The sequence below is a fragment of the Microtus pennsylvanicus genome, chromosome X (assembly GCF_037038515.1).
Source record: "Microtus pennsylvanicus isolate mMicPen1 chromosome X, mMicPen1.hap1, whole genome shotgun sequence".
Classification (NCBI taxonomy): Eukaryota; Metazoa; Chordata; class Mammalia; order Rodentia; family Cricetidae; genus Microtus; species Microtus pennsylvanicus.
Genome location: NC_134601.1, coordinates 7,586,177 through 7,818,385, shown reverse-complemented (window position 1 = coordinate 7,818,385; position 232,209 = coordinate 7,586,177). Strand labels below are relative to the sequence as shown.

Genomic DNA, 232,209 nt, shown 5'->3' with positions numbered 1-232,209 from the left:
TAAAAAAATGACAAAGGAGTTACTCCATGGGGTGTATGTGAGAGCAACTATAATTTCAGCTTGAGATACAAAAAAAATTGCTTTTATATAAATCTCATATTTTGGTAAGCACAGTTTGGTTAGTATGAAATTTCATTTTTATATTGAAGTAAATTAGTCCGAACTCATGAGAATAGGTGTTGTGCTGAAATAAATTGTGACAATAAGGAGACAGTGTAGTGCTATTTCATTTATATTTTAATAAATAAACTTGCCTGAAGTTCAGAAAGAAAAACAGTCACACTGGCCAGCCTTACAGACCAGGCTGCAATAACACACACCTTTAATCCCAGTAGCCACACTACTTTGCTATAAAAACTGGAAGGTGCATGACTTTCATCCCAGTGGTTTATGCCTTTAATCTCAGCCCTGGAGAGGATTATAAAACAGAAGGAGGGCTGGAGAGATGGTTCGATGGTTAAGAGCACTGGCTGTTCTTCCAGAGTTTCTGAGTTCAATTCCCAGCAACCACATGGTGGCTCACTATATCTACCATGGGATCTGATGTCCTCTTCTGGCATAAAGTTGATAGAGCTGCCATATACATAAAATAAATAAATGAATCTAAAAAAAACAAAAACAGAAAGAGACAGCTCTCAGACACTGTCTGAGATTCCTGGAGGCAGGATCGCTATTTTGGACTGAGGTTAAAGTAAGAGCCAGTGGCTGGCTGCTTTGCTTTTTAAATCTTCAGGTTGAACCCCAATTTCTCTCTCTGAGTTTTTATTAATCGTGCTTCATTTAGTGGAATTCTAATAACAAATGATATGTGAGCAACAATTCTTACTGTGTCCTGAGGGATCTTAAAGTCATTGCTTTTAAAGCTCGGTAATATATTAAAAAAAGAAACAAGTGGGAGAAAACACTGACAATTTTGAGTGTCCATTTTTTACAGTTTATCTGTACACATCTATAAAAAGAGTACTTTTTCTTCCATCTGCTTAACAAAACTAGATGTAGACAAAATATTTACTAGTAAGAACTTCCATATCAAACTGAATTAGTTTTCGACTACTTATTTTGTCAAAAAGTTTGTATTTCATTGATAAAGATTCTATACTCGTGCCTGGATTGTTATCAGACTTAGGAGTAACAACCTGTAGCATGAATAATAAGAACCCCCAGAGACATATATTCGGGCTCAACATGAAGATCAGAGGAGCAAATCAGCCAAGTCACTAGAGAGACCTTTTACCTCTACTAAATCTTCAAACTGAAAGGGCGAGTTACTGTCTCCACGAATTCTCAGACTCCACACTCCACTGAGTTCCTGTCTCTTCCCCTTTATATTCCTCTCTCTACCCAGCCATATCACTCCTGTCTCCATCTCCCTAGTGTGTGACTCCCAAACACTGGGATTAAAGATATGAACCACCACCACCTGGATCTGTTCCTGGACTGATCTTGAACTCACAGAGATCCATCTGTCTCTGCCTCCCAAGTGCTGGGATAAAGTTGTATGCCACCACTCCCTGGCCTGTATGGCTGACTAGTGTTGCTGTTTTGCCTTCTAATCTCTAGGCAAGTTTTATTTATTAAAACAGAAATAATATACCACTATAACAACCTGTGATTCAAGGCAGATCTGGCCACCCATCTTCAATGAGCCAATTAGATGAGACATATTAAAAGTGGAAAGCAGAAAAAGGAGATTTATTCAATGTGGTCACACTGATAAAGGACAAAGAAGTCCAGTGGCAGCTGCCTCCAATACCTTTCCGCAAAGAACATACATGTCAAAGCAGTCTCAGTCAAGTGTGGTCCCACCTGCCACTGACCCATCCAATCACTGTCTGGACTTCAGTCTCAAATTGGAAGGCATAGCAATTTTTAGAACTGTGGAAAATCTCTTCTCTGAACAAGTTCACTTTCTGCCAGGGGGATTTTTCTTCACTAGGTGTAAGGACCCTGGGTAAACTCCAATTTCCTTGTGATAAGTCAGACATAGAGACACACATTTCTACAGAATATCTTCATTTCTGTCCAAGCACATTTCAGAATGAGTAGCAATAACTTCCTTCAACATTCAACATCCCCCTCAAGTATTCAGAATAGGAGTTATTCACATAGTAGCTACCCAACAAATAATTAGTAAGTGAAATTAAAAGTTTCTGTGTTCAATAAAAGTAAAGTCAGGAAAAACAACTCTATTTAAAACCAATTCTTTGGAGTAGTAGAGAGCACGATCTCAGATCTTAATATCTAATTGGTACATTTAAGATTTCTTCAAGATTATTAGACATATCCTTAAGCGTGGGGAAATAGAGGAGCCATAGTAGGAAAGGTAGAAATGGTTGACTTTACCTCTAGACAGGTAGGACCATTTAGGAACGAATTTAAATCTGAATTTGCACTTTATTGTGTGGGGGCTTCTCCTTGATCATGGAAACAAGGTCAAAGTTCATAGTTTGTTTCTAAGGATGCTTTGGGGCTTTGGCTTTTATTTGTAATGTCCCGCCCACATGTGTCCCCGTTCCTGCCTTGACAGAGTGGCTGTGTTCTTTTTCTTAGGTTGCCCTGTACTTTCCAACTGACCTCTCCCTCTCTTCCCAGGACTTTGTTCCCTGGGCTCCTCCAAAGCCTTCCCACATTCCAAGGCCTGGGTTAATCTCCAGCAGCTCTGTTTTATAGGCTTGGCCCAGTGAAAATTTCATGGTTTTCAGGAAAGCTTCCCGGTTCCTTTTTAAAGGCATTATCCTCTCCTGTTTTCCTTTGCCATTAGAAAGCATCACAAAATGGGTAATTTTCACGCGTTTGTACCTTGTAACTTCACTGTGGCCAGCCTGCTGGGGAGGTCTTTTAATACATCACTGTATCCAGCTTCTAGAAAGACAGCACCAAGTAAATGTTTGTTGAAATCTAACCTTCGGGGGCGTGGAGTGTAAAATGGGAAGTACCCTAGCCTCACAGTAAAAACCTTTCAAGACTTGACACCGGGTCAGCTAGGGAGCTAAGCCCAGTCCTTCTAGGCTGGAGGGAGAATTTGCCTGTCTCTACAGAACTCCCTTTACCCACTTCTTTAAAGAATTTATAGAATTCAAAAGTTCTTAGCTAAGAACAGCCTAGCGCCCCGCCTCAGAGGGCGGTGGAAAAATGGGTGGGAGCGGGGAGAGCTATTCAGGCTCAACAGAATTCTTGACCAAGCTTTCACTTTTTAAGTTTTAAACTTTTGTACACTGCAGTTTTAAGACAGCAAGTTGAGGGTGTGCAGGATTAACGCTGAGGAAAGGTCGAGTTCTGGGTAAGGTTATCAGCATTCAGAGCTGAATTTATCCTCCTCATCACAGTTCCCACAGCTAAGAACGTACCCAGTGTTTCTGATTTCCACACGCACTGGTAAGGAGAAGAACCTTGATTCAGCCCTATGGTCTCCGCAGCTTCCTTCTGCAACTCTGTGAGCAAACCCTAGTCGGGCGTGTGGGGGAGCTCCCAGCCCGCAGTAGCGGGCAGAGAGAACCATTGGACTACAACTCCCATGATGCACTGGGAACAGCGAAAAGGGCGGGTGACCGAGGCGAGGGCGGCAGGGAAATCCCGCCCCGCTGCGCAGTGGCAGCGACACAAAGCCCTACTTTACAACCTCCCAGAGAAAGTGGAAGTAAGAGAGCTAAGGTGGAGTAGCTGGACGGAAGAAAACCACAACCCAGGCAAAGACCAGAAAGCCCCAAAATACGAGAAAGGGAGGGCGGCGGCGGCGGGAACCGAGAGGCAAGACTCTCCCGTTTGTAGCCTAGGAGGGGGCGGCTTTTGTAACTACTCCCGCCGCCCGCGCCGCGCCCCGCCCGCGCTAGGGTCTCCTCAGCCGCCCGTTAGTCCCGAGTGTTTCCTTAGAGAGCTGCCCCTCCCGGTGAGGAAGCGGGGCGCCTGGCGGCCTCCAAGTGGGCCGCAGCGAGGTTCCCCCTCAGCCCGAAGTGCCGGGCGAAAGCGCGGGGCCGACGAAAGGCTGCGAGGGAAGCGGAGAAGCGGACGAGTTAGGGCCGGGGTGAGGGAGACCGGGGCTCCTCAGACACCCGGGAGTCGTGTCAGGCGAGCGAGGCGCGGGGACGCCCCCCGCTGAAGCTAGCGGGGAGTCGGGCGGGGGGCTCCGCAGCAGGACGAGTGGAAGGCGCGGGGTGCCCTGCCCGGCGCTGACGGGGGAGCCCTGAGCACCCCCCCCCCCCACACACACACACTCCTCCTCGTGCAGGGCGAGCATCACGCTCGGCCCCCATCCCTCCCCGCCCGCGCGCCGGCTCGCTTCTAGGCGGGCTGCCGAGGGAGCGCCTGGCGGTGCTGGGGCCAGATAAGGGGAGCGACGGGGTCGCCGCCCCCGGGCCGGGCGGGCGGGCCGGGGTTGGTTGGGGGCGGGCCCCCGGGAGGGCGGGGCGGCGAGCGCGCGGGCGGGGGCGGGGGCGCGCAGAGGCGAGGAGGGCAGGCGGCGGGCTGGCGGCAGGGCAGCCGAGCTAGCTGGCCGCTTGGCGCCGCGGGCCCACGCCGCAGTGTGTTTTGTGGACGGCGCCTTCGCAGACAGCCCCCCGTGGACGGAGCCCGGCTCGGCAGCCCGCAGCCCTGGACGCGATGTTCCGCCGGACCTTGAATCGCCTGGTGAGTCCACTTGCGGAGGTTCCCGGCGGTACAGGGGGCAAGCCGGCTCTCTGGCCCCTCCGCTCTTCTGGAGTCGAAGTGCGAAGGGGACCAGTGGGACGCGCCACCCCCCCCTTCCATTTTAACGGAAGCATGCTGCTTCGGGTGGCCTGGGTGGGGAGGCAGGTGGGGCTCTCCGGTGTCCCACCCCAGCCTCCTGGACCTTTCAGCCCGGGTTTACCCGGGCTCCGAGGAACTCTGCCTCTGGACCAGGGATTGCCTTGGAGAGGCAGACTCGGGGACCTCGGGGTGGGATGGGGGCTCCCCGGGGCTCCCTCAGTTTCCCAATTAGTGGAAGATGGCGTTTGATTATCTGGGAGGAAGCTTTCTTTTGTTTCCTCTGGCATGAGCACATGGAGGTAAAACCTAGATCTGTCACCGTGGCCCAAAAGAAGAGCTGGGGGGGGGGGGCGAGAGCCCGGGGCTACAGCAGGACCCAGCCTCGCCCCAGCTCCGGAGGGCGGGCGGCTGCTGCCCAGAAGCCCGGCAAACTTTGAGGACTCAGCCTCCAGGCTCACCTTGAGGGCGAGATAAAGAGCCGGGGCCGCCGGCGGGGTGGGCTGGGACCGGGCGACGGCGGGGAGGCTGCGCCAGCGCTGCGGAGCCTGGAGCCTGAGGCTCGCGGAGTACTGGCTGGCTGCTCCGGACTTGGGATCTAACATGCAGTTCGGCTCCTCTGGCCACCTTGCCCCCCTTTCTAGCCACCCCACCCCCAGAAAAGAAAGGGAATTGTCCTTCTTTGAGGAGTTTGGCACAGGGTCGGGGGGAGGGGGAGGGAAACCGATTTCTGGCTGCTACTGACTTTTTGGATCAACCTGAGTGTTCCCAGGGTTCCTTAAGGACTGAGTAAAGTGGAGCAGTTTACTTACACGCTGCTGTTTGTAGCAACTTCCCTAATTTCCAGAGGAGGTGGTGGGAATAGGATTTTATTTCTGCCAGGGATAGGAAAGAAAGAGGTCAGCCTCAAATTTTTATGTTTCTGTAGTTAGGGGGGAAATGCTGAGTGCATCCCCTGCACTCTTAGGATAGACTTAAGAACTTGACAGTTTGGTACCCTTTGTGAAGTCATTTCGAATGAAGTCATTGCTGGTATGTTTTTCGTAGGTCAGATGAACTTGCCCTTAATTTTCTTTCCTTCATTTGGAACTTTCGCAAATGTCCCCTGCTTAATAATCACGCTTAATACGTCCCTTTTTAGGACACCACCATCGGCACAATAATACTCAGTTTTGCTAAATGTTTCTTTCGCTCAGAAACACGCAAACGAAGGTGGAGCTGATTAGTACCTGTGGCACTGAGCAGCAAAGGTTGTGCGAACCAAGGATCTCAAGTGTCCTGGGAAATGCATTGTGCTGGATGCTTTGCTGAAGCAAGTGACTAAAATTTGTTCTCACATTTAGACTGAGACTGTAAAAGAGCATTGTACCTCCTAGTTCTGTTTCACATAGGTTCTTGTGATTCTGAAGTGTTGTTTTTGGGTGATAAAAAGAGAAAGGTGAGAAGAAAGCTAATTGTAATGCGTAGGGAAAAGGGTAATTTTTTCACATGGCACTCATATGTTGCAAAATAACTGGTCTCTGAGTCATGTTAAATTCATTAGCTCAAAATTAAGATGCTGACATCCCCATCCCCATTTTTTAAGGCTTTGGGCATTTGAAATTACACAACCAGTGCTGATCCAAAAGCCGTTTTCTTTTGCTGCGAGTGATCTGCATTGTAGCTGTAAAAATTAAGCATTGCTGGCCCACAAAGCTAGGGCATGCAGTAGAATTTGCAGCAGTTGTTGAGTGCCAGCCTGCTGGTACCTTGCATTCTTCCCAATATTTCTGCATAGACTCACTTTTACTAATATGAAAGGGAGCTTTGACCTCATTGTTTCAACTAAGATGTCCAGCTGCACACATTTACTGCACAGTCCTGACTATGATAAGTCCTAGGAATTTGTTCCAGTGTCATAAGCTGGAAGGTTCTTAGGAGTTCTGTCTGAGCCCTAGGCCTAGAGCAAGGAATTAAACTGCAAATCATTGCACTGAATATACCATCAAATTTTCACTGCTAAAAGTGGCTTTAAATTTGGGGTGTGGAGTGGCCAAATTTTTAAATTCCTTAGATATTAAATCATGCTCTATTGTCATCTACACAGAGCACATTCTTTTACTAATATATACATTTAAATCACCAGATCAGTAAATTAAAGATTGAATTGGAACTTACACAGCCCAGTAGATGTAGTCCAAGTATTGTGTTTTCCTTACAATTGTTTTTAAGATTTTAGAGATAGGGCTATGGATTCTTTAAAAACCAATTACGCTTTTTTGGCAGTCATTCTTCTGAAGTTAACTTCAAATGTTATGTATAGTATTGTTGGTCATTGAACGTTAGAGGATTATATGCTAAACTAGAACTTTTTTTGTATCTTAAACCTGTGATGGAAGGTAAGACTCACTTAGGAATCACTTCATCTTCATAAAGCTAGTTGTGTTTGTTGAGTCATTTTTAAAATGTCATTTTCTTCCCCAGTTCCTCTATTCTTCAGCTAAGAGAAATGGTGATTAATTGTACTTTTAAAAGACAGGGACATGACATGATATCTCTGCCACTAATAATTGTCCTTCCTGACAAATTACAACTTTTGAAAAAAATTCTGAGACAGAGTCTCACGTCGTGCAGATGGCCTTAAAATCAATGACCTTGAATTCCTGATCCTTGCTTCCACCTCCCAAGTCTTAGGATTGCAGGTGGTTTCTACAGCCGCCAGCATCAGTTTCCTTTAGGCAGCCTTTTGTGGGGTTTTGCTTGTTTCTTTGTTGATTTGAGACAGGATCTCTTATCTAGCTCCGGCTGTCCTGGAACTCACTCTGCCTATGGAGTGTTGGGATCAAAAGCAATTGCCACAGCATCTAGCTTCTTATTTCTTTTTGCAAATAGTGTTACTCCATAGTCTAGGCTGGCTTTGAACTCTGTCCATCCACTCCTTTAGCCTTCTTAGTGCTGACATTACAGACTTGCACCATAATGCCCAGGTTTTGACAGCTTGTGGTGGAAGATTAGTGGAGAATAGTGTACAGCATTTTGGGAGTTAGACCTGTGGGGTGTCTTAAGAGCACTACGTGTTTGTTCCTAGTCAACATCTCTATAAAAACAACAAATATGTAATAATAGCTTTGCCTGTCCAATTAATTTGCTTCAAAGGCATATTTAATTGGAAGTCTGGACTAGTTAAAATTTAGGATGTAAGTTAGGTCGTGGACTTCGATGTTATCCCATCTTTTAATAAAATTTGTAGTTGTTATAGGAATTTTATACTTTTGTCTAAAGTTTCATAAGCCATAGGCTTAATGGCTTATTGACAATCTGTCACAAAGTTTTCTCTTTTAGCTTATTAAGTTAATTCTTGCTAAAGGTTCAAATAAAGTATCTTGATAAAGTAAATTAGGTGATTTTGTTGAGTGGGTACTGTCAATTTAATTTGTTGAAGGGATATTGGACAGTACAGGTCATTGATAATAAAAGCTTATTAGTACTGTGGAAAACTAGAGTAAACTTGTATCACTGATTCTAAAAGTATTTAAACCGTATTGATTCTATAAAGAAAATATCTTATCATAGAGACTGGGTAAAATTAGTCTGCATTAAGAATGAAAATTTTAAATAAAGCTACAAATGCAAAATAAAAATTAATGAATTGGGTAGCTGGTTTATTACCTTGAGTCCAGAGTAAGGCCACTTTAATAAAACAAGATGTATAAAGGTAGTTAGCAAAATAATTCAAGTAACTGCTTTTTGTCTCAGAAGCAAGAAAGTTTTTGGCTTCCTTATGAAATTATAAGGGTAATTATGAGTTTTTTTTCTATTTCATTTCTCTAATAAACTTGTCCTGATATTGTTGAATGTCAAATACACTTATTTTAATTTGTTGTGTTTTGAAATATATCTGCATATATGTATTGCAATATTTTTGCATTTATATAACTGGTAATGTACATCTATACTTTTTGACATTTACCAGATAGTTCTGATAGTTGAACTTGCCCCTACCTAGAAGCAACCTTTTTACCTTATTGCATTCTTTATAATTGCCTTTTAATTTGTATGGCTTTCTAGACTTGCTTTTCTCAAGTGGGAAAGAAGCCCTAATCCCTAGGGCATATATTGTATATAATAAATTAACTTTTCCTAGATAGTTGGAGGAGAAAATGCAGTGTGAGAAAGGAGGGTGTTCTAAACCGAAAGCAATTGGGGGTGGCTTTTAACACTATACTTGGTACTTAGAAGATGTTTAATGACTAACTGTTGAAAATATAGCTTTTAAATGTTTCACGTAGACAATAATCTTTACATATGATCAGTGGTTTATAGTGAGCCCTGCTTTTATTCAAAGTGATTTAAGAATAAAGAGTTTGGGCTGGAGAGATGGCTCAGCAGTTAAGAGCACTGTCTGCTCTTCCAGAGGCCCTGAGTTCAATTCTCAGCAACCACATGGAGGTTCACAACCATCTGTAATCAGATCTGGTGCCCTCTTTTGGCATGTAGGCAGAACATTGTATACATAAACAAATATTTTAAAAAAAATAATGAGTTCTAGTTCCTGGGCATGGGTAAACCATGCACCAATTAGTTGTGTTCTAGGAATTACAGTATATACATCGATTCCTGAAGCTATACTGACTATAATATATTCTTTTGTAGGTGATTTAGTCACTTTATGGTATAGGGAGCACTGTTTCACTCAACAAATACTAAGCAGCTACTTCTCACTGGACATTGTGATAGGGAATATATCATGAGTAATGCTGACAAGATGCCTATCCTGAGATTCTTTATTATATTCATAACTATAGCTAAAGAAGGCAAGATGACTACATTTGTATTATTTGTGGTATCCCACACAATTTGATGTCTGTGAATAAGTTAATGTTATATATTTACTAATCATTTGTCTTAATACCCCAAATAGATCGTATAATTTATTATTTTCTAGTGGCTTTGATGCTAGATAAAATTTAATTGTAACTGACTGACATATTTGATATACTTGGGAAACTGTTCTTTTGAGAATAGTTGTTAAGCTGACCCTTTTGCAAATTGAGAAACCTATTTAGAAGTGATCCACTGCAACTTGGGGGAAAAAGATGAATCAATAAGTTTCATTTCTCCATTCCACTCCTCTCTCCTCTCTTTGAAAGAGTCTTGCCACGTAACCCTGATTAGCCTATTCACTTTGTACTCCTAAGCTATTCTCAAACTTCTGAAATCTTCCTTCCTGGGCCTCCCCCCAAGTGCTGAGATTACAGGCATTTATTACCATGTCTGACTTGAAATATATCTTTACACAGGTTAAGGCAGATTTCTCTACCCAAGTATTTCTGTGTTAATTAAACAATCCAAAACTGAGAGTGTTTGCTGAATGCCTTCAGTAAGAGTTTCTTATTTGTTGATTTTGTTTGTATTGCTAATATTTCAACCTTCATTTTAAAATTTATTTATATTTTTCAGTATATGAATGTTTTGTCTCTGTTTGGATACTGAGCCTGGGTCCTCTGGCAGAGCAGGCAGAGTAGTGGGGGGGCGGTTAGCAATTTATTTTAATTTTTATGGCGGTAAAACAGTCTTATTGTGAATCTTCTATCTTCTATTCCAGAGCTTTTATAAGCTGTTTGTAACAAAGATACCTGTTAGGCACATTTCCAGATGAAGTAGTACTCTTAATGCAGAGCCTCTGGTCTCTTCCTCCTCCTCTTCCTCCTCCTCCTCCTCTTCTTTCCTCCTCCTCCATTTTCTTCCTCTTTTTTTTTTTTGAGAAAGGGTTTTACTTTGTAGCCCTGGGTAGCCTAAAACTTACTATGTAGAACAGGCTGGTTTCTAAGTCATAGAGATCCACCTGCTTCCTGAGTGTTGGCATTAAAGGTGTATGCAAGACTATTTTCCAATAATTCTTTAATTTTATGGGTAAGGGTGTTTTGCATGCATGTATGTCTGTGTACCATGTGTTTGCCTAGTGCCTATGGAAGCCAGAAGGGGTGTAAGATCACCTTATGGGGCAGTATGACCAGTGGCCCCTAGAAGAAACCCTTTTTCTTCATGTTGTTCAAAGAATTAGCTTGTTTGGCAAATTTAAATACTGTTTTGTTGAGTGGACAAAGTCACAACTGGTTGCTTATCAGCCATGGTTGATCAGTTCTTTCAAAGAGGGCAGACACATAGGATGGAAAATAAAAACATGCTTTCTTCTTTTTCCTGGTGTTGTTGAGTTTCCTGTATATCTGCATTGCTTAACCTCTGAGATATCTGAAATCCTTGAGATTGTATGCTTTTTCTGGTTGGATGGAAGAATGTTCTGACATTCCAGGCAAATTAGGTGTGCTTCGCTAGTTATTTATATTCACTCAAAGTTTGTTTTCTGACCTGGTATAAGTAAAGATCAGTAATGACCATAAGGCAAACATACTAGCACAGCTGCAGCATATGTTCATACTACTGCAGATTAATGATGAATGAGTGTTCAGCACTGCAGATATGTGCACAGGATGCCCATCCACATTGGCAGGCAGCCCCTCAATTACTGCAGTGTATGGATGGATTGCCAGATTGGTTCATTTCTTGGTTATAAAAGATGCATTTTTTAAAAATAGTGTTGGATTGACAATATCTGGTTTAGGAAGTTGACTGTATTTGTAATGTACAAACTACCATTGATTTCATGCCCAAAATATTTAATAGAATGTGAGAGGGTTGAAGAAGACTACTTGGTTCAAGCAGGTTATCACTGTTTCTTAGACCTCTCTAGTCCTTATTATCTTGAAGTATTAATATTACAGTATGTTCTTAGTGCAGTCCTCTTCATTGATATATTCTTAGAAAATTCAAAACAGTGCATTGGACAATGATTTTATACTAGTACAGGTAAGCCATAGATATTTAGTAAGTACTTGTGAGTTGTGTTGAACTGAATTAACAACACAAAATGAATCATTAATCATTTGAAAAAACAGCTACTAAGAAACCTCTGTTTTTTTTAAAGCTAAGAAACATATAGCAGAGGAAAATAATATTCTTTTCACTGGATAGTGTTCTATGTTATTATTTTGAATGAGAAAAATAACAATTATATGTCCCACTTAGTAGCCAGAAGAAGTTTGCCCTTTACTGAAACTATTTTTCTCTATGCAACAGAAAGACAACCTTTAAATCATACCCTTTTCTTGACATTTCATAAAACTGTAATTAATATTAATATATTATCTTCAGCTTTTAAAATTAAAAGTACATTTGTATGCTTTGTTAAGTACAGTTAATAACACATTTTCTATTGTCACTAACAAATCAAATCTAGTTTGAAAGCCAAAGATGCAGAATTAACTCTAGAAGAGCTTTGTATTACTTTTTGTTTGTTTTTGAGATAGAGTTGTCTCTATAGCTCAGAGTGACCTGTTGTCATTATTTAGCCCAAGTTGACCTTGAACACTGAATCCTCCTGCTTTAGCTTCCCAAGTGATGGCGTTGTAGGTATGTGTCACTGTGCCCATTTGATTTATGTCATTTTACTCACTGTGGTAAGTGTGGTTTATCTGAATTCAGAGTAACCCTTTCTTAATATTTAGTACTAAGACTATAAAATAGTATAAAGGCAGAACAAGCCAGGCATGGTGGTGCATTCCTGCAAACCCAATGATGGAAGTTATGATGACCTCAGAGCCCAACTTCAGCTATACGTTGCATTCTAGGATAGTCTGAGCAACAAGAGACCCTGTCTCACATATCCAAAAATAGGAGCACAGGGCAGAGGAATTGCAGATCATGAAGGATTTGCAGTTGTGTTGTGAAATAAATCTCAACCCTGTTTGAAGGCTGTTATGAAATATTGATATTGAAAGAAAATTACTTCCAAGATCAGTAAGCTGATTAGCATTGGGGTTGAGTCTGTATCTGATACTAATAGAAATCATACCTTTTCAGTGCTACCTCAACTATGCTTCCCAATAATGAGTCATTTCTTTTCATATTGTTGACAGTATTCCCTCTTTGTCATTTGCCGCAGAAGAGCAACCTGCCGCTAGCAAATTGATGCACCCAGTGGGGGAGCCAGGAAGTATTGATGTTTCTGCCAGTTTAGCGTCAACACTTGCTGGTTTCCTCTCTGGAGCATCACCAAGTTCGTGGATTTCTATTTGGGTTTTCATAACTGTCCAGATCTCTCCTTGTTCCATATATTTGTTCATGTTCCCAACATTCGTTTGCATCTTTCTCACATCTCGTTCTACACATGCCGTAGTTCATAGGCAGTAAATATAAAGATCCTTTTAGGTAATATAATTCCATATAGCAAACACACTGATGAGTATTTTATTGTAATACCTCCCATACATATATATATATATATATATATATATATATATATATATATATATATGTACACAGACAGACACACATATGGGGAGGGGGGAGAGAAATTATTGAATTATTGGGCTAATAAATTTAAGGCAATACTTATAAGTATTACTTTATTTCAGGATGAATTTTGAGTTGAATAATCAGGAAAATCTACAGAAATATATTTCTGGTTGGTCTCAAGTTTCAGACTATTTACTGTTGTAAAGGAAAAGTAACAATTCTGCAGCAGTATAGTAGATCACCAGGGAGCAGAAGCCAATAGGGAACTGTCACAAATAACAGCTGGGTAGGGAATATTATGTAAGCTATACCTGCCGTGAGAGCAGTGGGGATGTCCTTTAAGCTTCACAATCTACTTTGTGGCAATGTGGATTAAGGAGTCCATAGTATAGTACACAACTTAATTTATTTCAGTCCCTTTCCCTTTTCATTTTATTTTAAAGAAAACATAAGCTGGGAAGATAGCTCAGTGTGTAAAATCATTTGATTGATGACCTGAATTCAGATTCTCAGAACCCACATAAAAACCAGATGCAGTGGTTCAAGTGTCAAAAATCCCAGTGCCAACCCTACTGGGAGATTGGAGGCTGAGACAGGAGAATCTTCAGAAGCCCACTTAACAAAGCAGAAGTATTCTCTGTATTAAAGCATGGTAGTTTGAAAGAAAATAGCCCCCAAAGGGTGTAGCACTATTAGGAGATAGGGCCTTGTTGGAGTAGGTGTGGTCTTGATGGAGGAAGTGTTCCACTGTGGATGTGGTCTTTGGGGTCTCCTATATGTTCAAGATACTGCCCAGTGTGAAAGTCCACTTTATGTTGCCTTCTGATCAAGTTGTATCCAGCACCATGTTTGCCTGCATGCCACCATGCTCCCCACCATAATGATAATTGACTGAACCTCTGAAACTGTAAGCTGGTCACAATGAAATGTTTTCCTTTATAAGATTTGCCATAGCTATGTTGTCTCTTCACAGTGACAGAAACCCTAACTAAGACAGAAGTTGATATTAGGGACTGGGGTATTGTTGTGAAAGGCCTGTCTATGGTTTTTTTTTTTTTTACATTTTTGGAGGAATTTGGCTTTTGGTACTTTGGTTATGAAATTATTGGAATACTTTAAGCACTGTTTAATGGGCCATACTAGTAGAAACATGGAAGACAATGATGCTGATAATGATTTGAACTCTTTAAGACACTGGCTCAAGAGGTTTCAGAGGAGAAGACTTTTAGTATGTGGTATTTTGGTATAGAATGTGGCTGCTTTTGCTGTAGTCTGAAAAGTTTGCCTGAGGATAAAGGGAAGTTTTGGTTAATTCCCTTGGCAAGGAAAATCTCAAAAAAGCTTAGTAGAATCTGGTATGTGGTTATTAGTGTTCACTCTGATGAAGGTTTATAATGAAAAAGAGCAAGCTGAGCAAATAATACACAAAATGTACACATTGAGAAAAAGGACACTCAGAAGTGGAATAGAGTGCTAAATTCTGTAGTCAAGGAGGCAGATTAAGAAATGGAATAAAGGGAATAGTGGTGGCAAGATCCACAAAGCTAAGTTTCCAACTTGTGAAAAGGAAGTAAAGAAAAGCTTAGAACTGGTTGTGATTGTGCAAGCCTTTAATCCTGGCACTGGGAAGAGAGAGGCTAACAGATCTCAGAGTTTGAGGGTGGCCTAGTCTATAAAGCAAGTTTCAGGACAGCCAAGCTTAGGCAGTGAAAAACAGAAAGCTAGTGAAGATGTAATTGAACAAGGGGTCAGCAAGCAGCAAAACTTGGTAGCTTTGGCCACGTGTTTCTGGTTTTAGAGTTAAGGATAGAAGAAATGGGTTGTGGAATTTGCCTTCCCATCTAAAGGAAGCTGCTGAGGCCAGGCTGTCGCGTTCAGCCTCGACCCACAAGGATGACACGACACTGGAGCTCTTCCTGCTAGCAGTTTATTCAGGACCTTTTTTAACAATTGTATCTCTCTCTCTTTCTCTCTCCTTCTCTCTCTCTCTCTCCCTCACAAACTTCTCCCAGCCCTTAAGTAGGCACGGGCCGCCAATCCCGGATTGCCAGGTAGGCACTGCCCATAGGTTCACGCATATGCAAGCAGCTGACAATCATTGCGTGATAATAGCATATTATCACGCAATGATTGTCAGCTGATAATAGCATATAATAGCCAATATTAGGAGATGATTATCAGGTGTGGCTCCACGCAGCTCTCTACACCAGGCATGTATCAGGGGTGTCCGTGAATGGAGGCCTAGTAGAGAGGCCATTGCATGAAGCTGTGAATTTGAAGCCTGGATTGCCTTGTAGACCCCAAGATGTTAGAGATGCCAGATTCGTGAGGATACTTGCTGAAGGGAGCTGCTAACAGGGAGTGGAATCAGATCAAGAGAAAGTGTTCTAGTCAACAAAGCTGAAAGGAGTTGGAGGTCTGAAGATCATTATGACATCAGACATGGAGATGCAGTTTGGAGTTTTCCAGCTGGTTTTAAGTCTTGCTTTGGTCCTATATTTCCTCACTGTGCTCCCTTCCCTATATTTTGGAATAGTAATGTTTATCCTGTGCCATTATATGTTGGAAGTATGTAATCTTTTTTTAATTTTTGTTTTATAGGGGAATAAAGTTAACAGATTGCTTGAGTCTCAGAAGAGACTGTGAACTTTGGACTTTTAAACATTGTTGAGATTGTAAAAAACTATGGGGATCTTTGAAGTTGGACTAAATGCATTTTTGCATTATGATATAGCTATAAGCCTTTGGGGGCCAGAGAGTGAAATGTGCTGGTTTAAATGAAAATGGCCCACAAAGGAGTGGTACTGTTAAGAGGTATGGCCTTGTTGGAGTGGTCTTGTTGTGTGTGTGGTCTTGTTGAAGGAAGCGTGTCACTGTGGGTGCGGGTTTTGAGGGCTCATATATGCTCAAGATACTACCCAGTGTGACAGTCCGCTTCCTGTTGCCTTCTGGTCAAGTTGTAGCCAGCACCATGTCTACCCACATGCTACCATACTCCCTGTCATGATGATAGTGTACTAGACCTCTGAACTGTAAGTAAGCCAGCTCCAATTAAATGTTTTCCTTTATAATTGGAGCCGGCTTACTTACAGTTCAAAACCAGACTCGCTGAACATAGCGGACAATGAGGACTACTGAGAACTCAAGAACAATTGCAATGGGTTTTTGATCCTACTGCACGTACTGGCTTTGTGGGAGCCTAGGCAGTTTGGATGCTCACCTTACTAGACCTGGATGGAGGTGGGTGGTCCTTGGTTCCCTGACCTGTGGGAAGTCCCTGATTGCTCTTTGGGCTGACGAGGGAAGGGGACTTGGTTGGGGAGGGGGAGGGAAATGGGAGGTGGTGGCGGGGAAGAGACAGAAATCTTAAATAATAAATAAATAAATAAGTTGCCATGTCATGGTGTCTCTTTACAGCAATAGAAACCCTAAAATGTATGGTGAGGGCTGACATCTGACATTTATCCACATGCACAGGCACACACTCACACACGCATGCACATATTTATGGACACATGCATGCACATGAAGAAGGGTAGGTCTCTACCCTCTCAAGTAACTGGGACTATAGGTATTTTCCACTATGCCTAGCTTTAGGCTTCTTTTCTGAAAATGTTATATGAGTCATAAGCTTTTATTGGAATGCTCAGTGTCTTATTAAGGACTATAAAGGGTTATAAGATACAAGCTTTCTTCTTGGGACGGAAGATATACATATAAGGTCAGTTTTCATGTGAAGCCAATAAGTCATTAGTATCTGATTGATTAATTGATTTGACTTAATTAGCTCGCCAGCAAGCCTCAATGTAGCCTAGGCTGGTCTCAAACTCCTGATTCCCCTGTCTCATCATCATTCCTGCCTTTGCCCTCTTGAATGGCATATGAAGTAGACATTTGGAAGGAGGTACTGGCTTTTGTTTTAGATGAAGAATACTAATCATTTCTCATAGTTCTATCTACATTACCTAATTAATCTCCTCAAAGTCTCGCTATAATATCACAATGAGAGTTAGGACTTCAATATATAAATTTGGGAGGAAAGGAACGCCAGCATTTAGCCCACACATCGCGAGAAGAGTACAGCCTTGCCTTTCAGTGCTTTGTTTTCTATGCTAAAATTTAAAGAGTTTATAAAGGTGATGCTAAAACTGGCTATCAGACAGCTTTAGGTCTCTGCAGCGGCTGTACAACTTTTTCCATAAACTTGCTTCTGAAATCATTATTCCAATGTTCTACCCTTCTGATTTCGAACAGTAAAATGGGAACAGAAATTAAATTAACAATTGAGGTAATAAATTACTACATCATACAAAATTATGTGATTGGGTACTTCAGTTGTGTGGCTTGAGTAATGGATAGATACCTTCAAAGATACCTTCAGAAACTTCGTAGCTCTAGGGTAGTGATTTATAATCTTGAGTACTGGCTTTGTGGGAGCCTAGGCAGTTTGGATGCTCAACTTACTAGACCTGGATGGAGGTGGGGGTTCCTTGGACCTCCCACAGGACAGGGAACCCTGATTGCTTTTCGGGCTGGGGGGGGACTTAATTGGGGGAGGGGGAGGGAAATGGGAGGCGGTGGCGGGGAAGAGACAGAAATCTTTAATAAATAAATAAATTTATAAAAAAAGATTATGCAAATAAAAAAATAATCTTGAGTACTTAAGTCATTTATTTTAATTTTTTAAAGGTTTATTTATTTTTATTTTATGTGCATGGGTGTTTTGCCTGTATGTACACGTGCATGCATGCCTGGTGCCCTTGGAGGACAAAAGAGGATGTTGGATTCAGTGGGTTATAGATGGTTATGGGCCACCATGTGGGTACTGGAAATCGAACTCAGGTCCTCTGAAAGAAGAACAAGCTATCATCTCTTTAGCCCTAGTGGTCATTTATTTTAAAAACTGGGAGTCAGACCTTTGTTTAAGAGCATTTTTTTTTTTTTGTTTATCAAGACAGGGTTTCTCTGTGTAGCTCTGATTGTCCTGAAACTTGCTCTGTAGACAGGTTGGTCTCGAATTCTCAGAGATTTGCCTGCTTCTGTCTCCTGAGTGTTGGAATTTAAAGCATGCACCACCACCACCTGGCTAAGAGCACATTCTTTAACGCTTCATAACATGGCTATAGAATAGTTATTCAGGACTATACCCTTCTAAGAGTAGAGCATGAATTGTGATTTTTTTTATGACTAGTGTATCACTACACCGAGCTGATGCCCACTGGCATTATAGTCCAGTTCATATTTGCCTTTTTTACATTTGTTGCCCTTTTAGTTTTCTGTGATTTAATAAATAGCACTATTTCTGATCTAGTGGTACTAGCAATAAATAGAGTAGCCGTCTTTTTTATTGTTTTTATTGAGCTATATATTTTTCTCCCGTCTCATTCCTTTCTATCCCCTCCTCTTCAAACCTCTACCATGGTCCCCATGCTCTCAATTTACTCAGGAGATCTTGTCTTTTTCCACTTTCATGTAGTTTAGATCCATGTATGTCTTTCCTAGAGTCCTCTTTGTTTTCTAGGTTCTCTGGGATTATGAATTGTAGGCTGGTTATTATTTTTTTTGCTTTATGTCTAAAAGCCACTTATGAGTGAGGACATATGATATTTTTCTTTCTGGGTCTGGGTTACCTCACTCAATATATTTTCTAGATCCGTCCATTTGCCTACAAATTTCAAGATGTCATTTTTTCTGCTGTGTAGTATTCCATTGTGTAAACGCACCATATTTTTCCTTATCCATTCTTCAGTCGAGGGGCATATAGGTTGTTTCCAGGTTCTGGTTATCATGAATAATGCTGCTATGAACATAGTTGAGCACATGTCCTTATGGTGGCTGGCTAGTGAGCTACAGAGATCCACCCCAGCTCTCTCATACAAAAATGTGCTACTGCATCTGGTTTTACACACGGGTGCTGGGAATCAGATTGAAGGTATAGTGCTTGGATTATAAGTGCTTTACTGACCGAGTTATTTTTGCAGCTATCTCCTCCTTTTAATCCTCTGTCAGCAAATCTAGTAATTTCTATATCTGAAGATGCTGTTCATACCTGCCCATTTCCTTTGCATGATCAGCACCATCCAAGTCTGAGTTAGGGCTCTCATTTATCTGAACCATTGCAATAGCCGATCTTACCCATTTCTGTACTCTTTAGTTACCCTCTGTACAGCACCAGAGGAATACTTTACAAAGTATTAGAATATCTCAAAGCCTTCAGGGACTTTCCTCTGTTTTCTGGATTTGCTGCTGTTGCTCTTATTGTTTTTCAGTATTTGTCATTTCCTTGTAAAAATTGAGATAGTTATAATTCATATAAATTTCAACATTGTGGGAGTATACATTTAAGTGGTTTATAGTATTGTCACAGTCTTGTACAACCATCTACTTCCAGTGCATTTACACCATTTTAAAACTGAACCCTCTGGTTATCAGCTGTTACTCCCAATTCTCTTCCCACACCCACCTCCGATAATTCTCCAATTACCTTTCTGTACCAAATTTGCCAAATTCAGACATTTCACATAACTGAAATAGTATGAGTTTTGTGCCATGCTTATAACCCAGCACTCAGGAGGCTAAGGCAGGAGGTTAGATTAGCAAGTTTGAACAAGCCCAGCCTCTTTAGTGAGACCCCAATATATGCTCTGCTGTTTTCTTTAGTATATCTTTAATGCTTTATTACATAGTGTATCATATATCAGTACTTTATTCTTTTAAGGCAGAATAAAATTGCCTGTGGGGACACAACATTTTATGTATCAATTACTCAGGTAATGGTTATTTAACTTACTTTTACTTTTTCTATTATAAAAAATGCTTCTGAAAGTCTTTGTATTTGTGTTGACATGTTTTTAATTCTCATGAATGTATAGGGATAGGATTTCTAGGCCATGCAATAACTCTGTGTTTTATTTTTTTTTAGAAATTGCCAAATTACCTCTCTCAGTGCTTTTCAAATAACTTTGTGTGTGTGTGTGTGTGTGTGTGTGTGTGTGTGAGAGAGAGAGAGAGAGAGAGAGAGAGAGAGAGAGAGACAGAGAGACAGAGAGACAGAGACAGAGAGAGAGACACAGAGAGAGAGACAGATAGACAGAGAGACAAGGTGTCAGTCCATCTGTAACTGACCTGGAACTCACTATGTAGAAAAAGCTCACCTAGAGCTGTGGTGTGTAGCATGAATAATAAAAACCCAGAGACAGATATTAGGGTTCAAGCTGACGATCAGAAAAACAAAGCAGTCAAGCCACTAGAGAGATCTTACCTCTACCAAGATTCAGTAAAAGGGGCGATCATGCAATGCTCTCCTCCAACCTCAGGCTCCACACTCCACTGAGTTCCTGTCTCTTTCCATTTATATTCCTCTCTCTGCCTTTCTGTATCACTCCTGTCTCCATCTCCCTAGTGCTGGGATTAAAGGTTTGTGATCCCTAGTGCTGGGATCACCTTTATGTGAGCTCTGTTTCTCTTTTAGACTGATTCAGTCTTGTGTAGCCCAGGGTGGCCTTGAACACACAGAGGTCCATCTGCCTCTGTCTCCAGACTCCTGGAATTAAAGTGTGTGCTACCACTCCTTGGTTTGTATGGCTGACTGGTATGGCTGCTTTGTCCTCTAATCTTCAGGCAAGCTTTATTTATTAAAAAACAAACAATATATCACTATAGGGGTGATCACCTTTCCTCTGCTCCTAGAATGCTGGAATTATAGGTGTGTGTCAGCACAATTGTTTTACATTTATTTTATTTTATGTTTTGAGATGGTTTCTTTTGTAGCTCAGGCTGGCCTTGAATTTCTGATCTTGTTGCTTCTGCCTCCCGAGTGCTCATGCCACCACAACCAACTTACGATGCTTATTTTTAATAGCATTTAAAAACAGAACATAAAGTTTACCAAAACAAACCTTAAGTAGAACATTGACTGATATAATAGATCTACAAAGTGAAACCATTTTCTCTTTATAATTTTTTATTAGCAAGTACTTGATTTATATATTTTTTCATATATCTATGTATCTATGGTGAGGCAAAAGTTTTTCAAGCAAAAGTAGTCACAAATGGAAAGAGTTTAAGAAGCCCTAGTGTAAGCACTTAGGACATTTACTTTCTCAAGCAGTTTGTCACTAATACATTAAAGGTATTTAGTAAAAAATAAAATCAATAGAACTTTTTTTCAGTTTGCAGGTCGAGTTGATAATTTTCTTGTTTTTATTTTTTAAGAGAGGGTATCATATAGCTCAAACTGGCCTCATACTCACTGGATAGTTGGGGATGACCTTGAACTCTTCATGTTTCAACCTTCTAAGTGCTGGAATTACAGGCGTACTTTTAATTTTTATGTAAATATTTTTCAGATTGTTTAAAATTGCAAACACCTTATTGAAGTGTTCATATTTTGCTATTTTGTAAATGTAGTCTAATTTTAATGAGGGTTAGATTTTCAGTAATGATAATATTGCCTTATTTTAGCCCTTGTTACATAAAGATGGAAATAATCTTAGTTCATAGTTCATATGTCAAAATTTAACGGGATGTTTTTGCTTTTGGTGCTGGGTATTGGACTCAGACCCTCATCACGTGTTTTGTCATTCCTATACTACTGAGTTATGCCCCAAATCCTCAAACAGGTGTTCCTCACCCCTCATTTTACCATCATTTGGAAAGTTGTCTTCTGTTAGAATGTCAGTGCTTAGAACTAATTATTTTAGACAACCTTCAATTGCTGGTTCATGATTTTATCAGTAAGTTGAAGGTTTATAGGGTGGTTTCAGTTGCAGGTGGCTCTTATTACCTTCTTATGACTATTACAGCAGGAAGAACTAGAGTAGTACCAGGACCTGCTTTATGTGCTCTAGAAGCATTAGTTCCCTATATACATTTGCATAATGTATTAGGATTCTCCAGAGAAATAAAAAGCCAATAGATATATACATATATGGGAAAATGGGTTATAGAAAATCTGTTCCCAGAATTGCATTCTCTGACAAGTCCTAAGGTTACAGTTGGTAAGATGGCAACACACAGTTCCCAGTGTTGATGGGAACATTAACAATTTTTAGAAAATGCTGTTCCTGAGCTTTTGATAATCAAGTTATACTTTTTCAGCTTTCCACTGACCTGAATGATTGGAAATCAAATGTAAACCCATGTGTTTGTTAGTCTCTGTTCTAGTATTAAACTCATACCAATTATAGTACTTGCTTGGCAAACAATACTAATGGAAAGAACTGTTTTGGTGTTAGAATATTCTGAGCAGACTTTCTAGAGAAAAAGACTACTGTTTTTACCAGTGACTACCTGCAATTATTTCCAAAGAGATCCTCATTTTTCTGTTCATGGTTAGGTAGCTACAAAATGGTGGTTACAGAGAGGCGGTCCTTGTGTTATAGGAGCTGCTAGGAAATAGTCACTATAAATAGGTAGTAGGAAGCAAATGAATGGTTGATGTATGTGTGTACTTGGGAACCAAAATTATTGGATTTCTTGATTATTATAGTCTAATTGATCCAAAAGATGACAACTGTAAGTAAGCAAAGGACTCACTTCATAAAATAGATTCTAGAATACATTTTGTTTAAAAAGTTATTGGGGCTGGAGTGAAGAGCACCCAGAACCCACATGACCGCTCACAACTGTCTGTAACTTTAGCTCCAGGGAAATCTGACACCCTCACACAGGCACAAACATACAGACCAATGCACCAATGCACATAAAAGTAAATAACTTGTTTTTTAAAAAGTCATTTTTATTTGTGAAATTAGGTTAGATTTTTGACCTTGATGAAAAATAAGAGAATAGCTGTAAAGGAGTGTAATTAAATATTCTTGTATAAATTTAGATGTATTACTTTTCAAAGATACTAATGAAGCAATGTAATCAAAATAAAATCAAATGTAATCAAATCAGAAGACATGATTGATTTTTAAAATTCATGTTTGGAATTAATAATTCGAAGTAATTATGAAATTTTCATTGCATTAACAAGTACTTAGTTTCTAATATATATAGCTAGCATTATGCAAGTTTTTTTCAGGTAAGAGACAGGAATTTTTTTATTTACAACACAGGGTTTCTCTGTGTAACAGCCTTAGCTGTCCTGGAACTCGCTTTGTAGACCAGGTTGGCTTGGAACTCACAGAGATCCACCTGCCTCTGTCTCCCAAGTTCTGGGATTAAAGACGTGCACCACCGGGGACTTTTTTTTTTAAATGGTGCACAAACTACCAGTGTAAAATCACTTATATTTTTTAACCTATATTTTTAATTTATGTGTATGAGTGTTTTACCTGCGTGTATGCCTGTATACCATGTATATGCAATACCCACAGATGCCAGAAGAGGATGTTGGATCCTCTGGTACTGGAGTTACAGGTTTTTTAGAGCTACCATATGGATGTTGGGAATTGAACCCAGGTCTTCTTCTGAAATATTTCTTCAGCCCCATATATTTAAATTTAAGGTTTTTTTTAAAATCAAGTTTTTAATATTTGGTACATATATAACAGATAAAAATACAGTGCATAATAAACATTTAGATGTCACCTGCCTAACTTGAGAAATTATAATGTTATTTACCTATAATGCTACTGACCCATTTCATCTATCTCCCTACTGTTGTGAACCTTTCAGCTTTTATTTTTGCTTTGTTTTGTTTTTGGAGACAGTATTTCTCTCTGTGTAGCCTTGGCTTTCCTGGAACTTGCTCTGTAGATCAAGCTGGCCTCAACCTTAGAGATTGCCTGCCTCTTGGCCTCCTTAGTGCTGGGGTTAAACGTGTACATCACCACTCCCAGTGAAACTTTCAGCTTTTATAATTAATACATTATTTACAAACAACTATTTATTTTAAGCCAGGTGTGATAATGTACACTCATAATCCCAGCACTCACGATGAAGTAGGAGAATTTTGAATGTTAGCCTTTTGAGGTCATTTGGGGCTACATACTGAGACACTATCTAAAAAAGTGCTTAAAATATTTTTGTGCAAACCTACATAATACAGTGTATCGTTTTCTTATTTAGAGCTTTATTAAAATGCCTAATAACTTTTTAATTTAGTATTATATTTTTACAATGTTTTATTTATGTGTGTGTGTGCACTTGTGTCTATGTGTCTATTAGTGTATGTGCATATGTGTCCACGGAGGCCAGAAGGAGGGCATTGGAACATTTTGGAACTGGTGATACAGGTGTGTTTGAGCTCCTTAATGTGGGTGGGTGTTGTAATCTGAACTCTGGTCCTCATAATTGAGTAACAGATTCTTTTAACTCTTGCACTATATTTCAAACCTCTATAAAGTTCTGTGGGTTTTGGTTTGTTCAAATATGTATATAGTTTACTTATGCTGAGTAATCACTTTAGGAAGTGAACTAGTTAACTTATCTTACTGCTGCAAAAAAAAAAAAATACCCGACAATAGCAGCTTAAGGGTTGATTTTGGCTTCCAGTTCTAGAAGATAGTATATCTTGGCAGGGGAGCCATGACTGAAGGAGCAGGAAGAGGCTGACCACATATCCACAGTTAGAAATCACAAAGCTTGTATTCAGTTTGCCTTCTCTTTTGTATACTGTTTGGGACCCCAGTCTATAGAATGGGATAACCTGTAGTCAGAATGGGTCTTCCTACCCCAACCTAATCTAGAAAAATCTTTCATAGACATACCCAAAGATTTGTTTTCATAGTGATTCTAAATCCCATTAAGTAGATAGTCAAGATTAGCCATCATACGAATATACTTGAATTTGTCTCTCTTCCTGATTTTGATTGTTGTTTTGAATATCTATTCGCTTTTTGTGTGTATGGGTGCATGTGCATTGTGTGTGCACATGCATGTCTAGGCCAGAAGTTAGTGCTGGGTCATCTTCTTCAACTGTCTTCTATATTAGTTTTAAGACAGGGTTTCACTGAACTTGGAACTAGTTGATTTGACTTAATTAGCTGGCCAGCAAGCCTCAATGATTCTTTTGTCTATGCTTTTTTCAACACTGGGGTTATAGGTACACCATGGCTTTTTACACTCTGTTAGCAATCAAATTCAGGTCCTTGTACTTGTGTGTCAGGTATTCTACTAGCTGAGCCAACTCTCCAGACTATTTTGGTGGACCAGTGTTCTCCAGGGTTTTTGTTGTTCATATAAACAGTATGTTTTTATGTGTGTGCATGTATATCTATCTATAGGATTTATGCTTATATACATACACATTCAGGCTTACGTGTAGAAAATTTCATACATGCCAGTAACGAAATATCTTGAACTTCTTAAATTGTTCAATAGTTACATCAACATGTTATCAGAGTAGGTTGAGTTTCCATTATTACATATTTGGGGGGTGGTTTAAGACAGGATCTGTCTACATAGCCCTGGTTGTCCTAGATGGAATTCACTATGTAGACCAATTTGGCCTCATACTCACAGAGGTCCACCTGCCTCTGTCTCCTGAGCACTGGGATTAAAGGTATGTACCTCCATGTCTGGCTGTTTTATATTTTTTCAACATTTATTTGATATTTTTCCTTTGGCAGATCTGTTTTATGGACTTTTACTTCCCTCTGCCTCTTATCACTGAGAAGCAGAGGTGGGTAGATCACTTGGAATTTGATGGTAACCTGGTCTATATGTGTTTCAGGAGAGCCAGAGGTATATAGTGAGACCCGGGTCTCAACGGGATTTTATTTCTCATCTTAACTCATGCTTCTCTGGTTACTATTTGAATTCATCATCTCTGTTTATATTTGTGGGCCATGTGGGTTTTCAGTCTGTGATAATGCTTTTGTGTTTCTTCACTTTTTAAAAAAATGTATTTGTGTGTGTGCGTATATGATAGATTGAGTTTTATGTGCATCATAGTGTACTGATGCTCACAGTTTAAGAAGAGGGTGCCAGATTTTCTGGAATTATAGTTATACGGATTATGAGTTGCTCACCAATGTGAGGTGGTTGGGGGTGTTTGGAATCAAATCCAGGTCCTAAGCAGGAACAGTAAGCACCGTTAAATATCTTAACTGTATCTCTATCCTCTATTTTTTTCAGACATATAGTCTGTGCTGGTCTTGAACTTGCTATATAGCCAAGGTTGCCCTTTGACTTATGATTCTCTTGCCTCTACCTCTTGATTGTTTGGAATTAAAGGCATGCACCCCCCACCCCCACACGGCTCATTTTCATTGTTCCACGTATTTTTTTTTTCTGATAATGATTTATAAGAGATTGTATTCCTGTATTCCTGGTAGTTTCTTTCTTTTTTTGAGACAGACTTTCTTTACGTATCCTTGGTTATTTTGGAACTTACTCCGTAGACCAGTGTGGCCTCAAACTCATAATCCCTAGTGTTGGGATTACAGGTGTACACCAGTACCCCCGGCCCTTTTTGTTTTTATGTATTACCAATATCTCATTTAAGTTTGTGGCTTTTCTGTTTTTCCCTCTCCCCTTCCTTCCTTTTTTCCTTTTGATGATGCTGAGGCGAGCACATTCCACCAATGAGTTACACGTACCATAGCTTAAAGTTTTTTCAAAACAATGTATTAGTTACATGTCTTGGTACCTGGCAAAAGCATCTTAAGGAGAAATATGCTGTGACAAGGGAAATATTAGCGACAGATTGCATTCGCAGTCAGCAATCAGGAAGAGAAATGATTTCTCCTTTTCTTCAGTGAGATGGGGAAAGTTCATGGACTGCTGTCTATTTTCAGGGTGGGTTTTTCCTTAGTTAAACACTTCTGAAAACACTCTCCTAAGCACATTTAGAATTGTAGTTTCTTCAAGTTGACAATGAAAACTAACTGTCATAGCAAGTTTCTATTTTTTTACATGTGTTTACTTTTTCATGAGTGAATATGGGTGAAGGATTGCCACAGACCAGGTGTGGAGGTCAGAGGACAACTTCTGGGAATCAGTCATTTCACCATGTGAGTTCTGAGGCTCCGACTCAACTCAGATTCTGAGGTTTGATGGTAAACACTTTTTGCTGAGTCAGCTTGCCCCCCCCATAATCTTTTGTAAACTTTTTATTCTTTTTTTGTCTCTGTTTTTAAGGGGGGGCTGGCTAAAGTATCTTGCTTATTTTACCCAAGTTTATATCAAATCCTGAATGATCTTCCTGCCTCAGACTCTCTAGTACTGATTGCAGATATGTACTACTATGAGTTTCTCCTGTGTGTGACCACCTCTGCACATGTGTAGAGACAGATGATCTCCATTCCTAGAATGCTGGGATTATAGATACGTATAATAACCACATTTGTCTTACATTTATTTTATTTTATGGTTTTAGATGCTATCATGTAGCTCAGACTGACATTAAACTCCTGATCCTGCTGTTCTCCCTGAACCTGAAGCTAGACTGGCTGCCAGAAGGCCCTAGCAATCCTCCTGTCTCCTCCCCCAACTGTGTTTCAGTTACAGGTGTGTATGGTCTCACTTAGCTTTTTTGTGTAGATGCTGGGATTTCAGTTTAGTTCCTTTTGCTTGCTGACCAAGTAAATGCTCTTACCCACTGAGCCATCTCCCCAGCCTGAGTTTCTAATTTTAATGTAAAAATTTGGGGTCTCTTTTCTTATTAAAAGAAAAACATTTATTTTTTTATTTGTTGCTTTTTTGAGAACTGGTAATGGAGAAATTTATAGATTTGATCTCTTTTCTAACCCTGTAGGAAGATCTGAAACAAGTATAATGGATAAGAACAATAGCATAGGTTGTATTACTTTTAGGTTGTATTGTATCTTAACATAAATCTCATTTTTGTGACTACACCATATAGATATTTTCTTTTGCATTAATATGTTGCAGTAGATACATGCTGAGTAGTTGATATCCATTAAGTCTCTTGTACCAGTATCAAATCTTTCCTGAGAGTTTTTTTTTTCTCTCTGAAAATAGCAAATTATCTCTGGTTTATTCTCATGGCTAAGATTTTCTGTGATGTTGGGCCAGTTTGCCACCACTGTCAAAACTCTCATGAGGATTCCAACCTCCTGGTCTGGGGAAGGGGAAAGGATTATTTCACATAGTTAAACAACTGTCCTCAAGTTTAAGAAAATTTTTTGATGAAGTCAATCACTCTTTGGATGTTTACACCCCATTCCTATATTTTTATATAAGGATATCCTCACAGCCTTTAGCGGGATGTCATTATTTCCCCCTTGGTATGGCTAGAAGGTTCTTTGGCCCCAGCAAGGCTGCAACTGAAGACAGGACTGTTGGATGGGGAATGGAGGTCTAGAGTGGCTGTTTTCTCTGAAAGGTCTTTACTACCAACCACAGCTGCTGAAAAGGGGAGCTGCAGCATTTCTCTCTCCGTGTGTGTGTGTCTATCTATCTATCTATCTGTCTGTCTGTGTGTATTCATGTCCATGTTTGTGGTTGCCGTCAGAGACCAGAGAAGGTCTTTGGATCACCTGGAGTTAGAATTACAGGTGATTGTCGGCTGCCTGTTGTAGACACACTCCTGTCCTCTACAAGAAGAGAACGTGCTATTAACTGATGAGCCATCTCTCTCTAGCTCCGGGTTTTCTTTATGGTTAGTGCTATATGTATTTTGTTCAAGCAGTTTCTCCCTGTACCAAAGTTAGAAAATTAGTGTACTTGTGTGTGCATGGGGGTGGAGGCTAGAAGTTGATGTCGTTGCTCTCTACCTTATTTTCTGAGACAGGGTCTCTCACTGAACTTGGAACTCACCATTTTGGCTGGATTGGCTTTCCAGTAAGTTCCACGGACTCAGCCCCTCTAGTGCTGGGATTACACTAATGGGCTGCTGCACCTGTTTTCTTACTTTTATGCTAAGAATCTGAATTCCGGTCCTCATGTTTGCATGTCAAGTACTTTACTGACTGAAACATCTCTCCAGTCCTCATTTCTCTTTCATATAAAGTTTGAAGTTTGGCAAGTTATTTTACATTTCATTATCTCGTCTGTAGTGGATACAACAACCAACATGTGGAATAAACTGCCCTTTATGCGTATAAGCATACACACAAATGAATACAAACAGAAATCTTATTTTTCAGGTCTTTAAAATGCACAGATTAAACTTGTTTCCTAATAACTCATTACTCTTGCATATTGTGAAGTAAATTTAGAATATTTTTACAAAGATTTAAGTGCTTTAAATTTTATTTCATTGTTTGTATGTGCACCCAACACTTTACACCTATTAATATCAGAGGACAACTTGCTAAATTTGGTTCACTCTCCTTGCCCTATGTGGGTTCGGTATGAAACTCAGTAAGTTGTGATGGCAAGTGACTTTATCCACTAAGCCATCTCACCACCTATGCAATGTTGTTTTTGATTTGGTAGTTTGTTTTCCTATTTCTGTATTCTTTCCTCTATAAAGATTCCAGTGTAATACTGCTTTTCTTTCTTTAATTGATTTCCATTCTCTTCCTCTTCAGGAAAATAAGCAACTGAATTCTGAAACATTATAAAATTTCTTATTTGAAACAGTAAATATAAATTTATATCAAAATAACTATACACATGAAATTATAAGAATAAGTATACAGATGCTATGCACCTTTTGTGTAGTTTTTCTCAGTATTAGTTTGCAAAACTAGTATAATATCATAGCTAAGATTCTGACATTATCTCCCAGTCAAGCTCAGATTTCTGTTTCATTTGTGTTTGTGCTTGTACATGTAATGGGCAGTTTTATCCCACATGTGCATTGTTGTATCCACTACTAAAGACAAGATACAGAAGGAAACACCATAATCTAAAAATTTTATCAACTATCAGGTATGGTAGCATGTCTTTAATCCTAGTACTCACAGAAGCAGACAGATAGCTATGAGTCATAGGCAAGCCTTGTCTGCATAACAAGCTTCAGGCCAGCCAAGGCTACATAATGAGAGAAAAAATCCATTTAAGTCTGTATCAATGTGTGCTCCCTGACTGTTCCAGAATGTTCAATTTGGCTGATGTCCAGTTCTAGAAGATCACATCAGATTATATAATCTACAAGCAAGGTGATAAGATAAAACCTTATTATTTAAAAAAAAACACAGGAACATTAGTCCTGTGTTTGAGATTGATGGAGGTCAGTTGCCTAAGTATATTATACATGCCCGTATGATCCTGTGTTTGACCTTAGTGAATGCTGTCAATCATATCAATAAGAATCATGAAAAAGCTGGGCACGGTGGGGTATGACTTTAATCCTAGCACCTATGATGCAGAAAACAACAAACAGAAACAATCACAAAAATCCTGTGCACCTAAAAATAGTGGTGGAAATGAGTAAATAATTCAAAAATGCTCACATGTGCATGCACATGAGCATGCACACACGCATGCACACATGCATGTTGACAGGCCTGAGTTTGACATCAGATGTGTTCCTTGATTATTCTTCTACTTTTGTATATTGATGCAGTGTAGTCTGAGGTTTTCTGTCCTGCCTGGTTTTCATAATCGTTAAGTCCCAAAGAAATCACAGAGAGGTCTATATAAGTTATATACTGATTGGCCCATTAGCTCAGGCTTTGTATTAGCTCTTATATTAGCCAATTATTCTTATCTATGTTAGCCACGTGGCTTGTTACTTTTTTCAGTAAGGCAGTCACATCTTGCTTCTGTGGCTGAGTCAGGACTGCAGAGGAATGAGCTTCCTTCTTCCCAGAATTCTCCTGTTCTCATTGACCCACCTCTACTTCCTGTCTGGTTGTCCCACCTATACTTCCTGCCTGGCTACTGGCCAATCAGCATTTATTTAAAATATAATTGACAGAATACAGACCATTGTCCCACACCAATGCAGTCTCTCACTTGACTCCATAGCTTGCCTGTTCAGTTAGTTTAGCTAACCAGCTTGCTTCAGGGATTCCCTGTATCTGTCTCTACCATCCTTGGATTCCTATGTCCACACAGCTTTCATGTGGTATCCAGCTGATCTCAGATCCTCAAACTTAAATGGCAAGTTCTTTGCTTGTTGTGCCATCTCCTAAGCTCGTAGGATCTGAGTTTCTTGGGTTTTTTTTTTGTTATTGTTTTGTTTTGTTTTTTGATAACAAGATCTCTACATAGCCCTGGCTGTCCTGGAACTCACGATGTAGACCAGGCTGCCCTCAACTCAAATCTGCCTTTACCCTCCAATTGCTGGGATTAAAGGTATATACCACCATGCCTGTCTCTAGGATTTGTTTGTGATATTCTAAAGAGAAGATATTGAATTAGGGCAGTGAATGAGATAAACCAATTTTTGTAGCATTATCTTGGGAGCAGTCAGGATCTGTTTGTTTTTGACAGGGTCTCACTATATAGCTCAAGTTTGCCTCCAATTTACACTCCATCTTAGTCTCCCACATGCTGGGATTACAGGTGTGTGCCACCTCACCTGTATAGTTTGGATTTTTTTGAACTCAACTTCTTGATGTAATGAATGTGATTTCTTGGTGTAGTTATGATAAAAAGGTATATGTTTAATCAGTCACACATTTGTGGAGTTCCCTGTCATATGCCATATATTGTCTTCTACCTGCTAGACAGACATCTACCCTCATTTAACTTCTAATGTGAGAGAAAATAACACTTTTAAAAAGGTTAAACTGATGTGGCAAAGAATTCTAGACTAGTGGCCTGAAAAAAGTGTTCATTTCTCTGTTATATAAGAGTATAGGACAAGATGGCATGAGGTCATCTCGGGTTCTAAACTAAGTAGGTTATTTCTGCTTTCTTTATCATTTGGTTTTCATGTTCTAGACAGCAGGAACTATAACATCATATGATATGACAGTGATATATAATACCATGTGAAGTCATTAGTGATGAATGATAAAGGAAAACTAAAACAGAGAGTAAAGAAAGAGTTACCTGAGTGGAGTTAATCCTAGACTGGCAAAAGAAGAACTCTTGAGAAAGTATCATTTGAGCTCGTATGGTAGCATCTCCCTTTAATCCTAGCCATTGATCGGCCAAAGCTGGAGAAACTCTATGAGTTTTAAGCCAGCTTGGGTTTTGTAATGTGTTTCTGGCCTGCTGAGCCATAGTGAGACCCTATCTTAAAAAAAAAAGTGTCATTTGACAAAATTGTAATCTTGTGAGCAAGCAGCTATTCTGGTTTGTTATACCATAAAGCAGGATTAGTTTTAACAGTCCAGAATCTTAGATCTCATGAGAAAGTGTTTAGTTAGTACAAAGGTATGACAATGCCACAGGTTCACTCGCAGCAAGCAGTACAAAAGAACTTTAAATAATGAATGCTATATCAGTGAGTTATAATGTAAGGATCAAAGCTGAGGTTATTTATATAAGGTTTTGGACTGAGTTTCTTTTTCCCCCTGGTGCTTTAATGGATGATAAGATTATCCCCCTAAAAGGGAATAACTAAGATCTTGGCCTAGCACACAGTTCAGACTGTTGAAGTGTAGGTTTTCTTTTAAGTGTAGAAATTATTTATGATGAGAATCTTCTACAGAATTCTGGTTGATGTTAATCTGTCATTGCCAGTGCACTTTTAAGGATTTGGTGACAATAAAGCAATGAAAATATTTGCATCCTGGCTCTTTTTCTCTAACTTTTTCTTGCTCAATAGATCTTCCAGTTATAGAAGGCAGTATTTTTCAAGCATTTGTTAAAATTTATTTTTTTAATAATTATTTATTGTGTATACAATATTCTGTCTGTGTGTATGTCTGCAGGCCAGAAGAGGGCACCAGACCTCATTACAGATGGTTGTGAGCTATCATGTGGTTGCTGGGAATTGAACTCAGGACCTTTGGAAGAGCAGGCAATGCTCTTAACCACTGAGCCATCTCTCCAGCCCTTATTTTTGTTTTTAATTATGTCTTGGCAATGTGCATATGTGAGTGCAGGTGCTTCAAGAGTTCAGAAGAGGGCATCTGACCCCACTGAGCTCAGGTCCTCTGCAAGAACAGTGTATACACTTAACCTCTGAGCCATCTCTCCAGTTCCTACAGTTTTCTTTAGTTATGTTTGAATGCACCTTTAAATCTGAATAACAAGCACTTTATTCCTTCTGTACTACTTTTTTGAAGGACAAAGCGTTTGTTTAATGAGATATAATTTTCTGCCTGTTCTTTTAAATGCCATTTCTAGCTCCAACACATCTCTGTTGAGTACGCAGATTTAGGTTTTCTTATTTTTGTTGAGCCATAACATTTCATTACAGAACTTAAGAGTTTAGAGAGAAGAGATATAGTTGTATAATGAAAATACCTGAGAGAAAGTAATAAATGCCATTTGAAATCTAAAAATAAGGTGCTTCAGAGACAGCGGAATGAGATGAATTACTGTCAGATTTTGCTTTCATGGCTGTGAAGAGACAATAGGTTAACTTTGAGCTTAAATATAATTTTGTCAAAAAAAATTTCCATTCTTAGAAAGAAGGGGCATTTGATCCGGCATCCTACTGTTTTAAGATTTTTATAAACCCTGTCTTTTTCTAAGCACAAATAAAATCCATTTTTTGTCCTCATGCTGTTTGTTTCATAGAGAAAAGGTCAAGTCAGTCTGGAAAAGGCTAATGATCAATTCTCAGCATTTTATAGCAGCATGGAAGTTATTCTGGAAGCTTTTTTTATTCTGTCTTACCCTGTCCATCACTTAATTCTGCCTATAATCTGTCTTTGCAAAGCAACTAGGTTAATGCATCTTAAAACACACATTAAGTTAATTCTAAGAATATTTAGTGATTTGTGCTGTGGGAAGGTGTATAGCTAGGAACTACCCGCCTACTGGGGCGTGGCCTCATAGACTGTTTACCTGGATGCAGAAGCGCCTCTGGCCCCTTTTCCTCTTTGCTTCCTCTTGGGCCCCATTTGCTGTTCAGTTTGCTTTAGATCTGATCTACATCCATCGTTCAAGCAGAGAATCCTGACTTTGTAAGTTTTATCTTTTAATAAACATCGGTCTATTTCTTAGTTCTGAGCTAGTGTGGGATTCCTTTTTTTTTTTTTAATAAAAGCATCCAATCTCTCCACCTTTAGATTTCCTTTAGGCTTACAATGTGCCTGTCAGGCCCTGCCTACCTGTGTGCCATCTACCTTTTCTGTACTGTATTCATACCATCATTCCCTTGGGCTGTACTTCCTTATTGCATTCCATTTTCATTGTACCTGCAACTGATGCTGTATGGAATACTTGCCTCCAGACCCTATTTCTATTCTTTCAGAACTAAACTCAGTCAATACTTCCTTAAGGAAGTCATCTTTGACCATGTATGAGGTCAGACTACCCAGTCTCACAGGCTCTTAAAGTACCTTGTAATTCTCTCATGTAGTTGTTCTGGCAGTTATAATTAATAATGAATAACATAGAACTAGTTGTTAGCTGTCTCCCACCCTACAGCAAAATTTAAAAGGATACATACTTTTGTTTATTCACTACACTCCTATTTAAGTCTTTACATTTGATCATATTTGTTTAAAAATGTTGGAATGTTTACAAAAGCCAAAAGGTGTATTATCATCTAGAGGCACTGGAAGTTTGATCTCAGGCATCTGATTTAGACTTACTGTATCAGAAACTGGGAATTAGGCCCGGCAAATATATTTTCCAACAAACTTTCCAAGTTATAAAATGTCAGATTAGGTGACTCAAATGACAGTAGTTTACTTCTTTCTTTTTTAGAGTTTGGAAAGTTCAAGATCAATCTGGTGGGTCTGGCATCTAATAAGAGCAAATGCTGTGTTCACAAGACAACAAAAAGAGGGAGATGCTGAACTCTTTGGCCTCTGGTCTCATTGACAAAGGATCCACTTTCTTCAGTGTGGGACAATAGACCTTTCCTCCACTTTTATTGAAAATACCCCCCCCCAAATAATATACCCTGATTATGGTTTCCCCTCCCTCTACTCCTCCCTGTTTCTCTCCATCTCCCCTCATATCCACATCCACCCCATTTCTGTCTCTCATTAGAAAACAAACAGGATTCTAAGTGGTAATAATAAAATATATTAACTTAACATATCAGAATAGGATAAAAGAAACAGAACTAACAGATATTGACATAGAGACCCACTTGTTCACACACTTGGTAATCCCAGAAAAACACAGAACTGCAAGATATAATGTATACTATGGTAGTCTGAATGTAACTGACCCCCTAATCTCATAGGGAGAGGCATTACTAGAAGTTGTGGCTCTGTTGGAGTGGGTATGGCCTTGCTGGAAGAAATGTTACTGTGGGGGCAGGTTTTGAGGTTTACTATACTTAGGTTGCTGCCCAGTATCTCAGTTGACTTCTTGTTACCTGTAAGATGTAGTATGCTCAGCTATTCCTTCAGTACCACATATGCCTTCCTGTCACCATGCTCCCTGCCATGATGATAATGGACTGAACCTCTGAATCTGTAAGCAAGCCACCTCAATTAAATGTTTTCCTTGTAAGAGTTGCCATAGTCTTGGTGTCTCTTCACAGCGGTAAAAACTCTAAGACAGAAATTGGTATTAGGGAATGTGGTATTGCTGTGATAGGCTAGACCATGTTTTTGTTTGGAAGAATTTAGACTTTGGTACTTTGGGGTATAAAAGCAGTGGAATGCTTTAATCACTGCTCAATGGGCCATATGAGTAGGAGCATGGAAGACAGCAGTATTAAGAGTTATTTGAACTGTGGGGGCTTGCTCAAGAGGTTTCAGAGGAGAAGAACTTTAGTGTGTTGACTAGAGATCATTTTTGTGATATTTTGGTAAATAAAGAAAGTTCAAAGAATCTGCCTGAAGCTAAAGTGAAGAGTTTGGATTAATTCAATTGGCAGAAGAAATCTCAAAACAGCCTAATTTAAACTCTGTTTTGTGATTACTAGTGTTCATGCTTAAAATTTATAATGAAAAGGAGCAAGCTGAGCAGGATAGATTACAAAACTTAAATTTTGAGAAAGAAAAGAGTGCCAGGAAGTGGAATGGAGCTAAGTCCTGTGTTCAAGGAGATAAATGGAATAAATGGGAGTGGTGACCTAAGGGTATGATCCCACCCAGCTAAATTTCCAACTTGTGAAAATGGGGTAAAGAAAAGCTTAGAACTGGTTGTGATTGTGCAAGCCTTTAATCCTGGCACTGGGAAGAGAGAGGCTAACAGATCTCAGAGTTTGAGGGTGGCCTAGTCTATAAAGCAAGTTTCAGGACAGCCAAGCTTAGGCAGTGAAAAACAGAAAGCTAGTGAAGATGTAATTGAACAAGGGGTCAGCAAGCAGCAAAACTTGGTAGCTTTGGCCACGTGTTTCTGGTTTTAGAGTTAAGGATAGAAGAAATGGGTTGTGGAATTTGCCTTCCCATCTAAAGGAAGCTGCTGAGGCCAGGCTGTCGCGTTCAGCCTCGACCCACAAGGATGACACGACACTGGAGCTCTTCCTGCTAGCAGTTTATTCAGGACCTTTTTTAACAATTGTATCTCTCTCTCTTTCTCTCTCCTTCTCTCTCTCTCTCTCCCTCACAAACTTCTCCCAGCCCTTAAGTAGGCACGGGCCGCCAATCCCGGATTGCCAGGTAGGCACTGCCCATAGGTTCACGCATATGCAAGCAGCTGACAATCATTGCGTGATAATAGCATATTATCACGCAATGATTGTCAGCTGATAATAGCATATAATAGCCAATATTAGGAGATGATTATCAGGTGTGGCTCCACGCAGCTCTCTACACCAGGCATGTATCAGGGGTGTCCGTGAATGGAGGCCTAGTAGAGAGGCCATTGCATGAAGCTGTGAATTTGAAGCCTGGATTGCCTTGTAGACCCCAAGATGTTAGAGATGCCAGATTCGTGAGGATACTTGCTGAAGGGAGCTGCTAACAGGGAGTGGAATCAGATCAAGAGAAAGTGTTCTAGTCAACAAAGCTGAAAGGAGTTGGAGGTCTGAAGATCATTATGACATCAGACATGGAGATGCAGTTTGGAGTTTTCCAGCTGGTTTTAAGTCTTGTTTTGGTCCTATATTTCCTCACTGTGCTCCCTTCCCTATGTTTTGGAATAGTAATATATATATGATCTGCTTTTTGACTTTTATTTTGCAGGGGATTATAGTTAAAAGATTGCATGAATCTCAGAACAGACTTTGGACTTTTAAACATTGTTGTGACTGTGATAGACTATAGGGTCTTTTGAAGTTGGACTAAATTTTATAAGGTTTTTAAAAGTGCTGCAAGATCTCTGGCGGCAGTAGGCAGCAGAAATGCTGTAGGTCCCAAATGGTGGTAGCAGGCCATGTGGCGGCAGACAGTGTGCCCTGCGAGCAGCCAGTTTCAGGCAGAGATGGCTGCCAGTCCCCGAGAGGGAGTCACATGGCGGGTGGGCAGAAGACAGAGACATGGATAGACACAACTTGCAGAGTGAGGCTGAATATTTATTCAGGTGGTTCTGAGGGGGAAGGGGGGCAGAGAGCGAGAGAGCGAGTGAGAGAGAAGAGGAGAAAGAGACAGAGAAGGGGGAAGCGGAGAAGTGGTGAGAGGGGCGAAAGCGAAGCTGCCTCTCTGAGAGGAAGATGGAAAAGAGAGCAAGTTTGGCTGGAAGCTGAAGAGGGAGGGAGTGGTTGTGGCTTGTCTCTTAAAGGGACCAGGGACCAAAACCATAACACTAAATGCATTCTGCATTGTGATATTGTTTCAAGCTTATAGGGGTCAGGAACTGGAATGCAGTAATTTGAATGTAATTGGCTCCCATAATCTCATAGGGAGTGGTACTATTGGGAGACATGACTTTTTTCATTGTTAATCCTCTAACAATAGTGTGTGTGTGTGTGTGTGTATAATTTTTTTAAAAGAAAACAAGCTATCCTTTTTCACTATACATACCAATCCAAGTTCTCACTCACTCCCCTCCCCGCACTCCCTCCACATACCCTCCCACTCCACCCCCATCCAATCCTCAGGGCAAGGTACACTGCCCTGTGGAAGATCCAAGGCCCTCCCCACTATATCCAGGCTGAGCAAGGTATCCATTCACAGAGAATGGGTTCCCAAAAAGCCAGTACATGCAGTAGGGATAAGTCTTGGTGCCACTGCCAGTGGCCCCTCAGTCTGCCCCAGCCATGCAACTGTCACATACACTCAGAGGAATCAGCCTTTCCAACTTTGGCTGGAGCTCCTATTAGCTCAGGTAGACTGTTTCAGTGGGTGAACCCATCATGGTCCTGACTTCCTTGCTCATATTCTCACTCCTCCCACTCTTCAACTGGATCTTGGGAGCTCAGTCCAGTGCTCCAGTGTGGGTCTCTGCCTCTGTTTCCATCAGTTGCTGGATGAAGGTTCTGTGGTGATATTTAAGATATTCATCATCAGTCTGACTACAAGGCAAGTTAATATTGGGTTCCCTCTCTTCTATTGCTTAGGATCCTAGCTGGGGTCATCCTTGTGGATTCCTAGGAGTTTCTCTATAGAGTCAAGGGCACAATTTTGACAAAGCCATTCTACCTGAATGCTGCTAGGTAACCCAATAGAATATTAATTATAGGGTTTTTTTTTCTTTCAGGCTTCTAGTCCTCACTGATCATCATTATGATTAGAATGTTTGGGAAAAGATAACTAAGAAAAGATTTTGAGTATTTGCTTATTTAATTTATTTTAAGTATATAAGTGTTTTGCTTGAATGTTTGTCTGTACCATGTACATGCTTGGTGCTCTTGGATTTCAGATCCCCTAGAACTGGAGTTACTGGTTGTGAGCTTCCATGTTGGTGCTGGGAATTGAAGTCAGGTCCTCTGCAAGGCTAAGTGCTTTTAATTGATGAGCCACCCCAACATTATAGCTATAAGGTACATTCTGGAGTTGAAGAGATGAAAAGTTAGGAATAGTTTAGAGGATTTCCAAATGCCCTACAACCAGTTTACACATTTTGTTAAATGAACCAAACTTAATGGATTACTCTAAAGACCGTATTGATGTGTATTTCCTCAGTTTTCCTTTAATGTTATTTTTTGTCTTTACATCCCAGAATAATTAGTCATCATGTCTCTTTAGTCTTATGTTGTTGTTGGCAGTTCTTCATTGTGATGAAGTTGACAGTTCTATGAAGTATGTAGTAGGAGCTGTGGGTCGCTTCCCACCTTCCAGCTCCCAGCCACTGGCTAGCTTTACCCAAAATAATTACACGGAAACTGTATTGTTTTAAACACTGCTTGGGCCATTAGCTCTAGCCTCTTACTGGCTAATTCTCACATCTTGATTAACCCATTTCTAATAATCTGTGTAGCACCATGAGGTGGTGGCTTGCCGGGAAGGATCTTAACCTGCATCCATCTTGGAGAGGAGAGCTATAGCATCTGCCTCATTGCCTTCTTCTCAGCATTCTCTTCTGTCTACTCCGCCTACCTAATTTTCTGTCCTATCAAAAGGCCAAGACAGTTTCTTTATTAACCAATAAAAGTAACACATAGACAGATGACCCTCCTCCATCAGAAGTACATTGACATTTTGTATAATGTTTCTTTATCATAATCTGTTTTTTTATGAGACAGGATTTCTCTTTGTAACAGTATTGGCTGTCCTGGAACTAGCTCTGTAGACCAGACTGGCCACAAACTTACAGAGGTCTGCCTGCACCTGCTTTTGCCTCCCAAGCATTAGAATTAAAGGAATGTGTCACCACCACCCAGGCTGATTTTTTTAAAATCATAATTAAATATGTCTTATTGAGCTTGGGAAGGCAGTAAAGTGCCATTTGTATAACATCATATCAAGGGTATACACATCACCAGCATGACTTATCACTGTTGTTGTTTGTCCCAGTTTCTTTTCTGGTGCCATGATAAAACACTGAACAAACCAGTTTGGGGTTGGAAAGTTTATTTGGTTCACACTTCCACATCACAGTCCAACATTGAGATGAAACCATAGTAGGAATTTAGCAGAAGCTGGAAGGCAAGAAACTAAGCAGAGACTAGGGAAGAATGTTCCTGGTTTGTTCCTCTTGGTTTCTTAAACAACTATAGCTTGCCCAAGGGTGGCACAGCCCTCAGTGGGCTGGGCCCTCCCACCTCAATCAGCAATTAAGAAGATGTCCCAAAGACATGCCTACAGGCCAATCTGGGGGAGGCAGTTCCTCAATTGAACTTCATTACTGCCTCTATTTCATGTCAGGTTAACATAAGTAAACCACAATGTTGCCTTTAAGTCACTTATCTAGAATAGTATTTGTGAGATTTATCTACTGAAAATATACTCTTTTTTTCTATTTCCTTACCATGTTCTGTAGAATCAAGTCACTAAGCATATCCTAAGAACCTGTCATATGAAGAGGTTCCAAGCAATATCTGTTTTGCTGAGAATTTATACATTGCTTTTTACTATCTCCTTTAATTAGGAAATGGTTATGTGTACTTAGTATATTTAAAATGCTTATTTAAATTATAAAGTATAGAGGCTGGAGAGATGGCTCAGCAGTTAAGAGCTGTTGTTCTAGAGATCCCAGGTTCAATATCCAGTGCCCACATGGTGACTCAGAACCATCTGTAACCCAGTTCCAGGCCCCTGTAGACACCAAGCACATATATAGGCAGGCAAAACACCTATACACATTATAACCAAGTTTTTTCTAATTATGAACATATTCTGCTGATGAATGATTTTGAAATGGAAATTAGTATTTTAGTGACTATTCTGGGACTCTTATGTGGGAACTTTATGTAGTTTTGCATTTGTACTTGTCAACTGGCAGTTGTCCCCATCACTTTCCAAGCCTTTCTGTTTGCCTGTGTTATTGGAATTTAGCTGACTGGTAATATGTTTCTGTGAAACAATTTGTGTAGATAACATTGAGTCTTTTTGATTGAGAAGAACTCATTAAAATGGTTGTAATGTTTGTGCCTTTCTACTGTGCTTTTGTTGAAATAGATACAGCACAAAAGGTTTGCTCATTTTGCTAATTAATACCTTTGGTAGAAGAAGGAGATACTTCCAATCTGAAAATGTACATTTTTCAGAATTTCATGTTTTTGAGACAGGGTTTCTCTGTGTAGTCCTGGCTGTCCTGTAACTCTCTTTGTAGACCAGCCTGGCCTCAAACCTGTCTCTCCCTCCCGAGACCTGAGATTAAAGGAGTACGCCACCACTACCAGGCTAGCATTAGATATATTAACCAGACTAACAGGATTTGAAAAATAAAGTTACTTCACATAAACTTGAGGCTGTTATAAACAAAGCAATTTATGGCATGTGCCATAAAGAAGGTTCATTCCTAGTAACTATCAGATTTACAGGGAACAAAGAATGAGGGTGGGTGGTATTCATATTTGCTTAAGGATTGTTAAGGTCAGATGTGTCATAGGAACATTGTCTCTTTCAGCTTATCCTTCCTTCCTATTCATAATTCATGCTTTGATTCCTAATGTTCACGTAAAGTGCTTCCCAGAAAGACTGTTGTGGAAGGAAAAGCTAACATTGAAGGTAACCTTTAGTTTTTTTATTAGTAATTTTAGATTCCTGTTTAATTCATTAAATAGGGAGTAATAAACCTCACTGTGTTTAGATGTATTTCAAACAATGGAAGCTAGTATATCTGTCATTTAAAAAGCAAATATATAAAATTTTATTTTAACTTTTATGGGTATACTTACTTTATATAATCGTTAATTTGCAAAGGTGTTAGTTTCCAATACATATACCACACCTAGTTTCCCTTGTTATTAATATCTTACTATATTAATATATGATTTGCAATTAACGAGCCAATATTCTTTTTTGCTTTTTAACAAGTTTTTATGTGTGTATGGTGTACATGCTTGTGTGCATGTATGCATGCACGCACACTTGTGAACATGCACATGTGTACAACGGATGTGTGAAGGTCTGAGGTTGATGCCAACAGTTTATTCAGTTGCTAAGATAGGGTCTCTCAGTTGAACCTAGAGCTCCATGTTGTGACTAGTATGGCTAGCCTGCTTGCTTGAGGATCCTTTTTTCCCACCTTCTGAGCTCTGGTATTACAGGTGAGCTGCAATGATCACATAGCATTTTTGTAGGATCTGGGAGATCTGAACTCACTTCTGCCTGGCGTTCCATCCACTGAGCAATCTCTTTTTCCTTTAATTTTTTTTTTAAAAATCAAGGTCTTATTATGTAGCTCTGACTAGGCAAAAACTCACTGATTAGGCCTGTTAGTCCATGGACTTCTAGCAATCTTCCCTCCTCTTTCACAGATGATCTGGGATTACTGTCATGCACTAGCATGCCTACCTAAAACTTATTTAACTAAACTTCATAATTTATTCAGAATTTTTTGGTCCTTAATATTCCTTTTCTGTTAATAATCCTATTTAAGATACTTAACCATCATGGATTCTTTTTGTTTTGATTAGTTTTTCAAGACAGTTTTTCTCTGTGTAGCCATAGCCACCCTAGCACTTGCTTTGTAGACCAGGCTGTCCTCGAACTCAGATATCCACCTGCCCCTACCTCCCTAGTTCTGGGATTAAAGTCTTGTACCACCACCTAGCAATGGATTCTCTTTTTTTATGCATTATTTTTAAAAATTTATCTTATGTGTATTGGTGTTTTGCCTGCAATTTGCCTGTGCACCACATGGGTGCCTGGTGCTCACAGAAGCCAGTAGAGTGAGTCACATTTGTAGAGACTGGAGTTATAGATGGTTATGGGTGCTGGGAATTGAACCTACATATTCTAGAAGAGTAGCCAGGGCTCTTAACCACTGAGCAACCTCACCATCCCCATGACTCCTCTTGATTATAGTAGTTTTTCTTGACTTAAATGATACTGATAGTTTTTAGGATTCCTGGTAAGATGTTTTGTAGAATATCCTATAATTAGAATTTGTCTATTTTTTAATGATTAAATATTGGAAGGGTTTTTTTTAAAACAATACCATTGCACTTGATTAAGTGACCCAAAGAGTTTAGTTAGTTGCTTACATGAGTATGGATGAGGGATTATTTACAGGAGTGTGGTCAGTTTACCACTGGTTATACCAACCAAAAAAAACCAAAACAAACAAACAAAAAAAACAAACAAAAACAAAACCTTCTTTTCCCCAGCAACAGTAAACTGCCAATAGTTCCTCAGGGAGGTGAGAACCTTCTAAGCTGCCCTCTAGCAACTGTTAACTGTTTATAAATCCTCTGGGATAGAGTGTGTTGGGGTGGAGCCTTTCAAACTGTTCCATCATGCAAGATGGAATATTGACAGGACCTTATTTTGTGCAGGTAATCAAGTAGTATTTTTCTGAAAGGAAAACCAGAAAGACAGAGGGCCATGCTCATCACATCATATCCATGGGGCATAGTATCAGTTTGACTTGTCACTAATAAACTTTACCTTCATTGCCTGTATGAAATAGTGTCTGTTGCATTACTCCCTTGATTTACCGATTTCTTAGAATACAAATTTGTGATGATTTTATCTCTGATTGTGGAGAGAAAGAGGATTCATTTTCTTATTCAACAGAATTTATTGCAAGATAAAGAAAATGTGGACTTCTTAGGTAAATTTTATTTTTTCCTTCAAGGTTTATGGCTACTAGTTAGGGTAATAAGTCATATTTAATGAATAATCTATACATTTTAGGAAACAAAAGTTAACAAGTATCTGGTATGATGTACAATACATATTTGTTTAGCTGTTATGAATATACTGAACTTTTCAAGAAAATACTTTTTGTAAGAAAATATCAATAAGTAATTGAAATGCATTTGCATATTTCACCAATTCAATTCTTCATGGATTTTTAGTTACCAGATTTTCAGTTACTTCTAAATATAAATTACTTCCCTAAATAAGAGCATTTCTGTCTTCGTATCTTTAATATACTATAAGTACAAAAGATTGTATAAACAATAAGTTGAGCAACCTCCTGCTTATTACATACCCTCAAATGCTAGTCATAGTAACAGATCAGAAGAATGCTGGGAGTAAGCCTCACAAGTACATCTTGTGTTGAAATTTCTTAGGGAATTTTTAACATCGAGGAATGAGTATGTCACACCACAGATGAGCCTGAAGGATGAATTTGATTAATTTTATTCAGCAACAAAATCTCATAATCAGATGATGTTTCTTGATGCCTTCTCTTGCTTTGGAGTTGGATAATCTTAATTGTGTAACTTCCGTTGGGTTTCCATTCTGTCAAGAATGAAAGACTGTCTGTGATGATGGAAAAGAATATTTTCCATTGAACTATGCATAAGCTCAGTGGGAAGAGTTACGAATTACAAATTAATGCGTTTAACTGAATTTTGTTTCTTAATGATAGGCATCTCTACCAGATTTAGCAACACTGCAAACATGGAAAGAACAGAGGCCATCTGGGTTTCTTTGCTGGGTCTGTTGCTAGTTTGTTGTGTAATATTTTGGTAGTTTATCTCTTCAATGATCTTTTATATTTTACTATGCACAGGAAGAATACGCATAGAACTGAGCATTGTTTAGCTCCTTTAAAAATGTGTAGGTCTAGGCTGGGCGATGGTGGCACACGCCTTTAATCCCAGCACTCGGGAGGCAGAGGCAGGTGGATCTCTGTGAGTTCGAGACCAGCGTGGTCTACAGAGCTAGTTCCAGGACAGGCTCCAAAGCCACAGAGAAACCCTGTCTCGAAAAACCAAAAGAAAAAAAAATGTGTAGGTCTATGGTTCACAGTGAGAACTAAAAGTACCAGAGTGGACTGTTATCGTGATTTCATGTTATATTCATAATGAGATACATAAAGCAAAATTGTTGAAGGTATCTGACTTTTCCACAAGACAGTTTGCATATAGTTGGAGGCATAGTATTTTATAATATGAGCTATAAATACGAAGAGGAATTAATTTGGGGGTAATACCTGTGGACTGTAGAACGTTTTATGATGAATATTCTAGATTAGTGAAGTAGTGGTAGATAGAAAACATGTAGGGAGAGCCCTGGGCCTAATTATTTTTTTTCTATTCTTCCCATATGTTATCCCCCTCTTTATGCTTTTTTTTGAGTTTTAATTTGTTTTGTTGTTTTGATGTAGAGTTTCACTATGTTGCCCCTGCTGACCTGGAATTAATTTATGTTGAGCCTCTGACCTCAGCCTCATAGAGTACTACAATTAATTACAAATGTGAACCACCACACCTGGCTGCATTCTCTCTTCCATTATGTCTTAGTGACTGCGTGGGCTTGCTTCATACTGTCTTTCCACAGCTTTCCTGTGGATGGAGCTGAGGCAGGTCAGCTTTGAACAAGGCTTTGGGCTCTGTCCCATCCAAAGTTGAAAATTGTTTTGGAAACCTGAGGCTGCTAGCTTAGCAGTTCAGTATCTTTGCTAGTCTCATTCTGACTTCGTGTGTTTTGCTAGGACTGCTTTTGACTATTTCCTTATTGTTATGACTAACGTATTTTTGTGCTAATAACCAGGGCTTAGTTTGATCCAGCCTTGTAAAATCTTGATCTGTATAAAGTTATTGTATCTGTTCTTTCAAGGGTGAAAATATGCTTTCTTTCTGCTAGTTCTCTCAGAATTTGAGTTCTACCTAGATCATGCCTGTGATTGGATTTTCCACTGTTCAGTTTCCTTACTGTTGATACTCCCCAACTAATTGACTGTCACAACTTTTCGTTTAAGTTCTGTCTGCATTCTCTTTGCTCGGTATCTTCATGCATGCTGCTTACCTATCTGTGCCTCTAATTCTTGCTGCCTCATCTTTTTCTAATTATGTACATTTTGCCTATTTGGGATTTCTTCCTAGGCAAAATACTCTTGAGTTTACCTCTAAGCACCTCATGTGCTCCATCCATCTAAAGTCTTACCTGTAATCCAAACTTTGTGCAGCTTTTTTCGCTATGCTATGCTGCCTACATTTCTAGTACTGCCTAGAGTGAATGTCACACTTCTCTGTCTCATGAGCTCTTGGACACTGAAAACCTGATGGAAAGTGATATGCAATGAGGAATTAAATCACAGCTGTAGATTCTTGTTCTATTAGGTACTCTGGCCTGCTGCCTGATACTCCCATCGTTCATTTCCCACCATTACCTGCCAGACAATTGCAGACGACTCTAAACCTGGTTATCAGTATGTTTTCACCTTAACATAGAGCCTGGCTCATAGTGAGTCATCAGTAAAGAGTTATTGAATGAATAAATGAATATAAGACTCAGTAGTGTATTTTTCAGTTTAGATTTTCCTCTGCAAGTGCAAATTAAAAGACTCTTACTAATTTGTCACAGAACTCTGCAAACCCAAGATCATACACACTGGCTTACCCATTTTACACCTGCTTGTAACTGTCACTGAATGCCTTGATAGTCAAAAATGCCTATCAGGGATTTTGGACAACCGCTCATGTTTTCCCATCTTATAGTATCTATTGACAAGGTGAGTGAGTGTTTGCTCAGGCTCTTCAGCACTTCAGTCAAGAAAAAGAAGTTACACAGAACAAAGTATTCTTCCCTTGCCCTTCTAAATCAGAACACTTGTAAAGTAAGGTGAATTAGTGCTTGCATAGATTCCTGTGTCTTTGGCATGGCTTTGAATGAGTTATGTATAAGCTCAAGCAATTGCTAACGACAGTGGTTATCTGTTATCTTCAGTTGGCCTGTTTTGATTACATACTAAATGAGGGTGTTTGAGTTTTAAATTATGTATGTATTGACTTCTTACCAGAGACCCATTTTGCATAATCATATCAATTAGTAATCAGAGATCTGTCTGCTGTCCATATCTTATTCTTGGCTCAAATTCATGATCAGACATCAACATTTTTAGTTCTGATTGGTTGCAGATATCTCTTAGGTCATGCTCATTTTTTTTCAGGATTATTAATAAATATAGTTTACATGTGCTGAAGTGTTTTTAGGTATATGCAATTGTATGACTTTGGGCAAATTATAAATTATATAATTTGCTAACAGATGAAATAAAATGATAAAAATTTCTGTCACCTTGTGCTCCTTTGTAGTTAGTTCCCTTCCTATTTTGCCAAGCCCTACTAGTTTTTTAATCTGATTTTATGTCTTTTGCAAACAGTGCACAAATTGAGTGTCATTTCTACTATCAAAGCATAAAAAATTCTCCTATTCCCTATACCCTTTCCTTAATTGCATGTATTTGTTCTTTGTTTTCTTGATAATATTTATACTGAGTGGACAATCACTAATTTTATTTGTGTCATTAATTCACATTTCTGGAGTTTCATATTAATGGAATCAAAGTACAACCTTTTGAGTCTAGTGCAATGCTTCTGAGAATCATGCTTGTCCCATTTTTCCAGTTTTCTTTCATTAGCTAGTAGATTTTACCCATGTGGTGTACATCTGGAATGTTTTTATGTATTAGTGGTTATGCATAAAGTTGCTTAAATATCTGTGCTTAGCTTTTTTAGGCATTTACCTTTTCTTAGGTGAAAACACAGAAATATGTTTTCTATGGCTGAGGTTTTTTTGTTATGTATGGGTTTAACTTTATAGAAAGTTACCAAACTGTTCTCAATATCCATAACCTTTTTGGTACTTAATAGCGATATATAAGGTTCTAATTGCTCCATGTCCTTTTATTGTCTGTGTTTTAAGAATGTATTGATATTTGTATTTTTTTATTTTTATTTTATGTGTATGGGTATTTTGTCTGCCTGTATGCATGTTACCATCAACATGCCTGGTGATGCCTGCACAAAGGCCATTGGATCCCTTGGAACTGAAGTTTTAGATGACTATGATCTGTAGAGTAGGTGCTAGGAACTAAACCCAAGTCTTCCAGAAGAGCAGCCAGTGCTTTGAACCACTGTGCCATCTCTCCAGCCCTGCTGAGAAAGAAAATTTTATAGGTGGAAAGTGATTTCTCATTTTCATTTTATTCTACATTTTTCACAATAACTAATATTAATTTTACTTTATTTATTGTATGTTTGCATGTGCACACATGTATAAATCAGAGGAACACATATGGGACTTGGTTCTCTTCTTCCTGTATGTGGGTCCTAGGGATGGAACTAGGGCAGTCAACCTTGATGGCAGGCACCACCTTTACTGGCTGGGTCATTTTGAGCAAGTGTTTGCTAGCATTTTCTTTAACCTTGTGGATGTTTTTAATAATACAGTTTTAGGTTTCTAGATATACCTGCCTTTCACGTATGCATTTGTGTTTTTTCTAATTTTCCCAGTTTGTGGCTTGTTTCATATTATTTTACTTTATTTGTTACATTTATTTATTTACTTACTTTATGTTTATGCATACAGATGTAGGTTCCAGGGATGAAATTCAGGTAGTCATGCTGCCATTACCCACTGAACGAACCATTTTGCTAGCTCTTGCCTTTTTATTTTTAAAAAACAATTTTTCAAAAAGTAGAAGTTTTATATTTTGCATTTCTTTCTATTTTTTCAGTTTTTTAATGTTTATGACATTTCTGTACTAAGAATTTTCCCCAACCCAAGTTCTTATATAAATATTTAGATTCTTTGCATAAATTTTATAGCTCTTGTGTTCATATTTCAGTGTATTGTCCACTTGAAGTTGATTTTTATGCATGGGTTAAGGTTTTGTTCCTTTTTTTAAAAATTGTTGTTTGTTTTGTTCAGATGTTGAATCATTATTTGTTGGGGAAAATTACTTTTTGTCTCTTGAATTAACTTGGCATTTTTGTGAAGAAGAAATTGTCTGTGTATGTTTCAGTTTCCAGACACTAGTCTTTTTATTGAGCTGTATTTTTGTCTTATTAATACCAGACTACTTGGAATGTTATAAAGTATTTTTAGTCAATTGATAGGAGTAGCTCAACTTTTCTTTTTTGTAATTGTTTAAGTTGGACTGGGAATATTCTTAATAGTGAGGTTTTTGGTTAGTACCACACAGACTATTGTTTGGGCTTTCTTATATACATATTGCCCATATTACTTTTAAAATCACCCTACACATTCTGAGAGGAGGAAGGGAGAGCAAACACTTTTCATTGTGATCTATAAATTTGGATTTTGGGTATATGTTATCTGAGTTCTCAGCACTGCCATTTACTTAAAAATTTATGACACACTCATCTCTCCATTCTAGGTTTAAATAATGCGTTATAGACTAGTAACTTCTTTTTTTCTTTTATAAAAACAGAGTTTTTGCTGGGCAGTGTTGGCACATGCCTTTAATCTCAGTACTCGGTGATGGAGGAAGGTCATTGGCTAATAAAGGAACTGCCTTGGCCCATTTTATTGGTTAGAACATAGGTAGGTGGAGTAAACAGAACAGAGTGCTGGGAGGAAGAGGAAGTGAGCTCAGACTCCACGGCTCTCCTCTCGGGAGCAGACGCCTCAGAGAGACGCCATGCTCCCCGCTCCCGGGAAGATGCAAGCTATGAAGCTCCAACCCAGGATGGACATAGGCTACAATCTTCCTGGTAAGCGCACCTAGGGGCGCTACACAGATGATTAGAAATGGGCTAAATTAATATGTGAGAATTAGCCTAGAAGAGGCTAGATAGAAATGGGCCAAGCAGAGATGAAATGAATACAGTTTGTGTGTTGTTATTTCGGGCACAAGCTAGCCGAGCAGGCGGCTGGGGTGTTGGGGATGCAGCCCCGCCGCTCTTATTACTACAACTCGGAAGACAGAGGCATGCAGATCTCTGAGTTAGAGGTCAGTCTGGTCTACAAAGTAAGTTGCAGGACAGCCAGGGCTACACAAAGAAATCCTGTCTCAAAAAAAAAAAACCAAAACAACAAGAAGTAGTAGAACAAAAAAATGGAGTCTTTTATCACTGGCCTGACTGGCCTGGAACTAACTATGGAGCCCAGGCTGGCCTGGAACTCGTGACAGTTTTACACTACTTCCAACATCATGGAGTTTTTATGAGGAATATAGATAATACATGTAAATAATTTCACACGTAGAATGTGTTCAATATAGTGATATTCAGTAATCACATTGTTTTTTCCTTCAATGAAATGTATTTCACAACTGAAAGTAATTAAGTTTTAAAGATTGCCAAATGAAACTCTTAGAATGATTTTGCTGTTATTTATTTTGCCAAAATAGCCTTGAGCAAATTGAACATGGTTTCCTTTATCTCTCTCAAAATAATGTCAGTTTTATATAATGATCAATTTGGAAGGTTGTTTGTTTTTTGAGACTGGGTTTCTCTTTGTAGCCATGACTGTCCTGGATCTCACTACTATGCAGAGCAGGCTGGCCTTGAACTTGAACTCACAGAAATATGCCTGACTCTGTATGCTGAATGCTAGGATTAAAGACATGATAAAGCCATGTTCAGCCCAGTTTGGAAACTTTTTAAAAGTACAGTTGAATGCTTTGGGTTTTTCTACTGGTTTTGAAGTGGTTATTTCAACCCAGAAGTCTGGAGATGACATTTATTTCCTGAGTCATGTAGGTCTGATTGTTTATGACTTGTGAGACTCTCTGCTTTAATGAACACAAACCACTTAGGCTGGCTGGAGATAATGATCACTTTTCCAGTAAAGTTATTTTGGTTATCACAAGTAGAGCCCAAGAACTTTGTGTTTCCCCAATCAGTTCACAGGAGGTAGGAATCAAAAGAAAAATTGAGCTCAAGAAAGTTTGTAAAACCGAGAGGACCAGGACATTAGGGAACAGTTGTCTCTAAGCCTACACCAATCTATGGCCTTCTGGAAGTTGATTACCACCATCATTATTTGATTTCATAGTAGTAGTTTTCCAATCAAATGTATGCTGCTTGATACTTGAAAATATGGAAAATCTATAGTATTTGGAGATTTTTAAAAAGTAATGTTACACTATCCCTTGATGTTGCTGAAGATCAGTTTAGCATTAGTAGTCTGTTTTGAGTGCAGTCCTTCTATTACCATAGCGCCTTAGTAAATACATTAAGCTTGTAGCTCAAACTGTGGTTCAAGCAAGCTATTGTCATGGTGAATACAATTATCGTTTTGAATATCACATTTGTTCATAATCCAGATTTGTGTCTTTGTTTTAGTGTAGTATTTACCTTTTGATGCTTTTGATTCCCTTTGTTCCTAAGTGGTAAATTTATTTCATAAAAAGTTCATTTTACACTGTTTTTATTTTTTTGGAGTATGATTTCGCATATCTCGGACTGGCCTCAAACTCATTTTGTAGCTGTGGATGGCCCTGAACTTCTGATTCTATTGCTTCTACGTATGAAATATTTGAATTACAAGTGTATGCCATCTTGCTTTGTTCAAGGAATGCTAGATTTCAAATTCAGGGCTTTATGCAGGTTCAATAAATATTCTACCAATTGAACTTTAATCCAAGACCTAAAATTTATTTTTACGGAATTGAAAGTACATGGTTCACCCCTTTTCATTTAATTATTTCCATTTTATATTCATTGAGACTAGATGTTGCTTCTGTTTCTTGTTTTTGTTTTGAAATATGTTTTTATGTGTTTCAAACTGACCTGTAGACAAGATTGGCCTTGAACTTTCAATACTCCTGACTCTTCTTCCCAGATATTTGGTTCCACTTTAATTAAGAGAAAAGTAGCTTCTAAAGATATATTTTTTTCTTCCACCAATTATCATTGACTATTTAGTTGTTACCTAGGGCCTGGTTGAAGTTTTGTTCTGGTTCATTAGAAAAGTTCTTTGAGCCTTGAAAATGTTCCGACTCTTTTAATCTCATTGATGTTGTAGATATTCAAAAACAGATGTCTGTTGTCTACCTTTATCCTCACAATTATGATAAATAAAAGTAATTATCTGTTCATCTTTCAAGGAATTCACAAAATAATGAGTTAGTAAGAGAGATGAAGTATTTGTGAATAACTTCTTCTAACCCATCAAACATGTAAATACCCCTTCTCAATTGACTGAACAATGGTTCCAGTGTCCCAGCAAGAATTTGCAAATACTGGTAACTAAACTTTCGAGTAATTTTAACTAAAATAATAATCAGTAAGTTTGAGGCCCAGCATTACAGATTTAGCTAGACCTCACAGAGACTAATTTGTGTTCAATACATTTCTAAACAATAGAAAGGAATAGTTTTTTTTAATTAAGAAAAAATGGAAATCATTCTCAAGGACATTACAAACTAGAAGGCAAAATGCAAGTAAATAGAGAGATTTATATTTTCTAACTCATCCAGTCCATTCTCTATAATGCTACAGTTCTTTTAAAAATCATATTTTTCCCTAGTTAGGTGTGACTTCATCACAAATGGTAGCATGATTTTTTTGGGTAGGGCATTAGAGATCAGAGTCCTTCATCAGTTATGCACCATGTAGTTGGAAGGATTTGATCTGCCCCCACTTTACTTCCATAAGCAGAGGCAGATGGATCTCTGTGAGTTCGAGGCCAGCCTGGTCTACAAGAGCTAGTGCCAGGACAGGCTCCAAAGCTACAGAGAAACCCTGTCTCGAAAAAAACTAAAAAAAAAAAAATTCCTTTTCTTCTTTTCTTTACATGTCCTTAAAAGAGCCACTTTAAGCGTTTCTTTTGGGAAATGTTTCCTTGAAAGAAGGTTTTAGTGTTTATAGTCATACTGCTACAATGATCACCCTTAATATGTGCGTCATTGATTCCACAGTTTGTGTCTTTACCACCAGTTGTTATAGGATCAAATATCTCATAGCTGCTTGGGAAATAGTGAAGGAATGCATTTTTAGGGCATAGACAAATGTAGGGTGATAGTAATCAAGGCAGAGTGAACTGAACAAAGTCATGCATGGAAAGGAATAAATTATTTAACTTTTCTTTCCCTTGTCTCTTTCTCCCTCTTCCTCCTTATTAAATACGTATATATTTTCCCAAAACTGTCATTTTTAGGGAAAGTATGTTATGATTTAATACAGTGAGAGAAAAAAATATCTTTCTGGTAGTTGAAAATGATTCGTTGTTGAAAACAGTGAATATTTCTGGGGAGGGTGAACACTTCTCTTGAGGGGAAGCACAGTTGATGGAAATGGAATTTTATTATTGCCAAGAAAAGTGTAATAATGATCAAATCTCATATAACAACTACTATCAGAATGGAAATTTCCACAGAGAAAAGAGATTTCAAAGTCTTAGCTAATGGCTCATATATATTTAGTATTCAGTGTAGGAGAACTCTAATTTTATAATAGAATTTGACAGATTTTGACAATTCAGTTTGTGATGTATGAATTAATGGAGGTCCATTTATGTTGGCATTTGGTGACTCTGCCAGATGTTGGGCATATTTTTGAAGAAAAGAATAGACAGTTGACTAGAAGCCCAAATCTTCACTATCAACTACCTACCACTGCTGCATATTGGTACAGGACATAAACATGCTGCAGATAGAAAACACTCTATCAGCAGCTAGAGATTTGACCCTGTCATTATTAAATGTTCCACTGAGTGGGATCGGACCTTATGAATGATAGGTGCCCCTTTTACACAGATTTGAATCAGTCCTGTAAAGTGTCTGTGTCTTTCTAGCCACTTCAGTTAAGCCACACAACTCCTTTGTGCTTCAAGTTCTTCATATATAAAATGAGAAGACTAATTAATAGGGTTGTTAGAAGGATTAAATGAGTAAATACACACAAAAAAATCTTTAAATAATGCCATGTAAGTTGTATGTAGATTTTAACCATTGTTATTATTATCATCATCGTCATCAATCTTTTCACTTTCCAGCATACAGACAGTATCAGTGTCCACTTACTAGCTCACTAAACTAAGTATTCTTTGAGAGCTTGTTCAGAATTGCAATCTTCTTTGTGTTGTCTTTTTGGTTTGGTTGTTTTTGTTTGCTTTATGTATACAGTGTTCTCTTGCACGCCAGAAGAGGGCAGCAGATCTCATTATAGATGCTTGTGAGCCACCATGTGGTTGTTGAGAATTGAACTCAGGACCTCTGGAAGAGTAGCCCATGCTCTTAACCTCTGACCCATTTCTCTAGCCCTTCTTTATGTCTTCTGAAGCTAGCATCTTAGTACTAATTTTAAATATATGTGGAATGAATGAATGAATCCTGCTGAGTCTATTTTAGCTTTGCTCAAGGATGACCGCTTCAGAATAGATAACATATATGGAAACTCATCCCTGAAGAAGAGTGATTCTCCTCTCAGCAGTCATTGGTCACCTGGGAAGCACGTGGAATTTACCCTGTCTGTATCGGCAAGTCAAATATTGTTGTCATTATGCTGTTTTTATTCAGGCAACTATATTGTAATTCAGAAGTACACTTTTTTATAGAAGACACTGTCTCATAGAAGATAATTCTGGTCTTTCAGCTTTTAAAAAATTTCTGTCTCTTCCACAATTTTCCCTTAGCCTTAAGTGTAAGTGCTGCATTGGTAATGTATCAGTAGAATTAGATACACCACAGCCATTTACTTTGTACATTTTGACCAGTTGTGAATTTTTGTAATAGTCTCCCATCTAATACAAGAAGAAGCTCATTGATAATGTTAAAACCTTTATTTATCTGTGAGTCTAAGAATAAATATTTAGAATCTAGTTAGATATATTAGTTTAGAAAAATGGTAGAAGAAAGTTCTACTGTTGGATCCGTAAGTACACTGGCCTCTACAGTACTAGGTATGAATTCTCTCCTGTTGAGGGGCATTAAGAACCCAAATTGGGGGCCTAGAAGATGGCTTAGCAGTTAACAATACTGGCTGCTCTCTTCCAGTGGACCCGAGTTAGATTCTCAGCACCTATATATCAGCTCACAACTCTCTGTAAATTCCAGTTCCTGAGCACCAGGCACCCATGTGTTGGCAGACAAAAACACCTTAAATGAATTAATTTTTAAAAAAATGAGTCTAGGATATATGAGAGGAAAGAACTGGAAACAAGGCATTTGAAAAAAATTCTTTGTGCAATGAGATAGATGCTTTACTTCAATAATTATTCTTTTTCAACTTGTTATTCTTTTGCTTCTTAAAACCTGTGTGCACATCTGTTTTCCTCTTATTTCTTCCTTTCTAAGTTAAATTAGATTTGAAATAACTCATTAATGATTTGAAATCACTGGGTAAAGACAGCTGGAATCAGTGGTGTAGTTTTATTCTTGTCTTATCCCTCTAGGGATGGTGTGAAAATAGATACTTTCTCTAATTATAGTCACTAAAAATCTAATGAACTCTTCTGTTTTATAAAACCATCTCTATTTCCCTTTTCTAAACACCTTTTATTTTTGCTACTGATAGTTGCTGTTTACATTATTCTGGATTCAAACATTTGATTCCTTTATGAAACTAAACACTTAATACATTGTAGAAAGTAGTGGCTCACAACATTCCATAACTCCTGTTTCAGGTGATTTAAAGAAAATTGTGCTTGTAAGGAAAAGTCATTTTGTATTCAGTTTTTAAGGTATTCTCTTGATTACTGTTGTCAACATGGGGGTTGATTGTGTCCACATTTTGATGAGTAACATATTATGACTATAATATTTATCTGGTTGTAGGAATATATTTAGATCTTATTCAAATTTGGCACAGCATATAGATAAATCTAATCCTATAGAATACTCTTTTAAATACATAATATTTTTCCTTGTTAAACTATTGTGTGCAACTGTAGAAAACAGAACATTAGTTGATTTAATTATTGACATTCACTAATTGTACATACTGATAGAGATCAGTGGGATATTTCCATATATATCGCTAATCGTATCTAACCAATAACATTATATATGTTTTATATATATATATATTTAAAATCATGCATGTCACTAATCACATTCAGCTTCCCTTTTTTCACGCTACCACTTTCTCCATTTCTACTAATCGACATTCTACTTTCAAGTTAGCTAATTAAAAGATTGCATATGTAAGTGAAAATGTACTTGTCTGTGTCTAGCTTGCTTCAGTTATCATTTTGTCTTTCAATTCAATTCAATAAAAAATAGGATTTCATTTTTTGGCTGATAGCAGTTTAGTGTGTGTGTGTACATGCTACACATTATACATTCATCTGTTAAGGATTACCTGGGCTGACTCAGTATCTTAGTAATTATGAGTAATGCTACAATAAATTAATATTTCAATTTCTCAAATCAAAGTTTCAAAGTTTTAAATATATAAGTGATTGCAAAAATGTGCTGCATTTCTTGAGAGTAATGAAAACCTTCTAAAATAGCATGGTGATAATAGTTGCATAATGCTGTGAACATATTAAAAATATTTTGTGATAAATGAACAGATCCTGTGACATATTGACATATCAATAAAGCAGCTTGAAGGTGTACTTAAATCATTATGTAATGACTCTACAATTTTTTAGTTGACTGTGTATCCTTTGGCAACTTGCTTTCCTTGCTGTACCCTGGCTTCTTCAAATGTATAGTGAGGATAATACTGTTAAAAATCTTCTCTATCAGCTGGTTTTGAGAATTAAATGAAATATATGCTAAGGACTTTGAAATGTGCTTTTGAGCATAAACTTCAAATATCAATAATATTTGGCATATTTTAATCATACACTGAGCTTAGAAGAAAAGTCTGAGGATGGATGTACTCAAGTGCAGTGTGGTTAGTGAATGGATGGGTAACAAAAGCCACGTGGAAGGATTTGGTTGCTCAGAAAGAATATGTAGATTAGTGAAAGATAGAGAAGTGAGTGAAATAGTATGCAGGCAGGAGGAGATCCAGAAAGGAAAAATGAAGATCATTGCTCAGAAGGATGTGTTATTACAGAAACAAAGGGCAAAACAGACTATATGGATGCTAATAGTAGTACTAGAGAGAAGTTAAAGACTGGAAACTATAGCTAGGGTTGGAACAGTATAGAATATTTATCTAGCATGCATAAAGCTATGGATTTGTTTGTAGAGTTCTGTAAAACAGAAAAACAAAATTAGAAGAAAATTTCAAACTGTAAATTTCCATTGGGTTTGGCAAATTTGTATTGTGAAAATATAGGGCCAAATACTAACCAGCCTACCGAGAAAGATGGTTTTAAAAAAGCATGAGGAAATTCTGAAAGCATCTTTTTTTGAGGAGGATAGTCATTTCTTTAGTCGTTGAGTTCCTACAGCATGTCAGGCACTGCTCTAGGTAATTGTGGTATACCAATGAACAAAACAAAATAATCTCCATCCTTAAGGCTGTCCCTTCATACTGGTCCTGGTACAAGGAAGAAAGGACTAGAAGGCAGATATTTTGTCAATGAATTTTTTAAAGAAGTGTTTAAACATATTTAAGGTAAGGAACAATGGGGATAAAGTAGAAATGCTGGGACTTGATAATGCAGAGGAAGTATGGTAACATTGGTGCACAAAGATGAAGATCAGAAAAGGGAGGTAGCGCGGCACGGTGATGGCGCACCTTTAATCTAAAGCACTTGAGAAGCAGAAGTAAGTGGATCGCTGTGAGTTTCAAACCAGCCTAGTCTGCATAGTGTGAGTTCCTGGACAGCCAGGGCTATATAAGAGAGACCTGTCTTAAAAAGGAAAAAGAGAAATGTAGGTGAAGACTTAATTAGTCCTGAACAGAAGAGATGTCATTTTCTCAAACTGCAAGAGCTGGCATTTATGTGCAGGGAAATGGGAAGGGCTTCTTGGCACTAGATGTTTTTGATTGAGGGATGCAGAAGCAAGGGCTCATGTGGGGAGAAGTATGAAAGACAATTTGAGCAGAGTTATAAAGTTTTGAAATATATACTTAGGTGGAAATTGAGATTTTAGAAAAGGAGTTCTGAACTCTTGTAGGTTTTTGGATCAAAGTGTGTATGTTGGGGGGGGGTGTCTTGTGTGGGTGATGGACTTTCCAAGTAGTGTAGCAAGATTTAGTGTGGAGAACAAGATTGAAAGCCAAGTTTCAAAGTCTTCATTCATTGTCAATAAGTGACCAAAGATCTGTTTTTGATAGAGATGATGAGATGGGTATTAAAGGTCACTAGAGATAAAGAAGTCAAAGAACTGTGGAGTGAACTGACTGTGCAGATTAACCTGATAATTTCATCAGATGCTGGAAGGAGATGAAGTGGAAAAGTTGCTGATGACCCAAGTGAATGAGGTCAGATATTCTTGGGGTGAATAGATGGCCATATGAGAAGTCAAAACTAGTGTCTGTCTTCACATTATATGAGCCCAAAGTATGAAGTGATGAGGTTAAATTAGACTATATAAGCAATGCAGAGGCTAATGGAAACTCTGGTTGGTAGAAGTTAGAGGCATGTTGCAGAATATATAGGTAATTACTGGAAAGAATTTCCAGTTTAAGTGTGAAGAGAAAGTGGTTAACAGGGCTGCAATTTCTGCGGGGCATAGTATAATCGTGGCAAGGGGGAAAGGGAACATGATGACCCACGCCTATAATTTCAACACCTGGAAGGCTGAAACCTAAGGATTGCCATAGTTTGAGGCCAGTTTCATCAACATGGTATATTCCAGGCCTGCCTAAGCTATACAGTCTCCATCTCCCCCCCTCCCAAAAAAAAGAAAGGAAGGAAGGAAGGAAAAGAAAGAAAGATAGATAGATAGATGGATGCTAGGAAGAAATACAGAGAGATAATACGAATATAGGCAGCAGAATCACTGTAATCGGTAGTTTTAATTGGCTTTTAGGATTCAGTGCTTTTTTTTCTTTATTTGTTCTCATTCATTCATATTTGTTCTTCCATTTCACTTCCTCCCTGCCAGTCCTTTCCTCTCTCCTTGTCCCTGTCCCATTTCTTCCCTCCAAATGCTATGACATATGAGCAGATAGGCGTCCCCCAAATACCCTGTAATTTCCCCCAGTCTTTTCTCTCTGCAGAAAGGGTCTAAGCCTGTCTAAAGTTATAAACTTCCTAATCTACATCTTTTGGCATTTATTCTAATCTATGTCTGTTTTGTACAAAATACAACTACAACAGTGTACATGCTGTTTTAGAAATATAGCCAGAAACCTTAGTTTTGATAACACTTTTTTGGATTACTTTAAAAATTAAAATGTGTCTTCCCAGGAGTAAATAAGACATTTCTGTGTAGTATTTTTTGTTCACTGTTAGGGCTCAGTTTCTGCTTTTAGTATAGCAATAGGGTGGTTGTTTATTTATCTACTTATTTATAAAGAAAGCGGGGGAAGAACAGTAACAAATAGTGTAGATCTGAGAGTTACACAGTGGAAGAGTAGATTATATGCCTGTGCTATGGACACTTAGTTGATCAACTATTCTTATTTAAACATTTACAAAGCTGTTTTTCATTACTTAATTCTGATTATCAGACTCTAGTATATGAAGTCCAGAGGTAATCCTTACTAAGATTTATAGCCATTGACACCATAAAGATGCATAGTTTAGTTGCTTAGGAATTTACTCGTGGGGAATTATTTAAGAACGAAAATGTGTGACAGCTAAGAAAAAAAACTGGACATTGGTAAAATTGAAACTCCTTAGGAAATAATTAGTTTGTTTTGCTATATAGCATCGTGGATGAAAATCAAAGGTTACTTGGGTTCGAACAAGAAGAAATATTTATTTTTCTTCTTTTCTATTCTCCTTCCTTCACTCTCTCCCTTCCTCCCTCTCATTTCTTCTTTCTTTTTTCCCCTCTGTGTAGTCCTGGCTGTCTTGGAACTTACTCTGTTGACCAGGCTGGACTCAAACTTAGAGACTTGCCTGCCTCTGCTTCTGAGGTCTGGAATTAAAAGCAAGCACCACCACTGCCTGGCTGGTTGTATTTCTTAAAATCAAGCAAAGTGTCATGCTTTATCCTAGACATAAGTGTAAATTTGTCATACAAACTTTATTTTAGAAATCACAGTAAAACCAATTAACTCATAATGTTGTGTAATATGAGAAAGAGATACACATAACAGTCTTGCAATTTTTATAATAGTCTACTGTTTTCCTTTTGCTGTAGTAGTTTCATATAGTTAATTATTCCCAAAGAAAATCTATTCAGATATCACAGAGATGGAGACAGTATTTAGCAAGTACACACATGTTTTAAAAATGATTGCAACAGCCAGGCGATGGTGGCACATGCCTTTAATCCCAGCACTCGGGAGGCAGAGGCAGGTGGATCTCTGTGAGTTCGAGACCAACCTGGTCTACAAGAGCTAGTTCCAGGACAGGCGCCAAAGCCACAGAGAAACCCTGTCTCGAAAAACCAAAAAAAAAAAAAAATGATTGCAGCAATTGTTTTTAACATTTAGGATGTAGTGATTCAACACATGAATGGGGCACATTATTCATTTGTTTCTGCTTACCTAAATATGTGAACTAGGCTCAGATTCTTCCCACTGCTCCATTCTTACTTTGATATACTCATATTTTTCTCTGAAATATCCCTGACTTACCTTGATCCTAAAAACTAAATTGCTTTAAACATTTACTGTTGATAAGTACATTAATGGAAAAGCTGGAACGCTTATGATAATTTCTCTAAGTTTCTTTTTTTAAAACAATTTATTTATTTATTATGTATACAACATTCCTTCTATGTATGCTTGCATGCCTGAGAGGGCACCAGATCTCAGTAGAGATAGCTGTGAGCCACCATATGGATGCTGGGAATTGAACTCAGGACCTCTGGAAGAGCAGTCGGTGCTCTTAACCTCTGAGCCATCTCTCTAGCCCCTCTAAATTTTTTATAAACAAGTTCTGGAGGAGTATTTTATTTAGTTTTGTTGCTCTGTGTATTAAAATCAAAGACAAAAACCATTGCTCCTTACAGAAGTGCCTTGATTCTGAAATACCAGGTGAGGCTTGGTTTTGAGCTGACCAAAACTTGGTTTGGGCCCCAAAAGAGACATTTAGGCTCTCTTGGGAGCGAGACTTATCAATATAGTGAGAGCACAATGGATATTAAAGAAACTAAGGGAACGCAGATAAGTGTGTCTACCAGGACCTCCCATTGCTCATAATCTCAATCTTTTATCTTAAACATTTGATATTCCTTTAAGTATGTAACTGCTTATGTTCATTCAAACATGTTAAATATTCCTTTTCTAGGACCCTAACATGTTAATTTTTGTAGATCCGAATTATTGATGCCTATGGGGACTTTCTCATTTGGCTCCTACATTTTATAGATAAGAAAACTGAGGTGCAAAGGAGAACTGAGATTCAAAGTTGTTTTTCTAGTGAAGTAAGCGTCTTCCTAATTTAGCAAGAGAATGATGCTTATCATTTTGCCTTACATATGTCTTGTTCTTGAAATTTTGGTTTCAGTAAAAAGGAATAGGCCTTTGGGTTGTAGGATTTCACAATACATGTCTACATGCACAGATTAGTTGACTTGATTTGGAAAGGATCAGAGCGGAAAATGATTGTCTGAGGTCAATTATTTCCACTTCTAAATCTGTGGCCCTCTGCAGAGCTACTACTCTAACTGCCTTCTTCCTGTTAGTTAGGGTGTTACCAGGACAGGATGGGAGGTTTCTTCCTATTGCCTGCCTGGGTAGATACTTCCCTTTTATGCCCAGCACCCAGCCTTCCCTGAATGGCAAGCATTGCAGAGCGATGTGGTAGTCTAGAGTGTATTCATTTGATTATACTTGCTGCTTGTTTTTGTTTCTAGTCTGATGCCTACCAAGACCCTCTAGTTTGCTACTGCATACAACCCTGAGCTGAATTATTTATTATAACCTTTGAGGAGCCTTGAGAAGTTTGTTTTCCTTCTTTTGAAAATATTTTGAGTGTTTCATGACTATGAGTAAAGTCACAATATATCATTTTTCTTTTATTTATATGCTAATTAAAAGCATTGAAGAGATAACTCAGTAAGTAAAGTGCTTGTCTAACAAGCATGAGGAGGAACCTAAGTTGCATCTCTGCCCATATAAAACCTGGGTTTGATGACATGTGCTTGAAATTCCAGCTTTACGGGGGGGCTCAGAGACAAGTAAGAATCCCTGGACCTTACTGACAAGCCAGCCTTGTCTGATTAGCAAGCCTGATAGCAAGCCCCAGTTCCCAGTAAGAGATCCTGTTTTAAAAAGCAAGGCGAATGGTTCCTTAGGAAAGACATCTGAGACTGACCTCTGGTTTCCACAGATGTGCTTGCCTGCACATTCATACATACATATGTACATAAAATTAGTAAATTGTTATCTGATTAGTATAGAATAATGAAATGTTTGTGGTCCTTTTCATCTTATAACCTTAGTATTTTCTCTTCCATTTCATAAGAACTTTATCTCTTTTGTTAGAAAACTATATTGGTTTCATTTGGACTCCCTGAGTTTGAAGCATAGTAGTCCTACAGAAGATGTTTTAACTTATTTGTATTGAGTATATTTTACGTGGGTATTAAGTTTTGAAATATATTTTGTGAGCAACTGGTAGTGTGTTCAATTTTAAAATCTGTATTGTGAGCAATTGGTAAACAAAGTCTGTTTCCATTGTTCTGTATGATAATACTCTTTTTCTTAGTATTTACTATATGAAGACAGTGTTTTGTACTCATAAGTCATCACCATTTCTATTTCAATTTAACGTTTTTGAATATTTGTCTGCATGTACATAAGTGTTGCATGTGTATACAGTGCTTGTGAAAGTGAGAAGGTGGCATTGCCTATCCTGAAACTGAAATGACAGGTAGTTATGAGCTACCATGTGCATGCTGGGAACCAAACCCACATCTTCTGAGCCATCTCTCTAGCCCCACCGTTTCCACTTAAATGGTGAGGAAGCTGAAACATGATGTTGAGTCAATGAACTTTATGTAGTTTACATAATAGTAAGCGGCAAACTCAGTACTTGAACCCAGACATCTGGCTCATTTACCCATATACTTAGCTTGTATGTTCCTTTACTTTACCAGAACTTAGATGCCACCTACTCTGAAATTGGGATAATTTCATGCCCTCTGAAAGAAGGTAATTATCACAAAAATCAGAGAACTTGACATTTGAACATTTAGGGATATACCCATTAAAAGATGAGACAGGGCTTGGGAGAGATGGTTCAGTTGGTAAAGTGATTGTCATGTAAGCTTGAGGACTTGAAGTTGGATCTAGCACCCTTGTCAGGTGCAGTGACATTCTTTTGTAATCCTAGCACTGGGAAGATGGGAAAAACTCTGGGACTTCTTCACTAAGTCTAGACAATTGGTGAGTTCCGGGTTCAGTGAGAAACTGTATTAAAAATATCAACTTCTGGCCTCCACATGCATGCACAGCCCCTACAACACAGCCTTGACCAAAATATATTTTTCTCTCTATAATGGACCTCGAGTCTTCACAGATTGGCTCCAATGGGATACTGTGATTTGGGAGCTAGCCTTGTTTAGTCAAACAAGTGAGCCATATTTGACTATAATGCTGCCATCCCTCTGTCCTTCCATTAATAAATCCAGAGTTTTTACCTCCTTATAACACATATTTAGGCACCTCAGATTACAGTTGTATGCTGAGAGAATAAGACAACAGATCTCCAAGAATTACTGATTATGATTACCGTGGGGGAAGCTATGCTGTGCAAAGGTTTCCCCAAGTTTGCATATTTATACTTTCCATTTACTACTAGAGCTTTTAATTGGATTGTTAGATTTGGCATTAAGTGACCTTAAGTTTACTTTTATGGAGATTCATCCAGGTAATTCCAGTCCAAACAAACAGCAGTTGAATATAATCTGTGATACTTGTAGAGAAAATTAAGACAGAAGACCAGTTTGGTGAGATTAGGGCCCTTTTAATAGGGAATTCCCGTGGAGAGAATAGTTAGAATGGCTGACAGAAGTAAGGTATATTTAGACTAGTCCTGGAACCAAGCTCAGTATGTGGCCAAAGATAAAATTCTTTTGTCATAGCATATAAGTCTAGCTATGTAGTATAACATATGTGAAATCTACAACATATTTTAGAATTCATTTCATAAAATTCTAGATAAAATGCCATAATTACATAAGACTTGGATACACATTCATTATTTTCCTAGAAATTTTAAACTAAACCTCCCCCTACTCAGTTTTTTTCCTTCAATGATCCTTTTTCCTTTATTCTTCTGTGTTTATTTAGCAGTGTGCTGCAAATATGTTTATATGTTTGTCCTGCTTGGGTATCTGATCAAACCCATAGTGTTAAAAACTTGTGCATGACAGGAACTGGTATATCCCTAACTAAAATGGCTCAATGAGAGTTAGAGTGTAAGCAGAAAGAGTGACTTGCTCAAGCTTTGCCCCAGGTTTGCTCTTATCTGCCCACTGATAACCTTGCAGCAGACTAGAGGTGAATGACTAAAACAAAAGGACAAGAATTCCTGGACAGCAACCACCCCCAGGAGTTGCAGGTGACTTCAGAGTGCCTGTAAAGGTCGTGAAATTCAAATCCTGCTCAGGTACTGAGTAAAGGACCCAAGCAAGGTGAGAGCCTGAAGAACCCTGGGGGTGTGTTGGGCTTGAGTTATATCCTAGTATTTCTTAGTAGCAATTATATGGTTAGCTAAGAAAGAGTTTGCTAAGAAAGTCAACAATTCATTAAAAACGTCAGGCAAGGCACGGTGGCACATGCTTTTAATCCCACTACTTTGAGGTAGAAGCAGGCAGATCTTTATGAGTTTAAGACCAGCCTGGTCCACAAAATGAATTACAAGACAACCAAAACTGTTAACACAGAGAAGCCCTCTCTCCAAAAAAAAAAAAATCCTTTAAAAACCTTTTTAGAGGTTGCCTGGTGGTGGGGGTGCACACCTTTAATCTCAACACTCTGAGGAAGAGACAGGTGGGTCTCTGTGAGTTCCAGGATAGGCAGGGCTACACTGGGAAACTTTGTCTCAAAAAAGAAAACAAACAACCAGACAAACCCAACAAAACAAATCTTTCTAGGATCTGTTTGTCATGTATAGAACAAGAAAGTGTGTGCCTTCATTAATGAGTGTGTGTAAGAAGATTGACATTTTATACACTTCATTATAACCTCTTCTACTTAAAACATGGTATCCCCCCCCCCCCCGCCGCAAAAAAAAAAAACCTAATGATAGCCATTTTGTGACTAACATATACCAGTTAGGTCTCTGAGCAGTTTTCTACATAAGATCTTAGGGATATCAAAAGATTGTAAAGAGGAAAATCACTAATTCATTTTAAGATTATCAATGAAAAGATTTTCTTACAAATGAATAACTTTTCCTTGTTGAATTTTAGTATTTTCCTCATCCGTGTTCTCTCTCTCTCTCTCTCTCTCTCTCTCTCTCTCTCTCTCTCTCTCTGTGTGTGTGTGTGTGTGTGTGTGTGTATACGCGCATGTGCGTCTATCCCTAGTTATTTGTGTGTGTATGTGAAATACCTCGGGTGCCATGCTTAAGAATGCTATCAACTCTGTTTGATATGGGGTCTCTCATCCTACAGCATACTAGTTAGGTAAGGCTGGCTGGCCAGTGTGCCAAGGGATCTTTTAAGCACTGGAATGACTAGCAAATAGTACAATGCATGGCACTTTTATGTGGTTTCTGGGAATCAAACTCAGATAGAGCCTCATGCTTGTGAGGTAAACACTATACTGAACTGAGTCTTCTTCCCAGTCCAGGTTGAACTTGAACTTACAGTTATTTCCTGCCTCCGCCTCCTTAGGTGATGATGGAAGGGGTAGGGCACCATGGCCGAGTCTGAACTCTAACATTATTATTTGGAGGGTTCTTTTCTGTTTCGAAAAGTAATTTTTTTTTCAGAGACAGCTTACATATTGCAATGTGCTGCTCTCTGTTCTTGACATTCTTTATGCTTTCCCTTCACATAGCTGCAGTTCTTACAAGGGAATTCAGTGTCCATCTCACAGGTATACTCACATGTACACAGTGTCTGTTCAGGTAAAAACATGTATCAGACCTTTACTGACAAACCTGAACAGGGGCCAAAGAGCACAACAGAAGAGTAGAAGAGACTGGCTCTTTAAAAGTACTTGTTTTTGTAGAGGACTTGGTTCAATTCCTAGCACCCACAAGGGGGTTCACATTGATCTGTAATTTACAACAATCCATAACTCCAGTTCCAGGGAATCTCATGCCATTTTCTGACTTCTTCAAGTCACCAAACACATACATGGTACACACATATACATGCAGGCAAAACACCCACACATATAATAAAATGAATAAATCTGAGAAGGATTTTAAGAAAAAGAATGGGAGAAAGTGGCAGGTGTCGGATATAAACAAATATGACAGAAGAAAAATCTCTGTACCGTGCCACAGAAAAATGATCAGTTTTGTGGTCATGATAGCTTCTTTGGCTTATTGAAAATTTTATGTGATCAAATTGCTCTCTTTCCTGGCTCACTCTAATAATCATTTCAATCTACTGCCTTCCTTTCCAATTCACTGTGTAGTATCATAGAAGCAAATAATTGCTGTGAGCAAATAGAAATAATACTTGGATTTTAGTAGTGCTTGGCATACATCAGGAACAAATATTTTATATTTATAAGCATTCTGTACTTAGGATAAAATAAAACACTAAAAACAAACATACTAGTCTTGTTTTTCATTTCCTGTAAGTCAAAGTAATATGAACCTAATCTGATTTTCGTCATAAAAACAGCATTCTATTAAGGATTATTTCTAGCCTAATTCCTGACTTTCTAAGTAGAAACAGCCTCAGCTACCAGTTTTAATCAAGTGTTTAATCAGCTGGATATGACTAATCTGAACATTGCTTTGGATAAAATTGTTTAAAATCTATGTAAATCAATTAACAGTAACCAACAGTCTGGAAATATGTTTGAAGCACTAAAAAGTCACTATACAGTGCTACTCTTGTCACAACCACTGCTTTGTTTTTTTTCTGAAAATGATCAAAAGAATTTTCCTTTTAATTTTAATTAGTATACATATGAGTATGTGAGCATATTTGTATGTGCCCACAGAGGCTTAGGGGTGTTGGGTTCTGCTAGACCTAGATTTACAGATAGTTGTGACCTTCCTGATGGAGGTGCTGGGAACTGAACTTGGGTACTGGAAGACCAGTATGTTCTCTTAACCCCAGAGCCATATTTCTGGTTCTTTAAAGTTTATTTAAGCATTTTTTTTTTAACAAAGTCAGGGTATTCATGCAGGATTTCTTTGGGTTAAGTTTTAACTAGTATGTTTGAGGAAACTTTAGTGGAAACTGGCAATTAACAGCTTTTTTCAGAAATTTGCTGAGACTTTGTACTTTGCTTGTTGTATATTCTCTGTAGGGAAGAGTTTATAGAACAGAGCTAGGTGTGATAGTACACACCTTTAATCCCAGCACTCTGGAGGTCTTGAGGCAGAGGCAGGCAGATCTTTGAGTTCGAGACTAGCTGGTCTCATAATAAGTTCTAGGACAGCCAATGCTGTGTAGAGAGACCCTGTCTCAACCCCCAACACACAAATATTATAGAACAGGTTATTAGTTAGTTGATTTGATTCGTCCTTAGAGAAAGTAATGGTGATATGAATACAGTGGCACATACCTGTAATTTCACCACTTCAGAAGTAGGAGTATCAAGAGGAACTCAGTGTCATTCTCTGCTTTCTAGCAACTTCAGGGCTATACTGGGTACATAAGATTCTAACAAAAAAATAAGAAAAGAAAATGATGGCTAATGAGATATGAAGAATGATTATAAGTAGGTAAAGAAGTGATAGGAGTATTCTGTGCTGAGAGAAGTAGTGGAGCAGAAAGAATTTGGGGGGCAGGAAGAAGCCTAAGACTCACTTGAAATGAAAAGAAGACTATTGAGTTATAACAGCAATAAAAGAAGGTAAGATAGTTAGGCAAGATATGGAATTAGACAAGGAGAGAACTTGACTATGTGTAAGAACTTGTGGTATAGACTAAATGTATTAAGATTGACATGAGACCATTATTAGGAAGACTGGAGGACTGGTGCGTTCAGGTTTGCATTATGTGACTATTACCTGATACTGGCTGTGTCAGTTTTCACTATTGACATTTACCTGATTTTTGTGAGTGTTCGAATGTGAGCAGTCTCCCCGACAACAATAAGCTGCTTGAAGACAGATACCATGTAAAATCCATCACTCTGTTTCCGGTGCCTTGTATATAGTAGAAAATCAATTAATTCAGGTTAATAAGTTTATTAACAACATTAGTAAATTTATCTAGTTAGCTAGGGATATGGAGATATATATATATATATATTCCTTTAACAGGATCTGTGCCTACTGTGTATGATGCCCTGAATTCAGTCCTCGGATAGTAGACTCTTTTGAGTTACTTTTTTAAAATTAAGGTAAAATTCACACAATATAAAATTAACCATTTGTGTTACATTTTCTTTGTGTAATCCACAATGTGTGTGGAGATCAGAGTACAATTGTTGGGCAGGGAATTGAACTTAGATTGTAAGACTTTGCCAGTGATGCCTTTATATGATAAGCCATCCCACCAGCTCAAAATTAACAATAAAGGTAAACACTTTATTGTTTTTAGTAGTATGAGGTTAGAATATATATCTTTTGTTGTTTTTCTTCCATGTTTCCTGACTTTTTCTCTCCAAAGTAAGGAGCTTGCACTAAAGAAATTCTCTTAAATATGTTGTTTGACAGTAGCTCATAAGATCCCAATTTCAGAAGTGATCCTGCCATGTCATACAGGAAGAAGTACTGCATAGAGAAGCAAGGCAGAATCTAAACCTGAGGTAGGAGAGAAAGAAAATTAGGAAGATTTGGCAATTGAAAAGAGCAGTTCACCCTGGAGTCAGTTGAAGACTCTTGCTGTCTGAGACTGAAGAATTCCAGCATAGTGGGTCTTAGAGCTGAAAGGGGACACAAGCCACCATCCCTAACCCAGAAGATCCCCAATTGATAACCACTTGCAAATGAATATTTAGGTTCCTCCAAGGGAGTCTCACTGAGGAAACAAACTACTCTTAAGCATAGACTGTATGCCCTGCATCTTTGGAGGTTCTTTGTCTCATTGTCTCATAATGTTGTGTCAGAGTTTTCTGTTTTGTTTTTATACCAGTCCTTTGTTACTGCTTCTGGTTTTGTGTTTTTATGGGAGTCCTGTGTGTGCAAATGTGTGGTCTTTTCATCTGTATGTGTTTCTTGTGCTTTTTCTATGGCTTTTTCCTTCTGTTTGTTTTGATCTATTCTGGTTGGTTTATTTATATTATATTATATTAATTATTATCTCTTAGATACCTGTTTGTTCACCAAGGAAACAGAAAGGAGTATATCCAGATGGGAGGGGGAGGTCGGGAAAAACTGGGAGGAAATCAGAGGAAGAGAAACTGTAATTAGAATATATTGTATGAAAAAAATCTATTTTCAATAAAATGACAGGAAAAAAATAAAGACAGGGACTCATGCTGTAGCTCAGGCTGATTTATAACTTACTATGTAGCCCAGGCTAGCCACAGACATGCAATCTTTCCAACCCAGCCTCCCAAGGACTGGGATTATAAGTTTGAGCCACCATGTCTAGTCTCTAAAGTAAACTTTAAATTAAAAAAAAATAACTCGGTGGGAAAAAATTCAGCATACAATCTGGAGAGATGGCTCTGCAGTTCAGAACACTTGCCACTCTTCTAGACAACTCAGATTTGGTTTCAGCATCCATATCATGTCACTCACAATTTCCTGTAACTCCAGCTCCAGGGAATCCAGCACCCTCTCCTGGCCTCTGTATGCATTGGGCATGCGTTTGGCATACACATACATGCTGGTATTCATACATACACATACAATGTTTTTTAAAACAATTCTAATGTTTTATTAGGGTTCTCTAGAGTAGCAGAATTTATAGATTGAATCTATCTATCCTCTCTCTGTCTCTGTCTCTCTCTGTCTCTCTCTCTCTCTCTCTGTCTCTCTCTCTGTCTCTCTCTCTCTCTCTGAATGATTTATTAGACTAGTTACAGGCTATGGTGTAACTAATCCAACAATGGCTGGCTATGAATGAAAAGTCCAAGAATCCAGTAGTTGCTCAGTTTGGATGTCTCGTCTGAATTTTGGTGGATGTTAGAATTCCCAAAAAAGTAGGCTTTAATGCCAGTGAAGGAATGAACTTCCCAGCAAGGTGAGGACAAGCAGTCAAAGAGCAAAACTCTATATTCCATATTCTTATATAGGCTTCCAACAGAAAATGTGGCCCAGATTAAAGGTGTGTCTTTCCTCCTCAACATCTGGGTTAGAAGTGGATCTACTCACTTCAAACCAAGCAAGAAATATCACATAGGTGTGCCCTTCATTTCTGGATTGTAATTTGTTCCAGATGTGGTCAATTTGACACCCAAAACTAGCCATCACACATATATTTAAAATTTGCATAAAACCTTTCCCCCTTTCCACCTTTAAACCTGCAATTTTCTAGTAAACTCACCCAAAAAACATTTGCAGTAAATGATATGTCTGTACTCCACTTGTGAACCCCTTAATGTCCCCTGGGTTTATTTTATCAGATTATAAACTCATACAAGACTCCTCAGAGCCAGCCTATAATCTGTTATCCTGAAGAATGATAGATGTAGAGGGAGGGGAAGGTCCTTTAGAAATATGCTGAACAATGAAGTTCCAAGAGCTTCAAAAATCTTATATATGGTCACTACTAAGATATGTAGGCACAACTCTTCTTTCTCAAAAAGTTACATGTATTTATTTATTATTTATTCATTCGTCCATCTATCTATCCATCTATTTATTTGTGTATGCTATTTGTGTATGTGTTTGTGTGTGCATGCCTGTGCAAATACATGCTCATATGCCACAACGCACTAATGGAAGATTGAAAATCCATCATATTGGGTCTCAGGGATTGAACTCAGTTTATTAGACTTGGTGTGTAGCACTTTTACCTACTGAGACATCTCACTGACCCGTGAGTCATTTTGAGAAGTCACACACTTTAGGTGTGCCTCATTCTTTCCCTGATTACCTTTCTTTGTTCTTTAAATAAATTCCAACTCTGCTTCCTATGGATTCATACTGAAATTCTTTTCCACAGCATGACTGAGGATCTAGTTTGCCCAAATGGAAGTCTTTGAAGAAAAAAACAAAACAAAACTCTAGTTGCTTCCAGCATAAGTATCAAGCTGTCCATTTTTCCTCTGCTTCTACTGACAAGTTACCAAGCCTTGCTGGGTTTTCCTACTCAATCTTTTTATTTATTTATTTAGTTTTTTTTTTTTTGTGGGACGCGGGTGGGCACAGTTTATTTGTGTAGCTCTGGCTGTCCTGGAACTTATTCTGTAGGCCAAGCTGGCCTTGAACTCACAAAGAAATCTGCCTACCTCTGCCTCCCTGAGTGCTGGGTTTAAAGGTGTGGGCTGTCTGGCCCTACTCAATCTTTTAACATTAGATTGTCACTTAATGAAGAAACCTACAGCTACTATGCTGTATTATGATTTAGGTGAAAGCATTTTTCATGTTCAAAGCTTGACAGGTATTTTTAATTTTGGCTTTAGATTCTTATAATTGTTCTAGATATCCCTTCAGGTGCTTTAGAAGCAACCCATTGCTATTTTCCATCATATGCTTAAGTAGAACCACAAAATACTGTTTTTCTTACTTGTTAAAAGTTTTGCTTTGTGGGAAGTGACTTGGGACCAGTTTGACTTTTAGTATGATTAGTATTTTGTGGGGAAGGCATACATTTTTTACTATATGCTCTGGTTAAAAAAACTTTCAAGTAGGTTTGTCTTTATATGTATTTTTATCTTTTGTAACAATCCTGTGTGCAATTAAACTTCATAATTTCAAGTTATTTATTAGTTTTTAAATTGCCCTTATTTTAATTAGCCTGTTTTAACTTATAGTTGCTTGTACCTTTGGGTGTGAGGACATGGATGTTGTATTTTAAGAGGGTTAAACCATTTTTCTCCTCTAATAGGCACATTTGAGAAGGGATTCTTTTTTTCACATGTAATGATTAACATTAAGTAAAATTAAGTAAGTGACTTAAATTAATGTCTTTAAAGACTTAAAGAACCAATGTACTTTTTAGAGTACAAGATAAATATCCTGAAGACGTTAATGTAGTCATTTTGTACTCAAACACATTTTGAGAAGACCTTAGTACATGAGTTTTTTTATTTTTTGGTCTGTATGCTTTTCAAAGTGTTTTATGTATCCTTTTTGCTTAGAAGCTTACAAATAACTTTCATTCCAGTACATTACCCTTTACATGTGGTTTTGAAAATTAATCTTTATTTTCAAACAGTTATTCTTGCTCTTGATTTATTTTATTTTAGAAGTCTTGGCTGAACTGGGTTGCCAAATTGTACATCTGAAGCTGCATTGTAAGATTTCAGTGCTAGATGTATGAACAAATGTTATTTTTAATAAGATCATCTTGTCAAGCCATATGCAAGTAACAGACAAAAACTCCAGTGCCACGGCTTTCCCAAGACACACACAGACCAATTAATATCAGAAGGTAATTAAGACCAAGATCTTCTGGTACCTTTCCTCTCATAATTGAACTTTAGAAGCAAAAACCTCTACTTGGGCTTATAGCCAAATACGTAATTTTACTTATCTACCATCATAATTTTACCAATTATCTCACCTCATATCTTTGAAAGCTCTGCCAGTATGACCAATTGTGAATGCTGTGTGTTTTTCCTGCCAATAGGATCTACCATGGTTATAGCCTAAAAGTTTGATGCAGTTTTCCCAAACCATATATTAAATGTGCTGCCATGGCATCTTTTTAGGGAGAAAGTCCTGTATTTAAATAATTGTGTGAAAGGCTAATTTACACAAAATTAAAGTGCTTCCTTGTAAACTTTTAAAAACTTGCACTATGTAAGTATTCATTGTGAAGCTAGGAGAGGGGGTTATGGACTGGGTTTGGTCCTTCTATAAGAAACATTATTGTTAACTTGTTCCATGTAATGAATTTTGGGAAAAATTTAATAGTGCATTCTGTTATTTTTGACAGTTTATATTTATTGTGGGTTCCTAATCGACAGTCCTTAAAGACAGTGAGGTCTAACAAAGCAAGCAGATATTTTTAAATTTACAAATTATTTATTTGGTCTGCTCTTTCTATGCCTCAGCATACTACAAATTATCTTTTTTTTACTTCAAAACTCTTGCTGATTTCTGTAAAATCTAAGCATCTTGAAGGATAATTAGTCTTGGGGCTGGAGAAATGGCTTATAAGTTAAGAGCATTGGCTGCTCTTCCAGAGGACATGTGTTCAATTCCCAACACCCACATGGAAGATCACAATCATCTGTAACTCTAGTCCCAGGGGATGTGACAGCTTCTGGCTTACACTGCAGGACATGTACATGGTGTGTGGATATACATGCAGGTAGAACACCAATACACACAAAAGTGAAAGTTTTTAGATTTTTAGAAAAAAAAATAGTCTCTTGAATTGGAGAGATGGCTCAGCAGCTAAGAATATTTTCTGTTCTAGCAGAGGACCAGGTTTGTTTCCCAACACCTACAAAGGTGGCTCACAGCTTCCATACGTCTGGTGCTGGTGATTCTTTGCCCTTTTCTGGCCTCTGTAATCACCAGGCGCATGTGTGTGGTACATATACATACCTACAAGCAAATACTCAAACACAAAATAAAATTAAATCATTTTTTGGAAAAGAATAATTATGTCAGGTTTGGTGGTGCATACCTTTAGTCTCAGCAACACTTACAGGGCAGAGACAGGTAGTACTCTATAAGTTAGAGGTTAGCCTAGTTGGTCTACATAGTGAGTTCAGGTTATCTAGGACTGCATTGTAAGCCTCTGTCTCAAAATAGAAGGAGTGGTGTGACCATTTAGTCTTTATTGTTCACAGCAACTTCAAAATCTATGCTTTGGAGAAGGTAAGGAAATACAGAGACAATGGCATTAATGCTGGAACAGTACTCAAGTGATTATGTACTCTAAGACAAAGGGAGAAAGTAATTACTATTTTGCTGCCAAGATATCAGAGTGACATTCTAAAGGACTTACGGTATGTGTTTTGGACAACACTCTACAAGAGCTCCATGAGTGGGCCCTCATTTACCATGTAGCACAATTTAAATTTGTGATGTCCCATTGTTTTAAGTTGTATATTTCTATAGTTACTTAAATCTGAAAAACCTTATCTTTTGTTCACAGTAGTAATTCAGCAATCATAAAAGGTGATCTCTGTTTATTGAGTTAATCCTACTATAGGTAGTTTTTAGTTTGTATTACCATTTTAGAGATAAGGTAATTAAGTCAAGTAACAAAAAACTATTTTTCTCAGGTTTCATTCTGAAAACACACACAGTTGTAAATGTTTTCTAAGAGTATATTTTCTTTGGTTTTGTTCACTCCATATTTTTTTCCCAAATCCTTCAATTGCAAGAAAGATTGTTCTTTTCAAGAACAGACTTTTCTTTAATAAGAACTGATCAAAGAAATTGACTCTTTTGTGAGTCAGAATCCAGAGGTGTGTCTCTTTAAGCCATGTGCCACGATGAAAATCTGTTTTTTTTTTTCCCTTCCTTTCTTTTGAAAACGAATTTGTAGTAGTGGAGATTGAACCAAAGGCCTTCCTTATACGTGCTAGGAAAATACTCTACCACTGAGCTACTTGCCCAGTCAGGCGCATTACATCTAACTTTGGGGGAAGGTTAATAAATAAGCTGATACTAGCTGGAATGTGTTATTTTATTAATTACATTTACAAATTGGACTTTTTTTTTAGCTGGTTTGCTTTCTGTTTATTTATCAGCTAGAGCTGAAAAATATATCCATTGGACTTACTGGAAATACTCCAGTATATATATAAGCCAGTAGACCTTTTTAGGAAATTTCATACCACTTTTGAAATAATAAAGCCTGTTTACATCATCGTATATCTCTTTCCTCTCTGTCTGTGCCCTAAACATAATTTTTTTCCTTTTAATATTTTTTCCTTTTCTGAGATAAACAGTAGTTCTTGAATGAGAATTTATCTCTTCTAGGTAATAATATTGATGGTTGTTTTTGCTAGATATTGCCATTTGCTGTTGAGATATAATGAGATCTTTAAATAATGAGAATTTACCAGTTCCAAATAAACTTTCCACAGAAACCATTTTCTTAGACCTTACATGTGTTTTGTACAAATTTTTGAAGCTTCAGAATTTAGAAATACAGCCATTTCCTTGAGGAAAACCCCAGTGATTCCTAACAAATACCTAGACTGTTCCTCAAACTATGCACAGATATAAAACTAAAATTTTAGTTAAGCTGGGTAGTAGGCGGAAGCAGGTGTAGTGTATCTCTTTGTGAGTTTTAGGCCACCCTGGTTCTATATCAGCCAATGCTACATACAGACCCAGTTTCAAAAAAATCAAATGTGTGTATGTGCGCGTGTGTTAAATTAAGTTTAGTGAACTTTCCTAAGAAAGGTAATTATCACCATGGTTTGTTTATTGTAGGTAGGGATTAGGGGAAGAAGATGAGAAAAGAATATAGTGCCGTGCCAGGATATTGATATTTGGAAAAAAAAAAAGATGCTTGAAGTGATACTGCCAAGGCAAATTAGGATCTTTAGAGAAAAGTAGCGGGCAGCTGTAAAGTGGTAAAATAACAGAGGGCTGGCCACCACAGTGCTGCTTCCAGATAATTCTTTTAGGTCCTTTAATGCTTCCTTTGGCACCTCCCACAGAAGTACATAAATTCCTCAAACCGAAGTTGGCTTTCATCCTAAGTTCCAGGAAACTTTGCAAGGATCACAAAGATTGGTACAATTTCTTAATGACTTGCAGCCTTTTCTCTGTGATTTGGCTGCTTTCCTATTAGAAAATTTCCAGTCAGTATGCAGATGGCCCCATCTTTTACTTCTGCCTCTGAGGTTTGTAATCTGTATTTTATTCTGTTTTCTAGTTACCCAGGGTTGCTTAGTCCAGAAGCCTTCTTCTTGCTTTCTCTTTGTATGCGTATTTATCCATTTTCTGAGGGTATTCATCAGTGCTTAGTTGAGTTGCCAGCTTCTCTTTCTCTAATTTTAGAACTTAACTACCTTTGTATTTAGAGTTTTAAGGTTTGTTAAGTGTTTGGAATGAAAAGTGGTGTACAGATACGGTAGCAAGAACAAAAGATATTTTGTCACTTTGTAAAGACTTGTTTATGTATGAGTTTTGTCAGGCTATAGACAAGATATGAAAGATACTATAAAGGTAGGTTGCTGTGTACCATTAGGAAGTTTGGGAGATGCAGGCTACATTTTTTAAATCAACCTCTGAATCATTTTTAAAATTCCTGTTAAAATTGTGAACCACAAATGCTTACAGCATTTTGATCCATATACTCCCTAAAGTATCTTTTAGGAAAGCTGAATTTCATTTACATTTCTGTAGTTGTGGGTTGGGTTGAGAGCATGGTGTTCATGGTGTGGGAATGCTTAGGATTGGTTGTTCCTGGTGAACTTTAACTGTTCAGTAGAACACATTTATATCATGAATGTCCAACGAAAACTTCCAACAAGGTGTTGTTCCTATATATTCCCTCCCGCTCTTTTATTTATTTTTTTAGGTGTTGTGCTTGCAGATTTTGATGTGTTTGTGTAGAGCTAAAATATATTCTTTATAGCAATTTTTTACAGTTCATATGCTGCCAGTTGGTAATACCCAAGTTTATGTATGCATAACAATTTCGTGTGCTTGTGTTTTTGATAAGATATTTACAAATTACAATAAACAAGACCACATAATTAAGCTCTAAAGTCAAAGCCAAACAAAATGTTCTATCTAAAAGTTTGCTTTGCTTCCTCTGGTAAAAGAGGAAAAAACAGCTTGGTCACTTTAGAAGTTGCAATAAAAGCAAAATAGGAAATGTACATTCTTAAGATTCATTTTTACATTGTGACTGTAAGTTAATGTCAGGATTGTTCACCTTTGTTTGTTGCAATGGAGCAAGCATGGAAACCTTAATTAATTGACCACTGAATACATTATAGTAATTTCAACCAAGAAGCTTAATACACTGACTGCAGTCACTCCCTGGCAGCCTACTGTTCTTCTCCCTGTACTGCTCCCCTCAAATCTTGGGATAGTAATCTGACTTTGGGAGGCTTTTAAATAGGCGTTTTAACTTTTGAGCATTTTTTTTTCAACTTTGAGGTAATTTGTCCATTTTCAGACTTACTGTGCAGTTAAAAAAAAGTACTAATGCTTTAAAGAAGAAAATAGCTTTGGGTTGGAGTGTGAATAGTTTAAATCATTTCTGTGTCTTCAAATTTTTTAGCCTAATTTATATATATTTATTCTATATGGGTGTTTTGCTTGCCTGTATGTATGTCTGTGCATCAAGTACATGCCTGGTGCCTGGGGAAGTCAAAAAAGGACATCAGATTTCCTGGAAGCTGCCGTATGGGTACTGGAATCGAACCTTAGATGCTCTGGAAGATCAGCCTCTGCTTTTAACTGCTGAACCATCTCTCCATCTCTTTTCAAATTTTAATTAGTAATTTTGTTCACTTTTACTTATAGGAACTCAGAGACAAGGCTGACCAATAAAAAATATGTAATTATCAAATATGTAAATATGTATTAATGATGTGTCATTAAGATAGAGTTGGTGCTAGTCTATTTCAGCTTTAAACAATAATATTTCTAAAGACATTTGGATGGGACTTAGTCCAGCACAGAATGAACTCCTAATGAAAGTAAAGACTGTGTTGGTGACAGGAATTACATACTCCTAGACCAAGACTACATTGTCTGCCTTCCAAAGTTGATTGTTTTTTAGTGCTTCCTTTTTGGATTTCATTGTTCTGGCAAAAGTATCTATTTTATTCAAAATCATGGTAAGCAACACTAAAGTTTTAACACTATATGGCAACAAGTGGAAAGGTATAGTAAATTTATACAAATTCAGAGTTGTCATTGTATGTGAGCTAAACTACATTGCACAGTTGCAGGAAATGCAAAGAGAGATTACAGTTTTATTAGAATTAGGGTAAACAGGCACAGAAAAGACACCTGCTTCATATCACTGCATCTCCAGTCCTCAGGAAGCTTCAAATCTAAACCTTCCCTAGAGAAAAAGACCTATTTTGATAAATTTGGAAAGTGGTTATTATACAGCTTTTTATTGCCATCTAACAACCACTTTTAGGAGCTAGACATTAATATACACCTACTTGCACATAGTTTCAAGCCATTTTCTTGAATTTATGGAGATAGATATCACTTAAGCATTATTTTAAAGAGATCCGAGAAATAAATGTGTGGGTAAACCTCTTAGTAAAATTGTTAGTATCATTCAGTTGTAGAGGATTCCTAAAAAGATGTGCGTACAAATTATATTTTTTACTTCGGAGGACCAAAGAAGTTGAAGACAATTTAAAATTGGGAAAGTACTAGCTCATTTTCTGTAGTAATAAGGAGCGGCGGCAGGGCTGCGTCCCCAACACCCCAGCCGCCTGCCTGGCTAGCTTTACCCGAAATAATTACACGGACACTGTATTCTTTTAAACACTGCTTTGGCCCATTTCTATCTAGCCTCTTCTAGGCTAATTCTCACATATTAATTTAGCCCATTTCTAATCATCTGTGTAGCGCCCCTCGCTTACTGGGAAGATTCTAGCCTATGTCCACCCTGGGTCGGAGCTTCATTGCTTGCGTCTGCCTGGGAGCTGGGAGCATGGTGTCTCTCTGAAGGCGTCTGCTCCCGAGAGGAGAGCTGTCGAGTCTGACCTCACTTCCTCTTCCTCCCAGCGTTTTGTTCTGTTTACTCCTCCCACCTATCTCCTAACCAATGAGAGCCAAGCAGTTTCTTTTTATTTAACCAATGACCTTCCTCGATCAATTTTCATCTTAAGCTAATTAGTATCCACTGTAGAGGGGAGAAGCCATATTAGCAGTGCAAGAAGCATACTGCTCTACTGACCCTCTATTCTTCCTTTTCCTAGTCCTCATCCCTCTTTCTGCTTTAATTTTTATTTCCTTTGTATGGGTATACTGTCTGCATGTATATTAGTGTACCATGTGCACAATCTGGGGCAACAGGGCAGGAAATTTAGAAACAACAGACACACATACAAAAAAATCTGGGATTGGGTAGACTGGAATCTGGTGGAGACACACCATCAACAGACAACAGGAAACCCACCTTATTTATTTTATAAATCTGAATTGAGGAGGTGGGTTTGTTGTATACAGCTGAATGAGGAAGCGGGCTTAGCTTATCTAGTAGAGAGCGGGTCACCACAGGGAAGCGGTCTCAAGCTGCAAACATCCGGGAGGAGGAAGCTGCAGTAGACGTTTTCTGCACATACTATCAGTATCCACACATGAACCAGGGAAGCCTTTGTAATTTCCCTGAGCCTGAGTCAGGGAAAGCTTGCCAGTCTCATTGGTCTGAGGCATTGGGGTTATTGACATGCATTTTCATGTAAATAACACACATTCAATTGGGACTTCCTCTGCTCCTCACAGTTAACCTCTACTTACTTTTTAAAAATGTGTTTATTTTTATGGTGGTATAAACCCAGGGACTTATATGTAATAGGCAAACACTCTGCTACTGAGATAAACACATCTGAGTTTCTCTGTTAGTATTTTCCAGTTATTTTTGGTTGACTTTGTACAAATTTGAAGGCAGTGCCTTATTTGTTTCATAAGCTTAAATTAAGAATAGCAAAACAGAGATGCTTTATATTCAGGGTGATTATTACTTATTAAGGTAAATTTTACAAATAATATTTTCAGAAGACACGAATGCAGGCAGTAATATATACAAATACAGTAAATATTTGGAAAAGTTCAAAATTTCTAAGTAGTCTTTTAACATTATTTTAAAGATTGATATCTTTGACATTTGAATAACTCAACAAAAACTCTTTGTTGTTTGTATTTTAAAATATTGTAACTGACAAATTATTCTTAAAAATAAGAATAAGGATCTAAGATAATAGTTTTTTACCAGTATAGTTAGAAACTGTTTCAAATATAGTACTATCAAAGACTATTTTGAATATATAAAAAATGTATTCTATTTCAAACAAAGAGAATAGAAGATTGAAGAGATGGTAAATTGGTAGAGAGCACTGCTGTTCTTCCAGAAGACCCAAGTTTAGTTCCCAGCATCCAAATGAAAGTTCACAACCATCCATAGTTCCAGTTACAAAGTATCAAGTATCCTATTCTGGCCTCCTTGGGCACAGTGCAACAGATATACATGCAGATAAAACATCCATACATATAAAATAAACATTTTACATTTTTTAAAATAGAGAACTGTGAAGTCCCAGAAAGTTTTACATATACTAGAGCATTACTCTGAGTCTTTTCAATACAGTGAGTCTATTTTTAAAAGATATTTTAAAAAGCACTAGAAATATATTGTCTTTAGCGAGACTTTTGGATAATAGAATTTGGGAGGTCACAAGGAAGTTTTCTTTTTTTTTTTTTATTGAGAAAAGGAAAAAAAAGTATCCGCTTCCTTCCAGCCTCCCATTTCCCTCCCCCTCCTCCCACCCTTCTCCCCCTCCCCCAAACTCCTCTCCCCCTCCCTCTCCAGCCCATAGAGCAGTCAGGGTTCCCTGCCCTGTGGAAAGTCCAAGGTCCTCCCCTCTCCGTCCATGTCTAGGAAGGTGAACATCCAAACTGGCTAGGCTTCCACAAAGCCAGAACATGAAGTAGGGTCAAAACCCCGTGCCAATGCCCTTGGCTTCTCATCAGCCCTCATTGTTCGCCATGTTCAGAGAGTCCGGTTTTATCCCATGCTTTTTCAGTCACAGTCCAGCTGGCCTTGGTGAGCTCCCAATAGATCAGCCCCCTTGTCACAGTGGGTGGGTGCACCCCTTGTGGTCATGACTTCCTTGCTCATCTTCTCCTTCCTTCCGCTCCTCATTGGGACCTTGGGAGCTCAGACCAGTGCTCCAGTGTGGGTCTCTGTCTCTATCTCCATCCATCCCCAGATGAAGGTTCTATGATGATATGCAAGATATTCGTCAGTATTGCTCTAGGATAGGGTCATTTCAGGTTCCCTATCCTCAGCTGCCCAAGGGACTAACTGGGGACATCACCATGGGCTCCTGGGAGCCACTCTAGGGTCAAGTCTCTTGCCAACCCTAAAGTGGCTCCCTTACCTAAGAATTGTGGTTCCGTGCTCCCCTGTCCAACCTTCCTTTATCCCAATCCTCCTGTTTCCCCAAGTGGAAGTGTTCTTATAAAGACAAAGATTCATACGGGTTTTTTTTTTTTTTTGTAGAAAGGTGATTTTTCTATTAATAGGATTTCTGACATGTTTAGAAATAATTTGCATTGTAGTTTCTCTTCTCTGATATGTTTGTTGACAAAAGGTCCTCAGAAGTTGTATAATAAATAAAATATTCCCATTCTAATTTTTTCTAAGTTAGCATGTTGTTGTAAACATAATAGTTGAGCTTCATTTGTACTATGGGTGGAATAATATGGCTGGCACTAACAATACAGGTTTCTTTAGTATGCCCTCTCGAATTTCACTAGCATAAATTGACAGTAAATTGATTAAATTTACCATGTATTTTAGGAGAACCAAAGAATTGCAATTACTTACTCAACTATTCAAATGGGTTCAAGATATCTTTAAACCTTTTTGGGGGGCAATCAGAAAAACCTCTCTTAAGGGAGCCGCAGCATGCTGCCAGCAAGCAAAGCCCAGGTTTTTAAGCGGATTTAGTTGGCCACGTTGGCACCAGAAACTGTATTAATTAAATCACTCTTTGGCCCATTAGCTCTAGCTTCTTATTTTCTATGTCTTACATATTAATTTAACCATTTCTATTAATCTGTGTATCACCACGTGGCTGTGGACCAGCTAAAATTTTAGCATGTCTGTCTCTGACAGTGGCTCTATGGTTTCTCCCTGACTCTGCCTCCTTTCTCCCAGCATTTAGTTTAGTTTTTCCTGCCCAGCTCTGTTCCCCTATAGCTCTGCTATAGGCCCAAATCAGTTCCTTTATTAACCAATAATATTCACAGCATACAGAGGGGAATCCCATTTTATAAGAGATTTGTGGATTTTAATTTCTTGACAAGGTTTTCACCTTTCCCTGCTACTCTGATTCTCCAGAGTTCTAAGCATGGTGAAAACAGAGAAATATGGTGAAAAGCTGACCTTCTCCTTCTTTCTCTTGGTTAGTGCGCTGGAGAAGAGAAACGAGTTGGTACACGCACAGTATTTGTTGGCAATCATCCCATTGCAGGAACAGAAGCTTACAGTGCACAAAGATTTTGTGATAATAGAATAGTCTCCTCTAAGGTAAGTTGTGTTTCTTTTTTAAACTCTCCAGATGCTCATATAAAGTTGCATATTTTTATTTATGCTTCTAAGGAAGCTGGTTCTTTTACATTTGTTTATACACATAGTCATATACTTCTACAAATCATAATACCAACTGTAGTAATTATTCCTCAAAAAATAGTTTAGTTTTTAAAAAGCCTATCATTTTGTCTGGTTATAACTTTTACTCGCCCTCCTTTATGATTCACAGTTCCTGTTGATTGTACATATTACGTTAGGCCTTAAAATGTGCTACAAGTAATTATTATTGTGCTTAGAAGGGATATTTTTCAGTGGTCGAACATTTGCCAACTGACATTTTGCAGATTTGTGGGGGCTTTACTTATGTAAAGCTTTCTGAATTGCCTTTGAAAAGATTAGTCTGTACATGATTTCCGTTCTTTTTAGGATGGTGCTTAGTGACTTTCATTTGTATATCTTCTCTTTCCTAACTTCTGACTTATATTTCTAGCTCCAAAAAAAAGGCCTGTATACTCCTTGACCTATGACCTGTAAAATTTAATCACAATAGCCATCACTTTTGGGCTAATGATCTTATTTCAGTGTGGTATAAGCTAAGAGCAGTGGCCTACATGTTTGAACACCTGCATTTAAATCTTGATAAAATATTCACTAGCTATATCATCTTTGTCAAATTAAAATACAATTTATGAAATGGCTAATACTTCTTATGTAAAAACACTTCTTAAAGCTCTTAGTACCCAGTAGTCATTGCTCTGCTAATATTAATTTACTGGTCTTTATTGCTGGCAGACCAGACAAGATGTTAGGTAGTAGATGACTGGTTTACTATCATCTCTTGTAGCACGGAACAAATTTTGATAATGTTCTTGCTTCCAAATGAAGCTTGGAAAGGGAGAGCTAAAACATTAGTGAAATTTAGTTCAGTGTACACTTGAAGTCAATTTTGAAACCCAAAATCATACCCTTCCTTTAATAATACACCACATTTTGGTATTCAAATATTCCTTTGGTTTCTCCTTTAGGTAATGGCATAATGAAAATTGTTTTTGTTAAAAAATTAATTGTAAAATATAGGCAGAAGCAGACAGATGTCTGCGAGTTCCAGGACAGCCAGGATTGTATTGTATGAGACCTGATCTCTACAGAAAAAGAAAAGATTAATATGTAAAACATAAATGTGAAAACTGAGTAGCCCACTGAACAGATATGCATGTAGCCATGTAGAACACTGTGATATATCAGATAAAATGTTGATTTTCTTTTACTCTTAAGTCCTGTCACAGAAATTTTATTCTCAGTCAGGGGCTACTTGTGTCTGTGACAGGGTCTCACTGTGTAGCCCTTGCTATCCTGGAACTCATTATGTATGCCTGTAGACCTAGACTGGCCTCACACTCACTGAGATCTGCCTGCCTCTGCTTCCCAAGTGCTGGGATTAAAGGAGTGTATCAATACACCTGGCTAAAGTGTAGATTTTTAATCTCCAGTTTAGGGTAGGAAAAAATGAGGCGCAGAGAAAATAATTCTCTCAAAATATTCCCCTCTTAGACTTGGATAGGAAGTTAAAATCATTTAACTTGGACCTTAATTCTCTTATCCATAAAATAGGCCTATTGAATTGTTCATTTCATGAGATTGTAGTGAGGATGAAAAGAAATGATACACAGAAAACATTTACCCCTATGTTTGGAAGTGTTAACACGTAGTAAATGTTATGTCTTCTTATATTATTTGTGTTCATGGGATTATTCCAGTACATTACTGTTGATGTTTTTGGACTCTTGTGATTTGAATGTATAGGGAGAGTCCTTTTTTGGTAGAGGGCCTTTGGATCTACTCTGGAGAAACTTAACAATTTTATAATTGGAATTTGTCTTCCTCACATTACCTTTTGGTTCCATATATTTGTACCATACTCTTTGAATTGAATAAATACAGTTTATAAACTATGCTAGCTGTCTTCCAACTCTGTAGCAAGTGTTACTTTCCTTTCTCTACTTTGTCATAAAAATAACACTTGTTTTTGGTGCTTTTTTTCATTACAAATAACCCCCTGTAGAGCCAATGTATCAGGAAATAAATGTTAATACAGGGAGCACTGAAGAAAACACTTTGACCTTTAAATTTTATTTACTTATAAAATCAGTGTCTACTTTTTTTTCTGGGAACACAAATATTTTCTTAGAAAAGAAATGTCCCTTGAGGTGTTAGTAATTTAAAGTACTCTGTGGAGAGTTTTGGTTATCACCAGAATTTTGTAGCTGACGCAAAATTGGAAATTCCCTTGCTTAACAAAAAGAACATTAATTGCACTGTTATTGTTCTTTAGGGCTTTTTTTTTTACTTTGTTTTTGATTTTTTGGTTGTTGTTTGGTTTGTTTGTTTGTTTGTTTGTTTTACAATTTCTGAGCTTTGGAGTACCATCAGTGAAATAATCAGTGAGTTATGCATAGTTGATTTAGAAAGTTAAACTTGACTCAAATCAGAGTTTTAGGTCTAAATTTACATTATCGTTTTTCCCTTATTTAAAAAACTGAATTGAGAAAAAAAGAAGAAGAAAATTGAATTGAGACCTGTAAAATGGCTCAGTGTACCTGTAAGGCATCTACTACCAAACCTGATGGCCTGGGATTCAGTCTTTGGGACCTACACTGACTCCCATCAGTAGTCCCCTGACCTCCACATGCACACTGTGGCACACATGTGTGTTCTCTTGCATACACATACGACAAATAAACCAGATTCATCAATAGTGCAATTTATTAATACTGAGAGGATTTCTTTCTTTCAGTTGTGTCTGACACACTGAAAATAACCTGTAAATTTTACTAATTTCTGATTTAGTTTTAGTCAGCAACTTTATTGCTTTTGAGAGGTTCCGAATTTTCAGTGGATAGAACAGTGTGATAAGTAAAATTTCTGTGTGGCATTGTTAGTAAAAATGAAGGTAGATTGCAAAGCTCAAAATTCCATTTAATGCCAACATAAAGAGAAATTGATAATAACTTGAGAATAGTAATGTAGCAAAGTGAACAGTTACCAATATAGAACTTACTATATAAAATTAGTCTTGCTTTTTTATTCTACTGCATCCATATGTATCTAGTAGTTAGAGAAGGTTATGTTCTTTGTGTAGTTCAGCTTGCTGATAACTTTATTGGTTAATTTTTAAATAGTTACTATTTCATTTTTACCCATGTCCCTGTTCCTTTTGGTTGTTTGTTTGCTTTTGACAAGGTTTTGTTATTTTGCCAAAATTGGCTTTTGTATGTAGTCCAGGCTGTCCTTGAACTCCTGGCAATCCTCCTACCTTACCTTCCTGAGTGTTAAGATTACAGACATGTGCTGCCCCATCTAACTTGGTTTCCACTTTGCTGTTCCTATATAGAAACATTAGAACACATTACTTAGAGCTTTATCCTTAGAATTCTTAGTGCTAAGTAAAAAGCTTGGTGAACTTGATGTAAAAACAGCTTTTTTTCTCCTCTCATCTCTGGTGCTTGGAATCAAGCATAAAACCACATTCATGTTGGATAATCACTTTGTCACTGAGCTATACATACCCCATACTCCAGACCCAATCAAGTAAAGCTCAAAGCCTTTAATCTATTAGTTCGTTTTCATTTCAACATTTGGAGATTTATTTGATGGAAAAATTTGGTTTTAAATTCTTTTAGATAATAGATACTTGAGGCAGTAACATAACTTTATCATATAGTATCAGTTTTAGAACCCATATGTATATACCAACTTCAAAATAAGTGAAAAATACTCTATAGAAACTACTTGCAGGTCTAAGGAGATGGCTCAACAGTTAAGAACACTGGCTCTTTTTCAAGAGGTCCTGAGTTCAATTCCCCCACCACCCAAATAACAGCTCACAGCTGTCTCTCACTGTAGTTACATTTGACAGTAGTCCCCTGGGTTCTAATTCCCTCTTCTGGTATACATACATGCAGACAAAACACCCATATACACAAAATAATGCCTAAATAAATGTAAAAAAATTAAAAACAAGCTAACACCTAAGTGGCTGGGTATACCTGCGAGGTATTTTAGCCCACTTGTGGTAGTGCATGCCTTTAATTCCAGCACTCAGGAGGCAGAGGCAGGGAGATTTCTGTCAGAACGAATTTCAGGACAGCCAAAACAAAACAAAATTTGCAGTGCTGGTATTTCTGTGTAGCAACAGTTGAACATGTTCTTAAATATTTAGTCTGACTTTTAGCTTTATCGTTCCTTGCTAAAATATTCTAGTGGGGGATTGGAGAGATAGCTCAACAGTTAAGAGCACTTTCTCTTCCTAACACCAACATGGAGGCTACCAACTTTCTGTAACTCCAGTTCCAGGGGTCTCAAATGTCTCTTCTGGCCTCGATAGGCACCACACACACACACATATACAGGCAAAAAATACCTATATACATAAAATATAAGTAAATTATTTCTAAAATTAGTGTAAGGATTCATTCGCTCAATCTTCTAGGCAAGAACTTAGGATAGAAAAATCTGTTTTCATCACTGTATTTAAAATAACTCATATTTGCATTTTCTTCCTGTGATTGGCATTGTTTTTGGTTTGTAACCACAGACCAAGTCTGAGAGTCCAGTTTTAAGATAAACAATTAAATTTTAATAACTTCATGTATATATCTACAGTTCCACTTTTATTCTAATTAGAAAGCTCTTTTAAAAGAATTCTCTTAATCTGTGTTAAAGTATTGGTTTTAATGTATAGAATAAATAATTGTATCCTAATTTGCCTTTTAATTCAGTCAGTGATTTAAATGGTCAGTGCACAAATTTTACTCATCATTTCTTGATTTAAAAGTCTCAGTGGTGGCTTGACAAGTGTAGTCCTAGGACTTGATAGGCCAAAGCAGGAGGATTGCCCTGACTTTGAGGTCAGCATGGGGCTGTATGTAGTACGAGACCCTGCCTGAAACAAACATCATGTGTTTCTTGCCAGGCACCATGCCTAGAGCTTATAGTAAGATAAGTTACAACACCCTGAGGTTCATGCCCTGATGAAGGAAAGAAGAGCAATAGTTTCCAATGAGAGAACCAGCCAAAGTTCTTAAGAAAATAGTCAGTCTGGCTAAGTAAAACAACAGTAGTGGGGCAAAGAATACATGTTCTTGAGTGTTGTAGCTATGTAAAGCCCTGATTTGAATCCTTAGCATTGCAAAACAACAGCAGTAGCCTAACAGGACTAGATCACAAAAAGGTTCCCTTTGATCTGTTAATATTTCCCCAATAAGGACATTTAAGTGGTCTTAATGCTTATCTGGTTTTTTTTTTTATGTTTAGTTTGAGAACAGAAGGTTAGTGTCCTGGTTCACCTATTAGCAGTTTATTAGAGTTCAGCTTTTATTTATTTATTTATTTACTTGAAATCGATATGGCAGTTAAATGCTGGTTTTGGATTATAATGGTTTCAAAGCAACTCTATCAGTGGTTTTAAATGCTTATTTTTTATCATAAGCAAATTTGAGAATATCATGAAAAATGTGAATTCTTTCAAATAATAGACATTTCAGACAGCACTTAATTTTTTCACATTTTATTATTTTTTTAAAAAAAGAAAGCAAACTATTCTTTTCATTTTACGTACCAATCCCAGTCTCCCTTCTCACCTTCCATCCCCTCTACCTCCCCCCATCTCACCCTCCCCCAATCCACTCCTCAAAGAGGGTAAGACACATTGCTTTGGGGAAAGTCCAAGACCCTCCCTACTATTTCTAGGCCGAGCAAGGTATCCATCCAAAGAGAATGGGTTCCCAAATAGCCAGTACATACAGTAGGGACAAATCCTGGTGCCACTGCCAGTGGCCCCTCAGTCTGCCCCAGCCATGCAACTGTCACCCACATTCAGAGGATCTAGTTTGGTCCTATGCTTGTTTCTTACCTGTCCAGCTGGAGTTGTGAGCTCCCATTAGCTAAGGTAAAGTGTTTCAGAGATAGCACTTAATTTTATGGTTGGTTGATTGGTTTGTGGCAGAGTCTCATTATGTAGCGCAAGCAGACCTGAAAACCCAAAGTAATCCGGCTGTATCTGTCCGTCAGTGCTAGGCTTAAAGGTGTCCCTGGCATTTCTTCATTTACTTTTTAAAAAAGATTTATTTTATGAATGTTTTGCCTGTGTGTATGCATGTAATTGTGTGTGTGTGTGTGTGTGTGTGTGTGTGTGTGTGTGTGTGTGTGTGTGTACTACATGCATGTTTGGTGCCTTCTGATGGTCAGAGGGGAATATAAGATGGTTATGAGCCATTATGTGGGTGCTGGGAAATGAACCCTGTTCATATGTAAGAACAGGTGCTCTTAACCACTAAGCCATGTACCACTTCCCTGGTCCTCTCTAAGGTACTCTTTTGACCTCAGATTTATTCTCCCTGTTGACTGTTGATTGTTATCTTAGTTTCTATTACTGTGATAAAACACCATGACTGTTGCAACTTTGCTGGGGTGGGGGTGGAATAGGATTTACTTTACCTTATAGTTTATTATCATGAAGGGAAGTTAGGACAGAAACTCAAGGCATGAACCTGGAGGTACAAATTGAAGACCTTGAAGGATTGCTGCTTACTGGCTTGTCCTTCCTGGCTTGCTCAGTTTGCTTTCTTATACACCCTAGTACCAGCTGCCCTGGGAGGGCACTACCCTTAGGCTTGCTTAAAGGTCATTCTTATGGGGGCATTTTCTCACTTGCAGTTCCCTCTTGTCAGGTGACTCAAGCTTGTGTCAAGTTGACATTTTTTTTTCCGAGACAGGGTTTCTCTGTGTAGCTTTGGTGCCTGTCCTGAAACTCACTCTGTAGACCAGGATGTCCTCAAACTCACAGAGATCCGACTGCGTCTACCTCCCTAGTGCTAGGATCAAAGGCGTGCACCAACATTGTCTGGCCAGCCCAGTTCTACTGTAACTGCTTGCCTCCATTTGTCTTCTTTCTCTTGAGATTCTCTAAACTTTGAGAGCACCTACGCCTTTTTTAAAGGAGATGTTAGAGGCCAACAAGATGGCTCAGGCAGTAAAAGGACTTGCCATGTAAGCCTGACAACTGGAATATGATGCCTGGGACCCACATAAAGATTTGGAAGGAGAGAGATCCTGCCACAAAATTATCGTCTGACCTTCACATGCACACCATAACTCATTCACTCCCCACCCACAAAATAAATACATAAAATGGTTTAAAATTAATTGAACCTGAGTCCTCTGCAAGAGTAGCCAGTGCTCTTAACTGCTAAATTATCTCTCCAGGCTCAATAATTTTTTTCTTGACACACCTATTCTGCTTTCCCTTAAAATTATTATTCACTATTGAACTGCTGATGAAATTTTGGATGAGCCAAAGGCTAACTCATATCTCTAAAACAAATGAATAACAAAGTTTCCTAGAATCAATAGGGAAAAGCCTAAACACTGTGGCGCATACCTATAATCCCAATATTTGGGAAGTTGAGGTAGAAAGCATTCGTTACTATAAAAAACATTAAATACTAGCTTTTCTGAAAACACTGTAAAAAATTTGTTTACCATCAAAGAGTTCCAGTAAATTTATCTTCTCTCATGGTGTAAAACCTTTTTGCAAATGTTTTAATCTCCTAACCTAACAGGGTAAAACTTTTATTAGCTGAGTTGCAACTTATTTAATTAAACTTCATTTAAATGAGCCATTTACAAAAGATTATGAGGTCAAACCCCAACCAATGGGAAAAACACAGTCACCACTTGTATTAAAATAAAAACCAAGTGAATTTGCCATCCTGGTGTGCCTATGCCTGCTCTTCCATTTTCTTTTCTAATGAGTAGCTCATTTTTCTGATCAAAAGTAAAGTTTTACTTTGTCAAGACACTAATTGGAGTAATGATTTCTTCTTTAAAGCTCTGAACTTATTTTTAACAATTACTATAAGTTGTAAATGTGTCTGTGTTTTCAATAAGGTTTTTCTCTGAATAGGCAATGATTTCTATAGAAGTAAGTTGTTCAGTTGTCTTCCCTACTATTCATTCTAACAATTCCTGCGAGAGATAAAAGTTATTTGAATGAGTGAATGAGTATATTAATTCTTTTGGCTAGGTCTAATCACTGGATTTAGATCATTGTCAGAGATAAAATTTTGTCTCTACTAGTACCGCCTATCTTCATGACAGCTGAGACTGTGTTCATAAATGAAAAGGAACACACACAATCTGAGTGCATACATAAGATGTAATTTATTAATGCCGTAAGCTTAATGACTGGATCATTTAAAAATCAACAGATGTAATACATACCATAATATAGAAGACTTGAAACCAGAATTTAAAAAAAAAAACCTTTGAAGGTAAAAGGCTAAATTTACACTTGGAAAGACTCTATTTTGATAAATTGCATATCATGATATCCATTGATAAAGGACTGGAAAGCTAAAGTCTCAGAACATGACAGAGTGTATGGAAATTTACTGCTAATAGTCTTAGTTTTTAAAATTTATTTTAAACAATTTTATGTATTTATTTTGTGGGTGGGGAGTGAATGAGTTATGGTGTGCATGTGAAGGTCAGACGATAATTTTGTGGCAGGATCTCTCTCCTTCCAAATCTTTATGTGGGTCCCAGGCATCATATTCCAGTTGTCAGGCTTACATGGCAAGTCCTTTTACTGCCTGAGCCATCTTGTTGGCCTCTAACATCTCCTTTAAACAAGGCTTAGGTGCTCTCAAAGTTCAGAGAATCTCAAGAGAGAGAGAGAAGACAAATGAATACATGTAATATAATATGAGAGCATATAGCAAAGAATCCGTTTTATGTTGGGTTGGAGAAATTAAAAATGTAGCACTTAGTTGGCCAATGAAATTTTCAGTGAAACTTCATTTCTGGAAAAAAAAGTATTCTATACCTCTAAATATATTCCAGTGTAACATAAGGGTGTGTTTTCAATTGTTAGATATACTAAATACTACTTTATATTATAATAAGATTTTTCAAGTTTCTTTTCTAATAATACTTCTTGTTCAACTTTTTTATAGTATACACTTTGGAATTTCCTCCCAAAGAATTTGTTTGAACAGTTTAGAAGAATTGCAAATTTTTATTTTCTCATCATTTTCCTTGTACAGGTAAGAACTCCATGAAAACAACATGGATAAATTTGGTTGTTTCAAACAATTTGTAATCTTAAGTTGTCCTGTGACTTAAAAATATTTGATTATTATTTTTAAGTAGAAATGTAATTGCACTTCAAGAATTGTGTGATGGTATAGGTTTCTAAAGCTGTCTTAGAAATGAGATTTAATTTTTCATGGATTTCATATCTTTATCTTAAATGTATATTGTATAACATCTTAATGATTGTTTATATATCAAAATTTTAAATAGTTTAAACTAACAGTTTTACTTTTTAACACCAGGCTTTTTGTGGTAGGAGAGGAAATGGTTTATTCATCTTAAACTTCCATATCACTGTTTTTTTTTTTTAAGAGTAGAAATTTATTTATTTATTTATTTATTTATTTATTAAAGATTTCTGTCTCTTCCCCGCCACCGCCTCCCATTTCCCTCCCCTCCCCCAATTAAGTCCCCCCACTCAGCCCGAAAAGCAATCAGGGTTCCCTGTCCTGTGGGAAGTCCAAGGACCACCCACCTTCATGCAGGTCTAGTAAGTTGAGCATCCAAACTGCCTAGGCTCCCACAAAGCCAGTGCGTGCAGTAGGATCAGAAACCCATTGCCATTGTTCTTGAGTTCTCAGGAGCCCTCATTGTCCGCTATGTTCAGAGAGTCCGGTTTTATCCCAGGCTTTTCCAGACCCAGGCCAACTGGTCTTGGTGAGTTCCCAGTAGAACATCCCCATTTTCTCACTGTTCATTACTAAAGAATGTCACTACAGGAACTCAAGCAGGACAGGAGCTTGGAGGCAGGAACTGATGCAGAGGCCGTGGATGAGGGTTGATTAGTGACTTGTGTCCCCTGTCTTACTCAGCCTGCTTTCTTATAGAACTCAGAACCACAGGTCTAGGGATGGCACCACCCACAATGGTCTGGGCCCTTACCTATTGATCACTGATTAAGAAAATGCCTTATAGCTGGATCTTATGGAGGCATTTTCTCAATTGGGGCTCTCTCCTCTGATGACTCTAGCTTGTGTCAAGTTGACATAAAATCAGCCAGTATACAGTCCTATCTCAGCTTCCCAAATATTGGGATTATAGGTATGTGCCACCATGCCTAGGCTTTCCCCCATTGATTCTAGGAATCTTTGTTATTATTTTGTTTTAGAGATAAGAGTTAGCCTTTACCTCGTCATAGTGAATAATTTTAAGGTAAAGCAGAATAGGTGTATCAAAAAAGATATTGAGGCTGGAGAAATAGTGCAACAATGAAGAGCACTGGCTACTCTTGCAGAGGACCCAGGTTCAATCCCTGTACCCATGTGATGGCTCAGAACCATCTGTAGCTCCAGATTAAACACTAGTTTTAGTCTATTTGAACACTCTACTTTTCTTCCTTTTTACACCTTTCTATGTGCCTTACTCACTTACTTCCTTGAAGTTTGAAAGTAGTAAATCTATCTGCTTTTCAGTGTTCCTTTTACCGTTCAGTATTTTAGATTTTAATCATTTTAAATCATGGCTTACATCTTTATGTATATAGTTTATTAGAGTTTTTCCTTCACTTACTACTTTTTTTTATTGAGAAAAGGAAAAAAAAAGTATCCGCTTCCTCCCAGCCTCCCATTTACCTCCCCCTCCTCCCACCCTTCTCCCCCTCCCCCAAACTCCTCTCCCCCTCCCTCTCCAGTCCATAGAGCAGTCAGGGTTCCCTGCCCTGTGGAAAGTCCAAGGTCCGCCCCCCTCCGTCCATGTCTAGGAAGGTGAACAACCAAACTGGCTAGGCTCCCACAAAGCCAGAACATGAAGTAGGGTCAAAACCCCGTGCCAGTGTCCTTGGCTTCTCATCAGCCCTCATTGTTTGCCATGTTCAGAGAGTCCGGTTTTATCCCATGCTTTTTCAGTCACAGTCCAGCTGGCCTTGGTGAGCTCCCAATAGATCAGCCCCCTTGTCTCAGTGGGTGGGTGCACCCCTCGTGGTCATGACTTCCTTGCTCATCTTCTCCTTCCTTCACTCCTTATTGGGACCTTGGGAGCTCAGACCAGTGCTCCAGTGTGGGAGGGGGGGACTTGGGGAAACTTCACTTACTACTTTAATGATAACACCCTCCTCATCTTTTTAAATGAAGCAGAAAAATGCCAGTGAGTTAATGTTGAGTGCTTTTGTTTGTATACACTGAGGCTTTTGCCTAATGGTATTATAATTTAGTTTAGGCCTCCTGTTTAAAAGCAGTTTGGGACAGACTATAGAAAGAGTAAACTGCCATAGTGAATGATGAAATTTTTAGAAAGCACTCATATCCATGGTTAGATGTCTTAGAAGCAGAAAGTACACCATGGATTCTATTGGCAAGAATCATTCAGTTGATTAAAGAGTGCATTTAATTTAGTTAAGCAACTATATGCTGACTACCTACAGTTTGTTGTACAGTAGTCCCGAACAAAATATGATGATCAAAATACTGAGTTTTTTCTACCCTTAAGGAATTTATATTAAGGTCTCGAAGAGTTGTATATTCACTTAACTCAAAAGATTGAAAGGGCTTCAAAAGTAGGTGATAACTGAACTGATCTTTGAAGGATTAGAAGAGGTTTCCATGGCAGAGAATGCTACAACCAGCATTCCACAAATAGAAAAGAGATTGTGTAAAGTCATACATGTTTAAAGGTCTAAAAGTCTTAACATCTACATTTCTTTTTGTCAGGGGATGATAGTGAGATTTGAGGACAGATTGTAACTACGAACCCACCCCCTGATAATCTAGTTCTACTTCCATGTTTCTTATTTTTGTGAATAACAGCAACATTCACCCAGGCATGTTAATCCAACACTTGCAAGATATCTGCAATCAATAGTTATAGCTCATTACTTACCAGTCCTGCCATTTTTTGTTCCTGAATATCTTCAGTGTTTCTTTTCACATCTCTTACTTCTACCCTGATCCAAGACATCATCTTTCACTTGGATTACAGCAGTAGCCTCCCAAGTAGTCTCCTGTCCTCCACTCTTATTCTCTTCTAGTCTTTTTTTTTCACAAAGCATTGAGAATAAATTTTTGTGTTACCTTTTCCTGTGTAAAATCTTCAAAGATCCCCTACTGTGGAATGAATAGTCACAAGTCAACAGCTTTCCCTGGACTCATCAATGTGACATTTTGGGGGGCATTTTTTTAATTTTTGTTTTGTTTACTTGTTGTACATGTGTCACTTTTCCTTTTAGAAGACCTTGTATATATTGTTCATTGTACTTGAAAACTTTCTTTGAGATAGTTAACTCATAGCTATCCTTATAGATCTCAGCATCTATACATTGGTTTTAATGTCTTATTTTCCTTGTAAGCTTTCAGCTCTGTGAAAGCAAACACTTCTCTATCTTTTTAAAGCAAGATTTCTAGCAGCTGAATGGTAGCAGTACAGGGCGCTGGCAGAATGCTTTTCAGCCATTAGCTGATAAACCAGTATGCATATTTCAATAAAAGAGATCATCTAACCTTGGATGAAAACTAGTTCTGAATTTTCTTAAATTGACTTGTATATATTGTTTGGTTGTAATTAAAATTAGTATTCATCTCACTAATAGAATATATTTTGTTTGAAATATTTGAAACATGTAAATGCTACAAATGAGTTAATAGCTAATTTTATTTTCAATTTAATTTCTTTACCTAGGTCACAGTAGACACACCAACCAGCCCAGTTACCAGTGGACTTCCACTTTTCTTTGTTATAACTGTTACAGCAATCAAGCAGGTAAGTTTCTTACTTAAACTATGCCTGTTCTTTAATGCAAGCTGGTGTAAATTCTCTAATTTATTTTCTCTTTTCTTTTTCAATATCTATGTTTATGTGGTATAAGCATAATGAACAAGTAGACAGTTCAACTCAGTAGGGAAGCAGAGAGTGGATTTTTACTGTTCATTATTCTGATGTGATATGTCTTGGAATTTCCCATTCCAATGAATTTTAGTTGTTGTTGGTTGTAGCCTAGAAGTTAAGAACACAAATACTTGAATTTCTTTATTATCAGTAATACTGTTGAGGAGGGTGATGGGTAGGGGAGACTTCTATCCTTCTTGTCAAAACTGGCAAGCTGCCACAGATTATGATGTGATTGTCTTTTGAAGTATTTTGAACATTTTATGTGTTAGTACCTTTAAAACTGTCCAAATGAAATTGAAAATTTTAACAGCAAACTTTAAGTGAGGAGTGGGTTAACTGTATAGGAACAGACCGCAGACTATGCTTATTTGCAAACATTTTAGATAGTACCTATCAATATGCTTTTTGAAAGTACCTTAAGGTAACTGATAGATTGAAGGAACAAGGTTACCTTTCCTATTGGGGTTATCTGATCGTCTGTCTTGCCTACTAGGGATTTTACAAATTGTTTTTTCATGTATTTCATTGCTAAATAAAGACTTGGAATGTTCTTTCCCTCTGGCTATCTAGATTATTATTTTCCTTACTGTCATAAATTTTTAGTTCTAAGAATAGCATTTACGGTTTTCAGAGGGCTTTACTGATTCATTCTACTCCCACTACTAGTTCATGTTATACCCTTCCTTTCTTTATTAGTATCAGAGAATGTACCCTATGAAATGATAACCTAGGGTTTTCATAAAGAGGGATAGAATAGGAATGAAGAGGAAAAAAACGGAGAGGGGAGGAAAAGCTATCAAGAGACTACTTTTCAGATGCAGTTGAAAAGGCACAGATATTACAATGAGGGAAAAAAGCATTGAATATAAAAGAAGGTGGTCATGTTCAAATGAGCATCCTGCTTCCTTAGCTCTTTTAGTTTAAATCTATTCCACAAGAAAAGCTCAGAGGAAAGTGAACCATTAAAGCTCTGATTATTTTTTTTAATTCTAAAAGCAAACACCAGTTTCTATTTTCTTTAATCATTAAGTCAGTGGAGAATTTTAATTATTATCTCCACGATACATAAAATCTCTCATAAAACAAATTTCAAATTTTCCCACTTTCTGCATGAGAAGAATTACATTTCTAAGTGATTAGGTTTATCATAAAATAAAATGTCAGAACAATTATCTTTTCAAATTGAAAGTAGGAAGATATGCTAGAGAGACGACTCAGTACTTAAGAGCCCTGGCTTCTCTTACAGAGGACTCAGGTTCTATTCCCAGATCCCACATCGTGACACAGGACCATTTATAACTCCAATTTTAGGGGATCTGATATCCTGTTCTTGCCTCCCCAGGTACTGTACACTCATGGTGCATAGGTATATATGAAAAAATACCAACACACACAAAATAAAATGAACAAATAAGTCTTCCTGGCAAAGTAGAATTATAATGTTCCTTAATTCTTCAGGCATATATTGAGGAAAACATAGGTATTCATTAGAGCACTGCAGGAACAAATAATAGATTTTCACAATGAAGAATGTTAACACTCTAATACCTGTTTTGCCTTTAACATATATCTTATTAAGGAACCTTATACTACAGTAAAGATATATGCCTAAGAAGTATGTTTAAAGTATGCTTCAAATTTTGAAATAATGTGTTCATCATTGTGTCTGTGGCATTCTGTGTTGAAATTAACATTATAAAGTTATAAATATAATTTTTATTATCTTTATAGGGATATGAAGATTGGCTTAGACACAGAGCTGATAATGAAGTTAACAAAAGCACTGTTTACATTATTGAAAATGCAAAACGAGTGAGAAAAGAAAGTGAAAAAATCAAGGTACTGTTTTACTACATCACTCCTTTTAAAGCTACTCTTAATGGTGCATATGTGTATGCACATGCACATGTGCTTGCATGTTTATGTGTGTATATACATATATGCCATGGAATATGTGTGGAGTTCAGAGGACAAGTTTCTGGAGTCGGTTCCCCCCCTTCTGATATGAATTTGTGGTTCAGAATCAGGGCATCAGGCTTACACAGCAAGCACTTTTACCCTCTGAATTTACCCTGGCCCCACTCAGAATAATTGGAATCAGTCTTGTGTGATAAAAATGCACACTTGGAAGTATACAGATCAGGGCAGTAGAGGTGCATGCCTTTAATCCCAGCACTCAGGAGTCAAGAGGCAGGCAGACCTTTGAGTTCAAGGCCAATCTGCTCTACAGAACAAGTTCCAGGACAGTCAGGTCTACACAGAGAAACAGTGTCTCAAAAAAAAAAAGGCTGGGGAAGAAAAGAAACTAAAGGAATCGGTATTATTTGTTTACATTCACAGTGTAACCACCATCACTATTTAGATCACCAGAAAAGGAAATTCCATACTCATTACACATTATTTCTTCTACCTAAGCCCTGTCAGCACTAACCTTTCTCAGTCAGTTTGCGGTTTTAATATTTTACATGATTGAAATAATCCATAATTCATTACATGAACTTTGTGTTTTTCATCTTTCAGAATATTTTAAAATCCATTTGTGTTGTAGCATTTATCTATAATTCATTTCTTTTGATGATAGCATATTCTATGTGTATACCACATTTTCTTTATTTACTAGCTAATGTTTCTTCTGTGGGTGGATATAGATGTTGCTGCTATGAACATTCAAGGACAAGTTTTTCTTTGATTATCAGTTTTCAATTCTTTTAAATATATGCCTCGGTTGAGTCTGCTAGTCTTGTGACAATTTTAATGAACTCCATAACTGTTTTTACACAGAGAGTGTACTGTTTATATTTACAGAGCAAGGTGGTATTTATATTTTATTCAAATTAGTCATAGTTTGCTGCTTCTACCAAATCAGATCCCTGCCAGATGACATTTAGATTTTATCATATCAAACTTTTTTGATTGTCAGTAGATTTTTTTTTAAATAGTAAACTTTGTTGTTTAGAACAGGTTTGTATTCACAGCAAAACCTAACAAAGTATAGCTATATAGCCTTGTTCTGCCACGCACTACCCTTTTCTATTGTAAGCATCAGTAAACCTTCTTCACCACATAAAATTTAGTTACAGTAGTGTTCACGCTTAGTGCTATCCATTCTAGGAGGTTTGATAAATGTATGGCATGTATTTAACATTGTAACATCATATAGGATAATTTCCCTGTCTCTAAAAATCTATGTTCTGACTCATTATTCTTCATTCTCCCTTAATTTCTGCAGTCAGTGGTCCTATTACTACTACAGGTTTTTGCATTTTTCAGAGGATTATATTGTAGAAACCATACCATATGTGACCATTTTTTAAAAAGATTAACTTCTTTAACTTAATATACATTTAAGTTGCCTCCATGTTTTATCATGGCTTAATAGCTCATTTCTTTGTAGTGATGAGTAATAATAATTTTTCTGTATTTACCAGTTTACTTCTAGAGAAGGTAGATATTTTACTGCTTCCGATTTTTATCAAATGTGAATAAAGTTTCTACAAACATTCAAATATAGGTTTTTCTGTGGATATAAGTTTTCACTTCATAAGATGTAATATTTTCATATGGATATTAATAGTGTATGTTTTTTGAAATGGGCCTTTCTCTGCTTCCATCAGATCTTTAGTGTTTGGTATTTGGATCAGTCTTGTCAGGAGTTGGGTTGCCATTGTTTCTTTTATTGTAATTATTGTTATTTTATTTTATTATTTTTTTTTTACTTCTTTAATAAGTGGCTGGAGAGACAGCCGTGGGTGCTGGGAACTGAACTCTTATATTTTTGGTTGTGAGCCTAGCCTTTAACGGCTGAGCCATCTCTCCAGCCCAATTATTGTTATTTTAATATACTACTGTGCTTTACATTCTTTTGAAAGATTGATTGCAGTTATCCTGAGTTTTGTGTTGGACCTGGGGTGCTAGAGTGTTTTTCCTGTTACTTTTCCATCATCTTCTTTTACCTTATTCTAGATGGCCTGACTAGCAGTATATGCCTCTTTCTGTTCTCTTGCTTTTCTCTCAAAGCAGTATACTACTGTTTCTTATTTCTTACTCAGTATGAAGCTCCACATAGGAACAGAATAATTTATTGGTTCTCCAGTACCAATCTCAATATTGGCCAAGCACTCTGCACCACATATATATATATATATCATGGTAGTTTCCTAGTCTTACAGTTCCGTCTCTCATGGTAGTCAGGTCCTTTGGTATAAATGGGCTTCCTATTTCATCTCATGCAGTAGCTTGCTTCCATTTTCTTTCTTCTGCCTCTTTCCTGCTTTTGTCTTAGATGTAAATGAGCTTCTTGCTTCCTATAAGAGAGGGTTTCCTGATCCTGAAATGCCTCACGCTACACTAATTGTCATCAGAGAGTTTTGGTAACTAGTAGAAGCAGAGATCCACAATCAAGCTCTGGGCTGAGCTCTGAGAATCTTATGAAGAGAGGGAGGAAGGATTGTACAAACCAGATATGAGCGTGGGCTCAATGTCATTACAAGGGAACCAAGGGAGACAACTAACCTGAGTTCATAGGAGCTCACAGACACTGGACTGACAGCTTTAGAGTCTGCGTGGAAACAACCTAGACCCTCTACATATCTGTGACAATTGTATAGTTTCATCTACTTGTGGGACTCCTAGCAGTGGGAGTGTAGCTTATCCCTAACACTTTGGCTGGCTTTTGGGAACCTTTTCCTCTTACTGGGTTGTCTTACTAAGCCTTAATACAAGGGGAAGAGCTTGTTCCTACATCAACTTGATATGCCATGCTTTGTTGATACCCATGGGAGGCCTGCCCCTTTGTGCACGGAAACAGATGAGGAGTTTAATGTGGGGTCTCAGAGGGAAGGAAGTTGGAGGGAATGGGGGGAGAGGAATGTAAGCAGACTTTTCTGTTCCACCAGCCAGTTCCCAAATATCCATACAGGGACTTACTAATTTTAAATGCTCATATGTTAGCTCATTTTGTTATTAACTAGCTCTTATAACTTAAATTAACCCATATTTCTTATCTACGCTCTGCCATGTAGCTTAGTACATTTTCTCAGTACAAGTTCATCTGTTGTTTCTGCATCTCTTCATGACTCCTCAGACTCTGCCCTTCTCCTCCCCAGCATTCTCTCTGCCCTGAAACTTCTGCCTAACTACTGGCCATTTAGCTTCTTCTTTAAACCAGTCATATTGACAAATACTCACACAATGTAAAGGAATATTTATTTTTCCTCATGCATTCCCTTAATATTATAAAACAGATCATCTGGGGCTGGAGAGATGGTTCTTCCAGAGGATCCTGGTATGATCCCCAGCATTCACCTGGTGGCTCATAACCATCTCTAACTCCAATCTAAAGGGATCTAATGCAGTACTGTGACTTGTGGGCACTGCACACATGCTTCACATAGCCTTCAGTGCAAGCAAAACAAATAAACTATCTATTGTATAGGATTATATATATTATCAGAGGACTTAATATGCAAGGCAAAGGATAAGACCTTTGGAAGGGAGACAGGACAGGAAATCCATTTTATTATTATTAATTATTTTATGTATGTTATTTCTGTGTATGTGGTATATATGCATGTTGCAGTGTCCATGTAGGAGATCAAAGGAAAAAATATAGGAGTCAGTTCTCTCCTGCCATGTGGGTTCTGGGGATTCAATTGAGGTCATCACACTTGGTAGTAAATGTCTTTACCTGCTAAGCCATCTTACCAGCTCCCTGTAAAAATGATATAGGGACTGGAGAGATGGCTCAGAGGTTAAGAACAATTGCTTCTCTTGCAGAGGGCCTGGAATCAGTACCTAGCACCACATAGCTTCTTACAATTATATTTAACTCTACTTTGAAGGTCTTCTGGTCTCTGAATTCACCAGGCATATGTAGGCAAAACACTGATCCACATTTATTTAAATGTTTTTAAATAGTAAATAGAAACAGAACTATGAGGTGATAGAGTCATTCTCTTTCCCTAAAGTTGTCTTCTCCTTTAGCTTCAGGGTGAAGCCTAAATTCCTTAGCCTGTATGGCCTGGCCCATTATGGTATTTTTTCTGTATATTTAAGTATGGCAATTGTTATATTATAACCTGAGCATTTATGTAACTGCGGAAGAAAACATCTAAAAATAATATTTAAAAATTAATTTGATTATAATTGCCAATTCTGGTGCTCTTGGATACTAATTTATATTAATTAAGAAAATATATTTTTCAATTCACATAGACCTAAAGTCCTCATCTTAATCTCTAAAAATAGAGGGATTTCCTGTATTAGTTGAGCATTCTCAGTCAGTGTACCCAGGTCAACATGATGGGCTTTGACTTCTCTTAACTGTGACTTTGCCTTCTGTCATCATTACTTGCCTCTTTTTACCTCTCCTGTATATTTAGCCCTCTGATGAACTTAAAATTTTTGTTTTGTAGATTGTTCGTAGTGTATTTATGATTGGTGGTAATAGTCTTGTGGATTTTGAGGTTTTTTTAAGTTTTGTTTTTACTTTTTCTTTTAAACAGGGTCATTTTCTCAGTAGTGTGCCATGAAAATTGTTGGATAGTGTTATCTGAAGGTTTTCTTATATCCTTCTCAAGAAATATATATTGGCATTCTCAATTTGTGAATAAAGTAGCCACATTGAATTAATAAGCAGTATTGACACCCATCAAATAGTTAATATGCGTACATTATTTAATGTTTTGTTTGTTTCATCATTTCAAACACCAGTCTTCTGCAGTTATTGGAATCATTTAAGCCATTTATCAAAGTGGTATTATTTAGTGACAAAGTTGGGACATGAACTCAGGTTTACAAGTCTTCACTTTTTATGTTTTATTCTCTGCATCATTGAATTGTTCAAGATTCCATCTCTCAAGTTTTTCTTCTTCTCGGGTACAGGATACTTGCTGATAAGAGATTGTTATTGCTATAATTAACTGGTTCTTCTGATGGAAAATTCTTAGAAAGCTAATCTAAGACTTGCATCTGCCAATTATGAGGAAAACTGATCCTCTTCTCAATTACCTGAGGTTTCTGAACACTAAAGAAGGAATCCAACAATCATGACTGCAGACAAAATATGCTGGTTCAAAGGGAAAATGTAGATGCCTCTGGTCATGAAGTACCAAACTTGAAACCTCTAGATTTTCTTTCTTCGCTCTTGAAATGGCCATAGAAATTATCTTATTACATATCAGTTTCAGGAATATCAGAGAACACGGAACACATGAATGTCAGAATTACTTATAATACAACAGTGCTAAGATATTCTGTAAGCATTCCAAGTCTTTATTTCCTTAAAGAGGATTTTGAATAGTCAATAATAGTCTTTAATTTCTTTGCATGTGATATAGAATGCTGATAATTTCAAAATCTCATCTGTAGATATCTCTTTAATAGTTTTAGCTTTATTGTGAGGTATACTGAATGTTTTGTTAAGAATTTAAAGTATTTATTCTGCTGTTTTAGGTTGGTGATGTAGTAGAAGTACAGGCAGATGAAACCTTTCCCTGTGATCTTATTCTTCTGTCGTCCTGCACAACTGATGGAACTTGTTATGTCACTACAGCTAGTCTTGATGGTGAATCTAATTGTAAGGTAATGCAGTTTAAACCTGACCTGAGCATTTTATTCTCAGAATGATTAATGAGATAGTTCTGTGTCCTAACACTCCTAAATCCCTTACCTCACTTTTGCTATTCGTGTAAGTTTTATATTTGAAGACAGCAGTTATGTGATTATATTTGAGCTTCTAAGTAAACACCCACCTTGGAGAATGGGTTTGCATTGTGGGAGATAGGGTGGGGGATTATGCCCTAACCAAAAGCCATCAAAATTATTGATGCAATTCAATTAACATTTGATTTATGCTTTTTGTTTGTGTTTTGTTGTACTTATGACTGAATTCTTGGCTCATACTTGCACACTAGAACTACTACTGAGCTATTTTACTATCCTAGACTTTTATAAGTGAGAATACTTGTGAGCTAAACTACATAACTACAAAAATAACTTCAAGTATTTTGTAACTTTATAGTTCATCTATTTTTAATTTTTTAAGAGTTGCATATTTTTGTTTAAAAGGTTTATTCTGGGTCTGGAGAAATAGTGTTATAGTTAAGAGCACAAACTGCTCTTCTAGTGGACCTAGGTTCAATTCCTAGCTCACAGCCAGCTGTGATTACAGCTGCATGGGATCCAACTCCCTGACCTGCTTGGACACTAGGCACATAAGTGGCACACAGATGTACGTGTAGCCAAAACATCCATACACATAAAATTAAATAAATCAATTCATGTGATAACTATTCTAATATGGAGTAATTTGGTTACATGTATTCATACCTTAGGATATAGTTTAATAAATGTTGTATTTTATTGTTAACCAGTAGGAATTTTAAGTACGTTATAGTCAATTCAATCAGAATGGGAGATAATTTACTTTGCTGGTACTTTTTAGCCTTTGCCATCCAGTGTTCCATGGGACATAAAGACTTATCCTTTCTGTGCTGCCTTTAAGGAGTATGGCAGCCTTAGAGTCCAGCTCCCAGCATTGCACCTAGAGTTGCAGAAAAGAATGCCTTCAGAACATCAGGGACTTAGGAAAATTTCCTATGTGAAGAAAAAAAAAGACTCATACACAATCTGAGGGTTATGCTCTTTTTATTTGCAGCTCTTGTTCTCTCCAGTTTCAATTCTCTAGTTCTAATTCTCTCTGTCCAATTCTCTCTAGCTTTTTTGTTCACCTGCCTTATATGTACACATTCAACAACAAACTTTTTTCAATAAAAATGTTATACAAACTACATTGAAGTTAGTGAGTAACCATAACAACTCCGGCTTCAAGGTTCCTGGTGTACATGCTGTGACCTGAGACTGGGGACATAGTGCCTGGTGAGAGAAGCTGCTGAAGGATTTGTGCAGGGAGTAGGTTTTTATCAACCAGACTTAGCAAGAGGTTTTAAACCAGCTAAATATATGTAGCTTGTCTTAGACTGTGGAGAAACTGTTGTTTTCTTATGTTAGTCTGGGTAAAGAAACAAAATAGGCTTCTAAGTATCTTAACAGTCCTCGTGGAACAATAGATCTAGTCATGAAGCATATCTTAGTATATTTATGTTCAACAAAATTACACAGCTTAATGGGAAGTCATCTTCCTGATCATCCACAGATAGATGTGCCCATAAGATTGAAATGTAATTATGAGATCACATGAACAAATTATATGAAAATGCACGGTAATGGGGAGATTCCCCAGCTGTTTTTGCACATGTGAATTTACAGACAGAAACAGCCAGTTTCCAGAGTCAGTGGTCCCATAAGTCTTGCTTGAACAGGGTTCTCTCCAGCAGAGAATAATTCATCTGGTGGGTTGACATCTGAATTATCAGTTGCCATCTGCTGTATTTGTGTCATGGCCCTCAACAGCTCGTTGCAAAGGAGTAATTCTGGTTTGGCGTAGCCTTTACTCTCAGTACTTGAGAGGCAGAAAAAGATAAATCTCTGTGAGCTTGAGGCCAGCCTGATCTACATAGGGGATTCTGTATGGAGAGATCCTGTTTAAAAGAAAAAAAAAGTAGTAATACTAATGAGCTCACCTCTTGGTATATGTTTGGGGAGGTCTCCTATTTGTTTTTTTCCCTGTAGAATTAAGGAGTAGAACTCAGAATGTGAAATAAAAGCTTTACTTGTTACTATTTACTGATTTTGTTTTCAAGCAAATGATACTAAATTACTGGTGTCTTAGCTGTTAAAAAATTGAGTTATATTTTAGGGATTATTAAGATACAGATCTGTATAAAGATTCTCTAACATTGAGAATATTGTTTAGAGGAAGAAAATTTTCGGTTTTCTTTTATTCATTAAGTAGCAATAAATCAAAAATTTTAAAGTCAGGCAGTAGTTTTAAATGTAAAGCAAGAAGTTCTCTAATATTCCTAAAGACTATGTTAACAGCTTTCCCTTGTGCATAAGTGCTGTAATACTTGAATCTGCATTAGCCCTTGTTGACAGTTTATAAATAGGTTCATTGTATCTTGTCTTGCATTTTGGATGAATTAAGAGTATAGTACATATATGTAGAATATCTTAATCATTGAATATAAGACATTAGCTTTCTGTTACTATATAAAATATACCCATATTGAACAGTTTCAAAATCTTTATAAACTGTTTATGTAATGGAACTATTAATTTTTTTTCAAATCTTGGTTTTATATATAAAGAGAAAAAATATATTAAAACCTTCTTGGCAATTTCAGTTAATTATATGCATGCTACAAATGTAATACTCTCCAATGTCAGTGTCAAGGAAAGTTTTTGTTTTTCTTTTACCTTTAAAATCCTTTTGGAGCAGGTTACCTTTGTATTTGTAATGTATTTTAAGAGTATTGTCCTGTAATTCATTTGGTGTAGAATGTCCATCAACATTTGTAATATTCTGCTTAACCCTCTTACTCTAAAATGTGCTGTTTCTGAAATAAGTTGGCTATAAAGTTACAAAAAAGAAATACTTTATATTTGATTATCTTGTGCTTTCATGTAGACACATTATGCAGTACGAGATACCATTGAACTGTGTACAGCCGAATCCATTGATAACCTCCGAGCAGCAATTGAATGTGAACAGCCTCAACCTGACCTCTACAAGTAAGCATCTTGTTTTACTTTATTGCTGTCCTTTGACTCTGCTTCTTCTTTGTCACCAGTAAAGCAAAAAAATACCCATTACTTATTTACCAGTCTACTCTTGTGTATATTTTTATGAGCTGTTCTTCCTCTTGGAAAGGAAATTAATCAAATGAGCATTGCTCACTACCAGCCTAAGGTAATTCATTATGGACCCAGACATCCTACTTTCTTTTCCTTTTCTTTTTGTTACTTGTAAACATGGCTATCAGGTTTGTTTTTTTAAGAAGCCTCATCTATTAGACTAATGGAGTTCCAGGAGTTAATTAAAACAAAAATAAACCTTTTGCATCTTATCCAGTTTGAAACAAGAAAGAGGATATGGGACACTGCAGTTAGTAGGCACACTATCCTTTCTTGTTAATGATGATGATGAACTAAAGATTGCAAATAGGCAGTTTGATGTTCACAGGCTATTGAATTCATGGATCTGTAAACTGTTATGTTTTCTTCTGGCTCATGGATGCGGGTTTTCTTGATTAACATTCATTGGGGGTTGTCAAAAATTGGCCTTAGTGTCTAGGACTGGTTAGTTTAATTAGGGTGTGGTACTGCTGAGGGTTTGGTAATAGTTTTTAATTCATTCCATTCTATACCACCGTTGCAGATAACATCTACTATATGGCCAAGCCATAATGTTAATTCATGTTGTTGGTCAAATAGAGGACCAAATGAATGGATTTGGTTTACTCTATTTAGGGTTAGTAATAGTAAAGAAATATATCCTACTATGAGAATGTTGATCCCCTCCCCCACAGTTTATTCCTTGTTTCCTCTTTCTCTTTTGTATGTTTTGATATTAAGAACTAGAGCCACAAGCAAAAAAAAAAAAAGCTTTCTCCACCTTCAAGTAACTAATGAATAAAGGATATCAGTCAATAAAGTTAAGCTTATAGTACAGTAATAAAGATGTATACAAAGTCCATGAAGTTCCAGAAAAGGGAGTGACCTATTCTACCTGATAATATATGTATATGTTTCACACACATATACATATTCATATTTATAAGGGAAATTCCCAGATTGTAAAGTTGCCTTAAATATGAAGGATAATTTAGGATAGACAAGGTTATTCTAATTTACCTAAGCTGAATCCCTTCAATGTGACTTTAGAATACCAAGTATTTCTACCACTCTGATAGAAATCATGCGTACTATATTTATCAAATTCAATTATCTTTCTTAGGGCAAAGAATCTGCCCTTTTAGTTTATTATGTTTCAGCATTTTTCTAGTACAGTACTTTCACAATTAACATAGAATGAATGGATAGATCTTCCTATTTTGTATATAAAAGCATTTAAATTGAGGTACTACAGAGATTACTCAGTGATTAACAGAACGCATAACACACACATTAGACTTGTCATAACCACCTATAGCTCCGGGGGATCTGATACCTCTGACTTCTTTGGGCACCCGAACAAACACAGAGATACACATGTTCATACAATGAAAAATAAACATGTTTTTAAAATACAGCATAAATTTTGATTGGTAGGGATGTGGATATGAATCTGTAAGGAGTTACAGGGCTGAATATTATCAAAATAAAATACATTGTATGAAATTCTCAAAGAATGAATAAAATATTTGAAAATCAAGATGTTTTAAAATTATTTGAACTGTATATTACTTTTCTATGAAGAAAACACCATACTGCAAATTACAAAGTATAAAAGTCTCACTAAGGGAGGGTTAGGCTGTTTTATCCTTGTTTTGCAGAATTATAGGTTAAGTGCTTGGATCAGGTCAATTGCCAAATACAAACATTTTCAAGTTTACATAATCAAGTATTCCTTGTGTGTAGTTGTCAAAAATTGGACCTGTGACTAATACCAGTGTCACCTGAGAGTATGACAAAGAAGTTTAAGGATGAGACCCAGAATTCTGAGGTTTAAGTAAGAGTCTTTCTACCCCCTGTGATTCATAAGCAGCTCATGTATAAAAACCATCGAACTAATCATTTCAAAAACTGTATATAGTATCAGAAACCATTACTAATCACATGAATCTAAAATAAAAGCCACAGTGTTTATAGAAAGGTATCATATGATGTGTTGTGTATATGTATAATACCAAGTAGAATTCCATTAATTTAAAATATTTGTTTATACTTATTATTTTAAAGATTCGATTTAAATGTTATGTAGTTTATAAGTTCAATGTAACTTTTTTCCAGATGCTTAATAGAATTTTAAATTAATTCAGTCTTATATTTTTATTATTTATAATCTGATGAATTTCTAATTGCTGGTATTTAGATTTTCACACTTGCTATTGTGTTTTGTTTTTGTTTTTAACAGGTTTGTTGGGCGAATCAGTATCTATAGTAATAGTATTGAGGCTGTTGCCAGGTTAGTTGGTTATTCCTTTTAAAAACTATCCTTTTGGGAGGAGGAATATTTTTCATTTAAACCCAATAAAATAGCCAAATGCCTTTCCTTAAATAAAGTGAAAGGAAGAGAGCTAAGTAACCTTGTGATTAGTTGGGCTATGGCGATCAGGTCTCTTTGTGTTGGGTAGAAGATTATTATTGAAATAATATATAGACTTTCTAAAAGAACAGAGCTCCATGGGAACAGCCAAATGTTCAACCAGTAGAGACACTTGCCACGAAAACCTAGCTACCTGAGACCAATCCCCAGAAACTACTTTAAACATGGAAGGAGAGAAATGACTCCATAAAGGTATCCTCTGACCACACATACATACTCTGTGCATGTGCACCAACACAAGCATAATAATTATATACAGAAAAGTTTTAGCTAAAAAAAAAAAAGCTGGGCGGTGATGGCACACACCTTTAATGCCAGCACTCAGGGAGACAGAGGTAGGCAGATCCCTGTGAGTTCAAGGCCAGCCTGGTCTACAGAGAGAGTTCCAGGACAGCCAGAGATACACAGAGAAATCCTGTCTTGAAAAAGAAAAAAGAAATAAAAGAAAAAATAAAATACATAAAATAGCAGCGCTCTGTACCTGTTGACTGCTTTTCCAAACCTGTTCTAGATAATCACATATATTTTCATTGGTTGTATGGTGGCTGACAAGCTTGAACATAAAGCTGGAAAATATTAGTTTATGGGAGAGTAATTGAAGGTCTAGGCAGTGAGGAAAATGCTAGAATTACTTGGACCTAAATAAAATGTAAAGTTAATCATTTATAAGGCATTCAAACAAACAGGATGCTTTCTTTCCTCTCTTATTACATAGTTAATTGTCTCACCTTTTCCACTTTGCCTTGATCTCCCAGAAGTCAGGTTCATTCTCTACAAAGATGCCATTGTGTTTTTGCAGCTTGGCATTTGCCTTCCCAGTCTTTTATCTGTGACCCTCTTTTTCTTCTTATAGCTCTTGTCTTGCTCTCTATAAGTCATAATCTTTTGATCTTTCTTTACCTCTGTGTGTTACTGGCTACCACTGTACTATGCTCCCATCTGGCTGTACCCTCAAGTCACTTCAGATGGAGGGATCATTCTGTTCATCCTAGGGAGTAAGCTTATGGTAGAAATAGATACATTCTAAACCCCTTGGAGAATAGATGTGTGTCAGGGCATCTGTCCCCAGTAATGATGACATTGTACATTGTTTCAATAAACTGTGCTTGTTTTTCACTTAGATCTTTGGGACCTGAAAATCTTTTGCTGAAAGGAGCTACACTTAAAAATACCAAGAAGATATATGGTGAACAACTTTGAAAATATGTTGTTAAAATGTGTTTCATAAAGCTTGTGAATAGTGCATGTTTAAAAGTCAACATGGCAGATACCTGCCTTTTATTCTCAGTGTATATTTATGTGTTGATAATTTACAAGATAAATTAATGAATATGATACTTTATATAATTTAAATTTTAATACAAGTGATGATCAGCCAATGAGTATGAAATACTTAGAATTCTTACCCTTATAAACTGTGAAGAATTCACAGAACCAAACAACCAGGTTATTTTATATTCTGTTATTCTTTAGGAGTTGCTGTTTACACTGGGATGGAAACCAAAATGGCTTTGAACTACCAAGGGAAATCTCAGAAACGTTCTGCTGTTGAAAAGTTAGTATGTACCACAAATTTTGTTTAGGCATTCTTGATTGAAATAGTTATTTCTTCAGTAACTCCAAATAACAATACAGAAAGTCATCATCCACAATCATAGCAGCTACCATTTTAAGCACTTGTTTTTGTTCCTGAAACAGTCCTCACTGATTTATGTCTTCATTTGATTCAGTCCTCTAAATAATCCTATGAAATAATTTATGTCAGACTCTTTCAACAATACAAGTGAAGAAACAGTCTCTAAGATAGTAAATGAATTAACTAAGCTTGCATAGGTTTAAATGGCACCATTTACCTTAACTGTAAATTCATTTCCTTTTGTTACTGAATTTGGGGTCTTTTTGTTGGTATGTGCAAGTTGATTCTACAATATTGTTCTAGTAGACATTGGAGTAGTATCTGGTAGATCATTAAGACAGGTGCCACTACCAGGGCTTTTTAAGTTTAATTTGAATTTTATGTGGTAATTTATGTGTGTGTGTATTACAGTCTCATGCAGCCCAAGATGGTTTTAAATTAGCTACATGAGCTGAGGATGATCTTGATTTTGTAATCCTCTTGCTTCCTCCACCCAACTACTGGGATTTTAGGTACTACCAGGACAGACACACGTCTTTCTTTATAGGCATGTATATGACTCATTGTGCCTTATCCAGAACTTTATTTTGAAATAATGCTAAGAGAATATATGCTGAGCTTAAGATTCACATTTACTATTCTACCTTTAGTTTGAAATATTTAGTCTTTTGGGGAGAAGATACCAACTACACTTTCCATAGAAGTTAAGTAGGTATTAATACATATGGATATGTATGTTTCCACTTATTTTAAAATGTGTGCTTGAAAAGCCAGACATTGTTCCATGGGGAACATTAGTGATCAATAAACAGTTCAGGGCTAGATTTCCCATTTTGCCATTTAACAATTATTCTTTGGCTGTGATAATTAAGATTCTTATGTAAAATTTGGGATATGATTATTATAATATACACAGGAGAATCTTTAGTTAATACTAAACTAAATCAAAATAAAATAATTTAAATTTTTATTTTGCTTATGTCTTAAGTAATGAGACATAATATCTTACTTTTCAGATCTATTAATGCCTTCTTGATTGTTTATTTATTCATCTTACTGACCAAAGCTGCAGTATGCACAACTCTAAAGTATGTGTGGCAAAGTACTCCCTACAATGATGAACCTTGGTATAATCAAAAGACTCAAAAGGAACGGGAAACTTTTAAGGTAATTAACTTGCTATGAGGGACTAGGCTATCCTTTACTGAAATACTGCTCAGAAAAATGTTACCTTTTGATTTAGATTTAATTTTGTTCCTTTATATATATCTATGCTTATTTCTAACTTTTTAAGAGACTGGAAAAAATAATGAGCTTTCTAGCATTTTAATTCAATACGAACTTGTGCAATATCTACATATAAACTTTGAGTATTCTTATTTATGGATGGGAGGAACATAGGACTTAAGGAGGTGAATAAGTATTAAATTGGAAAGTATATACATCGAAAATGTAGATAAAATTCAGAGTGTTCTAAAATGTTCTTTGTTGTTGTTGTTGTTTGCTTTTTTTAGACATGGTTTCTCTGTGTAACAGTCCTGGCTGTCCTAGAACTTGGTTTGTGAACCAGGCTGTCTTCAAACTCACAGAGATCTGTCCACCTCTGCCTTCTGAGTGCTGAGATTAAAGTTGTATTCCACCACCACCCAGTTTAAAATGTTCTTAATACTAATAATTTTGACTATAATGATATAGTGTCATTAAGAAATTTTTTATGTTAATAGTGTGCTAAGAATTGGAATAGAAAGAAAACAAATTTGTATTGTATTCATCTGAAGAGGCCATGAATCGAATTAACATGCACTATCTCTTATTTTAGGTTTTGAAAATGTTCACTGACTTTTTATCATTCATGGTTCTCTTCAACTTTATTATTCCTGTCTCCATGTATGTCACAGTAGAAATGCAGAAATTTTTAGGCTCATTTTTTATTTCATGGGATAAAGACTTTTTTGATGAAGAAATTAATGAAGGAGCCTTAGTTAACACATCAGACCTTAATGAAGAACTTGGTCAGGTGAGAACACAGTTTTTATTTAAATTAAACTAATACAGTAAAAATCTTTTCTAGTCTGGATACCAATATATGTAAATGACTTAGGATTTCTATTGCTATAAAGAGACACTATAACCACTGCAGTTCTTCCACAGGAAAACTTTTAATTGGGACTATCTTACAGTTTCAGAGATTAAGTCCATTATCTTCTTGGCGGGAAGCATGTACTTGGTACTGGAGAAGGAACTAAGAGTTCTGCATCTTGATCATCAAGCAGCAGAAGTGAATGCTGCACTAGGCCTAGCTTGAGCATATGAGACTTTAAATAGAATCCCCATAGTGATATACTTCCACCAACAAGGCAACACCAATTCCAACAAGGTCTCACCTCCTAAAATAGTGCTATTATTATGGACCTATGGGGGCCAGTTTTATTCAAACCACTACTTTCTACTCCCTGACCCCATAGGTTTGTATCCATATAATAATGCAAAAGGCATTTAGTATAACTTCAGAAGTCTCAATAGTCTATCAGTCTCAACAATATTTAAAATCCAAAGTTCAAAGTCTCTTCTGAGGTGATCTCTTAACTGTAATCCCCTGTAAAATAAAAATGAAAAACATACTTTCATTATACAGTGACACAGGATATACCTTACTATTCCAAAAGGGAGGGAAGGGAACATAGTGAGGAAACATTGGACCAAAGTGGGATCAAAAATCAGCTGGGCAAATTCCAACTTTTGCATTTCCATGTCTGATGTCAAAGCCTTCTTCAGATCTACAATTTCTTTTAACTTTGTTAACTTTGTAACACACTTCTTTCTCTTGGGCTAATTAGACTTCATTAGCAGCATTCTTTGGCAGGTATAGTTGGACTTTCTTTTGTACCACCAGTTCCAAAACAATGGCACAGAGACTTTTTAGAAATTGTGAAAGCTTGGCCTTAGCTTAGGCTTGTTCCCAACAAGCTCTTAAAACTTAACTTGTTTATATTAATCTATGCTCTGCCACGTGGTTTATTACTTCACCTCAGTATAGTATGTCCCACGTTTTCTATGTCTGGTTGGTGAATCCCCCCTCAGATTTTTTTCTTCCAAGTTCCTTTCTCTCCCTCTGGAAGTCCTGCTTATCCTCTCCTATTTAGCTATTGGCATTCAGCTCTTTACTAAACCAATCAGAAGGTGCCTTGGCAGAGATACTCTTCACAGTGCAGAAAAAAGATTATCCCACATTGTTTTTCCCTTTTTGTCTAAATAAAAAGTAAAGATTTTAATTCTAACACAAAAACTATATACAGTAAGAACAATTATCAGGTAAGAATTACATTCACAATGTCTAGTCCATCTGTATTTGGCAAATTCGGAGAAAGTACTGTATTATCTATCCTGTTTTGATGAGTCCAAAGTTTTATGCCTAAACAAACTACTTTCTATTAAAACTTGTTTTATCAATCTAAAAATATCCTTTTAGACCTTAAAACATCTTAAATAACCTTTATAAGCTTTACATCTCTTTTGTGACTTTTTTTAATTTGGTAGCAAAGAAAATTGTAAAATAGCTGCAACCCTTGGGAGAGCAGATCCTGCACCTTGCATGGGCAATACAGTAGTGACAATCCCATTGGTGGAGGTGTGAGCAAGGGAGAGTTGTCCTTATTACCCATCTGTCATTTGGTGGCATGGATGGAGGAGAAATGCCTTTCCCCATTAATGCCTAAGGCAGGTAGGAGAGCTGGCCCCGGGGCCATAAGAGCAGGAGAGGTAGCCCTGTCCCTCATTGTTGACAAAAACTATGCTTTTGCTTCCCTGCTGCTCGGACCCAAATAACTATATTTTTACAACACTGTTTAGCCAACAGCTCAGGCATATTATTAGTTAGCTCTTATATCTTAAATTGACCCATTTTTATTGATCTGTATATCGCCACAATGCTGTGGCTTACCAACTGATTAAAGTTCTGTCGTTGTTCTCCTTCAGCAACTACATGGGATCTCTCTGACTCTGCCTTATTTCTCCATGTGTGTGCTTATGTGCGTGTGTGCGTGTGTGTGTACAGAAGGTAATCCCACATCACCTCATCAGCTGCAGCACTCAGGAGAGTGGCCCCTATACCACACCTGGGCAGCACATTAAAGTTGAACCTGAAGGTGTAGTTGTGGGAAATCCAACCCTGAGAACATGAAAATGGGCAAACTGGCCCTCCCTTTTGCTCATCACTGTAAGGGGTGAATACACCAGGCAGTACAGGAGAGCTCACCCTGGTGGTGAGAACAAGGGAGAGCTGGTGGGCAACTACCCAAGCCCAGAACCAGGGTTATGTGTTGGCCCACCCTAACATCTTCCCCATCTGGTGGGCCACATAAAGAGACCAGTCCTTCAGACCCAGAGCTGCAGGATTTCCACAGCACAAGGCAACAACAGGATAATGAAGAGGAATTCCAGTAAGGGCCCAGCATCAATAGTGTGGCAGACACCGAAGCCTCGGTCCAGATCAACAAACTCTTTGCAATGAATACCTGCAAGTAAAGATATATGGATAAAAGAGTTTATTGCATGACTCACTGTGTCACACTACAGCTTCCATGACAAGAGTGATTTCTTTTCCTTCTCTTTTTCTCTTAAATTTTATTTTATTTTGGGGTGAGGTAGCAAGGACAGAAGGTAGATATGAAGGGATGGGGCAATGAATGGGATGGAGATGTGTAGTATGAAACACAAAGAATAAATAAAAATAAGAAAATGAAAAATGGTAAAACTGTAAATATCTAGTTTTCAACCCCATCAGAGACCTGAGACTCAGAAAGTACAAGAGCAAGCAGCTTCTAAAACTATAAAAATGACAGAGAAAACTGACTACCTGTACATTCGCCCAAGGTTCCTCTGAAACATTGGAGCATACATCTTCTGCCTACAGGCCTAGAATATCTGACAGACTTTTCTGTGAAGCAGAAATTCTGAAGGAGTTTTCTACCTTGTCTTGGCAAAGTTCGGCAATCGTCTTTTTTTATATTCTGCTTGTCCAATTTGGACAGCATACTGTCAGCATTTGAGGCAAGGGCAGTTTTTTTGCCCAGAGGCTAGCTTTGCCACATTGAAAGTAAGCTCCATATAGAGATTCTTCAATTTTCATCATGTTCTCTGAATTAATTGGTACAACCAGAAGCAGACATAACTCACTATCATGAGAAGCCTTATATTATTAAAACATTTTAAATATTATGTTGTATAAATCTCTGAAGTGTTTGAAGACCATGTATCTATGTAAAATAGATCTGTTTAACCTTGAAAACATACTTAATATGACTACGAATTTGATTCTTATAGATGACTAAATACTAATCTGCATTTTTTAATTATCCTAAACAATTTTTAATAATAGCTTTCAAGGACTAGAACTTCACATTCCATTTTTAAATGAGCTACATAGGTACAATACCTTAAACAAGAATAGAAACATAGAGGGCTGGAGAGATGGCTCAGTGGTTAAGAGTACTGACTGCTCTTCCAGAGGACTCGGGTTCAATTCACAGCACCCACATGGAAGCTCACAACTGTCTGAAGATCAAGTTGCAGGAGATCTGACACTTCACACCAATGCACATAAAATAAAGTTAAATAAACGATAAAAAATATTTTTAAAAAGAATAGAAACATATATACAGTATGTTCTAACAAAATAACCTATCAATAGTTTCTATCAATATACAAAAATCTATACCAATGTAAAATATTAAACTACTAGTTGCTTTTTAGTATAGTCAATATTCTACCCTTTTATCCTATCATTCCTATACCTCCCTTTTTCCCCATTAGATAGGAGAGAAAGGATCAAGTAAAGAAAAAGAAAGGGAAAAATCCCTTAATCCAACCTTCTTTGTTAAGTTTTTTTCCTTGACCATTACCAATAACAACTTGTAACCATCCCCCTTAAACAACAACAAAAATCCATAGCTCACTAAACAACCAAACCTACCCACCCCACCTCTTGTGAATATGGGCATCATGTTCTTAAGATTACTTCCTGTTGTAGGGGGAGGGGACAGCAACAGCATCTTTAGGGAATCCTGAGAAAATTGGGATAATGGCCAATTCCTGGGAGAGGTAGCTGTATCATTGGTTGTCCAGTCTCTGTGTGATGGTAACGTGTAGTGCTTAACTGAAGTCGTGACTGGAGTAGTCTATGAGGCTGGGCCATCTCACTTAGAAGTTTTGAAGTTGTTCTGGATGCAGATTTTTGAGGAAACTGCAACAAAGGCACTCTAAGAGGCTGAATCATCTGGGCTACTTGTCTATATTGGTATCTGGTCCTTTTTTCTAAAAACACAGACGCTTTTAAAGGGAATATACATACCTACATTAACACAAGTATGGAGTGTGCAGTGTCCACAAATCAACTAAAGATGGTCTTTATGTTTGAGCAGGTAAAAGTCATCTGTCCACATTATAAGTTCATTTGGAGTGTATAACGAAACTAATATAAATCTCTGTCCATGCCATATGAAAGGATGGCATGTAGCAATGAGTCATGAGGACTCTGTAGCCAACAAAATTTATCATGTCTCATCCAGCCTTACAGTGTTCCCATATAGAGGAATCAGCATATATGTTACCTATCCTGTAGTCTTTCTTGTTTTTTTCTTCATGTCTGCAAGATTTTCAGGCTGTCTCCCTAGTCAAATATGATCTTTAGTAATTTTGAAGGAATCCATAGCTTTTTGTTTCCTATAGAAACAAAGTCATAACTTTTCCCCCAACCAAATACATTTCCTGACTCCCATTCTGAAGTTAAAACATCCTTAAAATATGAAGGCTGATTTAATTTAGCAGTTTTTTCTCCAATCCAGTGTCTCTCAGCAGTAGTGGTTTTTTTTTGCTCATTAGCATTTTAAAAATTTTAAATTAATAAAGCACTAAATAGGATTCACATGCCTTGTGTTATGGCATTCCCCATCCTTACATTGCTATTGTCTTTTTTCTGTGACTGACTATACCCATTTTCTTCACCATCTAAGCACATTTTCAAGCATACTGTATACATTCTTCACCAAAATATTGTAAGAATAGTCTCTAGGCCACATACTAACAATTTTTTTCTGAATCCTCTTGAGCCAGGCCTCCACAGTTCAAATCACCCTCAGCACCCCTGTCTTCCTTGTACACACCAGTATGGCCCATTAAACTCTACTTAAAGCATTCAATTTCTTTTCTAATCAAAAGTCCCCATTCCTCCAAACAAAAGCATGGTCAAGCCTATCACAGCAATACCCCAGTCCCTGCTATCAACTTCTTTCTTACTTAGGGTTTCTATTGCTGTGTAGAGATACCATGGTCATGGAAACTCAAGGAAAACATTTTATTGGTGTTGACTTACAGTTTCAGAGGTTCAGTCCATTATCATCATGGTGGAAAACATGGTGGCATGCAGGTAGACATGGTGCTGGAGAAGGAGCTGAGAGTTCTTCATCTTAATCCACAGGCAACAGCAGTGAATACCACACTAGGCTAGCTTGAGCATATGAAACCTCAAAGACACCCCAACCCCCACAGTGACACACCTCCTCCAACAAGGGCACACCTTCTAATAGTGCCATTCCCTATGGACCTATTGTTACTTAAACCACCACAGTAAGCATTCCTTCTCTTGATATATAATTCAAAGAAAAATATTTAATGCAGACAGTTAATTAAAAGTTTACAGTATTTTCACAACTGTCACTTAAGTTATTTGACTGATATTTTTGTAAAGTATTGTTGAAATAGGAGCGGCGGGGCTGCGTCCCCAGCAGCCCGGCTGCCTGCTTGGCTAGCTTATGCCCCGAAATAATTACACGGAAACTGTATTCTTTTAAACACTGCCTGACCCATTAGTTTCAGTTTCTTATTGGCTAGCTCTTACATATCGATCTAACCCATTTCTATTAATCTGTGTAGCCCACGAGCTGGCTTACCAGGAATGATCTTAACCTGCGTCTGCCTGGAGTGGGAGAATCATGGCGACTCCTCAACTCAACTTCTTTCTCCCAGCATTCTGTTCTGTTTACTCCGCCTACCTAAGGGTTGGCCTATCAAATGGGCCTAGGCAGTTTCTTTATTAATAAGAAATCATTCCCACATCAAAGTATGAAATAAATACATTTGAATGTTAAAGAAATCCTTATAAAAATTCACCAAGTGTTAGATTATGAACAGGATGTGTGGTTTTTATCACTTACTATAATCATTTGTGAATAGGATAAGGTGTAATAAAATACAGCTATTTTTACACGTGCATATTGATAACCATAATTGTCCCATATTGATATTTTCTAGGGTATATTTCTTATCACATTGAATATAGACCCAGCAAGCTATGCTTACTCCTTCCTTCTCAATACCATATCCCAGTGTACTTGCTTCATATAACAGTATAACCAAGAAACCTTGTTTCTAACATAGGTGCATTTACTTTCTAATGCAGTGCAAGCTGTGATTCCAAGTAATGACATTTTAGGTGCTTTTCTCATTATTGTTTTGTTTTTCTTGGTCTTAGTGACTGAACCTAAGATATCAAGATCTACCACTGGATTATAATATGTTCATTTTCTTTCTACTTTTGAGACAGGGGGTTACTGAGTTGCCTATTTGTGATCTTTTTGTCTCTGCTTCCCAAGTAGATCCATAATAGACTTGTGCTACATGACCTAGCTTTCTTGTTATTATTGAGATAGATTGTTCCCTTTGTTTAAATTTATTGTATATTATGTAATGGTGTTTATTGTTGGAGAGAATCTTTTGGCTTGCAGTTAATTCTCATGATAGTTATATTAGAGTGTTATAAATATCTGACTAGAAGATGCAAATTCAAGCATGAAAGTATAGCTAGAACAAAGCCTCACACTTGTTTGAAGTGGTGCTTATTTGCATCTTTAATTCAAAATACTTCCTAAATTTAGCCCTTCTAACGCTCTTACTCTATAAATCTGACCTTTTTATATTTTTATTTTATGTATGTGGGTGTTCTGGCTGCATGTCTTTGGACCATATTGTGTAGTGTCTTTTGAAGCCAGAAGAGGGCATCAGATCCTCTAGGATTATAGTTAGAAACGATTGTAAACTGCTACATGGGTGCAGGGAATTGAGCCTATAGCCCCTAAAAGAACAGCCAGTGCTCTTAACCACTGAGCCATATCTGTAGCCTCTATTTCCGCTCCTGACACAACCTTTGCCTAAACCAAAGTACCATTTCACAAATGCAATTGGCAGAGCAAAAGGACTTTGCATATATTATTCTGTTTAGAACTGACTTCAGAATCCTGGTAGCTCAGACCTTGAAGTCTACATTCATCATAGATTCTGGAAATGCTGAAACAGTTAAAAACAAAGAACAAAAAACAAAAAAAACTGGAACAGTGGCATGTTTTTTAGATATTTCCAGAAGGTTATTCCATTAAATAATTGCGCTATCACAGTTGATACCAGCCTTTTTAAGCCTCACATTTGCACATAGGAGTCAAGTTGAATAGAGTTACTTTAATCCAAATGAAAGGTATCAGTCTACAGGCTTTTGGCATGAAAAAACATTTGAATGCACAAGTTACCAGCTCCTGCTTGATTCTAAGTAAATATGTGCCATGCTTGTTGCTTGGTTATAGGGATTTTTCTATCCAAAGGAGAAGGGAGGTCATTATATAGCCTAAGGCTAGCCTCAACTACTAATGCAATACAATAGATATCATCCCAAAGTTGAAACTTAGATCCTAAAGATAGACAGGATACCCAAGCCAGGTTTCATTTAGTAGGATTCTTACCTCATTCTTTCAGCTCTCCTCTTTAGCAGTATCTGTACTACCTGTAGGAATAGTCTAGTCTGCCTCTTATCTTCTACATTGTATTAAGACTACAGGAAGTAAAATAGAGCTTTGGGTAATGATCTGGTAAATTTGTTCAGTGGAAAGAAGCTACTGCTTTTGTTTCAATTACCATTCAGTTCCCCAGTCAAACTCTGCATTTCTGGGTTATGGTTATCATTTCTTCAAATCACAGAGTTAATGGTAGATCGATCACTCCTTTAATTAGTATGATGTAGTAATTAGTAACCACTCAGAATCATTACTAGTGTGTATGTTTAGAAACTACCTGACTTAAAATGCAACGAAGTCATAAAGTATTTTCTTTAGGCCATTTAGCATTCAATGGACTGTTCCACAAAAAATTAAATGTAACCAATTTCCTCTTTTATGAGCCATAATTCAAGCTGCAGAGCTTTTTATGTTACTAAAGGTAGTATCAGTTCGTTGCCATCAAGGCCATTGTAAATATTTGCTTTAGTGACCCTTTGGTATTTAAAAAGTATAGAAAAGTTTATATTGGGACAGTGCTTGGTGTAAGAAACAAAACACAGATTGCTGAATTTTAATTTTTTTTATTGAACTCTACATTTTTCTCTGCTCCCTCGATGCCTCTCCCTTCCACCCTTCAACACTCCCCCAAGGTCCCCCATACTCCCAATTTACTCAGGAGATCTTGTCTTTTTCTACTTCCCATGTAGATTACATCTATGTGAGTCTCTCTTACTGTCCTCATTGTTGTCTAAGTTCTCTGGGATTGTGGTTTGTAGGTTGGTTTTCTTTGCTTTATGTTTAAAAACTACCTATGAGTGAGTACATGTGATAATTGTCTTTCTGTGTCTGGGTTACCTCACTCAAAATAATGTTTTCTAGCTCCATCCATTTGCCTGCAAAATTCAAAATGTCGTCATTTTTTTTTCTGCTGTGTAGTGCTCCGTTGTGTAAATGTACCACATTTTCCTTATCCATTCTTCAATAGAGGGGCATTCAGGTTGTTTTCAGGTTCTGGCTATGACAAACAAAGCTGCTATGAACATAGTTGAGCACAAGCCCTTCTGATATGATTGAGCATCCTTTGGATATATACCCAAAAGTGGTATTATTGGGTCTTGAGGAAGGTTGTTTTCTAATTTTCTAAGAAATTGCCACACTGACATCCAAAGGGGTTGTAACAGCTTGCACTCCCACCAGCAATGCAGGAGTGTCCCCTTTACCCCACAACCTCTCCAGCGTAAACTGTCATCAGTGTTTTTGATATTGGTCATTTTTACAGGTATAAGATGGAATCTAAGAGTTGTTTTGATTCGCATTTCTCTGATGATTAAGGATGTTGAACATTTCTTTAAGTGTCTTTCAGCTATTTTAGATTCCTCTATTGAGAGTTCTCTGTTTAGGTCTATACTCCATATTTTTATTGGATTATTTGTTCTTTTGATGACCAATTTCTTGAGTTCTTTGTATATTTTTTACATCAGATCTCTATCTGATGTGGGGTTAGTGAAGATCTTTTCCTATTCTGTAGGCTGTCGTTTTGTTTTGTTGACCATGTCCTTTGCTTTACAGAAGCTTTTCAGTTTCAGGAGGTCTCATTAATTGTTTCTCTCAGTGTCTGGGCTGCTGGGGTTATATTTAGAAAGTGGTCTCCAGGGCTGGAGAGATGGCTCAGAGATTAAGAGCATTGCCTTCTCTTCCAAAGGTCCTGAGTTCAATTCCCAGCAACCACATGGTGGCTCACAATCATCTGTAATGGGGTCTGATGCCCTCTTTTGGCCTGCAGGCATACACTCAGACAGAATATTGTAAAATAAATAAATAAATAAATAAATAAATAAATAAATAAATAAATAAATAAATAAATAGAAAGTGATCTGGGCAGTGGTGGCACACGCCTTTAATCCCAGCACTCGGGAGGCAGAGGCAGGCGGATCTCTGAGAGTTTGAGGCCAGCCTGGTCTACAAGAGCTAGTTCCGGGAGAGGCACTAAAGCTACAGAGAAACCCTGTCTCGAAAAACCAAAAACAAATAATAAATAAATAAATAGAAAGTGGTCTCCTGTGCCAATGTGTTCAAGTGTACTTGCCACTTTCTCTTCTATGAGGTTCAGTGTGGCTGGCTTTATTTTGAGGTCTTTGGACATGAGTTTTGTACATGGTGATAGATAACGGTCTATTTTCATTCTTCTGCATGTTGATTTCCAGTTATGCCAGCACCATTTGTTAAATATGCTTTCTGTTTTCCATTTGATATTTTTTGTTTCTTTGTCAAAAATCAGATGTTCAAAGATCGATATCCGGGTCTTCCATTCGGTTTCATTGGTTCTCTTGTCTGTTCTTATGCCAGTACCAGGCTGTTTTCAGTACTGTAGCTCTGTAGTATAGTTTGAAGTCAGGGATTGTGATGTCTCCAGAAGTTCTTTCGTTGTACAGGATTGTTTTGTCTATCCTGGGTTTTTTGCTTTTCCATATGAAGTTGAGTACGGTTCTTTCCAGGTCTGTGAAGAATTTTGCTGGGATTTTGATGGGCATTTCGTTGAATTTGTAGATTGCTTTTGATAAGATTGCCATTTTTACTATGTTAATTCTGCCTACCCAAGAGCATGGGAGATCTTTCCATTTTCTGGTGTCTTTTTCAATTTCTTTCTTCAAAGATTTAAAGTTCTTGTCATACAAGTCTGCTACTTGTTTGGTTAGAATTATTTCAAGATATTTTATGCTATTTGTGTCTATTGTGACAGGTGATGTTTCTCTGATTTCTTTTTCAGCCCTTTTATCATGTGTGTACATGAGGGCTACTTATTTTTTTTATTTAATCTTGTATCCTGCTACATTACTGAAAGTGTTTATGAGTTGTAGAAGTTCATTGGTAGAATTTTTGGGGTTGCTTATGTAAACTATCATATCATCAGCAAATAGTAAGAGGTTGACTTCTTTTTCAATTTGTAACCCCTTGATCTCCTTTTGTTGTCTTATTGCACTAGCTAAGAACTCAAGAACTATATTGAATAAATATGGAAAGAGTGAACAACTTTGTCTTGTTCCTGATTTCAGTGGGATCGCTGGGAGTTTCTCTTTATTTAGTTTGATGTTGGCTGTTGGCTGTTGGCTTGCTGTATATTGCCTTTATTATGTTTAGGTATGTTCCTTGTATCCCTGCTCTCTCCAAGACCTTTATCATGAAGGGATGTTGAATTTTGTTGAAAGCTTTTTGGCATCAATGAGATGATCATGTGGTTTTTATCAGTTTGTTTATATGATGGATTATGTTGACAGACCTCGAATGTTGAAGCATCCCTGCATCTTTGGGTTGAAGCCGACTTGATCATGGTGCATGATGGTTCTGATGTGTTCTTGGATTCAATTTGCCAGTATTTTATTGAATATTTTTGAATCACTGTTCATAAGTAAGATTGGTCTGTAATTTTCCTTCCTAGTAATGTCTTTCTGTGGTTTGAGTATCAAGATGATTGTAGCCTCATGAAAAGAGTTTGGCATTGTTCCTTCTGTTTTTATTGTGTGGAATAATTTGAGGAGTATTGGTATTAGTTCTTTTTTGAAATTTTTGTAGAATTCTGAGCTGAGAAAAAATCTGTTCCTGGGCTTTTTTGGGGGGTTGGGAGACTTTTGATGACACTTTCTATTTCTTCAGCAGTTATAGATCTGTTTAAATTGCTTATCTGGTCTTGATTTAATTTTGGTAAGTGATATTTATCCAGAAATTTGTCCATTTCCTTTAGTTTTCCAATTTTGTGGAGTACAGGTTTTTGAAATATAACCTGATGATTCTCTGAATTTCCTCCATGGATGTTGTTATGTCCTTCTTTTCATTTCTGATTTTGTTAATTTGGATATTCTCTCTCTGCCTTTTGGTTAGTTTGGATAAAGGTTTGTCTGTTTTCTTGATTTTCTGAAGAACCAACTCTTTGTTTCATTGATTCTTTGTATTGTTTTCTTTGTATCTATTTTGTTGATTTCAGCTGTCAATTTGATTATTTCCTGCCTCCTAGTTTTCTTAGGTGAGTTTGTTACATATTAGGATAGCTACACCTGCTTGTTTCTTAGGTCTATTTGATTGGTATATTTTTTTCCAATCCTTTACTCTGAGATGATGTATGTCTTTGAGGTTGAGATGTGTTTCTTGTATGAAGGATGAATTCTGTTTTCATATGCAATCTGTTAGCCTGTGCCTTTTTATAGGTGAGTTGAGTCCATTTACATTAAGGGATATTAATGACCAGTGATTGCTATCTCCTGTTAATTTAGTTTTCATTGCTGGTGATGATTTTTTTTTTATTGAGAAAAGGAAAAAAACAAGTTTCCGCCTCCTCCCAGCTTCCCATTTCCCTCCCCCTCCTCCCACCCTTCTCCCCCTCCTCCTCCTCCTCTCTCCCTCCCTCTCCAGTCCAAAGAGCAGTCAGGGTTCCCTGCCCTGTGGAAAGTTCAAGGTCCTCCCCCCTCCGTCCATATCTAGGAAGGTGAACATCCAAACTGGCTAGGCTCCCACAAAGCCAGAACATGAAGTAGGATCAAAACCCCATGCCATTGTCCTTGGCTTCTCAGCAGCCCTCATTGTTCGTCATGTTCAGAGAGTCCGGTTTTATCCCATGCTTTTTCAGTCACAGTCCAGCTGGCCTTGGTGAGCTCCCAATAGATCAGCCCCACTGTCTCAGTGGGTGGATGCACCCCTCACGGTCCCGACTTCCTTGCTCATGTTCTCCCTCCTTCTGCTCCTCATTGGGACCTTGGGAGCTCAGTCCAGTGCTCCAGTGTGGGTCTCTGTCTCTATCTCCATCTATCACCAGATGAAGGTTCTATGATGATATGCAAGATATTCGTCAGTATTGCTCTAGGATAGGGTCATTTCAGGTTCCCTATCCTCAGCTGCCCAAGGAACTAACTGGGGACCTCGGCTTGGGCTCCTGGGAGCCCCTCTAGGTTCAAGTCTCTTGCCAACCCTAAGGTGGCTCCCTTACCTAAGAATAGTGGTTCCGTGCTCCCCTATCCAACCTTCCTTTATCCCAATCATCCTTTTTCCCGAAGTTTCTCCCCATCCTCCTCTTTTCCCTTTTCTCTCCCCATTTCCTCTTACCCCCATCCCACCCCACTCCCAAGATCCCAATTTTCTCCCTGGCCATTTTGTCTACTTCCCGTAGCCAAGAGGATAACTATATGCTTTTCCTTGGGTTCACCTTCTTACTTAGCTTCTTTAGGTTCACCAATTGTAGACTCCGTGACCCTTATTTATGGCTAGAAACCAATTATGAGTGAGTACATCCCATGTTCATCTCTTTGGGTCTGGGTTACCTCACTCAGTATAGTGTTTTCTATTTCCATCCATTTGCATGCAAAATTTGAGAAGTCATTGTTTTTTACTGCAGCGTAGTACTCTAATGTGTATATATTCCACACTTTCTTCATCCATTCTTCCATTGAAGGGCATCTAGGTTGCTTCCAGGCTCTGGCTATTACAAACAATGCTGCTATGAAACCATCAGTTGTCTCTGTTTTAGTTGGTGTAGCCATCTTCCTTGGGTTGGAGTTTTCCTTCTAGTATTGTGTGTAGGGCTGGGTTTGTGGCTAGGTATTGATGAAATCTAGTTTTGTCATGGAATATCTTGTTTTGTCCTTCTATGGTGATTCAAAGTTTTGCTATGTATAGTAGTCTGGGCTGGCATCCATGGTCTCTTAATGTCTGTATAATGCCTGACGATGAGCTTCTGACTTTCATTGTCTCCAGTGAGAAGTCAGGTGTATTTCTGATAGGTCTACCTTTATATGTTATTTGGTATTTTTCTTTTTTTTTTTTTTTTGGTTTTTCGAGACAGGGTTTCTCTGTGGCTTTGGAGCCTGTCCTGGAACTAGCTCTGTAGACCAGGCTGGTCTCGAACTCACAGGGATCCGCCTGCCTCTGCCTCCCGAGTGCTGGGATTAAAGGCGTGCGCCACCATCGCCCAACATTTTTCTTTTGCAGCTCTTAATATTCTTTCTTTACTCTGTATGTTTAGTGTTTTGATTATTATGTGGCACGAGGACATTTTTTGGATCCAGTCTATTTGGTATTCTGTAAGTTCTTGTATCTTCATAGGCATATCTCTCTTTAGGTTGGGAAAGTTTTCTTCTATGATTTTGTTAAATATATTTTCTGTACTTTTGAGTTGGACTTCTCCTTCTTCTATACCTATTTTCTTAGATTTGGCCGTTTCATGGTGTCCCATATTTCCTGCATATTTGGGGTTAAGCTTTTGTTAGATTTAATGTTTTCTTTAACTGTTGAGTCTGTTTCCTCTATTGTATCTTCAGCGTTTGAGATTCTCTCCTCCATCTTTTGTATTCTGCTGATCATGTTTGTGTTTGGTTCCTGAGCGTTTTCTCATTTCTCTTTCTATAATTCCCTCGCCTTGTGTTTTCTTTGTTTTCTCCTTTTCACTTTTCAAGTCTTGAATAGTTTTTTTTCATATGTTTCATTTCTTTTTCTTGGTTTTCTTTGAGGGAGTTTCTGATGTCTTCCAATTTTTGTTTGTCTTTTCCTTCATTTCTTTAAGGGAATTTCTCATTTCCTCTTTAAGAGTTTCAAACATTCTCTTAAAGTTATTTTTTTAGGTCATTTTCTTTTGCTTCATCTATATTTGGTTGTTCAAGTCTTTCTGTTGTAGGGTCATTAGATTTTACTGGTGTCATGTTGCATGTTTTCTTACCTTTTCTACTCATCTTTTGTTCTGATATTTGTGGTTGAGGCTGTCTGAGATTCTGTTGAATAATCTTCTAGGTACCAAAGAATCCAAAGCTCATATGGTTGTTCCTCATGGCATAGTCAGTGCTACAGTTCCAATTACCCCGTTGGTTACTCCGTGTTCCTGGAGATAGCTCAGCGCTCTTGTGCTTTGCTCTGCTCCCTTGGAGTTTGCTGTCTCAGGCCTATTTTGTTCTAGGTTACCCACTTTGACCTGTTTCTGTAAATTCTGGTCTGGATCCCTCTGCAGAAGTCCCTGGCTTGAAAGTTGGTCCTGCAAAGGTTTCTGGCTCCAGTCTACTGCCTTGGAGTTCCCAAGCTCAGGTGCTCCCAGAACCACAGGGGACCTGACTCAAGCTTACTTCCTAAGAAGTCCCAGACTCATGCTCAGACCTGCTGAGTTTCCATGTTTGTGTCTATTCCTTTTGATGTCCCAGAACAATGCCCGGAATAACAGAGGTCCTGGCTTAGGCCTACTCCCTCTGAAGTCCCAGACTCATGCCTGTCCCCACAGAGATCTCTGGTTCCTTCCTACTCCCTGGGATGTCCCAGATTCATGCCCAGACTGGCAGAAGTCCTGGCTCAGGCCTAGTACCTGGGAGGTCCTAGACTCACACCCAGACCCACAGGGGTCCTGGCTTGGGTCTACTCCCTTGAAGGTCCTAGATTCATGTCCGGACCCTCAGTGGTCTCTGACTCTGGCTCACTCGCTAGGTGGTTATCCCCCTGTACCTGCTCCGATGGAGATCACTGACTGTCCATATTGCTTAATTTAATTAGAATGTTTAAGATACATTTGATAAAGTACCAATCTTTGATAAAACTGTGTAGTGATGAGGCGAGCAGGCCTGATTTTCGTCCTACCTCGCTCCTGCACGGCTAGCTTTTGCCCCGAAATAATTACATGGAAACTGTATTCTTTTAAACACTGCCTGGCCCATTATCTCTAGCCTCTTACTGGCTAACTCTCACATCTTGACTAACCCATTTCTAATAATCTGTATAGCACCACAAGGTGGTGGCTTACTGGGAAAGATTCAGCATGTCTGACCTGGTGGCTGGCTCCATGGCGGCTGACCTACTATGCTTTCTTTCTCCCAGCTTCTGTTCTGTCTACTCCACCCACCTATGTTCTGACCTTTCAGACCAAGCAGTTTCTTTATTAATTTACCAATGAAAGCAACAGATAGACAGATGACCCTCCTCTATCAAAACTGAATGATTTTAATTACTCTTGAAAAACTCATGGGTCTAGCCTTCTTTATATTCCTCATTTTTGCAGCTATATTTAATATGACATTATTCTTTTTTGTTTGTTTGTTTTGTTTTTCGATGTAGGTTTTCTCTGTGAAGACCTTGCTGTCCTGGAACGTGTTCTGTACCAGGTTGGCTTCGAGCTCACAGAGATCTACCTGCTTCTGCCTCCCAAGGACTAGGTTTAAGGGCATGTGTCACCACCCCCAGGCAACATTATCATTCTTAAGTATAAATTCCGATTCTACTAATTCAATAAAGTTGTTGTTTTGATGTTCTAAGATGTACCTGGGATTTGTTCTATGCACTGAAGGTGCTATTATGAAGTTAAAAATATTCAAATTATCAACTATTTGGGCAAACATATTAGACCTAATTATATTAGTATGATTATAATTAATCAGAAATATTAGATGGTAAGGGGAAGTAGAAAGAATCTTAAGACTAATTTTGGTCAAGTGAATCACGGTATTAATCAGCATTTAGAATGTAGGGCATATTTTTTGTTAAGCTTTATGTGTAGTCATTATAGTCTGGCACATGAAGTATTTTACTTTAAAGAAAAATGAAGAGATTTTTCTCAAGATTTGTGAGTGATAAAGCCAGGACTCTGAAGTGTGCCTTTAGGTTAAACTATTTGTTATTTGTTTTGTTTAATTAGTTTTTACTTACAAAATAGATAACTTTGTGTTTTCAGTCTAGCTCAAGAGTTCTGTTTAACCTCTGTTTAGCAGCCAGTTTCACTAAAAGATGAGAAAAAAATAATTTTTTTCTCTCACTATTCTTAGAGTAATTCAACACAACACCATCATAATATGGAAGTAGAGAGGATTTGCACACATACATCAAGCCAAATTCTCTAGTGAGCTCCAATTCTTATACTATTCACCTGAAGATACAAATTGAAGGCTAAATCCCACAATACTGTCATCATTCAATTGCCAGTCACAAGTGCAGGTTTTTCTTTGTGATTCTGACCATCCAGTTGCAAATCAAAATTTACATAGACTCTTGACTGACTTTCATTAATTTGACAATGTGGCCCAAAAAAATCTCAGCGAATCATAATATTGCCTATTTTATTTAAATGGTTATGAAAAGGGATACTAATGGGTAGCTAGATGACAACAGGCAAGGCACATGGGAAGGAGTGCAGACCTCTCATGCCATCTTGAGTGTGCCAGCTTTAAGGAAATCTTCACATGATCAGCTCTCTGAAAGGTGGTCTTGTTTTGTTTTGAGGGTTCAATAAAAGTAGCAAAACATAATATAACTGATTAAATCATTAACCATTGTTGATAACTTAACCATCAGCTCTTTTATCCTCCCCCTCCGGGGTTGTAAGATGGAGGTGAAAGTTCCAGCCATCAAATTAATGCTTTAATTTTTCCAGTGACTTGCCTTTATTCAGTATGATATCTAAGTATATAGGGCCACCAATCATTTCATTCGTATATAAAAGATACCTATTTCTTTTTGGTGATTACCAGAGGTTTTTTAGAGTTTTATTCATGAGACTGAGATTATTAATATTAGGTATTTTATAATGTAGCAATCTTTTCCCATTTTCAGACACCCATCCCTTTACATCAAGAGGACATAGAGTCTCAAGTAGTAATGAGACATTACTTAGAATCCTACTCAGTTATTAATACTTACCCTAGTTCATTATCCAGAATGTCTCCAAGGGTAAGAATATTGAGAATATAGATTTCATCCAAAACTTGTCCAATTAAAAAAATTATTAGGAGGCTTTGATTTGATTGAAGTAGGAAACACTGTCATTTCTTTGTCTGAGCCCATTTTAAGGTATTTAGTATTATTAGATTATACTCACTGCATAATTCCATTTATTCATTTGGGATCCACAACTGTGGTTTCTGCTTTTCTTCATATCTAAATATTTTTACTTTGGGAAAGGTGATTAAGTTTGTCTGCTGTGTTTATCTAGACTCTAGGCTACTACTCTAGAGGAACCCTTCCCTCAATCTACTACCATTTAGATATGGTAAAATTACGTGAAGGTATGATTAGCTATCTGTAATGTTACTTCCAAGTATGGTAAATGTACAGCCCACTGATATAAGCCTCTTAGGAGTTTTAAAGGGAGTTTTCAAACAGGATCTGGGAGTGTACTTCAGTGTGGAGTGCTTGCTTAGCACTTATAGAATCTTGAGTCCTATTCCCTACAGAACAAATGAAACACTTGAGATTACTTGCTTCAGAATAATATTGCTTCTTTGTTTTGTGTATGCATGTTTGTATATATGATTGTTTTTTCAGTATTAGAGATTGAACCAAGGACTTCACACATGCTAGCCAAGCCTCTTAGCACTAAGCTATAGCTCCAGCATTTTTTTTTGAGATAGGATCTCAGTGAAATATCCAGGATGACTTTGAACTCACTATGCAGCTCAGACATGTCTTAACCTCAGCAATACCCCCACCTTGGCCTCCTTGGCAGCAGAGATCACAGGCCTGTACCACAGGCCCAGCACTCAGTAGTTTCATCCTAGTTCTGTAACCATTGCATCAGAAAAGGAAGAAAATTGAGGTAGTTGGTGGAAGGAAAAAGAGGGTATAGAAGCAAACTGTCTTAGCACCTATTACAGATTCCTCTATCTTCCTCCACCTTTCTTGCTACATCCGCCAGCAAAACAAAGACTATCTAGTTGGGATACACCTTTTGTCACAGCGTGCTGAATATGAACACACACTCATTGATCTCCCATCTCAAAATAACACTTACCAGTCTGGAGATGCCATGTGTGTTTGAAGCTATTTCAAAAAGTAAAGGGATCAAATGTATATTTTGCAATATTTAACTAATGCAGACTCTGTAGCCACAAAATGATGAACTTGGCTTTTCTGATATGGAGAAGTCTTTTCATCCATCTCAAAGCTAGAATCTGTGAGGGAGAGCCAAGCAGCAATCTCTCTTTTTTCCCGAGCCTTTAAATATGAAAATTCTTTTAAATATAAATCACAACTTTATATTTACTTTTTACTTTATATTTACTTTATATTTACTGTTTACTTTTCCTGAGTACATAGAATATGAGAATGGTTTTATAAGTTTTCTGATTTTAGAGCCAACAAAATCAACATTGCCTAGTAATTTAAATTTGAAAATAAGATGCATGTTTTAGTTCATAGTTTTTTGCCCTATACTTTTGAGATTTGGTGTTTGCAGACCTTTACTGTCTATACTGTCCCACAGAGGCTAAAGAATTGTACATTTTATATTGAAGTTACCACTTTTAACACTAATGCCTTAAGATTCTAAAAGGATGCTAGAAAGATGGATCAGTCAGTAAAGTGCTTCCTTCAGAAGCACAAGGATATAAGATCTCTCCTAGGGAACCACTGAGAAAAGGCCTAGCATAGTGGTTGCACTTTAACACAAACACTGAAGAGGCTCACTAATGGACTAGCCTTGCTTCCTTGGGGAGTTCTAGGTCCGAAAGAGACCCTAACTCAAAAGAGAGATGAACAGTTCCTAGGGAACAACACCCAAAGTTCTCCTCTGGCGTCCACATACTCACACACACAAAAGAATCTCTGAATGAGCTAATACTAATCTAAATGCATGATGTGAAACAACCCAGGATTTGTGGAAATATGAAAGTGAATATTTTGACCAAGAATAGAAAGCCTCAAAGAATTTCAGTTTATTTAGAAAAACCTCAGTGATGCACAAATAATAACACTAAGATGAATTTAAAAAGAAAATTCAAACTTGGCTGGCTAATAGGGAAAAAGGAAGACTAGAATGCTTTATTTGTGTCAGTGCTGCTACCATGAAAAGCTTTGAAAAGTAATTAGAAAGCAACTGCTGGAGTTCATCTCTTTTCCGTACATTATAAAAACCTTAATCTTGTGCTTACACTTGTTCTTGTCAGCCCATAATTTTAACTATTTAAGCATACGTTACTGAAAAGGAGGATAAAATTGTGGGTTTCTAAAAGCCAGGTGTTATAAATAGAATAGATAAAAACTGAGATAGAATGTAAGTGCTCAAACTGATTTAATATAATGAAAATTTTATTTCATTAGCATATTTCCCATTATTTGCAAAAGTACAATACGTATTATATTTTAACCTATTGCTTTTCTTAAATTTGGAAACATTTTTAGGAATATCTACAAAACTAGACATGAAAAGAAGTTTTTATCACCCTTTACCTGTTATATCTCCTAAGTAGATAACTGTCAACATTTCTCTTCTGTATATGTTCTACAGTCATGCTTTTTACGTCAATGCAGTATTTTTTATTAAACTTTCTTTTTACTTATTCTTTGTGTCCTTCGCATCACACATCTCGATCCCATTCATTTCCCATCCCTTTGTATCCAACCTCTGCCCTTACAAAGCCTCCCCAAAATAAAACGAAATTTAAGAGAAGGGAAAAGGAAGCAGTAGCATGACACAGTGAGTCACGCGGTAGACCCTTTTATCCACATTATCTTTACTTGCCAGTGCTCATTGCAGAGAGTCATTGATCTGGTCCAAGGCCTCTGGTTTCTACTACACTATCGATGCTGGGCCCTCACTGGGACTCCTCTTGGTTATCCTGCAGTTGCCCTGTGTCATGGAGATCCTGCAGCTTTGGGTCTGCAGGGCTGGCCTCCCTGTGCTCCAGCAGATCACAGATGGGGTGGATGTTGGGGTGGGCTAACACATAGCCCTGGTTCTGGGCCTGGGTAGTTGCAGGGTTGGTCAGCCCACCAGCTCTCCCCTGTCTTCACCTCCAGGGCAAGCTCGCCAGCATTGCCCAGCTAGTTTTCCCCTTGCCAGAGGTGGGGCCAATTCTGCTTTCACATTCTCAGAGATGGCTCTCCTGCTCCTACACCTTCAAGGCCAGCTCTACTGTGTTGCCCAGGCGTGTGCAGGGGACAGATCTCCCACCTTCCATAGGCAGTGAGGGGTGTCAGGGAGAGAGCTTCTTTCCCCCACCCACACCACCATATGTCAGATCAGGGGCAAGGCCAGATCTCCCATGCTCATGTTCTCGGAGGGACCAGCACCTAGTCAATAGGGTCAGCTCTATTGTGCTGCCCAGCAAGATGCAGGGCCCACTTTCCCAAGTGCTGTAGCTGATAAGGGGAAGGGTCAGCTCCCTTGCCCTCACCACCACATGGCAGATGAGGGGCCTGTGGCCAGCTATCTCACTTTCCTACCCTCAGGGCCAGCTCACCCTTGCTTCTGCCAGCAGGGTGAGCTCTACTGTGCTGCCCAGACAAGGAGCATGGCCCCATTGCCTGAGTGCTGCAACTGGTTAGGAGGAGGGTCAGGTCTTTTGTCTGTCATTTGTCACAGGCAGGTGAGGGGTAAGGGGGAGCGACATCTTCCACACACCCACACATAATGCAGTATTTTTATTGAGACTTCTTCTGACACTATAGTTCCCCAGATAAAGTTGCTTATCAAAAAGCCTAATGACCTAAGATAGATCTCTGGATCCTACATGATGGAAGGAGACAACTGTCTTCTACAGGTTGTCCTCCAACCTCTATCTGTGTGTTGGCTTGCATGTTATGTGCGATGGCATGGACACATACACCCAATGAATTTATAAAATAGAATAAAATTGTAATTGTGCTTTTCAAGAGGAAAAATTATCAGTTTTTCTTTCATTGTATGCCAAGTACATTTCTATTACATTTTTTTCCCATTGTATTATGTACATGACAGTGGGGGGTGCACTATGTTGGTTTCTTCCTTAGAAAATTGACTTTTTACTTTACCTTATAAAAAACATTAAAGGATTAAATTAAAGGTGCTTAGCTTAATAAAAGAGTCATGGTTTTCTGTCCTATTAGTCTCCTGCATTTAAGTAAGTTTCAGTATCTTTGAAAATGCTCACAACTTTCTCATTCATTTATTTATAATCCAACATTTGACAAGTCTTAGAATAGGTGATTTCTATGGCTGTGGAAATGGGATTGCCTTCTTATAGCTGTCTAAAACTTAACTATATTAATGAAAATTTCTATGTTTATATCCTTTTTTAGGTGGATTATGTATTTACAGATAAGACTGGAACACTCACTGAAAATAGCATGGAATTCATTGAATGCTGCATTGACGGACACAAATATAAAGGCACAACTCAGGAAGTTGATGGGTTATCTCAAACTGATGGGCCCTCAGCCTTTTTTGATAAAGCAGATAAGGTGACATTTTCCCAATTAATATTTTCCCTGAGAAATCAATATTTATAAGCATTCGTTATTATTACATAGTAGAAATACAGTATTTTCCAATGGGCACATGATACAGACCTTTGAATAATCATTTGTACTTTTGAATACACCTTCTTTTATTAACACCTTTAGCATTTATAAACAACTAGAAGTTACAAGTAGAATTATAGGAAATGGCATTTGAACAAAACATTAACTTGGCTGTATGTGGATTCACATTTAAAAAAATCAGCTCCTCTAAGAAGTCATCTTTTCAAATATAGATTTGAAGTTCTAGATTTTGATGTTAAACCGATCAAAGTCTCCTGACACATGAACAATTGCTAGATTGTGACTTAGATACCTAATTACCTCTTAGGCTATGAAGTTATAGCCTTAGGTATAGGTGGTACTACTCTAACCTGGATGAGTTAATACATATTCCAGGGATGCTGACTATGAACCCGTAATTCTATTAGTTGCTAGGTATGCATTTGAGTATTGGGAATTTATAAATTTTCATTAGCTAGTTTCTTAGAGATTATAAAATGCTGTCACATTAATGTCTTTTCTTTGTTCTCTGTCTGGTTACCTAGGGATAAAAATAATAGTCATTTTCCGTTTCTGTTTTACAGAACCGGGAGGAACTCTTTCTGCGTGCCCTGTGTTTATGTCACACTGTAGAAATTAAAACAAATGATGCTGTTGATGGACCTACAGAAGAAGCTGAATTCACCTATATCTCCTCCTCACCAGATGAAATAGCTTTGGTGAAAGGAGCAAAAAAGTAAGCATTTCTTTTACTTCTGAGAAAGTGAAACCACAGGAGGGCAGAAGTTTGTTTGTTTACTTTTTCATTTGCTTCAGTAACTCTTGTGCCTTTCCTATTGTGTAACTTCAAAAAGAAAATAGTGATACATTTGTTTAGCTTGACTTATTCATGTATTCTGACATTAGTCCAAATTGTCATACTATTTTGTAAATCAGTGGCAGCTTTTGTATAACACATGTAATTTCTGAATGCTGCCAGCAATTTTGATGCCATTTGGTAACTGACAATCTAGTTTACTCATGAGATTCAAGATGACTAAGTACCTAAAAGGCCACATACTATGTTTGCTGAAAAATTGGAATTACAAATTGAATACAGTAGTAGCCAGTCATTGGCTTGCTCTTTGTTGGCAAATGAAATAGGAAATGCAATTGGAGATTGAGATTGTATAAAAGGAGAAAGGAATTTAAAAGGATAGGTAATAACAGTGAAAGAGGAAAATAATTGTTTCTTGAAGATATACAAGTCTTTATTGTTTTTGATAGGTTTGGGTTCACATTTTTGGGAAATTGGAATGGACATATACGAGTAGAAAACCAAAGAAAAGAAATAGAAGAGTAAGTAGTTCTATATTTTGATGTTTGTCATTTTTTAATCCAATTGTGAACATTAATGCTTTGCTCAGCCTGATGCAGGGAGGAAGGGCTTGTTCCTGCCTCAACTGAATATACCAGACTTTGTAGACTCCCCCATGGGAGGCCTTATCCTTTTTGGAGTATTGGACAGGTGGGGATGGAGGGCAGGAGGAGGGATGGGAAGGGGAATTGTGGTTGTATGTAAAATGAATTAAAATTTTAAAAAAAGATTTGAAAGAGAGTAAGAAGTAGTTTATGGAAGGGCTTGGAGGGAGAAAAACGAGGGTAATGTAATTATACTATAAATAAATCAAGTAATCATATTGTGAACTCAAAAAATAAAAGTAAATAGATTCAGATAGGAAAGAAAACTTAATGTACCTATAAATATTGAACTGCGTTCTCCCATTTCAGGGTTTCATATAAATATAGTTGGAGTAGGAAAAGCTATTTTTCATAGAGCGTCAAAAATAAGGATTTAAAGTAGAAACTCCAGTTTGGTTTACATGTCCAGTAGCCAGAATGAGTCTTGCTGAATTATTTGCGAAATATAGGTGAAAATATTCATTCACAAGTCCCTCCTTTTCTTAACTATTCTGTATGATTTCATCTAAGTAATAGTTTATCCATACATAGACAAATCTAAGCCATCTCATAATGTTATTGGACTCTTTAAGCTCTTCTATGGCTTCTTACTGTTTTAGGATAAAATGCCACGTTTCTGAAACAGCACTAAATTCCCAGTTCTCAACCCTTGCTTACTTTGAGTACTTCATCTCTTGCATAGAACTGAGTTTTTCAGACATTGGAACCATGTGCTGCCATACATGCTTTCATGTGTTTTCTCCTCCTCGTGTCATTCATTTAGAATCCAGTGCATACCCTTGCCAGGAGACATTTTTTCAGTTCGCCATTTTTCTGTGCTTGGCTCTCTCCATTTTAAGTATTTTTAATTGTAGTATTGCGTGGACATGGAATATAGTTATGTTCATTATCCTTTGTCTCCTTTATACTGTGGTAAGTTCTTGGAGAGAAGAGTCTTTGGCAGATTCATCTTAATTTCTCAGAACCTAGCCCATTGTCTGACCACATAGTAGGTACACCAAAATTACAACCATCCTATACCCCCTCCAGAGATGACTTGGTGAGCCAGTTCTTTGTTTTCCATTCTTATACAGTCACTCTCTTTGTAAGTTATACAGTGGAAAAATAAAAATAGCTTTTACTGCTATTATCAGCATGCAGAGAAATTTCAAAGAAAAATAAAAGTACCAGTTGTATAAAAAACTAGCTCTTCCCATCCAAAGAGCAAAGCTTTGTGTTCATTAAGATGTTTCAGTAATATGCTTTTTCTTATTCAGTGTAGTTTAGGTATTTCACTTTTTTGTCTTTCCTTTCCTAAAGGTATGAACTTCTCCACACCTTAAATTTTGATTCTATCCGCCGACGTATGAGTGTAATTGTGAAGACCCAAGGAGGTATGCATCTTTAAAATCTGACTTACTTATCTTTTTCTACTTGTAAGTTTTTTGTCAACTTTTTTGAGGAAAGAAACATTTTATGTAGTTTAGGATTAAGTAATCTTACAGATTTTACTGAAACAGCAATTTAGTGTTTCAGAAATGTCACATTTTATCCTAAAATAGTAAGAAGCCAGAGAAGGGTTTGAAGAGTGTAATAACAGTATGAGAGATGGCTTAGATTTGTCTATGTATGGATGAATTATTAATTATATTAAATTATACGAAGAGTTAAATGGTCTGGAACTACCAATTATAGAAGTCTAGAGTTCAGAGAGTGAATGGTTTTCAATCCTTCTCTGACCACTATTATTCTCCTACTGCTTTACACTCATTGGAAGCAAGTACAGATGTATGATTAACCCAAGTTTCTAGGAAAGGGCATTTTGTTTCATTCCAGCGCTACAAACTGTGAAAGAATAAAACTTGCCTTTTCAGAGAAATGGGTATCATCTCTAAGCTCTTCAATATCTTTGGAAGGCACTGTGGTAGTTTGCCTTCTGTTCAGATTCTGAAAGACTCATGGGAGAGCACGCCTTTATTTGCAAGTTCTCAGATGTATGTACATGTGTGCACATGTAGTTTTTGGCCTAATTTTCAAAATATCCTTAATTTATTTTAGTATTAATTATTTTGCAAATTCCTTAATGATGAGAAATGGAGAAAGGTGGGTCACTTTTACTCTGCCTTCTGGGATGACTGCAAAGTCATGAGATTGATTTTAATATATTCTTATGAAGTTTGTTTATGACTTAAATATACTTCAGATGTTTGATTAGAAATGAAACATTTAGCATTTAAATCCTTACTGCTTTTATGTGTGCACATCTATACCTATATTCTTCTGCAAATGGTAAAATGCCTGCAAAAATGATATACAAAGGTCACTGGTCCCAAAGCTACATTTTTTTAATTTGCTCAGCTATTTACCTCATAAGGATAAAGTGTCTTTTAATACTCAACAGTACATGATCTAAAACTGTATTTATGATATCAGCATTCTACAAAAATATTTTCAAGTTCCCAGTACAGGCCATCAAGCAAGTATTCTTCTAGTTTATTCAAAATTAATTCAAGCTGTTGGAGTTTGAATGTGGTTCTTGGCTCTACTTCATGTCCAGTTACATTTTCAAAGTAATGTCACCTGGAGTTCCTTGACACAGCCTACTAGTTCATGATTTACTGCAAGGAAATATAGCAGGGCTGCATGTAGTAGTATCTGGCTTATTTATGGTGTCTATAATGTTCTGGAAAGATGATGATTGTTCTTTTGATAAGTTCTAGATATTTCATTCCATTTGATTTAACATTGCAAGACAGGCTCAAAATATATAGCTGTGGAGGCCAGAGGCCATCTTAAAGTTAACTCTTCTTAAAATTCTAATACGAGTCTTCATATTCTGAGTTGAATGCTTTGGTTCTTTATTGTAGGAGATATATTACTTTTTTGTAAAGGAGCAGATTCATCAGTTTTTCCCAGGGTGCATAACCATGAAATTGAGTTAACCAAAGCCCATGTGGAACGTAATGCAATGGTAAGCCTATGCCCTTCCCTTCAATAAGTAAGTGGAGAAATACTGCATATAACTATGTTTATGGTTTTTAAATAGATGTTAAAGTTAATTTAGTTCATTTTATGGTCTATTTCTTATGCATGGAAATTTGGTTATATTCCTATATTCTTTATTTTGACATAAACTATTATTCTATACTAGTACTGTGGTCAGAGCTAGTACTAAGTGAAGATGTTTCAATGATCTTACTTGTTGAAGATGTTTCAAGGAGTTTTTTTTTTTTTAAAGAGCTGTTAGTTTCTTAGAACTTGACTGAATGTTAACTCTTTGGCTGCATTCTGTTCATTTTAAAAAAATTAAATGTGTTAAGAATTTTTCCTGTACAGATGGGTAAAGCAAATTCATTTCAAGAATATGATTGGGGCTAGGGAGATTGCTCAGAAGTTAAGAGCATGCACTGGTCTTACAGATGAGCCAACAAGTTTGATTCCTAGTACCCACAGTGGGTAGCTCATAACTAACTATACCTCCAGCTCCAGGGGATCTTATGCCTCTGGCCTCCACAGTCACCTGCACTCATGTGCACATAACTATACACATACACTGACACATGCTCAACACATAATCTTTAAAATAGTATGACATTAATTCAGCTATTACAGAGGTAACTGTAGACCTTCTGCTTTGCTTCTAGGATGGGTATCGGACTCTTTGTGTAGCCTTCAAAGAAATTGCTCCAGATGATTTTGAAAGAATTAATACACAACTAATAGAGGCAAAAATGGCCCTACAGGATAGAGAAGAAAAACTGGAAAAGATTTTTGATGAGATTGAGACAAATATGAATTTAATTGGAGCCACTGCTGTGGAAGACAAGTAACTAGATACTGTTGCTAATTTTTATTTTTAGTTTTTGAGGTTATAATATAATTACATCATTTCTCCTCTTCCCTTTCCTTCCTCTAAAAACGCCATGTCCAACTCTACTTTGTTCTCTTTCACATTCATGGCCTCTTTTTCTTTATTTGGCTGTTTGTGTATATATTTCTAAATATATAAATGGTTACTCATGTTACTATATAATATGTAAGTAATATATTTTAAGTAATATGTAAATGTTGCTTGTATGTTTGTTTTCAGAGCTTACCATCTGGTATTGGATAACCAATTGGTGTGCATTTACCTGAGGGAGACTGTTTATCCTCCACCAGCCAGTATTCCTTAATTATTTGTAGTTCTTTATCTCTTCCAGACCTTTCCCCAGGCCATATTAGCATATCTGCTGAATAAAGATCTGCTCTATTATTTTAATTACCAGTAACTTAGGGTAGTATGACTCAGATTAGTAATTTATTTACATATTTTGAAATATCTCATTTAGCATTGCCATCTAAGATTATTTTACCATGTATAGAAAATACAGCAGATTTTGAGCTCTAGAAATAGTTTCAAATTAAATGCATGTATCTAAGAAAGAATGAATCCTTTATCAATATAGTTTTTTAATATTTACTAAATCATCTAATTGTTTATGTAACTTTTATAAAACAACCTTACAGTACATAAAGCAGGGTTGTAAAACCATTATTTGAGCTATTTCCTAGAAGAATGGGTAAGATTTTGGTAAATGAGCAGAAAGGAAATTTCTGGTAAACAGCACAAGAATTTAACCTGCTTCAACAGGCCAGAATATATTTTTGAGTACTTTAAAATATGATTAAAAATAAGACAAATATATAAGATGAGATCTGTCAGACACTATTTTAAGACTTAGTGATGTGCTTGAAATATTTTTTCAACTTTTGAGTATTTTACAAGTTTTCAAAGAAAGGACTAGAGAGATGACTCCATGGTTTGGCATACTGGTTTCTTTTCCAGAGAATGTGGGATCAATTCCCAGCACCCACATGGTATCAGTAATCAACTGTAACTCCAGTCCTGAGGAACTTAATGCCTTCTACCATCCTTGGACACCAGGCATGCACATATCATACAAATATACAGAAAAAACCAACCATGCACATATAATACATTAATTAAATTTTTAAGTATGGAAAAAAATTACCGATATATTCAACCAATTGAAAGTATTAAAGTTTTTATTATTTTTATGTTAATATTTATTTATTCTTTGATACTTTCATACACGCATAATATATAGTTATTTCATCCCCATTAACCTCTCTCATCCTAGTCCTGCTCCCATTGACCCTTCTGTTTTCATGTCTGCTTCCTTGTCTGTCTTTCTGGTTTGATTGATTGATTGATTGATTGATTGATTGATTGATTGATTGATTTTGTTTTTTGCAACCCACTGATTTCAGTTAGCGTTGCTTGCATGAGCATGAATGGTATGATCATTTACCTGAGCATGGAAAACTTAATGGTGACTGTGCCATTAAAGAAAACGAATATCCTACCTCAGCAACCATTAATTGCCAGAAGTTCCTCAGAAAGTAACTATGAGCTCCTTGCCCACTTATGAGAGAACTGTTGATAGGTCCCATCTTGTGTAGGTAAACCCATCTGCTATGAATTTCTGAGTGCAGTGGCCATGCCAAGTCCAAAAGATAGCAGTTCAAAGTACTCTTCCTTTCTTCCAGCCCTTATATTCTTTCCTCCCCCTCTTTCAAGATCTTCCCTAAACCACAGAGGGATAATATAAAATTCTTATTGAAGTCTGAGCTGTAAACTGTCATTTATTTTCATACTTTGACCAGTCATTTCATTAACTATCACCCACTACAAAGAGAATCTTCTATAACCAATATTAAGAGCAGCACTAATCTATGAGTATAAACAAAAATATTTAAAAGACAATTTGATACCATTTCCATTTAGTAAAAACAAAATTCCCAGTAGATTACCTCTTAGGGCCTAGGACCTCCCCAGCTACAGACTTTTGACATGAGTTTCCTTCCATAGAATGGCCCTCAAATACAATCCTTTAAAGATTTGTTTATTTTTTGTGTATGAGTGTTTTGCCTGCATGTATACCTGTTGCGCTACATGCGTGCAGTGCCCTTAGAGGTCAGAAGAGGTTGTCAGATCCCTAGAAACTGGAGTTACCAACAGTTGAAAGGTGTCATGTGGGTACTGAGAATCTCCTCAGTAAGAGTAGCCAGTGCTTTTAAACCACAGCCATGTCTCCAGCTCCCTCAGATATAACTTCTAGAAACCAGTTGCTTCTACCTGTCAATCACATTCACAGTATTTTGTATCATGGATATATCTTACTGGCAGGTTGATCCTGTAATCCAAAGGGTTCTTGATAGCTCCTCATTTTTTTTCTTATTTATTTATTTATTTATTTATTTATTTATTTATTTATTTATTTATTTATTTATTTATGGTTTCTGCCTCCTCCCTGCCACCGCCTACCATTTCCCTCCCCCTCCCCCGATCAAGTCCCCCTCCCTTGTCAGCCCAAAGAGCAATCAGGGTTCCCTGACCTGTGGGAAGTCCAAGGACCACCCACCTCCATCCAGGTCTAGTAAGGTGAGCATCCAAACTGCCTAGGCTCCCACAAAGCCAGTACGTGCAGTAGGATCAAAAACCCATTGCCATTATTCTTGAGTTCTCAGTAGTCCTCATTGTCCGCTATGTTCAGAGAGTCCGGTTTTATCCCAGGCTTTTTCAGACCCAGGCCAGCTGGCCTTGGTGAGTTCCCGATAGATCAACCCCATTGTCTCAGTGTGTGGGTGCGCCCCTCGCGGTCCTGAGTTCCTTGCTCGTGCTCTCTCTCCTGCTCCTGATTTGGACCTTGAGATTTCAGTCCGGTGCCCCAATGTGGGTCTCTGTCTCTGTCTCCTTTCATCGCCTGATGAAGGTTAATATTCAGGAGGATTCTCATTTTTATTCATTCTCATCTTCCCTTAAACCTTTCCATCTTCAACTTCTGTCCTGAAATTTTTTTGAAGATTCATCTTATTTTTATTTGAATTGTTAAGTGTGTGTGTGTGTGTGTGTAATGGATAAGGGTGGTGAGAATTCCATGTATGTGGGAATACCCCTGCAGGACATACATCTGATCTCTGATAGCAGGAACCACAGATTGCTGGGAGCCACCTGACACATGCTAGCAATTGAAATAAGGCCCCCTGGAAGAGTAATACATGCTTTAAACCCCTAACCATCTCTCCAGTCCTCTCCTGAAAAATTTAATAACATATATTACAAAAAGTTAAAAAGTTTCATTGTGACATTCCCATACATACACATATTTTAATCATATTCTCAGCTTTTATTATTCCTTCCTACTTCTTAAAATTCTCCTTTCCCTTCCTCCTATTAACAAAATTTCTTTCGTAAAATTTCATTGATTATTCTGGTGACTGAAAGTTTAGAACCTAAAGAATCTGTTATTCTTCTATCCTTTACCTTTTAAAATTATTCTTAAATCATCATTAAAAATTACTGGGTTTCCTCTTTATTATTTCTTTTCTATGATACAGGATATCAACTGTGTAGCTTTGGCTTGCCTAGAACACAGTATAGAGACCATGTTAACTTCAAACTCATAGAAATCTACCTTCATTTCCCTCCCATGTGCTGGGATTAAAGGCAAGCTACCATACTTAGCAGATTTCCTAATCTTAAAAGCTCCCCAAAGATAACAATTTATGCACAGTCCCCATATCTAATTAGGATGTTTTAGCTCTTTCCATTTTGGAACATGTTAAGAATTTGTTGGTTCGACATGAAAGCTCATGCATTTAATCCCAGATTTTGGAGGCAGAGGCAGGGATCTCTATAAATTCAAAGCCAGCCTGGTCTACATAGTGAGTTCCAGAACAGCCAGAGCTACATAGTGAGATCATGTTTCAAAAGAGAAAAAAAGAATTACATGGTGAGATGTCATAGAAAATACACTTAAAGTGACAATAAATAAAGACATTTGGTGAGTATTTGGATATTTTTGCTTATAGTTTCAATTCTTTTGTTTATTTGTTTTGTTTTGTTTTTTGAGGCGGTTTCTCTGAAGCTTTGGAACCTGTTCTGGAACTAGCTCTTGTAGATGTAGACCATGATGGCCTCAAAAAAAAACTCCACCTGCCTCTGCCTCTCCCTCCTGGCTTTATATTTTCAATTTTTATTATGCTGCTGGGTACCAGTTACCTTGAGAAATATGAAATTTTCTGAACTTCACTGTTTGGAATTTAATTTAGTAAGAGAAGCTCTACCAGAGACAAAAACAACGGTGATAAGGAGTCAGGATTCTAGACTTGCATTGCTAGTAAGCTGTAAGAATGCTTGCTTCAACAGACTTCTGTCGTGAAATTTAGAAGTTAACAAGGTTTCTTTGTGTTTGTAGGCTGCAAGATCAGGCTGCAGAGACCATTGAAGCTCTGCATGCAGCTGGCTTGAAAGTCTGGGTGCTTACTGGAGACAAGATGGAAACAGCCAAATCCACATGCTATGCCTGCCGCCTTTTCCAAACCAATACTGAGCTCCTGGAACTGACCACAAAAACCATTGAAGAAAGTGAAAGGAAAGAAGATCGATTACATGAATTGTTAATAGAATATCGTAAGAAGTTGCTGCATGAATTTCCTAAAAGCACTAGAAGCCTTAAAAAGTAAGAAAGTGCATCTATTTCTTACTTATACATTTATACAAATGTAAATAACAAATGCTTTTGCAGAAGGCGCTACTTGCCATAATTTATCATTCTCTGTTGATGTTTTATTCTTGTAAGTTAAAACGTTCCCCAAAGGACTTGGTTAATGGTCCATTTGAGATCATTTGTCACTTTGTATCTCTCTTAATGTAAAAGAAAATTAGATTTCTCAACATTTTGTGTTAAAGCTCATTTTTGGTTTTTTGGCAGTGCTGTAAATTGAACCTAGGGCCTTACACATTCTAGGCAAACACTCTACCACTGAGTTATCCCCAGCTCTCTGTCCTTTTTTTAATGAATTTATATTCACATGTACTAAAAGCATAAAATTGTACATACTAAGTTAATGAAATATTTGATGCATGCACACACTATATGTTTAAATTAGGGCTAAACACACTTTTTCCCAAAGCACATTTCTTTATAGCAAAAACTTTCGGAATCATCCCTTCTAACATTTTGAAATTTATGTAAATTAGTGTTACCTATAGTCACCCCACTCTATAGGTAATATACCAAAATTTCTTCTCCTGTCTAAGTATTACTTACTATTTTTGATCAACTTTTCTTCATTCTTAAATCCACATACTCTCCTAGCTTTTGATAACCACCCTTATATTCTCAAGTTCTATGAAATCAGTGCTTTGAGATTCATATGAATAAGATCACATATGATTTGTCTTTTTGTACCTGGATTATTTTATTTGCTTATTATATTACACATGATATAATGAGTTCATGTCATCTATGTAGCTGCAAATGACAGAATTTTATTTTTTGTAGTGGCATGGTATTCTATGTATGCATGTATGTCCCCTATTTTTTTCACCTGTTCTTAGTTGATAGATACTTATGTTGTTTCCGTCTCTGGGCGCTTGTGAATAGTGCTGAAATGAACACTAGAGTGCATATGTCTCTGACCTTCATTTTGCTCTTATATATATAATCAGTAATGAGATTTCTGGAGTATAACAGTAGTTTTCATTTTCTTTAAAAACTTCTTCTAAAGTAGCTCAATTTCTAAACATTTAGTGTCTGACATACAGTAACATCAGTCTGTAACAGAAAATTGATTGAATTTGGTGTATTCTAAGTGTGTGGGTGTGAGAGAGAGATATTTCATGCTTGTGTTGTGTGTGTATTAGTCACTTTTCTATTGTTGTAGTAAAACACCACTACCAAGGCAACTTATAGAAGTTAAGTGTTTATTTGGACTTATGTTTCCAGAGGAATAAGTATCTGTGGTGCCAGATCAGAGGCATGGAAGCACAAACAAAAAGCTAAAAGCTTATATTTTTTGATTGCAAGCACAAAGCAGAGAGACCTAACTAGAAATGGCATGAGGCTTTGAAACCAAAGATGTCCTTACTCTAGCAAGGCCACACCTCCTAGGCCTCCCCCAACAGTGCCACCAACATTCAAGTGTTCAAATGTCAGAAGCTCTATGGAAGACACTCTTACTCAAACTACCACAATGTGCATTCAAATTGTGATCCACACAAATCCCCTACCTCTGTTACCACCTCCTTCCAACCCACAAATCTTTTTCCCATATTCATGACTTTGTTGTTTGGTTAGTTGATTGCTTGCTTGGTTGGGTTTTTTGTTGTTGTTGTTGTTGTTTTTTGTTTTTTTACTTTTGTTTTGTTTTGTTTTAGAGACTACTCTGTGGCTGTGTTTTTGGAACTGATTTTTTGAGACAAGGGCTCACGTAGCCCTGGTTGGCCTTGAACTTTTGATCCTTCTACCTCTATCTCTCTTTGCATTTGTTTTCTTGGCACCTAAATGCCTCTTAGTCATATTTAGACGTTAAAACTACCTAAAAAAAATCTTTAAAATATAATTGTGTGGTAACAATTTGTGCCCAGTATTTTCTTTTTTACTTAGTCTACAAATGGAGCCAAGCATGGACAGTTTATTTTTAAATATAAGTAAACTAGGGTTAAGAACCATAGGTCATATAGAATGTTATTTATTTAAATGATGCGTATGTGTATGTGTATATATATTGTTGGCTTTCTTTCCCTTTGTTTTTTCAAGATAGAATTTCTCTGTGTAGCTCTTGCTGTCCTGAAACTCATTTTGTAGGCCAAGCTGGCCTCAAATTCAACAGAGATCCACCTGCCTCTGTCTCCTGAGTGCCTGGATTAAAGGCCTGCACCACCACCCGGATATATAATGTTCTTTTATTTTGTCCTATTTGAAAAAAACCCAGTTCTATCGATACTCTTGTCATTCAGGCAAAGATACTATATTTATTTGCCCCTAAGTCATTTTATCTTTTGTTTCCCTAAAGTTTCAGGTTAACTGATTATTTATCTTCATATCAAATTTTACATCATTTCACAGTAGTTTGACTAATTTGTATGTAGTTCAAAAGACTTATTTTAAATTTTTTATAGAGGCATACTGCACAACCACTTTCATTTTTATACTTTTCAGAACTTAGAAACAGTTCTTGCCCCCATAGCACTGTTAACCCCTTGTGCCCTGTTATTTCTGTTGTATAGGCTTCTTAATAGGCAAACTTCACATAATCCACTTTGTTCTTTTTGTTCTCTTCTTCATTTTTCTACTGAAGTTGACATTATCAATTAATCCTCCCTAAAACTCTCCTTCTTAGGCCAGTGAAATAGCTCATCAGCTTAAAAGCCCTTGCTATAGAACCCTTCTAACCTGAGTTCAATCTCCAGAACCAACAGTAAAAAGAGAGGACAAGTTCTAGAAAGTTGCCCTCTGACCTTCACACATGCGCCATGCATGTGAATATGCATGTGCACACAAAATAAAACTTTAAAAAACAAAAACCAACTCTATTTCTCTGATGTTCACCAAATGCTGATATTTCTTCTTTTGGCAATCTAGTATCTTCATTTTCTCCCTAATTAAACAGCTTTTTCTAACTAGAAGTCACTATTGCTATCATTGGGGGCAGTTCATTCTTTGGGATGAATAGATGAAAGAACTAGAACTGGTGACTTGTCTCATCAGGGCTATTCACCTCTGTGATTAAGAAACTCAAACTCAAACAGGGTGTGGTGGTGTATGCCTGTAGTCCCAGGACTTAAGAAGGGAAGACAAGCAGGTCAAGGAGTTAAAGGGACCTTCTTAGTTACAGAGAGAGTTGAAGATCAGCTTGATCTTTACAAGACCTGTCTCAAACAAAATAAAAGTCAAGGTGTTAATTCTAACTGTATAATAGATTCAAACACATTTTTTAATCTTTTTCAGAGCATGGACAGAACATCAGGAATATGGATTAATCATTGATGGCTCCACATTGTCACTCATACTAAATTCTAGTCAAGACTCTAGTTCAAACAACTATAAAAGTATTTTCCTGCAAATCTGTATGAAATGTACTGCAGTGCTCTGCTGCCGGATGGCACCATTACAAAAAGCCCAGGTAAGTGGATATTAGTTAATTTTCCATTCTGGATCCTCTTTACACATCTCATGGATCCTCTTTACACATCTCATTCCAAATTATTTTAAACCTGTACTGTACCTTGTACCCTCTAGCTTGCTGACCAGTTCTTTACCTGCCAGACTTCTCTAATGAGAACTTAGTTCCTACTGCCTCTGCCTGGTGTTCCTTCCTCCTCATGGCATTATTAATCCTATGTATCCTGATCTTTCTTCTCTTACTATTCTGCTAGCTTGTACACAAATAAACCTGGCCCAATTCCTTAAGCAATATTTTTTTCCTGGTTTCTTTACTACAGTTGACACTATCATTTACATTCTCCTCAAAATCTTTCTTGATTTCTGTGCTTGCCCAAAATGCTGATATATTCTCCCTCTTTGGCAGTGTAGTATCTTTTCATTTTGTTTCATTCTGTATTTTTAGATTTTTATTTTAATGTGCGTGAGTATTTTGCCTGCATGTATATCTCTGCACCATTTGGGTTCCTGGTGTCTGCGGAGGCTAGACGAGAGCATCAGAACCCCTGAAACTGGAGTTACAGACATTCATGAGCTCCCACGTTTGTACTGAGAATTGAACCTGAGTCCTCTGAAAGAACAGCCAGTGCTCTTTACTACTAGGCCATCTCTCTGGCCCATTACCCTGAACTTCCTTAATAGTTTTTCTTTTCTATGGTAAAGTTTTCCTTTGATTTTCACTTTATGGACTATCTCTCTCTGGATTAACTCTTCCTTCCATTGATACAGCTCCAGTCTTGGCTTTTCCTTAAGATTATGTCTCCTGTTTTTAGCTGTCTGCTAGACATTTCCATTTGGATTGCCTACTACCACGTTAAATTCTAGTATCTTAAGATAGATCTTAGAGTTTTCTTGAACAGTTTATTCCTGTTACTAGGGCCATTTTACATTGTTCCCTGTGTATCATATTATAGTCTGTTTGTTTATTCTGCCTATTTTTGTCATCGCTTCCATTTTCATGAACCTTTTGATGTTGCTCATGTTTCTCCCCTCCCCAGAAGATGGTGTATCTTGTGGTTCAGGTCTCAATGTAGTTTATATCTGTCACTATAATTACTTTTTCTAGACTATTATCTCTTAGTATCTTATGTTCATATACATAATGTTTGAGTCATTATCTTCTGTCCAAATCTTTGGGTCCTATTATAGACCCATTTTTTTTTGGGTTGTCCTTATTGTCCCAACTATGCCTTCTCTGCAGCTTAACCATCATTTTCCTTAACATCTCCTATTATTTCTATAACCAAGCTTACTATAGTTTCAACTTTCTAAATTCAAAACCTTTATTTATTGATGGCCCTCATGCTTTATTCTTGTATGTGGCTTTAGCTATCCAAGTATGTTTTCTAGTACATTTTATTACTTTTTTCTACTTGTTTTTTCTTTCTTCTCACTTCTTTCCAGAGCCAGACATTGAGTATCTCGTTAAACTTTATTTGTAATTTCCTAGCTTCTTTTTATTTCCTCTTCACTTTGTTTTCTACCAGTGCCTTCTGTGTAGTAGGAGCTATGGGCTGTGTTCCACCACCCGGCTCCTGGCCACCAGCTAGCTTTATACCCGAAATAACAACACACAAATTGTATTCATTTAAACACTGCTTGGCCCATTAGCTCTAGCCTCTTACTGGCTAACTCTCACATCTTGACTAACCCATCTTACCAGGAAGATTCTAGCGTATGTCCATCTTGGGCTGGAGCTTCATCACGTCTGCCCTGGAGAGGAAAGCATGGCATCTGCCTCACTTCCTCCCAGCATTCTGTTCTGTTTACTCCACCCACCTATGTTCTAACCTATCAGGCCAAGCAGTTTATTAATTAACCAATGAAATCAACAGATTGATATATGACACTCCCACATCACTTCTGTACTTACTGCTACTTGTACAATATTCTTCCATGTTGATCTGAATTCATGATCTATACATGAAAATTCATTGATCTAGTCACACCAGACCTATTTTATGAGTGGTTACTATTATTAATTCCCTGTGTGCCTTTTGGATATCATTCATTTTCTCTGAAAATACCTTATTATTTCCTTACACGTACAAATTCTGCTAGTATTTCAATATTTTAATCATGGTTTCTTTCATAAAATAATGCCTAATTGGCAAATACTTTCCTCTTTTCTGATATCATAAGCTTTCTTATATGGAAAAATTTTCACATTTGTTTGTTTGTTGGGTGGTATGTGTACCTTGGTACACATGTAAAGATAAGAAAACCACTTGCAGAAGTCTTTTCCTACCCTCCTCCATATGGATATCAGGGATCATACTGGATAATAGCATGTACTCCTATATAGATACCATATTTTATCTTTATTATTTATCTGTTTATCTTATATACTTGAATTTATAATTCATTTCTATTTTTATTTGCATGCTTTCTAGTGACCACACCTCTTTTGTTATTAGTATATTGTTTTGAATAGTGGTTTGCATATATTTATACTTAATGAAAAAGCTATTTTTAGTTAAATTAACTTTTTCTTGAAACCTACCTACAGTTTGGATAAAAACCATGGGTAACTTAAAAAGATTAGAAAAAAACTATATATTTACCTTACCAATTCATTTGTGACTCTACAGTCAGTAATCACAAATCCTTTTATTTTCTACAAGTACAAATTATAATCTTTCAACCTAACCTATATTTTTCTTGAAAAGGTTGTCACCTTGATAATTATATTGCCTTCCAGGCTGCAATTTTTAATCCTTGAGGTACAAATTATTGCTGCACATAGTATACCAAGGGCAAATTAGTTAACATTATTATAGCCCATTGAAACTGAATTTGAGTTTGGATTCTTTAGCTTTGTCCTTAGTTCTTTCACTTACAGGAATAAGAGAGTATTTCTGACAATCTTTTGTAAAGTTCTTAATAGGAACCAAATTAATGGGAGTGGTCATGCAAATGCTAACATTTCACTTCATTTTTATGTTGAATGAAATTGGACATGTAGGATTTTTTAAATGATTTAACGCAGCTAAAAACTTATTGCATCTTATTTAAAGAAATGCTATGTTGTCTCTTACTTGCATAAATTATTTGTAATCATTTCATTATATTGAAAATGAATTTTATTTATGCTAACCAACTAGATAAATCAGGGGACAAACTTTTTGGAAAGCATTATTTAGCAGCTGAAACTTACATATCATGTTAAGGCTACTAAATTCCAAGGAGTCTTGAGAATAGATGGCAAACAATGACTATCTGAAACAGTGGGAAAACAGCTTTGACTCAAATATTTTCCCCAGGAAACTTTCCATGAGGTTTTGGAGACCTCTAGAGCAGAAATCATTGAACAACACCATAGGTAAACATTTTTTATTAAGTATTTGCCCTGAACACAGCATTGAATCACACTCAATGTTTTCACATCTAGATGAGCTACTATTTAGAAAGTGACTGAATTTGTAGCATTTTTCTGCAAATCTCACCTCTTTTAAGATACCTCCTTTGAAATGATCATATTACCAAAAAAGCATGGGATAAAACTGGACTCTCTGAACATGGCGAACAATGAGGGCTGATGAGACGCCAAAGACAATGGCACGTGGTTTTGATCCTACGCAATCTGCTGGCTTGGTGGGAGCCTAGCCAGTTTGGATGTTCACCTTCCTAGATATGGACGGAGTGGGGAGGACCTAGGACTTACCACAGGACAGGGAACCCTGACTGCTCTTTGGACTGGAGAGGGAGGGGGAGAGGAGTGGGGGGAACGGGAGAGGGGTGGGAGGAGGGGGAGAAGAGTGGGAGGAGGGGGAGAAGAGTGGGAGGAGGGGGAGGGAAATGAGAGGCTGGGAGGAGGTGGAAATTTGTTTTTTTCTTTCTTTATTGTCCTTTTATCAAAATAAATAAATAAATAAATAAATAAATAAATAAATAAATAAATAAATGATACCTCCTTTGAAATGTAGCTACCTGTAAGAGAAAACAAACCATATTGTGTGGTGAGGAGAGTTAGTAAAATGTAATTGGCAGCATAATAGGTGCATAAGATTAGCATATATGTTCCATAATTACCATTGGGGTATTCTAAAGGGAGATAGGAATGTCTTCAGAAAGAAAGGATTAAGAGATAACCAAAACACTATTCTGATTATTCCATTCTTGTTCTGGTAGCTTTGTACATGTTACCTCAAATCCAATTTATGGTCTCCACTCTCACATTCAAAAATATAATCTAAAAAGAACACGGGAAAAGATGGCAAACGAAGGAAACGTGCCAATATTTAGTAAGCATGTCAAGAAAGGTTTTGAACATTTATGCATGTACAGACCTAGAAACAAATGGGGTGCTAGTGTTTCATTTTACATGACTATGTTACTTCACACCTGATAACTTAAGACTCTCACACATATGTATGCAAACTAACTTTCTGTTTGGAAATCCTCCAATTACACCTATAAATGACAGTAAACCCCAGTGAGTTACTACACATTCTGCTTTTGATTTTTCTGTCTCTTGTATTTTATGCTTAGATTGTCAGAATGGTGAAGAACTTGAAAGGCAGCCCTATAACACTGTCAATAGGTGATGGTGCCAATGATGTCAGTATGATTTTGGAATCTCATGTGGGAATAGGTAAGAAACATTTAATGTGATGGCCTCTATAAGGTATCATTGGCAGTTTTGCTTTTCAGGTTAAATCAGTCTTACTCCAGATTGTTTTAGTTACTCATCTGGAATTTGAACTTGTGAATAACTGTTAATATAATAAAAGATTTCTTATAATAGTGACCATTCCAAGGTCCTCCCCATAGTGGTGAGAGGGTATTTGTATTTGACAATCAAAGTGGATTTTTTTCCCAAGGCAGGGTTTCTCTGTGTATCCCTGACTGTCCTCAACTCACTCTGTAGACCAGGCTTTCCTGGAACTCAGAGATCCACTTGCTTCTGCCTTTTGAGTGCTGGGATTAAAGATGTGAACCACACCCACCTGACTTCAAAATGGATTTTTCAAACCTTGTGTCACAATTAATTGAGTAGTTCCTATTTTGGCAGCATGCATGAAATTTTATTAATTTCTTACACCTTTAGCCAGGCTGCCTACTCTATTACTGTTTCCTCTGTTTTTCGAGATTGTTAACTGTTAGAAGTTAAGAAATTATCACTGGCTGGCTCATTGTCTACAGTGGTATTTATGGGTACCATGGGCTATGGTGTTGAAGTCTTATGTTGACTTATACCAACAGTTTTTCTGGAACCTACACAAAGTTTTCACACACCCAATTGCTATTAAGTACCCCAGCAACATTTGGCAATGGATTGGGAGCACATACAAAATTGAAATATTGTATTATTATATAGTGAAGTTTAGATTCCAAAATTCCTTCTCCTACTCAAAAATAGAATGATTTAGCATGGAATTCTAAGTTTTTCTCATTGGTTACCCAATGTGGAAATGGCCTATAACTCATAAAATCCATGAGTAGCTATTGAGTTTCATATAGTGAAAGGGTTTCACTGTCTTCTCATTGATTTCTTTGACCACAAAACCCAGACCTCTGACTTGCCTTAATATAACATCTAGTTTAGTGTTATGCACAGTTAAGCACATACGGAATGCCTTAAATAATTTTAAGGTGGATTTTTCCCCACTAGATAATTTTTGCTTTGTAACGATTAAAATAATGACTAGTTAATTATTTTATATTGTACTAACAAATAGCTAATAATCAATTAAACATACTTTTATTTGATGAGTCTCAGTATTATGCTTAAAGCCACTATTTTAAAAGAAGTAAATATAAGGTATACACTTGATTTGTAGCATTGAAATAGCTTAAAAATATAAACACAAACCAGGCATTTGCTCATTCTATAAAGTTATCACCATACAAAATATTCTCTCTTTAGGTATTAAAGGAAAAGAAGGTCGTCAAGCAGCCAGGAATAGTGATTATTCTGTCCCAAAATTTAAACATTTAAAGAAACTGCTATTGGCTCATGGACATCTATATTATGTGAGAATAGCACATCTTGTTCAATATTTCTTCTATAAGGTATGTGATCGATCAGATGTTTATAATTTAGCTGTTTTGCAGGGGATTGTTTTTTGAGACAGGATCTGGCTACATGGCCTAGATTTAAATCAATTTGTTTTTATTTGTTTCTTTTGGTTTTTGAAGACAGGATTTTTCTGTACAGCACTGGATATCCTGAACTAGCTCTGTAGATCAGACTGGCCTCAAACTCACAGAGATCCGCCTGCCTCTACCTCCTGAGTGCTGGGAGTAAAAGAATCAAACTTCTTATGTAACTAGGGCTAACACGCACTTCTCCTGTCCCAACCTCCAAGGTGGTGAAATTACAGATGTGTACTACAGTGCTGAGCTTTGCTATTTAATTTCTGTGAATCAAAACCAAGGTTTTACTGCTTCTGAATATAACCTGCTCAGTCTGGATAATGTTTGTTTTGTGTATGTGTGTGTGTGGATGATCAGAGATGATCATTTGCTATTAGATAACCAATTGGTGTGCTCGTTCTTGGGAAAGACTATTTCTTCCACTCTTGGCATTCCTTATGTAGGGTTGACACTTCGTGATCTTTTCTCCATCCACTTTTGCTTGTATATTGCTATTGTCCTTGTTCATCTGGTGTTTAGGTGATCATGTTGGTGAGATTCTCTGGGTTAGCTTCTGATATTACTAGGAGATGCAATCTCACATCGAATTCCCTGATCCTCTGGCTCTTACAGTCTTCCCCAACACTTCCTTAGTGTTCCCTAGGTCTTAGGTGTGGGTGTTGTTTTGTAAATGTATCTATTCGAAACTCAGCTCCACAACTGTGCACTAGATTGTTTGTGGTTTTCTGTAATGTTATCTACCGATTTCTAAAATAAGTTTGTTTGATGAGAGGTGAGGACTATACTGCATCTGTGGATATAAGAGCAAATGTTTAGAATGTAGTTAGAATGCTGATTTAGTAAAGTGGTGACTGCATGTTTTCCTCCAAGACCCATGACTTCACTAGCCCTGAATAGTTAGCTAGGTTTCCAGTACCAGGCATCATTTCCTTCTTGTTGAGTGTATCTTAAGGCCAATTAGAGAGCTGTTGGTTACTACCAAAGTATGTGGGCCACCACTGCACCCTTAGGGTTATTAAGCAATTCTGGTTCTCTATATAGTTCATAGAAATCATTGATCAGTAAGACTGTAGGTTGCCTCCCTCCTTTGGAACCTTGCATGGTGCCTTCTGAATGCTATTCCTCAGGGAAGAGACATTCAGGTCAGTTCCAACTCAGGGGCTTCCAGCTTCCAGGCCCTTTGTCTGAAGTGTACGGTATCTTCCGCAATAAGGGCTTAATCCTTCCACCTTTTGGAGACAACCAAATAGCAATAGACTGTTTTTGGACAGTGCTGACCAACAACTCAAAAGAGGGCTTTTCATGCCTTTTATTGAGGTTTTTTGCTAGGTGGTCTTTGGCTCTTGGAAGGAGCATTGTCAGCACAGATTAGAAAATTTCATTTAAACTGTATATTCATATTTATACACAGACTTACATATTTTATAGGTTTTAAGTATATAATTAACAGTATGATTCCTTATGACTTTTTCAAACTTCCTTGCTATAACTTCACCTTTCTTCCTCTTTCTCCTGCATTTATCTCCCCTACCTCCAAATTAGAGCCCCCATTTTTCTCATTTACCCAATCAGATCACTTGTACTTGTATTCCCTTCTATATGACTCCCCAAACTCACCAACACTAGCAATGGTTCCTCTTTACATTTATGTTTCTACAGTTACTCCAGGATATGTACTCATGTCTGAAGATTTGGAACTAAGAGCCTCCCATGAGAAAAAATATGTGATAATTGTCTCTCTGGATTTAGTCCTATCCATTTACCTGCAAAATTGATGGGTTTATTTTTCTTTACATCTGAATAGTATTCCATAGTGTATATATATACTCACATTTTCATTATCCATTCACTGGTTGATGGACATTTAGGTTAGGTTATTTCTGTTTCCTAGCTATTGTGAATAGAGCAGCAATAAATATGGCTAAGTATCTGTGGAATAGGTTTTCTCATTCTTTGGACATATGCCGAGGAGTACTATAGCTGGGTCATATGGTAGTTTTATTTTTAGCGTTTTGGAATTTCTCCACACTGACTTCACAGGGGCCTCACCTGTCTGCAATTTGCATGTCATCCTTGTGCGGGGCCTGTATAATTTCCTGGATTTTTTCAGTATTAGTGAACGTACTGCTGAAGTGAGCACTGTTTTTTTATTTTTTGAGACAGTTTCTCACTATATATGACCCTGGTTAACCTGAAAACTCCCTGTGCAGACCAAGCTGGTCTCAGACTCACAGAAATCTACCTGCCTCTGCCTCCCAAGTATAAAGTGTGCTACTGCACCTGACCATTTCAGAAATTTCTGACTTTAAATTATTTTTGTGTATGTCTTTGGAATTCAGATTAGACTTGGTTTTCCAAAACCCTAAGGTACCTTGTTACTTATTTGAGAGCTCTGATTTTCCCTCTTTAGCAAGGTCTCATGTATCTCAGGCTGGCCTTGAAATATGTAGCTCAGGATGACCTTGAATTTGTGATCCTTTGTCTCTAATTCCCAGGTACTGTGATTACAGGTGTATGTCTTCATGCTGAATTTATGAGGTGTTGGTGTTTGAACATAAGGCTTTACACATGCTGAACATGTACTCTACCAAATGAGTTAAATCCCCAGCCCCATCTTATGTTTTAAATGCAGATACTTATAGATATAAATTTCACTCTTAGGACTACTTAACCTATAGGTTTTGGTATGTTGTATTTTCATTTTCATTCAGATCTCTGATTTTTTTTTGGGGGGGGGGTTCGAGACAGGGTTTCTCTGTGGTTTTGGAGCCTGTCCTGGAACTAGCTCTGTAGACCAGGCTGGTCTCGAACTCACAGAGATCCGCCTGCCTCTGCCTCCGAGTGCTGGGATTAAAGGCGTGCGCCACCACCGCCCGGCTTCTGATTTTTTTTTTATTCCCTCCTTGATTTTCAGTGACCCATTCATCATTCCATAGAGTATTTTTCTTTTTGTTTGTTTTTGAGACAGAATCACACTGTGTAGTTCTAGCTGGTCTGGAACTCACTATGTACCTCTGGCTGGCTTGAGATTCATAGAGATCAGCCTTCTTCCACCTCTTTGTCTCCCAGGTACTAGTGTTAAAGGTATGTGCAACCATACCTGGCTCAGTGTTTTTTAATGTCCGTGATTTTGTATATGTTCTATAGCTTTTCTTGATATTGGTATCTAGTTGTAGTCTATTTTTGTCAGTTAAAGTATAAGAAATTACTTTAATTTTCCTCCATGTATTAAGATTCACTTTGAGTTGTGTGGTGGTGGTGGTGCACACTTTTAATCCAAGCACTCTGGAGGCAGAGGCAAGCCGATCTCTTGAGTTTGAGGCCAGCGGGGTCTACACAGTTAGTTCCAGGACAGCCAGGGCTGAAACCTTGTCTGGGGGGGGGACTGACTTTGTATCCTATTGTTACTGTATGTTCTATTTAAGAGAAAGGTCTGTGGACTGCTGCGAATACTACATTCTGCTATGTTCACATAGAATTTCTATAGAAAACTGTTAAACTCATTTGATCTGTGATGTCATTTAACCCAGACATTCCTCACCTCTCAACGCATACCTTTTTAAATAAGAATAATTATTTGTTTGTAAGTAGAGTATTAAAGGCACCTTTTATTGTTGTTTTGGTATTGCTGCTTTTTCTCCCTAAGTATATTTTTTGAAATACCTTTTTCTATCCTTACACCTAAGATTGTATCTATCTTGGATGATGAGATGTATTCCTTAGAGGCAAAAAAAAAAATGGATAGATTCCATTTTTAAATCAATCTTCTAATCTGTGTCTGTTTGCTGAGGAATTGAGACATAAGTATTATTAGTATTGAAGCATGTTCATTCCTCTTATTACTATTCCTTATTTGCTTAACTGTTGTTTCTTTTCTATAGACTTGTGGTCATGTTTATCTTTCTCTTCAATCCAAAGGATTCCTTCCAGTATTTTCTGTGTAGGTTGTTTAGTGGTTATGAATTCTTTTATTCTGTTTTTATCACAATTAACTTTTCTTTCTCCTTCAATTATGTTAGTTTTGTTGGAAACAATTTGGTTGATTGTTGTCTTTAAGGGCTTGAAATGAATCATTCTAGAAGATCTCCTGGTCAAAGTTTTTGTTTAGAGACCTTGTATTATTCAAATGAACCTGACTTTATAGGTGACGTTATGTTCTTTCTTGCAGTTGTGTGTATGTGTACACACTCACACACACAAGTACTGCAACATCTTGAAGTCACTTCTTTCCCTTTACCATCTTTGTCCTGAGTATCTAACTAAGGTTGCCAGGCTTAACAGCAGATGCCCTTACTCACTGAGCCATTCATTACTCTGCCTTCATATTTATTTATCTTTCTCATTGTTCTGTGTTTCAGTTCCTCTACCTTGTCTTTAAGCCTTGATATTCTGTCCTCCCTTTGATCCATTCTATTGGTAAGACTTTTTAAGAAGCTTTTAATTTGACTTATTGAATTTTTTGTTTTCAGTATTCAACTTGTTCTTTTATTTAGCATTTCTAACTCTTTGCTGGATTGTATTTTCATATCCTCTGTTTACTTATTTCATTTAACTGTTTCTGTTGAGCATTCTGCTTTGGAACCTTTGTCTGTATTCACCACTGTCTCTGACCAGGTTTTCATCTAGCTGGGTACTATGATGTTTTGAAGCAATGTTTCTTCACCATAGTGTAGAGAGGTATTCTGCTGGCTAGGTTCAGCATATATTTGTAATACTTACTCTTAGTTTCCAGAAGGTGCAAAGCATGTATTGTTTTGAGGCTGCCAAGCCATCAACTCAGCAGGAGTCTTTTAAAATGGTGTTTTACAACTGTTCCAGTTAATTGCCAAAGAAAAGGGTATTTAAAAAAAAAAACCTTTTCTTTGAAATCCCCATACATAACTTTTGTCTCCTTTCTTCCAACTTTATTTTCTATTATGAATGTCTTTTGCTGAGAGTATTGTGCCAATTTTTGAGGCTCTCTGTCAAGTTTCAGTGATCACTAACAGAAAGGAGGGAAGTTTCCCAGACTATGCTGTGCTTTCAGGTCAGACTCTTTTTGTTTTTTTCTGATCTTATTTCCAAGGTTTTCTGTTTTACTTTGAACTAAACTAGATATTTTGTGTCCATCACCCATATCTTTTGATAGATTTCCCCAGATTATTCCCTAGATAATCCATCAGCCCAAGCCTACATGATGTCCACCATCTTGTCTACCGTCTACTGTTTCACTTCATTCATTTTGTCATCTATAGCCCATCAAATGAGTCATCATCAATAATTTTTCGTGGTATATATAGCACCAGATGCCAAGGCTCCCATCTATGCATTTGTTAAATAAAAAAATTAAAAATTAATCTGGTGCAGGTATGCACCTTTAATCCCAGCACTCACGAAGCAGAGAGGTAAGTAAATCTCTTGTCTGAGGCCATCCTGAGTTACATGAGGATACCTTGTCTCCAAAAATAAAAAAATAAAAATAAAATAAAGGAGAATGTTTAGAAATAACACATGTGTGTATATAGAAAGGAAGCTGTATAGCTTATACATAAGAATATGGATATTTTCATATTTATACATATATGTGTATATGTGTGTGTGTAAAACACTGATGCTAGGTTGCCAGATTTGCTATAAAAACAAAAACAGCCCTGCCTTGCCAGTCTGTATTAACTAATTGTTGGGCCAAACATTGAAAAGAAAAGGTATAATTATGATTTTATTAATTGAACCCAATGTGTGTAAAATAGTTTATTGTTTGACAGAAGCACTTAATTTATTAATTAATCATCAAAAGCCTCCTATGAGACAAGTTGCAGTATCTCAATTTTAAATATATAAAAAAATAGATCTCAAGGAAATGCTGTCATGGTTCTACAGCTGAGAAATATGAGAGGTATATTTCCACAGAGGTTAAATCCAGGAACCTTCATCAGAGTTAGGGTCTTTTGGGCTTGGCATCACTGATTATTTTTTGACCTTCCCCTAATAGAAGGTTCTCATGAAGATTTATCATGTATTTCTTTGCTAATCTGACTCTTCCCAAAAAGCTTGGTTTGTCCCCGGTTGGATTTTGCCCTGCAATTCAAGCATCTACCACCAGATGGAATGAATTCTCTGTTAAAAGAACAAAACAAGCCTGAACTTACCAAATGTTGACCAGTGTTCAAAAATTATCTCCCCATTCACAACAAAGTGTATCAGAGATTATTTATGTAGGTGATGCCTTCTGTGTTCCTTATTATCTACATTACTGACTCAACACTATTCATTGTATACAGCTGTCCTTTGTCCAAAAAGGATTTCTTTTAACAGCCTTTGACTTATCTTTTAAAAAGGTATTCCCTCTTTTTTTTTAGATTTATTTTTAATATGTGTGTGAGTATGTGCACATGATTGAAGGTGCCCATGGTATCAGAGGACCCTGAGCGAGAATTAAGAACATTGTAAGATGTCCATTTGGACAATGGGAACAAAATTCCATCATCTCTGGCTGAATCAACTGATTCAACTGCTGAGCCATCATTTTAGCCTTTCCATTCCCAGCCCCATTTTCTTACCATTTCATTTTCAAATTGTTTCCCTATTAATGGAGTAATTTAGTTACAAATCTATGTTTGTTTCTTTATTCAATCTTCCTCACATAATAGAACCAGGTTACTTTGAAATGTACTACTTTGCAAAGAAATTTTACTCTGTTATGTTGTCCATTTTCTTTTACTCCAGCCCTATATTGGAATACCAAAATGTAGTGCTGTTTGGCTTTTTGGAGGAGCTTACCACCCAGTTCTCAAATAAATAACATGTGGAGTCTTATTATTACTTACAATCACCCGGCCTTATCTTGACTTGTTTCTGGATAGCTTTTCTTTAATTATGCTATCTACCCTTTGCCTATGGGCTTTTGTCTTCTTACTTATGTATATTTTACTTCCACTCTTACTTTATCTGTGGCTGGCTGTGTGGCTAGTTCCTAGTATCCCCACTATCCCCCTCCCTCCTTTTTGTTAGGGATTTTCCTAAACCAAGCTCTCTGCCAATGCAAAAACCCCAATCAAGCCAAATCACAATAAGCCAAATTAAAAAATATTCAGGTTTAATGGGATTCCTATGCTCTCAGGTAGCCCCAGGGGGGGGGGACCAGGAAGCCACAAATGCGACTATGTGGGTGGGGGGTGGGGGAGCATGCTGGAACTTTCCGGGAAAGTAGTTTTAATAGACTGGGGGAATGGTCAAGATTTTGGCAGGCTGTCTTGACCCTCCTCCAGGGTGGGGTCAAAGCTTGGTGGGCACAAGGACCTGGCCTCCAAAGATAGAGGCAAGAGATCAGGAGTTGGGACTTACATTCCAGACTGTTTGTATAAGGGGTAACAGGAAGCTGAGGTGATATTTGACTAACATTTAGGCTCTCTTAGGAAAAAGGAGCGTTGACTCAAGTCTGGCTACTTCCTGTGGGCATGGGACTACATGGGGAAGGGGAGAGCTGGGTGTTGGTGTGTCCATGCTCAGTGAGAGATGTGGCTGGAAAGGCATCCTATGTACTATCATCCTGGAGATACCAGGCATCTCTTCCTTGGGGGAGGTGAGAAGGCAGGTGTCTAGGAAAAAATATTGTTAACACCAAAGATGAGTGTGCCAGGATGAGGAGGAGCAGGTAGGCCCTTCATTGTGGCATCTTGGAAAATCGGAGGGTAGAAGATCCTGTGTGCTGGAGAGACCAAGTGTCCTGAGTAGGTGCATACTTGATCCTGGAGAGATGGTACCAGCGTGAGTGTCCCAGGAGCTTAGCAGCTGAGGGGATTACCGTGTGAGGTCCTGTCCATTGAGGTTCAAGAGACCTAGGAGTTAGCTGTTTGAGGAGTACTCTGTCCCCTGGGAAGAGCATGGCAGGTTTAGGGGCATTAGGGTCCACTGGTGTGGGGGTAGGGATACAACTGTCAGTGTGTGAATGGAAAAGGGACCTTAAAAGGGAGAGGTAGGGTAGGTACCCCGCCAGTGGAGAAGTTTGGACTGGAAGGTGATATTTAAGGAGAAGGGGGCCTGCTGTAAAGCAGCTCAAAAGGGCTCAGGCATGTAGGGGAACGTGGGGTGGCCCTGAGGTGAGTTAAGAGCAGTGGGGAAAAGGGAGGGCCAAGATAACCTGAGTTCAATGGAGAGCTTGATTAGCTGTTGTTTGATGAGTCCATTGGCCCTCTCCACCTTTCCCGAGGATTGTGGATGGTGGATGGGTGGTATGGAATTTCCAGGAGATGTTGAGAGCTTCTGACACAAGCTCCATGACCCTGGAATTGAAGGCTGGCCCATTGTCTATCTGGATGGTTCATGGGACACTAAACCGAGGAATGATGTGGTCTAGGAGTACCTGAGCCACCACATCTGCTGTTTCCCTGGAGACTAGAAACACTTCTATCCATCCTGTAAAAGTGTCCACAAGTATTAAGAGATAACAGAGTTTTTTATGAGTAGGCATATGAGTGAAATTAACCTGCCAATCTTTGCCCAGTTGGTTTCCACGAAGCTGGTGTACAGACTGACATATGTGGAGAGTCCCTTGTGGGTTGGCCTGGGCATGCATCTGGCAGGAGGAGGGAACCTGTAAAATAGAATCTCGGAGATGGGTGAGGTTAAAAGGGGGCTCCAAGAAGCAGAACAAAGCTTTGGGGAAGTGGCTAAAGATTTCTCGACCCAGTAAAGATGCTGAGCAAGCAGCTATCACTAAGAAAGAATGAGAGAAAAGTTGTCCTGCAAGGATGCAGGGCAGTGGCAAAGTTTTTAGTGAGAGAGGAACAGGTCCCATGTACCCCCATAACTGAAATTGGTGAGGGGAACGTAAGGCCCCAGTGAGATGTTAGAACAGAATAGGTATCTCCTGTATCCAAAATAAAAGTAATGGTCGTACCTACTACCTGTAGCTTTACCCTAGGCTCGGATAGGGTTATGGGATATAATACCAAGTCTGGGCAGCGTCAATCATCTGCAAGGCTGAGAAGTTCGAGGGCTGGCACAGTTTCACTTGCCGTTGTTGGTGAGGCTGGGCCTCCATGGTGTGGCATAGAGGACAACCCGCATGGGGGCATTGTGATTTCCAGGGTCCAGGTTGCTGGCCGATAGGGCATAACCTCAGAGGAGGCATAGTGCAATATCGTGCCACACGACCATTTAGGCCACACTTGAAACAGTGTGCCTGTGAGGTTGACTTAGGCTGGGCTCCATCAGGGTAGATCCTTGTGGTTGGCTTCCCTTGTCCCCCTTCCTGCGACCTTAGCACAGCTGTTAAGGCCTGGGTCTGTAGATTAGCTGCCTGTTGTAGCCTTGTCTGTCTGGAAGACTCAGCTGTTTCTTCTCAGGCATTAAAAAATTTAAAGGCCATTTTTACCAATTTTTGTATAGGGGTTTGGGGACCTTCCTCAACCTTTTTAAACTTTAAGTAGAAGGATTTGTAAAAAAGGAACCTAGCCACTTTTCTATCTGAGAGGGATCTGGAAGAGAAAAGGGAACATGAACACTCGCAACTCCTTTGACTCCAGCCACCTCCCAGAGAGGGCAGAGAAGGGCGGAGCTATGGTGGGATCTTGTATGGGAGGAGAATGGGGAGGATTGGGAGGGGCTAGACCCAGTCCACAGAGGGGGTCCAAGGTTGGGAAGAGGAGGTAGGAGGGGGAGGGGAGGAGAAAGGTGGGTAAGGCGGAAGTTGACCTTGAACTTCTCAATTGAGAAGGAAGGGGGTAGACTGGGAAGGAGAGGAAAGTGGAGAATGTTGCTCCACAGGAGGGGGTTGAGTTGTGTGGGCTTGAGGGAGTGAGGGAGGGGCCAGTGCCTCTGGCTGCACGGTCCAGCTGGAATTGTCAGGGTCCCAATTCCCAGATGACTGGGAATTTGGAGGCATTGCGGCTTTAGCTGCCAAGACCGGTGCCACGAGACACTGGCTACTAAGGGAAGGGCTAGAGCGCAGAGCCCAAAAATCATGGACATATGTAAGCTCTGCCATTTGTCCTTACAGCTGCAAAAATTTTTTAGGTCCCGGGGGACAGTAAGCTCAAGGCTTCCTTCTGGTGGCCAATGCCTCCCATTGTCAAGATCGTGTTGAGGCTAAATCTTAATGCATAGGGAAATTAGCTGTTTGGAACAGTCCCAATTTATAAAGATTTTGTAAGAGGCATCCCAGGGGCGACAGCGGATCTGGCTTTGAACTGCAAGTGACCATTTTAAAGTCTATGCCTAACCCCTTGGCCTAAGTCTATTACAGCAGGCCTGCTAAAATAGCTCTTAGGCCTAATGGGGTCATGGAAATTGGATGCTAGGTGTCCCTAAAGCAAACAAAGTCCATCTCAGCTAGACCCAGTTTGCCGGTCTAGCCACTGAGCTAAGATCAGACTCTTGATGCGGGCACATGGCTTCCACAGGAGTCTGATAATCAAATGGGTCCCCCCAAAACCCTATAGCATAGACAAGAAAAAGGGACTCGCCTAGACACAGACACTGTAGCCCAGGAGCCCTTATTAGCATGGTGTGGAGAGCTCAGATTGTGGACTGGGGGCTTTTGATGCATGGCCTAAAGTCATGTGGAAAGGCCACCCTACCCAGTGGGAACTCCAAGATGTTAGGAATTTTCCTAATGCGAGCTCTCTACCGACGCAAAAATCCATTTCAAGCCAAATCACAATAAGCCAAATTAAAAATTACCCAGGTTTAATGGGATTCCTGCGCTCTCAGGTGGCCCCAAAGGGGAACCAGGAAGCCACAAACTCAACCATGGGGGGGAGCAGTTTAAATAGACTGGGGGGGTGTGGCCAAAATTTTGGGAGACTGTCTCGACCCTCCTCTGGGGAGGGATCAAGGCTTGACAGGCACAGGGACTTACACTTTTATTGCTCCTTCTTCCTTCAGATTTCTCTTTTATTTATTCTCTCTGCCTGCTAGCTCCGCCTATCCTTGCTTCTGCCTTGCTATTGGCTGTTCAACTGTTTATTAGACCATCAGGTGTTTTAGACAAAGAATCACAGCTTCATAGATTTAAACAAATGCAGCATAAACAAAAGCAAAACATCTTTACATCATTAAGCATTCTACAGCATAACTAAAAGTAGCACTGTAATATTTTACAGCACTGTTATTTGATCATTTATTTTTCTTTTTTTATTTATTTATTAAAGATTTCTGCCTCCTCCCCACCACCGCCTCCCATTTCCCTTCCCCAATCAAGTCCCCCTCCCTCGTCAGCCCGAAGAACAATTGGGGTTCCCTGCCCTGTGGGAAGTCCAAGGACCACCCACCTCCTTCCAGGTCTAGTAAGGTGAGCATCCAAACTGCCTAGGCTTCCACAAAGCCAGTACGTGCAGTAGGATCAAAAACCCATTGCCATTGTTCTTGAGTTCTCAGTAGTCCTCATTGTCCGCTATGTTCAGCTAGTCCAAATTTATCCCATGCTTTTTCAGACCCGGGCCAGCTGGCCTTGGTGAGTTCCCGATAGAACATCCCCATTGTCTCAGTGTGTGGGTGCACCCCTTGCGGTCCTGATTTCCTTGCTCATGCTCTCTCTCCTTCTGCTCCTGATTTGGACCTTGAGATTTCAGTCTGGTGCCCCAATGTGGGTCTCTGTCTCTGTCTCCTTTCATCACTTGCTGAATGTTAATATTCAGGAGGATGCCTATATGTTTTTCTTTGGGTTCACCTTCTTATTTAGCTTCTCTAGGATCATGAACTATAGGCTCAATGTCCTTTATTTATGGCTAGAAACCAATTATGAGTGAGTACACCCCATGTTCCTCTTTTTGGGTCTGGCTTACCTCACTCAGGATAGTGTTTTCTATTTCCGTCCATTTGTATGCAAAATTCAAGAAGTCCTTGTTTTTTACTGCTGAGTAGTACTCTAATATGTATATATTCCATACTTTCTTCATCCATTCTTCCATTGAAGAGCATCTAGGTTGTTTTCAGGTTCTGGCTATTACAAACAATGCTACTATGAACATAGTTGAGCATATACTTTTGTTGTATGATAGGGCATCTCTTGGGTATATTCCCAAGAGTGGTATTGCTGGATCCAGGGGTAGGTTGATCCCGAATTTCCTGAGAAACCGCCACACTGCTTTCCAAAGTGGTTGCACAAGTTTGCATTCCCACCAGCAATGAATGAGTGTACCTCTTTCTCCACAACCTCTCCAGCAAAGGCTATCATTGGTGTTTTTTATTTTAGCCATTCTGACAGGTGTAAGATGGTATCTTAAAGTTGTCTTGATTTGCATTTCCCTGATCACTAAGGAAGTTGAGCATGATCTTAAGTATCTCTTGGCCATTTGAACTTCTGTTGAGAATTATCTGTTCAGCTCAGTGCCCTATTTTATAATTGGGTTGATTAGCCTTTTACAGTCTAGTTTCTTGAGTTCTTTATATATTTTGGAGATCAGACCTTTGTCAGTTGAGGGGTTGGTGAAGATCTTCTCCCAGTCAGTGGTTGCCTTTTTGTCTTAGCGACGTGTCCTTTGCTTTACAGAAGCTTCTCAGTCTCAGGAGGTCCCATTTATTCATTGAGGCCCTTAATGTCTGTGCTGCTGGGGTTATACTTAGGAAGTGGTCTCCTGTGCCCGTGTGTTGCAGAGTACTTCCCACTTTCTCTTCTATCAGGTTCAGTGTGTTCAGCCTGATATTTAGGTCTTTAATCCATTTGGACTTGAGTTTTCTGCATGGTGATAGATATGGATCTATTTTCATTCTTCTACAGATTGACATCCAGTTTTGCCAGCAAAATTCGTTGAAGATGCTCTCTTTTTCCATTGTATATATACTTTTAGCTCCTTTATCGAAAATCAGGTGTTCATAGGTTTGTGGGTTAAAGTCAGGGTCTTCTATTCGATTCCATTGGTCGACTTCTCTGTTTTTATGCCAATACCAAGCTGTTTTCAATACTGTAGCTCTGTAATAGAGTTTGAAGTCAGGGATGGTAATGCCTCCAGATAACCTTTATTGTATAGGATTGTTTTGGCTATCCTGGGTTTTTTGTTTTTCCATATAAAGTTGATTATTGTCTTCTCCAGATCTGTGAAGAATTTTGATGGGATTTTGATGGGGATTGCATTGAATCTATAGATTGCTTTTGGTAGAATTGCCATTTTTACTATGTTGATCCTCCCAATCCAAGAGCAAGGGAGATCCTTCCATTTTCTGGTCTCCTCTTCAATTTCTTTCTTCAAAGACTTAAAGTACTTGTCAAATAGATCTTTCACTTCCTTGTTCAGAGTTACCCCAAGATATTTTATGCTATTTGTGGCTATCGTGAAAGGTGATGCTTCTCTGATTTCCTTCTCTGCTTCCTTATCCTTAGTGTATAGGAAGGCAACTGATTTTTTGGAGTTGATCTTATATCCTGCCACATTACCAAAGGTGTTTATCAGTTGTAGGAGTTCTTTGGTAGAGTTTTTGGGGTCGCTTATGTATACTATCATATCATCTGCAAATAACAAAAGCTTAACTTCTTCCTTTCCAATACGAATCCCCTTGATCCCCTCATGTTATCTTATTGCTATTTCTAGAACTTCAAGCACTATATTGAAGAGGTATGGAGAGAGTGGACATCCTTTTCGTGTTCCTGATTTTAGTGGGATGGCTTTGAATTTTTCTCGGTTTAGTTTAATGTTAGCTGTAGGCTTGCTGTAAATAGCTTTTATTATATTTAGGTATGACCCTTGTATCCCAAATCTCTCCAAGACCTTTATCACAAAGGGGTGTTGAATTTTGTCGAATGCTTTTTCAGCATCTAATGAAATGATCATATGGTTTTTTCTTTCAGTTTATTTATATGATGGATTACATTGATAGATTTGCATATGTTGAACCAGCCCTGCATCTCTGGGATGAAGCCTACTTGATCATAATGGATAATTTTTCTAATGTGTTCTTGGATTCAGTTTGCCAGTATTTTATTGAGAATTTTTGCATCGATATTCATGAGTGATATAGGCCTGTAATTCTCTTTCTTGGTTGGGTCTTTGTGTGGTTTTGGTATCAGGGTAACTGTAGCTTCTTAAAAGGAATTTGGCAATGCCTCTTCTGTTTCTATATTGTGAAATACATTAAGGAGTATAGGTATTAGGTCTTCTTGGAAGTTCTGGTAGAATTCTGCATTGAAACCATTTGGTCCTGGGCTTTTCTTGGAAGGGAGATTTTTGATAACAGTTTCTAATTCTTCACGACTAACAGGTCTATTTAGATTGTTCACCTGGTCTTGGTTTAGCTTTGGTATATGGTACTTATTTAAAAAAATGTCCATTTCTTTTGTATTTTCCAGTTTTGTGGCATACAGGCTTTTGTAGTAAGATCTAATGATTCTCTGAATTTCCTCTGTGTCTGTGGTTATGTCCCCCTTTTAATTTCTGATCTTATTTATTTGCATGTTCTCTCTCTGTCGTTTAATTAATTTGGATAGGGGTTTGTTGATCTTGTTGAGTTTCTCCAAGAACCAACTTTTTGTTTCATTGATTCTTTGGACTGTTTTCTGTGTTTCTATTTTGTTGATTTCTGCCCTCAGTTTGATTATTTCCAGTCTTCTACTCCTCCTGGGTGAGTCTGCTTCTTTTTGTTCTAGAGTTTTCAGGTGTGTTGTTAAGTCCCCAATGTATGCATTCTCCGTTTTCTTTAAGTGGGCACTTAGTGCTATGAACTTTCCTCTTAGGACTGCATTCATCGTGTCCCATAGGTTTGAGTATGTTGTCTCTTTATTTTCACTAAATTCAAGGAAGACTTTAATTTCTTTCTTAATTTCTTCCTTGACCCAGGTGTGGTTCAGTAGTTGACTGTTCAGTTTCCATGAATTTGTCAGCTTTCTCAGGGTAGCATTGTTGTTGCCTTCTAACTTTAATCTGTGGTGATCTGATAAGACACAGGTGGACACTGATATTTTTTTGTATTTGTGGAGGTTTCCTTTGTTTCCGAGTATGTGGTCAATTTTCGAGAAGGTTCCATGAGCTGCAGAGAAGAAGGTATATTCTTTCCTATTTGGGTGGAGTGTTCTATAGATGTCTGTTAAGTCCATTTGCTTCATTACCTCTAACAGTTCTCTTAATTCCCTATTAGGTTTCTGTCTGATTGACCTGTCCATTGGTGAGAGAGGTGTGTTGAAGTCTCCTACTACTAGTGTGTGTGGTTTGATGTATGCCTTGAGTTTTAGTAATATTTCTTTTACATAAGTGTTTGCTTCTATATTAGGGGCGTAGATATTCAGGATTGAGACTTCATCCTGATGAATTGTTCCTGTTATGAGTATAAAGTGTCCATCTCGATCTCTTCTGATTGATTTTAGTTTGAAGTCAGTTTTGTTAGAAATTAGTATGGCCACACCTGCTTTTTTCTTAGGACCATTTGCTTGAAAAACCTTTTCCCAACCCTTTACTCTGAGTAGATGCCTGTCTTTGTGGTTGAGATGTGTTTCTTGCAAACAGCAGAATGTTGGATCCTGTTTTCGTATCCAATCTCTTTTTATAGGTGAATTGAGACCATTTATATTAAGTGATATTAATGACCAGTGGTTGTTTACTCCGGTTATTCTTACTGTTTTTGGTAGTAGAGTTTGTCTGTCTCCCTTCTTTGAGTTGTGCTGGTGAAGGGTCGCTAGATGCCTGAGTTATTGAAGGCAGTGTTGGCAATGTTGGATTCCTTGGGTTTTGATTTTCCTTCTGTTACTTTCTGTAGGGCTGGATTTGTGGCTATGTATTGTTTAAATTTGTTCTTATTCTGGAATGTCTTGTTTTCTCCATTGATAGTGAACGATAGCTTGGCTGGGTATAGTAGTTTGGGTGTGCATCCATGGTCTCTTAGTTTCTGCAGTACCTCTATCCAGGACCTTCTGGCTTTCATGGTTTCCATAGAGAAGTCAGGTGTAAGTCTGATTGGTTTACCTTTGTAAGTTGCTTGCCCTTTTTCCTTTGCATCTCTTAATATTCTTTTTTTAATCTGAATATTTTGTGTTTTGATTATTATATGGCTTGGGGATTTTTTTTATCCAGTCTGTTTTGTGTTCTGTATGCTTCTTGAATATTCAAAGGAATATCTTTCTTTATGTTGGGAAAGTTTTCTTCCATAATTTTGTTAAAAGTATTTTCTGGGCCTTTGAGCTGTGACTCTTCTCCTTCTTCTATCCCTATTATTCTTAGGTTTGGTCTTTTTATTGTGTCCCATATTTCCTGAATGTTTTGTGATGAAAATTTGTTGGCTTTGCTGTTTTCTTTGATCAGTGTGTTTATTTTCTTTATGGTGTCTTCAGAATCTGAGATTCTTTCTTCTATCTCTTGTATTCTATTGATTATGCTTGTTTCTGTAGTCTCTGGTCGTTGACCTAGATTTTCCGTATCCAGCTGGTCCTCAGTTTGTGTTTTCTTCCTTGCTTCCATTTCAGTTTTCAATTCTTGAACTGTTTCCATTACCTGTTTGGTCGTTTTTTTCTTGGTTTCCCAGGGTATCATTTACGTATTTACTATTTCTTCAAACTTTTTGTTATATTTCTCATCCATTTCTATAAGGGCGTTTTTTTACATGTTGTTTAAGGTACTCTATTGCTTTCATAAAGTCAATTTTTTCCTCTTCTTCTGTGTTAGGGAGTTCAAGTCCTTCTGTTGTAAGATCATTGGGTTCTGGTGTTTTCATGTTGTTTTTCAGATTGTTGGGTGAATTCTTGCCTTGGTGCCTGCCCATCTCCTCCTATCGATGCTATCTAATGGGTCTTTTAAAACAGGATCAAGTTTCCCTGCTGGCCAGGGGCCCTGCTTACAAAACGCCCTCACTCCCTTTCCTGGCTCCCGCTGCTGGCCAAGATCCCTCTCACCACTCAGAATGGTCTTCAGGACCAGGACCAGGCTCCCCATTCGCCAGGGACCTCACCAACAAAAGACCTACCACATTGCAGGCCAGCCACCAAAACAGAGAAACTCCCGCTGCCCTCTACTCCGAGCTCCCGACCCAGCACCCAAACAGGCTAAACTGGGTGATCCTGTGGCCCCGCGGAAGTGAGGGGGAGTGAAGGAGGCCCCTGGGCTCAAGCTGGAATGGGCCAGGGAGAGGTTGCAGCAGCCCTCCCAGACTAGGGGGGGGCTGTCAAGGGGGTCGGGGAATGCCCCCGCTCCATTTCCTGTGTCCCGCTGTGGGCCAAGAACACTCTCCCCACTCAGGAGGGTCTTCAGGGACAGGACCAGGCTCCCCATTAGCCCGTGGACCTTGCCAATAAAAGTCCTACCACTCTGTAGGCCAGGCCCCAAAAAACCTACTTGATTTAATTGTAGTGGGTCCATCTGATCTCAGTTTGGGCTTCACTATTTCATGCTTGGACTGTCCCGGTCTCTGCCACTTGGGCCTGCGTACCGGTCTGGTCTCCGCCACTTGGGCCTGAGTGCCACTTGGGCCTGCGCGCCGGTCTCTCATTTATCTTTCTTTAAAGGTAATCCCTCATTCTGATGTTGTTTTACCATATATGGATTTGAGTGTGGTAGGGTTTTTTTGTTTTGTTTTGGTTTGGTTTTTTGGTTGCTTTACTGTTTTAAATGTGTATGTGTGTTTGAAACAGGGGCTTACTTTGTAGATCAGTCTGGCCTTGAATTTGCCTTCTGCCTCAGCTTCCTGAGTACTGTGAGATTACATCTGCACACCATTGTGCCTGGCTTTACCACATGTTTAAAATGAATATGACTTTTCCTTGGTTCTTATTATTCCATCCTTCCTTAAGACCTAATTTAAGTTATGAATACTTTTTTCCTTTTTCTTCTTTTGGTTTTTCAAAACAGTATTTCTCTGTATAACTCTCCTGGACTGGGCTGGCCTTGAACTCAGATCCACCTTCCTCTGCTTCCCACAATGCTGGGATTAAAGCCTTGTGCCACATTCAAGTTCTGAATTTTTGTCAGGGAGGGGAGTGACCTGGGGTCTCTCTATATAGCCCTGTCTGTCCTTCAACTCCCTATGTAAACCAGGCTGGCCTCAAACCGGAGCACTCAAGTAGTTTATAGCCTACTTTGAAGAATGACAGTCATTTAAAAAAAATCATAGTTCTTGTACATTTGCCTAAAGGCATTGATTTCATTATTTTATAGTAACACTCAGTGGCTTGTAATGGCCTTGTAAATTCTCCACTTGCCATTTTTATGTTTGATTTTAGTATTTCTCAAGAATAAAAAGTCCCTTTAGAGAAAGAGGCTTTGTTTTTTAATGTACATGTATTTATTTAGTGTAATATGTGTGGGGATGCATATGTGCCAGGGCACATGTGTAGATATCAGAAGACAGCTTGCAGTAGTTCTTTTCTTCTACCGTGTGACTCCAAGGAATTAGAAATCAGGTCCTCAGGCTTGGAGGCAAGTGCCTTCACCTGCAGAACCACTTCACCAGCCTGTTTTTTTTTTCTTTAATCTATTTTCTTATTGTTAAAAGAATTTAACAAAACTCGTATGTTCCAGGGTAAGAGCTTGAGGATTAGAATTATTAAGCAAAAGGAACAGAGATATAAGAGAAATAAAAGACAGAAACACAGAACAGCATCAGGAGGGACTTTCAGTGAATACTGAATCCACCTTATTTATATTTCACATGCCTATATACTTCAAAAAAGGAGGAGGAATGCAACAGACTTCATTAACATTAGGAAATGACTTGAATTCTCTGACCTTTGGTTCCGGTGGAGTGAATCCACCTCTTTAGCCAAAATATGAATTAGCCACACCCTAGGTCAGAATTGCTCCTTTGCAGCCACACCTGTTGTCAACAACTTTGAGAGAGCAAAAATAAGCTCAAACTCTCTGTCCTCCACTCAAGGTGGAACAGGTTCACATCTGTGGGTTTCCACACAAGAAAGGTGCCTGTGCATGCCACAGCCCATATGTGGAGGCCAGAAAACAATTTTATGTAGTCAGTTCTATCCTTCTACCTTATGTGAATTCTGAGGATTAAACTCGTTATCAAGCTTGCAAGTACCATTGCTTGCTGATTTCTTTTATTTTGTTTATTTAATGGGGGCAGGGGTGCATGTATGTGCTATAGTGCATATGTGGAGGTCAGAGGATAACTTTTGGAAGAGAAGCTTGTTCCTTTGTGTGAGAGCGAGACAGGGTTTTGCTGTATAGTCCTGGCTAGCCCAGAACTAACATTGTAGACCAGGCTGGTTCACAAAAATCTGCCTGTTTCTGCTTCCCGAGTGCTGAGATCAGAGGCCTATGCCAACACACCTAGCTATTCAATTTGATAATGACCCACTTTGCTTTTAGCAGATTCTTGACCATGTTGTTTAATGAAGCATTAATAAAGAGAAGTATCAGTTAATTACTATTGGTGTCAACATAAACTATAATAATATTCTGAGTATGTATTCCTATTAATCAACTTTTAAATATATGTTTGAGGTCAGAAACTTAGGTCTAACAGTGCTTGTTGTTGCGGGTGACTGGAGTTAGATTCCAGCACCCTCTTCTGGCCTTCACATGCACACACACAAAGACACAGTTGAAAATAAAATATTTAAATTAAAATACACATTTTGGATATTATGTAAGTCTATAGTGATTCTATAAGTCCAGTTGGAATTTAAGGGACAATACATTAGGTATTCATATCAGATAAACACATTTCTTTCCTTTAACAAGAATATAGAAAGCCAGCATGGTAACTTATATTTGGAATCCCAGGACAGGAGGCTGAAGCAGGAGGAAAACTATGAGTTTGAGACATGATAGGAGTATATATCAAGTTCTAGACTACCTTGGACTGTAGTGTGAGATCTTTCTCTTCACAAAGGAAAAAAAAAGAAATAGGAGTATATATCAAGTTCCCAATTACCTTAGACTGTAGTGTGAGATCTTTCTCTTCAGAAAGGAGAAAAGAAAAGAAATTTGGAAATAGCAAGAGGTTCTTCTCATAAGTGAGATTCTCTTTTGTTTAGGTAGGGGAAAAGTTACTCAGTATAAATTAAGCATTTGATTTCAATTAATCATTTAAAACTAACTTATTTATATCTTTGCAACAGACAGTTGTTGCATTTAGGGATGAAGGATTTAGGAATGACTTTGTACAATGCCCTGTGTGGGTTTTTTAAAGTGATTAAGTGAAAATACTAATCTTGGTCTTAATATTTTCCAGAACCTTTGCTTCATTTTGCCACAGTTTTTGTACCAATTCTTCTGTGGATTCTCACAACAGGTATGTGCCCTTCTTAGTAGAAGTGTAGCAAATACAAGAACTATAATGATGACTGACTCAGAAAATTGGTTAGTCTAGAATCAGTTGAATGATTTTGACAAGCTGGATAACCACATTGTCACAGGTATCTGTGACTGAATTTCCAAATCTTAAAAGTATTTTTATTTCTCTTGATTCTAAATGCCAGGAAGCAATGTTTTTCTGAGGATATTGTAATGTTTCAAACAAATCATTTTAAGACTTGCAAGATAGTGATAGGGAAGAAGCAGAAAAATACTTGATATAGGATATGGTATCAGTGCTCTGAAGAAAAATATAAAATGTAGCAAAAATAATATAAAAAGATAATAAAAATGTAGTAATTGAATAATGAAAGGATGTACTGTGACAAGATGAGAGGCTACTATTTTGAAAGAGCTATCTGAACAATTTCTCTAATAAATCAACATTGAGACAGAGACCTGAATACCCTAGGGAAGAAATAAGCCGACATCTTAAAAATGTTACAGGTAAAGAAATGGTCTCTGAGGAGATGGCATGAAGCACAAATCGTTACTATTTACTTTGGACTTGTACTAGTGCTGGCAGCAACATGCTTTATATTGTGTTTTTGATGTACTTATAGGCTGTCTTTTTTCAATCCATAGTCTCATTAGATACTCTTTGGAAATCAGAGATTGGGCTGTGAAAATGTAGAAATGGAATCACTATTTAAAACAAAAACTTCTTTTGTTTTAGTAAAACTAGGATATTACTTGTCTTTTTTTTTCCATGAAAAAAGATACATTCGTTACAGGTTTAGCAAGATGACAGTATTATCAAGTAAACCTTTTTTGTGGGACATTTTGGCTCCTCTTATTATGCATCCAAAAAATTACAATTAAAGTTCCATCCTGAGGGGCTGGAGAGATGGCTCAGAGGTTAAGAGCACTGGCTGCTCTTCCAGAGGTCCTGAGTTCAATTCCCAGCAACCACTTGGTGGCTCACAACCATCTGTACTGAGATCTGGCGCCCTCCTCTGGCATGAGAGCGTACATCGAGGCAGAATGTTGTATACATAATAAATAAATAAATCTTAAAAAAAATTCCATCCTGAAACAAAAGTAGATTGATGTTTCTTTGTTTTCAACACTAAATTACCCAACAGTCAGCCTGGGAGTTGGTCTTTTAATTTACTCATTAGTGAAAATGGGTAGTTTTCAGGGCAAATTCCGTATTGTATGTCATGGACTAGTACAGTAGTACATTTGAAAATAAGAAGACATATAGCATATTTTTATGCTTTTATTTCAGTAAAATAGTTTTTGCTGGCCTTAAATCTTTGTTCATAGGAACTGTATCAAAATTGTCTCCATTTTTATTCAGAACCATCCTTTTAACTTCATTGAGAATGTTGAATATACTATATCACATACTTTTTCTCTGCTGAAGCCAAAAAAGATGATCCCCTTCTGGGTCTGCCAGCTCCCTGTATACCCTCACTCTAGTCCCTGTCTTTAATTTGAACTCCTTGATGAATGTAAGGATGAATCATGTCTCTCCCCAGTGCTTTGCATTTGCTATATTCTTTATTAATGGTTTAGTGAATGAACTAAAAAAAGTTCTGTTCAAGTTGTTTCTAACCTTTTCAAATCATTTTTCATTGTAATTATATGTTTACTTCACTGGTTGAAAATATGTAGTTGTATTGATTAGTATCGCATTTAAATGAATTTTATTAATCAAAGAACATTTACGTGTGTGTGTTAGGATTCTTTTAATCACAACGACAAAATGGTTACATGATGACTTCTAGCAGTGTCTAGACAAGACTGAACTTGATAAATACTTTCACCTGAATAAAGGTCATAAAATACTTAAAAATTTTTCAATGGAAGTTTTATAGGCTAGGGAGATGGAACAGTGTTAGATAGTTAGATGTTCAGTACATGGCACAGGTTGGGTAGCTCACAATCATCTTTAACTCTAGCTCCATGGGGATCTTTTTTTTATTGAAAAATTAAAAAAAAATTTCCACCTCCTCCCAGCCTCCCATTTCCCTCCTCTTCCTCCCACTCCACTCCCCCTCCCCCCACTCCTCTCCTCCTCCCTCTCCAGTCCGAAGAGCAGTCAGGGTTCCCTGCACTGTGGAAAGTCCAAGGTCCTCCCCCGTCCATCTAGGTCTAGGAAGGTGAGCATCCAAACTGGCTAGGCTCCCACAAAGCCAGAACATGAAGTAGGATCAAAACCCAGTGCCATTGTCTTTGGCTTCTCAGCAGCCCTCGTTGTTCAGAGAGTCCGGTTTTATCCCATGCTTTTTCAGTTCCAGTCCAGCTGGCCTTGGTGAGCTCCCAATAGATCAGTCCCTCTGTCTCAGTGGGTGGGTGCACCCCTCACGGTCCCGACTTCCTTGCTCATGTTCTCCCTCCTTCTGCTCCTCATTGGGACCTTGGGAGCTTATTCCGGTGCTCCAATGTGGGTCTCTGTCTCTATCTCCATCCATCGCCCGATGAAGGTTCTATGGTGATATGCAAGATATTCATCAGTGTGGTTATAGGATAGGGCCATTTCAGGTTCCTTATCCTCAGCTGCCCAAGGCACTAACTGGGGACATCCCCCTGGGCACCTGGGAGCCCCTCTAGGTTCAGGTCTCTTGCCTACCCTAAGCTGGATCTCTTAATTAAGATATGTGCTTCCCTGCTCCCATAACCATCCTTCCTTTATCCCAACCATCCCAATTCCCCGAGTTCCCCCCATCCTCCCCTTCTCACATTTCTCTCCCCATCTCCCCTTACCCCTATCCCACCCCTCCCCCAATCTTACACCATCTTCTGGCCTCCTTGGATACACGCAGTCACATGAACTCATCTATACACATAATTTAAAAATCTTTAGAAATATATTTTGAAAACTTTCTAATTTCTGATTGAGGCTTTACAAATGTGGTGTGACTTCTGTGTTCACTTGTCCAGTATTTACTGAATGCTTTCAGAATTCCATCCTCTGTGGGAAGCTCAGTAATGTCAAAGCACTCTAGGAAAAGATTACTAAGCTCATACTTACAGCTGATCAAATTCAGCTTATTAGTCCTTAGGGAGTAAGAACACACACCAGAGGAACTCTCAGGAAGAGGGCAACATTATTATAGGACTTGAGCTTTATTGTAGGATTTGGACTTATAAAATATTAATCAAAAATAACAAAATATTAACCAGAAAAGATCTGCAACATAGGTTGGCTACTCCCTATGTTTAATTTCTGTAAGAACTCCTGGCTTGGATTTATTTATTTGGGTTTTTTGTTGTTTTGTTTTGTTTTTCAAGACAGGGTTTCTTTGTAGATTTGGAGCCTATCCTGAAACTAGTTCTTTAGACCAGGCTGGCCTTGAACTCACAGAGATCCACCTGCCTCTGCCTCCTCCTGAGTGCTGTGATTAAAGGCGTGCACCACCACTGCCCAGCTTATTTTGTCTTTTCTAAAATAGCTACTAAATATCTACATTTTTAGCAACTGAAAAAATCTTACATAAAGTTAATAGTTTTTGTCTACTAAGAATAAGACATGGCCTGCAAATATTCTAAAGATCCTGTTAAAGGGTAAAGTTTGTTAATAATGACACATAAATTTTTTCAATATTTTTATCTCTACCAGGTAGAGTGTCCTTACTTACAAAGTTTCCTTTGCTCCCACAAAAAGCATTTTTTAAAAAAGTAGCTACAGGTTTTTACAAGTAAATAATTATGTCATAGATGAATCACTGCAGAACATTGTTTTTCTGTTTGTTTGTCTTTTCAGCCACTCTATGATGCTGCGTATCTTACAATGTACAATATCTGTTTCACATCCCTGCCCATCCTGGCCTACAGTCTACTGGAACAGCACATCAACATTGATACTCTGACCTCAGACCCTCGATTGTATATGTAAGTTGAAAATGTAGCTCATGGTAGAATGTGTGAAATCCTCTTGCATCAGTTCTGGTATTATTGGTATTAGTTACCATGCTGGGCTTTAAGTAGTGGGTTTCATTTACTCTATAGGTAGGAAGGACACAGAATTGATCACTTGGTTCATTAAGTGGTTCTGTTGTGAATTTTCAGCTAAAATATATCATTCAACAGAAGAGTGGTCTATTTTCCTAGATAGCAGTTCTATACTTAAATGGATATTTATAGGACATAAGTTATTGTACAGTCTTTCATAGAGATGCAAAAAAGGCTATATCATAACTGTGGCCCAGCCTAAAGTGTGACTTACCTTCCTCACAAATTTGATCATAGCTTGTTCCTGGACAATAGATTATTGTTACCCTGACAACTTTTTTATAAACATGAAGTCCTGGTCTGTGTACATGTACCTCAACATTTTCCTACTGAATTTTAGCAGTGACATTAGGCATTATACCTTTAGAACTTATTGACTCACATTTTGAGAAATATTGACTTGAACCATTTGATTATTTTAATATTCTTAATAGAAATTTGAAACCTGAAGTAATACTTTTGTTAAGAGAGTAGGCAGGTATAGCTGATTGCTTGAGCTTTAAACAACAAAAAGCACAGGTCTGGTAACATCTGTTGCATGACATACAAAGGTATTCAAGCTATGTTACTGCTCAGCCTTTCTCCAGATCCCATATTCCTGTTTTTATTTATGCTTTCCTTCATATTGGGTGTCCTGTGTGAGTTTCTAACAGTTTCTTCATCATAGTGTGACTAAAAAGTTTGTCTAGAAATTCAGTATGCCATGAAACTCCTGCCATTCTTTTCCCACAGAATTTTTACAAGGACAGGAATTACTTTCTGCTTTTGTACCCTTTACCTCAGTCTAAGTCTCTGACTAGAAAAGCCACATTAGCTAGCATTTGCTAGACACTCACTCTAAGAGTCTTCAGAGAGATTCTTTTCCTGTTTCTGAGAAACAGCCATGTCTTTCTTCTCCTACTTTTCCTTTTACAGATAGCATCCCCAGAACTTCAGTTTTGCACCTAAAAGTCCTATAAGATAAAATTTGTGTAATTTGTCATATTTTCATTCTCTATCCCAAGTAAGTAAAAAAACCATTGCATTTATGTTATAACTGGGATAATATAGCCCAATGACATTCTGTAGAGTTATCAATAGGTGTGCTATTTGAGTAATTAAACACCCTTAGATACATGGTATAAGAAATTTCAAATAGAAGTAAAAAAAGGTACATACACAAACCCATTTTCTTTGTGCACATCTGCTTCATTAGATGTAGTAGCCTTATTTGACATTCTTCACATTCTGGTGTTGACTGAAAAGATTGTGGTATTTTCAAAATTTTAATTTTAATCAGTCTACCTGCCATTTATTAGGACATCATTACTAGCTTTGAAAGATTCCCCACTTAATTAAGTGTGGAGTTTGAGAACCATTATATTATATATTCCTCTCTGAGATTTATTTGTAAATGAGAATAATACTTAGTTTTTGTACTCCCTCTGCTTCTTCCCTCCCTCTCTCTACCTGTCTGTGTGTATACATATATACACATGTGTGAGTGTGTATGTGTGTGTGTATATATATATACACTAACTTAATGTATATATACATGTATAATGTTATAGGTAGGTAGGTGGATGGATGAATGGATAGATGGAAGGATGAATGAATAGATGGATAATCAATCCTAACTCAGTTCCTACTATTTTATAAATAAGTGTTAAATGGTATATAATTATTATTGATGTTGTTTTGCTTGGCCAAAATTTTAGAAATATTTTACAGTTTACTTCAGTGTCTTGGTCAGGTAGTGATTACATGAATATCCTAACTTTGGTCAGTCCATCTCTTTATTTGAAAAAATCTTTCTGTCCATCAGGGTAGCTCCTTCATTATACCAAGCTCAGATTAATGCCCATCTTTGGTGTTTCCTTGTATCTTTAACTCAACAGCCTACAAAGATTCATTAATTTTTCTCTCCATTTCTTTATAGGAAAATTACTGGCAATGCTATGTTACAGTTGGGGCCCTTCTTATATTGGACATTTCTGGCTGCCTTTGAAGGGACAGTATTCTTCTTTGGAACTTACTTCCTTTTTCAGACTACATCCTTAGAAGACAATGGAAAGGTAAAAACCACGTATTTTTCCCATAGACACTGCATTTTCACACACGTTTGTGGTAATCATTTTGCAAATTATTTTTCTTAGCACTAGGTCTTTAACATAAAGAAAGTACTGGAGTCAGAAATCACTTTTGGCTGGGTGATGGATGGTGCATGCCTTTAATTCTAGCACTCGGGAGGCAGAGGCAGAAGGATCTCTGTGAGTTCAAGTCCAACATGGTCTACAGAGTGAGTTCCAGGACAGGCTCCAAAGCTACACAGAGAAACCCTGTCTCGAAAAACCAAATTTAGGAAGAGAGCTTAAGCAAACTGTCTAGAATCTGAATTTGTTTATAGTTTTTAGGATATGAGAGAGTTCTTGGGACTTTAGACTTTATACCTATGTGTTGTGATAGGAAAAACAATAGCTTTTTCCCATGCCACCTGCATTTCTAATTTAGTTAGTAGTTGAAGCGGTGGCTACTGTGTATTTGTAGTGTTAGACGAGTATGTAAATAGGGAATCTTTTCTTTCTTTTCAAAGTGGGAGTGCAGTATTCTTTTTTAAAATGCTGTGTAGGCTCTGCTAGCCCCTTCTGAGAAAGTGACACTATCAGTGAGCAGCTGCACTAGGATGATTTTGACCTACTTGTACTCTAGGAGAGAAATACTGATGTGGGACAAGGGAAGAGGCCATCTTCCTGCAGCCACACACTGGGAAACTGAAACTTCTGCCTTGCATGTTGCTTTCACTGTGTTCTCCTTTGCCATGTTTGGTACTTTTCTTTTATGGTCATTCTTATCATAAATATGAAGCAAAAAGCTAAGTTTCAAAAATAATTTATTACATATACTATGTCTGAACCCTATACAACTAACATCTCTTACAAAAGTGTAAGCTCAATGAATTTGAATAGTACTTTGAAATTAGATACTATAATCAGGCCTTCCTAATTTGAACTAACAAGTTAGTTTAGTATGAATCCTTTCTAATTATTAATTTTAATGTAACTATTAGAAAAACTATTAATTGACCTTAGAATACATATATCTAGCACTTGCCACAGAAGGTCCTGATAAATCTCGGGTATCCTTTGGAAAGTCACATTAGCTTTCCACGTCAACTTTCATCTTCGAGTAAATAGAAGTTCAATTTTATGACTTCTCAGATCCTTCAGCCATGAGTAGTTCTGTGGGTTTTCCTTTTTATTTTTTGACACAAAAAATTGTATATGACTGGCTATTGATTTTTAAAAAATGCTTCAGATTTGCTTTATGTTGACATTCATGGGCTTAGCCAATATTCTAGGTGGTATATAAGAATCAGTGGTCCAGCCTTTTTCTGATTCATTATGCATTTTGAGTTCATGATGTCCAAATTAAGTTTTTCTTGTATATGTCACCATCCTTTTTAAGTGTTTTCTAAAATTACATAAATAAGAATTTTTTATCAGCAGCTAAACCCATGTCTGATTTAGTTGAATCCTTTTTTCTTCTAGTAACCTTGTTTTGTTTTTATTTTTTAAAAACGTTTTACATCTCATTTTCTGTTTCAACATTATGCATTCAGATATTGACAGCATTTGGTAAGCATATGTGCCATTCATTGCCATCGTTTGGATTTATAAGTGGTACTGCTTCTCTTTGGTGTGCACATGCTAACAGATGTAATAATAATTAGACTCGCTTTTTAAAATGTGGGTCCATTTGTGTTTATGTAAGAACTTTCCTTATACTCTAGGACGAAAACATACCAAACTCATTAGTGACATGAGTCATCCAGATGACTTTCTTTAATAAGTGGTGCTTTTAGTGGAATAGTATGTTTCCCTCTTCCTTTATCAAACCAGTGAACTCCCTGTTTGATGCTGCATGGTAATGAACCCAGCCAACCACAGATGTGGTATATCTATCCATGAAAGTCTAGCATTGTGACTTAATCTTAACAACCAAGCCATTTTCCCAAATAATTCACAAAAAGATCTTTGGCAGTTACATGCAGGATTAAACCTGAATTTTTTTTTCTTCAGCAGGCTTGTATATTTATGGTACATATAATTTTTAAATGTTTTTCAGATATATGGAAACTGGACATTTGGGACCATTGTTTTTACAGTCTTAGTATTCACTGTAACTCTGAAGGTCAGATTTATTTATTCAAATATATTTTGTATAATCTTTGTCTCTTAATATTTGTGTTACTATATGTTATCCAAGTCCTTGTCTGAATGCTTACTAAAATGTATGTGATGCTAGGGGTTTTAGTATTTGTATATTTTTTCATTTTTTCTACTACATGTTCTATGTTTTTTATTTTGAAAATAAAGAAATTCAGACACCATACTTAATGGAGACCTAATTCTCCTTAATCACTGGATTGTTTTATTTTTTTGAAAAATGTTTCATTCAGTATATTCTGATCATGCTTTTTCCCTTCTCCAATTCCTCTTAGATCTTACCTACCCACTTAGCTCTTTGCCATTTCGTTTTCTCTCTCTTTAGAAAACAAACAGGCAAACCAAACAAAAACTCAGAAACACTTAGAAGCCAGAAGGGGAAGTAAGCATGGATTCCCACCCCTAACCAAGAAGCTGTCTGCAATTGATATCCACTTGCAAAGGAAAAATTAACTGTTGTTTTTAAGGCATTATACTAAATTATATATAAAGAGGCTGAAAGTGTGTGTGTGTGTGTGTGTGTGTGTGTGTGTGTGTGTGTGTGTGTTGATAACTTGTATCATAGGGCTGAAGAGGTTGCTCAGTAGAGGACTTGCTTAGTTTTGCAGAGGATTGGAGTTCTGTTCCTAGCAGCCATGTTGCAAGGTTCACAACTGCCTGTATTATCAGCTGCAGGGGATCCAACACCCTCTTTGGTCTCTGCATACATTTGCACATACATATAAATAAAAATATAAATATTTTAAAACTTTTATTTATTTTTATATGTATGAATGTTGCCTGTAAATATCCAATGAGGCCAGAAGAAGGCAATGCTCTCCTTCAGACTGGAGTTAGAGACAGCTGTGAGCTGCCATGTGGGAGCTAGGAATTGAACCTGGGTCTTCTAGAAGAGCAGTCAGTGCTCTTCAGCCCTAAATCATTTCTAATTTTAAAAAAACTTGAATTTTTAATAACTTAGCATCTATTTAAGAATCCCTAGTTGGCTCTAAAAGAATTTTAGTCCTTAAGACACTTAAATAAGTGTCTGTATACAAGATATGTATGCAAAAGAGCACGGTGGTAATGAATTTACCCATATGTTTGTTAATGAAATATATAAAGATATGTGACAGGAATAGGCCTGATTATCTGTATCTATAGTTCCTGAATTTGGGATACTGAGGCAAGAGGATCACCAAGAGATCCAGGCCAGCTTGGCCTGAGTGCAAGATCCTGTCTCAAAAATAAACAAAAGTCAGTGCAACAGAAGAAATGGAATCTTGGCAAAATCATTGTCATCCATATGTAGCCATATAATAATGCTCTAAAGCCTTGTTAAATACTGTAAATGCTGTCCTTGAAACTCATGAATTCGGATTTTCATAGTTGAAAGCATAATTCATCTGATCCTTCTAGTAATATTTCACATGGAGTCTTAGGTTGAATCAGAATTCAGAAATATCGTTGTCATAAGACTTCTGTTTTCTCTATATTTTTGTTCTAATATTTTCATTGTTCATCTGCTAATTCAGTAATATCATAGAACTTTACTCTGTGTATGCGTATTTCTATTCCAAGGCATACCTGTGGAGGTCAGAGGACAATGTGTCCTTCCACCATTTGGTAATGGGGATTAACTTTTCAGGCTTGCCAAGCAATCATTTTACCTACCAAACCATCTTGCCAAGCATTTTTTGAAGGATTTTAAATAAATTCTACAAGTAACCTCACTTCTCTGTATTTCAACTTGTATAAAATAAAGCTAAAAGTAGCACTTTCTCCATCTTAGGGGGTTTTGTCATAGGTCACGAATGAAAACAAAATATTTGAATGGAAGTGTCTAGAATGTATCAGTGTCGACTATTAACTATTATTATGTTTCATAAAATCATGATTCTTCAATGGAAGTGTCCTGCTTTTCTCAGTTTATTGTCCTAGTCCTTTGCTTTACACTTAAACTCAGCCTCATTGCAGCACATGTGGCTCATGGTATCCACTCCGTCTTCTTTTCAAGGAGTACTGTTGTATCATTTTCCGCTAGCAGGCCAGAGTGGGAACTCAGGATTTGTCTGCATCACAATGTTATCAACATCCTTTTATGAATGAGAAATTGTAACAGAGCTAAGGACCATGGTGTCTCTGCAAATAAAATTAAGTCCTCTGCTTGTTACCCTGTGTGAGCTAGAAATTTTAAGCAAATGCATGAGATGATATTATTTCTAGATCACATCTGAAAACCAAACGTGCCGCAATCTAAAAATAAAGTTACTATCAATCTTTATAGAAACATGCAATTTTTAAAATGTAAGGCAACTATTTTTATTAATTTAATGGAGTAGATAATGGTTTTGTAGTTGGAAATCTGTACCCACAGTTCATTGCTCATAGTATATGATGCATAGAAGTAGTTGCCTCTACATATAGTGACTCTTACCTATTCATTCTTTTATAACTTGTGGTCTGCTCTTTTTAGCTACTCTTCCTCTCCTGGTTTTGGCATACCTGCCTCAACCAACTAGATCTCATTTGCCATTATATCCCTGGTCACTATTACCTGAAGACTTGGGACTTTGGCCTCCTAGTTATTACCATTGCTTCATTTGTCACCTGTCACTCAATAGTGAGACATCTGTAGCCCTCTACCTACAAATTACTTGATTTAACTACACTTCCATGCCTGTACTATAGAATTTAGAGAGCTCACAGCAGCACTCAGCATTCTTATTTTAGTACTTTGAAACACCTAGCTTCTGCTCCTTTAGTTATATCCTCTTCTAAAGCCATGGCTAAGGTGAAATCCTCTCATAGCTATTGCATCTGTATAAATTATCAGATATCATAATGTATTACCTAGTATATTTTGTGCCTGTCAAAAAATACTTATGTTGTATCTTTTCAGCTCGCCTTGGATACCCGATTCTGGACGTGGATAAATCACTTTGTGATTTGGGGTTCTTTAGCCTTTTATGTTTTTTTCTCATTCTTCTGGGGAGGAATTATTTGGTAAGCAGCTGTACATATGTTAGCAATATTAAATAACAATATGTATGTATACTTTATATGTAAAACATACTTTTAAAGTTTTGACTATGTGATATGTAAGATGGCTAATCTTTGATATTAATGGACTAGAGGTTACTTATACCTTGTAATGTTGCTACTTTGAAGTAAAATTTCTAAGTATATTATTAGTCTATTTATTTAGTTCAAATATTGAATTCAAATATTCATTCAGTATTTGTATAGCCTTTGCCCAAATATTTAAATTTATAAATATATTAATAGCTCTCTGTGAAATAAAATAATTAATAGCCTGACTACTAATGTGATTTCCACTAGAAATGTGCTTCCTATGAAATTTCAACCTGATAACATTGGCTAAAACTTAGATTATTGTCCATTTAGACCAGTGTTCTCAATCTGTGGGTCATGACCACTTTGAGGGGTCATATAACAGATATTTTCAATCCATAGCAGTAGCAAAATTACAGTTATGAAATAGCAACAAAGTAATTTTATGCTTGGGGTCACCACAACATGAGGAACTGTATTAAAAGATCACTGCATTAGGAAGGTTGAGAACCACTGATTTGGACCCTATTATCATTTAAATGATAGCATTTTCCTTCAGTATTTATAGGAGAGGCAGGATCACCAGAAGTTCAAGGTCACCCTGAGCTGTACATAGTGAGTTTGCTGCCATCCTGAGATACAAGATCTTTTACATCCACCAAAAGGGAAATAGTTTCTCTTTTGAAAATCTATTTAAGATAAAATCCTTTAAAAAACGTGATCAGGTGTAGCGGACCATACCTTTAATGTCAGAATTGGGAAGGTAGAGATATGTAGCCTGATCTATGTAGTGAGTTCCAGACCAGTAAGGGCTACATAGTAAGAAATTGTCTCAAAATAAAACACACACACACACACACACACTGAATCACTTACAAAGTGTGTAATTATAGCATATATTTGGCACCTCTATAGTTAATGATTAAGAAGCAAAACTGAAAAAAATACTTGTTTCTTTAATATTATGCAACTAAACCAAAATTTACTAAATGCAATATATAGTTGTCTACCCAGAATAATTCTTTGACACTGAAATCAACTTCTAAAAGTTAGACAAATTTCCATAATAATAAAATATTTCTATAACCTAAACAATTTCAACCCTTTATACAGACTTTTTTCAATCATTTAAATGAAAAGACTTTGTCAGACAGTGATACCTACTGAAAATAAAGTACAGTAGTCTTCCCTTGCTTATGGTTTTGCTTGAGGGTTTTACTTGTTCTCAAAGAACCATAGACTACTAAAAATCATATGAAAACTCTTGAAAAAGGCAGTTCATAAGTTTTAAGTGTAGTTTTTGGTAGTGTGATAAAATTGCACCGCATCCAGCTCTGTCCTGCCAGAGACATGAATCATCCTTTGTCCCTTGTACTCAAGCCATATATACCACCTGTCTGTAAATTGCTTAGTAAAACGATCTCACTTTCAGGTCAGCATGGTAGCACAAAGTTTGTATTCAACTAGCCCTTATTTTGGGTCAACAAAGTATAAGCATAATGATGCTGGTGACTTTATTGTGCTTATTTTTTCATTATTGTGTTATTATTGTTGGAAACTGTCAGGGGAGGGTACTAATCATTAGCTTCAGGTACCCACTAGGGCTCTTGTCAGGGGAGGGTACTAATCATTAGCTTCAGGTACCCACTAGGGCTCTTGTCAGGGGAGGGTACTAATCATTAGCTTCAGGTACCCACTAGGGCTCTTGTCAGGGGAGGGTACTAATCATTAGCTTCAGGTACCCACTAGGGCTCTTGCTCATACATCATATAGATAAAGGAAGATCAGATATTTGTTTTATTTTTGTTTCTTGTAGTTCTGTGCTTAAGCAGAATTGCCCAGCTACACATGAACTTAAATTATAAAACAACCAACAAAATGGGACTGGAGATTATATAAAACTTTATCTGAATTACAACTAATTGCTCTGGACATGTAAAACACAGAGACATTGAAACCCAACCCTCCTTTTTAAGATTAAAAAAAATATTATGCTGCATATGTGTGTGAATGGGTTTGTGCATGTAAGTACAATGTGTGTGGAGGTCTGAAAAGAAACTAGTTCATGAAGTGTGATGCATGATCAATGATCTAATAAAAGAAGCAAGTAGTTATTAACCTGGAGTTCTTGAGTTCCAAATCATTTATGATAATCTGGTATTCATCCTGACCTTAAGCAGCTACTGTCTTCACCTCAATTTAAAGTAATACTTTAGATAGAAAGATTATGTGTTATACAGTTTAGAGGATAAGGGAGATAAGATGTGTTTCTTAACTCTATTTAACAGTTCAGTGGAGGCCGGGAGGTAGTGGCACATGCCTTTAATCTCAACGCTCATGAGGCAGAGGCAAGCAGATCTCTGTGAGTTTAAGGCTAGCCTGATCTACAGAATGAGTTCCAGGACTACTAAGGCTACACAGAAAAACCCTCTCTTAAAAAAACTAAAAGAAGTAAATAAATAGAACAGTTCAGTGAATGATTTAAAATAAAATCCAATTTCAGATGAAGGAGTCTCATGGATTTGGGATTCTAAGGTTTACTATCTTATTAGTCTGCCATCTGTCTCTCCTGGGCACAAATTGTTATTCAGTATATGTTTGCAGACAAGAAGACTAGATTCCTCTCAGTTATGAGTGTCTGTGGACTGTACAGTTCTTTTTCATATATTTGCAGAAGTTTTTAAGTAGATAATTCATTTAAAATGTTACATTTATGAATGAGCAAAAAATCCTCATTTTAATAAGGCGGCTGAAGAAATAAATGCTTATTAGGTTGGAAATTAACTTCATTTCTCTTAAATATCTTTAAGCTTTGGCATTTTCCAATACATAAAAATATTCACCATTTAGCAGCTTTATGGTTTGTTTCCAAGTCAGATGAATTTTATGGTTTTTTTTATTTACATCCCTTTTCTTTCTAAACGTTTGGCAAATGAAATTTGTATACTGTTTTGGGAATATTCTAGAGAAAATATTTTTTTAATGTGTGTGAGGAAGATTCCTTTTAAATGTAAAAGACAGGAACTAATTTGGTTTTCTGTGTTTTCTTTCCATCCCAGGCCTTTTCTGAAACAACAGAGAATGTATTTTGTGTTTGCTCAAATGCTGTCTTCTGTATCCACATGGTTGGCCATAATTCTCCTAATATTTATCAGCCTTTTCCCTGAGATTCTCCTAATAGTAGTAAAGAATGTACGAAGAAGAAGTGCCAGGGTAAGAACTACATTTATGTTCTAGTCTAATATTTGGAAGCGGCTTCACTGTCACCGTGAACTGAAAACCTTATTTAGAGAATTGCATTAGTTACAGCATGTTAAACCCCTCCTTGCAGGTTCATCACTTAATTTCCTCTTCTGCATAAAAAGTATAGTAAAAACTTCGTAATCCAATGCAGGTGGTAAGTAGATTCCTTAATAGTGTTCTGTGTGATCTTTAGTAATCCATATGGAGTATCTCATATGCTCCATATGGAATTTTTAAAGGGAAAAAGACTTTATTTTGTATTTATCTCAGAATTAATTTTCATATCAGGAATTTCCACACCAACATTTCAGCTTTGACCTTAGAAATTGCCGATTTTTTTTTCAGTTGATAATCCTAATTTGCCTTTCAAACCTGTCCCCTTTTTTTGATTATAGTGCTGCTTAATCTCTGTGTTGCTTCTAGCCCTGTCTCCTAGCAGTATATTCAACCAAAAGAGAATTCCTTACTCTTCAGGACACACTTGTGAAAATTTATGATAGTTCCTAAGTGTGTTTGTATTGTTAACTACTAAATTATATTTCTGCCAAGAGAAGTTATTTCCCTCTGGCACATTGCCTGATACCTTTTGGACATTTCTTTAAAAGCTTTTAAGTGAAAGGGTTAGAATTGCCTGAAAAACCACTGGCAAATTTTTACCAGCAGATTAATTAAGTATATCCTATTCCTGCCAACACTTGCTCACTTTGTTAAAATAAAGTCCTGTTTTCTTCATATTGATTATCAACTAGCTCTTATAACACCACTAAGGCAGTATTTTTGGGAAATAGTGTGGTCATGACCACCTGATGTAGTTAATCAAATTATCAACCAATTGAACTACAAAAATAGGGGTTTTCCTGCATATTGAATTACGAAACCAAGTTTTTTGACATTATGTAGACATGAAGATATGAAATTATTAAGTCTTCAAAAGTATTTTAAAGAGGGCCTAGGAATACAGCTTTGAAAACATTCATGCCCTCAGTACGGGGGCGGGGTAGAGCAGTATATAGCTAGGTGGCCAGAATTGCTCTGAGCTTCCTATTTTTATGTGGCTTATAGGATAGGATGATCATAATTTAGTATAGATAAGCTGTATTTGTTTACTCTTTTAATCCTTCCAGTGGCCTTTGACTAGCTCCATTGAGCCCGGTTTTTAGTTTTAGAATAGAAAGTAGTATTGATGGAACCGTTTTCTTCCAGACTGGCTCAAATGGCAATTTTCATATAGCCAAATAAAAATGATCAAGTAAGACAAAGGGAAGGAAAAGAGAAAGAAGAAAAATGGCTCAGGGACTGCAAATATATGTCAGTTGGTAGAATATGTTCCTAGTATACACGAAGCCCTGGGTCCCATCCTCAGCATTACCTAAAATCAATATAGTGGCCCATACCTGTAATGTGCAACAAGAGGATCACAGCTCAAGGTCATCCTTGGCTAAACCCTGAGACCCTGTGGGAGGGAGGAAGGGAAGGAAAGATCCTTTCTCAGTACAGAATCTACAAAGGAGGTTCTCTTGCATAACTCTTCTAATTTTTTTTTAATCTGAAGAGTACATTTTGGGCTGCTTTTAATGTTTCTTTTTGGGATAATGAAGCTCATGTTGCAAAATGGCTCATATTCAAGCTTCATGCTCTTAAGGGTAAAAAATGCCCAGAATTCAAAATTTTCAAAATGTATCATCCCAATATCTCTTAGGCCCTCTCTAAAAATGAGACACCAGCTGGAATGCCCAGTGATGTTTGTATAGACCATTAAGTGGAAAGATGTTGCTGGGAAGCAATAGATACCTCGTCTCAGAGCATTTTTATTCCATGTAGACAAGAGATTCCAAATTTCAACTGAAAGCATAGAATGTTGCCAGTGGGTCAGCATGAAATTTTTTTGTGGTTTATATCCGTGACAGAAGGAATTCTAATGTCTGTGCTATAGCTTGGCGTGAAAATATGCTAGAACAAACAGGAAATTTTCCATAATCATTTTCATTCATTTAGTCATTCATTCATTTATTCCTATCCCTTTTTGAACCAGTAAACATTTGTTGAACCACCTGCTGATGAACATCTCTCTATATAACCAGTGTCTGAAAGGCTAAATTGTTTTTCAGACTCTATAGGATTTTTAGAGTGACAAATGTGTCAGAACAGTTATGAACACTAAACTACACTATCTGTGGGGGGGGGAGTACAATATATATGAATGCATATAGGCCAACAGAATCATGACAACCATAGGTCACATCAGAGTTCATTAGGCCATTGATAAACAAAAAGAAGCCAACTTTTAAACAAAGCAGAATGAGTATCTTATTTTCCATAAATATATTAGTCTTTATGTTTAATGTCTAATACTGTGACAGCATGAATGATTTCCTGTTTTGCTCAGCATTCCTTGTTAAATGATAAGGTAGGCTTACTTTAATGTGAAGCAGATTACTTTACAATGGGTCATGCTCAGAGCCTAGCAGATTATATAATGGGATGAAATTGAAATGTGTGTCCCTATCTAGAGTAGAAGGGGCCCCTAACTTCAGTATTCATACTACACATTCTCTACATACTCCAGAATTGTCTGCAGTTGTTTATAAAAGGAGACTTCTATAAAAATAGGTAGTGAGCATGCCTCTATGATATTTGAAAAGGAAGTTAATATATTTAATAATTATAAAAGCGTCTTTATTTTGGGTTCCTCTCAATTCAATTTATATTGTCTGAGGATTCGTGATGCATTCATTAACTACTATGGTGGTCATAATTCAGGGATAAGGCAAACATGGCCCCAGCACATTGGAACTTTCCTTCTAGTTACATATAAAGTGTGTCCATTCTGAACCCTTCTGAACAAATATAAAACATAATGATACAATTATATGGTTTTTGGTAGCATAACAAGATTAGAGTCATTTCCTCCTAAAAATCTCCAGTAAAAACAGCTAATAATGGCAGCCCCCAGCACTGCTGAAATCTGTTATGATGTTTACATTATAAATAATGCTCACGGAGATGGAAAGATGGTTCAGCAGTTAAGAACACACGTTCTTGCAGAGGACCCAGGTTCTCCTAGTAGTTCACAACCATCTGTAACTATAATTCTAGGGGATCTGATGCCTTATGACCTACACAGCTGTTATGTATGGTCATGGTTTACAGACAAAAATGCAGGGAAATACTCTTACACATAAAATAAATCTCAAAAAAATATAAATAAAGAATGCACGGTGGGGCCAGGCGAGGGTGGCGCACGCCTTTAATCCCAGCACTCGGGAGGCAGAGGCAGGCGGATCTCTGTGAGTTCAAGACCAGCCTGGTCTACAGAGCTAGTTCCAGGACAGGCTCCAAAGCCACAGAGAAACCCTGTCTCGAAAAACCAAAAAAAAAAAAAAATGCACGGTGGGAAGAATTGGAAGGGGAGATGAATGTGATCGAAATAGCTTATACTCGTATATAAAATTGCCAAAGAATAAATACACTTGCAATAGGCTGAGGATAAAAATAGCCCTTTGGAATATTTATGAATCTCAAGAGAAAATTAGGAAGAAAAGCATATTATTTGCCAGTTGGTGGTGGTGTACACCTTTAATCCCAGCACTCAAGTGGCAAAGGCAGGCAGGTCTCTGTTAGTTCAAGGCCAGCCTGATCTACAGAGTTAAGTTCCAGAATAGCCAAGGCTACACAGAGAAACCCTGTCTCGAAAAAAAAAAAAGGCTGGAGAGATGGCTCAACAGTTAAAAACACTTGGCTTCCAGAGGTCCTGAGTTCAATTCCCAGCACCCACATGGTGGCCTACAATCATCTATAATGGAATCTGATGCCCTCTTCTGCTGTACGTGAAGACAGAGAACTCATATACATGAATAAATCAAATATTAAAGAAAGAGAAACATATCAATGAAAAATTCCCAGTAAACTATAAATGATTATAAATGACAATTTTCTAATTTGAATTTTTAAAAATATATCTTTGAAAATAAGCTGACTCAAGTCACTTGAGTTATAGTTGGGTTGCAGTTCATTTACCTCTTAGCTTAATTTTCAGTAACAAGGGTTTTGTGTGTGCACGCGCGCGTGCGAGCGTGCATGCGTGCGTGCGTGTGTGTGTGTGTGTGTGTGTGTGCTTAAAGCCTCATCTTTAAAGATAGTAAAATTTACACCAGGCAGTGGTGGCACATACCTTAAATTCTAGCACTTGGGAGGAAAAGGCAGCAAATCTCTGTGAGTTTGAGGCCAACCTGGTCTACAGAGTGAGTTCCAGGACAGCCAAGGATACACAGAGAAACCCTGTCTCAAAAAAAAGAACAGCAAAGCTTTTCCAATTTTTGAAATGACAAAGCTGCAAACCATACCATTGGCGGTGTTTGATGGAGCTACCATTGAATGTTGAACAGTGAAAGAGCAAGATAACACCTGAAAATGAGTTTGAGGTTTAAGGTTTGAGGTATTTCAGAAAGCTGTATCTCATATAAACACAATAGCCTATGTGTAAATCATTGAAATACCCCTGGTACCTCTGTACCCTCTAGGCAAGTAGTAAATACTACTCTATATTTCCTGCATGGAGATTTCCAACTTTCCTTATGTAATGTTTTCTAATATAATCTACCTCAATCTAAAAGGAGGTTTCACTGCCTGCTAGACATGAGAAGAGTTGTCCAATTACTAGGAAATGACCCACTAACATCCTTATGCCTAGTGTGAGTGATGTCTACACAAAAGATGAAGGAATATTCCAATATAGATATGAAGCTATTTAAGAGGAGAACGCAGGGAAAGAAAAAACGTCAGCTATGTGACTAAAGTTCCCAGAGAATGCATTTTGAAAAATATATCATTTTAATAATAAATTGTAAAAATGATGTCATGTTGCAATCCTTACAGTGTCATATACAACCATGTATTCAAGAGGACAGTACTGCTGAAAAAAGTATTAATGAAAATAAAATGAAATTGTAAACGTATTGTAAGGAAAACCTCTACTGTCATGGTTCTTGGGATGTGCCTTTATCCTTGGCCTCTTTGGCATACTGCTACTTAAGCTGCTCTCAAAGCTCTGTAGGTGACTGCAAAAGAGTGTGGACATTTTACACTGGTTTAGCTCATCATCACCTGTCCTATCTACCACTACCAGTTGCTAGTTCTGTTTTTTATTGTTTTGAGTTCTTTCTTTCATGTCATGCTTTCTACTGCTTTCTGTATGCTCATATTTTCTTTTCTTTCTTTATAAAGTCTCTAAACACTTAATCTATTGGCCCCTAAAATTTTTGCTTCCTGTACTACTTTTATCTGGTGGTTGGATACAAGTTTTGAACACAACAAAATGTGCTTATAGTTGCAGTCTCTAAATAGATAGGCTTGTACATTAAACTTAGGAGTGGGGACATGGTATCATGTTAATCTTGTTGCAAGGTTTTTGCCCACAAAACAGAAGATGGAAATAAATTTTTCTTTCAGAATCTGAAATATTTCTCTAGTTTTATCAATTGGTAATTTGCATATTGCCAGTATGTCCCCAACTTCTGCATTTAAAGTAAAATATAAATGGGAAGAAGTATAGTTATATTAAAACACAAATAAATGCAAGTATTTGTATTTAAAGGTTTGTTATTAAACTCTTGGATATGTACATCATGTGAGCTATTTTCTTTTCCTAAGTCTATTTAATTAATAAAAAGTTAAGAGTAGTCTTCTGATTGTTTGGGTGGGTGTTTAGTTGTTTTGGGGTTTTTGAGACAGAGTCATATTTATAGTGATCCTCCTGCCTCAGCCTCCTGAGTACCTGGACTATAGTGTGTACCACCACACTTGGCTAATGGATAATCTTGATTAGCGGAGATTTTGAGTTCATCTCTATCCATAGTTGACCTCCCATCTTCTTTCTTGCATGGGCAGTGCCAAAGCCAACTCTGCAAATTATGTCATGATTATAGACATGGAAAAAGAATCTCTCAGATTTTCTAATTATCTAATATAGCCTTGAATATTTTTAGTTTGAAAAATATGTGCTTTACATAGGAAAAATTTAGCCTACCTTTGTAAAGAGGTCTTTTATGCAAGAAAAATAGTGAAACTGAATTCTGCCATTATAAAAAAAAATTAACTGCTAATCCAGGGGCAAATGGTAGGATGGTTGTACCACCAAATATTTTCTCATTATATTGGTTTTGATTAGATTTTTAACATGTAACTGCCCAACTACATGTTGGTCCTTTTATAATGTCTGTAAAATTGAATAGGAAAGATAGTTACTTCAGGTACATTAGTGATTTGTGATGGAACTTGATTTTAACTCTCTGACCAATGGATTTTGAACAAACATATGGTAGTGAATTAGTGATTAGAGATTAACATTTTTAAATGAGAGGCATATTAGAATTATTTTATTCAAAATAGTACATCCCCATTAAAACAATTTTAAGTTCGAGCCAGACGGTGGTGGTGCATGCCTTTAATCCCAGCAATTGGGAGGCAAAGGCAGGCGGATCTCAGTGAGTTCGAGGCCAGCCTGGTCTACAAGAGCTAGTTCCAGGACAGGAACCAAAGCTACACAGAGAAACCCTCTCTTGAAAAAACAAATAATAATAATAATGATAATAATAATAATAATTTTAAGTTGATATACAGGAAAATAGCAGCTGGAACATATAATAGATTATTTTTAACTAACTCTACTTTTACTTTAGTAAGTAACGTCTTCAAAACTAACTTGTCATTTCTACTTCTAGTTCTCAAGGTTTCTTTTTAAATGTTTTACATCTAAGAGAATATTTACTTTTTCTTTTCTTTCTTTCTTTTTTCTTCTTTTTTTATGGTTTCTGCATTTCTCTCTTTTCTACTGCAATTTTCCACCTTTTGTGCAATTGTGAACAAGGTAACGAAACGTCTCCCTTCCTCAGGAACATCTACTATCTTCATGCTTTCTCAAACTTCCAGCAATCACAGTTTCTCTTGGAGTGAATAAGGTGATTTCCTTTCTTAATGTACCAACTTGCTTGCATCCTCATTGCCTGACACCATTTCTGATTCTTCATAGACAGTTACTTCTCATGATTCATTTTTATATTTTCTATTGATACTTAAAACATTTTACCATTTTCTTTTAACCATTTAGTCACCTTCTAAATTGTCTTACTGGAGAGAGAGTAATTTTCAAAAACTTAAACTATAACTTTGTAATATGGGATATGCAGTATAATAGCCATGATGTTAGAACTAGCCTGTTCATCAGGACAAGAGTATTTTGCACAGATTTTTCCTTTTTGACACACTCAGCACCAGCACAACTTTCAGAGGTGTTCACCAAAAGGATGGTAAGGTTCACTAATCAAGCCATATTGACTCATCTTACCATATAACCTACCACTGCCATCCCAGAAACCCAAGTTTGCCACATACTGCTAATGTCTATTTACTTCTACCACAAAAACCAGTTTGAATTGGAGACTTTCTTGGTCCTTTAAATGTATTCAATTGAATGTTATGCGTTTGCTGTATAGTAAAATAAGTAATTTGTACTATGGGGCCAGGAAAGTAGTCTGTAGGAAATGATTTCTTTTTTCTCCTACATTTTTGTCACCAGGTAGGTTAACCTATCTTCAAATGCTTTAAGTATCTTTGCCTCACTATTACAGAGCAATCTGAGCTGTAGAAGGGCATCTGACTCATTATCCGCCAGACCTTCTGTCAGACCTCTTCTTTTACGAACATTCTCAGACGAGTCTAATATATTGTAACAGGTACCTAGTGTTAAACAAGTGGGCTGGCTTTAAAAAACAGATTAACAGCATTATAAAAAAAATGAAAATATCACTCTTTAAATTTTCTCTGCTGTTGGTGTGGTGAACTTTATACTATTCTTTGCAAAAATATAAAGATGCATTGCTTGGAATATGGGGAAATTTATACTTTAAATTTGCTAAAACTAATGAATTTTTTGACGTTTTCAAAGCTGAATGTTAATACAATATATTTAATTTGTGAAGAACAAATTGTCATGGCATTGCCATCATGTGAAAATATATGATACTTATCTAGAAATATTATAATTTTGACTTATAAGGTTAATTTTGAAAATTCAAAATAGATATTCCAAAATTGCATCTGTATAGTACCAAGTCAGTTTAGCATTGCATGTTTTTCTGGGAACTATGTGAAAATAATCAAATGTGTTTGTACCTTCATGTGCTGTGTCTGTGTGTTTGTAGGTATACACTTTTAATGTCCTTGTAAATGTCTAATCCCCAAATATATGTTAATGATCTAGTCCTCTAATTATAACATTTTTAATGTCAAGTTTTATTCAAGCTAAATGTTTCAACTCTCAGAGGTAAAATCTTTCCTAGCCATTCAGGGGGATGCATGCTTAATGACAAACTGTTTCCTAGTTCATGTTTCCAAACCACATTTATTTGATAGCATTGTTTTTATTTACCTCAAAAATATTTTAGAAGAATTAATATACCATAAGAGGGACCTTAGAACTCAGAATGATTTCTTTCATGTGCAATCTATATTTTCTACTGCAGAAGACTCTGACACTCCAGGTTCTGGAAGGTATTTTATCCACTGAAGATAATTTAGACGAATTCCTAAGTAATTTACTCATAAACTTGTCTACTTACAAGCAAGTCAATACAGTTTATAGTGCAGATGATCTTTATGTGCACATAAAAATTATGATATATGAATAAAATTGTGGAACAATTTACTTTGAATCTGTTATTCCACCTTAGCCTATTTTAATAGATTAAATCTGTTGGTTCTTTCACCGCCCATCATTCACCACATTCTGTGTCTGCAGTGCTATTTTGGAAGCAGACTTCTTGTGCTACACTCAGCATGTTATATATTTTTAATTACTTACCTGCATGTGTTTCTCCTCTGTAATGAGTTTACTTCTTAGTGGCCTTCAAAGGCTTTTACCATTTTGTTCCAGATTGCTTTGTCCTAAGTAAACCATGAGATGCATCTCAGCTATATTATTTGCATTTAATTTTGTATCCCCCTGGATTGCTTTCTTTAGCTTGGTCTGTGGTTGGGGGGTAGGGGGGGCTCTGCTGAGTAGCAGACACTGCAACTGCTTTTGGCCTCTCCAGGGCCTCAACTCCTACAATATCTAGAACTTAGGAGGTTTACAAAAAGCTGTTTCATTTTTAATGTAGTTATTTCTTCCAGGAATTGATTTCTGTGTAGCATTATTTCTTCTCCAAGGAAAATATTTGGCAATTCAGCCACTGAGTTTGTTCCTTGGTAGATAATGGGACAACCTGATTTTTTTCACATATTCTCAGGGTGAGTGGCAACCTTATTTTGGTTAAAGTCACTATGACCTGAAGACTGGGGAACATGAATAGAAACCGAAGGTATTATAGTCAATTTATAGTCCATAAGAAACGTGTCTTAGGTTGGGAACAAAATAGTATTCTCTTTAAGATCTTCTTCCATTACTGTATTTCAAAAATGTTGAGTTTTAGACCATCAAGATGATTCATCAGATAAAGGTGCTTGCTGCCAAGGCTGACCACCTGAGGTCAGTCCCACATGATGGAAGGAGAGAACGACTCCTAAAGGCTGATCTCTGACCCTCACAGATGCACTATGGCATGTGTACACACATATACATGCTAAATAAATACATTTTAAAAAACTATGAAGCTTGATTTTAGCATGGGGAATTAAAAGGTATTCCCCCTCTTCTTGATACATAACTTCAGTGTTTATATTCAGTGGTCAGGTCGTCTATTATACCCCATCCCAATCACAGCATGCAATGATGTTTAGAGGAGAAAGAAGAATATGCAGATTTATTAAAGAAGTTTCTCTGGTTTTTTTAAATATATGATGAATAATAAAAAGTTTGAATCATAGTAAATCATCTACCAAAAAGAAAATTTAACTTTGATATTATGGATGGTGTTTTTTTTTTTAAGTAAAGGAGTATTTTCACAGAAATTTTCCAAAACTAAACATCTCCAACTTCACAAATCCAGGGGCTGGGGCAGTAAAGTGCTGGCTGTACAGGCCTAGGGACCTGAATTCAAGTCCCAGCAGCCACATAAAAACCCAGGTATGCTCATACACTTGTAATCCTAATGCTGGGAAGAGAGAAAGGAGAGGATTCCTTGGAAGACAAAGCAAGAAAATTTGTGGGGCTTCCTGGCTAGTCAGCATAATTTATGGGCAAGCCCCAGGTCCCATTGAAAGACCCTATCTCAAGAAAAACAAGATGAGGGCCTAGTGTAATGCTGCATATATTTAATCTCAGCACTTGGGAGGCAAAAGTAGGTGAATCTCTGTGAGCTCAAGGCCAGTTGGGGCTATATAATGAATTCCTGCTCAAAATAGTAAAAAAAAAAAGGTGAATAGCACCTAAGCATGACACCAGAGGTTAATCTTTGCCTTCTACATGCCTTTGTACACACATGCATATATACTTACATGCATGCATATATACATACATACCCAAAGATAATTCACACATCAAAAAAATAAGCAATTTATTCTTTGCAATTTCTGAGCATCTGCTATGTGCTAAGCATTTTCCTAGATGCTAGACATAAAACCATCATGTTCCTGTATTCCAACAGCTCCCAGCTTAATAGGCAGTCCCAGTGTGAATGCCTACTAGGAGAACCCTGGAGCAATCCAAAAGCAAAGAGCAAGCCTGAACTATTCAGCTGACAGATGAGGAAAAATGTAGAAATCTGGTTGTGGTGTCACTCTTTTTTCCCCTCCTGCATGTGAATAAAACTTGGCACTTCTGGTAAAACAGTTGCTTTACTAGCATAACAAAATTTACTACTTGGTGTATTTTTTAAATGTTATACAGATGGTTATATCTTGTTACCAAAATAAATTTTGTAACTCTATATTTTAACCTTTTCAGAATCCGAATCTTGAACTGCCCATGTTGTTGTCCTACAAGCATATTGACTGTGGTTGCAGCTAAAGAAAGAAAGCGTGAAGGAACAACTACAAAAGATATTAACTCAGGATACTCAATATGCAACAAAGACCACTCTCGTGTAGGGTTCAGAATAAATGTCCATTAAAATACCAAATAACTCTCCTAACCATTTACAGTTATTGTAAGTAGCCATTATGGCCAAAGTTAAGAATTATATGAAAGTTTAAAGTAAGCATACTTAGAATTCTGGATTTAGATAGAATAACTATGAAATGGGTGCTCTTTTAACCCATTGACTTTGTGAATGGATTTAAACGTAGTATAAAGTAGAAGTCATGCAATGGGAATGAACAGATTTTGCTAATACAGTGTTACTTTTTTGCCTGGCAAAAGACATAGGCCGTTTGTATCACATTTCTTGTTCCTGCTGAATGATTATCTTATTTTTTCCACATACAAAAGGAATACTTGAAAATACAGAAGGACTAAATGATATTACTGCATCAGACAAAATAGTTCATCTTCTATTCAATCATAGGCTAATTGTCTTGGTCTAATATCCTTTCCAAAAAATACCTTGAAAATATTGTGCGATACTGTTAATTCCAGGTATTATTGTAGAAAAGGGGTTGGAAAAGGTTATTTGGTGTGTTTTCTTCTGAATTACACACCACTTATGTATTTAAGATGACTAAATTTGAAAATAAAATACTTTGGTCACTTGGGTAATAGCCCCTCAAAAGTTAAGCAATAAAAGGTATTTCCGGTGTCAATTTTGCTGGGTAATGAGGTAAGAAGGGTTAAATATATAAAAATAAATGCCATTCTTAACATTGGCATTTTACAATTCTGTGTGGCAAAGAGGGGAAGCATAGCTTATTTTAAACTACTAACGGTTTTTATTTGAAAGAGGTTGTATTTGTGCATACATACAGCACTTTTTTAAAGTTACCAATTTGGTAGGGGAGAGATTCATCCCCAAACTATTCAGTAGCTTGTAGAGGCATGGCTCTTTGGACATGAATGTTGTCTCTTGTAGCTAACTGGGACAGGCGAGTGGTCTAATTCCGAACTGTGAGATGGGCTTGGTAAGATTCTCAAATTTCTGGACAACAAAGAGGTTTTAACCCCTAATAGTTCACTTAAAACATGAAGTCTTTATTTGATAGAAAGACTACATTTGAAAGCTAGACTAAAATAATATTTAAAAAATATTTTTCTATCAGTTTCCAACTTTTTTTTGTCTTCTGACATTCCTGTACTGTTTGTTTATATTGTACCTTGATTTAGCAAAGTATTGCATTCTTTCTATTCCAGTATATTTATATAGTCCATATGGCACATTTGATTCTTCCATATATATTGTGTTGATGTTTAGATGTAATTTTTCTTGAATTCTAAAAAGGTCATAATTTCAATTATCAGAAACCATTCCATAATTACTTAATTTAATTTGTTTTTGTCTTATCAGTATTATTTTTGAGTGTTTTGTTAGGTGTCATTCACAGCTTAAATGTGCTGTGTGCTCTTGTAGCCTGTATTTGAGGTGATCTGCTGAAAGCAAAGTCTTTCTATTCTTTGCCTATTCCAAAGAGCTAAAACATCTAACCCAGGAAAGCTTTGCTATTTTGTTATTGTTGTTGCCATTGTTGTTGCTGCTGTATTATTATTTTACATCAGAACTATAAGGACTGTGAATAGCTGTAAGAGCCAAATAGAGAGGCTTAGTTAATGAAGAACGACTGAGGAGTTAATATATATCTGGATATCCAGGATAGTAGATAATAAAACTGAATATATGTGACATGTTGCAGTGGAGGGAAATCTAGATAAGCAAGTGAGGGGTATTTAGAGTCATGTCTCAGACAAATTACATTGTACACTGCAGCTCAAATCAAAGGAACCTGGGTTTGCTTTTTGAAAGATTTTTACTAAAGATCTAAGACATGGCTAACATGGGATTAGCAGATGAAGTGACTTGAAATGAGCCATCCAGTATTCCTAGCACTACAATCTAACCACTCCTATATCAGAAGAGGGCAAGAAATCAGTTGTAAAAAAAGAAAGAAAGAAAACCAGTAGGACCATATTACCATAAATAGAATGATTTTTGAATGATCAAAATGTCCATGTAATTTTCCAAACTGTTGTCTTTTGTTTGAGGGTGTTGCCTATTAAACAAAATATTCATTCCATATCTACTACATATACACCAGCAACAGTATAAATGTAAGCCTAAATTTGCAAAAGTCATAATTTAGTGATGGAATTTTTTAATAATATGCAGTATATAAATGTGCAGATTTTATGCAGATGTTGATAAAATCATTTTTCAGCTTGTAAAATGGAACTGCAATATTACATTTTTCAATTTTTTACATCTACTTCGTTGCTTTCTAAAATGAACGTGAATGCCATCTTTTATGAATGCAACTTGCCTTTTTCATTACAGAAATTTTCGTCTCATGTAATCAATAAACTTTGGTATGATATGATTAATAGTTGAGCCTCTTTTTTAAAGTATCAATTTGATATTAAAGTTTTATGGGTATAATTTAGTAATAGAAAGTAAGTTTCTAATTTTCTATTTGCATATATAGTTGCTACATCTCCATGAATTCAACTGATGTTTTATGGCAGTACTTAATTTGAGGTGGGTAAAAAACTTGGGAAAATTTGTAATAAAAACCATGTTTTATAATTGTACAAATAAAGACCCAGCCAGGATATAGCTATGAAACAGTGTGTATTAGGCATGCACAAGGTCTTGGGTTTGATCCTTAGCACAAAAAAAGTATAAAACCCAACCAGCTCAATAAATTCATATTAAATGTTCATGGTAGACTTTTACTGTTGCCCACACACTGGAGGGAGTATGATGTACATTCTGTGTGATCTGCATTTTTGACCCATTGAAACTATTTGATAATTAAGTGACCAGAGATAAGTTTTACTGTAGCTTGAAAGTTAGTTCAAAGATGTGCGTATTCACATCTCCCTTCATGCTTCAGGCTACACTCAGGCCTTGAGAAAGAAGACTCTTCTGGGAAAGTGCTTATCTGTCAAATCAGTTGCTCCACCTAAATCTGATTGTGTTGCATTTTACACTTCAGTCACTTCATTTTAGTAACCTTTCAATTCAATTAGTACTCCAGTTAGTCTATAGTTTTTGTTTTTATTATTGTAAGAAGTGTGCTGTATTCAGAGACAAAATCTGAGTTAAAATTTCAAATACTGTTACTCCGTGTGATAGAACTCAAATGAGTTAAGGGATCAGACTTGTTTTGTAAAATGTCATTTGCTACTCAGGTGGAAGCATAGTTATTTTTATATTAAAGACTTGCTTATTGCCCTGACACTAGTTGATGAACACTTGTCATTTACCAACATTTCACATATGTGTAATACATGCTTTCTAACTTACCGAAATCAGTCTTTTCAGGATTCCTTCCCTTCCCCCTCCAATGGGTCACTCTCTGTCTCCCTGCTTTGTCTGCCTTCGATTCACGAATACAGTGGCTGTTGTGAGGTCTGAGTGATTTGACCTCTTCAGCAAGAAACACATGCAAAGGTTAGGGGCTGAGGTTATCACTATGGTTATTCAGTGAATGCATCTATGGGTAAAATGCTGGATGCATACTAATGAAGTCTGAAGGCTTGAGTTCTGGGAATAGTTATCAGAAAAAAAAAAGAGATGGCATTAGTTTGATATTTTTCCATTCACATTTTCTCATTCATTGGATGAGCAAGAAACCAGAGCTCAGTGCCTAGTTCATTCATCTTTGGTTCTAAAGAAATGTTCCTCTATGGTTTAAGCAAGACCTGATCTCAGGAGTTTTAGAAAGAAGCAGGTTGGTAGCTAAAATGAACAGTGTACCTCTTTGTAGGCCAGAAGTCCTGCTGACAATAAGTCTTTGGCCCTTGTCCTTTGGGTAGGGAAAAAGAAGGATATACATTGCTAAATCACCTGCTGCTCCTTTAGGTTTTTGTGTATGTGAACTGCCAAGAACGTGCTTTCTATTAGTAAAATCACCAAATGCCCAGCTCCTCATTTTAGGTAACAATGTTCTAACCACAGTATACAAGTTTTTACATGTTTACTAATCCCAACAGCCTGAGGAGATACATACTGATATTTCCATATGCCCAATGAGGAAACAAAAACCAGGGTCACATTGTCTATTAGAGTCAAAATTTAGATCCAGGTTTGTGGCAAGTGTCTATATAACTGGGACACTATATTATCTCCATTATGCCATCCCCTGATGACATAAATTAACAAGCCACCCAAAATTAATCATGAGAAAACATCAGACAAACCCAAACTAGAGGGTTTATGTATAATAATGGGCATGTTCAACATTATAAAGATCATGAAAGACCAAGATTGAGAAACTGTCTCAGATAAAGGAGACCAGCCATCATTGGAATATATATATATATATATATATATAAATATAATTTTTAATAGAATATGTAGGTGGTCCCATATAGCACAGGCTGACCTTGAACCTTTTTAAATTTTTGCATATAATCATGTGAATATGCATAACATGATGCATGTGTGGAAGTGCGAAGAAAGCTTATGGGAGTCAGTTCCCTCTTGTGAGTTCTTGGAATTGAACTCAAATTGTCAGACTTGTTTGCAAGCGCCTTTAACTGCTGAGCTATCTTGTTGGTTATGACCTTGAACTTCTTACTCTTCTGCATTCAACTCCCTAGTATTGACATTACAGGCTTGCACCACCATGCCTAGTTTTATGTGGTACTGGAGCTACACCTCAGGGCTTTGTGTGTTTGGCAATTATTCTACCACTGAGATACATCCCCAGCCCCACATCGATGTTAATTTTCTGGTATTTGAAGTTAGATTGATCATATAAACTGTTTGATTTTGAGGAATCTAGGCGAATGGTGTGTGGAACTCCTTTGCACTATTTTTCAACAAATCTAGGATTATTTAAACATAGGTTAAATAAAAATAATGAATTATAAAATGTCAATGGAAAACACAAGTGGAAGACAGAAGAGTACATGTATATTTATCTAATTCATTTTTATCTTTACAATATCTCTGTATAGAGACTATTAAACTCCAGATTCTTACAAGTCAAGGCCAAAGTAAAATCATTATCTTTTCTTTGGTCCCTCAGAACAGAACTCAGGTATAACTCATGTCTCTTCTGATCTGTATACCTCGTAGTGAGGGCATGCTTGCACCCTGCCCTGACAGGTGTAGGCCCTATGTATTCTGTTGGCCTGTCCTTTACAGGGACTTAACTATATGTCCTGTCATAGAATTCATCTGTCAAGGCCACAGTCTAGACCAGAACTCATATGACTGGACAACATGTAGGATATTCTGAACATTTTACAGGAATGTCAGTGACTTTAGACATTTGCCAAATGGTTTTGACTGCAGACTTTACATGAACCCAGTGATCAGTCTCTAGTAGTAACTGAGGATAGATGACCCATACTGTTGTAAAGACATCTGCTTCCTGATTTCCAGGAGGACTCAATGGCCTGCAGGCTGCTACATGGAAAACTATCAGGGGTTATGATTCCTATTATGTATTTGTTTTCACATCTGTTTCTTTTACCATGGCTGACCCAACACCTTCCAGTTTTCCTTTTCTCATTGGGACACCCATAAAATGGAGCCTCGTGAGTGTAGCCCATTTGACAGTATCTTGTCTTAGGCAGTCAGTCTCATGAGTGACTACTATCCACATTGCTCTTCACTAGGCCCATTGGCTACATTTTCTTTTTTTTTTCAGTCACATGGTTTCTATGTTTATTTGTTTAGTACAACTACCCATTCCTTTTCTTGCTCCCATTCTTTATACCAGGAGTACAGGCATACATAGGGATGGATGGTGTCCCTTTTAACACTTAATCTGGGTTATCTGTTGGGTCAGTTATTAGAGGGGGTCTCGGAGACTTGGAAGGACGCTTAGCCCAAGAAAGCCTGTATAACACTGATAACATGGCTTGCAAAGACTACATCATATTCCTGTAAATATGCATACCACCTTTGTAGAGTTTAATTTTATGCCACTCTAGAAAGAGACTTGACCGGAAGGTTTCTCAATCCTTTCTTAATTGTATAAGGTATTTTTGTGGCTACCAAGGTGTGACTGGTGATAAATTCTGCCTGTTGTAATGGTTTCTGTGCAGCCATCAGCTGTTACAGCACTGTATACGGAGCATCTGCCCCTTTCCAAAACCATATTATAATCATTTGTTCAGCTTGTTTTTGCCTTAGCCCTCAGCTCTAGCTGTCTGAGCTTGTGGTGACTTCTAACACAAAAGGGTGCTGGGATAATTGGACACACAGCTGTTTAGCCTGTCCTACAAAGATCTTAGCTTGCTCAACAACCTCTTTAGCCTTCCTGTTTCAATTCTGCATGCCACCCATCTTTATCAAGTTATATAGAGGATGGGCAAATAATTGGGCAAGGTGGTTTGTGAAACTCTGCCAGTGTCTAAGAAGCCCCAAGAATATCTAGCTCTTTTTTATTTTTTTCATTTATTTTACAAATCTGTAACTTTTATACATTTACAAGCACTGACTGTTGTAGGATTTTCTCAGCATACCAATATTACTGGACTAGGATGCCGCCAGGAATTTTGTAGTTGTACCCGGCTCCTTGAACCTTGTATGGATTGAAATCTTATTCTTTTAGATACACCACTATGTCTTTTCAATGTTTTTCTAAATCTGTAAAAACAGTCAGAAGTTAGCATAATGTTATCTGTGTAATAAAACCTTATTAGAAAGATGGGACAGGATAAGAAAGCAAGGTGCTAGGCCACCATCCTTCTGACAAATAGTGGAAGTATGAAGGTATCCTTGGGGAAGTAATTTTAAGATTCATTGTTGGCCATTCCAGGTGAATGGAAATTAGTCTTGGGATCCAGCAGCAAAGAGATTAGTAATAAACACATCACTTCTGTCTGTTTGACATCGCCATCCTGAGGAACTTTCATGGGACCTTGCATTTTTCTACCCACCATGGTTTTGGGCCTGGCTCAAGATGTTTGGTTTATCCCAGTGCCATGAGGGAATGGTTGTGCTCACTTGTTAGCTTGACCCTAGCTGTGGTGTGGTAGGCACTTGCCAAGCTGCTTCTGCCCACCTCTCTCCCCACTTTCTTGAGCCAGGATGTGATAGAACCTTGAATTGTGGCTGAGCCGCTTCAGTTGTCACTCCCTAGCCATATTGAGTTTCTGTGAGTACCCCAGCTAGGCAAACATTTTTCATCCTAAGCATGCTTGTTTTTCAAGCTTTTTTTTCCAGGAGAGAAATGTGCACAGTTTACGTATTGCCCGCCCCTAGGATAAGCTTGGTCCTTTTAGTTTGTATCCGTTTATCCTCATACTCGTCAACCGCTGTGCATTGCCCCTGGTGGTTTTAGGTGTTGGCATGAATTAAAGTGCACTCAACTTCAGTATCTACCAAAGTCCAAATATTTTGTATATTGGTAGAGAGACCAATGAATTTATAATTTACCATAAGGCCTCTGCTTGCTGTGTACGGCCCTCACTCCCAGACAGCTTTAGCCATCCTTTCAGAGGAGCAGCTAAAATGCTTCCCACCCTAGAACATCTTTCTCCACATCAGGCGTACATCGGGGACTATCTGTACCTTCCTGTCTTCCATGCTTTTAACCCTTTGGTAAACTTGCTGGCCAGGCTTTAAATTCTTCCAAAACTCCAATTCCACATTGTTTGTTTTTTTCTCTTCATCTCCCTGGTGCTTTATCACATTAATTTTATTCACATCTTTATATAGGTTGTTCAGATCCACCAAAGCCTCCTCACAAAAATCACATTCCACCATGGAACTCACCAAAGCCACTACCATTCCATCCCAGTCCTGAAGTCTCCGATGAGTCAATATCTTTTTCAACTCGGGTGAACAGAGTTCTATCTGACCCAGTGACAAGCTTTATCAGACGTGCTTTTAAAAAAATGAACTAGCATTTTTCCTTGGTTTTCCTCCTCTTACGTATCTGACTCTTCCCACTGGTTCCAAGTTTTGGGATCCCAGGAAGGTTTCTTCAGCACAGCTTTAACTTGCACTCAAAACTGTCATTTTGACTGGAAACTGTAAAGTGCCCTCAGCTGACATCTGGAACTCCTTGCCACAAGGCACTGTGCTTCACCTCTTTCACTGCTTCTTGAGTTGAGCCTCACATGGTAACTTGCCTTCCTATCTATTTTCCCATTAGTGCAAACTTCTTTGTACACTTGCCCTTCTGTCTGTCTGCACCTACCTGCCCACCATAGGCTACCTGTCTCTGGCTACCAGCATGCTAGTTTCTAGTCCCCAGACTTTTCTTCTCAAGTTGCATGTTCCACACTGCACATGAAGTACTGAGAAAAAGGTTCTCAATAAAGACATCCCGAAGACTTTATTTGCATGGGTTCATTTGAGTTAATTTTGTTTGTTTCATTTTGTTGAGACAAAATCTCTCTATGCAGCCCTGGCTGTCCTGAAACTCTCCTATATAAAACAGGCTGTCCTCAAACTCACAAAGATCTGCCGGTCTCTGCCCACAGAGTGCTAGGATTAAAGGTGTGTGCCACCATGTCCTGCTGATACACAGTTTTTGTTCTTGATGGTATGAGGGCCGGGGGACGTGGTTTCTCTATGTAGCCCTGGCTGTACTAGAAGTCACTTTGTAGACCAGGCTGGCCTCAAACTCACAGATCCACCTGCCTCTGACTCCCAACTGTTGGGATTAAAGGTGTGCATTACCATGCCCTGCTGGTATAAAATTTCTAAGAACTTTCACATTAATATTTACAGTTTACAACATTCAAATATGACAAAAATTTACTTGGTATATGGCAGATGATACATTGTATTAATGCAGAGTTCCAGAAGCAGAGAAGAGTTCAGATTTAGCCAAGTACAGGTTGTAGAATATTGATTGGTAAATTGCAATCTCTACGGACTTTAGTGTCCTAATCTGTAAAATGGGAGGTAGCAAACCTATTCAGCAATGTGAAGATGCTTATATGAGATCATACTTATTACAATACAAGGACTGGGGTGATGGCTCAGTGGGTAAAGTGATTGTCCCGCAAGTCTGACAACCTGATTTTGGATCCCCAGAACCCACATAAAAAGCAAGACACAGTAATGTATGCATCCATAATCTCAATTAATCCCTACGAAGACATAGGGATCTGAAACAGGAGAATCACTGGAATCTCTCAGGCAATAAGCGTGGCATGTACAACAGTGAACAAGGAAGGAGATCCTGTCCCAAACACGTGCAAGGTGACGACCTACACCTGAAGTTGATCTCTGATCATTCACATGCTGCAGCATGCATAACCCCCAAACATAGACACGTATATACAAATCATCTAACCAAACTGGGCATGGTGACACAAGCCCATAATCCCAGGATTTGAGAAACAAAGGCAGGAAAATTGTGAGTCTGCCTCAAACTGAGATGTGTAGCAAGTTCTAAGCCAGCTGGTACAATATAATAAGACCCCTTATGAAAAATCAAACTGACTAAAGATGATGCTCAATTGGTACTGTGCTTGCTTAGCATGCACAAGATCCTGTGTTTGAGACCCATTATCACATAAACTGGGTGTAAACACCTATAATCCCAACACTTGGGTAGTGGAGATAAGAGTCACCCTCAGTTGCTTAGGGATCAAGAAATTGTCTCAAAAAGAAAAGGAAAAGAAGACAGGCAAACAAACTAAAAACACAAGAGACGCAAACTTCAGCATATACCAGATATTCAGAAATTGTAAGTCATCTTACCATTTCTATAATTAAACAATAGAATAGTAAGCAACCAAGGGCGAAAAAAATTTAAAGGATGCCTTCTGAAAGCATCCAATTCAACTCCTTAATTTTACACAAAAGAAAAATGAGAACCAAAATAAAGTGGAAAGAAATGTTATGTCCTTGACTGGCAAAATGAATCAGTGGGTTAAAGGCACTTGTTACAAAGCCAGACAACCATAGTTCAGTTCCTGGGGTCCACATAGTGGCAAGAGAGAATCTTCTATAAGTTGTCCCCTAACCACTGAGCACCAAAGCCTGTGCACACAAATACACAGACAGACAGACAGATAGACAGACAGATAGATAGATCAATAGATAGATCAATAGGTAGATAGATCAATAGATAAATCAATAGACATGTGGATGGATGGATGGATGGATGGATGGATGGATGGATGGATGGATGGATGGAATAAAAAACTACAAAGATATGTCCAGGTAATAACCATCTAACTGTAAAGGGTCAGATGCTATTACTGAACTTAGAGAGCAAACACATTTCCTGTCTTATTTCTAATGCTTGAGTTTCTACAATGAGGAACTCAGGCATGAGAGCTTGAATTTCTTTTTCTTTTTTTAAACATAATTTTTATTGATTCTTTGGGGATTTCACATTATGCACCCCAACCCCACTCATTTCCTAGTCCCTCCATACCCATCCATCACCCTTGTAGAACACCCCCCAAAGAAAACTTAAATAAAAAATAAATTTAAAACAAGTAAGAATATTAATTAAAAAACAAACTAATGTCAGCCACATTCAGAGAGTCCGGTCTGATCACATGCTCGTTCAGTCCCAGTCCAGCTGGCCTTGGTGAGCTCCCACCGTCTCAGTAGGTGGATGCACCCCTAGCAGTCCTGACTTCCTTGCTCATGTTCTCCCTCCTTCCGCTCTTCATCTGGACCATGGGAGCTCAGTCCAGTGCTCCAATGTGTCTGTCTATCTCCATCCATCCATCCATCGCCAGATGAAGGTTCTATGGTGATATGCAAGATATTCATCAGTGTGGCTATGGGAGAAGGCCAGTTTAGGCACCCTCTCCTCTGCTGCCCAAGACTTAGCTGGAGACATCTCTTTGGACACCTGGAAACCCCTCTAGAGCCAAGTCTCTTGTCAACCCTAAAATGGCTCCCTTAATTAAGATACCTTCTTCCTTGCTCCCATATCCACCCTTTCTCCATCTCAACCATCCCACTCCCCCAAGTTCTCCCCAATTCTCCCCTTCTCCCTCTCCTCTTCCCCCCATCCCACCCCTACTCCCATCCTCCCAACTTTTGCCCGGGAGGGGTGACAGAAGCCAATGATAAAGGCACTGGATTTTGATTCTACTGCATGTACTGACTTTTTGGGAGCCTAGTCTGTTTGGAAGCATACCTTCCTAGACCTGGATGGAAGGGGCAGGGCCTTGAACTTCCAACAGGCCAGGGCACCCTGACTTCTTTTAGGACAGGAGAGGAAGGGGGAGTGGAGGGAGTGGGAAGGAAATGGGAGGAGGTAGAAATTTTTAATGAATAAATAAGTAAATAAAAAACTAATGAAAATAATATCATACAGTATACTCTTTTTTTTTCCAAACAGCTTCACTTGCAGATGTTCATTGTATAATGTGTTGTTGGTCAAGGCCTCTGGCTTCTGATACCCCATCAACACTGGACCCTCACAGAAACTCCTCCCAAATATCATACTGTTGCCCTAGAGATCCTGTATCTCTATTTTTTACAGGACCAGTCCCTTCACGTGCTCCAGCAGACCATAGATGGGGTAGATGTTGGGGAGTGCCAATTCAAAGCCCTGGGCCAGGGGGAGCAGGGCCAGTTTGGCAAAGCCCCTCATGGTTCAACACATGGTTCACATGGGACCCTGCAGTAATACAGACAACAGACATCAACACAAAACCCAGCTTCAGCAGGACCACAGACTCAGACATGGCCGGCAGTAGCAGTTTGAGCCTTTCAGGTTGGTATAGGGCAAGGAGCAGCTTGGTTTCTAGACTCCAACATGGCCCCTGGTAGCAGCCCAGACCCCAGGCACTCACATAGCTTTCGATGATAACAGGAGCCATGATATCAACACAGATCCTGGCTGCAAAAGGGCCACAGACTCAAACATTGTCCCCAGCCTCAGCTCGGAAGGGTCTGACTTTCAGTCTCAGAACCCACATATAAAAGTCGAGGCATGGTGCTGAAGGTTTATAATCCCTGTTCTGGGAAGGTGGAGACAGATCCCTGGTGTTAGTGGCCAGCCTAGCCTACTTCGTGGATTTTAGACCAGTGGGAGACCCTGCATGTACCTAAGGATGACACTCAAGATAGTCCTCTTGTGGGGGGTGAAGAGATGGCTCAGGTTAAGAGCATTGCCTGCTCTTCCAAAGGTCCTGAGTTCAATTCCCAGCAACCACATGGTGGCTCACAACCATCTGTAATGAGGTCTGGTACCCTCTTCTGGCCTGCAGGCATACACACAGACAGAATATTGTATACATAATAAATAAATAAATAAATATTAAAAAAGTGATAGTCCTCTTGTCTCCAAATGCTTTTATATACACATACACCTGCACACATAAGCTTGCACACAAATTGCAATTGTAAGATATCCTCTTCAGTTATCTATCTCTTGGATTCAATTTTGTCTCCTATAATAATCTGAAGCAAGATGACTTTTCTCTCTGACAAGGCACATTCATGTATTCAAGGTATATTAGACTGTCCACTGCTGTAATGAATACCTGAAAAAATGGTTTCAAGAAAGAAGGATTTCTTTTGGCTCATCAGTTTAGAGGATTCCGGCCATGGTTGTCTGGTTCCATTGTTTCTGGGCCATAATGAGCATATGATGGAGCAAAGTTGCTGACCTCATAGCATACAAAATCGGAGAGTCACAGACAAAAGGACAGGGGACAAGATAAGTCCTTCAAAAACATGCATCCAGGGACCTACTCCATGCTATCAGGTGTTGTGGAATAATATTTTTGTACACTGTGAAGATGTGTCTTTGCCCAGGTGCCTTCTTATTGGTTTAACAGCCATTAGCTAGGCAGGAGTTATAGGTGGATCAGCCAGGCAGATGGAACACTGGGAAGGAGAAGGATGGAGTCATGAGGAGTTGCCAGTGAGACTCAGAGGAAGCAACATGTGCATTGCAAAGTAAAGATAACTCAGCCACGTAAAAGAACACAGATTAAAAGAAGTGAGTTATGGGCTGGAGAGATGGCTCAGTGGTTAAGAGCACTGACTGCTCCTCTAGAGGTACTGAGCCCAATTCCCAGCAACCACATGGTGGCTCACAGTCATCTATAATGAGATCCGGTGTCCTCTTGTGGTGTGTGGGCATACATGGAAGGAATGCAGTCTACATAATAAATAAATTAAAAAAAAAGAAGTGCGTTAATTTGTCAGAGCTAGTTAGTAACAAGCCTAAAATATGGCCAAGCTTTTATAAAAAATAAGTCCTTGTATGGATATTTGGGCACTGATAGGTGGGACAGAAAAGTCCACCTGCAATCAGGCCCTACATCATAACCTTTTCATCACCTCCCAATAAGGCCATCAAATTATGAGTTCATCAATGGATTACTCTGTTCATACTATCAGGTCCCTGATGTGAGATTCCCCTCTGTATGCTGTGAATATGATTGGATAAGGAACTGGGTTGGCCTGATAGGGTAGTATAGGACAAGCCAGGGAAAACTAAACTGAATTCTGGGAGAAGGAAGGCAGAGTCAGAGAGAAACCGTATAGTCGCTGCTAAAGACAGATGTGCTAAAACTTTGCTGGTAGGCCAAGGCCTCGTGGTGATGCACAGATTAATGGAGATGGGTTAAATTAAGATGTAAGAGTTAGCAAATAAGAAACTAGAACTAATGGCCCAAGCAGTAATTTAAATAATATAGCTTCCGTGTGATTATTTCAGGAGTCTGGGTAGCCAGTAAATGAACAAGCGGCCTCCTTACAAATCCCACAGGATCCAGTCACATCCCCAAATCCCATTGGCTGGCAACAAACATGTGGGCAATATTTTATAGTCAAACCATAATATCACAATCCTTTTGCAGGGTTCCAATTTCAAATGCTACCAACTTGAGTTTTGCACAAGCTTTTCAGAGCCAGTTCCATCTTGATCACCTGTTTCTGGCTAAGCTACCCTTCATCAGTGTCATTCTGTGATAGTTAATATTGATTATCAAATTGACATGATCTACAATCATGAGGAAGCAAGCCTCTGGTCATGTCTGTGAGGGATTTTCTAGATGAGGATAATTAAGGTGTAGAGATCTGCTCTAAATATGGGCATCAACATCCTGTGGGCTGAGGTCCTCTACTGCAATAGAAGGAGAAAGCTAACTCAGCTGAGCACCACTGTGCGTGCCTCTCTGCTTCTTCTTGTTGCAGTGTGAGCAGCTGCCTTGCCCTGCCATGTTTGACTATATCTTTGAACTAGAAGACAAAATAAGCTCTTCCTTCTTGCTTTTGCTGGGTATTTTGTCCCAGCAACAAGAAAAGTAAGTAATAAATATTCATAAAACCTGGTGCTAAGAGAGCCACTGAGATGTCTCATCCAGTAAAGGCACCTAGTGACTAGCCTAAAAACCTGGGTTCCATGCCTGGGACACACACACACAATAAATAAATAAATAAATAAATAAATAAATAAATAAATAAATAAATAAATAAACAAACAAACAAACAAATGAAATAAATAAATGTAAAAATTATAAGAATAGAGCACAATATTGTAGTTATGTAGTAGAACCTTCCTCTCTTATCTGTCTCCATTGCTGCAACTGAAAACTGCTTTTCTGTGTTACTTTAAAAAATGCCTTGATGCCAGGCAGTGGTGGCACATGTCTTTGATCCCAGCACTCGGGAGGCAGAGGCAGGCGGATCTCTGTGAGTTCGAGGCCAGCCTGGTCTACAAGAGCTAGTTCCAGGATAGGCTCCAAAACCACAGAGAAATCATTTCTCAAAACAACAACAAAAAAACCCTTATATTTCTTAATTTGTGTCCATGTAAGTGCCTGTGCTTGGGTATGTGTACATGCAATTGTGTGCCCACAATGGCCAGAAGCAGGTGTTTGATCCCCCTGGAGCTGGAGTTACCGACTACAGACCGTTGTAAGCCTCTCAGTGTGGGTACTGGAAATTGAAAGTGGTACTCTGCCAGAGTGACAACCATTCTTTTTGTTTTGTTTTGTTTTGTTTTTCGAGACAGGGTTTCTTTGTGTAACAGCCTTTGCTATCCTGGAACTAGCTCTTGTAGACCATACTGGCCTTGATCCACCTCCCAAATACTGGGCTTAAAGGCATATGCCACCACCACTGGGCCAGCAACAACCATTCTTAATTACTAAGCTATCTCTTAAGCCCTGCCCTTTATTTTCTTTATCACTTACACCATACTGCCTGCCCAGATAATTTCCACGTACATTATTGCCAAGCCATGAGTTCTTGTATTATTTTCCCTTGGCTTATGTGACAAACTACTTCAGACATCAAGGCTTAACTCAACAAAAACATTCTCTCTCAATTCTCGGAAGCAGAACTTCAAATCAAGGTGTTGGCGGTGCTATGTTTTCTATGATGAGCCTGTGAGAATCCTTCCATGCTCTTTCAGTTCCCAGTAGGTTGAGCCATTTCAGGCTGGTGGTAGCATAATTTCAATGTCTCATTTTCACATGCTCTTCTCTTCTTCCTAATTCTCTGTGCATCTCTCATGAGGATGACTTTTATTTAATTTAGGAACCACTGGTATAATACAGGATGATCTCATCTTGGTCATAAATTGTACCTAAAAAGACCCTTTTGCCAAATTAGATCATATCCACAAGTTCTTTAAATTGTGGTATATATATATATATATATATATATATATATATATATATATATTATATATAATACATACATTTATACATCCAGATTTATATATATTGGAGGAGTGTAGTAATTAGTTTCATAGTTCCTGTGACAAAATGCCTGAGAGACGTAATTTAAGAGAGGAAAGATGTATTTTAGGTTCGTATCTTGGCTCCCAGGTCACTTGGCTCTGTATTTTTGGGCCTGTTGCACTTCATGTCATGGTAGACACACAGCAGAGATAAGGGAGTGCACTAGAACCAGGCATGACCTTTATGGTTATGCTTCCAGTGGCCTACTTCCTTCAGCTATACCCCGCCTCCCAAAATTTCAGCAACTTCCCAAACTACCAGCATTAGCTGTGGAACAGACATTTCGAGCTTGGGCTTATGAGAAACGTTTCATAGTTAAACTGTAACAGGGGAGCTACTTTTTCACTCTGAGCATATATAATAACTGTACAATTGTGCTTTGCAGAAAGATTCAGAACTGTTTTTATTTATTGTTATTATAGTCTTTAAGATTAAAATGTGTATTTTTATTATTTTTCGAAGATTCTTTTTTTGCAACAAGGTCTCCCTGGGATCTATTTGTCTACATGTATGCATGTAGTCCCCAGAGAGGACAGAAGAGGGCAGCAGACACCCTGGAGCTGGAGTTACAATGATTTGTGAGCTGCCTTGTGGGTCCTGGGAACCAAACCCATATCCTCTACAAGAACAACAAGTGCTCTTAAGCCTGAGTCATCTTTCTAGCCCCCTATCTCTGACAGCTTTTTCATCATCGTCCTTCCTTGATAGTAAATGGTCTCCATTGAGAACAGTTATGAAATTTGTCTTCTTTATTTCTGTGTCCTCATGACCCAGCCCAATGCTGGCTACACAAAAGGATACTTAATAAATATCCTTTTTTCCATTCTATATTGAATATTGAATACAGCAGTGGATTTACACACAAAGATATCAATCTAGTGTATAATTTCCTTGTAAGACAAAAGTATTGGCATCAAATATGCATTCACTTTCACTACAGTTTAGCAGAAAGATGTGTTTTTGCTGGAGAATTTCCACCTAGATTTCTCCAATAATAAAGCTCATGTGAGCCATCACAGGACAGATGATTCTGCTATTTAAAACAAATTATAACCTTTAAGATGAACATGTTCTAGTAAAATGTAAATATAAATTTGTTTTGCATTTTACTCAAACAGCACTATTATTTAACAAATAAAGCTAATGTAAGTACTTCAGGAATAAGTTTTTAATAATGATTTATTTATTTGCATCAATGTTTTGCCGGCATGTATATTTTGTGTGAGGGTGTTAGACCCTGGCGCTACAAACAGTTGTGAGCTGTCATATAGGTGCTGGTATTTGAACCCAAGTCCTCTGGAAGAATAATCAGTGATCTTAACCACTGAGCCATCTCTCCAGCCCCTGGAGAGATTTTTTTTAAAAAAAAAAAGATAAAGTAAAAATATTTTTAAATAACAAAAATATTAGTTGCCTGACATTTAAATTATCTATTGTATTGGATGTGTTTAGGTTTTAGAAAGACATGACAGATTTTTTTTTATCATGCATTCTTTTTAAAAAATATTTATTTATTATGTATACAATATTCTGTCTATGTGTATGTCTGCAGGCCAGAAGAGGGCACCAGACCTCATTACAGATGGTTGTGAGCCACCATGTGGTTTCCGGGAATTGAACTTAGGACCTTTGGAAGAGCAGGCAATGCTCTTAACCACTGAGCCATCTCTCCAGCCCATCATGCATTCTTTCTGTTCTTTCTGTTCCTTAAAGTTCTCTCTGTCTCTGTCTCTGTCTCTGTCTCTGTCTCTCTCTCTCTCTCTCTCTCTCACACACACACACACACACACACACACACACACACACACACACACGGTAAGTGGAGGAGACAAAGAGAATATCAGCAGGAACTACTGAGTAGGAAGTTGGGAATAGGAAGGGGTATTTGAATTGGCTATGATAGAGATACATGTTACACATTTATAAAGCTATCAAAGGGTAATAAAAATACTCTTTTTAGAAAAAAGAGGCTGAGCAATGGGAGTGCACACCTTTAATCCCAGCACTCAGGAGGCAGCAGCAGGTGGATCTCTGAATTTGAGGCCAGCCTGGTCTACAGAGAAAGTTTCAGGACAGCCAGGGCTATTATACAGAGAAACCATGTTTCAGGAAAGGAAAAAAGATACTAATTTACTTGCATGCTTTTAAATACTTTTTTGGTTTTATTTATTTTATGTGTATGAGTATTTGCCTGCATATACATGTATGTACGTGTACCAAGTGTGTGCCTGGTGCCCATGGAGATCAGAAGAGGGTACCAGATCCCTTAGAACTGGAGTTACAAATGGTTGTGAACTACTATGTAGGTGTTGTGAACTGAACCCTGATCCTCTCTGTAAGAGCAACAAGAGTTCTTAACTCTGAGCCATCTCTCCAGCTCCTAAAAATATTCTTAGAATAAAAGGGAAAAAAACAGAATTTAAATAATTTAAAGGGGCTGGAGAGATGGCTCAGAGGTTAAGAGCATTCATTGCCTGCTCTTCCAAAGGTCCTGAGTTCAATTCCCAGCAACCACATGGTAGCTCACAACCATCTGTAATGAGGCCTGGTGCCTTCTTCTGGCCTGCAGGCATAATACAGACAGAATATTGTGTACATAATAAATAAATAAATATTTTAAAAATAATTTAAATGCTTGGTGTTCAAATATAAGTAGTGTGCTGATGTGGGATTCCCCCTCTGTATGCTGTGAAGACCATGGGTTACTAAAGAAACTGTCTTGGGGATGCACAGAGCAGAATAGAGGTAGGCGGTAAAAACTAAACTGAATGCTGGGAGAAAGAAGGCAGAGTCAGGAGAAGCCATGTAGCCCTGCCAGAGACAGACACAGGGCAGAACCTTGACAGTAAGCCATGCCACGTGACAATACACAGATTAATAGAAATTGGTTAATATGTAAGCGATAGTCAATAAGAAACTAGAGCTAATAGTGATATAATTAATATAACTTCTGTGTGGCTATTTTGGGGCTGAGTAGCAGGGAATGAACAAGTGGCCTACCTACTACAAATTGGTACTCTAACGTGTGCTAGCTAAATCCACATAAAATCTGAGAGGGCTTAGAAACGAATTCTAGACACTAAAAAACAAAAGTTTGGCCACATTACCCGCACCCATGGGCTCTGCTTGCTGGTAGCATGCTGCAGTTCCTTTAAGAGAAATCTTTCTTATTCAGCAGTAGTTTTTTGATTTTTGTTTTTTTTTCTTTTTTAAAGATATTTATTTATTTATTATGTATACAATATTCTGTCTGTGTGTATGCCTGCAGGCCAGAAGAGGGCACCATACCCCATTAGAGATGGTTGTGAGCCATCATGTGGTTGCTGGGAATTGAACTCAGGACCTTTGGAAGAACAGGCAATGCTCTTAACCTCTGAGCCATCTCTCCAACCCCCAGACAGAATATTGTATACATAATAAATATTTTTTTAAAAAAGATTAGAAGAGGGGGCTCTATCTATGCGATGATGGGAACGCCTCATCCCTGTGGGGTAAAGGCTTTCCAGGTGCTACCTGTTGAGAAAGGAGCATCCATATCTTGGTGAGTAACACTTCACATATGCTCTGTAAGGAAGCCCAATAAAGAAATTTATTGGTTCTCCAAGAATGAATTTGGTGGAATTCTGCCTAGGTTTATCATTTGGACCTTACGAGAAAGGGTAGACATTGTTTACCTCTCCCCTGGGAATGAATTTTAGAAACACTTGGTCTCCAGTTGGCGATGGTATTTGGGTAGGTTTAGGAGGTGTGGTCTTGCTGAATGAAGTTATACTAACCAGGATGGGCTTTGAGGCTAAAACGCCTGGAGCTATTACAAACATAATTTCTGTGTCCTGCTTGCTGCTCAATAAAAACCTATTGTTGGACTGAAGACATGGCTCTGTGGTTAAAAACAGTTGTTTCTCTTGCAGAGGACCTGGGTTTGGTTTCTAGCATCCACTTGGTAGGTCACAACCTTCTGTATTCCAGTTTCAGGGGATCCCACACCTTCTTCTGACCACCAGGGTCACCAGGCATACAAGTGTTACTCATATATGAATGCAGTCAAAATACACTTAAAATAAAGTTTTAAATTTAGCTTTCTGTCAAAATAAACCTCAAAATTATGAACAGTATAATCTCAAAATGGCTAGAAATTTTTCTTTAATGTTGCCTGTGATTTCCATTGAGTACTTGGATTGAAACTGGGTTTTGTTTTTCTGTTTCTTTATGCTTTTCCACAGTTTGCAAGTCTTCAAGAATGAAAAACTATGTTTTAATTTTTATATTTTATTTATTTTTATTTTATTTTGTTTATTTATTTGTTTATTAGTTTTTTGAGACAGGGTTTCTCTGTAGCTTTAGAGCCTGTACTAAACTAGCTCTTGTAGACCAGGCTGGTCTCGAACTCACAGAGATTTGCCTGCCTCTGTCTCCTGAGTGCTGGGATTAAAGGTGTGCACTACCACTGCCAAGTTTATTTTTTAATTTTTTGAAACAGGATCTTTTTATGTACTTGCTGTCCTGAAGCTTGCTATATAGACCAGGTTTATATATATATATATTATGTACACTTATATTCTAAAAATATAAAATTATTAAAATAAAAGTGTGCTGAGTTTAAACAATCTAGTGGTGGTTTGAATGAGAATGGCTCTCATAAACTCATATATTTGAATGCTTGTTTCCTAGTTGGTGAACTATTTGAGATAGATTAGAGGTATGGCCTTATTTGAGGAGGTATGTCACTGGAGGTAAGTTTTGAGGTTTCAAAAGTTAATGCTAGTCCTAGTCTCTTTCTGATTCTTGATTGCTACCTGTGAATCAAGTGTAAAGCTCTCAACTATTTCTCCAACACTATGCCTGCCTGCTTGCCTTCCACCATGCTCCCTGTTATGATGATAGTGAACTAGCCCCAATAGAACAGTGACTATGATACTCTTTCAATAGCTAAGGCAAAGCCTTAATCCTGTTGTAACTCTGGCAGCCAGCCCTTTCTAACTCAATACTTCATGACTGACCCCTCAAAGTTGTTCTGCTGTGTAGAACATGGTGCAAACAACATGCTTGAAAGACACCAGGGCTGGGATATTTACATTCATTCACAATTGTATTCCTAGACATGGCAAGCTTTCATAATGGAGTGACCAAGGACTGTACAGTATGGCTGAACAGGGAAGCCAGTGATGAGTCAAATAGTACCTCTACCTTCTATGGTACTTTTCTAGTGACTACTCTTAGCAGGTCCTTGAAACCATCCATTCTTTTTTACCCCTTCTACTCCTAAGTGGCTCTTCTGCCTTGATCAGTACTCATTTTCTCGCATCTTTCCCCTCAGGCAGTTGCATGACATCTCATGACCCCACATTCTTTCTCCCAGCATTCAGCTTAGGTTTTCCTGCCTAGCTCTACTCTGCCCTATTACAGGCCAAGCAAGCTTCTTTGTTCATTAACCAATAAAAGCAACACATATACAGAAGGACTTCCCACACCATTTCCCCTTTTCTGTTTAAATAAAAAGGATGGTTTTAACTAACATAGTAAAATTACATATAACAAAATAGGTATCAAGCAAGAATTACAATTACAACAATTATATCTACTTTATATTTTATCATAATTAACAAAAACTATATCTACTTTCTATCTATTCTTCAACTCCATCAAACACCCCAAAAGGATATGATATTACCTAAGTAAATAGGAAGTACATTGTCAGCAACTTCCAAAACTCTAGAATTGACAGAGACATCTTGCTGCCTGGACAGTCATCCGAAGTTCTTCTGCAACATTGCAGGTACCCATCTTCAGCCTACTGGCCCATAGTATCCGGAAGACTTTTCTATGAAGCAGGAAATTTTAAAGACATTTCTGCCCATATTGGCAGTTTGTCAGTCACTTTCTTCTGTGTCCTGCAGAATGTTTGGCAGATTCTTTCCTGAATCAGGAACCCCGAAGGATCATCTCACCTTTAGGCAAGTTCAGCAGTCATTTATCTGTGGGTCCTGCATATCCAGTTTACCATGCAGTCCAGGCAAGAGCAGTTTCTTGTCCAAATGGCTAATAAACTCCATAAGGAGCCTCTTCGATGCCGATCTTCCTCTTGAAATAGACTGGTGCTGCCAGGAGTAGATGTGTCTCACTGTCATGAAATGTCTTAAGCTCTTAAAACATTTAAAATGCCATATTGGAAGGTCTCTGAAAGATTTGAAAAAAACCTATTTAACTGCAATATATCTCTATATATCTAGAAAACTAACATGACTACAAGCTTGACTATTATGGATAACTATCTATTAACCTATATGTCTTAATTATACATTACATTTTGAAATGAGCTGCACAAACACAATACCTTAAATAAGAGCAGAAATATAACAAAATTGACCTTAAATTTTTATCAATATGCCAAGATCCCATACCAATGCAAAACATTCATCTCTATATCAGCTTGGTGTTATGAAAAATATCAGAAATATTTGTATTCTTGCCACAGTTTTCTTGGTTCAAAATCAAAGATAAAGAATTCCTGGAATAATGTATACAGGTGATAAAAATTCTCATATATAGAAGCTGAGAATGTATAATAGCTTATAATAATATTATATAATAATAGTTTATAATAACACAAAGTCCTGGTTTCAATCTCCAATATTGTATTCACCATGTTTGGTGATACATACCTATAATCCCATAACCCAGGAGGTGGATGCAAAAAGATCAGAAATTCAGTCATCTTCAGCTACTGAGTGAGTTCAAGGCCAGCCTAGGATATCTGAGACCTCGTGTGAAACAAACAAACAAATAAAACACAAAACCTCCAAGGGCCATTGAGATGGGTTAGCAGGTAAAAGAATAAAGTTCACAGGTGGTCTTCTGACATCCACAGAGTGCGCACGCACACACACAGACAGATACACACACACACACACACACACACACACACACACACTAAAGAAAGAAAGGAAGGAAGGAAGAGATAATAGATAATAAATAAACATTCTTGAATCTGCTATGTAGGGCTAGTGAGATGGTTCAATGGTTAAAAGCATTTTCTACATTTGCAGAGAACCCTAGCTTAGTTCCCAGCATCTAAATGATGGATCATAATCTTCTTTCTTTAATTCTAGCTCTAGGGGATCTAATGTTCTTTCCTAGCTTCTGTGGGCACCAAGTACACATGTTGTATACATATATACATGCCAGCAAAGCATTCATGCATATAAAACAACTAACATTAAAAAATGATAGCAATGGGCAACTAGCCCCTCAGAAAACTTTATTAACCTGTACCACAACAAATGGCAGCACTAATTGTTCCCAAAAAGATGAGGTCAGCAAGACTATTAGCCAAAGGCCAAGTCCAACTATCATCTTTGCTTTATAAAAGCTTAAAAATTGTCATTATTATTATTATTATTGTGTGTATATGGTAGAAGGGGGCATGTGTGTGCCACTGTACATATATGCAGGTTAGAGGACCTGTTTGTCTTCTAACAGGAATTTCCTTCCAGGGATTGAACTCAGGTTGCCAGTCCTGCACAGCAAGAGCCTTGAACTGCTAAATTATCCTACCCATTGGCTGCCATCTTTGATTTGTAAAGGACTGTGGGGAATAAAAGGCAATAAATAATAGATGACAAGATAAATAGCCAACAAAACTGAGCTTATCTACTAGCTATTACAGACAAAGCATTATAAGAAATGTGATGTATTATTCTTGTTAGTTGTATTAATAACTTTTGTATTACTCTGATAAAAATATTTTTGAGAACAGCTTAAAAGATAGAAAACACAGGGACAATATAGCTTCCCCTGGGATTGGATAGATGGCTCAGCTCCTGGGGATCCAACACATTCTTCTGATTTCCACAATCACCAGGCATGTACATAGCACTTGTACATCTATGCAGACAAAACACACACGAGAAATAAAGCAAATAACTTGTTAAAGAAAAGATACCTGCCCCCAAGAGACCATCCTCAGTGACTTGTTTACTCTAGCTAAGCCCCAACCCCTAATTCCAGAAAAGTTCAGAACCTCTCATAAATAGTACTACCATTGTCTACTCCTCTTTAGCAACAAAGGCTCCTAGGAGGGCCACTTAATATTCAAACCATAGCAGCAGTATTTGCTTTTCTTTTTCTTTATGTCTAAAACTTCATAAAAAATAATGAACAAATAATTTATTTTGTTCATTGTCCTATGCTAATGTCTGTTTTGTCATTTTTTTCAACTGTTTTTCTCTTTGTCCATTTACCATTAAGGATGTTTTATATACTTTTGGAACACTTTAGTGTCCCTGCAGTCAATACAAGCCTTCAAAGAGTGAGAGTGGGTGCTAGCTTAGATGTGGTAGTGAAAGAAGTTCTGTGAGCTCAGGATGAGGCAAACAACTTTAAACCCAGCACTCTGAAGGCAGAATCAGGTGATGTCTGGAAGGTTGGAGCCAGCCTGGTCTACATAGTAAGATATTGTCTCAAAAACAAATAAATAAACAAAGAAAAATTTTAGAGTGAGGAGGAGAATCATGGTTCTCATGGTCTGGAAGTGGAAGAGAGGTGAGAAAATGTTGGTCAGTGGTAGAAACTTCCAGTAAGTGGGGAGGAACAAGTTCAAGAACTCTGGTGCACATGGTTTTGATCACAGTTGATAACAATATGTTGTACAGGTGAACTTGCTGGGAGTAGATTTGACATATTCCCATAGTGCAAAACCTAAGGTAAGAAAAAGGTAAAGAATATATTAACTGTAAGCTGGGGATGTCATTGTAAGCTCAGGTGGTAGAGTGCTTGCCTAGCATACATGAAGTCCTGGGTTCAGTCCTTAGCACAGTATAAACCAAATGTGGTGGTTCAAGCTAGCGATTGTAGCACACAGGAGTAGAGTCAGAAAGATCAAGGCCATCTCTAGCTACCTAGGAAGTTCTAGGAAAGCCTGGTACACAAGAGATCACCAAAAACAAAAACAAACAAACAAACAACAACAAGAGCAAAGGCATGCCTTTAATCCCAGCACTCTGGAGACAGAAGCATGTTCCAGTCCATCCAGGACTAAATAGATAGACCCTTCCTAAAACTCAAAAAAAAAAAAGTAAAGAAAAGAAAAAAAGTGGAGTGGGATATAGTGCCTTACAACCATGAGTCCCTCACATTGTTAAAATACACACAAACATACATATGTATATATGTGTCTATGTTTATATGTAGTAGCTTGAATTAGTCATTCTGCTAGGTATGCATATATAAAATGGTCATATTTAATATGTATATATACATTATATATTATATGCGATACACACACATATCCTTTTGAAATAGGGTCTCTGTAGCCTTGGCTAGCAAGGAATGATCACATTAGGTTGACCTCAAACTCACAGAAATCCACCTGCTTCTGCCTCTGAAATCCTGAGATTAAAGATATCCACCACTCCTAGCTATAATCTTTTTAAATGCTATGAAACATATTTGGCAATTTTCCAACTGAGATTCTGTTTGGGTCACCCTACCTTTCTGAGTCTTAACCATTACTGCACCTTCCCTGAAAAGTGTACCATTCTCCTTTTCTTCTCTCCTTTCTTTCTGGCCAGTACATAAGCATACTTTCTCTGGTACTTTGGGCTTTTTCACTTTCTCTAACACTCCCCTCCCCTCCCCTTCTCTCCCTTCCCCAGGGGTTCCTTATCTGGCAAGTGCCTGGTGGCCAGGCAGACATGACTTTTTCTCTTTCTCTTTTCTAGCTTCCAGACAGTTACTGAGATTCATAGCTTGCCCGGCCTGGGGGTTTTCTTTTAAACTCTCAAACTCCTTTTTGTATTCAGTGCATAGATACTTTCAGAGCTGGTTGGTTTCTTCCCCATTTGACCTTGTAAATAAAAAACAATTTCAGGTCTGCTTCCTCTACTGTGATACAGTGTATGATTCTGTCCAATTTGTTTCTGAGTGTAGTGCAGTTCAAGGTTTCTCTGTGTGGTTTGGAAACTTTCTGCCTGATATTGGGAGGTAAGAGCAAGAATGTATCTCTAGTGAAGCTGATTGGGACAGGATGTGGTAGCCGGTAACTTCTTTTGGCTGAGGTCGCAAAACACAACTGTTTCAAGGACAGGCATTTGTGGTAAGAGTGTCTTTATCACAGATGAATGGAAGGAACGCATGGAGGCATTACTAGAATATTCCTATATCAGAATACTCCTATTTAAAACAGCGTCCTCCATACTTGCTCAGTTCCATCTCCATAATAGACTCCTCCTTTTCCAGGCTGTTGAGACAGCTCAAGTCAGTAAAGAGGCACTTGTTGTTCTTGACCTGAGTTGATCCCAGGATCCACATAATGGAAGGAAAGAACATAGTTCTGAAAGTTATCCCCTGACCCCCACAAGCATGCTATAGCATGCATACATCCGCATGCACACCACACCACACATCACATCTCTCTCTCTCTCTCTCTCTCTCTCTCTCTTGCTCTTTCTCTCTCTCTCTCTCTCTTTCTCTCTCTCTCTCTCTCTCTCTCTCTCTCTCTCTCTCTCTCTCTCTCTGTCACACACACACACACACACACACACACACACACACAGATACACATACATAGGGATGCCTTCACCTTTCTGAGGACCCCTTGGAGTCGAAATGTCTGTCTCTGAGCTTTGTCATGATCATGGCATGAGAAAGTGCTCTATGTTATCTGAATTTGCATAGGACTAATTGTACATTTAGATGCTAGAGTATATATATATTCTATATAATAATATATATAATAAATATTATAATATATTATATATTATATATATTCTTAGTGAAGGAAAGACTTTTCTAGTACTTATGCTAAATTTTTTTTTGGGGGAAGCATTGGTCCTCAGAAGGTGACTGGGAAGCAGGCCCAAAAGCAAACAAAAGTCAGTTATCTTGAGGACAAGCTTCTAAAAGAATATAGTGGCATTTCTCACTTTTGTTTTCATTCTGTTTCACCTCAGACTAGCCTCAAACACGCATCACTCTCCTACCTCAGCCTCTCAAGTAGGCCTAGAGATTTTACACCCAGCTCATCCCTCATAGATTTGGACAGGGTATCTTTGGAGACAAATCTTCCAAGGTATGGGTTTGAAGAAGCAGACAACTTCTCAGGGAAAGAATGGGAAAGTTTTGTAAGAAGCCTAGAAGTTTCTAAAAATGAGGAAGGTACGAATTTCCACTGTTTCCTTCTCTGATCTACAACATTCTAGAAGAGGGCAGATAAGGACCAAAGGCCCTAATGAAAGCCCGTTGTTTAGAAAGCTATAGAAAGGAACTAGAGCAGGCCCTCTCAAAGTCAGCTTTCTGTCTTACTTAGACCTGAGCTGGCTTTTCTCCAGGAACATCCCCTTCTAGAATTGCCTTTGTCTGTGTTCCCATTGTTCTTCCCCTAGAATCTGTAGCTCTTGTTAACTTAATGCTTCCTTTGAAGGAGATGACTTTCTTTAGTAACTTCAGACCAAGCTTTCTGAGTGTTCACATCTCTGTGCAGCTTAGGATTTTTGGCGCTGAGCTTGTATATGAGAGAAATGAGAAAATGCCTCTATCAGCTTGGCTTGTTGGCACATCTACAGAACGCTTCCTTGACAGATGATTGATGTGGGAGACCCTAGGCCACGGTGGGCAGTGCCACTCCAGGCAGGTGGTCCTGGATTGTATAAGAAAGCAAATGGAGCAAGCCATGGAGAATGAATCATTAATCAGGTTTCCTCCGTGGTCTCTGCTTCAGTTCATGCCTCCAGGTTCCCATTGTGAAGTTCTGCGCTAAGCTCCCCTGGCCGGTAGACTTTCTGGGAACAGAAAGGGAGGACAGATAACCCCTTCCTGCCCACGTTGCTTTCCTTTCTGTCATGGGGTTATCACAGCAGCAAAAAAGCAAACCAGGGCACTCTCCCACAAAAACGATTTCTTTGTTTTGTTTTTAAAAATATCTTTTGACTATCGTTATTTTTGCTTAACAGTTTGGCTCAGTATAGAATTCTAAGCAGACCCAGAAGAAATTCTGTGAGCTGGGTGTGAGGTGAATGCCTGTAATCCCAGTACGCAGAAGACAGAGGCAGGCAGATCTCTGTGAGATTGAGGTCACTCATTCCTAAAGGGCAAGGCACAGCCAGGGCTACACAGAGCAACCCTGTCTTGAAAAGCCAACCCCCCAGTAAAAAAAAAGAAAAAGAAAATAAATAATCCTAAACTGAAAAAACTTTCCCAGTTTTTGTCTTCCTATTTATTTATTTATTTGAGATAGGGTCTTACTGTATAGCCTTGGTTTCCCCATGATTTTGACTATACTTTCTTTTTCTTTGCAGTGGGAGAGGTATTTGTTTGAGACAGGGTCTTAATGTGTAGTCCTGGTTGACCTCGAACTCACAGACATCTACCTGCCTCTGCCCCTCTAGTGCTGAGAGTAAAGGTATGTGTCAACTATGCCTGGCAACTACACTTTTTCATTAGGCCATTTATAAATTAATATTTATTTTTGAGGCAGACATGTAGCCCAAGCTGGCTTTGAACTCACTATATAGCCAATGATGACCTTGAACCCTATCCTTCTGCCTCTGCTCCTCAAGCACTCAGAGTACAGGAGTGTAATCACCTAATGTAACCACCATTAAGAATTACAGGCTCCTGCATACTAATGGAGCACTCTGCTCACTCAGCTCAATCCCACCCTTCCGTTAGTTTCTAAAACCCAGCATTCCTAACCAGGAATTCACATTTGAGTTTTATTCTTTTCTAGTGCATTCATTACCTCTTTCTCTCTCTCTAAGAACCTTGGTTCTTTTATACCACTGATACCCTTTAAAGAGGTACATAGCCGGGCGGTGGTGGCGCACGCCTTTAATCCCAGCACTCGGGAGGCAGAGGCAGGCGGATATCTGTGAGTTCGAGGCCAGCCTGGTCTAGAAGAGCTAGTTCCAGGACAGGAACCAAAAAGCTACAGAGAAACCCTGTCTCGAAAAATAAAAAATAAAAATAAAAAAATAAAGAGGTACATATCCATGCAGTTTTAAAAAAGAATCATATTTGTACTTGATAGGCCATTTTATTTTCTTACTGCTCTGAGGATGGAACCTAGGGCCTTTGTCTTGTTTGGCAAGCAGGCTCTTACACTCTACCACTGAGGCACGTCTCAAACCTTCGATAGGTCCTTTTACTCCAAATATCCATCCTTTTCCTTTCTGGAGTGCTTTTTTCTTTTATTTCTTTGAAATATCTTTCTCCATTGTCTCCTCTCTTTCCTGAACTCCTGCTGGATATTGAACCCCCTGAATTCATTGTCTGACTGTGTTATTTTCACGACAGTCAGTCCCACTATCCTTTCCTAAAATTTCAATTTCTTATTGAGAAATGATGAATTCACCCTTTTCTCCTCAAATATCCCACAACCGCTCCTTCTCCTCTTCACTATTGTCTAATCATTTCATTCCATAAAAATTAGGAGAGAGGTTTGCATGGCGTGTTACTGGGATCAGCTCTCCAAGAAGAGTAAGGAAGAGAGGAAAATAGGTTGGGTAGAGGAGGAAATCAAGTCTAAGGCAATACTAGAAGAAGCCCCATTAGCCAGTACAAGAATTTCTACCGACTGGATAATATTTCAGAATGGCTCTGACTTGAGGCAAGGATGCTGAGCCCTGAAACCCATTGTGTGAAGTCGAAGGATGCTGACCTTGAACTAGGCAGCTCCTTTCAGTGAGGCAATCTTTTATGGGAGCCAACTGCCTCAAACTTGGTTTTTGAAGGAAGATCCCAAGGACACAGCTTAGATTCTAGCACACACAGCTTAGCTTCTACCCCGTTACCCTTTGTCCCTGTCAGAGTCTTACCTAAGTCAGGCTGGCCTCACACTCTCTTTGTTGCTTAGGATGACTTTGAACTGATTTTCCTCCTGGGATTACAGGCATGAGCCACACCCAGTTTTATTCAAGGATGGTTATCAAAGACAGGGTTCCCTGCATACTAGGCAAACACTCTACCAACTCAGCTACACTCCCAACACCGTGGGATTTTTTTTTTAATGTTAACAATCATGTCCCCAGGTATAAGATATTTCTTTTTTGTTTTGCAATTGGTTTTTGGTTATCACAGTCCATTATTATATATAGATTATAATAATAACTTGATTATTTTAGTATATAGCCATTAGTTTTTTTGTCTTTTGTTTTCCAAACTCTCCTGTTCCTGAATTATGTTTGTTTCTTCCAAGTCTCCCCCCACCCCACTTATTTATCCACCTATATATCAACTCTTAAAGGTCAAGACACTGCTTTAGATGATAATCTAACAGTGAACAAGGCTCATAATTCAGGAGGCAGACAGGCAGATCTGAGTTTGAGGCCAGCCTGGTCTACACACTGAAACCCTATCTCAAAAAAACCAAACCAAAACAATCTCCTCAAAAGACTCAAAAAAAAAAAAGAAAAAGAAAAACTCTCAGATAATAAACTAGTAAATGTACCAAAATAATCAAGTATAAGGAGGTCATCCTTGCCGGGCGGTGGTGGCACATGCCTTTAATCCCAGCACTCGGGAGGCAGAGGCAGGCGGATCTCTGTGAGTTCGAGACCAGCCTGGTCTGCAGAGCTAGTTCCAGGACAGGCTCCAAAGCGGCAGAGAAACCTTGCCTCGAAAAAAACCAAAAAAAAAAAGGAGGTCATCCTTGATTGGCGTGAATACAATTCATTGGGATGGAGCGTGTGAGAGTAGGTAGTAATGCATTTTCAATAGGGTGACCAAGGAAGGTAGCTGAGGAAATAGCATTTCAAGAGGAAGCTGACCACAAAAGAGTGGGCAAATGCGATCAGAGCGCTGAGAAACAGTAAGGGCTGTGCTTCTGAGAAGAGAGCAAGCGGACTAGGCTGCAGGGCTACCAAGGCCACAAATGTGGCTGCAGAAAAATGCACAAAGAGACTGTGCGGGAGAGATGTGTAGCAAGGTAGGAAAGGGATCAGCTCTGTCTTTGGTGCCTTGTGTCAGGCGTAGTTCTAGCAAACAAGAATCTTAATTGTGTGAATCTGTTTTGTGCCTGTTTAAACACACACACGTGCGTGCATGCTCGCACAGTCCCCCACCCCCACCCCTATTATTTATTGATGAGAGAGAGAGAGAGAGAGAGAGAGAGAGAGAGAGAGAGAGAGAGAGAGAGAGAGAGAGAGAGAGGTATTTGAGATAGTTTGGTACTCTCCAAACCAGAGCAGGCAGGAGTGGGGGAGAAAGGGATTATCTCAAGGATTTGCCTCAGTTAGAGAGCTGGTGGATGGGCAGCAAACTCTCAGGCAGAAAGGTTCTTAGAGACTTGCCTCAGAACTTCTTCCTCGGGGAACCTTCAGTTTTGCCATTAAGACCTTACAGCTGATTGAATGTGGCCACCCAGGCTTGGGAGGATTATCTCCTTTGCTTAAAGTCAACTGATTTGCAGATGTTAACCACAGCTCAAGGCAGCAGTAAGATTAAGTGTTTGAATAACTATGGCCTAGTTGGGGGGAGGCCAGAGAAACTGAAAAGTAACCCCAGAGTGACTTGCCTCTATCATTCAGTGATTTGCCAGTCTGTTCATATTTAAAAACGAGGCCCAGAACTGCTGATCGGAAAATTCACAGGAGGGACTTCTTGACTGCCAGCCTTTGCTTTAGCGTTAAAAAGCTGATGAGGGGAAATCCGTGATGGGAAGAGAAATCTCCCCTGGGAGCTTTTCAGTCACCCCACCCCCAACCCCTGCAGAGGTCTCTGCTCTCTTGCTAGGGAAATGTGCTTGTTGTTCATCTGTAAGAAGTGTGACTGGTGAGGCCAAAGGCTTCCTCTGTGCTAGTCAGTGAATGTCGCTGTCTTTAGGCACATGCCTCCTTCTGTCCCTTTGACAGTACACAGCCTCTCCCAGTCTTCTGCATGTCTAGGGTTGCATAGGCTCATACCCGCTCCCTTTGCTCCATGTGCGTTTTCTTGAGGCTTTCACTCGTTCCACCTAAGCTGGAGCCTCCCAAGGTGGCCTTTATTCACTTGTGACTTTCCAAAACTTACCCGTGTAAGTTTATAAATGTATGTCCTTTAAAAATCAGATGTATGTGTGTCCATCTACGGGTGCAACTAAGTGCAGACCACATGAAGGCTGGAGTTACAGGTGGTTTCGAGCTATTCAGCTTGGGTGATGAGAACCAAACCCCAGTTCTCTGCAAGAGCAGTGTGTGCTGAGCTATCTTTCCAGCCCTAGGTTTATACCGTTCAAAAGAAGACAATGGAAATGATATGTGTTACTTTTGCTATTCATAGCACCTAGGCTAAGTTTTCTACAGAAAAATACTTGAGTTAAACACTGGGGGAAAGATGGAAAGATGTCTTTCTTTGCACTCTGGAGATCCAAAAGGAACTGGGAAGAATCTGCAATTGAGGCAGACATCAAACCCAGTGCTGCAGATATGAGGTGAGCATACAAGGCTTCCGGCTCCAGGCTTATTCTCAATTCTGGTAGCTGTGGCAAGATTCTCATTCAGCTACAAGGTTATTTCAAGTTGTGCCAAATCAGTGTTCTATTAAAACTAAGATACTGTTATCATTTTTTTTCTGATAAGAGAGTGCATAGCCCCGGCAGTAGGAGGCTTGGGTGAAGCTGTCTGTCCACGCTGGATCGTCTTTACATAGATAGGATGAATGAAAAACAAGATTCTGGGTTGAAAAAGTTATCATAGCAGAAGAGGAGTAGGCTCCTAAGTAAAGGAATCTGAGCTTGGTAGGGTGGCTTACCCTTGTCATCCCAGCATTCAGACAAACGAGGTAGAAAAATAACAGGAAGTTTGAGGATAGCCTGGTCTGTATAATGTGTTTCAGAACATCTTGAACTATAGTGTAAGACTCTGGAGAGAGAGAGGAGAGAGGGAGGGAGGGAGGGAGGGAGGGAGGGAGGGAGGGAGAGAGGGAGAGAGGGAGAGAGGGAGAGAGGGAGAGAGGGAGAGAGGGAGAGAGGGAGAGAGATTATATTACACTATTTCTCGGTATGCATTCAAAGGACTCTATTCTACTAAGAGAGATGTTTACATAGCCATAATTATTACTGCTATTTTCACCTTGCAATTATAAAGGAATGGATCCAGCTTAAGTGTCATATCTATGTGTGTGTGTGTGTGTGTGTGTGTGTGTGTATGGACATGGTACATGTAGGTACCCATGGAGGTCAGAAATATTGGATCCCTTGATTCATGATATTTATGAGCTGGCTGACTACATGAATGCTAGAATATACCCCACCACACACACATACACACATACACAAACAAACACACACACACACACACACACACACACACACACACACACACACCACACATACTCTCTCTATGTATCTCTGCCTGGCCTAAAACTCCCTATGTCGGCCAACATGTCCTTGCACTCACAGACATCAGCCTGCCTCTGTTTTCCTAGTGCTAGAATTAAAAGCATGAATCACCATACTCAACCACCATATGTGTAGTATGTACAACGATAGCACTTTCTTTAGATTTATGAAGTGTATAGTTTTTGATTGTCACACAACTTACATAGCCAGTGTGGTGACACTGGTTTTCTCAGATCATGCTATTTAACAAATGCCAGTTCTAATTTATTCACC

At 37.9% G+C, this 232,209-nt stretch overlaps 1 protein-coding gene across 6 annotated transcripts; it reads left to right on the top strand.

Moving 5' to 3' along the window:
- Positions 1 to 3,891: 3,891 nt before the first annotated feature.
- Positions 3,892 to 201,353, top strand: Atp11c (ATPase phospholipid transporting 11C (ATP11C blood group)). 6 transcript variants are annotated; one of them, XM_075957078.1, is made up of 31 exons: positions 3,892 to 4,021; positions 4,546 to 4,623; positions 81,793 to 81,912; positions 90,930 to 91,019; positions 94,678 to 94,758; positions 96,619 to 96,726; positions 102,340 to 102,468; positions 105,416 to 105,519; positions 107,864 to 107,914; positions 109,177 to 109,241; positions 109,529 to 109,610; positions 110,708 to 110,858; positions 111,511 to 111,708; positions 133,511 to 133,672; positions 134,317 to 134,468; positions 134,999 to 135,070; positions 136,493 to 136,566; positions 138,040 to 138,143; positions 138,817 to 138,998; positions 143,437 to 143,700; positions 146,974 to 147,148; positions 151,678 to 151,780; positions 153,056 to 153,201; positions 173,371 to 173,430; positions 177,205 to 177,332; positions 179,371 to 179,506; positions 181,557 to 181,622; positions 184,539 to 184,642; positions 187,771 to 187,924; positions 195,580 to 195,684; positions 198,834 to 201,353. In XM_075957078.1, the coding sequence occupies exons 2-30, from the start codon at positions 4,597 to 4,599 to the stop codon at positions 195,679 to 195,681; spliced, it is 3,390 nt and encodes a 1,129-aa protein (XP_075813193.1). In that variant the 5' UTR covers positions 3,892 to 4,021; positions 4,546 to 4,596; the 3' UTR covers positions 195,682 to 195,684; positions 198,834 to 201,353. The 6 variants fall into 6 exon arrangements, with proteins under 6 accessions (XP_075813193.1, XP_075813190.1, XP_075813191.1 ...); XM_075957076.1 differs by lacking the exons at positions 3,892 to 4,021; positions 195,580 to 195,684 and adding an exon at positions 188,043 to 188,108 and having other exon boundaries at positions 4,477 to 4,623; XM_075957073.1 differs by lacking the exons at positions 3,892 to 4,021; positions 195,580 to 195,684 and adding an exon at positions 194,820 to 194,910 and having other exon boundaries at positions 4,477 to 4,623; positions 198,834 to 198,966.
- The last annotated feature ends 30,856 nt before the right edge of the window (positions 201,354 to 232,209 follow it).

Coding starts and splice junctions, on each gene's coding strand:
- Atp11c (XM_075957078.1), top strand. CDS start 4,597: ATGTTCCGCCGGACCTTGAATCGCCTG. Junction 102,469..105,415: donor ATGGTGAATCTAATTGTAAG/GTAATGCAGTTT, acceptor GCTTTCATGTAG/ACACATTATGCAGTACGAGA. Junction 184,643..187,770: donor TTCTGGGGAGGAATTATTTG/GTAAGCAGCTGT, acceptor TTTCCATCCCAG/GCCTTTTCTGAAACAACAGA.